This window comes from Heterodontus francisci, chromosome 41, assembly GCF_036365525.1.
Source record: "Heterodontus francisci isolate sHetFra1 chromosome 41, sHetFra1.hap1, whole genome shotgun sequence".
NCBI classification, from domain to species: domain Eukaryota; kingdom Metazoa; phylum Chordata; class Chondrichthyes; order Heterodontiformes; family Heterodontidae; genus Heterodontus; species Heterodontus francisci.
The window spans coordinates 28,709,230-28,997,587 of record NC_090411.1 but is presented as its reverse complement, the minus strand read 5'-3'; the positions used below and the strand labels follow the sequence as shown (position 1 = coordinate 28,997,587).

Sequence of the window (288,358 nt, the reverse complement as noted above, 5' to 3'; positions counted from 1 at the left end):
GTCAAAGCTGAGATTTTCCTTAAGGGTTATGGAACCAAGGTGTAGAGAAGTTCATATACAGATCAGCCATGATCTAATTGAATAGCTGGCCAAGCTCGAGGGGCTGAATGTCTGCTCCTGTTCCTATGCTCCTAATGAGCTTCTCTGTCCCTCCACAATGGTGCAAAAGACCTTCCAGCAAACTGAAAGAAAATTGAAGACAGCACGATAAATCTAAATTACGAATGTCAGCCTTTTACATCATGTTTAAAACATCAGTGGGAGATTTATCACCATTTCATGCAAAGACAATGATGTTTATGTATCATGGAGGTGAAATATGGCCCAGGTTCAGGTGTATCAGCAGCAGTTTCTTTAGCTGTTGGCAGCTCAACCAGCAATGCAGAGTCTTTACAGCACTGGTCATTCCTTTCCAACAAAAGTCCAAGTCAGTGTTAACTTTTATGATTTTTTTTTTGTTTCATGTTGGTGTTTAGTGAGAGCTAACTTTTTTATTCTGTCATGGGATGAGGGCATCGCTGGCAAGGCCAGCATTTGTTGCCCATCCCTAATTGCCCTTGACTGTAAGGGTACTGCAGTCCATCTTAAAGGCCTGCTACCCAACCCAAACCCGACGGGACCTGACGACATGTGTCAGGTTTGAGTCCGGTCAGGCCGGCTTTCGGACTCGGTTCGGGTCAGGCCGAGTCCAGGTCGAGCCAGGTCAGGCCGGACCGGACACACACGGTAAGTGCTCTGCTGGTAAGTACTGAAATGAAAAAAACTTTCCTGAGCTTTCCGGGACGAAACTGAGTCTGCACAGTAAGCGAGTGATGTCACTGTGACAGCATCAGGCACGCGCTGCAGCGTCCTGGAGGTTCCGAGTCCGAAGGTAAGTAAAGGGACGGTCGGGTCGAGTCGGGCTCGGGGCAAAACCGGAGTGAATCAGGCCGGGTAGGGCTCAGGTCCGCTGTGGTTCGGTCGGGTTCTTTTTCCCAAGCTGAGCAGGCCTTTAGTCCATCTGGCGCAGGTACCTCCACAGTGCCATTAGGAAGCAAGTTCTCAGACTTTGATCCAGCGACAGTGAAAGAACGGCGATATAGTTCCATGTCAGGATGGTGTGTGACTTGGAGGGGAACTTGCAGGTGGTGGTGTTCCCATGCATTTGCTGCCCTTATCCTTCCAGGCAGTAGAGGTCACGGGTTTGGAAGATGCTGTCGAAGGACCCTTGCCAAGTTACTGCAGTGCATCTTGTATATGCTACACACTGCTGCCACTGTGCATTGGTGGTGGAGAGACAGAATGTTTAAGTTGGTGGATGGGGTGCCAATCAAGTGGACTGCTTTGGCCTGGATGGTGTTGAGCTTCTTGAGTGTTGTTGGGACCACACTCATCCAGGCAAGTGGAGAATATTCCATCACACTCCTGCCTCCTTTAAACATGCTCCTGGCAACACAGCATACCCACAGGCAATAAAATCAGTCATGCAATTTTACCCGGTTTATTGGCTTAATATCCAGCACTGACCAAATCAATTCTCTACGTACTTTGAGGAATTAGCTGTATAAATATTGGACCAGTACTCACTCTCATTTGACCAGCTGCATAGTACCTGGGAAGCCAATATGCCAATGTACCCCAGTGTGGGGAAATCAGGGCTTAGAATATCATGTACAGGCTACAGTTAAAGGCAAGAAAAGAGGCCTAATCTCGCACAGGCCATGCCTCAATTGGTGCAATTTTATCTCTTGAGTCTTGTGGTCTTCCAAACAAATTTTGTGGGACAGGAAAGAACTTTAAGCCCAACAGATCAGTCTCACTCCAGATGGGCATCACCAGATTGGTAAAGGAGGGAGGTTAAGGCCTTCTCTGTGTGCTTTTTGGGTGCAGAAACAGAGGAACCTGAGGGTATATGTGCACAAATTGTTGAAGGTGGCAGGGCAGCTTGAGAAAGAGATTAAAAAAGCATACGGGATCCTGAGATTTATAGAGGCATAGGGTACAGAAGCAAGGAATTATGATGAACTTTTATAAAACATTGGTTTGGCCTCAACTGGAGTATTGTGTCCAGTTCTGGGCACCACATTTTAGGAAAGATGTTAAGGCTGTGGACAGTTTGCAGAAATGATTTATGAGAATGGCTCCAGTGATGAGGGACTTTAGTTATGTAGAAAAATTGGAGAAACTGGGAATGTTCTCCTCAGAGAAGGTTGAGAGGACATTTGACAAAGGTGTTTAATATCATGGGGGGGTCTGGACAGACCAGATGGAGAGAAACTGTTCCCACTGTTGGAAGGGTAGACAACCAGAGGACACAGTAATTGGCAAAAGAACCAAAGGCAACATGAGGAAAAACTTTTTTACACAGCGAGTGGTTACAATCTGGAATGCACTGCCTTAAAGGGTGATGGAAGCAGATTCAATTGTGGCTTTCAAGAAGGAATTGGATAAGCACCTGAAGAGAACAGAATTTGCAGGTCTATGGGGAAAGGACAGGAGAGTGGGACCAGCTAAAGTGCTCTTGCAGAGAGCCAACATGGACTCAATGGGCTGAATGGCCTCCTTCTGTGCTGTAACCATTTTCTGATTCTATAATTTTTGCGGAATAATCATAAATATGCCCCTTATAAATGTATTCAGACTAAAGAAATCTTCCTACCATTTCACCTCTCCATTATAGGGGAGGCGGTGATATAGTAGTAATGTCACTGAACTAGTAGTCCAGAGGCCCAAGCTAATGCCCTGGGAACATGGGTTCAAATTCCCTTCAGGGCAGCAGGTGGAATTTAAATTTTATTTACTAATTTAAAAACTCTAGTCTCAGTCACGGTGCCGTGAAGCTATCAATTGTTGTAAAAACCCATCCGGTTCCCTAATGCCCTTTAGGGAAGGAAATCTGCCGTCCTTACCTGGTCTGGCCTACATGTGACTCCAGACCCACAGCAATGTGGTTGACTCATAACTACCCTCTGAAATGGCCTAGCAAGCCACTCAGTTGTCAAGGGAAATTAGAGATGGGCAACAATTGCTGGCCTTGCCAGTGACGCCCACATCCCATGAAAGAATAACAAAATACAATAGTCGCCTCCTTGAAAAACCTGTCCATGCCACTTGCTTCAATGGCCTTCCCTCCTGACTTATTTATTTCACAATCATAATAAAAAGTTAGAAAGAAATTGCATTTATATAGCACCTTTCAAGTCCTCAAGACATCCCAAAGTATTTTGCAGCCATGACCCCACCACCGAACATCAAGCCACCGTCCAAAGGACTGTAACTGACCTCATCTCCTCTGGAGATCTTCCCCCTACAGCTTCCAACCTCATAGTCCCGCAACCCCGGACAGCCCGCTTCTACCTCCTTCCCAAAATCCACAAACGGGACTGTCCCGGCAGACCCATTGTGTCAGCCTGCTCCTGCCCCACTGAACTTATTTCTTCCTATCTAGACTCTATCTTTTCTCCACTGGTACAGTCTCTTCCCACCTACATCCGTGACTCTTCTGACGCCCTACGTCATTTTGACAATTTCCAGTTTCCTGGTCCCAACCGCCTCCTCTTCACTATGGACGTCCAATCGCTCTACACCTCCATCCCCCACCAGGATGGTTTGAGGGCTCTCCGCTTCTTCCTGGAACAGAGGCCCAACCAGTCCCCATCCACCACCACCCTCCTCTGCCTGGCTGAACTTGTTCTCACATTGAACAACTTCTCCTTCAACTCCACGCACTTCCTTCAAGTAAAAGGTGTTGCTATGGGTACCCGCATGGGTCCTAGTTATGCCTGTCTTTTTGTGGGATATGTCGAGAATTCTTTGTTCCAGTCCTACTCAAGCCCCCTCCCCCAACTCTTTTTCCGGTACATCGATGACTGTATCGGTGCTGTTTCCTGCTCCCGCCCCGAACTGGAAAACTTTATCAACTTTGCTTCCAATTTCCACCCTTCTCTCACCTTTACATGGTCCATCTCTGACACTTCCCTTCCCTTCCTCGACTTCTCTGTCTCCATCTCTGGGGATAGGTTGTCTACTAATATCCATTATAAGCCCACCGACTCCCACAGCTACCTCGACTACACTTCTTCACACCCTACCTCCTATAAGGACTCCATTCCATTCTCCCAGTTTCTCCGTCTCCGAAGCATCTGCTCTGATGATGCTACCTTCCATGACGGTGCTTCTGATATGACCTCCTTTTTCCTCAACCGAGGATTTCCCCCCACTGTGGTTGACAGGGCCCTCAACCGTGTCCGGCCCATTCCCCGCACCTCTACCCTCACCCCTTCCCCTCCCTCCCAGAACCGTGACAGGGTTCCCCTTGTCCTCACTTTTCACCCCACCAGCCTCCATATCCAAAGGATCATCCTCCGCCATTTCCGCCACCTCCAGCGTGATGCCACTACCAGTCGCATCTTCCCGTCAGCATTCCGAAGGGATCGTTCCCTCCGCGACACCTTGGTCCACTCCTCCATTACCCCCACCACCTCGTCCCCGTCCCATGGCACCTTCCCCTGCAATCGCAGGAGGTGTAATACCTGCCCATTTACCTCCTCTCTCCTCACTATCCCCAAACACTAGGCCCCAAACACTCCTTTTAGGTGAAGCAGCAATTTACTTGTACTTCTTTCAATGTAGTATACTGTATTCGCTGCTCACAGTGTGGTCTCCTCTATATTGGGGAGACCAAGCGCAGACTGGGTGACCGCTTTGGGGAACATCTCCGCTCAGTCCGCAAGCAGGACCCTGAGCTTCCGGTTGCTTGCCATTTCAACACTCCCCCCTGCTCTCATGCTCACATCTCTGTCCTGGGATTGCTGCAGTGTTCCAGTGAACATCAATGCAAGCTCGAGGAACAGCATCTCATTTACCGATTAGGCACACTGCAGCCTGCCGGACTGAACATTGAGTTCAATAATTTCAGAGCATGACAGCCTCCCATTTTACTTTCATTTTTAGTTATTTTTTCTTTCTCTTTTTTTTTTTACATTCTTTTTTAAATTTTTTACAATCTTTTTTTTTTTGCATATTTTTCATTTCATCTTAGTTTGTTCAGTTTGCTTACCCACTGTTTTTTTTCAGGTTTGCACTTGCTGCTGTTCAATATTCAGTGTATTAACAGCTAATCTGCACTAATGCTTTGTCTTTCAACACATCATTAACATATTGTTTGCCTTTGCTCCGTGACCTTTTGGTCAGCTATGTGGCCTGGTCCAATCTAGACCTCCTTTGTTATCTCTTGCCCCACCCCCACCTCACTTGTTTATAATCTGTGACTTTTCTAATATTTGTCAGTTCCGATGAAGGGTCACTGACCCGAAACGTTAACTCTGCTTCTCTTTCCACAGATGCTGCCAGACCTGCTGAGTGATTCCAGCATTTCTTGATTTTATTTCAGATTTCCAGCATCCGCAGTATTTTGTTTTTATTTAAGTATTTTAAGGAGCTGCCACTGCTGTAAATGCTGCAGTGCACAACAAGGAAACACTAAATGACCAAACTATCTGTTGCTAGAGGATAAATTCAATGCATCTTGCTCCTGCATTCCTCATTTTTAACCTAACTAATTCTTCACCGATTTCCTCAATGCCCTTTGCAGTCTTGAGAACATCCTCCCAGAAGCTGTGTTGTTGCTCTTCCAGTTACCACTCTCCAGTTTTGTTTTATTCATTCCTGGCATGTGGGCATTACTGGCAAGGCCAGCATTTATTGTCCATCTCTCATTGCCCTTGAATCACCTTCTTGAATACAACTGAGTGGCCTGCTAGGCCATTTCATAGAGCCAACTACTTTTTGTGAATCTGAGCCACATATGGGCCAGGCCAGGTAAGGACATCAGATTTCCTTCTCTGAAGGCATTAATGAATCAGATGGGTATTTATGATAATCCAGTAGTTTTATGGTCACCATTACCATTGGTAACTTTTTATTTCAGATTTATTTAATTAAGTGAATATAAATTCCCCAGTTACCACAGTGGGATTTGAACTCATGTCTCTGGATTACTAGTCCAGTAACATAACCACTATGCAACCGTCTCCTCCTACTTTAATAATTCATAAGACACCCACAATATTTATGTAGTCATCAGTATGGATGACAAAGCTTTTATGCAAATGCTAAAATTGATGCTTAAAATTTCGACTATATTATCTTCCATAGAAATATCTTTGGTCTTTCCGAAAGTGTTTTCACTGTAAAAGAATAAAGCTGATGGTGTGTATTTAAATATTGGCATCAACAGCTGCAGTGAGACTCTCCTTACACTGTAATCAATCTTTGACTCAAGCCTTTTCTCCAGTAATCTTCTTCCTTCCTTTCATGAAGTCTGTCTCATCTCTCCCAGAACAAGTGCCCAGCTTTCTATCACTGAGGGACTCCAAAGACTTTGGAATTATTTTCTGGGGCCTTCCTCCCAACTGTGTGACATTCCCCTTCAGTTAGCCACCCCACCCCGCCCCCCCCCCCCCCACCCCGCCTATTCGATTCAAATTACACTCTGTTGTCCTCTGCCACCGCTAATCTGCTGTTTAGATCCATCCAAGGGGAGATGGTGGCATAGTGCTTTTGTCACAGGACTAGTAATCCCGAGGCACAGGCTAATACCCTGGGGACACGGGTTCAAATCCCACCACAGCAGCTGGTGGAATTTAAATTCAATCAATTAATAAAAACCTGTAACTGAAAGTTAGTCCCAGCAATGGTGTCATGAAACTATCATCGATTGTCATAAAAACCCATCTGGTTCACTAATGTCCTTTAAGGAAGGAAACTGTCATCCTTACCTGGTCTGGTCTACATGTGACTCCAGACCCACTGCAAGCCACTCAGTTCAAGGGCAATTAGGGATGGGCAACAAATGCTAGCCTGCCAGCAATGCCCATATTGCATGAAAGAATTTTTAAAAACTTAAACATCCAAAGACTTGCAGGTGATAGGTAAATTGGCCGTTGTAAATTGCCCCTAGTGTAGGTAGGTGATAGGGAATATGGGATTACTGTAGGGTTAGTATAAATGAGTGGTTGTTGGTCGGCACAGACTTGGTGGGCCGAAAGGCCTGTTTCAGTGCTGTATCTCTAAATAAATAAATAGCTGAAGAGCAAAATTGGGGGTAAATACCACACTTTCATTCGAGCCTGTCTAAAAATCACCAATAGCCATCCTGTGGTAACTATGACAACAACGCATTTATATAGAGCCTTTAATGTAGTAAAAAATCCTCAAGGTGCTTCAAAGGGATGATTATGAAACAAAGTTTGACACCGAGCCACATATTAGGACAGGTAACCAAAAGCGTGGTCAAAGGGGTAGGTTCAAAGGAGTATCTTAAAGGAGGAGAGGTATAGGAAGAAAATTCTAAAGCACTCTATAGCTCCATGGGACCTCTGTTTGCCACAACCCTGCTGCAGGGTGCTGAAAAGTGGTGCGACCCAAGTTCAGTTCTCTCACTCTGGTGAATTTCCTATCTTGGCCCAATCACTGGACAGAAACATATCGCCCAAACCAGCTCCTTCCTCGCAGGAATGACACAAAGACTTGCATTTATATAGTGCCTTTCACGACCTCAGGACACCTCAAAGCAGTTTACAGCCAAAGAAGTACTTTTTGACGTGTAGTCACTGTTGTAATCTAGGAAATGTGGCAGCCATTTTGTGCATAGCAAGATCCCATAACCATCAATGTGCTAAATAACCAGATAATCTGTTTTCAGGTGTTGGTTGAGGGATAAATATTGGCCAGAATGCCAGGGCGAGCTCGCCTTCCCTTCTTTGAATAGTAGCCATGGGATCTCTTACATTCACCTGAGAGAGAAGACTGGGCCTCAGTTTAACATGTCATCAGAAAGACGACACCTCTGGCAGTACAGCACTCCCTCAGTACTGCACTAGAGTGTCAGCCTGTATCATGCACTCAGGTCTCTGGAGTAGAGCTTAAACCCACGAGAAGGCAAGCGTCATATCCATTGAGACACTGCTCACAGCCAAGGGTAAATCAGAGGATGTGGCCTCCCCTAGCTCCTGGGGACCACATTAGGAGAAGCTATGGGAAATCTCGAGGACATTCACTCATCCAGGCTGCAGGAAGTGCATTGTTAAGGGAAACCAAAAGCGCCCAAAAAATACACCCTAAAAAAGAGAAAGCTTCATATACAGATGAAAAGACCTTACATGAGAAAGCTGTTTTCTTCACTAATGTGGGACTGATCATCACATTGGGGTCATTCTCTGTTCACTGAATTTCAACCATGTCAGAAATGATTACAGTCCAGCCTCTATGGGATCAGCTGTTCGGTCCCATGTTTCAGTACAATTTTTATCCTTCACATCACTCACTGCTTCAGTGTGCAATTCAAGACAAGAAAGTCAACTGCTAAGCAAATGGCATGAACAACTCAATGCTCTGTATTGGAGAGTGCACAGTCTAACAATGTGCTACACAGAGACTGAACAGCTTAACAGAGTGTTACAGAAAATGCACAGTCTAACAGTGTGTTACACAGAGAGTGAACAGTCTAACAGTGTGTTACACAAAGAGTGAACAGTCTAACAGTGTGTTACACAAAGAGTGAACAGTCTAACAGTGTTACAGAAAGTGCACAGTCTAACAGTGTGTTACACAGAGAGTGCACAGTCTAACAATGTGCTACACAGAGACTGAACAGCTTAACAGAGTGTTACAGAAAGTGCACAGTCTAACAGTGTGTTACACAGAGAGTGCACAGTCTAACAGTGTGTTACACAGAGAGTGCACAGTCTAACAATGTGCTACACAGAGACTGAACAGCTTAACAGAGTGTTACAGAAAGTGCACAGTCTAACAGTGTGTTACACAGAGAGTGCACAGTCTAACAGTGTGTTACACAGAGAGTGCACAGTCTAACAATGTGCTACACAGAGACTGAACAGCTTAACAGAGTGTTACAGAAAATGCACAGTCTAACAATGTGTTACACAGAGAGTGAACAGTCTAACAGTGTGTTACACAAAGAGTGAACAGTCTAACAGTGTGTTACAGAGAGTGAACAGTCTAACGGTGTGTTACACTGAGATTGAACAGCTTAACAGTGTGTTACAGAGAGTACACAGTCTAACAGTGTGTTACACAGAGAGTGAACAGTCTAACAATGTGCTACACAGAGACTGAACAGCTTAACAGTGTGTTATACAGAAAGTGCACAGTTTAACAGTGTGTTACACAGAGATTGAACAGTCTAACAGTGTGTTACACAGAAACTGCACAGCTTAACAGTGTGTTACAGAAAGTGCACAGTCTAACGGTGTGTTGCACAGAGAGTGAACTGCCTAACAGTGTGTTACAAAGAGAGTACACAGTCTAACAGTGTGTTATACAGAAAGTGCACAGTCTAACAGTGTGTTACACAGAGAGTGAACAGTCTAACAGTGTGTTACAGAGAGTGCACAGTCTAACAGTGTGTTACACAGAGAGTGAACAGTCTAACGGTGTGTTACACTGAGATTGAACAGCTTAACAGTGTGTTACAGATAACACACAGTCTAACAGTGTGTTACACAGAGATTGCACAGTCTAACAGTGTGTTATACAGAAAGTGCACAGTTTAATAGTGTGTTACAGAGAGTACACAGTCTAACAGTGTGTTACACAGGGAGTGAACAGTCTAACAGTGTGTTACACAGAAACTGCACAGCTTAACAGTGTGTTACAGAGAGTGCACAGTCTAACAGTGTGTTACACAGAGGGTGCACAGCTTAACAGTGCGTTACAGAGAGTGCACAGTCTAACAGTGTGTTACACAGAGAGTGAACAGTCTAACAATGTGCTACACAGAGATTGAACAGCTTAACAGTGTGTTATACAGAAAGTGCACAGTTTAACAGTGTGTTACACAGAGATTGAACAGTCTAACAGTGTGTTACACAGAAACTGCACAGCTTAACAGTGTGTTACAGAAAGTGCACAGTCTAACGGTGTGTTGCACAGAGAGTGAACTGCCTAACAGTGTGTTACAAAGAGAGTACACAGTCTAACAGTGTGTTATACAGAAAGTGCACAGTCTAACAGTGTGTTACACAGAGAGTGAACAGTCTAACAGTGTGTTACAGAGAGTGCACAGTCTAACAGTGTGTTACACAGAGAGTGAACAGTCTAACGGTGTGTTACACTGAGATTGAACAGCTTAACAGTGTGTTACAGATAACACACAGTCTAACAGTGTGTTACACAGAGATTGCACAGTCTAACAGTGTGTTATACAGAAAGTGCACAGTTTAATAGTGTGTTACAGAGAGTACACAGTCTAACAGTGTGTTACACAGGGAGTGAACAGTCTAACAGTGTGTTACACAGAAACTGCACAGCTTAACAGTGTGTTACAGAGAGTGCACAGTCTAACAGTGTGTTACACAGAGGGTGCACAGCTTAACAGTGCGTTACAGAGAGTGCACAGTCTAACAGTGTGTTACAGAGGGTGAACAGTCTAACAGTGTGTTACACAGAGGGTGAGCAGTCTAACAGTGTGTTACACAGAGGGTGCAGAGTCTAACAGTGTGTTATACAGAAAGTGCACAGTTTGACAGTGTGTTAGAGAGTGCACAATTTAACAGTGTGTTACACAGAGAGTGCACAGTCTAACAGTGTGTTACACAGCGAGTGCACAGCTTAATAGTGTGTTACAGAGAGTGCACAGTCTAACAGTGCGTTACACAGAGAGTACACAGCTTAACTGTGTGTTTTCCAGAAAGTGCACAGCTTAACAGTGTGTTATACAGAAAGTGCACAGCTTAACAGTGTGTTTACAGAGAGTGCACAGTCTAACAGTGCGTTACACAGAGAGTGAACAGTCGAACAATGTGCTACACAGAGACTGAACAGCTTAACAGTGTGTTATACAGAAAGTGCACAGTTTAACAGTGTGTTACACAGAGAGTGAACAGTCTAACAGTGTGTTACAGACAGCGCACAGTCTAACAGTGTGTTACACAGAAACTGCACAGCTTAACAGTGTGTTACAGAAAGTGCACAGTCTAACGGTGTGTTGCACAGAGAGTGAACAGTCGAACAATGTGCTACACAGAGAGTGAACAGTCGAACAATGTGCTACACAGAGACTGAACAGCTTAACAGTGTGTTACACAGAAAGTGCACAGTCTAACGGTGTGTTGCACAGAGAGTGAACTGCCTAACAGTGTGTTACACAGAGAGTACACAGTCTAACAGTGTGTTATACAGAAAGTGCACAGTCTAACAGTGTGTTACACAGAAACTGCACAGCTTAACAGTGCGTTACAGAGAGTGCACAGTTAACAGTGTGTTACAGAGGGTGAACAGTCTAACAGTGTGTTACAGAGAGTGCACAGTTAACAGTGTGTTACACAGAAACTGCACAGCTTAACAGTGTGTTACAGAGGGTGAACAGTCTAACAGTGTGTTACACAGAGGGTGCAGAGTCTAACAGTGTGTTATACAGAGAGTGCACAGTTTAACAGTGTGTTAGAGAGGGTGAACAGTCTAACAGTGTGTTACAGAGAGTGCACAGTTAACAGTGTGTTACACAGAAACTGCACAGCTTAACAGTGTGTTACAGAGGGTGAACAGTCTAACAGTGTGTTACACAGAGGGTGCAGAGTCTAACAGTGTGTTATACAGAAAGTGCACAGTTTAACAGTGTGTTAGAGAGTGCACAATTTAACAGTGTGTTACACAGAGAGTGCACAGTCTAACAGTGTGTTACACAGCGAGTGCACAGCTTAACAGTGTGATACAGAGAGTGCACAGTCTAACAATGTGCTACACAGAGATTGAACAGCTTACCTGTGTGTTACACAGAGTACACAGTCTAACAGTGCGTTACACAGAGAGTACACAGTTTAACTGTGTGTTTTCCAGAAAGTGCACAGCTTAACAGTGTGTTTACAGAGAGTGCACAGTCTAACAGTGCGTTACACAGAGAGTGAACAGCTTAACAGTGCGTTACATAGAGAGTGCACAGTTTAACAATGTGCTACACAGAGATTGAACAGCTTAACTGTGTGTTACACAGAGTACACAGTCTAACAGTGTGTTACACAGAGAGTACACAGCTTAACTGTGTGTTACACAGAGAGTACACAGCTTAACTGTGTGTTACACAGAGAGTACACAGCTTAACAGTGTGTTATACAGAAAGTGCACAGTTTAACAGTGTGTTACACAGAGAGTGAACAGCTTAACAGTGTGTTATACAGAGAGTGAACAGCTTAACAGTGTGTTACACAGGGAGTGCACAGTCTAACAATGTGCTACACAGAGATTGAACAGCTTAACTGTGTGTTACACAGAGTGCACAGTCTAAAAATGTGTTACACAGCGAGTGAACAGTCTAACAGTGTGGTACACAGAGGGTGCACAGTCTAACAGTGTGGTACACAGAGGGTGCACAGTCTAACAGTGTGGTACACAGAGGGTGCACAGTCTAAAAGTGTGTTACACAGCGAGTGAACAGTCTAACAGTGTGGTACACAGAGGGTGCACAGTCTAACAGTGTGTTGCAGAGACTGCACTTTTTCAGACATCAAGCACTTGTAATGTCATAGAGAGATACAGCACTGAAACAGGTCCTTTGGCCCACCGAGTCTGTGCCGACCAACAACCACCCATTTATACCAATCCTACATTAATCCCATATTCCCTACCACATCCCCACCATTCGCCTACCACCTACCTACACGAGGGGCAATTTACAATTGCCAATTTACCTATCAACCTGCAAGTCTTTGGCTGTAGGAGGAAATCGGAGCACCCGGCGGAAACCCACGCAGTCACAGGGAGAATTTGCAAACTCCGCACAGGCAGTACCCAGAACTGAACCCGGGTCGCTGGAGCTGTGAGGCTGCAGTTTCCATTTACACCTCCTATAGACCCATATTTTTCTTCACTTGTCGCATTACAACCCAATTTTGCCTTGCACCTTCATTTATACAAAGCCCTGATTAGACCACACCTGGAGTACTGTGAGCAGTTCTGGGCACCACACCTTGGGAGGGATATATTAGCCTTGGAGGAAGTGCAACGTAGAATTACTAGAATGATACCTGAACTCCAAGGGTTAAGCTCCGAGGACAGATCAAACAAGCAAACTAAGGTTGTATTCACTGGAATTTAGAAGTTTAAGGGGTGATTTGATCAAAGATTTCAAGATATTAAGGGAACAGATAGGATAGATTGGGAGACATTATTTCCACTAGTTGTGGATTCTAGGACTGTGGCGTTGTCTAAACCTTAGAGCCAGACCATTCGGGAGTGAAATTAGGAAACACTTCTTCACACAAACAGTTGTGGAAGTTTGGAGCTCTTGTCCACAAATGGCAATTGATGGAAGATTAGCTGTTAATTTTAAATCTGAGATTGATAGATCTTTGTTAGCCAAAGGTATTAAGTGATATGGGGCAAAAGTATTAGGTCGTAGATCTCCCATGATCTCACTGAATGGCAGAACAGGCTCGAGGGGCGAAAGGGTGTCCTCCTGTTCCTATATTCTGATATTCCTACCCCTTTTGTCATTTAATCTCTCCTGCCTTCCATCCTATCATACTCTCGTTCGTCCCTGGGACTTTCCCTGCTTCTGTACTTACTTTAAACCAGTTACATCCTCTAACTTTTTCCAGTTCTGACGAAGGGTGATTGGCCTGAAACGTTAAACTGTTTCTCTCTCCACAGCTGCTGCCTGACCTGCTGAGTATTTCCAAGTATTTCCTGATTATATTTTCAGCTTTCCAGCATCTGCAGTATTTTGCTTGTTGAGTATAGAGTCTAACTTGTCTCTCTTCGAGCACTGATTACTCTTTGTCGGTTTCTCTTTCTTTTATTCCCAATTTTCTCACTTAGTCCTTGCATTGCTACTGCTGAAATCAGTTAGCGAGCAGAGGAGTGTAGCTAATATCTAATTCACAATATTAATTTCCAAAGCTCTCCAGGGAGCACAGGCTTGGAATCCGTAAAGAGCCCCCTCTGTTGGCACACTGCTGAAAATCACCTCAATGTATCACAAACAACTATAGACTCCAGTCAAGTATAACATACTCTTAACGAACTGTAGATTTTTGGACTGCCCAATCGATCAATCAGAATTGCACTGGCACAGGTCTGTCACTTACTTGCTGATTAGTCAGTATTTTTTAATTCATTAATGGGATGTGAGCATTGTTGGCAGGGCCAGCGTTTTTTGCCGATCCCTAAATGCCCTTGAGAAGGCAGTGGTGAGCTGTCTTCTTGAACCGCTGCAGTCCATGTGGTTTAGATGCTCCCACAGTGCTGTTAGGGAGTTCCATAATTTAATCCAGTGACAGTGATGAAACAGCCAAATATTTCCAAGTCAAGATGGTGTGTGACTTGGAGGGAACTTGCAGGTGATGGTGTTCCCATGTATCTGCTGCCCATGTCCTTCCAGGTGGTAGAGGCTGTGGGTTTGGAAGGTGCTGTCGAAGGAACCTTGGTAAGTTACTGCAGTGTATCTTGTAGTTGGTAACACTGCAGCCATAGTGCACCGGTATTGGAGGGTGTAAACATTTATCGTGTTGGATGGGGTGCCAATCAAGCTAGCTTTCTGCTTTGTCTTGGATGGTATTGAGTTCCTTGTGTGCTGTTGGAGCTGCACTCATCCAGGCAAGTAGGGAGTATTCCATCACTCCTAACTTGTGCCTTGTAGATGGTGGACAGGCCTTGGGGAGTCAGGAGGCAAGTTATTCGCTACAGAATTCCCAACCTCTGACCTTATCTTGTGGTCACAGTATTTACTTGGCTGGTCCAGTTCAGTTTCTGGTCAATGGTAACTCCCAGGATGTTGATAGTGGGGGATTCAGCGATGGTAATGCCGTTCAATGTCAAGGGGAGATAGTTAGATTCTCTCTTGTTGGAGATGGTCATTGCCTGGCAGTTGTGTGGCACAAATGTTTCTTGCCACTTATCAGCCCAAGCCTAAATATTGTCCAGATCATGCTGCAGGTGGGCTCGAACTGCTTCAGTATCGGAGGAGTTCCAAACGGAACTGAAGACTGCTCTCTATGTTGCAGGGATGGTGGGTACCTCTTTTTTCTAAGATGCTTTCTCCTTTCATATTCCTTGTTTTGATGTTCTAATATCGCTAACAGTGATTACCTTTTGATTCCTGGAGGCTCCAGGACAACCCTGGACAGTTAGCAACCCTGAGGTCAAATGAAAGAATTGGATAACTCGCCATCTCAGTCACAAGGAGGATTTGAAGTGGTGCAAACGTTGTGAACCTTTTTCACTGAATCACAGAATTGTTACAGCACAGAAGGAGGCCAATTTAGTGTGTAGTGGGCAAACGCACTGCCCTTAAATCATATTGACTACAAGATCCCAGGTTCAATTCTTGTGCTGAATTGCCTTATTTCAACAAATAGATCTTAGGTCCATCTCCTGATCACATCCACAATCCCTACTGGAAAGTGCATGTCTCTGGGCATAAACTAAGAGCATGATCGGGACTGTGGTGCCTTCCTTAGTCAAATAGCTTATCAAAGCATACTGTCCAGGCCCACATATGAAGTACTGTTTAGTAGTCTGCACCAATGGGATTGTGCCCCAGCAGGGATCAGCACTTTAAGGAAAGGAAGGGAAGAAACTGGGAGAATAGTTAACTTTACAGGGAGTGGGGTTAAGAGGATTAGAAGGCTATAGAACCCAACAAACTCAGGCCTTTTTGAAAGAGGAGCTCCAGATTTCTGCCTTCTCACCATATGCCTCCTCTCCACAAATACATCACATCAACGTGCCAAACAAAATATCAATAAAAAGTAGGTTATCCACAAAAGGATAAAAATTGGATTTTGTTTTAATGAGTGATAGTTCCACAGAGAGAAAGTGATCATGAATAATTGATCAACATCAGAACATTGCTGATTGCAATGATATTTTCATTTCAGGCAGTCAGACAGTCTCTATACACAAACAGCACAACCAGTGGGCAAATGGCCGAACATTTCTGGCACCTTTAGAACACTTCCTATATTCTCAGGGGGGTCTCATTTGATGGTCAATGAGTGACCTTTGTACTCTCCTCCCCACCACCACCCACCCCCCCCCGCCCCCCCACCCCGGCCAGGTTGGGGCTGAGTCATGCCCCACAGGCCCCATCCTGAGCTCAATCCCACGTCCAATCAGCCAATAATATCTGTGGTCCGGGACACTTCAGCAAAATCAGAAGGGTGAACTCAGATAGCAGCTGGTTTCCCCTGGGATTCCCCCAGAATAAGGACAATTGTCAACTCTGTAACATACAGTTGGTTGGAATTCCATAGAAGCATTCGGCCAATCGTGCCTGTGCTGGCTCTTTGAAAGAGCTATCCAATTAGTCCCCCTCCCCATGAGCCTGAAAACTCATCCCTGTTCAAGTATTTAACCAATTCCCTTTTGAAGATTACTACTGGATCTCCTTTCACCAGCCTTTCAAGCAGTGCATTCCAAATCATAACTACACTTAGCGTTTAAAAATTTCTTATCTCCTCTGGTTCTTCTGCCATTTACCTCAAATCTGTGTCCTCTGGTTACTGATCTTCCTGCCAGTGGAAACAGTTATTCCCTACATACGCTATCAAAACCTTTCAGAATTTTCAACACCTCTATTAAATCTCCCCTTAACCTTCTCTATGCTAAGGAGCACAATCCCATTTTCTCCACAAAACTGAAGTCTCTCATTGCTGGCACCATTCTAGTAAACCTCCTCTGCATCCTCTCCAAGATACTGACATCCTCCCAAAAGTGTAGTGCCCAGAGTTGGACACAATACTCCAGCTGAGGCCTAACCAGTAATTTATAAAGATTTAGCAAAATTTCTTGCTTTTGTAGTCTATGCCTCTTTTGCAGATTCCACATACTTCACTGAGATAATGGAAAGGCATCATTCTGACAGAGCTACGTCTGCCTCAATTCCTTGCAGCATTGCTTATAACATCTCCCCTGTGACTGCTGCCGGTTACGCAAACTATACACATTCAGCCCATCTAGTCTGTTGTGAGAATTTCAGAAAGTCATGAGAAAGTCATGGATCAAGGAGATAGAAGATTTAACGGGAAGGAATGGTGCTGGAGGATATGGAGACAGAGCAGGAAATCAGAATCGAAGTTGCAATGGCTTAGCAAAATGGCAGAGCAGGATTCATGACCCTGCTCCAAATACTACGTATTCTCTGCCTCTCGATTCTCCCCCTCGTTCACTGAGTGCGTGATTTGGAGACGTTCCTAGGGGGAAGAGGACTTTAATGTTTTATTGGAGTTTATGGGTCAGTGGATACTGGAGATGCTCTACAACATATTTGCAGAGGGAGTTTTCTTGTTTAAGGAGCAAATATGTTTTCAGTGTGATATATGCCATCACTCACCAGTCTTCTTGCTCTATGGCAAGGCTTTGGCACAAATGACTTTGTTTAGTTGTTCTGGTTCCTTGTCCCTTCCAGCATCTGTTGGAGACAGGAGACCAGTTTAGCTCAGAGACCTATGGCTACGTCATTTCTTAGGGGCCTTTCTTAATGAGCCTTCTTGACTTGTCCTGCTACCTTCGGAGATTTCTGTATGTACACTGCTAGGTCTCTCTGTTCCTGCACTTCTTCACAATTCTAACATTTTGTTTATATTGCTACTCCTCATTCTTCCTACCAAAATGCATCACTTCACACTTCATCTGCTTGGAACAACTGATTTTAAAGTTAGGTGGATGGCAGTGGAATTCCCACGTTGGGGGAGGGGGGGGGGTGAGTGGGAGAGCTCCTTGACCGCCCGCTGAACCCCTGAGAAACGGCGTTAATTATTGGCCGTGGGTCTCTGACCAAAACCAGTCTCCTGTCTCCAAGGCATGCCGGAAGGGGCAAAGAACCAGAACAATCAAACAAAGCCATTCATGCCAAAGCCTCCCCTTGGAACAAGAGGACCAGTGAGTGACAGATATATTACACGGAACATATTTGCTCCTGAAAAAAAGAAAACTCCATTCGCAAATATGTTGCAAAGCATCTCCAGTGGCTACTGACCCATAACGTCCAATAAAGCATTAAAGTCATCTCCCCCTTCAGGATACACCTCCAAATGACGCACTCAAACAGTGAAGCGAGGGAGAGGATCAAGAGGCAGAGAATACGTAGGAATCGGAGCAGGGCCATGAATCGTGCTCTTCCATTTTGCTAAGCCATTGTAGTTTTGATTCTCATTTCCTACCCTCTCTCCATACCCTTAAACACCATTCCTTCCCATTAAATCTTCTACCTTCTTTTAAACCCTTGATCTATGACCTTCTCATTGCGTTCAAATTCTCACAATGAACACAAACTAGATGGGCCGAATGTGGTGCATATTTTGTGTCACCAGCGGCAGTCACGGGGCGGGAGTGGGGGGGGATGTTATAAACAACACTGCAGGGGATTAAGGCAGAAGAATCTCTGTAAGAACAATGCCTTTACATTGAATCTATAAACGCAAAAACAGGCCGTGTGGCCCAACTAGTCTACGCCAGTGTTTATACTCCACATGAGCCTCTTTTCACTCTAATTACCTCGTCCCCTTTTACCCCTATATCTCTCCAGTCCCTTTTCCCTCATGTATGCTTCAAGCTTCCCCTTAAAATACATCAATGCTCTCTATTTCAACCACTGCTTGTGGCAGTAACTTCCACATTCGCACCACTCTGGGTAAAGAACATTTGCCCACATTGTTACAAAATACAATAGAACATTGATAAATTTGCAGAATAGGCATGTAATTGGCAAATGAATTTCAACGTAGATAAGTGTGAGGTGGTGCATTTTGTCAGGAAGAACACACTGCTTGGAAATAAGAGAACAGAGGAAACTGGGCACACAGATTCACAAACCACTAAAACTATCGATACAGATCAATAAGGCCATAAAAAAAGCAAAGGGCTGTGGTTCATTTTTAGAGGGAAAGAATAGAAGAGCAGGGAAGTTATGTTAAACTTACATCAAACCTTGGTTAGATCACACTTGGAGGACTGTGCAGAGTTCAAAAATTATAAAGGCACTGGAAAAGGTGCAAAAATGGTTTACAACGATGATACCAGAACTGACAGGTTATAGTCATCAGGAAAGGCTGAAATCTCTCTCCCGCAACACGGTGTCAAGGCTAGCAGTCAATTAAAAATTTCAAAACTGAGATTGATAATTTTTGTTAGGCGAGGGTATTAAGAGTTATGGAAACAAGGCAGATAAAATGGAATTATGATACAGATCAGTCATGATGTAACTGAATGGTGGAACAAGCTCAAGGGGCTGAATGGCCTGCTCCTGTTCCTATGTTTCTAAAGGAGATTACCAATTTAGCGCCAATCAGGTTGGAATGAAGGTCAGTTCCGTGCTGTGAGTCACACCTGCAGGTAACTGAATTGAAACCACCCTAACTCATTCCACACCGAACCCCTACAGCTGGGCAGAGAGGAGGATTTTGTCTGTACTGAATGTAGCTGAAAGCTAGAATTTGCAGAATAAATTATGCATCGAAATGGTGTGTTTGCCTATTAAAAGTTACAAGACATGGATTATGTTAATTACTGGAAGATGAAGCTGCATTATAATCCTTCTTAATGGATTGCATAAAAGATGCATGATGTGTATTATAATGAATTGTAAAAAAAAACAATTAAAAATCTTAATTATGAGAAGACATTATCTCACCTGAGGAGACAGCTCAATTTTATTTCAGCTTCCTTTTTTTTAATTATTTGTTCTCAGGATGAGGGCATAGCTGGCAAGGCCAGAATTTATCGTCCAACCCTGGTTGCCCTGTAAAGGTGATGGCGAACCTTCTTCTTGACCTGCTAAGTAGTTCGATAAAACAGAGTTCCTTACTGGGCCACTTCAGAGGGCAGTTTAAGAGTCAACAGGGTCGATTATCATCCCCTTTGTCAACTGTTAACGCCTTCAAAATGGAATCAGTCACCCTAGCATTAATACCAGTGTAGCAGCCAACGCCATTTTGAAAGGGGCCTCCTATTGGGTATCCAAAGCACCCGCCTGTTACAGGCAATACGCACTTTTAATACAAAAATCAGAGTCACATGACATAAAGAGAATCACAGAATGATACAGCATAAAAGGCAGCCATTCAGCCCATCGTGTCTGTGCTGGCTCTTTGGCAAGGCTATCCGATTAATCCCTGTCCCCTGCTCTTTCCCCATGGCCCTGTAACTGTACTCCCTTCAAGTATTTACCCAAATCCCTTTTTGAATGTTATTATGAGTCTGCTTCCACCACTCCCTCAAGCAATGTATTTCAAATCGCTGTATTAAAAAAATTTAGTCGTTCGGTAGTACAGAACTTGAGTATTGCTGAAAATAGAGACATGTTGTCAAAGCTTTTCATCTTGCACTCATCAGGTATTCTTGTGGATTGTCCTGATGAGTGCAAGATGAAAAGCTTTGACAACATGTCTCTATTTTCAGCGATACCCAAAAATATATTGAGTCATGTCACCTCTTTTTCTATCGTCAATCACCTCAAATCTGTATCCTCTGGTTACTGACCCTTCTGCCACTGGAAACACCTTCTCCTTATTTACTCTTAACAAATCATTCATGATTTTGAAAATCTCTATCAAATCTCCTCTTATCCTTCCTTGCTCTAAGGAGAACAATCCCAGCTTCTCCAGTCCCTCATGCCTCGTGCCACTCTAGTAATTCTCTTCTATATCCTCTCCAAGGCCTTGATATCCTTTCTAAAGTGTAGTGGTTAGAACCGGCACAATTCCTCAGCTGGCTGTCCAAATAGGACCCCAAATGCCATTTTAGGTTGGCCTGCACCGTACACATACTCCAACTAGGTTGGTTAGAGATCCTGGCAGAGCAGGTCCAGAGGAGGAGGGATATCTTGTACCCATGGGGAAGGAGGAGTACACCTCGCCTTCCTGTCCCTCTCTACTGCTGCAGCTGGTGCTGCTCTTCCTGGCCTCATGCTCTCCTCCCATTCCTCCTGCAGACCAAGAAAGACCCCTCGCAAGATACTGATGACCAAGTACTCCCTTTCTGCTGGTGACTCCCATAGGCTTCCAATAAGGTAGAGTAGCACAGGACTTACCCTATTTAGGTGAAGTCCTCAGAGAATCTCCGGATACACTGTTGACGAAGTCTTGACAAAATATCCCGATGTGTTTCAAAAGTCTTCTGCAAACCTCCAGCAGCAAGTGAACTGTAAGGGTGATATAGGTTTAGTAAGACTCGAAATCCTGGGCAACACTGGTTTACTCCCAATGGTCGCTGTTAGGAGAGGACATTAGTTCAAATGCTAGCCATTAAAATGGCGTGCAGCCTCTTTAGTGACTGCTAGCGGCAATTTAAGTGGCAATCAGCCCTTTAACGATCCTCCAGGTGGCTGTTCCTAGCACAAGCTTCAACTCCCTTAGCAAGATGGTGTCTTTCCCTAAATATGGGCTAAACATTCCAGCTTAAGACCTATGTTGGCCACCTCAGAGGCTCTTTAGCACCTAAAGTATCCATAAATCTCTTATCTTCTTCCAGTTCTGAGGAAAGGTCATCGACCAGAAACGTTATCTGTTTCTCTTTCCACTGATGCAGCCTGACCCGCTGAGCGTCTCCAGCAGCTTCAGTTTTTTTTTTATTTCATATATCTGGCATCTGCTGTATTTTGCTTTTATCTGATAAAAGTTGCTTTTGTTAAAATGTTTGTTGTGCAGCCTCTACACTGGGAGATAAATGAGAATCTTCTCCCAAGATTTGAAAATGGTAAGCAAGGTAGAAAAAGGTACAAAATGATTGCCTCCCACACACTGCAGGGAAGCAGTGAAAGCTATCAGAAGAGTGAATTAAAAACACAGTAAAGGAACTAGAAAATAAGCTGTTTCCAGAAAAGAATATAATCTGTAAAATATAAATAGCTGGAGCCTGCCTTGAAAATGTGTCAAAGGTTCCTGCGTTATTACAATGACTACATTTAAAAGTACTTCATTGGCTCTGATTATAAACACACCAGCCCAGTGTGTACCTCAACCATAAGATCCCAGGTCTGATTGGCAGGCTCTGCTGAGTCAGCTGCTCTCTCGGCTATCAGCTGCAACTGGCTTCACAACCCTTGGAATAGGGGTGGCCAGAAACAAAAACAAGTCAGCATTCCCACTCCTCATCACCATCAACTGAGAAAGGGCATTTTGTGGACATATGAGTGGGATAGGCCAGCATTTATTGTTGATCCTTGCTGCCCTGAGAAGGTGTGGTGGGCTGCCTTCTTGAACCACTGTGCGGTTTTCATACAACTGTCGGCCTTACTCGGCCACTCCCACAGGCAATTCAGATTCAACGGCCTCCATTATCACCCACTTTGCCTCAAATTGGGAGTGGGTAAACTGACACCGCACCCCACCCCAATTCCGTTAATGTTGGCTGCCATTTTGAAAGGGACCTACCATTGGGTGTCCAAAGCTTGTCTCTTGCAGGCAACAGGCCCCTTTTAATATGGAAATTGGAATCCTACAATGTAAATAAGGAATCCAATTGCAATTTTAGGTAGGAACTGGTCTTAATGCTGGGAAAGGGACAAAGGCTGATTCCCAGGGAAGAACTCAGTCAATACTCATAGTCTATCCAGGATCACTTGATTGATGCCAACTGGCAACCTATGAAACCAATATTCCAGCAGGAGTCAGTGCCTTCAGAGGAAGAAGAACATAAGACAGATTAATTGGCGGTTCAGAATCCAATTTGATTCCAGCTTCGTACATCCTGACATCTCACAGGGATCTAACAAACATCATTACAACAGATTGTCTGATCATTATCACACTGCTGTTTGTGGGAGCTTGCTGTGTGCAAATTGGCTGTCACATTTCCTAATTTACAACAGTGACAACACTTCCAACATCATTGGCTGGGAAGTGCTTTGGGATGCCCTGGGGTTGTGAATGGGGCTATATAAATGCAAGTCTTTCTTTTCTTTAGAGCTTTATTTATCCTCCCGGTTAAGCGTGTCCATTTTAAAATCCTCATCCTTATTTTAAAAATTGCTCCATGGCCTCGTCCTTCCCTATCCCTGTAACCTCCCCTCCAGCCTTACAGTTCCCTCCACCCAAGATCTCCATGTGCCACCAATTCTGACCTCCCAAGCATTTCCAATTTTAATCATTTCAGCATTAGTGATTGTGCCTTCAGCAGTCAAGGCTCTAGCATTCCATGCCTAAAACCCTCCGCCTCTCTACCTCACTTTCTTTTTTCAAGATGTTCCTTAAAACCTACCTTTGACCAAGCTTTTGGTCATGTGGCTTAACATCTCCTTATGTGGCTCAGTGTCAGATTTTATTTGATAACGCTTGTAAGGCACCTTGGGATGTTTTATTGCATTAAAGGCACTATATAAATAGTTATTAGAATTTACACTATTTCACCATTCTGATGTAGAAGTGCTTGATTGGAGAGTTCAGAGGGAGATTTATTCTGTATCTAACCGGTGTTCAGTACAGACAATGGCTGTGAATAATACAAGGCTCGCGTGTTTTGACCCCTTCAGAACTTGGATGAGTCTGATGGGACATTGCGAATTTTGCTTTGCATTTGAAGTATGATGTGCCTGAACTGGGTCAGCTTGGTGATGCAGAGTAAGGAGGCTTTTCTCTGCACCGCACCTGTGCTATAACTGATTGAAGAGCGCGTACCCAAAATTAAGTGCAAGCACAGAATGAGATAATTCATGAGGGGTCCATCCCCATATTGCCACACCAGGTTAAATGTAACCAATGCTAAAGCAGTAAGTGCAAGCAGCTGGAAAACTAGAACACCATGGTTTCCTCCAATAACCAGAAATTTAATGCTGGAATTGGCCCATAGCTATCTCCCCTGCAGTCACCAGAGCTCCAGACTTGTCAAGCTTCATTGATCGTCAGTGCCGTTCCCCAATTTTATGGGATTGCAACTGTGCTTCCACAAAGCAAACCATGCTGCAGGAAACAAATGCTTCATTTCAGCTGAATCTCTTTCAGCTGTGTTCTCCTTGGTGTGAGGGACATGTGGAGAGTGTAACATTTCTCCATATTCAGTACCCAACTTCTGCATTATGCACCTGTGAGTCGAGAATAAAGCCACCTCCAGGTTGTCCCCAAAGTCGACCACACCTTCTTCCTCCACTGCCTCTCCTCTGATGTCAATGGGACTAATCTTGCTTTGTTCTACACTTTCCAACTCATTATAGCCAAAGCATCTCAGCATGGCCTCTCTTACCTCTTACCGCACAGTTACCTTTGGAAACTCCTAGGGATCTCATGACCCCATCCTCCCTCCCTCTTGCAAACCCTGCCTCTTGACAGTATCATCAATGGGTACAGCTCCCACTTGAATACCGACAACACCAAGCTCTATCTCTCCACCACTTCTCTTGAACCCTCCGTTGCCTCTATGTTGCCTGATATCCAGTCTTGGACATGTTTCAACTTCCTCCAGCTAAACATTGGGAAGATCCTGCCAAAAACAGATTCAATTCCCCTCCCCGCCAATGTCTCGGGTTGGATTAGTGTCTGTAACCTTGGCATTGTATCTGATACAGAGCTGAGTTTCCAACTCCATATCCTCTCCATCACAAAGACTGCATCCTTCCACCTGCATAATATCACATGCCCCTGCCTCATCCCATTGCTATGCCCCTCTTTCTCTTTGTAACCTCTTCAGCCACTACAATCTCCCCACCCCTCACAACTCTCCATTCCTCCAAATCTTGTTCATCTTCCCCTGTCTCTCATTGATCCCACCATTGGCGGCCATGCCTTCAGCCACAAGGGTCCCACACACTGGAATTCCTTCCTGAAATCCTTCCCCCTTTCTGCTTCCTTCTTCTCAAACCCACTTCTTTAACAAAGCTTCCGGTCCCTCTTTCCTCAAATCATCTTCTTTGGTTCGGTGCCCATTTCTTTACAGTGAACTGTGGGGCTTTTTCCCATGTTAAAAACACTAAAATAAATACAAGTTGTTGTTGGTTTCAACAAGCATTTCCAGTGGGGTTTCGATGTAAAAGAAACCTGTTATACACGTGTCATATAAGATTTCCCAAGGCTTCCTGCACTACATTACAACAGTGACTACACTTCAAAAATACTTCATTGGCTTTGAAGTGCTTTGGGATGTCTGGAGGTTGTGAAAGGTGCTATATAAATGCAAATCTTCTTTCTTTTTACTATTAACTTCAGGTGATTTGTCCTCCAACTGCCGTAACATCCTTGTAAATACATCCATTCTACAATTCACTAAAGCCCCCTGATGCTGGAGGAGCTGACACTGAGACACACACACGTCAAACAGTCCCGTCCCGGAGTACGAACCACAGAGCTATAGCCACAGGCCTGCAAGAAAATAATGACGCTTGTGTTTCTAGTATTTGGTTTATTAACTGGAAGAACCAAGCCACTTTATAAATTGGTGCCCAGTTGTGCAAATCCCCTACTGTTCAACCAGACCAAAGGTTTCAGTCCCATCAACCCACTCAATTTAACAACTTGAAATGCAATGAGTTTAAAATCATCCGGGTAATAATGCATAAATAACCATGTGTGATCAGGCACCAAAAGACACACACTTAAACAGCAAGGCAGTTAACAAGGTTAAGAAGGCTGGGACAGTGCTCCTGGGCTGGGATGGAGGAGGAGAGATGGGGATGAAGGGGGAAGAGGGTGTAAGCACTAACCCATCCCTGGTAAGGGAAGGATCTGTGCTCAGGGGGATGCTGACAACTGTAGCCAAATAGCCTGTCCCGTGTTCACAGAATGGGCACTTCAGCAAGGTGGCTTGGCTTGTATTCCCCTGAGGTTAGAAGGTTGAGGGGGTGTTCCAATCGAGATCCTTAAAGTTATAAAAGGGCTTCAATAGGATAGGATATGACAGAACAGAAAAACTATTTCCTCTAGTAGGGGAATCAAGAACAAGTGGGGCACAATCTTCAAATGAGAGCCAGGCCATTTATGCATGAAATCAAGAAGCACGCCCTCACAAAATGGGGAGTGGAAATGTGGAACTCCTCCACCCACCACAACCCACAAAAGCTGTGGATGCTGGGAGTCAGTTCGAGTTTGTCAAGACTAAGATCGATGGATTTTTGTGAGGTTAGGATATCAAGGGATATGGAGCTCAGATGGGCAAATGGAGTTGAGGTACAGGCATGATGCAACAGAGTAGCAGTGGGGGTTCAAGGGGTTGAATGGTCTCCTCCTCAAGAGGCTGAACAGTGCCTGTGGAGCAGCACCCCTGCATCTTCAGGAGAGAAGGGAAGAATCAGCATTTTTTTAAACTACTGCTGTGCTTCTGTCAAGGTTCAGCGTGAGCCAGAGAACACTATGATTATATTGGTTTGATACTACAGGAGACAAGCAACGGCACAATGGGCTAAATGGTCTGATCTGCATCATTCAAAGAAGTGACATCAACTTATAACCCACCCCTCCATAGAGAATATGAGTTGCACGCTTGTCTCTGCTGTGAATGCGGCCTCTCCCAACATCTCTTCCTTGAGCAGTATCTGACAATTAGCTCCCTATCTACCTGCAGGCTGTATCCAACCTTAAAGGCACAGGCATAGCAGAACGCCAAACCAGTACAACCAATCAAAAATCCTAAAAGTTTATCAGGATCAGTCCACACCCAAAACGCTTTCCCTCTCGTCCAGATGCTGACCATAATAATATACAAACAGGAGGAGATCATACAGCCCCTCTGAGCCTGTTTCATCAATGAGGTCTGTACGTTAACTCCATCCACCTGTCTTGGCTCCATATCCTTTTATACCCTGGGCTAGCAAAAATCTATCATTCTCAGATTTAAAATAATTGAGATAGCATCTCGTGATTTTTTTGGGTGAGATTTCCACACTTCTACCACCGCTTGTGTGTAGAAATGTTTCCCAATATCTCCTGAAAGGCCTGCCCCTGATCATTGCCCTTATTTTAGACTCCCCCACCAGCAGAAAAAGTTTCTCTCTATCTACACTATCAATTGCTTTCAAAATCCTATAAATCTCATTCAAAACACCCCTTAACCATCTGGATTCCAGGGAATACAAACCTAGTTTATGTAATCCCTCCTCATAATCTAGCCTTTGAAGTCATGGTAACATTCTGGTTCATCTGTGCTGCATCTTTGTTCAAGTTTAATATATCCTTTCTAAGGTGCAATACCCAGACCATACACAGTATTCCAGAATTATTTTAACCAGGGCTTTGTATAGCTGTAGCAAAACATCCTCCCCTTTATATTCTAGCCCTCTGGGTCAAAGGCTAACATTGCATCGACGTTTTGACTATTTTCGGTTTCCGTTAACCCTAGATTTTCATTCTTATGTATCTCAAATTGCTAAACATTTTGAGCCATTCCTCCACTGGCCCCTTGTGCTGGGTTCTCTTAGCACCATATTTCTCAGTTCAAGCTCCTTACATAAATATATTAAATAAATATAAATAAATAAATAGAATATATTAGATGCTATGTTCAGTAAATGAGCAAAGTGATGTGATCTTTGGAGGTAGCCAGACCATAACTTACACTGCGCACTGGTCCACTGTTGTATTTTTTCATTTTAAATAAAATCTGATTCATTTTAAATTCAACACAGTAGGAGAGAATGCAGACAACCCACACTATATGGAATGGATTAGGAAACACAGAATGACCTGCATTACTGGGGCAAACTAATGAAGGCAGGAAGACTCAACACAACTAGAAGGGACCAGGCACCTTAAGTAGACCCACCCTGGTTGAAATGAACCGTGGGGGCAGACACTGCAGCTGAAACAGTTGAAGGACCACAATATATACAGAGCTCTCTCCCTCTCGAACAGCTGAAACAGCCCAGTGTGGGGGTCACATTCTCAACAGTTGTGATTGGTGAGTATGGGTGGGTGCCCCTTCCGGCTTACAAATCACATGGACCAGCGACACAGGTAGATTTCTCCTCCCCACCCTTCACAGCCAGAAGAGGAGGCAGGTTCAGTAGTATATTATATTTCTCTTATATAAACACACACATACATGTTAAGCAGTTTTGTGATTTCCATGCATAAACACGAGCATGTCCACATGTTCAGGGGCAAGAGCTGAACGTTTGCTATAAATGCCGTGCCCTGCCTCTGTAAATATCCAGCTAGCTGGCACCACAGTCGCAGGCACGGCGAGCAGCTTCCTCGCTGCATTGGCGAGGAGTGGGTACTGGGTGTGGTGAGTCTTCCACCACTGGAGCGGGTCCTGACAGAGGGAGGAGGCCTCACTGGTCTGGAAGCTGCTGATCTCCTGCTCAGCCTGCTGGTTGACCGAGTTGGCTGACGCGCTCCTCACGTTGCACAGGTCCCCCAGGAGGAACTCGATGCCGGAGTCGTGCTTGGGCTTCTTGGCCACGTCAGGGCCGGCGCTGGACGGCTCCGGGCCAAAGCGGCCGCCTGTTGCTGGCTGCAATCGCGCCAGCTCGGCCGCTTCACGCTTGAGGGCGTGGAGGGTCTCCACCCGCTCCGCCTGGCTGAGGAAGTCCAGGCCTCGGAAACGCGGGTCTAGCGCACAAGCCAAATTGAGGATCTGGTTGACCTCCCGGTCAGAATACCACTGGTTGAGGTCCGAGCAGATGGTCTGCTTAATGTCATGGGCTAGCTCTGAGTCACTCTCGTTGGCAGCCAAGTGTTTGTACACCAGGCTGGTGATCACTGGCTTCACCAGCGATAAGCTGGAGAAACGCTCCTTGGTGAAGGTGGAGGTGGCAATGGCCAACGGCTTCAAGATGTCCACGATCTCGTGGATCACTTGCCAATCATCTGGCCTCAGCACCAAGCCCTTCTCCTGAAGGCTCTCGCTCAGGCCATCAAGAAAGTGCCGGTGCTCCTGCAGGCTCTGCAGCACACTGTACGTGCTGTACCACTTCATGCTGCCAGTGAGGAACATCTTGGACTGGACCTTGAGGAATGGTTCACTGGAGCCCAGCTTGTCGCTTAACGAAGGGGAAGAGAAAATGCACTCCATCAGCCTCTTGCACCGAGTCAGTACCCTGAGAATCAAGGGCTGCTGCAGAGCAGAGTCAACGCAGTTCTGCAAGACGTGGCCAATGCAGGGCAGGGTCTTCCATCCCGCCTTGGAGGCAGCCAGCCTGACGTCAACATTGCTGACCATAACGGAGTACGAAGTTCGCTCTCTAATCCCCCACTCATTGGCAATTTCCAAGAGGGTCACTTTGATGTTCTCTGCCGTGGTTTCCTCGGTGACAGGGCGGGTGGACAGCACCCGGTGTTTGAAGTCAAAGGCGCCGTCTATATGGTGGACAATAACCGTAACATAGGACCGAGCATACTCGTGCTTCCAAAGGTCAATGCTGACCGCGCAGTGCTGCAGAGACTTCATGGAGTCCATCACCCTCAGCTTCGCTTGGGTGTGCATGTCCTGCAGGACAGTCTGAGCAAAGAAGGTTACAGTGGGAATCTTGTAAGTGGGCTCTAGCACACTCATCATCTGGACAAAACCTTCCCCCTCTATGGTCTTCAGGGGCAGAAGATCAGCAACGATGAACTCCGAGATCGCCCTGGTTGTTCTCCCGACAGGAGGAGCTACCCCTGTCGCTGTTCTGGATGCAAAGTCTTGTGGGTACGGTTCTACTCCCTTCGGCGGTGCGGAGGTGCCACCAACCAGCTCGTTGTATTCATGCCTGTGCTTGTAAATCAGGTGCTGCCTCAGATTGGTCGTGTTGCCACTGTAAGATAACCGGACCCCACACAGCTTGCAAATAATTTTAGTCTTGTCTAGGATGCGCCCCAAGGCATCTCCCTGGAAACCAAAGAAGGTCCAATAGCGGCTTTGCGCTCGCCCGAGACTCACCAGGTTCTGAGTTCCTTCCAACAGAGTGCCCGGTGCCTCCCTGTTTATGTGGCAGATGCCACTGCCCTGCATGTTGGCCTTGTGCGCGTGGATGATGGAAGCCACCAGGTCGCTGCAGCTGTACTGGTCGCGGGGGTTAATGTGGTTCGGGATTCCATCGGGAACTTTGGTTTGGAGGTCCTGAAATAGTTTCATCAGCAGCTCCTTCTCACCGAACTCATACTTGAAATGTTCGCCTAAGAACAGAAAAACAGAATCAGCTTTCCCTTAACTATTGGTAAAAGTCGTGTGGTGATGCCCATTGTAATTTAGAGAATGTGTTTGTTGAAGCTACAAAGTCTAACTGATGTGCAAGCATTTGATGGATTCATGTAGAGGTCAATTATGAGACTGCAGATATTCTGGCACAAGTCGTTCACGTTCCCGATGAGCTCCTTTGTTTCTTTAGACATTTCTTTGTCGTACGACACTAAGTTATGTGCAGCAGTTGAAGTATGAAAGACAGGGAATGTGTACTAGACATATCTTTAGATATATAATTGCCTCTCCAATTTCCTCAGTTTACAACCTTTTCCTTCCCACACCCAATGTTCCCAACTATGTTGAATTCAAGGTTCATTCCACTGTCTCCCACTGTAACTCATTCTATCCCTGGATCTCAAAACTGTGGACGTCTTATCTTCCCCAGTCATCTCTTCCTGTTATAATTAACCAAGTTCTAATAGCCAACTACTATTTCTACTCTTTTCAATCCCATTGGTACTCCACACTGTGGGCCTTGGCCCTCCACCTAGGTTTCCAAGCCATAGAGGCTTTTTCTTTAATTTGTTCATGGGATGTGGGCACCGCTGGCTAGGCCAGCATTTATTGCCCATCCCTAATTGCCCTTGAGAAGGCTATGGTTATCTCATTCAAGCAGCCATTCTTCACCTACAAAGCTAGGCAGTGGCTATTTCACCATGAGGGAAATCACATCCAAATCTGCTCCTTTTCTCACTCAACGTCCACACTTGTGGACTTCCCAGCAGGAGTCACTGGATGGTCATCACAAGCAGCAATTATGTTAGAGGCACTGAGGCCAAATGTAGTCACTCCACATCTACCTTGATTGAGATTAGCCAAATATGCAAAACAAGGAACTGAACATAAGAAATAGGAGCAGGAATAGACCACACGGCCCCTCGAGCCTGCTCCACCATTCAATATGATCTGATCTTCCATTTCAAATCCACTTTACCCCTCTCCCATCCCCAAATCTCGATTTCCTTAGTGTCCAAAAATCTATCAATCTCTGTCCTGAATGAACTGAACAACTGAGCATCTACAGCCCTCTGGGATAGAGAGTTCCAAAGATTAACAACTCTCTAAGTGAAGAAATTTCTTCTCATCTCAGTCCTAAATGTCTGGCCCCTGAATCTGAGACTATGACCCTCAGTTCTAGACTCTCCAGCCTGAAAGTGGGAACTGCTATGAAGACAGATGTCCTAAAAACCTAGTTATTCCCAACTTATAGAAAGACCTGGAAGAATTTGTCTTGGCAGATCAAGAGACCAACCACAGTCACACAACAATATAGTGGTCAGTCACCCTTACCAACAGGGTTAAGAAGGTCCCATCTCTAGTAATGCTGTTAGTGACCCTTATCAGAGGCTCCTGACTCCTGAAACCCCTACCAACATTTGGTTAGTACCCCTTATCAACAGGGCTAGGAGTCTCCTGTCTCCAGAAACCTTACTAGCCTGTAATCAACACCCCTTTAAAGTTCCCTTGGCAGCCAACAATCTTCTGTAATTAGCTGGGCCATTGGCATTTTCTGTCATTTCATCTAAAAGTCAACAACATTGATACACAATCACCCTACTACTTTCTACCTTGGATTTTCCACCAGATACCCCATTCAGTCCCTACCCAATTTTAGCCCAAGCGTCCTGGCATACTCTTCTCCGATCCACACCAACAGCTCTGCTCCAGCAGCAATCGTCTGGCATGCTCGATAGTAAATTTTACTTCGATACTGAAAGACCGTCAGATTGTGTTCCTCTTCACTAGAAGCACATGCCACATACCTGTAAGCAAAAGGCAGGGTATTGATGGAGAACCAGTTCATAGTGCATGGAGTTCCTCAGCCAGTTCAAATGTCAACTAAAAACCAAAGATAGACATATACATGCCGAAATGGGCAATATCAAATGGCTAACCATTATACATCTGTCCAATGGTCTCTTCCATTAACTTCAAATCGGGTGTGCATAACAGGCGGCCAACCCCTCAGGGATTCAGGACTAAGTGTAATCTTCAGGTGAGGTGAAGCAGAAGGGCAAGAATAACTGGATCAGGATATGCAGACATAACTCAGTCCCCAATTTAAAGTCATGTATTCAGTCTTTAGTTAGTGCTGTGATTTAGTATTGATTTGGTTAATTATCAAAACTCTCAAGATGTCGAGTTGTTGGAGTGCTGGAGTTTCGCTACAGTACGGTTTGAGGAGTTGGGAGATGCAAAAAAAAATGCAGTGCCACCACTGGTGGGTTGTAATTACAATGTGACATGTTTACACAGGCATTTACTGTTAGTAATGTGGACACAGGAATTTGTAGTCGAAAAAATTACATAAAAGTGGGACAAACAAAAGTGGTAATGGGGAGAAAGGGGTTATAGACAGGCTATGCTTGTAGATGTACGAGGAAAGTAAATTACACATCTGCGAGCCGTCCTGGGGCATCTTTTGACATTCAAGATGCTGTAAAGTATATACCAACCCCACAAGCCCAGAAACTGCACTGCTAACTCTAAGGCAGAAAGCAAAGCATTCTGTGACACTGAAATATCAGGTCAGTCATCTTTAATACCAGAAAAGTCTGCTTGTCAAAAAATATTACTGGATTAAATTATCAGGAATATAATTCAGTGAAGCAGAGCACACAGTGACATATCACTACAGTCAGGCTCCTATGATGAATAAGTTGATTTGTCACAAAACTTGATACACATATCCTGAGCATTCACTGAACAATTTTTTAACAATAGGTAGCAGATTCTCCTGGACTTCCCGCAGGGCCAGTGCCATCTCCAGGTGTATCCGTATCCTAGGATGATTCACAATTCCCTTTGTTGACTCTCTTCCCTTTGCCACCAATCTACTTCCCATTCTCATTCTCGTCTTCACTCTCTTTGGCCTTCACTTTTCTTTCTCCCACCATCCTGTTCCCACTGGCTGGAGAGTCCAGAGCTCAGGGTCACAGTCTCAGGTTAAGTAGCTGGCCATTTAGAACTGAGATGAGGAGAAATTTCTTCACTCAAAAGGACTGTGAATCTTTGGAATTCTTACATTACATACACGGTACAGAACAGGCCATTCGGCCCAACTGGTCCATGCCGGCATTTATGCTCCACTCGAGCCTCCTCCCATCTTTCCTCATCTAAATCGATCAGTGTAACCCTCTATTCCCTTCTCCCCCATATGCTTGTCTAACCTTAAACGCATCTATACTATTCACTTCAACCACTCCCTGTGGTCGTGCGTTCCATATTTACACCACTCTTTGGGTAAAGATGTTTCTTCCAAATTCCCTGTTGCATTTCTTGGTAACTATCTTATATATTGGTGGCCTCTAGTTATGCTCTTCCCCACAAGTGGAAACATTCTCTCTGTTGCTACTCTTTACTCTGTATAAAAACTTCTAATAATTTTAAAGACCTCTACTAGGTCACCCCTCTGCCTTCTTATTTCAAGAGAAAAGAGACCCAGCCTGCTCAACCTTTCCTGATTATGTACAGCCTTGCATTTCTGGTATCATCCTCAACTTGGTCAAGAAGATAAATTTTAAAGAGTGTCTTAAAGGATGAGAGAGATAGAGAGGCAGTGGGATTTAGGCAGCAAATTCACAAGCTTAGCTCCTAGACAGCTTTAGGTACGGCCACCAATGGTGACGCGATTAAAACAGGAATGGGCAACAATCGGAGAAGTGCAGAGATCTCAAAGATCTGGAGGAGGTTTAGAGATGGGGGGAGAGGCGAGGCCATGTAGTGTTTGAAAACAAGGATGAGAATTTTAAAATCAAAGCATTGACAGAACGGGAGCCAATGTAGGTCAGCGAGCACAGGGGTAATGGGCAAAAGGGACCTGTTGTGAGTTGGATACAGGCAGCAGAGGTTTGGATGAGATCAAGTTAGGGAGAGTGGAAGATGGAAAGTCGGCCAGGTGTGCATTGGAATCATCAAGGCTCAAGGTAACAAATGCGTGGATGGAAGCAAGATACTTGATTCAATTTCACTGCGAACCATGGTGGAATTTGAACAAATGGGGCTCCCACAGATAATGGTCAGGGATATTCCAGGATCTGTAGCATGCTGATCTGGCTTGTCTCATTAAGGGAACTGTTCAATGAGCCTCTGCGGGAATTCAGGTAATTATGGCGGCTTGGAAGTTCCTAGGCGGGATACGATCAGTGAGTTCCTTTTCAGTTTCAACTCAGAAGCCAGGCAAGTGACATCTGCTACCTGACATCTGCATAATGGTGGATGTGCGATCAAATCTACACTGTTTTAATATTGGATATACACAGTTAGATTTAAACCACGAACTGATCATGTGTCGTTAATCCTGTCTCTTCTCTGATACCTCATCCAGTTGGCCTTTGACTCATCAGAAGCATCCACGTAATAAAAGGACCCATTTTCTCGCAGCTGCAACAGAAGAAAATGTCAACTGAAAATATTTCTAATCAGCATTCTGAAAGGAAGGAATTGGGGCACGGAAGGAAGGATGGCATGGCCTTGGCGACAGTGCAGAGGAGATTTACCAGAACGATAGCAGGGATATGAGGGAGTTCCGTTATGTGAAGAGATTAGAGAACCACGGATGTTCTCCGTAGCTCAGAGGAGGTTAACGGAAGATTTAATAGGAGGTGTTCAAAATTATTAGGGGTTTTGATAGAGTTCCCACTGGCAAGAGGGTTGGCAACCAGTGGACACAGATGTAAGATGCAAGAGAACCAGGGGCAAAATGTGGAGACTTTTTTTTCACATGGTGGTTTATTGTGGTCTGGAACAGTCTGAAAGGGCAGTGGAAGCAAATTCAACTTTCAAAAGAGAATTAGATAAATACTTGAAATGGAAACATTTGCAGAGTTATGAGGAAAGAGCAAGGGGAACGGGACTAACTGGATAGCTCTTTCAAAGAGCCAGCACGGGCACGACAGGCGGAATAGCCTCCTTCTGTGCAGTATCAATTCAATCTATTGACCAGTATTTGGTTCAATGGCCAGGAATTCACAAGGAAAGATGAACCGATAATATTTTTACCGCCCAGGAGTACACAGTACAATCGTTCTTGTCCGTCAGAATATCCCCATCAAACGGCCCAAAGATGCAGCCTCGCGGGATGGCAGGTAGTGTACACCAGACGCCGAGCCCGCCCTGCGGCCGCTCCTTGATGGCGAGGCCTTCCGGCAGGGTCAGCAGAGCCCGGGATGGTATGCGCTCTGGTACCAGCCTGTCCGACACGAATGTCGGCGTGCCATGGTGCGGGCAGGAATCTCGGAAGTAGAGCCGGCAGTCTTCGCAAACTGGAAAAGGAGCAAAGAGCAGAAGTTAGTTTCAAACCTTGGAATTTCAATTCTGGTCAAAATCCTGGAACTCCCTCCCTTAACAGCACTTTCACCACACGGACTGCAGCAGTTCAAGAAGGTGGCTCACCATCACCTTGTCAAGGGCAACTAGGGATGGATAATAAATGCTGGCCTTGTCAGCAATGCCCACATCCCATTAACAAATTTTTAAAAAATGAAGGACTTGCATTTATATATCACCTTCCATGGAGCTTTACACCCAATCAAGTACTTTTGAAGTGTAGTCACTATTGAAATGCAGTAGCCATTAAGCGCACAAGCTCTCACAAACACTAACGAGATAAATGGCCAGATAATATGTTTTACTGATATTAGTCTAGGGATAAATATTGGCCAGAACACCAGAGAGAATTCTCCTGCTCTTCTCAAAATACTGGCCATGGGATCTTGTGTCAACCTGAGACAACAGATGGGGGCCTCGGTTTTACACTTCATCTGAAAGATGGTACTTCCGAACGTGCAGCACAGGGGTGTAACCGTAGATTTCGTGCTCAAGTTTCTGGAGAGGGACTTGAACCCACAACCTTCTGACTCAGAGGCAAGTGTTCTACCCACTGACTCATAGCAGACAGGCTTGGTCTTCCAAGTTAAAACAGCACTGGCATCAGACTAGACTCCAAGGGTTGGAGAATGAGGAGTCGCAGACCTGTGCAGCATTCGGGAAAGCAAGGGAACTGCAGACCTGGGATCTGAGAAACAACAACAACTTACATTTATATGGCACCTTTTGTGCAATAAAATGTCCTGCTTCACAGCAATGTTATCAGACAAAATCTGACACTGAGCCACATAAGGAGATATTAGGACAGGTGACCAAAAGCTTGGTCAAACAGTTAGATTTTAAGAAAGGTCATGAAGGCGTTAGCGAGGCGGAGAGATTTAGGAAGGAAACTGCGGAGTTTAGGGCTTGTGCAGCTGAAAGCACAGCTGTCCAAGGTGGGATGGAGGAAGTGCAGGACAAACAAGAGGCCAGAGCAAGAGAAATGAAGCTACTGAGATCAGCACAGACCAGGGATTAAACCTTCTCATCACAGACTTGTTTTTATTAACAAAGCATTGAAAAGATATTGGGTTGCCCATTTGTTAATATATGCCACTGACAGCACAAGACCTCATTCATTTATCATTGCCTCATCCATTCTTTCTAACTTTAGTGGTGCTTGTGGGACTTGACTGTTCACTCAGAGCAGATTTGACGACACTTGTTATGAACAAGAACCGTCCCCACCCACCAGAATGGATTTGGGAAATTAATTAGCAAATTATTAGAGGAAAAACAACACAGGTCCATTTATTTTGCCTTCTGGCATTCTACTAGTCACGCAATTCAACAGGTATCCAGATCTCAGCCAAACACCTATTGTTCACTCATACCCCCGGCATTGTATGAAGACAAGCGTGATGCAGGTTACCAGAAACCGAGTTTAGTCTTTCTTCAGCTGTGAGGCTGAGTTAAATCAAACAGAGGGAGCTTGGTGTTAGCTAGTTTGCACAAAGCTTTGCCCTTTGAAAGTTCTGGTGGAAAATTGGGAAGGATAATAGAGGCTCCACTGTAATTTTAAAAAGTAATAATTGTCTTTATGTTGCAGAACGAACAAGACAGGGTACACCGTCAGTCTGTGTTGCTGACGCAAAATTCTGAACCAGCTGTTTCTGCACATGACCAACTGGCTAACATGTCTCGCAGAATTAAGTTATACTGACTTACAGAGAAGCTCATCCTCAAGCTTGGCGCACGCCTCTTCAGCGACTTGCATCTCCCTCCAACACTCAATCCACCAGCTGAAACACAGATTGTGCCAAATGAAGAATGTGAAAGGTGGGTTTGTGTGAGAACACAACGAGGCGAGGGTGGTTTAAGGTGTGAGCACAACGAGTTGTTGGGGGGGTGGCGGAGTTTAACATGTCAGTGCATTATAAAAGTGGGATTGGTGTGAGTGCAGTCCGGGATGGGTGGGACATTGGGGTAGTGCGAGACAGCATGAGTGGTGGGGTTGCATTAAGAGTACAGTGAGGGGCGGTTGGTACAGTGGAGTAGTGAGAGAATACCATGGTTCTACATTAGCTTGGTTGTTAATTAAACTTGTGATTGGTCTCTCGGTTTAGTTAACAGGGTTTGCAGGTTATGGAAAGACTGGTCTGTTTCATCAAGGAAGATATTGTCCAGATGTTACTAACAAAATGCCAAACGACTTGCAGGGTGATAGGTTAATTGGCCATTATAAATTGTCCCTAGTATAGTTAGGTGGTAGGGAAATATAGGGACAGGTGGGGATGTGGCAGGAATATGGAATTAGTGTAGGATTAGTATAAATGGGTGGTTGATGGTCGGCACAGACTCGGTGGGCCGAAGGGCCTGTTTCAGTGCTGTATCTCTAAAAAAAAATATCATATCTGATCCACGGATGCACATTCCCCTCGTCGATTTGCAGCATGCTGGTGTGATATGCAAGATATGTTTACCTACTGATGGGAAATTTCCCTACTTTGAAATCCTACTCAATTATTAGAATAATCTTCTGCGATAATTGGAAGGCTACACGTCAGTGAGGAAGTGACTTCAAGCTGCAAACTACAATCACACCCGAAGGCTCCTCACTGTGTTACAATCAAAATTCACAGCATCATCTCCTCTCTAACCTATTCCTTCCTCCCCTGCTCTTCTACAGTCTCCATATTTTAAAACCCACATGAGATGTCACCTGACCACCCTCTCCCACAACCCCACACCCTTCCTCTAGGATATATTCCATCTTCAGCCTTGACCATATCCCACACTGTAACCCTTGACCTTTTACCCAGCAGGGATCAAGGAGGTCAACTGTGGGACTGGAATGGCTCCCCAAGCTGTATCGGCTAAGCCAGCACAAACGGGAATCGAGCTCGGGATGTCCCGACAAGAAACAAAGTGCCTTTCACCAAAGCATTTTACAGCCAGTGAAGTACTTCTGAAGTGTAGTACTTGTAATGTAGGAAATGCTGCAGCCAATTTGCGCAAAGCAAGCTCCCACAAACAGTAATGAGGTAAATGACTAAAAGGACTGTTTTACTGATGTTGTTTGCATGATATTGTCCAGCTTGCCTGTGTGAACCTTCACCTTCAAAATAGTGCAATGGAATCTTTTACAACCACCTAAGAGGGCAGACAGGACCTCAGTTTAATGTCTGATCTGAAGGACAGCTCCTCCAACAGTGCAGGACTCCCTCAGTACTACACGGAGGTTCAAAGCCTAAATTATGTGCTCAGGGCTCTGGAGTGGAGCTTATAGCCACAACCTTCTGACACGGAGGCGAGCGCGCTAATGACTAAGTCAAGGCTGACATACAAGCTAAAATGAAAGGGTCCTCCAGAGCAAGCATGGAATGGAAGAAGAGTGAGAAGTGATCTAATTGAGGGGAGCTAGGCCATTCAGGAGTGCAATTTGGAAGCAGTACTTCACTGAAAGGGTAGTGAAAATCTGGAACTCTGCCCCTTCAAAAAGCTATTGAACTGGGGGTCAACTTAAAATTTGTTAGGCAAGAGAATGGAGAGATATGGAGCAAAGGCCAGTAAACAGAGTTACAGTGTAGATCAGCCATGACCTAACTGAATGGTGAAACAGGCTCCAAAGGCTAAATGGCCTACTCCTGTTCTGATGTTCCTACAGGGACATGTTCAAACTGCAGAATATCAATGCCAATCATTGGAATATCTCAACTGTGAATCACTCACAATGTTGAGCAATGGATGTGACACCTGGTGCAGGCACCAAAGCTTAGATCTCCTGAAGCTGCAAGGGCACCAACCAAGCTGTGAACAACAGCAGCCTGCTCATCCCATGTGGGCTATTTAAGCCTGTGAATTATGCAGTAGCGCTCATCACATCTACTCTGACCTTAACAATCATCAGTGCAGGTCACCACCTCTCCAACGAAAGTCATCTGTCCCCGTATAAAGGAGTACCTCCACCAACGTGACTGATTTATCACACCATGCAATAATAAAATCTTCTGAATAGGAACAGAATTAGGCCATTCAGTCCCTTGAGCCAAATAGACCATGGCTAATCTGTATCTCAAATCCGAATACCCACCTTTGTTCCATATCCCCCAATAGCCTTACCCAACAAAAATCTATCAATCCCAGCCTTGAAAATGTCAATTGGCAAAGCATTCACAGCCTTTTAGGAGAGCGAGCGATTTCCCCTATTTGTGTGTAAAACTGCTTCCTGATTTCACTCCTAAATAGCCTGGCTCTAATTTTAAGATTATGTCATCTTGTTCTGAATTCCCCCCACCCAGAGGGAACAGTTTCTCTGTACCTCACCTAGCGAATCCCTTTTATCATTTTAAACGTTGCCTTATTCAACATATTCACAGAATGTGGGCATTGTTGGACTAGGTCACATTTCTTGATCATCACTAGCTGCCCTGGCAAGATGACAGTGGGCCTTCTTCTTAAACCAATCCACTCTCTCAGGTGATGGCGTTCCCACTGTGCTGTCGGACAGGGAATTACAAGGCATCAACGCAGCAACAATGAAGGCAGCATACAAAAGTGAGGGCAAAATACTGCGGATGCTGAAACTCTGAAATGAGAACAGAAAGTGCCAGAAATACTCAGCAGGTCTGGTAGCATCTGCGGCGAGAGAAACAGAGTTAACGTTTCAGGTTTGCGACCCTTCATCAGAGCTGCTGAGTATTTCCGGCACTTATTGTTCTCATACAAAAATGAGGGGCAGGAAGAGACCAGCTATCCCATCAAGCCTGCCCCATACAAGGGTAACATATGTCCAGTCGCGATGGTGTATGAATTGGAGGTGATGGTTCTCCAATGATAATACCTACGAACATACGAATTAGGAGCAGGAGCAGGCCAATTCGGCCCCTCGAACCTGCACTGCCATTTGACAAGGTCATGGCTGATCTGATTGTGGACTCAAGTCTACTTTCCTGTCTACCCCTTATAACCTTTGACTCCCTTGTCGATCAAGAAACTATCTAGCTCAGCTTTGAATACATTCAATGACCCTGCCTCCACTGCTCTCTGGAGAGGATAATTTCATAGACTAACGACCCTCAGAGAGAAAAGTTCCTCCTCATCTCTGTCTTAAATGGGAGACCCCTTATTTTTAAACTGTGCCCCCTAGTGCTAGTCTCTCCCACAAGTGGAAACATCCTCTCAGCATCTTCCCTGTCAAGTCCCCTCGGGAGCTTGCTGCTCGTGTCCTTCCTTGGTGTAAGAGGTCCCAGTTCTGGAAGGAGCAGTTGAAGTAACCCTGGTAAGGTGTTGTTGTGCATTTTGTAGATTGTGCACACTGCAGCCATGGTGTGCTTATGGTGAAGGGGGTGCATGTTCAGTACAGTGTCAGCACTGCCCTTCTCTGGCACCGTTTTAGAGAGGCATAGCACTGGGTATCTGCAATCTGCCTCCCTCCAATTACTGGCATGTGCACACAAAGAAAATAGCATAAAATAGATCCTAAAGAGCAACATTGGCACAAAGGCACAATTCAGAACCATGGATGTCAGGATGATACAGAATGATACAGAACAGTATGAGGCCATTTGGCCCACCGTGCCTGTGCCAGCTCTTTGAAAGGACTGCAGCAGTTCAAGAAGGCAGCTCACCATCACCTTCTCAAGGGCAATTAGGGATGGGCAATAAATGCTGGCCCAGCTAGCGATCCCCACATCTTACGAACGAATAAAAGAATCCAATTAGTCCCAGTCCCCTGCCTTTTCCCCACAGCCCTGCAAATTTCTCCTTCAATAACTATCCAACTCCTTTTTGAAAGTTACTATTGAATCTGCTTCCGCTGCCCTTTCACAGGCAGTACATTCCAGATCATAACAACTCACTGCGTAAAATAAAATTCTCCTCATCTCAACTCTGCTTCTTTTGCTGATTTCCTTAAATCTGTGACCACTGATTACCGACCCTTCATGTACTCTTCATTCAGGGTACAAACCAAGGTACTACAGAATATGATCTGATTCCCTGCCATACAGTCCTACCTGCCCAATTTGACTATGGCTGCAGAGGACATAAACCAAACTATCATCTGCATATGAGTTGCATTTGAAGTTGGGATTCTGGGACTTGGAGTCACCACATTATCAATAGCAGCTACAAGGTCTTCCCCATCGATAAACTGAATGGAGCCCCAACACTGCCTCACTGCTGGACCAGAATATCTGCTTCTTGCACAGGGCTTGCTCCCTGCACTAGTTGGCCATGTTCCAATGCATAATGCTGACCTGTGGAGTTGGGGACCATGTATTTTTGGAAGTTCTCCTTTACAAAAAGATCTTCCCTACCAACCATCCAACCTCACAGGTGTGACAGGTTTCCATTCTTTCCATCCAACATGTTGCTGTTCCAGTGCACTCCCTGGATACACCACACTCCTACCTCTGCACCATGGTACAGCAGTCCACCCCTAACTCTCCATTATCGATATAAAATGCACCCCCATCTCTGTATTACCTTATGCATAACACATCTCCCTCGCTCGGAGTTATCTTATACATACAGCACTCCTACCTCCATTATCCAGCTATCAATACACCTTGAGATCTGTATATTTTATATGTAATGCAGCATAAGCTCTGCATTGTACATGATACTGATACATCACTGCTGTATTGCTGCATTGTTGATTGTGAACTATGTTATCGTATATGTAATGAATGCACCGTTAGCTCTGTTATCTCGTAATGCCGTTCTAACTCAGAAATCTTGTTAGTGATGAAACTTAGCCTTTGTGTTAACATGTTAGTGATGTGTCTCTGGTTCTACATTATCATCCACATAATGCAGCCGTATATGTAATGCACAGTTCTGTTATGCGCAGATATGAAAGCTTTGTGTCTAGCACTAGCCTCGGTTGACAATATCTCAGGTATCACACTTGATTTGCAAAGTTTGTGTTACACTTGAAACTGAAATGATTGAATTCAATAACTATAAAACGGCAGCGAATTAAATCAAAACGGAGACAGAAGATACGAATAAGGAGGAAGAAAATGGACAGAACAGGAATCGGCAATCAGAAAATGGCTACAATCAGCAAGAGGCATCCGAACCAATGAAATCTCTCCAAATACCTTTCGACAGCCATCTTTATTCCTCAGCTTTCTGACTACATAATATTTATAGCGTGTAAATGCTTAAAATAATTTACAAAAGATATTTTAATGATCAAACTTTTATTGGGAATGTGTGCGTTAAGTCTTGTTCGAAAGCCTAACCTCCATCAAGGGCCAGGGACCTGAGTTTGGCTCCAAGATCGTCGCCTATGTTCCAGATGTGGATGCGGACAGCCTATGCCAAGTGCTACCTGGACCACCTTCTTCCTGACCTACTGTCCGAATGCTTCCTAGTCTGCTTGACAGTTACCAGCAAGCGAGGTAATGACTGCTGGCAGGAGCAAGAGGACTAGGGCAACCAAATGAAAGTAGCTCTGGAAGGAAATAAATTCTTCCTGCCACAGGAGCAGATCAGTTAATCCCTCGAGCCCTTTCCGCCATTCAATGAGCTCATGGCTGATGTGACCTAACTCCATATACCCATTTACCCCCCATATCTCTTAATACCTTCGGCAAACAAAGATCTACCAAACTCAGATTCAAAGTTAACAATTGATCTAGCATCAATCGCCATTTGCGGAAGAGAGTTCCAAACTTCTACCAAACTTCTGCGTGTCGAAGTGTTTCCCAATTACACTCCAGAAAGGACTGGCTCTAATTTTTTCACTTCTTTTTGGGCAACGATTTATTCATCGCTTCAGTGTCGTTCTTGACCAATGGCGGCTTTATCCCAACCTAGGCGAATTTATTCGGCAACTTGTGGCGCAGTGGTTAGCACCGCAGCCTCACAGCTCCAGTGACCCGGGTTCAATTCCGGGTACTGCCTGTGTGGAGTTTGCAAGTTCTCCCTGTGTCTGCGTGGGTTTTCTCCGGGTGTTCCGGTTTCCTCCCACATGCCAAAGACTTGCAGGTTGATAGGTAAATTGGCCAGTAGCAATTGCCCCTAGTATAGGTAGGTGGTAGGGAAATATAGGGACAGGTGGGGATGTGGTAGGAATATGGGATTAGTGTAGGATTAGTATAAATGGGCAGTTGATGGTCGGCATAGACTCGGTGGGCCGAAGGGCCTGTTTCAGTGCTGTATCTCTAAACTAAAAACTAAACTTCTCAATGGATCATTCCTCCAGTGCGATATATGAACAGGAAAAACACGTGAATAATGGGCAGGAGTAACGGGGTGGTAGAGATTGCTGCTTCAAATTGCTAATCTTTCTTTCTTTTGGGCCTCCTTATCTCGAGAGACAATGGATACGCGCCTGGAGGTGGTCAGTGTTTTGTGAAGCAGCGCCTGGAGTGGCTATAAAGGCCAATTCTGGAGTGACAGGCTCTTCCACAGGTGCTGCAGAGAAATTTGTTTGTTGGGGCTGTTGCACAGTTGGCTCTCCCCTTGCGCCTCTGTCTTTTTTCCTGCCAACTACTAAGTCTCTTCGACTCGCCACAATTTAGCCCTGTCTTTATGGCTGCCCGCCAGCTCTGGCGAATGCTGGCAACTGACTCCCACGACCCGTGATCAATGTCACACGATTTCATGTCACGTTTGCAGACGTCTTTATAACGGAGACATGGACGGCCGGTGGGTCTGACACCAGCGGCGAGCTCGCTGTACAATGTGTCTTTGGGGATCCTGCCATCTTCCATGCGGCCCACATGGCCAAGCCATCTCAAGCGCCGCTGACTCAGTAGTGTGTATAAGCTGGGGGTGTTGGCCGCTTCAAGGACTTCTGTGTTGGAGATATAGTCCTGCCACCTGATGCCAAGTATTCTCCGAAGGCAGCGAAGATGGAATGAATTGAGACGTCGCTCTTGGCTGGCATACGTTGTCCAGGCCTCGCTGCCAATTGCTAATCACTGAGCGATTAATTAAACCTTTAATAAACCAATGTTACTGGGATACAACCATAGCAACCCCCCAAAATAATCATCCCATAATTAACTAATCTCTAATTTAAAACAATTTAAATATTTTATTTTCATTTCTTAAATTTTACAACCCATCCTCACACCTATCACTGAAATAGTGATGGGGGTAAGTGGTGAATCTCTGCCTTCCGTATTTTGCTCCTTTTTCTGCCCCCTCCCCCATCCTAATCGATTATATCGATTATTCCCAAACTGAGGCTTTTTTTAAAGACAGAAAAGCGCTAAAATTCCAATCTGACGTCGAGTTTCAGTTTTAAAATTGTTTTCAAACACCCAACCCTTTCTGATAACAACAGAATAATCGAGATAAATCGATTTATCACTCTGACGGCGGCTTTTGCATCAATTATTCGGTTAAAAAAAATCATCCCGATTCTCAGCCCGACTACAGCACCATATCGGTCGGGTATCGGTGTTCCGTATCGATTAGTCTCGCGGTTCCGATTAATCGGCTCATTTTTGCCCTCTCAAAACCTGGGATGAAAATCGCCCTGATTATTATAATACCGATTCTAATCGGATCGGTATCGGCCGGATTTTACCTGATAAATCGAAAGGAGGAGCGGACCGAGGATTCCTGGCCTCACGGTTTAAAGTGACTCGAATTTAATTAGTTTTTATTTTTTTCCTAATCGGGTTTTTTTTTCTCCTCAGACTCGGGGTCGATACCATCCCCGCCCTCCCGGGTCCCGCCGCTCCTATTGGCCTCCATGGATTGATTGACGGAATTTAGATCCAATCAACGCCCAACATGGGCCCGTCCCGCCTCCCTTTGGTTGATTGATGTCTTCCTTGCCAATCAGAGCGCGCTCCCTCCGAGCCGCCGCCGCTGATTGGTCGGGCCGTCTCGAGTCGGTCGGAGGCAGGGGAACCGGAAGAGGGAGAAAGAATCGATTGGAGACCGGAAGTCACATCGGAGTCTGGAACATGCAAAGGCCTCCCCCCAGAAACAAGACGCCAAAGAAATGGACCCATCTGATGAAAGGTCCCCCCCCTGGCAAGACACACTCCGGAGGGGGAGCTGGTCACTGAAGCCCCTCCACATTGTGCAAGAGGAGCCAACGTGGGCCCCTCTTTCGCCCCCTCTCCATCTCCGTAACCCCCTCCAGCCCAACAACCCTCCGAGGTCTCTGCCCTCTTGCTCACCCCTAATTTCCATCACTCCACAATTGGCGACCGTGCCTTCACCTACCTTGGCACTTAGCCTCTCTCTCCTCCTTTATGATCCTCCTTAAAACCCACTTCTTTGACCAACCTTTTGGTCACCTGTCCTCATGTCTCCTTAAATAAAAGCAAAATACTGCAGATGCTGGGAATCTGAAATAAAAACAGAAAGTGCTGGAAATACGCAGCAGGTCTGGCAGCATCTGTGGAGAGAGAAACAGAGTTAACGTTTCAGGCCTGCGACCCTTCATCAGAACTGGCAAAGGTTCGAAAAGAATTAAGTTTTAAGCAAGTGTGGTGGGGATGAGAACAAAAGGGAGGGTGTGTGATAGGGCTGAGGGCAGGAGAGATTAAATAACAAACGATGCCATTGGACAAAAGCAAAGAGAGTGTTAACGCTTGTGGTGAAAGACAAAGCATTAGTTCAGAGAAAGTGTTAATGGCAGAATAATGAGCAGCCCTGTCCAAAAGCACAGCATGAAAATCAGGCACACAAAAAATAAATAAATGTGGTCACCTCTACATTGGGTGACCAAACGTAGATTGGGTGATCACTTTGCGGAACACCTCCACTCAGTCCGAAAGCATGACACCGAGCTTCCGGTTGCTTGCCATTTCAACACTCCCTGCTGCTCTCATGTCCAACATTTCGTTCCTTGGCCTGCTGCAGTGTTTCAGTGAACATCAAGGCAAGCTCGAGGAGCAGCACCTCATCTTTCAATTAGGCATGCTACAGCCTTGTGGACCTAACATTGAGTTCAATAATTTCAGAACATGACTGGCCTTTTGTATTTTCTTATTTTTATTTATTTTTTAAATTCTGTATTTTATTTCTAATATCTCCTTATGTAGCTCTGTGTCAAGCTTTGTCTGAGTATGCACCTGTGAAGCGGACGTTTTACTATCTTAAATGTGCTATATGAATTTTGAAAAGACTTGTATTTAAACAGTGCTTTTCAGGACCACAGGACGTCCCAAACTGCTTTACAACCAATGAAGTACTTTTTGAAGTGCAGTTACTGTTGCAATTTAGGAAATGTGGCAGCCAATGTGCCCACAGGAAACTCCCACAAACCAGCAATGTGATCATGACCAGATAATCTGTTTTTGTGATGTTGATTGAGGGTGTCAGGAAATCCTTTAAAATGCAATAAAATAATTCCTCATCATTCAGGCTCGAGTGTGTTGTCCAAATGCAAGTTTTTTACTCAGACACCAATATTGATATCCACTAAAAACTATTACAGTTATACCATAGATTCATACAACCTGTGTCTTGCAAACCTAAGGTGATAAAACATGTAGATGATGTCCCTCTGACTGTCCTGTGTGTTCTGAGCTCAAAAAAAGCTGTTTCCTGATATTTCTGTACCCTTTGTGAGTTATCACACGATGTTCAGATTGCTTATTGAAGTGAGTTCCTTCTCACCCAGCCTTCAGACTTGCATAATGGCTGTCCTGATGGCAGTTAATATTACAAAAGGAGTTGGGCACTTTCATTGTTTTGGCTCATTCCCGAAACTCTCACCTCGACATGATATGTAGCCAACGTGACTGCTCTTGTTTCTACTTGCATTGTTCTGACTAATCTCTGGTTAACATAAATACTTGACATCATCACATCACTATCTCAGGCGAATTCTAACAGAGAGATAAATATTGGCCACTGGGGATAATTCCTCTGTTCTTCTTCGCAATAGTGCCATGGAATTTCTTACATCCACCAGAGCAAACAAATGAGGCCTCAGTTTAATGATTCATCCAAAAGATGGAAGTCTGACAGTGTAGCACACAAGTGTCAGCTAGCCTTAATTTTTGTACTCAAGTCCTAGAGTAGGACTTGAACTCAGAACTTAGTCATAGAGTTTTACAGCACAGAAACAGGCCCTTCGGCCCAACGTGCCTGCGCCGACCATCAAGCACCCATCCTAACTAATCCCATTTCCCCGCACTTGGCCCGTAGCCTTGTATGTTATGGCGTTTCAAGTGCTCATCTAAATACCTCTTGAATGTCGTGAGTGTTCCTGCCTCTACCACCTCTTCAGCCAGTGTGTTCTGTGACTTAGAAGCAAGAGTGTTACCAACTGAACTACAGCTGATCCACATAACAAATGCAAGTTCTTGTTGTTGTCACAAGAGTTTTGTTTTTTTTAAACTAAGAGGTCTGCATGCCCTTAAAAACTGGGAGAAGGTGGTTTTCTGTGGGCACTGAATGCTGACACTTGGTGTTTGAAGTGCAGGCTGTAAAATTTGTACCCAAGCAACCAGAAAGATTTATGACTGTTTTGTGATTTGGTTGTTGAAAGTTTAGTTTCACTTTTGGGTTGAAAAGGCAGTTGCTGCTGGAGACCTATGTTTGCAGACCAGAAAAAGACCTCTCCCTGAAAGCAAGGATTGTTTCTCTTGTAAAAAAAAAGGAATCTTACATTTGAATTGGGGCTGTACTCTGCCTGGAAAGAGAAAAAGACCCCTTGAGAGGAAAAGACCCAAAGAAAGAGGAGTTGCTGCTCGCTGTGGAGAAATGCTCCTTTGCTGAGAGGAAGCCTTAATTGTTAAAGGTAGCAAATCTGTATTGACTCCAGTCTCTGGAAAATCTCTGCCTCAAGAGTGATTCCTGTTGCCTTTTGTGTTTTTGAAAGATCCTGAAATCTCAAGAAAGCTTCTATTGCTAGACTGCTACTTTAAAAATTTAAGTAGACCTGTTGCTACATCTTTTGCTGAAAGATCTGTGTGATGCCTGCTGCAGACGAATTGCCTTGAATGCCTACCCATCACAGACTGTTCATCAAAATCGCCCGGAGAGACTTCAAGTAGCATCCAACTATTGAATTCTGGGACACCTCATCAATCTGGAAATATCCTACCAGACTGTGACAATTAATTATTTCATTATTCCTAAGAAACCGTTACAACTCAAAACACCCCTTTTCCTGGTTAACCTATTTATCAATGTATGTGTGTGTGCATGAGCGTTAGGAAGAATAAAGAGTTATAAAATCTTTTCATATATATAGATTTATCCCATTATTGTTTAAGATTTTTGTTTATTAATAAATAGTTAATTTTATTATTGTTTAAAGAAACCTGGTTTGGTATGCTTTATTCTAGGGAAAAGAGGCAGTTGCGTAGAGGCATTATCACTGGACTAGTAACCCAGAGACCCAGGGTATTGATCTGGAGACATGGGTTCGAATCCCACCACAGCAGAAGGTGGAATTTGAATTTAATTAATAAATCTGGAATTTAAAAAAAAGCTAGTCTAATGATGTCCATGAAACCATTGTCGATTGTTGTAAAAACCCATCTGGTTCACTAATGTCCTTTAGGGAAGGACATCTGCTGTCCTTACCTGGTCTGGCTGACATGTGACTCCAGACCCACAGCAATGTGGTTAACTCTCACATGCCCTCTGAAATGGCCTAGCAAGCCACTCAGTTGTACCTAACCGCTACGAAGTCAATAAAAAGGAATGAAACCGGACGGACCACCCAGCATCGACCTAGGCACCGGAAATGACAATGGCAAATTCAGCCCTGTCGACCCTGCAAAGTCTGCCTTACTAACATCTGGGGGCTTGTGCCAATGTTGGGAGAGCTGTCCCACAGACTAGTCAAGCAACAGCCTGACATAGTCATATTCACAGAAACATACCTTACAGACAATGAACCAGACACTGCGATCACTATCCCTGGGTATGCCCACATACACTGTCTGGCACAGTAGAGGTGGCGGCACAGTGGTATACAGTAGGGAGGGAGTTGCCCTGGGAGTCCTCAACATCAACTCCGGGACCCATGAAGTCTCATGGCATCAGGTCAAACATGGGCAAGGTAACCTCTAACTGATTACCACCTACCGCCCTCCCTCAGCTGATGAGTCAGTAGTCCTCCATGTTGAACACCCCTTGGAGGAAGCACTGAGGGTGGCAAGGGCACAAAATGTACTCTGGGTGGGGGACTTCAATGTCCATCACCAAGAGTGGCTCGGTAGCACCACTACTGACCGAGCTGGCCGAATACTAAAGGATATAGCTGCCAGACTGGGTCTGCGGCAGGTGGTGGGGGAACCAACAGGAGGGAAAAACATACTTGACCTTGTCCTCACCAATCTGCCTGCTGCAGATGCTTCTGTCCATGACAGTATTGGTAGGAGTGACCACCACACAGTCCTTGTGGAGAGGAAGTCCCGCCTTCACATTGAGGATACCGTTCATCGTGTTGTGTGGCACTATCATCGTGCTAAATGGGATAGATTTCGAACAGATCTAGCAATGCAAAACTGGGCATCCATGAGGTGCTGTGGGCCATCAGCAGCAGCAGAATTGTACTCAACCACAATCTGTAACCTCATGGCCCGGCATATCCCCCACCCTACCATTACCATCAAGCCAGGAGACCAACCCTGGTTCAATGAAGAGTGCAGCAGGGCATGCCAGGAGCAGCTCCAGGCATACCTCAAAATGAGGTGTCAACCTGGTGAAGCTACAACACAGGACTACTTGCATGCCAAACTGCATAAGCAGCATGCAATAGACAGAGCTAAGCGATCCCATAACCAATGGATCAGATCTAAGCTCTGCAGTCCTGCCACATCCAGTCGTGAATGGTGGTGGACAATTAAACAACTAACTGGAGGAGGTGGCTCCACAAATATCCCCATCCTCAATGATGGGGGAGCCCAGCGCATCAGTGTGAAAGATAAGGCAGAAGCATTTGCGACAATCTTTAGCCAGAAGTGCCGAGTTGATGATCCATCTCGGCCCCCCTCCTGAAGTCTCCAGCATTACAGATGCCAGACTTCAGCCTGTTCGATTCACTCCGCGTGATATCAAGAAACGACTAAAGGCACTGGATACTGCAAAGGCTATGGATCCTGACAATATTCCGGCAATAGTACTGAAGACCTGTGCTCCAGAACTTGCCGCGCCCCTAGCCAAGCTGTTCCAGTACAGCTACAACACTAGCATCTATTCTGCAATGTGGAAAATTGCCCAGGTATGTCCTGTACACAAAAAGCAGGACAAGTCCAACCCGGCCAATTACCCCCCCATCAGTCTACTCTCAATCATCAGTAAAGTGTGGAAGGTGTCATCAACAGTGCCATCAAGCAGCACTTGTTTAGAAATAACCTGCTCAGTGATGCTCAGTTTGGGTTCCGCCAGGGCCACTCAGCTCCTGACTTCATTACAGCCTTGGTTCAAACATGGACAAAAGAGCTGAACTCACGAGGTGAGGTGAGAGTGACTGCCCTTGACATCAAGGCAGCATTTGACCGAGTATGGCATCAAGGAGCCCTAGCAAAACTGGAGTCAATGGAAATCAGGGGGGAAACACTCTGCTGGTTGGAGTCATACCTAGCGCAAAGGAAGATGGCTGTGGTTGTTGGAGGTCAATCATCTGAGCTCCAGGACATCACTGCAGGAATTCCTCAGGGTAGTGTCCGAGGCCCAACCATCTTCAGCTGCTTCATCAATGACCTTCCTTCAATCATAAGGTCAGAAGTGGGGATGTTCACTGATGATTGCACAATGTTCAGCACCATTCGCGACTCCTCAAATACTGAAGCAGTCTGTGTAGAAGTGCAGCAAGACCTGGACAATATCCAGGCTTGGGCTGATAAGTGGAAAGTAACATTTAGTTTAGAGATACAGCACTGAAACAGGCCCTTCGGCCCAGCGAGTCTGTGCCGACCATCAGCCACCCATTTATACTAATCCTACACTAATCCCATATTCCTACCACATCCCCACCTGTCCCTATATTTCACTACCACCTACCTATACTAGGGACAATTTATAATGGCCAATTTACCTACTAACCTGCAAGTCTTTTTGGCTTGTGGGAGGAAACCGGAGCACCCGGAGAAAACCCACGCAGACACAGGGAGAACTTGCAAACTCCACACAGGCAGTACCCAGAATTGAACCCGGGTCGCTGGAGCTGTGAGGCTGCGGTGCTAACCACTGCGCCACTGTGCCACCCATGCGCCACACAAGTGCCAGGAAATGACCATCCCCAACAAGAAAGAATCTAACCATCTCCCCTTGACATGCAATGGCATTACCATCGCTGAATCCCCCACTATCAACATCCTAGGGGCTACCATTGACCAGAAACTGAACTGGAGTAGCCATATAAATACCATGGCTACAAGAGCAGGTCAGAGGCTAAGAATCCTGCGGTGAGTAACTCACCTCCTGACTCCCAAAAGCCTGTCCACCATCTACAAGGCACAAGTCAGGAGTGTGATGGAATACTCTCCACTTGTCTGGATGGGTGCAGCTCCAACAACACTCAAGAAACTCGACAGCATCCAGAACAAAGCAGCCCGCTTGATTGGCACACCATCCACAAAAGTTCACTCCCTCCACCACCGACGCACAGTGGCAGCAGTGTGTACCATCTACAAGATGCACTGCAGCAACACACCAAGGATCCTTAGACAGCACCTTCCAAACCCGCGACCTCTACCACCTCGAAGGACAAGAGCAACAGATGCATGGGAACACCACCACCTGCAAGTTCCCATCCAAGTCACACACCATCCTGACTTGGAAATATATCACCCTTCCTTCACTGTCACTGGGTCAAAATCCTGGAACTCCCTTCCTAACAGCACTGTGGGTGTACCTACCCCACATGGACTGCAGCGGTTCAAGAAGGCAGCTCATCACCACCTTCTCAAGGGCAATTAGGGATAGGCAATAAATGCTGGCATAGCCACTGATGCCCACATCCCATGAATGAATTTTTTTAAAAGTGTCTAATTTGGCTAATTTGCAGTAGGTGAGAAACTTTATTAATATGCTGTGATCTGTGGAGTAGTAGAACTGAATTAACAATGCATTACTCCCGCCTTGGTTGTAACATAATCCATTGCTGTGATATCTCCACGTTCTCCAGTCAATCTTACTTCACCCCCAGCCCACACAACCTGATGACATGGTCAATTCTTTGGTTTTCTTTTGAGCACAGGCCAAGGGAAAGGCTCTATCCAAGAAGCGCAGATAATGTAGAAAGAAGCAATCTTTTTTTGGGGGTTAGTTCTGTGCTCACAAAAAATCTAAGAGACAAGGCTAAATTCAACAAATGTCAAGCAAGGCTCAAGGAATAAAGACTTCCCACTCCACCCCCACAGACATCTTACCAAAAGTAATTGCTACTGTGATGTTTTATTCCTTCAGAAAGGAGCTGGATAAATGTCGGCTGAGGTGATTAAAAATTCCAAATGATGCAAAAGTGCTGTGGGGTGGGGAGGAGGGCCAGAGATGGGGTCATGTTTGCTAGGGAGGACAAGAGACTAGGGAAAAACAGTGAAACTATGAAAGTAAGAAAATGGAAAGCAAAGAAAGGCCATTCAGCCATCAAACCTGTTCCATTCCAGTGTTCGTGTGAACTTTCCTCCCATACCTTTTGTTGATTCCTGATTTTAGGGACTACTCACTTTCCTCTCCAACCTCCCTTCAAAATCAGTGTCGTTAAACATCTCTAATAACCTTCAGTCCCACTTCCACTGAGGATTAGGAGATATAAAATAAACTGTAGTTTCACTTAATGATCTCTTGTGATCAGGGACTGTTCCTAGATAACTTACCTTCTGGGAATTAAATGGGTGGGGTGGAGTGTAGAATAGAGTTGATTATACATGGTATGAGGAAGGAGTCATGTGTGATGGGCTGAATGGACCTTTCTTGTTCAGTGTATATTGTGGCAACCCAATCAAGAAGTCTTTCCGATGGGAGGTGCAGTTAACCCCTCCCCCAAGAAGCACTGTGTTGCAACTAACCAAAGAACGGCAGAAAACAATCTAAATAAATAAATTTTTTTCTCTTTACAATGTTCCCCCCAATTTCCTCTTGACAGTGGGGATTCATTGCCAGGGCCGCCCCAACAGCCTTCCCATACCTGCTCGAGATTGCACGCCAAGCATGGCATCATGTTGCCAGCACAAGAATGACAGGGATGTTAAACCTGTTCTTAATACAGGTGAGCTGGCACCAGTCCAACAAACCTTAGCCTCAGAAGGAAAGCAGCTGCAAAAAATTGAAGCGTACGCATTATTTTCTCTCTCTGTCTCACTCTCACAAACACACACACACGCACACACTTGGCAATCCATTCTGGCAGCTCATGCGATAAGGATATTCCCAAAGTTGTTGAAGATTTGTCACCCAACAGTCAGATCTCACTTCCAGCAACTCATTTGTTCTTCTCTGCGCCTAGTGGTGAGATTTTAATTCTGTGGGTTCTGCTTCCTTGACCTCACGGACCTGCTACGTTGTGTATGCTGGGGCCACCTGCAAACTGGAAATGTATTTCCAACAGCCCCCAGCGTTCCCTATTCACTGCAAACTGGGCGATTATAACAACACCACTACAGCCAATGGAACAGGTAAACCAGCTGGTATTTCTTTTAACAGTTGATGTCAATCAAACGGTCATTTGCAGGCAGTTTTGGTGCTATGTGTCAATTGTGGCTCAGTTGCCGACACTTTTACCTTTAAGTCAGAAGGTTGTGGGTTGAGTACAAAACCTTTTCCAGCATTCCAATACTGAGGGAGTCTGAAGTGCTGTGTTTTGATTGAGACACCAAACCAAAGCCCGTCAGCTTTCCCAGGTGGACATAAATGATCCCATCGTACTATTTGAAAGAAGAAGCAGGACAGGTCTCCCTGATGTCCTGTCCAATATTTATCCCTCAACCAACATCACTAAAAAAAAGCTTATCCGCTCATACATCTCATTGCTGTTTGTGGGAGCTTGCTGTGTCCAAAATGATTGACACAATTCCTATATTACGACAGTATCTACGCTTCAAAAGTACTTCACTGGTTGTAAAAGCATTTTAGGATGTCTTGAGGCACTATGTAAATGTAAGTTCTTTAAAAAAAATCCTTGAGGTCAACAATTTTATTGACTTGTTCTCGGAACTTCATTGAAATCTTGAACTTGAATTAAGTAATAAAATAACAGCTCTTGGCAGCCAGGTCTGTGCAAACAGGAAAATAACAGGCCCATCCTTTATGAAATCAACCACCGTAACAGAGCCACATCAGGCAAACTGACAGTGTAAATCGGTTGTAAATTCATTGCTTAGACAGCAGTGCAGATACCTGCTTTGCATGTATTTATGAAAATGTGAGCCTGTTTCAGAGCAAATCGCTGAGTGCTTACACAAGAAAATAAAATGATCAGATTCCAGTCTGTAAGGAGGTATCGAGTTCTGATTTTTTTTTTATTTACTGTCTGCTGCAGGTTGGTTTGTAAAATATGACTGACTTTAATGAACTATGCAAGTATATCACCAGTAAATTGGGTGAAATCGATTCTCTCATTCAGTATTTCATCTCCAAAACACTGCCTTTCTCACAGTGTATGAGTCTCGCGAGAAAACTTCACAAAAACAATTTCAGTTAAAAAAGTTGCCCCTTACTTTCTGAGATACCAGAGAATCAGTTCCTTCTGACACAGTACTGTCTTTTAAAAATACCTAGAAGGAAAGTTTGAACAGGCTGGGCTCCTTTCTGTGGAAACGAGAAGACTGAGGGGTGATTGCTGTCTTTAAGAACATGAAAGGGTTCGACAGCAGAGATCTAGAGAGGATGTTTCCACTTGCAGGCGAGACCAGAACTAAGGGCCTATAAATATAAGATAGTCACTAAGAAATCCAACTGGAATTCAGGAGAAACTTATTTACCTAGAGATCAGTTAGAAAGTAGAACTTGCTACCACAAACAGTAGTTGAGGCGAACAGTATTTAAGGGGAAACTAGATAAGCACGAGGGGGAAAAGAATAGAAGGATATATTGATGAGGTTAAATGAAGAGAGGTGGGAGGAGGCTCCTGTAGAGCATAAACACCAGCATGGTAATATGGTACCCCAATGGGCTAGTAGCAAAGGCACCATACAGACCAGAAGATCCCATGTTTGATTCCTGGTCTGTTAGCCATGGCGACAGTTGAGGCACTATAATTGGCTTAACAATGTTTACCAAAACCTGAAGGGTGGCCACTTGGGAGAGGTATCGATGACTGTCAGGATCCAACGTCAGCCAGCATCCTGAGGAAGGAAGAAGACCCAAAGGGAAAAACAATAATATCGCACCTCATCTGCTATGTCTTCTCCATAGGATTGACCACACTGTCCAAACCCATGGTGTCCAAACAGTCTGATATTTTCCTTGGAGGGGATAATGCAGAGTTCTTCTTTCCATTCAATCCCGCTCCCTTTCATCCTGCAATGGAGAGAGATTCGCTGGAGATGAGGGAGTCCAATTTTTCCATGGAACACAACATTTTCAAAGGTAAGCAGAGCAACATAGGAGTTCCTAGACAACAAGAGACAAAAATCCATCTAGTTCATAAGAGTCATAGTCATTTACGGCTCAGAAGGAGGCCATTCACCTTCTGCTGTTCTAATACAATGATAATGGAGTTGTTGACTAATCACAGCAATCAATCTCTTATTGATTAGTCTACCACAGACCCAAACATGAAGTAAGGAAAACCCCCAATGTTGGAGAGCTTTGGGAACCTACTGAGCCAAGGTTGACACCTGAGTGTCGGTGAAAACATTTGTGACTTACCATTAACAAAACCCCCAACCCCCCTTCCTATTTCCTCAGTCTCTCAACAAACGACATAGAATATTCCAGATCAGATCATCTGCAGATATCAAATTGGCAGAAATCACACAGGTGTGCAGTTTAAAGGTTTAGACAGAAATCTGCTGTTCCTCCCAAGCAGGCCACACTTACTTCTTCTTAGGCAGTCCCTCGGAAACGAGAATGACTTTCTTAAACTCCAGGGTCGTGGGTCCTTAGGTGACTGAATAGTCCAATTCTGGATCCGCACACTCTTCCCCAAGTCCGGATGGAATCTATCCCAGGTTACTGTGGGAAGCGAGAGAGGAAATAGTTGGGGCCTTAACAGATATCTTTGCAACATCCTTAAACACGGGTGAGGTCCCGGAGGACTGGAGAATTGCTAATGTTGTCCCCTTGTTTAAGAAGGGTAGTAGGGATAATCCAGGTAATTATAGACCGGTGAGCCTGACGTCAGTGGTAGGGAAGCTGCTGGAGAAGATACTGAGGGATAGGATCTATTCCCATCTGGAAGAAAACGGGCTTATCAGTGATAGGCAACATGGTTTTGTGCAGGGAAGGTCATGTCTTACCAACTTAATAGAATTCTTTGAGGAAGTGACAAAGTTGATTGATGAGGGAAGGGCTGTAGATGTCATATACATAGACTTCAGTAAGGCGTTTGATAAGGTTCCCCATGGTAGGCTGATGGAGAAAGTGAAGGCGCATGGGGTCCAAGGTGTACTAGCTAGATGGATAAAGAACTGGCTGGGCAACAGGAGACAGAGAGTAGCAGTGGAAGGGAGTTTCTCAAAATGGAGACGTGTGACCAGTGGTGTTCCACAGGGATCCGTGCTGGGACCACTGTTGTTTGTGATATACATAAATGATTTGGAGGAAAGTATAGGTGGTCTGATTAGCAAGTTTGCAGACGACACTAAGATTGGTGGAGCAGCAGATACTGAAGGGGACTGTCAGAGAATACAGCAGAATATAGATAGACTGGAGAGTTGGGCAGAGAAATGGCAGATGGAGTTCAATCAGGGCAAATACAAGGTGATGCATTTTGGAAGATCGAATTCAAGAGTGAACTATACAGTAAATGGAAAAGTCCTGGGGAAAATTGATGTACAGAGAGATTTGGGTGTTCAGGTCCATTGTTCCCTGAAGGTGGCAACGCAGGTCAATAGAGTGGTCAAGAAGGCATACGGCATGCTTTCCTTCATCGGACGGGGTATTGAGTACAAGAGTTGGCAGGTCATGTTACAGTTGTATAGGACTTTGGTTCGGCCACATTTGGAATACTGCGTGCAGTTCTGGTCGCCACATTACCAAAAGGATGTGGATGCTTTGGAGAGGGTGCAGAGGAGATTCACCAGGATGTTGCCTGGTATGGAGGGCGCTAGCTATGAAGAGAGGTTGAGTAGATTAGGATTATTTTCATTAGAAAGACGGAGGTTGAGGGGGGACCTGATTGAGGTGTACAAAATCATGAGAGGTATAGACAGAGTGGATAGCAAGAAGCTTTTTCCCAGAGTGGGGGATTCAATTACAAGGGGACACGAGTTCAAAGTGAAAGGGGAAAAGTTTAGAGGGGATATGCGTGGAAATTTCTTTACGCAGAGGGTGGTGGGTGCATGGAACGCTTTGCCAGCGGAGGTGGTAGACGCGGGCATGATAGCGTCTTTTAAGATGTATCTAGACAGATACATGAATGGGCAGGAAGTAAAGAGATACAGACCCTTAGAAAATAGGCGACAGGTTTAGATAGAGGATTTGGATCGGCGTAGGCTTGGAGGGCCGAAGGGCCTGTTCCTGTGCTGTAATTTTCTTTGTTCTTTGTTCTAGGTGGGCAGGTGGCGTTTGGTGAGACGAGTGAATGGGATTTCCAAATCTCAAATTTCCAAACACACACTTACCACCTATCATGTCTCACATTGTTCTGATGATTTAACAAGCAGGGTGGATAAAGGGGAACCAGTAGATGTAGTGTATTGGGATTTCCAAAAGGCATTCGATAAGGTGCCACATAAAAGGTTGCTACACAAGATAAGAGCTCATGGTTTTGGGGGTAATATATTAGCATGGATAAAGGATTGACTAACAGGAAACAGAGAGTTGGGATAAATGGGGCATTTTCAGGTTGGCAAACTGTAACCACTGGAGTGCCACAGGTATCGGTGCTGGGGCCTCAACTATTTACAATTTATATTAATGACTTGGATGAAAGGACTGAGTGTATTGTAGGCAAATTGGTTGATGATACAAAGATAGGTAGGAAAGCAGGTTGTGAGGAGGACATAAAGTGTCTGCAAAGGGATATAGATAGTTGTGAGTGGGCAAAAATCTGGCAGATGGAGTATAATGTGGGGAAATGTGAGGTTGTCCACTTTGGTGGAAGAATAGAAAAACAGAATATTATTTAAATGGAGAGAGACTGCAGAATGCTGCGGTACAGAGGAATCTGGGTGTCCTTGTACATGAATCACCAAGAGTTCGCAAGCAGGTACAGCAAGTAATTAGGAAGGTAAATGGAATGTGGGCCTTTATTGCAAGGGGGATGATGTATAAAAGTAGGGAAGTTTTGCTACAACCATACAGTGTGTTGGTGAGACCGGACCTAGAGTACTGCATACAATTTTGGTCTCCTTAAGGAGGGACATACTTGCATTGGAGAAGGTTTACTAGGTTGATTCCTGGAATGAAGGGGTTCCCTTATGAGGAAAGGTTGAGCAGGCTGGGCCTATACTTATTGGAGTTTAGAAGAATGAGAGGTGATCTTATTGAAACATATAAGATTCAGAAGGGACTTGACAGAGTAGATGCTGAGAGGATTTTTCCCCTTGTGGGGGAATCTAGAACTCAGGGGCACAATTTCAAAATAAGGGGTCTCTCATTTAAAATGGAGATGAGGAGGAATTTTTTCTCTCAGAAGGTCATTAATCTTTGGAATTCTCTTCCCCAGAGAGCAGTGGAGGCTGGGTCATTGAATATATTGGAGGCTGATAGATAGATTTTTGATCTACAAAGGAGTCAATGGTTATGGGGGACAGGTGGGAAAGTGGAGTTAAGGCCACGATCAGATCAGCCATGATCTTATTGAATAGCAGAGCAGGCTCGAGGGGCCAAATGGCCTACTCCTGCTCCTCTTTCTCATGTTTATTCTATACTGTATCCAAAGTACTATTTTCGGAAATTTGCATTTAAATGAATCGATACTATCAGCTTCCACTGTGTACCCAGGGAGTCTGTTCCAAAGATTTACCACTCACTCGTGTGTCCACAAATTAGTTTTGAATTTATCGCTCTTTAAGCTCAGGACATGTTCTCTGGTTCTACTGTTTCCAACGTACTGAAACAACTTGTGAAACATTATCTAGTCCCTTTAGAATTTTAAGCTCCCTTTTTGCCAGCTTTCTCCCTCTCTCCTTTTTTTCATGGCGTTCACCTGATTTTCTGTCCATTTGTTTAATTGAATGTAAAACCGGGCAGGTTCCCTTACACCATTGCCTTCCCATCAACCTGAATTCCCTGGATTTGCCGGTCTAAGTGACTCATGATTTCCAGACGCAGGATCTGATACCATGAGTATTCGGCCTTGTAGATACAGCCTCTGGAGCAGTTCAGGGTTAGAAAAAGTGTTGCCAGCGTATATGCAGAGGTGGCTCAATTCTTCTGAATGGTACAAACGATGGAGCCCCAAGGTGAATGTATAGGCAGAAGAGGAGAAGTTGTTGAGAGAGGTGAGGTTGTGACAGGTGTGGGCAGAGCTGGTCAGCAGAGGAGAGATGTTACAGGAGGACAGAGTGGTTTACAGTGTCAAAGGCCAGGAATTTCCTCAGAGATGATCCCACTGTGCCTGCACCGTGACTTCTCTTGGAGCGGGAGCAGTGCGGAGGAAATCCCTGACCGTAGGTAGAGCAGAGGGTGAGGAGAAAGCCACACTCACTTGAGAACTCATTTGTGGCCTGGACCACTACATCCCCAGCATTATGGGCAGGACAGGTGCCATATTAAAGGGATTCAAATAAGGCGTGGTGGGAGAAAATGAAGCAAAGTTACAGGGCATTGAGGGACTTAGCAAAAGAAAAGGGAGATTGGAGATAAGCCAGTAGTTGGAGAGAATGACAGAGGTAGAAGCACTGCCTGCAAAGGAGAGACAGCTTGATGTTGTCAGCAACCAATGGAGTCAAGGAGATGAGGATAGGTTAGGTGACTAGCAGTTGGGAAGGAAGGGAATCTGAAGAACAGGTGTTTGGTTTCATGAGTGTGTTGAGTGCCGAGGAAAGAGCTGGGAGAAGCTGCAGGGTATGGGATGAACATTCCTCGCTAAACCTCTCCGCCTCTCTACCTCTCTCTCCTCCTTATGACTGTGTGCGTCTCTGTCCCTCTCCTATCTGTGTCTCCCTTTATTTCTAGTATAAAAACACAATAATGTTCCTCATGAATGGCTGCAATTGATTCTAATCGTACATCTTAACAGAGGAAGTCTACTGAATATGGATCCCATTGCAATATTATAGGGGCTCACATTGCATTGTTACAAGGGCTCCCAGGGTAGTACTGCAGGGGATTTTCAGTGCAGTGCTGCAGTGCATCCCAGTATTTTTGAGAGCTCCTGTACCAGATAGTCTCATTGTGCTCTGGGTGTTAGGATACTGACACTACACTGTAACTTGACGCTTGCTTTGTTTGCTGCTTCACTTTCAGGTTTTCTGGCAACCGTGACAACATATCACAACAATACTGAACAACCAAGCCTGCCAGTTAAACCAGTTCTTCCCAGTATTGATTTTCGTAAGTAGCCAAACTGTAACAGTCAGGGGATTTACAGCAGCCAAAAATAAAACTCAGATCCACCATAACACCCAACATTAGAAAGACCAGCACTAGAAACCTTTGTTCAGCTCAGTAAAGCACAACTCACTAGCACCAAAAGTCTCCCATAGTATCTCAGGCCTACATCACCTAAAATCTTCCATTGTACCTCAGTCCCACATGACCTAAAGTCTCCCATTGTACCTCACCCTATGTCACCCAAAGTCTTCCATTGTACCCACCAACACCCAAACTCTTCCATTACACCTCACCCCTACATCACCTAGACCCAGAAATGAGTTTAGGCAGAATCCAATCCAGTTTCATCTAATGGATATTGGCCTACAGCATAAATGTGGCCCAATACTCAACACTAATTGGTGCCTCTATACTTTTTTGTAATCTATATTGCAGTGATGTCTTCCAATAAAATCAAATGCCGCACAGATGTCAAACAGCAAGAGAAATCTTCAAACCGCAGAATGAAACGACACAAGCAAGGTACGTGGAAATTATGGTCCATTCAAATGGAAGGAATTAATAGTAATTTTCCAGCCATCCCTCCCCACCCAGAGGATCACAGCAGCACCCAGTGTGGAGCCTCCTCACACAGATCAGACAGGACCCTGGTTCCATCCCTGGTCTGTGCTGCATCAGGTGATCTCCACTGGGGCTGTTAATTTTAATGCCTCAATTTTAAAATTCTTATCCTTGTTTTCAGCTTCCTCCATGGCCTCATCCCCTCCCTATCTCTGTAATCTCCTCCAGTCCTGCGAGATCCCTGCACTCCTCCAATTCTGGACTCTTGCGCATCCCCAATTTTAATCGCTCCACCATTGGCGGTCGTGCCTTTGGGCCGAGGCCCTAAGCTCTGGAATTCCCTCCCTAAACCCCTCTGCCTCTCTCTCCTCCTTTAAGTCGCTCCTTAAAACCTACCTATTTGACCAAGCTTTTGCTCACCTTCCTTAATATTTCCTTATGTACCTCGGTGTCAAATGTTGCTTGATAATCACACCAATGAAGTGACTTGGCAATGTCTTACTATGTTAAAGGTGCTATGGAAATGCAAACTGTGTTGTTCTTGTTATTGACCTCAACAACCTTGGGCTCAATCTGGCCAAGATTCTTGGGCTCAATCGCTCCTTAGTAATCCCTGCTGGACAGTGCAAGGAGGTGAACATCAGCTAAGCACAGGATTGGGATTGTCTATGATGTCCCCTCTGATGCAATACCCCACGTCTAGACATGCTATTTGACCATAGAAGACCTCACAGGCAAGCACGAACCTGTTCACACGCACGCGCACACACTTTCTAGCAAGGGCACTGTACTGCGCTCAGGAGCAAGAATCCTGATAATTTCCTCTTCCTGAATCCTGAGAGTGGGCAGCAGCTGCAGAGATCAGAACATTTGAATCTGGGGGCATAAAGGATGGAGAAATAGAAAACAATTTAAAGCAAATGCAGTGCACTGTAGCAAACACCAGAACAAAGTACAATACAGTAAGTTACTAAAGAATCTTATAGCCTGTTTAAAACAAGACTCCTCAGTGAGGAGTTAATTGAGCAGAATGGGCCTATGTTCTCTGGAGTTTAGAAGAATGAGAGGTGTTCTCTTTGAAATGTATAAGGTTCAGAGTGGGCTTGACAGGGTAGATGCTGAGAGGCTGTTTTCCCTGACTGAAGAATCTAGAACTAGGAGACATAGTCTCAGGATAAGGGGTCGCCCATTTTGGACTGAGATGAGAAATTCCTTCACTCAGAGGGTTGTGAATCTTTGAAATTCTCTACCCCAGGGGGCGGTGGATTCAAGACTGAGATCGATAGATTTTTAGATACTAAAGGAATCAAGGGATATGGGGATAATGCAAGAAGGTGTAGTTCAGGTAAAAGATTAGCCTTGATCTTATTGAATGGTGCAGCAGGCCTCAGGGGCCATCTGGCCTACTCCTGCTCCTATTTCATATGTTCTTATTAAGATCTCCCGACATAAAATGATGGCCAGCAAAGCAAAATGTTAGTAATTCTGAAAATTCTCCTCTAACTTTCCTCTTCAAAACTCCAAATCTCCTGTCCTACACACTCCTCATTTTCCCTGCATCCTCTCTGCATTGAAATACTCAAAGCACTATGTCCTAATCTAACCTTTTTTTCCTGCAACCTGAAAAGTGTAGGTCTCTTTGTTTTCCTTTCTCCTGTAGTCTACAGGTGTTACTTAACCACTACTTCTTCATTTACTTTATCCTCTGCCCTACTCTTTCAAACTTGGTGGCCTCCTACGTTATTGGCCTTCACACATTTTGTCATCCATGGCTAGGTAGCAATCTTGCCTCAGAAAGTTGTAGGTTCAAGTCTCACTCCAGACAACTGAACACAGAATCCAGACTGACCCTCCCAGTGCAGTACTGAGAGTGTGCTGCACTGTCGGAGGTGCCGTCTTTCAGATGAGACGTTAAACCGAGGATCCGTCTGCCCTGTCAGGTGGATGTAATAGATCCCAGGGCACTATTTCGAAGAAAAGCAGGGAGTTTTCCCAGATATCCTGGCTAATATTTATCCCTCAACCAATATCACAAAAACAGATTTTCTGGTCATATACCTCATTGCTGTGTGTAAATTGGTTGACATTACAACAGTGAGTACACTTCAAAAGTAATTAATTGGCTGTAAAGTGCTTTGGATGTTCTGAGGCCAAAGAGCGCTATATAAAAGTCAGTTTTTTTTTCTTTCTTTCTGTTTAATCATTATTTATTATGTATAAAAGAATTTTAAATGTAACAGGTCAAAGTGCTCACCTGTGGGAGTTTGTCCGGGACTTGCTGCTGAACCCCATGGAGAACCATGAGATCGTGCGATGGGAGGACCGGAGAGAGGGAATCTTTCGCGTGATCAAGTCCAATGCCTTCGCCCAGCTGTGGGGCAACGAGAAAAATAATAAAGGAATGAATTATGAGAAGTTGAGCCGAGCACTAAGGTAGAAGCTCAGAATCATTGCACCTCTCTCTGACTGGGAATGCCCAGCAGCTGCACCATCTCCATGTATAGCTGGGGTTGCCAACCCTCCAGGATTACCCTGGAGTCTCCAGGAATGTAAGATTCATTTCCAGCAAACTCCTAGAAGGAGAATCATAAGAGGCACTAAAAAAAATGTCTTTTTAAAAATTCTTTGAATGCTTTTGTTTATTAATTATACAAATATCAAACATGGGGGAGGGGGGGGGTGGTGGCAGAGGCTGTTTGACTGACTGACAAGAATCATCCAATCAAGTAATGATGCATCTTTTTGCTTTCTGATTGGCTTTGGGAAGGCAGGATGCTGGGAGGATGGGCATGTTGGGCGACTAATGGCAGGATTGTGGGGGTGGGGTGGTGGGAGACAGGAGATCTGGTGATGACACCTTCAGGAATATGTCCGAGCAGTGTTGGCAACCCTACGTACAACTATGGTAGTATAATTACTGTTTGGAGACAGTATAATAGAGAATGGAGGGGGCAATCCAACTTGTTCCTTGTGCTGAAGGGTTCAAAGAACTGGGGCAGAAGTCAAGGATTAGAGAGCGAGGAGTTAGAAGGGGGCAGTCAGGCCAATCTATTCACCCAAAGGGTTAAAGTACCAGGAAGCCATTGAGATGCCAAGTGTAACGAGTTCAACAAGCAGTCACAATTCTGGAGAGAAAAGGGATTGAGGGATATGAGTTGGTAACTTAAGATTTCCAGTTATAGGCCCTACTTAATACTCAGTTCAGTTAAAGTCAATGGAATTGGATATCAATCCCGCCTGCTTTATGCTAACACCCAAGATGTATTTTTAACCTTTCTTTATAAGAGTTGTTATAATCAGGTGAGGAGGGGTCAAAAGGCTTCCCTCTTGTCCCTCTCCTTGTTTGACCGCAACAGGATTTATTTCTTTTAAAATGTGGATATGCTTATCAATTCAGTGAGTGTTTAACCCTTTATGTGCTATGATCATTAAATAACCAATCTGACAGGTTTTCTTGAGTTTAAACAAGAAAAAGGTTAGTTTATTGTACTTAAAACAGATCTAAGTAAAATAATAAACTACCCTCTAACTTTCACACACACACACACACACACACACACACACACGAGAATCACACGCACAGATAGGTTACAGAGTGGAGGAGAGAAACACACCAAGGCTCTATCACCATTCCTTCACTGTCGCTGGGTCAAAATCCTGGAACTCCCTTCCTAACAGCACTGTGGGTGTACCTACCCCACATGGACTGCAGCAGTTCAAGAAGGTGGCTCACCACCACCTTCTCAAATAAATGGTATCCTAGCCACCAACACCCACATCCCATGAACAAATAAAAAAAAGAATAGATTAGAGTCTGTGGCATATAAAAAAAAGAGTATACAGGCTGTGGAGTTTGGTAAATGAGTTGTCTTCCAGCTGAACTCGGTGACCAAGAGGTTCCGGCTTGTAGATGTGGCCAACTGGTTCAGGGTTTTCTTGGAGACAGTGATGCAGATGGTTTTCTTCGCAGGTTCTTTGTCTGCAGCAATGATAGGCGTGGATGGTTACAGCCAACAAGCAGGGTTCAAACTTGCAAGGTGACCTGGAGAGAGAGAGAGAGGGACCCCCACTTGGGTCCTTTACTGGCTTGTCTCAGTTACTTGTCTGCTGGCAGAGAGAGAGAGCAGCTAGCTTAACGCATAGATGGCGGGTTTGTCACATGATGGCCCAGTGTATTCTATCGCTTTCAACTTAATTAGATCATGTTTAAGAATTCCAATCTCTCTCAGGGTTCCATTATTCTAGTGATCACCCTTTGAGTGGTCCATCTCCACCAGTGCTAATGTTCCAAGAATGCCTTTAATGTCTTGTTAATGAAGCTTGGACAGGTAGCCCATTCAAAATTCCCAAGCCATTGTCCTGGATTGGGACTAACCAGACCTACGTGTCCACTTCGACACATTGGAATGAAAGTCTAACCTTTGGCAGTTCTGATGAAAGGTCACAGACCTGAAACGTTAACTGTTTCTCGCTACACAGATGCTGCCAGACCTGGTGAGTATTTCTGGCACTTTCTGTTCTCGTCCCAAACTCCATACTTTATGCCAAGACAGCTGACCTCGACTGGGGGAGTAGTAGGATCTTGAGTTTGTTTCAGTGTCCCTGGGCTGGGGAAAGAATGGGGGAATCTGTCAGTGTTGCTCCTTCTAATCACTGCATTCCTCCAACTTTGGCCTTTAGCAAATACCTGATTTCCTTCACCCCCATTATTGGCAGCTGTGCCTTTCGCTGTCTAGACCCTAAGCTCTGAAATTCCTTCCCTGAACCTCTCCGCCTCTACTTCAATGTCAAATTTTGTCTGATTATGTTCCTCTGAATTGCCTTGGGACTTTTTATTCAGAGGAGAGGTCAAAGATGCCATACAAATGCGAGTTATGCTGGTTGTATCCAGTCACTCCTGGAAGGTGCATGTGTGTGACACTGGATGAGGACAGTCTGAGGTCAGGATAGCCTATATATGCCCAAGGTTCATACAAGAAGAATGGAGACTTGGGCAAAGTACTGGAGGGTGCATAGCACGTAGAAAATGAGCAAGGACTTCAGGGGGAGAAACCTGGGAAAATAATCCTAAAAGTCGTGGTGTTTAAGTTTTAATAAAATTAATTTAGATTATTTAATTTGAGTTAAAGTCTGATGTTTTTAACTCCTCTGCCTTAGACACTATTACAAAACTGGAATCCTGGAACGTGTGGATGGGAGACTGACATACAAATTTGGAGAGAAAGCCTATGGATGGAAAGAAACTCGGTATCTGTAAATGCACTTGCAGGCTCGCATATTCAATGAACCCTTTCTCAGTTGTAAACAATGATATGAAATGATCTCACCGACATGTCCCATGAATGAGGAAATTCCTACATCCCTTAGCCAAAGAAAATTACAGAAAAGTTTGGACTTAACCACGCTGGAAGGCACCCATAAGGTTAATGAGTGTATCCCTAAATTGTCAATGTACAATACCAGTCTGTTCTTGAGTGGGTTTCAGGGACATTTCTAAAAGGTAACACCAAAGGATGAATTGTGGGAGGCTCCGTTCCCAGTCACATAGCCTGGTGTCACGACAGTGCGGAGTGGAGATCAGTGTGTATGATTCCCAGCAATCCCAGTTTTCCAGTCATTGATCAGAAAGTTTGCTGTGCCATGGATCATGAGCTCTGGTCTTGACGCCCAATTTCCAGTTTGCACTTCCACAATGGAGCCTTGCAAAACTTACCCTCAAAGACTTGCTTCTAAAAATACAATGAAACCTCCAAAATACATCATCATAGGAACAGGAGAAGGCCATTCAGCCCCTTGCGCCTATTCCACCATTCAATCAGATCATGCCTGGTCTGTATCTTAACTCTATTGACCCGCCTGATATAAATACCAAACAAAACCTATCAATCTCAGTCTTGAAAGTTTTAATTATCACCCAGCATCCAACATTTTTGGGGGAGAAGAGAATTCTGGATTTCCACTATCCTTTGTGTGAAAAAGTGCTTCCTGAACTCACTCCTAAATGGCCTAGCTTCAATTTTAATCTTGTTCTCGATTCCCCACCAGCGATCATAGTTTCTCAGTATCAACCCTATCAAAGCTCCTTTATCATTTTAAAGACCTTGATTAGATCTCCCCACAACTGTCTCAAGTCAAGAGTATACGAGCCATGTTTATGCAACTTGTCCTCATAAACTAACCCATTACACTTGGGGCCATTCTGGTGAATCCAAGGCCCATATATCCTTCCTGAGGTCCAGTGCTAAAAACTGAATGCAGTACTTCAGATGGGCTCTGACCAAGGCTCTGTACAACTTTTGTGTTCCAACCCCTTGAGATAAAGGCCAACATTCTATCAAGTTTTCTGACTACTTTCTGTACCTGTGCACTAGCTTTTAGTGTTTTGTATACTTGGACACCCAAATCCCTTTGCTCCATCATAGCCCCTAATTGTTCACCATTTAAGCCAATAGGATACTTTCCCTCCTCTCGATTGATAATTGATATTGATGTATAGTTGAGGGTCCCTAAATATGGTGTTAAATGTATGGCTCAGCAATATTTTGAGGAGAGAAGTAAATATGGATGAATGATTAAAGACTCTGTCACCACAGATTGCGTGTTCAAGTCCCACTGAAGACTTGAGCACATATACCAGGCTTGCACTCCAATGCAGTATTGAGGGAATGCTGCACTGTTGGAGGTGTCATCTTTCAGATGAGATGTTAATCTGAGGGCCTGTCTGTCCTCTCAGGTGAATGTAAAAGATCTCGCGGCCACCATTTCAAAGAAGAGCAGTAAAGTTATCCTTGGTGTACTGGCCAATATTTACCCCTCAACTAACACTGGTCATTTATCACCTGGTTCTTTGTGGGAGCTTGCTGTACACAAATTGGTTCCTCTATTTCCTGCACTTCAAAAGTACTTCATTCGCTGTGAAACATTTTGGGACTTCCTGAGGTTGTGAAAGGCACTATATAAATCCAGGTTTTTTTATTGTTGCTGCAGAGCGAATAGGGTGGAGGTGGGCGGGACAGGAGGTGTCGGGGGGAGAGCAGAGAGGGCGGGATCACACTGGGAACTTGTAAACAAGACAAGGAATTCACCTTTAGACACCAAAATGTAATCAGCAAGTAATGCCAATATGATCCACATGTTATATACTGTACAAAGCAACTCTATAGTGACAAAGAGGAAACAAATCCTTGGGATGGGGAAACTGACCATAACCGTGGAATCTCAGGCTTGGAACCTTCCTCCAATTAAATCACGTAATAAATTGAAATTTGCTTTTGTGTTGCATGCGTTTTTATAAATTTTGTGTTACAGGGTACAAGAGTGTAGTGTTTATGTAACCGGACCAATAATTCAGGGAATGTGAGATCAAATCTCGCCATGGCAGTTTGAGTATTTGCATTCAGTTTAGAAATAAAAAGAAGTTATCAGCATCGCTGCCAAGCTCAATTCTTCTCATCTAATGCCCATCTGAATGTTGATGTGTTCAAGGGCAACTGGAGCAAGAGCCTTCCCTGAATTCTCCCCTCTTTATGTCCAGGGGTTGCTGAAGCCACTTGTAATCAGAACAGCAGAGACCAGGAATTTAACCTGGAGACATCAAGAGATTTAAACACCAGGGTTATAATCCAAGCACTTTAATTGGCTTCAGGGCCTGTGGTTCAGACAAGCAAAAAAAAAACAGGCAAGGTTCCTGACCATGAACAGTGCCCACGCTGCACACAAGCACACGCTGACCTCACACACACACACAGATACAAACATACACACTCACACACACCTCACACGCAGATACAAATATACAGACACAAACACTCACATAAACATACTCACTCACACATATCTCACAAACACACACACACACTCCTCACAAACACACCCCTCACAAACACACACACCACTCACAATCCTGTAGACAGACAGACACACTCACACACGCACACCTCTCCCAAACACACACACAAATGATGGAACAGCAACACTGACAATCCTTGTCCACTCTAGAAGAATGGTCACTAAGGCGAGATGTTGGAGTACCAAACCCCGATGGAACTATACAGCTCCAAGAGTCAAATGCCTTCAGGTAATGAGGGAGAAATATATATATTGTACAGATTAATAACTATAACACAAAATAGAAATAAAAATTGGTGATTAGGGTCATTTTTGGAAACAGCACTCACCCTGTTAAAGATGGCAAGGTTCAATAGTTGTTCGCCTGAAGCATTTCTTGGCACATCTTGAGGACAGATAGTTCCTGGAAGACAGAGATTAATATAGATATGGTATGCATATTCAAGGTGCCGGAAGAAGTTGCTTTTCTGCCTGAATTTGTAGGTGCCAAGTAAAATAAATATAACAATTAGCATGAGCTAGAACAGAGTGCAATATTATTCACTGTGTATAAATGAACTCTTGTTGAAAACTGGCAGAAGGCGTTATTCAGAGTAACTTTCAAAAGTAGTGGTTTGACCCAGAGATCAATTCAAAGATAGGTCCCTAAACGGAATTCTAACCCTCTCGCAATAGCCTAACAAGTTAAGGCATTGCCCAGTGTCATACTGGGTCACGCAGACCAAAAGGTCCAACGCTCATCCTAATCTCAGGCATGGTAGCAACCAGAGTGCTGCAGTTGGCCTCAGGGACCTGGGACTAGGGAGGGAAATAGAACCACCAAAATTTACAGCATAGAAGGTGATAATTCAGCCACTGTGTCGCTCAGCTTTTTGCCAGAGCAACTCAAAAATAATCACACGGCCCTGCTCTCTCCCCATAGCCCTGTGTAAATTGAATACTAATCCCACAGCCCAACTCTCTCCCCATATCCCTGTATCAATCCCAAACTAATCCCACTACCCCACTCTCTCCCATAGCCTTCTATGAATCCCAAAGCAATCCCACTGCCCCACACTCTCCCTATAGCTCTGTATCAATCCCAAACTAATCCCACTCCCCCACTCTCTCCCTATAGCTCGGTATCAATCCCAAACTAATCCCACTACCCCACTCTCTCCCCCATAGACCTGTATCGGTCCCAAACCAATTCCACTGTCTCACTCTCTTCCCCCATAGCCCTGTACCTTTTCCTGTTACAAATATTTATCGAATTATCGCTTGTGGGATGCAAAAGTCTCTGCGTGTACCACACCCTGTGATAAAATTATCCATGTTCCAACAACTCTTTGCATAAACTACCATTCTGGTCAAGTCTTGCTGGATATGATTTTGGAGACTCAGACCAGGGTGAGGGGTAGAGGAGATGTGGGGGTGGGATAGAGGAGGTATAAAAACTTCAAATTGACTTTTCTCCAAGATACTGCCTCCATTATACAAGTCACCACAGGGTTGAACAACAAGTCAGCAATTGATGCATGGAGCAGTACTTTGAGCTGATTTTGAGAGACTCACAGGATGTTATTTGCAGTGAAGTAAATATATTGTTTTCGGCCTTTTATGTGACAGATCTGCGTAGATAAAGCTGCTCGATCTGACAGGAAGGACAAAGAGAGTCTTTCTTCTCTTGCTGCACTTTTTCATTTCCAAGCTAGTAGATGTTTTGTCACAACAACCAAGAGTATTCACGGAACAAGCTCAGCCGATTTATCATGCTAAGCAAGGCGGGTAAACAAAAAGGATGATGAAAATTATACCCTTCAGCTCAGGATCATTCACTCCAGCTATACTCTGCCATATCAGCACCACGCCTTAATTCCTCCCTTCCCACCAAATGCGTATTGCACTCCCACTCGCGTTTTCAATATTGTGAAGCTAAGTGACAAAACTGATCCAGGCAAATTGGGTTCCGGGAACATAAAAGAAGGGGGGAGAAAGCAGACAGACACGCATTTATATTGTGCCTCATCACATCTCCCGAAAAATATCTTAAAGTGCTTTAGGTACAAGTAAAGCAGTGACTGCAGTTATGTAGTCAATTACTGGTGCCATTTTGTGCACAGCAAGATTCCAGTAGGAGCAGGAAGGGAAATCAGCTGGAACCCATGTCGCTCAAAGGGCAATAGAGTTGTGGAACAAGCAATGAGCGAGAGCAGTAGAAATAGGTATTATTATCAGGTTCAGGAGGCAGTCGGGCGTGTTTCTGGAGAGCGGGTAATTGAGGGAGAAGATGGGAGGTGAGATTATTAATCACAATAGAGACGGGCTTGTTGGGCCTAATCCTTTCTCTTGTCCCACAAAAATTATTTTTTTGACTGTATTTCCACAGAGGATCAGTACTCATGGAGTTAAGTGATTCATCCCTTGCAACAAAGCTCAGATTTTGTTTATTTTTTAAAAAGCTTTTCTGTCCTGTGACTTAAAGCAACTTCCTTTTCTATCCACAATTCATCCACATGGGGAGTCTCACCATCAGGACTGTTTTTAACAAGAGAATCTCACAACTAAGATCAGCTTTTAACAAGAAAATCTCACCTTTAACAAGACGTTCTCACCTTTAACAAGACAGCCTCACAACAAGAGCCCCTTTTAATGAGAGGTTCTCACCAGGATTCCTTTCAATGTGGGCGTGATACCACCAGGATTTCTTTTTTAACGAGTAAGTATCATTGCCAAGATCCTTTTCAAAGCAGGAGTAACACCACCAGAACCCCTTTCAATGAGGGCATATCATCATTCATACAAAGTAATTATCAAGACCCCCTTAAAAATAGGAGTTTCATTACCAGGACCCCTTGAATGAATCAGATACAAGCAAAATAAATTCTCTGGCATCTTTCTGTGTAGTAGTAGTGGTGATCTGTCCAAGGGCAGGTTTTCTGCTCATTTCTTCAAGTCAGAGCCTCCCAGTTATTAACTTCCATGAGAAATGAGCAATATGACTTGGGGAAAAAGTACATGAGGTGGTTTCCTGTTGCCTTCCTCATATGTGCTTTAAAGGAAACACAAGTCCTCTCCTGAAGGATCCTCCTCCTGTAATCAACTTTTGTCCCTCGAGGTTCTAGCTCTTCCACCATCACCACTGAAAATTTGTTGTTTCCACCATTGGCCACGGCTTGTAGCCCTACACTTGAGCACGGTACACTTGCCTGGATCTGGGGTGACTTGCAGAGACAACCACCCACTAAGGTCTCAAATGACCCTGCTATCCTTTCTATATACCTATTGGTATTTTTGAATAAAAAGGATATATTCACTGATTTCCAGTAGGGAGTCATGATCAAAGGCACGTTGGCTCAGAGACACCATCACGTCAGTTCTCAGACGCATGTTCCCTTCAAGAGTGGTTCCATGGGATGAATGAGTTGATTCTTTTGGCTAGTCTTTTATTTTTGCTCTTCAGTACCATAGTGCTAACCAGCATATACCCATAAAACATGGAATCTTTGCAGAGTAAAGTTCCTAATTTAGCTGTCCAAACTCATTGGACTTAAGGCCTTACAACTAACAACGACTCTTGCATTTATATAGCACCTTTAACATAGTAAAATATCTAAGGCACTTCATAGGAGCATTATCAGACAAAATTTGACACCAAGCTGCATAAGGAGATATTTGGGCAGAAGACCAAAAGCTTGGTGAATCTTGGAATTAAGGAGTATCTTAATGGAGGTGAAGAGGAAGAGAGGTTTAGGGACAGAATTTTAGAGTTTAGGGTCCAGACAGCTGAAGGCATGGCCATCAATAGTAGAGCAATTAAATTGAGGAAGCTTAAAAGGCCAGAAGTGGAGGAGTGCAGAGTTTTCAGGGTGCTGTAGGAAGTAACAGAGATAGGTTGGGGTGACCAACAGACTGAGGAGACCAGCAGCTCATGGGTAGGGATTGGGTTTGAACCCAGAGTCCAATAACAAAAGTGCAGCAGCCAATCCACTACAACATGCAATCAGTTCATTGAATACACAGTTTTTTTTTTAACAGAAGTCTATTATTTTAACAGGGATTATTGGTGACAGTCACTGAGCCTGACCATGCAAGAGATTCAAACCAGCAAAGCTAACGAGTTGGGTTCCCATTTTTCTGCAGGCTGGGATGTGATCAGCCACTATTGTTGTTGGTGGCACAGCAATTTTGATGGTAATACCACCTTTGGCACATAGGCCCACCAATCACAGCGTCCTACATGAATGAATCTCAGTGGATTGCCTGAAAACATCAATTAAGGGAATGATTAGTGCAATCAACTTTTAAATTATACAAGCTGGCATGTTCCACATCTTATGAGAATGCCAAACACAGGCACAGTGCCCAGTCTGAAATACAGTTTATTGCCACACAATATGTTCCTCCAGTCGTTTATCATAAGCTTTTGACATTTATTCCACACTGAATCTGCTGAGTCATGCACTATATGAATCCCTCATTGTTAAAAATGGTGCAATCAGAGGTTTTTTAAAATAAGAATACGTGGCAAAGCAATTATTTCCTTATAGTGATGCAAACTTTGTATGTCACCTCCCATCTTGGTTACAGATTTATGGGTTTCCTTTTTCCTCAACAGCCGTGCTCACCCTCTCGTTACATGTACCCAATATTCATAGAATATAGAATGAAACAGCACAGAAGGTGACCATTCGGTCCATCGTGCCTGTGCCGACTCTTTGGTAGAGCTATGCAGTTAATCCTGCTCCCCGACTATTTCCCAATAGCGCTGTAAATATTTTCACTTCAAGTATTTATCCAATTCTCTTTCAAAATTACGATTGAATCTTCTTCCACCGGCCTTTCAGACAACACATTCCAGATCATAACAACTCGCTGCGTCAAAAATTGTTTCCTCATATCGCTTCTGGTTGTTTTGCCAATCACCTTAAATCTGTGTCATCTGGTTAGCAGCCCTTCTGCCACTGGAAACAGTTTCTCCTTATTTATTCTCTCAAAACCCTTTGTGCTTTCGAACACTTCTATCAAATCTTCTCTCAACCTTCTCTGCTCTAAGAGATCAACACGAGCTTCTCCCTTCTCTCCACACAACTGGTACAATTCTAGAAAATTTCTTCTGCACCCTCTCCAAGGTCTTGACATCCTTCTTAAAGTGCGGCGCTCAGAATACGACAGCTAAGGCCTAATTGACCAGGCTTTACACAACTAAATTTAATTGATAAGTGAGATATCTATGTAAAATGGCTAGATGATAATTTGAGAACAGGAATATTGATTTGCCACAGTACTAAGTTGGGCAATGGGATAGCGATCTTGAGGGTATCTAGGGGAAAACTGTCTGAATTTATCCAGTGCCTTTAACAAAGTAAAACATCCAAGGCCTGGCACAGGAATGTGATCAAGCAAAAATTGACGCTGAGCCAAAGAAGGAGACTATAGGACAGATTGGTCAAAGAGGTAGTTTTTCAAGAGCATCTTAAAGAAGGATAGGGAGATGGAGAGGCGGAATGGTTTAGGTAGGAAATTCTAGAGCCTTGGTCCTAGACCACTGAAGACACGGCTGCAATCATGGGGCAAAGGAAGTGGGGAATGAGCAAGAGGTCAGAGTTGGAGGAATGAAGAGTAAGGATTGCAGGACTCAGAAGGTTACAGAGATAGAGATCAGCACAAGAACACCAGAATGAGGAGCACGAGTAGACCAAATGGCCCCTCGAGCCTGCTCCATGGAGGAGAAATTTGAAAATGAGAATGAAAATTTTAAAATGGAGGCATTGCTGGACTGGGAGCCGAGGTAGGTCAGCAAGCACAGGGATGATGGGTGGCGGGATTTGGTGTGAGTTAGGATATTTTCTTTCCTGATTCAAAGTATCAATTAATACAGGACAAGCCACTTAAGAGGGACGCGGTTATGCTGGGCCTCTGCCTTAGTGGGTTGAACCACCGTCAATTGACCTGCGGCAGAACAAGTCACATTCAACAGGAATATGTTAAAATAAGGGAAAGGAAAATGAAAGATTGCTACATTCAACAGAAAATAACAATGCTATACAAAGGGCCACCTCACAGTCTAGGGAATGTTTAATAAAAAGAAGAAATCGAGGACAAGGACACTGAGCACAGAAATTATTTGATAGTTGCTCAAGAACAAGGAAGATTCATTTCCTATGGGGAGTGGGGAGAAGGGCGGGATTAGACTAAGATGAGAAAGATACTGGTGCAGAGTTGATAAGTCAACAAATATTCCATGCTATGATTCAATGGAGAGCAGATTTCAACAAATAACCAAAGAATTAATGGTAAATAATAAGTTACGTGGATTTATATAGAATGTACACCATAGAAGCAGGTCATTTGGCCCAACTGGTTCATGCTGGTGTTTATGCTCTGCACAAGCCTTCTCTCACCCAAGTTCATCTAACTCTAACAAGGCTACGGGCCAAGTGCTGGAAAATGGGATTAGAATAGTTAGGTGCTTGATGGCCGGCACGGACACGATGGCCGAAGGGCCTGTTTCTGTGCTGTATAACTCTATGAATCTATCACCATATGCATCTATTCCTTCCTCCCTCGTGTTTATCTAGCTTCCTCTTAAATGCATCTAATGCTATTCACCTCAACTACTCCCTGTGGTAGTGAGTTGCACATTCTAACCACTCTCTGGGTAAAGAGGTTTCTCCTGAATTCTCTATTGGATTTATTAGTGACTATCATATTCATAGCCCCTAGTTCTGTTCTCCCCCACAAGTATGAAACATCTTCTCTACGTCTACCCTATCAAAGTCTTTCGTAATCTTAAAGACTTGTATTAGGTCGCTGCTTAGTCTTCTCTTTTCTACAGAAAAGAGCCTCAGCCTGTTCAATCTTTCCTGACAGTTCTTGTATCATCCTTGTAAATCTTGTTTTTGCACCTCTGCTCGTGCATTTATATTGTTTTAAGGAGACCAAAACTGTGCCGTGCACTCCAAGTGCATTCAAATCAGGATGCAATACAAGTTCAACATATACTGGCAATGTCCATCTCCAACAAGAGAGAATCTAACCATCTCCCCTTGACATTCAACGGCATTACCATCACTGAATCCCCCACTATCAACATCCTTGGGGCTACCACTGACCAGAAACTGAACTGGAGTAGCCATATAAATACCATGGCTACAAGAGCAGGTCAGAGGCTAGGAATCCTGAGGCGAGTGACTCATCTCTTGACTCCCCAAAGCCTGTCCCCCATCTACAAGGCACAAGTCAGGAGTGTGATGGAATACTCTCCACTTGCCTGGATGGGTGCAGCTCCAACAACACTCAAGAGGCGTGACACCATCCAGGAAAAAGCAGCCCGCTTGATTGGCACCCCATCTACAAACATTCACTCCCTCCACCACCGACGCACAGTGGCAGCAGTGTGTACCATCTACAAGATGCACTGCAGCAATGCACCAAGGCTCCTTAGACAGCACCTTCCAAACCCGCGACCTCTACCAAATAGAAGGACAAGGGCAGCAAATACATGGGAACACCTCCACCTGCAAGTTCCCCTCCAAGTCACACACCATCCTGACTTGGAACTATCTCGCTGTTCCTTCACTGTCGCTGGGTCAAAATCCTGGAACTCCCTTCCTTACAGCACTGTGGGTGTACCTACCCCACATGGACTGCAGCGGTTCAAGAAGGCAGCTCACCACCACCTTCTCAAGGGCAACTAGGGATGGGCAATAAATGCTGGCCTGGCCAGCGACGCCCACATCCCATGAATGAATAAAAAAAAATACTCTTTGCTCTTCAATTCAATCTCTCTAGAAATAAACCTTGAATACTGAAGATCACAAAACAAAAGCACTTCGCGGCATCCTATTTTGAATTATACAACAGTACTAAAAGCTACTCAATGCAGAACTGTGAACAACAAAGCCACTGGGCCAATTCTGCGTAGAGGTATGAAGGATGCATGTAGCATATGGCAGTATCAGCCTTGGCTCAGTCAGAAGGTTGTGAGCTCATGCTCCACTCCTGAGATATGAGTACAAAATCTAGGCTGGTATTTCTGTGTGTACTGACGGAGTGCTGCACTGTCAGAGGTGTCATTGATTGGTTGAGATGTTAAACTGAGGCCCCATTTGTTCTCTCAGGTGGATGTAAAAGATCTGTGCCACTATTCGAAGAAGAGTAGAGAAGTTTTCCAGGTATCCTGGTCAATAATTATCCTTTAAATACCAAGCACATTTCACAACCTCAGAACACCTTGAACTGCTTCACAGTAAACGAATTACTTTAGAAGTGTAGTCTTTGCTGTTGTGTGGGGAAAAGTGCCAGCTAATTCATACACAGCAAGATCCCACAAACAGAAATGACAAAAATGACTGAGGGCAGACCCCTGTGGGACTCCACTTGTCATATTCTGCCGATCAGAAAAGGACCCATTCATGCATACTCTCTGTCTTTTGCTGGCCAGCCAATCTTTTTTCCATGCTAATATGTTACCCCCTACACCATGAGCTCCTGCTTTGCACAATAACCTTTTATGCGTCACCTTGTCAAATGCCTTCTGGAAATCCAAGTACAGTACGTCAATGCGCTCCCCTTTATCCATGGCACGTGTTAGTCCTTCAAAGAACTCCAATAAATTTGTTAAACATGATCTCCCTTTCACAAAGCCATGTTGACTATTCCCGATTACCGTGAGATTTTCTAAGTGCCCAGCTATAGCCTCCTTAATGATCAATTCCAACACCTTCCCCACGACAGACGTCAAGCTAACTGGCCTATAGTTACCTGTTTTCTGCCTTGCCCCCCCAACCGCCCCCCCCCACCTTTCTTGAATACAGGGGTTATATTTGCTATTTTCCAGAATCTGGCGAATTTTGAAAATTTAATACCATGCATCTACTACCTCATTAGCCACCTCTTTTAAGACCCTAGGATGAAGCCCATCAGGACCCAAGGACTTGTCAGCCGCAGCTCCATCAGTTTACTCAGTACTGCTTCCCTGGTGATTGTAATTTCACCAAGTTCCTCTCTTCCTTCCACCTCTTGATTTACAGCTATTACTGGAATGTTTTTTGTATCGTCTATAGTGAAGACAGAAGCAAAATATTTTTTCATTTCATCCACCATTTCCTTATTACTACTATTAACTCTCCATTTTCATTCTCTCGAGGACCAACACTCACTTTACTTACTCTTTCCCTCTCTAAATACCTGTCGAAACTCTTGCTATCTGTTTTTACATTTCTAGCTAGCTTCCTCGCATACTCTGATTTCTTTCTTCTGATTAATCTTTTAGTCATTTTCGGCCGTTCTTTGTATTCTGACCAATCATCTGACCTGCCACTCATCTTTGTGCAGTTATATGCCTTTTCCTTAAGTTTGATGCTTTCTTAATAGTAGGAATATACTTATCCTGAGTATTCTGAAATATCCCCTTGAATGTCTGCCACTGCTTCTCTATTGATCTGTCTTCTAGCCTAGTAACCCAGTTCACTTCAACTAGCTCAGCTTTCATGCCCGCAGTTGCCCTTATTTAAGTTTAAAATACTAGTCTTAGACTCACTCTTCTCTCTTTCAAACTGGATGTAAATTTCAATCATATTGTGGTCATTGGCTTTGAACCACGACAGTCTGATTGAGAACAGGGGGCCACCAACAAGGTGTTGAGAAGATCCTTCGCCTGCTTGCAAAGAAGAGAACTCGCATCTGCGATGTGTTCCTGGCATTTGATAAAGTGCTCAGTGGATCAGAGTGTGAGGCTGTCAGTATTACTGTCATTGCTGTTCACACTGAGCAGCCTCTGGCTATGCCAAGACTCCAGTGCTGTAGATTCAAACATTTCCCCTTCTCGCCCACAGTTGGCAATCCTCAAAGTTTTTCTGCATATGTAAGATGCCCACGTTATTCCAATGCATTAACAGCTTCTCTTCAAAGAGATGGCAAATGCATGAGGGGCTGTGTCAGATTCTAAAATTGTTCAAAGCAAGATATCTTCATGCCTCCAAACTACAACTGGCTTCTCAACATGCTCTAGAGGACTGCATGAGAATCTGAGAAATAGAAACATATATTTTGTCGGAGTCACTCTCGGGAATATTGCATCAAAATATCATATGTGCGAACACAGACAATGTTTATCCCAACAAGTAAAAGTGCTATATGAAACTGAAAGAGAACTTTTGGCCCCATATATTTCTCCCCTTGCCATACAGAAATGCCTGGCACACAATGGCATGATAAAGTCAGGAGCCTGATCAGCCATGATCTAATTGAATGGCAGAGCAGGCCTGAAGGGCTGAATGGTCTGCTCCTGTTCCTGTGTTGCTGTGAGCCAACTGCATAGGGAATTTTGAGGTCCCCAAAAGAGCAATGGCAAACAACCAGTTTTGGTGGAGACTGGTGAAGGATAAATGTTGGCCAGGATGTCAAGTGGTCTTCCTGCTCTCTTTCAAGTACTGCCAAGGGATTTTCACTTCCACTTGAACAGGAAGACGGGGCCTTGGTTTTATGCCTCATCCATAAAACGGCACCTCTGACACCATCTCTTCCTAGACAGGAAAGAGACACATGGCTGAGCTGCAGCTGTGGTGAAGTCCTAGTGGAGTAGGCCGTGAATGGATGCCCTGAAACATTTTGGAGCAGTACATGAAGGGGGTTAAACAGCGAAGTGTTAGGATTGCCAGATTAAAGACAATTCACCCCCATTTGCAGTTCCCCCCCCCCAAAAAATTCAAAGGAATCAGATTATGTTAAGCACCTGACCCTGAAGATTAATGTATTCCACATAAAGCATATTTGATGTTGCAAATTCTTTTCAGATTCCTTTCTTTATTCTTCCACCGCTGTTTGAAGTGAGTGCATCACTGCGTGACACAGAATAGAAAGAGGCGATATTGAACAACCAAGTTTGCAAAATGTTCTGCTGCTTCCAGGGTGCTATGTACTTACTGTCCTACACATTATTTTCAAAATTGGGAAACATAGGTGAAGGGTCAACTGTAGAACACCAAAAAGGTTGAAAAGAGTCATTTTATTGTAGAATGAAGTAGTCCATCAAATCATGTGTTTGCAGCTTTACTAGATTGCATGTGGAGAAGGATATGGATTTTGGCTATAATTACCCAAGCAGGGAGCTCTTGATCTCATTGGGGATAGCACCGGGTAGGGTAATTAAAGGCTTGGTAACTCCTACCCTTTGCCTGAGGAATGCTGAGGGGAATGAGAGGTTAAGGTTAAGATTTAAAGAGAGGAGAAAAACAAAATCAAATACAGTTTGGTCCTTTGATTGTAAGAACATAGGAACAGGAGGAAGCCATTTAGCCCCTCAAGCCTGTTTCACTATTCAATGAGAGCATGGCTGATCTGCGACCTAACTCCACATACCCGCCTTTGCCCCATATCCTTTATTACCTTTAATTAACAAAAATCTGCCTATTTCAGTTTTAAAATTAACAATTTCCAAGTTCCAAACTTCCTTTTCATGTACAACATAGAAACATAGAAAATAGGAGCAGGAGTAGGCCATTCGGCCCTTCGAGCCTGCTCCGCCATTCATTATGATCATGGCTGATCATCCAACTCAGTAACCTGTTCCCACTTTCTCCTCATACCTTTTGATCCCTTTAGACCTAAGAGCTATATCTAATTCCTTCTTGAAAACATACAATGTTTTGGCCTCGACTGGTTTCTGTGGTAGCGAATTCCACAGGCTCACCACTCTCTGGGTGAAGAAATTTCTCCTCATCTCGGTCCTGAAAGATTTACCCCATATGCTTAGACTATGACTCCTGGTTCTGGACTCCCCCACCATCGGGAACATCCTTCCTGCATCTACCCTGTCAAGTCCTATTAGAATTTTATAGGTTTCTATGAGATCCCCCCTCAATCTCTCCTCATACGTCAGTCCTGCCATCCCAGGAATCAGTCTGGTAAACCTTTGCTGCACTCTCTCTATAGCAAGAACATCCTTCCTCAGATAAGGAGACCAAAACTGCACACAATATTCCAGGTGTGGCCTCACCAAGGCCCTTTATAATTGCAGCAAGACATCCCTGCTCCTGTAATTGAATCCTCTCGCTATGAAGGCCAACATACCATTTGCCTTTTCACTCCTGAAAGGTCTGTCTCTAATTTTTTGACTATGCCCCCACTCCTAGACTTGCCATTCAGTGGAAATAGTTTCTATCTATCCTGTCTATCTATCTGTTCACCTTACTATCTTGAAAACTTCAGTCAAATCACTCCTCCACCTTCTAAATTCCAGAGAATACAACCCTAGTTTGTTCACTCTTTCCTCATATCTTAACCCTTGGAATCCAGGTATTATTCTAACAAATCTACTCCCTCCAAGGCTAATACATCTTTCCCAAGATGTGATGCCAGATGGGATTAACGTAATGTGGTTGAACTGGAATGGGTGAAAACTCAGCAAAGGTCTGAAAAGAGTGAGATTGCTTGGTATTACTTCACTAAACAGAAAAGAAATTCCATTGCTAATTACGTAAAGACTTCACTAAATTATGATAGCACTGTAAATGGTGCTAGCTACTTTAGAGTCCAATTTAGGTTCCAGTAATGTAAAGCATCTATTTTGGAATTAGGTTGACTACAGTGAGAGGCAAACAGACTTCATTCAACTGCTTTACCATGTTCCTTTGCAGTATTGTTTCCTGTGAATCACAGGGAGTCCTGTAGGTAGGGTAACTTGGACTTGCTCATAAAAGACTTGATTAAATACAACACAGTCAATACCTTACCATGTTTCCTCCCTTTGAACCACCTCTGCCACAGCTGCTCTGAAGCAGCCCCAAAGTCTAAAATGACATGCTACGTCACTGTGACTGCAATGCACTCTTCCTCCTGATCCTTTCTGCAGCCTTTGACAGGGTTGAGCATGGAATCCTCCTCCAATGACAATTTTGTCCAGCTGAATGCGACTGCCCTTGCCTGGTTGCACTCCTACCACTGCAGTCATAGTCAAAGAATCTCCTGTCCTGGCTTCTCTTCCCGCCTCGCCCTCTCCTCACACCATTACAACTGGAATTCCCCAAGGGTCTATCCTTGGTTTCGATAAAAGGTTAGAAACCTGAAACGTTAACTTTGTTTCTCTCGCCATAGATGCTGCCAGACCTGCTGAGTATTTCCAGCACTTTCTGTTTTTATTTCTATCCTTGGTCCCTCCTATTTCTCATCTACATGCTGCTTCTCGGTGACATCATCTGAAGCAACGGCATCAAGTTCCAGGTATATGCTGACAACACCCAGCTCTACCTTGCTTGACCTCTCCATTGCCTCTGTGTTGTCAAGATTGCCTCTCTGACATTCATTCCTGGATGAACCGCAATTTTCTCCAATTGTATACTTTTTGGAACTTCATTCCCAAGAACCTGTTTGAACAGTTCAGAAGAATTGCTAACTTCTATTTCCTCATCATATTCCTTGTGCAGGTATGAGAGGCTTATCATCCATTCAGAATGTGGCTTCAATCTTGCATTTGATAGACAAAAATATGAAGTCTAAGTGAAAGATCATTTCAGCAAGTTCTGTAGCTTTTGACCTGTGGCAGATGGTGAGGGAACCAACACAAGGGAAAAACCTACTTGACCTCATCCTCACCAATCTACCTGTCCCAGATGCATCTCTGCCTGACAGTATTGGTAGGAGTGACCACTGCACAGTCCTTATGGAGACGAGGTTCCATCTTCATCTTGAGGATACAGTCCATCACGTTGTGCAGCATTATGACCTTGCTAAATGGGATAGATTCAGAACAGATCTAGCAGCTCATAACTGGGTTTAGCAGCTCATAACTGGGCCTCCATGAGGCACTGTGGACCATCAGCAGCAGAATTTAATAACACCACAATCTGTAACCTCATTGCTCGACATATGCCTCATTCTACCATTACCACATCAAGCCATGGGACCAACACTGATTCAATAAGCAGTGTAGGAGAGCATGCCAGGAGCAGTACCAGGCATACCTAAAAATGAGGTGCCAACTGTTGTAGCTACAACACATGACTACATGCATGGTAAACAGCAGAGGCAGCATGCTATAGGCAGAGCTAAGCGATCCCACAACCAATAGATCAGGTCAGGTTCTATAGGCTATGGATCAGGTCCTGGAAGGTGGAATTAGCATGGGCAGCTAGTTTTTTCAGCCAGCGCAAACACAATGGGCTGAACGGCCTCTTTCTGTATCGTAACTTTTCTATGGTTCAAAGCTCTGTAGTCCTGCCACTTCCAGTCTTGAATGTTGGTGAATAATTAAACAAGCAATGGGAGGAGGAGGCTCCACAAACATCCCCATCCTCAATGATGGAGGACCCCAGGACGTTAGTGCAAAAGTCAAGGCTGAAGCATTTGCAATCATCTTCAGCCAGAATTGCCGAATGGATGATCCACCTCAGCCTCCTCCTGAGGTCTCCACTACCACAGCTGCCAGGATGAAGGCACTGGATACAGGATTGGGGGAAAGTCAATTTCAATATGATAAAACAGGATCTGGCCAAAGTGGACTGGGAGCAGCTACTTGTAAGAAAGTCTACAGCAGACCAGTGGGAGTCATTCAAAGAGGAAATAGTGAGAGTTCAGAGCCAACATATACCCGTTAAGGTGAAGGGTAGGACCAACAGGTCCAGGGAACCCTGGATGTTCAGGGATATAGAGGATTGGATAAGGGAAAAAAAGGAGGCTTATGGCAGATTCATAGCCCTGAAAACAGCGGAGGCACTAGAGGAGTATAGAAAGTGTAGAGGGTACTTAAAAAAGTAATTAGGAGAGTGAAGAGAGGACATGAAAAAACACTGGCGGGCAAGATAAAGGAACATCCTAAGGCGTTTTATAAGTATATTAAGGGCAAGAGTAGGGCCCATTAAGGACCAAAGTGGCAAAATTATGAGGGGCATTGATAGGTTAGATAGGAAGAAACTTTTTCCCTTAGCAGAGGGGTCAAAAATCAGGGCGCATAGATTTAAGGTAAGGGGCAGGAGATTTAGAGGGGACTTGAGGAAAAAAAAATTCACCCAGAGGGTGGTTGGAATCTGGAACGCAGTGCCTGAAGAGGTGGTAGAGGCAGGAACCCTCACAACATTTAAGATGTATTTAGATGAGCATTTGAAATGCCATAGCATACAAGGCTACGGGCTAAGTGCTGGAAAATGGGATTAGAATAGTTAGGTGCTTGATGGCCGGCACAGACACGATAGGCCGAAGGGCCTGTTTCTGTACTGTATAACTCTATGACTATGACGCTCAATAGTGGGAAGACTGAAGCCATTGTCTTCGGTCCCTGCCTTAAACGCTGATTCCTCATCCCCATTCTATTCCTCTTTTTGGCCACTCTTGAAGTCTTAATCAGATTGTTCACAACTTTGGCCTGTTCAGCCTGGAGCTGAGGTTCCAGCACCATCTCCTCTCCATACTTCTAACTCTGTAACAATCCTTCATCTCCACCCCTGCCTCAGCCCATCTGCTGCTGAAACCCTTCCCCTGCCTCCAGACTCGAACCACTGGCGTCCCATCTTCCACCCTCCATAAAACTGAGCTCATCAAAAATTCTGCTGCCCACACTCTAACCTACAACAAGTCCCGTTCATCCATCACCCGCTGTGCCCACAGATTAACATTGGTGCCTAGTGCACAAACACTTCGAATTTAAAATTCTCATCCACATGTTCAAATCACTCCAAGACCTCACCCCTCCAATCTCACAGCCCTACAACCCTCCAGGATCTCTGCGTTCCTCCAAATCTGCCTCACCCACACTTTTCGTCCCACAATTGGTGGCTGTGCCTTCAGCTACTTACATTCTAAGCTCTGTAATTCCCTCCCTAAACATCTCCATTTCTCCACCCCTCTCTTTCTTTAAGTTCCTCCTTAATGCATACCTCTTTGAGGGAGGTTTAAGTCAGCCCTCCTAACATCCCCTCCTTTGACCTGGAGTTAATTTTCATCTATTACATTCCAGTGAGCACCTTGGGACCTATTACTACATTAAAGGTGCTATATAAATGCAAGTTGTTGTTATGTTGAATTTCAGAGCTAAGCCCCAGTAATTATAAATTCTGCCAACAATTTGTTATAACAGCCTAATTAGAACATTCTTCTACCAAATGGTGCTCTGGATTAACAGATGGACAAGCTTTGTTGAGTTGAAAATACTCCAAAATAAGGATTTTAAATGTCTCTGGAGGATCATGAAGATTAACAAGTCTGCCTTTCCAACTTCTAAATGTGGAGATTTCTATTTTCTCACGATGAGGTAATGTTGCCCTGTGTTGCTGGTCTCAACTTACCAGCTCAACATTACAACACAAACTCAACCCCTTGTTGGAATACCCATCCTATTTATTCTGATCTACTCTCAGTACTGGCCACCTTTAGCAGTCGCCCCATTCCTATTATGGTAAAACAGATCAAACTTTGGTATTTCAGACTTTTTTATTTAATTCAACAATTAACCAGATCACTTATTTGCTCTTGCATTTATATACTGTTTTATTGTGCATTTAATGTGCATATTTTAGCTGTCAGGCTGTTAAGTTGTGCTAATTACTAATAAATTCCTTATATTAACACTGTACTGGGACAACAGCACAGTCAGCCCCCAATTAATACATTGCTGATTTAACCCATTGGCTATTACTTCATCTCTACATTGTAGTGAATGCCTTTCCATTCACTCCCATTGTGCAGACTTCTGGGAGTCGAACCAACTCCACAGTCATTCCACAGCATTAGCCATGGCTCAGTGGGTAGCACTCCTGCCTCTAAGCCAGACGGTTCCGAGGTCAAGAACCACTCCAGTGACTTGCACCCAAAACCAAGTACTGAGGGACTGTGGCACTGTCAGAGATGCTGTTTTTTGGAGGAGACGTCAAATGATGAGGGGCCCCATCAACCAATTCAGTTGGATGTAAAATATCCTTCAGCATTATTTTGAAGAGCACGGGAGTGCTCTCCAGTGTCCTGGACAATATTTGTCCCTCAACCAACATCACTACAACAGTTTATCAAGTTTGTGGGAGCTTGCTGACTGCAAATTGGGCTGTCACATTTCCTACATTACAACAGTGACTACACCTCAAAAGTACATCATATTGCACTTTGACGCATCCTGAGATCATGAAAGGCGCTATATAAATATAAGTTCTTTCTTAATGATATAGAATTCCCGCATTGTTTAAAATTCCAATGGACCAACTCAATTTTCTGTCATTCACATTATGTGGAATTTTCATATACCAAACACATTGTCATTTACTGCCATTGTAAATGGACTTGACCTACTCTCCATTTACTTCCGCTGTATGGAATCTGTATGGCATCTACCCAGCAATGTGGAAAAGTGCCCAGGTATGTCCTGCGCACAAAAGGCAGGACCAATCCAATCTGGCCAATTACCGCCCTATCAGTCTACTCGAACATCAGCAAAGTGATGGAAGGGGTCATCGACAGTGCTATCAAGTGGCACATGCTCAGCAATAACCTGCTCACTGACGCTCAGTTTGGGTTCTGCTGGGCCACTCAGCTCCTGACCTCATTACAGTCTTGGTCCATACATGGACAAAGGAACTGAACCCCAGAGGTGAGGTGAGAGTGACTGCCCTTGACATCAAGGTAGCATTTGACCGAGTATGGTCTCAAGTAGCCCTAGCAAAACTGGAGTCAATGGAAATCAGGGAAAACTTTCCACTGGTTGGATTCATATCTAGCACAAAGGAAGATAGTTGTGGTTTCTGGAGGTCCATCATCTCAGTCCCAGGACATGACTGCAGGCGTTCCTCAGGGTAGTGTCCTAGGCCCAACCATCTTCAACTGTTTCATCAATTACCTTCCCTCCATCATAAGGTCAGAAGTGGGGATGTTCGTTGATGATTGCACAATGTTCAGCACCATTCATGACTCCTCAGGTACTGAAGCAGCAATGTCCGTATGCAGCAAGACCTGGACAATATCCAGGCTTGGGCTGATAAGTGGCAAGTAACATTTATGCCATACAAGTGCCAGGCAATGACCATCTCAAACAAGAAAGAATCTAACCATCCCCTCTTGATGTTCAATGGTATTACCATGGCTGAATCCACCACTATCAATATCCTGGGGGTTACCATTGACCAGAAACTGAACTGGACCAGCCACATTAATGCTGTGGCTACTACTACAGTGGGTCAGAGGCTGGGAATTCTGCGATGAGTAACTGACCTCCTGTCTCCCCAAAGTCTGTCCACCATCTACAAGGCACAAGTCAGGAGTTTGATGGAATATTCTCCAGTTGCCTGGATCGGTGCAGCTCCAGCAACAATCAAGAAGCTCAACACCATTCAGGACAAAGCAGTCCGCTTGATTGGTACCCCATCCACCACCCTCAACATTCACTCACTCCACCACTGACGCACAGTGGCATCAATGTGTACCATCGACAAGATGCACTGCAGCAACTCACCAAGGATCCTTCATCAGCACCTTCCAAACTTGTGACCTCTACCACCTAGAAGAACAAGGCAGCAGATGCATGGGAACACCACCACCTGCAAGTTCCCCTCAAAGCCACACACCATCCAGACCGTGGAACTATATCGCTGTTCCTTCACTATCGCTGGGTCAAAGTCCTGGAACTCCCTTCCTAACACCCCAAGGACTACAGTGGTTCAAGAAGGCATCTCACCATCACCTTCTCAAGGGCAATTTGGGATGGGCAATAAATGCTGGCCTAGCCAGCGATGCCCACATCTCACAAACAAATTTTTAAAAATCCAATTGTTCAAAGCCCTTCCCAATTATTGCATAATTGCACTGGATTTCCAGTACAATTGTAAAATAACATTGATTACATTTTTAAATCATTGTTTCAGTAAATATAGTTGCTGCACTGCAAAATGGCAACTAGCTTTTTACATTTCTATAAACAAATCCTGTTTTGTACCAATCTGTTCAGCCTTTCCCATTTCTCTTTAGGTTGAAACAACGGTCTATGGGTCAAAAATTTGACAACTGGCTAGTTTTAATCTGGCGTTTGCAGAAAACCTTATTCAACCATAAAATATCTTAACAAATTAGTTTTGTGTTTATCGGAATTCAAGTGCACTGGTTAGGAGCTCAGATGTCCACCCCCCCAGGCAATGTTCAAGCCCAATCCATTCTCAGCTGTCAGAGGCAAACCAATTTCTGACAGATTATGAGGTACTTCATATCTGCTATTGAGGTCATGCGATTTATAATTACAAATTTGTACAACTGGTGAAGCTCATAGCTGCAGCAGCAACAGCATTGACCTCCAACCCCAGCAGGATGCTGTCAGTTAGCAATCTCGGACCACAAGGAAGTAGTGGTTGCTTACAATCTCAATCTGGTCTTATCGACAGCTTCAGGGTTCAGTCGTGGCTCAGTTGGTAGCACTCTCACCTCTCAGCCAGAAGGTTGTGGGTCCGATGCCCAACCAGAGACTGAGCCAATAATCTAAGCAGATATTTCAGTCCCCTACCAAGGGAGTATTGAACTGTCGGAGGTGCTGTACTATGGATGAGAAGTTAAACTGAGGCCTCTTGAATAGGTGTAAAAGAAATCCCACAGCACAATTTGAAGTTCTCCCCAGTGTCCTGGTCAATAGTTATCTCTCAACCAACATTATTGAAACAGATTTTTGAGTCATTATCACAGTGCTGACTGTGGGAGCTTGCTGTGCACAAATTGCCTGCTGCATTTCCTACATTATAACAGTGACTACACTTCACTGCCAGCTAGATAATAAGGAAAAAAAGAAAACAGGAGCAACTACCAAGTGATTTCTCCACTATTTTGACCTTTATCAATCTATTTCCATTGGGTGACATGAAGATACCAAATAGGATCCCAGTACCCTAATAAATTGGCTGTCACATTTCCTATATTACAACAGTGGCTACATTTCAAAAGTACTTCATTGGCTGTAAAGCGCTTTAGCAGGTCCTGAAAGGTGCTGTATGGATGCAGTTTTGCCAATTTGTGTCAGTTTCCAAATCCAATGATCTATTTTTATTAAGTACTCCATAAATAAAAGAACATTTTCAAGTTGGTGCCAACCAGGAAGTGAAGGATTTTGCAGAGGAAGAGGAGGACGCTACAGACAGATGAGACAGAAAGACGAGGCATTAAGAGAGGCAACGAGGCAAAATGTTTTGTGAAGTCTTTGCTAAGTGGGACAATGGCTGAAAGACAAAAATTAGATGATGAAGTGGAGGGGTGCAGAGGATAAGCAGTAAACCAGATCAGAGGAATGGAGGGTGTGAGCTAGGACGCATTTCTGGACATTTCTCAAATGAGGTAGGACAAGGTCATGCAGGGATCGGATAAGAAGAATGGGGAATCTTGAACTTGATTTGACAAAGCAAGAATGCCAGAAGAATTGGGCAAGCACAGTGGGGTTGGTGGAGGGGGGGGAGGATAAGCAGTGATGGGTACAGGACTTTGTACTTTTGTGTTTGACTTTTGCTTTATTCGTTTGTGGGATGTGGGCATCGCTGGCTAAGCCAGCATTTACTGCCCATCCCTAATTGCCCTTGAGAAGATGGTGGTGAGCTGCCTTCTTGAACCGCTGCAGTCCTTGGGGTGTAGGAACACCAACAGTGCTGTTAGGAAGGGAGTTCCAGGATTATGACCCAGCAACAGTGAAGGAATAGTGATATAGTTCCAAGTCAGGATGGTGTCTGACTTGGAGGGGAACTTACAGGTGGCGGTGTTCCCATGCATCTGCTGCCCTTGTCCTTCTAGGTGGTAGAGGTCACGGGTTTGGAAGGTGCTGTCGAAGGAACCTTGCTGAGTTGCTGCAGTGCATCTTGTCGATGTTACATACTGCTGCAACTGTGTGTCGGTGGTGGAGGGATTGAATGCTGAGGGTGGTGGATGGGGTGCCAATCAAGCGGGCCACTTTGTCTTGGATGGTGTTGAGCTTCTTGAGCATTATTGGAGCTGCACCCATCCAGGCAAGTGGAGAGTATTCCATCACACTCCTGACTTGTGCCTTGGGGAGAGGCACTGGGGAGACAGGAGATGAGTTACTCGCCGCAGAATTCCCAGCCTCTGACCTGCTCTAGTAGTCAGAGCATTTATGTGGCTGGTGCGGTTCAGTTTCTGGCCAATGGTAATCTGCAGGATAGTGGGGGATTCAGTGATGGTAATGCCATTGAATATTAAGGGGAAATGGTTAGATTCTCTCTTGTTTGATATGTTCATTGCCTGGCACTTGTGTAGAACAAATGTTAATTGCCACTTATCAGCCCAAGCATGGAGTGGTTGGGCCTAGGACACTATCCTGAGGAACTGCTGCAGTGATGTCCTGGCACTGAGATGATTGACCTCCAACAACCACAACCATCTTCCTTTGTGCCAGGCATGACTCCAACCAGCGGAGAGTTTCCCCCGATTCCCATTGGCTCCAGCTTTGCTAGGGATCCTTGATGCCATACAAATGCTGCCTTGATGTCAAGGGCGGTCACTCTTACCTCACCTCTGGAGTTCAGCTCTTTTGTCCATGTGATGAGATCAGGAGCTGAGTGGCACGGTGGAACCCAAACTGCATGTCAGTGAGCAGGTTACTGCTATTAATGCTGCCTGATAGCACTGTCGACGACCCGTTCTATCACTTTGCTGAACTAGATAGGTTTTTACAACAGTTGATAGTTTCATGACACCATTGTAGATTTTTTATTAATTGATTGGGTTTATTAGTTGAATTGAATTTAAATTCCACCAGCTGCCATGGTGGGATTTGAACCCATGTCCCCAGGACATTAGCCTGGGTGTCTAGATTACTAGCCCAGTGACATTACCACTATGCTACTGCCTCCCCTACAGGAGGAACGTGTAAAATACCTGAATTATTTAGAAAGGGCCAAATATGGGAAAGGATATTAGATTACAAACAGAAAATAAAAATTATGAAATTAATTTATTACAATAATAGGGATTGACAGAATTACATGTTCTAAACTCTTTCAGTTATTTTTGCCAAACTTTTTTTCCCTCCTTATTTTCAGTGGACTGTTCCCTGATGATGTTATGCTTCTTGCATTCAACCTATACAATAGAATGGTTTATGGGGTGGCAGGGAGATCTAATTTTAACAATGAAGAGGAAAGGATAAACTCACTCCAATGAAGGGGTGCAGACCACACAGGGCTCAGCCTCAATCCATCATTTCCTCTTAACTCATTTATCTCAGCCAAGGTGGGGAATTCACAATGGTCCTCCCTGTTCTAAGCAGCGCAGGAGAGTGAGAAAAATAAATCAGCCAGTACTCCTGCTCCTGCTCCCGATCACTGTCATGCTGGAAAGTGCATGGCTGAAGAGCAATGACAGCATCAGGCCTGGCTCTGATCGCTGCCTGCTGCCAATTGCCATCTCTGAAATTGCCATTTGGGGGCCAGTGCTTTGCAGGGCCTCAGGGGTTCTCAGCAGCAAAGTACTGTGCACCTGTCTGACATAGGTCATCACACGCATATCTTGTTGATACACAATTGAGTGCAACAATGCACATCATAACTGGAACCCTTTTCTCAACACCCCTTCTCTGGCTTCCTGTCCTTGCAAATATCACTCCCCCACACATCCACTGCCTTAGGAAAACCCACAAACTGGTTGAAACCATCTGTGCTGCACCACACCTACCACTCCATAATGACATGTTCAATCCACCTACTGCCCGCCTTCCATCTCAGCGCCCCAAATGCAGCAACCTTCCTGAGCAAGGTCTACCAGCAGACATCCTTTGAATCAAGGAATGGGAAACATGGGAAGTCACTAACAAGTTCCTTGTAACAAATCCCATCTGTCGAATGGCAGGCTTTGAACGACCACGGCGAGAGCGGTCCTTGCTAAACAGGTTCAGAATAAGCCAGGGCCCCTGCGCAGCCAACCCCCACCACTGGGGTCTCACTACAAACCCCTTATGCATTTGTGGAGAGACACAAACAATACTGCACATTACCGAGGAGTGTCCCCTCTACAGACTAAGTGGTGGACTAATCACCTTAAACTCAGCATATGAGGAGGCTATCGCTTGGTTCTGGGGACATGCATTCGCTAAATAATAAGGGGTTAATTTTAATCTGACCCATCCGGTGGAGAACTGGCAGGTTCAGACTGACGTCCGATTTACCCAATGGACGGGTTAGGTTAAAATCTTCTCCCATGTTCCAGCACAAGCCATGACTTTCAGGATGGGAGGAAAAATGGAAGAAAAAAAATTAGTGTGCAGATTCAAGCTTCAATTGTGTATGTGTCTATGCACTGGCTCTTGAAGAAAAGGGTACATACACAACTCAAGAGTGATCACTAGTAGTCACGGGGGAGAATGGAAAGAATGGTCAGGACTATTAAGGATATTTAGTTGCCAGAGAGTTAAATACCAGAACACTTAGACGATGCCTTCCCCCATCAATCATTTAAATAACTCTGAATTAGTCATGAAATTAATCCACGCTAATTAAAAACCGACACAGAGGAGGTGAAGGTCACAGCAGTAAGGAGTGCTGAATTAGCTCAGGAATGTGCATCCAATTTCATCCGCAGCCTGTGATAGTGGCACTGAGCCTTTCTACAGTGAAACTGTGGCGTGCACCACCCATTGAATCTACCCTCAAAGGCATCTTAAACTGGCAGCCTCTATGTTTTGCTTAAAAATACTTGCAAAATAATCTCTAATCCGCATAAGTATGGCGTTAAACCCTCCTGCTAGGAGAGTTATTGTAAATGTCAGACTCCACTGTTTATTAATCTCTGTATTTTAAAGTCCTACCTTCTGGGCGACCATATGGAGCTGAGAAATGAACTTACCAGAAGGCCAAGGATAAGCCAATTAGATCCCGAGCCGGAAGCATTACATGTTCAAGAAAATAACAGTTTCTGAACTTTCAACAGCGCATTGACTGTGCAAACTTGCCCCGAGGCCTCCAAGTGTACAAGCATTTGCTGGGAATAGAGAAGTGTAATTATGATATCTCATTGCAACTGTCTCAGCTGCAAAGTGAACTCCATGGTGTGTGTAGGCAATGTTGTCTTTCCTTGTGAAACACAGGTGAAGGGCCCATAGTGCAGTTCACAAGTGATGCTGAAAACAAGTGAGTGCAGGATGAATCAGGAAGGAGAGATTCAGTGATACTAAGCTTTGATTTTTAAAATTGGAGAAAAGGAGGACTAAAAAGGGTCTTAGAGGAGGAGAGGGAGCTGGAGAAGTGTAGAAGTTGAGGGAGGGAATTCCAGAGCATGGGACTTTATAGCTGAAGGCATAGCCACTAGTGTTGGAGGAAGATACACAAGAAGCCAGAGTCAGAGGAATGTACAGTACTCTGGGGGTTGTACAGATCTGGTACAGATGCTATTAACAGAGCAATTTGAGGTGGCAAATTAAGAGCATCTCATAAGAAGTGCACTGGTCTAAGTGCAATTTGTCTCATGGCAAATTGGCAGTCTACAAGAAATAAACCTGGTGACAACACTCACTGTCCTTTAGGCTCAATTGAATGGTTAGTAAAGTTGACAGACTCAATACAAATGTGTCTCTTGACTTTACTAAGTAGACAGACCAGCCGTTTTTATCATTCTCTCTTCATTAATCTGCTGATGTGCTTCAGATCAGCTTCCTCTCAGTCAGACTTACTATGTCATGGACCCTTTATGGGAGGTTAATGCAGTTCTTTGACGAAAGGTCACAGACCTGAAATGTTAACTGTTTTTCTCTCCACAGATGCTGCCTGACTTGCTGAGTATTTCCAGCACTTTCTGCTTTTCTTTGAATTAAGTCAAGGAATCTTTTGCATCCAACAGACAAAGCCTCAGTTTAAGTCTCAGCCGAACCTTCCAAACAATACAGTTCAGTATTGCGCTGGGTCACGTGTAGCTGATGTGTTGGGGTCCACAAATGACATTTGAATTCACCATCTTCTAACTTAAAGGAAAGGCAGTTACCAATTGAGTCAAATGAGAAATAAGAAAAAATTATAATGCTGGATATCCAGAACAAAACCCAAAAATGTTCAAGAAACACTGCAGGTAGTCAGCATCTGTAAAGGAAAGACAGATTAACATTTTGGGTCCATTCCCAGTGTTTCTGGTTTATAATGGTCACTGTGTGTACCTAGGATATTAGGCAAACAAACACCAGCTAGCTCCTCTAACACCATTGCAGCTTTGTTGTTTTCTGATGTTGAACCCACTCTTTCTTTGTTCTTTAAGTTTATATGGATTATCAGATTTATTTTTTTCAACAATGGCTAGAGGCAACCTTTCAACTGTCGTCACTCCGTTCCTGTGCCCTGAGGAAGCTGGCCTTCTTTTGAGCAATACGATCCTTTCTCTGTTCCAATGATATCTTAGGACAGTTCCACCTCTTTTTCTTGACTTCTTTCTTGGGCTGCTTCTTATGAACAGGGTTTTCTCTAATAGCAGCATGAGCTTTCTTGTACAAATCTTCTATCATATCAGCTGTGTCTCCATGTTTGATGTACTGAGAAAACTGCTTCTTATAGGCATCCTCATCCTCATCCATCAGGTAGCGCATATGCTCTGCTATATTCACCCCAAGATGTGTTTACAATGGACTTCAGGATTGAATTCCTTGCTCTGAGTCATAACCAGGGAATCGTTTGGTGCTGTGTGGAATAGACAGGCCACCGTCGACTGCACCTTTCAAAGCTCCACTGTAGTGAGCATGGAACGTACCCAGTTATATCATTATCTATCAGCTATACAGATTAGGGTGGAGAAAGATTTCATTTACAGGTGTGTACTGTAGGAGAGCAGAAACCTTCACTCGTGCTTGGATATTTGTAGACTATATTCTCAAAGCCAGGCAAACCAGAGGCTGCGTTCTCCTTTCCCCTCCACCACCCTGCTTTAAGTAGAATTGATTCAGGAATGCATTGGAGCTGTTGGTGCTGCAAGATAAATCCACCCCATTGCAGGTTTCACAACACTGGTGGCAACAAACTGCCATACATGTACAGCTGTTACAGAGCTGCAAGTCATGACTTCCATTTCTGGCCATGAAACTTCCCCAATGCAGGTCAGGGGTCAGAAAACCACCACAGTGCCAGCCAGTATAATAGGATTGGGATGATCAGCCAGAAAGACTACAGTCAGCTTTACTGGGAGATTAAGGGGCTATCAAATAGAGGTGTTTTATCTACAAGTGCTACTAAGGACATTATATGTTTTATTAATAATCCCAATATATGTAAGCTGTGGCTAAGTGGTAGCACTTCCACCTCTGCCTCAGAAGGTTGTGGGTTTAAGTCCATCTCCAGAGACTTGAGCATTAACTTAGGCTGACACTTCAGTGTTGCGCTGTCGGAGGTGCTGTCTTTTGGGCAAAATGTTAAGCCTGTATGACCTCTCAGTTGGATGTAAAGATCTCATGGCATTATTTCAAAGAAGACCAGGAGAGTTTTCCCCAGTGTCCTGATCAATATTTACCCCTCAACCAACATACCTAAAACAGATTATCTGGTCATGATCAGATTGCTCCTTATGGGAGCTTGCTGTGTGCGAATTGGCGTTTCCTATATTACAACAGTGACAACATTTCAAAGTGCTTCGCTGACCATAAGGCACTTTTAGATATCCTGAGGTCATGAAAGACGCTATATAAATGCGAGTCTTTCCTTCTATTGTCCCTCCCACTGCCAGAGCATCAATGCTCTATCTACCAGTGTTTCTGGAAATCAGTAATGTTAGCCAGCAACACCGCCGCCAAGTCTGTTCTAGGCTGTCTGTGGCAGACACCAGCCAGCCTGAGAGTCTCTGGATTGTCCTCAGGTAGCTGGCCTACCTCTTCTCCAGGCCATAGCCCTCTGTACTGCTGAACAACAGTTCTTTCAGGTGGACATCTTTCAAACCAGAGGCCCTCCCCTCCCCCTCTTCCTGAGCCCCGCCCATTTAAACCCCTGAACTGTGAAACAGGACATGTATGTCTACACAGCGCTGTCTCACTACCTCCCTGATAGAACACATCTAAATATAGAAAGTCTTCTGCTGAAGGGGCAGGGATCAGGGATTACGTAATGGGTTACTATTAAAAAGTTTCACTTAATGATGTTACAGCAAATTTCAAAGCAAATATAGCACTGGAGATAATTTCAGATATGTGCAGAATGGACTGAAGGCTCAAAATAATTCCAGCCTTAAGGCCAAGGAGTTACATTACTCCCAATTACTCAGACATCCTGTCAAATCAAGTCTCTCTGCACCTAGTTGTTAAGTACCCAAACTACTTTGCACTTTATCAGCCTGCAGCCCCTTAAACATAAGACTAACAGTTTTCAGTTCAACACAATGCTATTAACCCTCCCAAACACTAAATGAGTAGTTCTTCAGCTTGTAAATTAAAATAGAACAGAATTGCTGGCTTCTCCCAACAGCTCGCTTGCTAAGATAGCAGAGCCACATATGCACCCACCAAAAACGGGTTTGATTCCCGATCTGTGTTAGCTTGGCACATTTCGACTGGCACCTCCAACAGTGCAGCACTCCTGGAATGTCAGCCTTGATATTTGTGCTCAAGTCCTGGAGTGGGACTTGAACCCAGAACCTTGTGACTCAGAGGTGAGAGTGCGACCAACTGAGGCAGAGTTGATACACATATACTATAACCTGACCTGAGACGACAACTAGATTAGAAAAGCAGAAAGAAATATTTTCTATTCGGGACATCTTTCCCTTGATGAACACATACAACAGCGCACTCCCAGTAAATCAAATAGTCCATTCATCACAGAGATAATCCCTGTCAAGGAACACCTTACCTATTGTAGCAGAAAATAATGAACAGTTAATAGATGTACTGCACTTTTACGGCCAATTCACCCTTTTAAGACAATGTATATATCTGTTCTGTTTTATAATTATAGAACTTATGGTTTTGAATTAAAGGAAAAATAACGGCAAATCAAAATTGCATCGACATGTAATTGCACAATTAGCAGAATGTACTTCAGGTTACCTATTAGCATAACAAATATACCTGAGCTCCAGGAAGATAGGAATCTTTTATGTGTTAGGTGAAATATAGAAGCATTTATGTCTACCTTCACCATCTCTTCTATTGCAGCCTTTTTGCAGATGAAACAAAAAACAAAATCAAGATGCTGGAAACTGAGCTCAATCGACAAAGGAAATCTCTGATCGCACGAGTTTAGGAACAAAGCACAGCATTTTCATCCACACGGGTCTGCTTTTTGAATTAATTAAACTGAAACAGTGAACTGACCAGGTGCATCCCACAAGCTTTCATCTGGGCTAAGGGATTATCAGTCTCCATTTTATGCAGCTCCTTTGACAAAATACTCTCAGCTAACAGAGAAGGAAAGCAAGGCCCACAAGGGAATCTTCACACGCAGAGGAACAGTGCAACTATACAGTTTCATCGCCAGAGATGTCACTCAATCAGTGGGTTAGCCAAAAGGGTGCTCATTTATTTGCACGTTTTTGCCCCTACCAACCCAGATAGATTGCCTTTCTTCCTTAAAGTGTTTGTTAGGAGAAATAAATAACTTATTTAGCGCCTTTCACACCTTCAGGACAACCCAAAGTGCTTTACAGCTAATTAAGTACATTTTCTTGATGTGTCATCACTGTTGTAATGTAGGAAACACAACAGTCAATTTGATGCTTAGCAAAGTCTCACAAACAACAATGTGATGATAACCAGATAACCTGTTTTTTTAAAGTGATGTTGATTGAGGGATAAATTTTGACGTCACCGCGGATATCACCCCTGCTCTTCTTCGAAGCGTGCCATGGAATCTTTTATGTTCACCAGAGAGGAGAGATGGAGCCCCAGTTTAACATCTCATCAGAAAGGTGGCATCTCCAATAATGCAGCACTCTCTCAGTAATACATTGAGATGTAAGCAGGGGTCACGTCTTTACAGTGGGATTTGTACCCACAACCTTCTCATTCAGAGGTGGGAGTACTACCACTGAGGCACGGTTGACACTTCCTTTTTGAGTAGAGGTGAAGGGAACCACCCAAAAAACTAGCTTGTATGTCTATTGATTGCAGATTTTTTGTGTGGGGAAATTCAGCCACCCTGAGTTCACTGTAGAGCAACTTCCACCCACCCCTAACCAGATACTGCTGGGGTAAATTCCATATACACCATCTACCCTCCAGTATTCTGCCCACGTGTCTATTCTGTATGTAATCTTAGCCACAATGGTCAGAATTTTGCGCTGGGCAGGTGGCCCCACCCACTGGCTGAAAAGTCAATGGCAAGCCTGCCTCCACCAGGCCTGGGGTACCAGACCACGATTTTTCATTCCCCAGGCTTTTAATTGGTCTTGGGCAGGACTTCCACCTCCTTAAGGCAGGAAGTCCTGCCTAATAGAGCTGCCGGCCAATCAAGGGGAGCTGGGAGCAGTGGCCATTGCTGGGACTATACCCAGCCATCGCAAGCAAGGTGAAGGATGGCCCCAGAAGACGGGTAAGTTTTTAGGGCCTCGCCAGGGACAATCAGCTGGGCCCTGACGAGGCAAGGGGGAGTGTTCTGCGTTGGGGCTCATGGGGCGTCGGGGGTGGCCCTCTGTGGGGCAGTGTTCCCGATCAGGAAGCCCCACCAGCCCACAAGGCGGCTGCCTGGTTTTGCCTTCCGGCCGCCATGGGTAAAATACCTGCAGCAGTGGGAGAAGGCCCTTAAGTGCCAGTTAATTGGCCACTTAAGGGCCTTGACTGGCTTGGGACAGGCAGGCCATTTTTCTCCATCGCCCCATGTAAAATTGCAGTGGGGGTGGGAGGGGGTTGGGAACGACTCCCACCACCAGCCCCCTCATTTGGGGGCTGTAGAACTCCAGCCAATATCAGAAGACTATGCATGATGAGCATTGCAGTCGTTCCCAATTCCCTTCCAGCATGGGAATCAATGGACACAGGCAGAGCTACACCGACACCACAACTGTACAGAAGTGAAGATCAGTTTTGCTTCCCCCCCCCCCACCCCCAATGCCACAATTTGCTTTGCACCAGTTCTGTGGGTGAAGTGTAAACCTAACCTTGAACTTCATAGAATCAAATGGTGCAGAAAGCCATTTGGCCCATTGTGCCCTTGCCAGCTCTTTGAGTGCGCTATTCAATTAAACTCACACCCCTGCGCTTTTCCCACAGCCCTCCAACTTCTTCCTTTCAGGTATTCAACCAATTCCCTTTTGAAAGTTTCTGTCGAATCTGCTTCCACCACCTATCAGGCAGTGCATCCCAGATCACAACTTGCTGTGTAAAAGAAATTCCCATCTCCCCTTCTGGTTCTTCTGCCATCTACCTTAAATCTACACCCTCTGGTCCAGCAGCTTTCATGGATGGAGCTAAACTATGCCCTCTGGTTATCACTAGCCAGTGGAAACAATTCTCCCTATTTACTCTTCAAAATCCCTTATAATTTTGAGCACCTCAAATGCCTTTGACATAAATTTTGCAGTAACAGTCACAGCTTAAGTGCAACCCAGAATAGGAAGCCAAGTCTTTTTTTTTTAAACCTACACTGGTCCAGAAATGCTGAGGCTAGTTATAGTATCCCAAACATTACCTGGCTGCGATTTGCAAATTCAGTCTGAATGGAGGGTGGGGAGAGGTGGTGCCACTTACTCATCAGGTGCACACCAAAGGGACTTACAACCTTTCTGCAGCTGCAAACTAGAGAAACTCAGGCATGAAATAGGACAGTAGTCTGAAACCCAATGTCTGGGTCAAAATGATCAAAAGATTTTGCAAAAGGCAGAAATAATAAAAATTAATGGAAATTGCTCCAACACCAAGCATTATTCTCATTTGTTTTCATGTTCGAAGGGCCTGCATCTCATGAGTTTATAAAGTAATTTATTATGAATGAATAATTACCATCACAACTTGATGAGAATGTGGTTACTCCAAGGCCGTAATCACTGAAACTAATTATTGAATACATGAAGAGGTCCACAACATTAATCTCTACTTCATTGCATCAGGTATCTTTCCATTTCATTTGAATTCACTGCTGAATAAATTTAAAAAAAATCTGTCAATGGTTCGTCTGTATATTTGTTGGGAAATAGTTCAGCAAGGAATGGTCATACCACCTCCGAGCTACCCCATTAGCTCAAGTTTGTTCAGCAAGTGGCCGAAGTCCCTTCTGTCCCATGGTTACCTGGTCTCAGTAGGCAATAGAGGTGCTGCTATTAGCCTTTGCACCTCAGGGCTAGTTAATGGAGAGGGAAGAGAAACCATCTGAAGTACTCACTATTCCAGTGAACTGCTAATGGAAGCAAGTGTGTGTGTGTGGATGTCACTTGAGGGAAGGTTTGGCTGTGATGCACTTGGATATTCATTTTAGATTCACTTATGAGTAACGGTTGCTTATGTAAAATAGCGGAGGTTGCCAATTGCTGTGGAACCATATCCCCAACACTTTTAAGTAGGACAGAAAAGAAACACTTCCAGCTTTACTGTACCAGCACAGTACTTTAACACGGCAACTAGTGACTAAAATGGGGTCCCGCAACAAGGAATCAAAACACATTGCAGTTCACTTCAAACTTTGAAAATCAATACTGTTTATCTCACCTGGCCAATTTGTACTTGATTCACTCTGTTTTGGAGACTTTTAGCTTTGAATTCCTTCAGTTCCTGAAAAATGTTTAATTCAGTTTTACTAACTTTGTCTGGGGTGTCAGGTACGATGGGCTGAGTAACCGTAGCACCTTTTCGACTTTGAAGGGAGGCTCACAGAATCTGTCTGGTAATTATCAAACAGTAAGGGCCAATACTTGGGGACATCCATACATACTCACTTTCATCAGGGGTCACCACAGTAGTGGGAGCATTAGCTGATTACTTGACCATCCCCCCACCCATTATCTAATTTCAGGATGCTGAATACAACTGTAGTACCCCTATTGCCAACCTAGCTGAGACCAGTTAACTTACACATAAGTAACTGCAGTCTCCAAAAGGACTCTGGAAAAAAAAAGTGGCTTGGCATCCATCCCTTAACTGGCCAACTGAACTATATTAATGAGAATTTTAATGGTAAATAGGATCAGTGGCAACCAACTTGTTCATTTCAGACTCCATGGCACTTGGGTTTATGGTACTTCCAGTCAATCCTAGACAGATGCCATAAAGCTGGGGTGAAGAATCTAATTATCTACAAAATACCTTGTACTTTACCAATAAGAAAAAGACCACTGAAAAATTTGTTGGGGAGGGTGACAGAACAAATTCACACACATCACAGCCCATCAGCATTTTCCATTTATTATCTTAGCAGACTCCAAAATGAAACCAATGACTTCTGCGTTTACTTTATACATATGCACTGTGGACATCATGCCTGTTGCTACTAGTAATGCTTGAACCATTTCTGACACTTTGGATTTGTCTCATATTTGGCAATCTACATAAGCGATTGCACGACTTCAACTCTAACCTCCGTTTTTCACTGACCTTATTTAAACTATCGTGCGCTGGTGGCAACTAGTGGCTGGAATGGGGTTCTGCAGCAACAAGGCATGAAAAACACATGGCATTTCACTTTTTTTTTTGGAGAATTTACAATGTTTATCTCAACTATTCATACTGCACTTTGCTCATTTGTGGTTTGGAGACTATTAGTTTGGAAACTCCCAGGTCCTGTGAACGTTAATTCAATCTTTGTCCAGCAAATATGACAATATTACTTTTATTTACAAAATGACACACATTTCCTTCCCCATCAAAAGGAAGACATTGGCGTCAGAACTTTGAACTCTTGGCTGCCCACATCATCTTCCGCCTCCACCTGAACCACTTCCGCTGCCCCCTCCATTAGGATCCTGTGCGCCCGACATCATCAGAAAAATCACAATGGGGACGATGTACATCCACTGAGAAAGAAAGGAAGAGAAGGTCAACTCTGAACTCTCCAATTATGCAGAAACAGCAAGTCCCTTCAGTGAGAGCCCCAAATGCTCAACAGCATTAAAAAAAAACTGAGCACCGGGTTAGTTTTTAACCAGTGTGACACTCATTTTATAAACCTCGTTTACCAATTTGGTTTAGAAACATGGCAGCAGGTCGAGCCTGAGTGAGGGCGAGACAGCAATTATGGCTCTGCCACAGGTTAAGTGAGCTGTATGTCAAGTTACTGCTATAAACAAGCAATTCTGAAATGAAAGTACACCTCTACTGTCCACTGAATGCTGCAAAGATCAATGCTGCATGCTTCGTGTTCTGCAGTCACCGAGAAATCTACTGTTGTTTCCACTTGTGAAAGATTTAAAAATGCCCTCACCCCAAACTTGAATTCACTGCTGCGCACTGGGCAACAGTTCCACTGCAGCCCTTGGGAACCTCAGCCAATCTGCAGGCATAAGCCTGGACACTACAGGGCAGATTTTCCTATGCCTACCTGAATACAGCACAAAAAAGGAAAATAAAATCAGGCATAAGGGTCACACACCGGAAGGAAGCCTACATGGCTTTTCTGCTATTTAAATTAAATTATTAATGAACTGAAAATCAGGCAAGCTTTCTTACCAGCATATGATTCTCCCACCTAGTTTTCCTCTGAATACTGCACCCAGGCGAGCCAATACGACCAGACTCAGGAATAGGAAAACCTGCACCCAAGTATAGTCAGCCTATTTGACTTTGGAAACAATCACAGCCAAGTCTAATCTGATCCACAACCACCACCTAAACAGGCGCTTTGACGACAGGAGTAACTAAACAGAAATTTGGAGCAGGAAGCTTGGGTAATTTTCTTCCCCTCTCCTTCTCCATTAGCCCAGGGTCACAGAGACCAACTGCAACGCTCAACTGTTGTACAAGCACAGCCCGGAGATCAAACCTGAGACCTCCTGCTCTGTACGGCTCAGTACAACATTGGATGGTGTGAGTACCCACTATGGGTGGGGAGGCTTACATGGGAAATTTATAAGCAGTGTCACCATCAGAGTCCCATTTTGTTTTGTCCATTTCTTGAATGCTTTTATTTGAAATGTAAGTAATGACATCATCAAAGCTAACAGCTTGAACATGCTACTGAAGTCAACAATGGTAATCAGCTATTTCACATCAGTTTAACAACAGTCAGGATGCTTCAGCATCGGATGAACATTTAATTCAGCTCCACAGAGTCAGGATCATCAACCCTTGTAAGACAGTATTTCTTCTCCCAAAGAAACTGCACTTGCCATTCAAGAGTGGGCACATCATAATTCTTTACAACAGTTTGTTTTTTTTAATATACAAGGAGGTCCTGATGACAAGAGGTTTTTAAAAATCATATGGAGCTATTTGTTCCCTTGCTGTGTGGTTTTATTGTTAAACTGTCAAGTGATCATCTTAAACCACAGCAGTAGCACCCATCCTCAGCTTTTTACCAGAAATAAATATCCAGCTATTGAACACATTAGTAGAAAAAGGGCAGATTTAAAATTAATACAAGCAACAATTTAAACTTAAGAACAAAAGCATTATACGGCAATAAACTACAAAATCTGCAGAGCTAACCATCATTCTTTTAATACAAACACAATATAAACCAGTCTCCCAATTCAAATTAAACCACCAACCGTGACTCTCGTAGCTTTCACTCAACATGCCATATTTCAGAGGTTACTCAAATTGCATTTGCACATAATCCCCAAGGTAAATGGCTAACAGTGGATTTATGATATTGCTGACAAGTAACAGGGCCCGTTCCTCAATCCTTTGAGGACTGAAAGACCTTTATCAGCTTTCATATCCCATCCATCTTCATCCATCAGATAATTTTCAAAAACATTCAAGATTTTACTTCATGGTCTTCCACAGCATTCCTAGGTCAAGGTGACCCAGATGGCCTTCTGCTTTTTTTTTTCCTCTTCTCATTCCCAAAAATACCAGTCCCAAGTAAGATGGTGGCCAGGTGAGCTGCTGCCCCACACTCACTGCTCCAAGGATTAGCAGGTAGACACCCCATAAACAGGTTGCCAGTGACTGTGTGTGATAAATCCTGAAGTTCTCGTTGTTGCCACTGAGGAGGCAGCCCACCTACACACGGGTCTTCCTATACAAGCCCCAATGCTCTATAACACAGTACAAAGGCTTTGAAGGGGAAATAAAGGAACACAAAGACAATTAATGTTTCATAATTTTGCTTAAGTCTCGGGATAAGTTTTTAAAAATGTAGCTGGACTCTACTTTGTTATTTCTATCCCTCCTCTCTTGAGGTAATCGGTTCTTGAGCACCTGGAGCCCTCCAACAAGCAGTCAAGTGACCATTCTCAACGTCTTGACAGCCTATTTGACCACAGATGATATTATAGCCAAACTCCATCCTGTTCTCACCCAACATCCACACAAATGGCTTCCAGCAGGGGCCTTAGGTTAGCACCAATCATGGATGATTTTTTTTTTCCCTCTTCCTTAGTCCAGAGGCATAGAGGTTAACTGAAGCACCCAAACTGTTGCTCCAGCTACTGAGCACAGGCCAGAAATCAAAACTGGGACCCTCGAGTCTGTATAGCTTAGCAATATGCCAGACACTGCCAGTGGGAACTAATTTCTAGGTTTTGAATTGAATTGCTACTGTGGTCAAAGGGTTCTTGGTTGAAATCCAGTTAAGTACACAAACTTCATGTGCCACCCAATGTTGCTTCTTCCACCCCCAATTGTGCAATGGAGTCAAGTCCGAACATCACTCCGTGAAGCCACATTGTCAATAAAGTTTAAGGTATTCAATCATGGCATTTTATAAATAAGGGACGCTTTGTCAGGATTTGAAAGAACACTGTTCAGCACAGTTTGAGATGGATCGCTACCAGGTTAAACAGCAGAAATGTTTTCTTTCTAAAGATATATTGTATTGAAATCACTTTCAGGAAGATTTATTTTTAAACATGGTGCTGCTTGAATGCTTGATTCTCACAGCTCAAACAATGGCCTAGGTGGTAAATGTATTGCCCGGTGTGGAACTGAGTCACAAACACCAGTAACATGCCAATTTAATTCTTGGTCTACGTGGAGTCTGCTGTGCTCAAGACAAGGTGGCAGCAGGGCCACTATGATTATCCTTAGCCCCTGTAAGCTTGATAAGAGCAAAACGAACTGCCAAATTACAGCAAGGTAGATGTCGGGTGAGGACAGGAGAAAGATTGTGCTCAAGTTACTTTGCCCTCCTTTCCCATATTCATTGTCCAGTGGTACCCAATCTTTGGCCATTTATAACTCAGCTGCTGCCCTGCACATCAGTGGGCTTGAATTCAGAATCCAACTCTGCGACACAGAGTCAGAAATTGATTATAAATGGGTAAAAAGTGGGAAAGTGTACACACCATTGCAACGGAAGAGCGAGAGCACTCCTGAAGCAAGTCATGGCTTAGTACTGTGAAAAAGTTATGAACATGTCAGTCTTGACTCAGAGGCAGCAGTCTTGCCTCCTGTGTCAGGGGTCATAGGTTCAAGCCCAACTCCTGAGGTTTGAGCATGAAATTGAACATGACATTGAGTGTTGTGACATTAACCCAAGATCCCATGGCACTATTTGGAGGAGAGCAGGGAGTTCTACTGGTGTCCTGGTCAACATTTGACCCTCAACCAAAACCACCAGAAACAGATTATCTGCCCATTTATTACATTATTGTTTGAGACTTTTCTGTGCGCATGCTGGCTGCTGTGTTTCCCTACAACAGTGACTACACTTCAAAATAAAGGAACTTCATTGACTGTGAAACACTCTGGGATGCCCTGAGGTTGTGAAAGGTTCGGCGTAAATTCAAGTTCTTCCTTTCCAAAAACACAGAGGACAGTATACAACTCTTCTCTGTAATGAAAGGTAGTGCCAGTGTTAGGAATATTCTAATTGTAATGTACTTAAGGATGAATGCCAGATTTTTTTTCTATAAAATATATTTCAAAATAATTATATTTAAAGGCTCCTGAATCAAGTCCTCTCAGTCTAGTTCATCGGAGAATAGTGAAGCGGATATACTTCTGGCAACGTCAGCCAAGATTATCCTTCATCATACCATTGCTGCATGTCATTAGCTTTCAGACAGACCACTTATTTCTGATTGCTGAATTTCTTCCTTTCTCCTCTCCTGATGGCATCAACTCCTTACTGGCGGTGTACAGGGGCCAGCTGCCCTCCACCAACTCATCCAGGCGACCGTTTGTCACATTGAAGCTTGATACTGAATGCTGGCAGGCTGTTCCACCCTGAAAGGCTGACTAGCTATGCCCAATCCTATCCTTAGATATTTGGATAGCAATCAGCAGCAGGATTGCTCATTTCCCTCCACCTAACCCAAGGACACGGAAGCCAACTGTAGCATTCCTAAATGCTGTCTTGGCTGAGATCTGCTAATTCAACATTGACTAGGAATCCAACCAGGGGCTTTCCACTGTTTGGCTTAGTGCTACACTAAGCTGCTTTTATTCAGTCTCCGCAGGGTTTTTTTTGCTATTTACATTCCTGCACTTCAGTAGCTAAACACAGCAGGAGATCAATGTTTTAACTCAACAGATATTTGACAAAGCACTTCAACAAAGAAAAGGAAAAATTATAGATCTTCTGCAACTCTTCATGTATCTTCAGACTGCTGTCAAAATCTCCCTTGGAGATTAGGGCAAGGATTCTTAATCTTGAGCACCAGCAGGGTGAGCAAAACCACAAGTTGTACACGAAGCTGTGTAAATTAAACACAAACACAACAGACCTCCCCAACCTTCTGACATCCAGCCAGCAGGTAGACAATACAAACCACGTGGTCACCTTGTGATGAAAGATAAGTGAGAAAGAGATACTTACCTCTGACTAACAGACAGGTACTTCATAATCTTACGAGTGGTGAAACTATAAATGATCACCCAAGAAGAATTCAGTTTAATAAAAGAAAATCTGGAAATATAAAACTGATACTAATAAAAATGATTGTGAAGCTGTTGGATTGTCATAAAAACCCAACCGGTTCACTAACATCCCTTAAGTAAGGAAACCTGCCGTCTTTAATTGGTCCGGCTTACATGCGACTCCAGTCCCACACCAAAGTGACTGACTCTCAACTGCCCTCTGAAGTAACCTAGTAAGCCACTCAGTTGTATCAAAACTGCCAAATGTAGTGGTTAAGACAACAATCAGGATGGACAATAAATGATGGCCTTGCTAGTAATGATCACATCCAAAAAATGAAGTTTTAAAAAATAAATTACATCCAATTATAATTGAAAGACTAATTGTATGAATTTGGCCAGCTAAAGCAAATCCCTATGATAAAATCCTCCTCCATTATCTATAATGAAGCTCTAACCAGAACCTGGGGAGATGGGATAGCTGAAACTTAGTCTTGGGGTGAGTAATGAATTTTCCTTTGAAGACAATCCAATGTATACCCATAAATTTAAATCATTACAAGAGGAGGAAAGTCACTGGAGGGGCGCAGCAGAAAGTTAGCATTGACCTGATGACTCTGTGCAGATCAAAAACTGGAGTTTTGAACAAGCTATTTTTCATAAACATCTTTTTCTTCGATATAAAACATAAACGTAAAATGCAAAAGCTACTTTCAACAAAAAATAACTCCTTTATCTTAACAGAGTTAAAATCTGTCTTCCCAGATTTCGCTTTATTAAGTACAGAAAGATCCCAGAGTTAAATTCCACCTTGCCAATCCACCCACAATAAGGAGATGCTCACCACCTGTCTTGATTTGTGCTGGATTCTCTACTCTTCCACCCAAGTTCACAACTCAGGACAATGAGAAGGTCTGACAAATTGGTAGACCCAGGAATTTTATTTTATTTACCCCTCCATTTAAAATGAACATTTCTGCCTTCTCTTCCTGACACTACCAGCTTTCATGGTCTCTACAAATGCCGATCTGCAGTTGACATGAGGTGAGCACCCTGGACTGATTCACATTCGGTGGGAACACATTATCTGAACATCCACTGCACCCAAACCCTTGACGTATCATAACTGTTACATAATGGAAATCACCCACAGTGACTCATGCTGGAATATGGTCCCATAAATCCCCACTGATATCTCACTCAAGTGGCCATTCTTCATGCACTCATGTGTTAACAACTGCAGAACACGTCCCAGCCGGGCCCAATCCTACCTTCACACAATCCCACCCCTTTAACATATTCATTTCTAGCAGTTATCACTGAATAGCAAACATAATCAGGAACCAGGACTGATTTGTTCCCAGTGTCACCAAGGGGCACGGAAGACCCCAACCTGCACTCTGGCTGAGACTAACTTACTCAGCATGCTCCAAGAATTGAATCTGGGATTTTCTAGTCCATGGGATTAGTTCATTTGACCAATGTGCATTAGGAGAACGCTTCTGTTTTTTTAAACAAAAAACACAAGTCGGTAATGGGGATGAGAGCCAGAAGTATGTCCATCATGTAGTGTAGCGATGTTAGCCAGCCCAAAGAAAGAAAAACAAACTGATAAAAATGGATTAATACTGTTTACAATGGCTGCTTGTAAACTGCAGACACGAGTGCCTCAGGTGATGGAACTTTCTCTATCCTCATCTGGTCACAATGTCAGCAGAAATTCCAGTGTCAATAGAATTTCAATATTTTATCAAATCCGTTTGATCTGGATCTTTCTCCAGAAAAGCTTTATTGTGAAGTGTCTCAGTATCTACGCATTTTTTTCTATAATCCAATTTTTGAGAAGATTTTGCCAAGATTTGCAGCTACCTACAGAGTCCATCAGCCCTACACTGGCATCCATTCATCAGCCCTGCACTGGTAGCCTCCTGCTGTGCCCAACAATTCTCTCTACTAACAACCTGAGTGAATCTCAGATGCACAGGTTACTTCTGAGAGTTTCTGCATATTGCCACAGCTCAGTTGTACTGCGGTCAGTGGAGTGAAGTGGCTAAGACTAACGAATGTGTACATACGAATTTAAGGCCGCTGGACTGGTTTGGGTCACACTGGAAGCAGTGCTTTTGATTCAAACAGAAAGAAAATAAAGTACAAAAAAATAGAAGATTGCAAGTGACAAACAGAAGATTCAAGATCAAATGATATTTAGGATTTAAGAAGTTCCAATATGCGAAACACAGTATACACCAGGAAAACAAAATCGAAGCGCATGAGCACTGAACACCCAAGACTGAAGCCCCAAGGATAGTTGATGTTTTGTTTTTTTTGCAGAGAGGGAGTTGCATGCATAGGCAGAGCTCCTTTATGGAAAGCCATGTAGGAGTTATCATTTGGCTTGCCCACTCCAGCTTTACGCCAGCCAGACTTTGGATAGATAGAACTAGATTTCATTAATTCACTCGTACAACTTCTTGGACCTGTTGTCACACAGTGCAAAGAAACCCCGGAGACAGGAGGTACTAAGTTGCACTGAATAGTTTTATGTCTCCAGAAAGCAAAATGGTCCCTTGGTGGCAAGATCCTGCCTGTCCCACTGGTAACAATCATTTGCTAGAGGCAATGGCTACCTAGAGACAGAGGCCTCTCAGTCACTGAACATTTAGGCTCTCTGAAAATAATAAGTTTGCTGTTCTGATACTAAGAGTTATTGAGAATCTAAAGACACAGTACAGGCTTCAGGAGTAGGGGGAAAACAATAATTTGACCTTCATGAAATGAATAGCGCCTTGCTTGTAACTGCACACATTCTCCTGAAAACACTTGGGAAACACCATTACTTTGCAGACGTCAGGCTTCTGCTCCTAGTTCCCGAGGCACTTTGACGGTATTTGTAACCATGAGAAAGATGGCCCCGCCCAGAATTAAATGCCACTGCATAAAAAAAAGAGAAAGACCAGCTCAAATTCAAAGGTACAACAGAACAATATATTAAACAATTGTGAGGTAGCATTTCTGAAAGTCACCGTGTAGGTTTACAACGTGCAGCTTTTACCAAGTCTCTTCCTCGCTTTCTACCCATGCAAACTAAAGAACATCTCAACCTTGCATTATTTTACAGATTGCAGTATTCCCATAAATAAATTCTTTCCCTTTCCAAATTTCTCTCGAAGGTGCTAAATTGGACAGGGGTACGGTTGGTTCCATGGTGACCATCAGGTACCTTGCCTATGTAAGTGAGACTAGGCAATGAGTGTTGGCAGGCTAACTGTGAAGGATGTTAGTCAAACCCGATCATATGCTCACCAGAGATTGTTACATGCCTATTATGCAGTGCAAGTCACCAGTGATCTGGTGGAACTTTTACATTCCCTATCCTGGGGCCACTCGAATCAAATGAATGTGGTATTATTGATTTTTTAAAAAATTCTTTACTGCTGTTTGGAGAAAACTTTTCTATAGTGTTAAATCCCTGTAGAACGGTATATTATATAATATGCACAAATTGCAATAGTCCTATTGAACAGGTAGTGAAATAAATCCCATTATCACTTTTTAAATCATGAGATTCAATTTAATTTAAATATTTAAAGAGGTAGATAGATTTTTGAAATATCGGGGAGTTGAGGGCTATGAGGAGCTGGCACGAAAGAGGAGTTGAGGTCTGGGGCAGATCAGCCATGACCTTATTGAATGGTGGGGCGGGCTTGAAGGGCCGAATGACCTACTCCTGCTCCTATTTTTTGTTCTTATGTAAGCACAGGAGGTGGCCAACCATTGCTGCATGCCATGACACCACCAAACACAAGCAGGCAGATGGATAAAGTTAAGTGCAGTATATACAAGGACATAATATCCCAGCAACTCTCAGGATACCTACAATTACCTCCTCTCTGAGTTTAACAGAGGCACTAACCTATTTAGCATTATTTTAAACGGATTAATGCCAGGGTTGGGGCCGACCATGACTCATGGCCCTCCTGCCTTGGGCGATATGGCACTGGTAGGATGAATGAAAATGGTTAGAGACTGCTTGTGTTATGTATCCATCATAACCTCTGCATCACCAACTCATTCATTCACACTAAATCCTGTCACCAGGTTTCTTGGAGGCACCCAAGATCATGCCGTTGGCACCAGCTGGACCTCATCGTCACAAGGCGAGCCTCTCTAAACAGCGTTAAAATCACACGCAGCTTCCACAGTGTGGAATGCGACACCGGCCACTCCCTGGTGTGCAGCAAGGTTAGCCTCAAACCAAAGAAGCTGCATCACTCCAAGCAGAAGGGCCGCCCGCGCATCAACACTAGCAGAATTTCTCATCCACAGCTGCTACGTAAGTTTCTAAATTCACTCGAAAAAGCCCTTCAAAACACTACAGGGGATGCAGAGAGCAAGTGGGCCCACATCAGAGACGCCATCTATGACTCAGCAATGACCACCTATGGCAAACGTGTGAAACGGAATGCAGACTGGTTTCAATCTCACATTGAAGAGCTGGAACCTGTCAAAGCCGCTAAGCGCATTGCACTGCTGAACTATAAGAAAGCCCCCAGCGAGTTAACATCCTTAGCACTTAAAGCAGCCAGAAGCGCTGCACAAAGATCAGCCAGGCGCTGCGCAAATGACTGCTGGCAACACCTATGCAGTCATATTCAGCTGGCCTCAGACACCGGAAACATCAGAGGAATGTATGATGGCATTAAGAGGGCTTTTGGGCCAACCATCATGAAGATTGCTCCCCTCAAATCTAAATCAGGGGACACAATCACTGACCAACGCAAGCAAATGGACCGCTGGGTGGAACACTACCTAGAACTGTACTCCAGGGAAAATGTTGTCACTGAGATCGCCTTCAATGCAGCCCAGTCTCTGCCAGTCATGGATGAGCTGGACGTACAGCCAACAAAATCGGAACTCAGTGATGCCATTGATTCTCTAGCCAGCGGAAAAGCCCCTGGGAAGGACGGCATTAGCCCTGAAATCATCAAGAGTGCCAAGCCTGCTATACTTTCAGCACTGTACGAATTGCTTTGCCTGTGCTGGGATGAGGGAGCAGCACCACAGGACATGCGCGATGCCAATATCATCACCCTCTATAAGAACAAGTGTGACCGCGGTGACTGCAACAACTACCGTGGAATCTCCCTGCTCAGCACAGTGGGGAAAGTCTTCGCTCGAGTCGCTTTAAACAGGCTCCAGAAGCTGGCTGAGCGTGTCTACCCTGAGGCACAGTGTGGCTTTCGAGCAGAGAGATCCATCGTTAACATGCTGTTCTCCCTTCGACAGCTACAGGAGAAATGCCGTGAACAACAGATGCCCCTCTACGGTGCTTTCATTGATCTCACCAAAGTCTTTGACCTTGTCAGCAGACGTGGTCTCTTCAGACTACGAGAAAAGATTGGATGCCCACCTCATTCCATGACAATATGAAAGGCACAATTCAACATGGTGGCTCATCAGACCCCTTTCCTATCCTGAGTGGCGTGAAACAGGGCTGTGTTCTCACACCCGCACTTTTTGGGGTTTTCTTCTCCCTACTGCTTTCACATGCGTTCAAGTCCTCGGAAGAAGGAATTTTCCTCCACACAAGATCAGGTGGCAGGTTGTTCAACCTTGCCCGTCTAAGAGCGAAGACCAAAGTACGGAAAGTCCTCATCAGGGAACTCCTCTTTGCTGACTATGCTGCTTTAACATCTCACACTGAAGAGTGTCTGCAGAGACTCATCGACAGGATTGCGGCTGCCTGCACCGAATTTGGCATAACCATCAGCCTCAAGAAAACGAATATCATGGGACAGGACGTCACAAATGCCCCATCCAAAAATATCGGCGACCACGCTCTGGAAGTGGTTCAAGAGTTCATCTACCTAGGCTCAACTATCACAAGTAACCTGTCTCTCGATGCAGAAATCAACAAGCGCATGGGAAAGGCTTCCACTGCTATGCCCAGACTGGCCAAGAGAGTGTGGGAAAATGGCGCACTGACACAGAACACAAAAGTCCAAGTGCATCAAGCCTGTGTCCTCAGTACCTTGCTCGACGGCAGCGAGGCCTGGACAACGTATGTCAGCCAAGAGCGACGTCTCAATTCATTCCATCTTCGCTGCCTCCGGAGAATCCTTGGCATCAGGCGGCAGGACCGTATCTCCAACACTGAAGTCCTCGAGGCGGCCAACATCCCCAGCATATACACCCTACTAAGCCAGCGGCGCCTGAGATGGCTTGGCCATATGAGCCACATGGAAGATGGCAAGATCCCCAAGAACACATTGTACAGCGAGCTAGTCACTGGTATCAGACCCACCGGTCGTCCTTGTCTTCGCTTTAAAGACGTCTGCAAACGCGACATGAAGTCCTGTAACATTGATCACAAGTCGTGGGAGTCTGTTGCCAGCGATTGCCAAAGCTGGCGGGCAGCCATAAAGGCGGGGCTAAAGTGTGGCGAGTTGAAGAGACTTAGCAGGTGGCAGGAAAAAATTCAGAAGTGCAAGGAGAGAGCCAACTGCTGTCAACAGCCCTGTCAACCAACTTTATCTGCAGCATCTGTGGAAGAGTCTGCCACTCTGGAATTGGTCTTTATAGCCACTACAGGTGCTGTTTCACAAACCACTGACCACTTCCAGGCGCTTACCCATTGTCTCTCGAGACAAGGAGGCCAAAGAAGAAGAAAAAAACGGATTAACACTCTTCCTAAAAATAGCAGAGATAGGAATTCAGTACAAGTATGTTAAATAGTCGCACAGTAACATCACTGATGGCAATTTTTACCGTATAACAGTATTATGTACCACTAACTGATTGCCTGTGATTTTATTAAACAATCCAAAATCATGACACTGAATATTAAAAGATAAATCTTTCCATGTCTTTCACTTATTTCTTCTGGAATATTTGGCTTGCAATTAGTTATCACTGAATTATTCTCCTTTTCTGATTCATTGTGCTGCTTCAAAATATATTTTTCCCACTTAAAGTTACATCTATCTTTGCCCTGGAGACAAATTCCATGGTATTGTTACTACATATAAATAGATAGATGCAAGAGGAGAACGAATCAACAAAGCAGGGTCACCAAGGTAAAGACAGTTGAAAGGAAGTGCTACAGCATGTTACAGAAGGTTAGTAAAAAAAACTCCCACTTCAGCCACTGTAGCCAGGAGCAGAATGCAGCTTCAAAATATCAGGCCTTTTGCTGCTGTCATTGTACAGAAGCTAGAGCAATGCTGTATGTTTTTGTGAGTCATTTCTATAACTACTTTGGAACCGTGTGCTGGTGTAACTGCGTTCCTGAGTTGCTTGGAGAGAAACAAAATTGAGCGGGAACTAATGATCTAAGATTCTGCAAGCTCTGAAGGATGGGAGGTCTCTGCAGGGGCAGAAAACCATGGGGCTGCAGCTTCGAGTTCGGGGGAAACGGCTCATTAAAGTACTCTAAAATGACATCACACTGATGGCAGCATGTTGTGAAAGATATGCACCTCATCACACTATTCAGCAACATGTTCATAAGTTTTTAAATTATGTACTTATGCCTTAACAGCATAAAAGTTTAATTTTTTTCAATTGAACCAAACAATATTTGACGTTTTTTTTTAAAGTAAAAACAAGGGGGTGGGGGGAAATCAAGGCTGAAGGAAGGTTAGCAGGAGGCCTGGTGTTCGTGGTTACAGTGATAAGAGGGAATGCGTTGGGAACAGTGTGCATGGAGCAATTTCAAAAGTTACAATGTAATATATACAAAGAGATTCATACTCCAATAAAACACGATACACTTTAAAATAAACATGAATCTCCTGAGAGGTTTTCCCACAGTGAACAGAAATTCACCTTTCCAATTTTTCCCCTGCACTGGAATTGGGAGAGGACAGAAAAGGGTTCCAGATATGAAATAGAAAAAAAAAGTAACTTGATCCTTTTCCATTGCATTAGCTTTAGTTACAATAGTTTTATATGACCGCAGTGAAATGCAAGAAACTAAATTGTTGTTGAAATGCAGCTTCTATTGATGGGAGAGATCAAACCATGATCCTCAGATTGATACATTCCTTTTAGCTAACAAGTTTCAGTTTTTTCAATGTTTATGCCCATATGCAATTATTGTACAGTGCAATTTTTATCAAAACATTATAAAAGCTCCCCTTCAGAGCTTGCTCTCAATGGCTCAGCTTGTCGAGGATCTTCCCAGTGTAGTATTAAACCAAACAGACCAAAAAAATCTTGGTGTCAACCCCAGGCTGTGTGAACTTGGCTGATTTCTTAGTTGGGGCACTGGGAGGAGAATGCCAAATAACCTCAGCATCCTTTGGTTGGGGAATGGTGGGGGAAAAAAATCAGCCAGAGTTTTCATTCCTCATTGCTTTCCAGTGGCTCTAGTGTAAACCATGAATACGTGAATGTGTTAAGAAATAGCATGCTTGGATCCAGATTCAATTCTCCCTCAATCATATTCCCAATTAAGGTACCAGGTTCTCAGAAAGAATGAGCTGACAGCTATAGAGCAACTGCATCCCAGAGTGAATTAAGACATTTAGGACCTTTAGGAGAAAGGGATGGAAAAGCAAAAAAATCCTCCCATTATATAACACTTTGATCACAATGATCATTGAAGGTAAGAAATGAAAATGGAAAATCTCCCAACAGGAAATCTCCAAAAAGGATAAAATATAAAACACAACTGTATACGTTTTAAAATTAAATGATGTATGACAATGTGATTAGAGTTGCAACAGTCTCAGGAGAACAGGATGCCTAAAACGTAATGAGTTTCACTCTTGTGGTTTAACACATTATCCATACCCCTCAAGTGTATTATAGCTTGGAACACACTCAGCCACTGTTTGCGCTCCATTTAATCCTGCCGCCAAATGAATACATTAGTTTCTGGTGAGCAGGTCAGGTCACTTTCACTGCAGCAGTCAGCAGTTTGAGAAACACAACTCAGAACTCTAAGTACAATGAAATCTTTAAAGGAATTTTCCCACTGATGGCTCTTATAAGGACATTTCTGCCGTGAATTTTCTTAGTTCTGCATCAAAGGATTTCAGTTAGAAGGCCTCCTTGGAATTCCTCATTTAAACATCAACGGCTGGATTCTATGCCATAAAAGATGGTGGTCCGCACACGCAGGTTTCACTCCGCAGAGCCACCACGATCTTACACGCGGCGGTTCATTAACATGGCCACAGCGGACCGCCCCACTCCCACACCCGATGATATGTAAGGGACGGGCAAGGCGTCCCGGCACCATCTTTAAAGGGATAAGAGCCCTAAATGAGAGTTTGGAATATTAAAGACACATTGCATTCAAAAGTGTAACAAACCATTACATAAATCTTTCCATCCCCTCTCCCAGACTCCCATTAGCCTTTCATTTAATTCCTTGCCCACAAACCCCCAAAATACTTAACTTGACTATGTGATCTACCCCCACCAAAGTTCATAAACTCTAAACCTTAACCCCTTCCCAACATCCCCCCAACCAATCCAGAGGGTTTGACCCAGCTCCCCCCCTCCCACAGAGAAAACTACCCTTCCCCCTCCCCACAGATGCCGTACCTCATTTCCCCAGATGAAGATCCGAAGGCACATCAGTGACGGCCACCGGGATGAAGATCCCGGTGGCACATCAGGAGGCGACAGGACCTTCATTAATGCAGGTAAGTTAATTTATTTAAATATTAAATTGAGGTCCCATCGTCGAGTGGTTGGGGGGGGGGGGGGGGCGCCACGAGGATTAGCCGCCACTGTCAATATCGGGACGGCATCGAGGTCCGCAGCGGGCGTCATCCGGGACAATCTTCATGCCTTCCCCGCCACGGATCCCGATGTTGAGGCCCCTATAAAATACAGCCCCGAGAGTCTGCTTTTCCTCTTGTTCAGTGAGTTTATCCAATGACTGGCTGAGAATTACAAACCAGGAAGGTCCAGGTTTGATCACAAACTACACTGTTACTTGCTCAGGGTTATAATTAGGGCACTGTAACTGACCAGAGTACCTCGTCCTCATTGACATTGAAAGATTCAGGAGATGTGTGCATGCATACATCCAGTGAGAGCAGTATTGGGTTTGGCTGCAGAGCTATTTGGGATTAAATAGCTTCCTGACACACACTGAGCTCACATGTCGAAAATGGCCACTTAGGTTTGGAACTGGAGAGCTGCTGGCATCTGTGAAGCCATCTCTCGGCAAATCCTTAAGACCCAAGATGGCCGTGCCTCTGCTCCAAGACAATGCCTCTGATTATCTTTACTCCTGCAGTGTCTGAGGAAACAAATAACCTGCTCCTATGTGTCCGCAATGATATCAGAAGCTGCATGACAGTGTGCAGGGCAACTTAGCCTCAGATTCTTCCCTTATCCCCTGATCTCCCAGCAGGGTAAGAACCTTGTCTCTGCTTAGAATCCTCTCAATGAATCAGCTAAGATCAGTGATCCCCCAACTGAGGAAGTAGTGCCTCGCCAGGTCTTTTTTTTAAAGTTAGAATTTCATATCATGGCTCTGTAATGTATATTACCATGTGCACCAACAGATAATAAATAGGAGCAGGAGTAGGCCATTCAGCCCCTTGAGCCTGTTGCGCTATTCAATAAGATCATGGTTGATCTAATCATAGTCTTAACTCCACTTTCCTACCAGTCTCCCATCACCCTTGACTCCCTTATAATCAAAAATCTGTCTAACTTGACCTTGAATACATTCAATGACCCAGCCTTCACTGCTCTCTGGGAAAGAGAATTCCAAAGATTAAATACCCTCTGAAGAAATTTAATCTGATCTCTATCTTAAAAGGAAGACCGCTTATTTTGAAACTGTGCCCCCTAGTTCTAGGTTCCCCATGAATGGATATATCCTCTCAGCATTTACCCTGTCAAGCCCCCTCAGAATCCTGTATGTTTCAATATCTCATTCTTCTAAACAATGAGTATAGGCCCAATTTGCTCAAATTTTCCTCATAAGGCAACCCCTTCATCCCAAGAATCAGCCTATTGCACCTTTTCTGAACTGCTTGCAATGCAAGTATCTATCTCTTTAAGTAAGGAGGCCAAAACTGTACTCAGTACTCTAGGTGCAGTCTCATCTCTGCCCTGTACAGTTGTAGTAAGACGTCCCTACTTTTATACTCCATTCACCTTGCAATAAATGCCAATATTCCATTTGCCTAATTACTTGTTGTACCTGCATGCTAACTATATGTAATTCACATACAAGGACACCCAGATCCCTCTTTACTACAGCATTCGGCAGTCTTTCTCCATTTAAATATTCTATTTTTCTATTCTTCCCACCAAAGTGGACCACCTCACATTTTTCCACATTATACTCCTCTGCCAAACTTTTGCCCGCTCAACCTATCTATATCTCTTTGCAGACACTTTGCATTTTCCCAATGATAGATGTTAGGCTAACTGACCTAGTTTCCTGCTTTCTGCCTCCCTTCTTTCCTGAATAGATGTGTTACATTTGTGGTTTTCCAATCTGCTGGGAGCTTTCAAGAAACTGGGGAATTTTGGAATATTACAACCAATACATCCAATATCTCTGCAGCCATTTCTTTTAAGACCCTAGGATGCAGGCCATCAGATCCAGTTGGCCTGTCAGCCTTTAGTCCCATTAGCTTTCCTAGTTCTTTTTCTCTAGTGATCATGATTGTTTGCAGTTCCTCTCTCCCTTTTGCCTCTTGATTTTCTACAATTCTTGGAATGCTTTTTGTGTCTTCTTCTGTGAAGACAGATACAAAATACTTGCTCAAAGACTTCGCCATTTCCTGTTTCCCAATATAAGGGTTCAATACTTTAGCTGCTCTCTTCCTTTTTATATATTTGTAGAAGCTTTTGCTGTCTGTTTTATATTTCTTGCTAGTTTACTGTCATATTCTAATTTCTCCCTCTTTTTTTTTTAAAGTCATCCTCTGTGGGTTCTAAAGTTTTCCCAATATTTTGGCCTACCACTAATCTTTGCAGCATAGTACACCTTTTCTTTCAATTTGACACCATCCTTAACTTCCTTAGTTAGCCACAGATGGCGCATCCTTCTCAGAGACTTTCATTCTCAATGGAATAACAACAGGATGCTACTTGTTTTGGTAGACAAAAGAATTAAACATATTGAGTCATGCAGATCAGAAGATCCTGAGTTTGATTCTTGATCTGCATCAAGTTAGCTGATGTCACTCAGAGCAGCAGTTGGAATGCTACAATTTAGCTTAAGCAACTCCCTGGATTAAAAAGCACAAAAAGAAATCCACCAGACTTCCAAGTGTTTATGGCTGTCCAGTGACAGCTGCGTTGAGATTTGAAGATAGGATCAGACTCAATGGTGATGCGCCATCATGCAGCAGGCTGCCGGCACTTGGGTTGGGGTTTTCCACTTCTGTGCTCACCAGTCTGCAATTTCTACTCCCCCACCAAAAGATTAATTCTGATAGGTAGGAACATTGCAAACAGAAAATCATACCAGTCTAAATTTACATTTGAAAAATGGTTATTTGGGCAATCCATGAGAGGATTGTTGGCAAATGCCGAACTGTACTCTAGTCAAGAGTCAGTGCCAAAGGAGAGGAACAAAGGGTAGAAAATCAGGAGCGAGGAAATTACAATTAAAACTAGTACTTGTGAATTTTAGCACTGTCACAGATTCCTTTATCAACCTTCAACCGTAATGCCCATATGTGAAGGTGGTTCACATCAACTTCAAGAACTCAGTTTCAAGAATAGGACCAACTAGCAAAAGCAGCTGAGAAGAGGACTCCAGATTGAGACGAACTTCCATAAAGCTCTCAGCGCCAACTTCCTGGACAACTGCCAATTTCCAGGAAGTCAGAATAGGTTTCTAGCAGTCATGATAGAAGACAGGGGCTACTGCATCTGATAACAATGAACTAGCACACAGTGTTCTTCACTGCAATCAGCATTAAATATTGAAAAGTGAAATTAGCGAGAACTAGCACTTAAATATTCAGGGGAAAAAAAAATCAGCTCTTTCCCACTCATGTTCAGTGCATTTGAAATTCTTGGACTGAAGTTCCTGTATAGTCACTCATAGCTTACTTGCATGCAAAATATGATCTCAGTCCCTCTTTTTCAATTAAGTGTGATCTTATATATCCCTCAGCTGCCTCCAAGACTCTAATTAAAGTGTTAAATTTTATTTGACTGCTTAATAGCAGTAAATGCACTTAGATATATTACACACAAATGACAGTAACACATTAAGAGATGCATCAGTGTCATTAGATATGTTGCTCCAGCCTGCTCTATTTATAATATATGCAGATGCAGCTTGTTTGAGGGTGGAAGGAAGATGATTTACTTCTGTTTCTTTCCCCACCCCCATTCTCTCCTCCATTTCCGATTCATAGATACTAGTGGCCCTTGGATACGTGGAAGTAACATATGTAAGAACAATCCAGAACAGTTTAAAGCAACAGCCCACTCCTTGGGTATCTCGCCCAAGTGCCCAATCTTATTCGAGTTACCAGCTGCAGTCATTTGAAAATGGGAGGAACCATGGCCAAGCCCAGATGTGTCATTTTCCAATATTCAACCAAGTGCACCTTCCAGTAGGGGTAAACTACCTGGTAACCAGGAGCAGGAACGCTGGTTCTTCTTTAGTACTTCCTAGTACAAGGGTCACTTAGGCCAATCATAATGCCCATCTACTTTACAGCAGAGATAAGCTAACTCAACACCGAGCAGGAATTGAACCAGAAACCTTTGTGGTGTGTATGGCTGAGAACCAAGTCAAGCAAAGCATTTATTCACTAAGCCATCATAGGAACTGAGAAAATTTTAGCCCCTTACTTTTAAAAATACATAATTGTGGTATGTATCGCGGCAGGGCTAATGGACCGCAGGCTATGATTTGAAATAAACAGCTGCTGGTTTTTATTTCACCATCAGTTACACAGCAATTGCATGCTCTGTGCATATATACATAATATCACACTTTAACCCCTTTAAACAGAACAATATCACACAGTGAGTGCGTGGCTCCTGGGAAGTACAGTACTTGGTGTGTCTTTGCAAATATCTTCCTGGAATTTTCTTATACATGAACAGTGCATTAATTCTGCAAGATTATTAGAGCATTTTATTTCATCACTAACATATATCACAAGAAGACTTTTTTTCTTAAGGGCCAACTTACATATTTTGCAATAAATGACTTCTGCTCTTGCGGGTTTTTCGCTTTCTGGGCCTGCTCATGTTCCAGCCGCTCAATAAATGCCGCAGTCTCTGGCCTGCAACAAAATAATAAACACATTTTGAACAGTGCCAGTAAAGCAGACTGATCCATTCTTATAACTATGGGCTACGAGAGATAATCAATCAGAAGTGTGACTAACAAATAAAAGGGAACGTTGCTATATTCCTCCACCATTTCTGTTGTTTCACAAGACTACTCTTTAAACTTTAACCTTGCCTTCCAAATAGCTCACCTGGTCCAGTGGACAACTGTGCCGGACAGACCAGGAAGCTTCTAGATTAGAAACTGAGCCATGCCAAGTTGATCAATCTCAGCTGGGACATTGGTAGTGGCATTACTATTGTTCTCAGCAATCCCTGGGCTATAGGAAGGATTAAAAAAAAAATCTGCCACATTTACTGCTCTTAACAGCTAGTCGATGATTCCTGCTAGAGTTTACTTATGGACATCAAGCTCATTTGTGTGTCCTCCACAGTCAAAGTCAACCTCACTTACCTACCTCATTATTTTCCTCAATCCATTATCTCTCAAAAGAGACATCCAATTATCTCCAGAACCCACTTATATTATGTTTCAATTGTTTTGCTGGTAACATTGAAAAGCTCCATCTGACTTCTTGTCTTAATAACTTCCACATTTTTAGCTTGTATGACCTGACATTTGATCTATTCACCATAGTGAACAATTTATTTGAAATAGATCACCACAAGGAAAATACATATAATCACACCAGAGTTACAATAAACACACACACAAAAATACTCACGCAGATGCCAGGACTGGCTGCATTAGGTGCACAGTTGTGTTAAATACTTCCAGATCCACATCTTCCACCTCTGCTCCATTGCAGGACCCAGGAACAGTTACAATGGAAACACCGATTATATTTCCAGACACATCTGTGTTAACAGTGATTACATCAGAGAGGTGAGACTCAACCAGAGAGCACTATAGAAAGAAAATTAAAATAAAAACAACAGCATCAGTAACTGAGCAGTGGAATAGTAAAAACAGTTAAGTTTTCGCAAAAGCAGCATTACACTCACAGCTTTAAAGTTCTCCACTTTCAAGATGCTTCGGGGCAGCTTTGGCATCTTCAATATCTTTTTTTTTATGTATTTGTTCCCACCTCCCAATACATCCTGCCTCCATGCCTGAAGACACAGATTCTTGCAGTTCCACAGGTGCTGCCAGCTCTTTGGCACCTCTATCAACTGGTCGTTCTTCATACCAATCTAAGCAGATGTCTTCTCACTGGGCAACCACATGATCGCACATTCCAGCAGGAGCCATGGGACAGTAATCAGCAGTGGGCACCTTAGATTGTTACCTTTCCTTAGCCCAGGGATCCAAAAGGCTGCACCAGTGAGATTAATGCAATATAGACCAAACATTGAAACTGGGATGTTCTGGTGGGTATGGCTTACTGCTACACATACTAGTGTTTTTAACCATTGCCACATCTGAAGCTTAACCTTACTGTCTAATCTGGATGATCTGATTTTGCAGACCTGTCCACAGCAAACGTATAATCAGACACAAGATGGTGGACTCTCACTAGCTGGGACATTGCTGGCTTCTCCAGAGCTAACATATAATCAGATGGAAGTATACTCCTACCAGCTGGCACATTTCAGGCTTATGCTCCATGTAATGGCCCAGTAAAGAAATGCTTATACTGGCACCAAACAAACAGAGGTGGAATCTGACTCACACATCTTTTGGCTGGAGCTACTGGGCAGTCCTGTCGCAGGGCCCATGGACACTTTGCAGTTTTTAAACAAAATAGATATTATAGTATTTTAGAAACATTAATATCTGCACATCTGAGCAGTCACACCAAGGTGTGCGTTACTCATGCAATCATAATCAGAGATCTCTTGAGGCACAGCTCGAGGATATGCTGTTTTATCCCAGAGGATATTACGAAGGCCACAGAGTGATTCAGCCACATTTCATTTTGCATTGCAGAAATATTAATGAAATTTTCAAATTCATTTCGACTATGTAAACATGTTTTTACATAACAGAAAGCAAATAACTGCAGAGTGCTGGAATCCTGAAACAAAAACATACAGCACATCATAGAGACAACATGTAAGTTAATGATTCAAGTATGCAAGCTTTGTCAGAACGCACAAGTTTTAGGAACATAGGAACAGGAGTAGGCCATTCAGCCCATCGAGCCTGCCCCGCCATTCAATATGATCATAGCTGACCATCCACTTCAATGCCTTTTTCCCACACTATCCCCATATCCCCTTATGTCATTTGTATTTAGAAATCTGTCAATCTTTGCTTTAAATATACTCAATGACGGAGCTTTCACAGCCCTCTGGGGTAGAGAATTCCAAAGATTTACAACCCTCTGAGTAAAGAAATTTCTCCTCATCTCTGTCCTAAGTGGCTCCCCCTTATTTTGAAATTGTGTCTCCTGGTTCTAGACTCCCCAACCAGGGGAAACATCTTAGCTGCATCTACCCTGTCTATCCCTTTAAGTATTTTGATGAAGGTTCCATACCTACAACACTAACTGATTGATTCTCCCCACAGATGTTGTTGGATCGACTAAGTGCATCCACCATTTTATGTTATTGCACATAATGTGATATTTGATAAGACAAGAAAGTTTATGTTGTGTAAAGAGAATTGATTACTGGTTGGTACATTTTAGACGTTGACAATGAAGGAAATATTGATTTAAAATAAAGGTAATAAATATAAATGGAGAGAAAATATTTAAAAATTCAAGTGAAATCAAGATGAAGTAATAGACTAGAATATTTTTATATAACTGGAAAGATTTTAAATGAAGGGGAGGGGAATTAAAATAAATTGATATAAACAATTCTATATGCATGTGTTTGTGGATATAGATAATGTGTGTATATGTCAATTAGATTTCCTATGGCATTACTCATGGAAGAAAAAGGACTAACAAATAGGAGTGTTGGCACCAAAATTAAGTAGGCCCTACTGAAATGGGGCAAAAAGAATGGCTGCCTGCCCCTGCACTATTTAATTAAAATTGCTTAATTCCAGCAATATTTCAATTATTTTTCAACCACAAAATATCTGTGAAATAACAGGAATAGAAGCTAGTGTTAATATACTGTGTACACACAAACCTATAGCTACAAGATTTGGACTTAAATGTGGGAGGTACGATTGAGAAATTTGCAGATTACACAAAAATTGGCCGTGTAGTTGATAGTGAAGTGGATAGCTGTAGACTCCAGGGGCGGCACAGTGGTGCAGTGGTTAGCACCGCAGCCTCACAGCTTCAGCGACCCGGGTTCAATTCCGGGTACTGCCTGTGTGGAGTTTGCAAGTTCTCCCTGTGTCTGCGTGGGTTTCCTCCGGGTACTCCGGTTTCCTCCCACAGCCAAAAGACTTGCAGGTTGATAGGTTAATTGGCCATTATAAATTACCCCTAGTATAGGTAGGTGGTAGGGAAATATAGAGACAGGTGAGGATGTGGTAGGAATATGGGATTCGTGTCGGATTAGAATAATGGGTGGTTAATGGTCGGCACAGACTCGGTGGGCCGAAGGGCCTGTTTCAGTGCTGTATCTCTAAATCTAAAAAAAAAAATCAATGGTTTAGCCGAGTGGGCGGAAAAGTGGCAAATGGAATTTAATCCGGAGAAGTATGAGGTAATGCATTTGGGGAGGTCAAACAAAGCAAGGGCATACACAATAAACAAGAATATTGAGAGGGGCAGAGGAAGTGAGAGACCTGGAGGGCATGTCCACAGGTCCCTGAAGGTGGCAGGATAGGTAGAGAGAGTGGTGAAAAAGGCATATGGATTACTTTTCTTTCTTGGCCAAGGTATAGAATACAAAAGCAGGGATTTAATGCTGGGACTGCATAAAACACTGGTTAGGCCACAGCTGGAGTATTGCGTACAGTCTGGTCACCACATTACAGAAAGGACATCATTGCTCTGGAGAGAGTACAGAGGAGATTTACAAGAATGTTGCCAGGGCTTGAAAATTGCAGCTATGAGGGAAGATTGGATAGGCTAGGGTTGTTTTCCTTAGAACAGAGGAGACTGAGGAGTGACTTAATTGAGGTGTACAAAATTATGAGGGGCCTTGATAGGGGAAACAGGTCCTTCCTGTCTACCCTAACGGAGAGGTCAATAGATTTAACGTGTTTGGTAGATGGATTAGAGGGGACATGACGAAAAACTTTTTCTCCCAGAGGGTGGTGGGTGTCTGGAATTTGCTGTTCGGATCAGTGGTGGAGGCAGAAACCCTCAACTCATTTAAAAAGGCACCTGGACCTGCACCTGAAGTGCTGTAACCTGCAAGGCTACTGACCTGTGCTGGAAGGTGAGATTAGATTGGACGGCTAGTTTCTTTCAGCCAGCGCAGACACAATGGGCTGAATGGCCTCCTTCTGTGCTGTAAAATTTCTATGGTTTTATGATCCTATGGTTTTACTTTCTATCTGCAAATATATATCTTCAGTGTATTCAAGGCATTTGTATGGAGAATTTTGTATATGGACAAAATGTAAGAATTTTTATAGAATTTTATAATTGTATGTTTGAGGAGGCTGGGGGTGGAGGGCATGTGGAGCTTGAAAAAGAGAGCTGGTATTTATTTTGGAACGTGCCTAACAGGGTGAGGCAGGAAGTTGGGATGCAGGGGCAGATTTTACCATTTCCTGCTAACAGCATCAGTAGACAGTGCAAATGGAGAGAGGCAGGCAGGGAATGAGAAATAACAAAGCACCTGATGGAGCTGAGCGTCACGGTTGGGCAGACCATGTTATCCAGCCAATAACACGTAGGTATTAAAGATTACAGCTAGCTTGGGAGATTCCGCTACAAGGACTGAATCAGCATCATAGCGAATAGGAAAACTGAAATGCACGATGAGGGGGGAAAAAAAACCATCACAGCATGATGCATTACAGAAAGTATCAGGCTGACAGCAAGTTTAATACTTTAGTCACTGTGCAACGGTTTAAAGCACATTGCTGGGACAGAGTAGAGAACTTTATCCTGCATCTAACACATATTGATGCTGACCGAACATTGGTGCAAAAAAAGTACGCTTGTCATAAAGCCTGGCTTGGGTATAAAATTAAAACGCGACCCGGGCCCGACCCGACAACTGCCAACCCGAACCCAACCTGGGCCAGAGTCCTTTAATTTTTTTAAATGCCCAACCCGACCCAAACCCGACACATGTAGTCGGGTTTGGTCGGGTAGCCAGACTTTACTGCAGAATGCGGAGTCGAGACTGCACGTTTCCCGCCTTCACGTCCTGAATGTTCATTTGAAGACTACTTCCCGGAGCAAGGCAGCACTGTCCATGTCCAGCCCAACCCGACCCGAGCCTGAACGCTGGACCCAGCATGGAGATCCAACCCAACCCCGACACTTCGTTGGGTCTGGTAACCACACTTTAGGTTATTGGACTTTCCAGCATCATATTCCCTGACCTTGAGGAGCACAATATAAGGTGTGCACATTGTTTCACTGAACTACGTGATGTCTGAGAATGGTCTACTCATGCTCCTATTTCTTATGTTCTTATAAGAACATATAATCTTGACACCCAACAGTAAGGAAGATTTCTGATGCCTCTAATTTACTCTCCATCACTCCTGAAGGCACTTACTCACACTAGGGTCCAATTAATTAGATGCCAGTTGGCCAATTGGTCATTCTTCAAGTGTGAGCCCGAATAATGTTGTCAGGTTATTCAACCATCAGAGGCATCAATTCCAAGCCTACTGTTGACTTCATGAGTTCTCACACACAAGTACTTTCCCACAGAGTCACTCAATTGCAACCAAGACCAGAGACTGTGGCTGATTTGCCCCCTCCTTCACCCCAGGGTTACTGCTATTAATTGCTACATTCCAACTGCTGCACTGGCCGAGAAAGGTTAACTCAGCAGAGATCACCAATTGAATTTCTGGCTCAATTACACTTTAGCTTTACACACTGACCTATACGACAAGCTGTCCAAGCATAATCTAAAATGCCATTTATAAACCTTTCAGCGCTGAAAAAAAGGAACAATGGTTAAGGGGCCAAATATGCAGTTGATTCCAATAAATTGGTTGTGCAAGGGACACGTTTTACACGCAAGGGAAAAGACTAGCAACCTGATCGCTAACAGAGAAAATGACCAAGATGACCATATCCAGAAAAACATGATGGTACCCAAAAAAGATCGCAAAAGAGCTGCAGTATCTGGTTTTAATTTAGACTACCACCAATACTCCATGCAGCTTCTTCTCTACTAATATGGTAGTGTGGAAATGATACATAGTAAGAAAATACAGGATATATCCTGTTAAACATGTGGTTAGCTAAATATAAATGGCTGGTAAACAGAAATACAATTACATCACTGTACTGGGGAGGGGAAAACAGACTGATCTAGTCGACAACCACCATTGGAAAAACGTGAACCCATATATTGCATTTCACTCTCAATTCATCACACACTGCATGTGACACTGTAGCTCACATATGCTCCAAGTAGGCCGCTTCTTTTGTCCTTTTCCACACCTTCCCAACTCTTACCAATACAGAGTTCCACAGACACAAACAACTCTCCAGTAACCCATCCGAGTTAGAAAGTTCAGGTCGGCAGGCTATTCGACTACTAATGATGCCCGCGCACAGCACGAAGCTATGACGCCCACAAACATGCACTTTCCAGGAGAAGCCACGAGGTAGCAATCAGGAGTGGCACTGAGGTCAGCTGTTGCATTCCAACTGCTGCCTGAAACAAGATCAGCTAATCCAGTACAGACTAAAGTCAAACTTGGGACCTTTACTTGCTAGGATAAGGGAGCAAGTCTTTCAAATAACTGATTTCCATCTGACCTTGCTCTGCTAGCCTGTAGTAGGGGAGGGGAAGAAATGCTGCAGTTACTGGGACTGCCTACATCATCACATTAAACATGAACAAAAATATACAAAGCTCTGATAAATGGAGCAATGAAAAATGTTAATAGTGATGTTTTGGAGAACCAGAGTATATTTATAAGCTTAAAAAAAGGTGCAAGCTAAATTTTAAGAAGAAGTAAAATCTACTGAAGTGCCCCTAATCTAAGTCTATGGAGTTTTACTTTTGTCCATTGTTTCCCCTTTTCCCCTGAATGCACTGACTCAGGCTCAGTACAGTTCAACAGGCACCACTGTTGTTACATTGTCCAAATGGTCATTCTCAAGACGCGCCTAGACAGCAAGTGCTGGCAGGCTATTTGACCACGGGTGTCACAGCTGAGTTGGGTCCTGTCCTCACCAGTCATGTGCACACATACTCGCTAGCAAGGGTCACTGGAAAGTGATTAAAAGTGGGAACCCTGACTTTTTTTTCCCCTCCCTAGCACAGGGGCAATGAAGTCAATTGTAGTGCTCAAATGTAAACTCAGCAACACATCGCAGTGCCTTTATCCATTAAACTATCAGGGGAGCTCAATATACAGGCTTTTAAAACAAAACTTCAGTGTCTTGGTTTGTCCTATCTTCTCTCTTTTCACAATAGCTGTTGACTCTTCACCAAGCTTTCTCAATAATAAGTTTGAACAGCTGATATGTGTGAACTCCCTGATGTGCATCACTCCTTGTTTTATAATTTAGAACTCATTTGCTGCAGAGTAGATTCTCCCTCTGCAGACACCACTGAATGCCCATTCTTCACGTGAGCTTAGGCAGCAGGTTTCAACAAATGATTTGATCATCCAGAGCTTTGTAGGTAAGCCCAGTCCTGATTTCACCCGACATCCATATCTCGGAATTGTTCTGGCAGGGCTTGCTAAATAGTAGTCAAAAACAGCTGCTTCTTTCCTTCTAATTCTGGCCTCAAGCATCCCTTCTTTTAAATTGCTCTATCATTAGTGACCGTGTCTTCAGCAGTCAAGGCCCTAAGTTCTGGAAATCCCTCCCTTAACTTGTCCTCCACTCTCTGCTCCTTTGAGATGCTCCTTAAAACCACCCACGCTGACCAAGTTTTTGGTCATCTGCCCTAATATCTCCTTATGTGGCTTGGTGCCAAAATTCGCTTTATAACGCTCCCATGAAGCACTTTGGAACGTTTTATTCCGTTAAAGGCACTATATTAATACAAGTTGTTGTTGTTCTGCAACCTACAAGTGTGGAGACCATCTACAACAGTTGAACTGGTGCACCTGTTGAGATCAGCTAACTTGGCAAAGAAAAAAAACTGAACCCAAGACTTACGATTTGTGCGGCTTCACACTGCACTAACCTTTACCCACCAAGGCCACAGGGGAGTACAAACCAGTTATTTCAAAGGAGCATGGCTGAATAAATGTCCCTGTGTGACTCCTTATTTTCTGCAGCACATTAGTAAAATATACCTTCCCTTTAAGAAATAAACTCCAAATTTACAATTGCCTATTTATACAACAGGCTGCCATTTGTTATGGCAGACAAACATTCAAAAGCATTATGAGAGAAAGCCCGAGATTAATTTGTGATACAGAGGGGAGGAGAGGAATATGAGCTTAGAGTAGGAAAAAAGATTAAAATAGTCAGATCAGGTTGTGGAATAGATCCTAATAGCACTGAATAGCTTTTTCTCTCTCGCATATCTGGCGAATGCGCCAGAGAAACAGTGACTTAATGGAATCTTCTCACTAAACTGTAAATGTTGACCGTGTGGCACTTAATGAGTGGCAGCAGATAAGCTTATATTAAGATAGATCAAAAGTTAAGACAAGTGCATGAACGTTGATCTAATCAAAGCCCCACGTGAGCATTTTAAATAGAAACTTATAGGGGACAGGGCTCACAGTGAGCAAACAAAGAACGTGCACTTTCGAGATCGTCACCAGGGAGTGCTCTAAGCTGGTTAAAGTTACATGCCTTTTTCAAACAACCTATGCTTGGCATAATCACTCAGCAAGCATTTTATCGTTTCAAAAGTAAAGAGAACATTGTCAGGACAGCGCTAGTTTTATTTGTTACATCTACCACCCCTTTGTGACCTACAGTTCTTTTGTTGCTGATTTGGATTACTTCATGTTGCGTTACCCTTGGTCTCACTCTGCCGCTTCTACGTAAATCCACAATGAAAAGTTCAAACCCTGCTTTGAGTAGTGAACTAACAGGTCAGCCATGTCCTAGGTTGAATCCCTACTCTGTGCAGATCTAAGCTGGTGTAGTTGCAAAGTGGTTACAGTTGATCTCAGTGCCCCTTGAACTGAGAAAGGGCAATGGGGGAAGAAAATCAGCCACGGTAACCACTTACAGTCACTATCCAGCAACCCTTATTGGAAGTGCACAAGGACAAGACAGAGCTTAGATGGGATTCTCCCTCTGCACCGACATATAATAACCTGCCAATACTCACCGTCAACGGCCAGTGACTGGCACTTGTGGAACCATATTCCAACCAAGCAGTCAAGGAAAAGAGGTGGGGAGGGTTGGAGAAAGAGAAGAGAAAATGGATGGGGAAAGTATATTTTTAAAATTAATATAACTGAGATAGCTCTTGCTTCGACTGCAAAATGAAACGCCTAGTGAAATCTACTGGCACCAAAACAAAAGAAGTCGGCACAAGTGTAGCACATATTCATGGCTACCCTGATATATCTTATTGCATTTGTCTCTTCAATGGAAATCTTGCTGTCTAATAATAAAAGGGCAACATTGGGAAGCTCAACTGAAAACAGCATTTTTATATGTTTTTCTGAAGTAGTTTTAAGAATATGTCAAAGTAACATTTTATATCTCTCACTGCTGAATCTTGTCATTTCAAAAGCACATCAGATCATAACTAGAAAGTAGAGGGAGAGAGAGGAGCGAATGGTGAGCTGGTCCTAGCAAACCAATAGGGGAATATAACTTCTAAGTTTATAAGTGTTCAACCTGTATGGGCAACCCACAGATATAAAACAAAAACAAAAAGTGCTGGAAATAATCAGCAGGTCTGGCAGCATCTGTGGAGAAAAAAGCAAAGTTAACGTTTCAGGTCTGTGACCTTTTATCAGGTCACAGACCTGAAATGTTAACTTTGCTCTCTTTCCACAGATGCTGCCAGACCTGCTGAGTATTTCCAGCACTTTTTGTTTTTGTTTCAGATTTCCAACATCTACAGTATTTTGCTTTTATATTACCACAGATATAAAACACTAGTTAGGCCACAACTGGAGCACTGTGTGCATTTCTGGGTCACAGCACTATAGGAAAGATGTGACTGCACTAGAGAGGATAAAGAGAAGATTTACGAGAATGTTGCCTATACTGGAGAATTTTAGTTATGAGGGAAGACTGATTAGGCTGGGGTTGTTTTCTTTGGAACAGGGGAGGCTGAGGGGAGATCTAATTAAAGTGTTTAAAATTATGAGGGATCTAGATATAGTGGATAGGAAGGCCCTATTCCCCTTTGTTGATTTAAGCTAAGAGGTAGGAGCTTTATAGGGGAATTGAGGGAAATGTTTTCACCCGAAAGGGTGATGGGAATCTGGAACTCACTGCCTGAAAGGGTGGTAGAGGCAGAGACCCTCATAACATTTAAAAAGTACTTGTATATGCACTTGAAGTGCCGTAACCTACAAGGCTACAGAGCAAAAGCCGGAAAGTGGAATTAGGCTGATGGCTACTTGTTGGCTGGTGCAGACATGATGGGCTGAATGGCCTCCTTCCATGCTGTAAATTTTTACCCTGTCCAGCAACTGGAAAAAACAGCTGCACAGTTAACAGGAGTGAACAGAAATACTAGCAGGCATTACCATCTATTAGGATGTGCATTCTCTTTCAGGCTCCAGACTGAAGGCGGATGCATTTGGCGAACGTGTATTAAATTCACACCAGTGTAACAGCCTTGGTCTGTGACTTGTTACCTTTGGAAAGGTAACAAGACCAGGAACGTCATAAACAAGATCAAATTACCAGCCGTCAAACATGAATCAGCAATAAAGTCTATGATTGAACAACCTTCTCCTTCACAGCAATCCTAGATCAAAATAGAGTACAAAATGAAAACCTGAAAAATACAGAAATGATCTTTTTTTGTAGCCTCCTGACTACATGCTGCCATCCGCATATATTGGAATTTTGAAAATAGAAACACATTGAGCCTGTTAGAATTTTTGCAATAAATTTACTTCTTTTGTAGTCACCTTTCCCCCTACCTACAACATTGATTCTAAGAACAAAGGAACAGAAGACCATTTAGCTCCTCAAGCCTGTTCCGCCGCCATTCAATGAGATCACGACTTATCAGTGATCTAACTCCATTTACACACCTTTGTGCCATATCCCTTAATACATTTGGTTAACAAAATCCATCAATCTCAGACTTAAAATTAATAACTAATGTAGCATCAACTACCATTTGGAGAGAAGAATTCCAAACTTCTACCAACCTTTGCGTGTAGAAGTACACTCCTGAAAGATTGACTTTTAGGCCCTATTCCCTAGAACTAGACCACCCAGCCAGGGGAATCAATTCCCCCTAATATCTTGAAAACTTCAATCAAATCACCCCTTACCCTTCTAAATTCCAGAGAATACAACCTTGGTTTGTCTAATTGCTCCTCGTGATTTAACTCTTGGTGTTTTGGTATCACTCTGGTAAATCCATGCTGCGTTCCCTCCAAGGCCAATAAAATCTTCCTGAGGTGTGGTGCCCATAACTGAACACAGTACTCCAGCTAACTAGGGCTTTGTATAGCTGTAGCATAACTTCTACTTGTATTCTAATCTTCTACATGCAGCCTTCCATTAGCCTTTCTGATTATTTTCAGCATCTGGTCCATGACATTTTAATAGTCCATGTACACAGACCAGAGTCTCTTTAGACCTCCGCTCTTTCTAGCTTTTTACCATTTAGAAAGTACACTGATCTATCTTTTTTAGGTCCAAAGTGGGTGGCTTCACACTTGCCTATATTGAAATCCACCTGCTGCAGTTTGTCCCTTCACTTAATCTTTTAATTTCTCATTGTAATTTTATGCTTCCAACTACAGTGCTTAAAATGCTGCCTATCTTTGTGTCCTCGGCAAACTTGGATATGTGGCTCTCTATTCCAACATCTACTTTGTTAGTAAATATGTGGAACAGTTTCTGGGATCATTCCTCAATGACTGTGTCTAATCACCATCAGGCTATTCAACAGTGGAGGACATCACAGGCAAATATGATCTTGCCATACCAAATATCCACACATGTGCCCTTTTCAGGAGCGGCATGGGATAACAGTCAGAAGTGGGAACCCTAGTTTACTTCTCACTTCCCTTATCCAGGGGCACACTAAGGAGGTCAACTGCAGCAATCCCACTACTGCCCCAGCTGAAATCAGCTAACTCAGCAGGGGCCAGAGATATCTGGTCTATACAGGTTCCTCTTACACTGGACAGCACCTTTAGGCACTAATCCATAGCGAAGAGATCCAAAAACATTGCTTTTTAATAAGAAACCGCTGTGGTATATGCACAGAAAAATATTATACCCATCTAGTCAGTTGCCATAGCTACCCAAATTCAACACCAAAGTATCAACCTCACTCAAAAAATGTGGTACAATGTCACACAATTGAACGTGGTTGGGAAAACCTTGATAATGACCTCAAGAAGCGATTTTTTTTTTTTTAAGTATGTGCTACCTCCTGTGAAGCCTCACTGAAATGGAAAATGCTTCAATTTTAAAAAGGTCTTTAGTGAAATGAGCTAAGACATGAGTTCACAACACAAACAGCCCCAGAGATTTATTTCTATATATTAGAACAAAATCCTACAATCATATTCTTTGCTCGTCTTCTTTGAATTGCAGCACGTCTTTACTTTTTTCTGGTACTTACTACTTGAACAAAAGATGACACGTAATCCAAAGTAGAACTCTCACTGCCCAGTTTTCTTGGGATCCTGATCCGGTACAGGCCATCTGTACTAGCCATATCCTGTCAGAGATAGAAAAGAGACATTAATCATGGATAGCCAAACAATGAAATGTTGATTAATGAAAAGTGCACCTAAAATGTACAAGGTAAAAATCGGTTCTCTGGATTTTACTAATCACGTGTCTTATTTAATGATCTGTAAAAAGAAACATTTTTCTTATCACTACTGTATGTGAGTAAAGAACTTGTATGTACATAGCACTTCTCATGATTTTAGGACATTCCAAACCACTTTACAGCCAAAGAATTACTTTCAAAGTATTGCCAATGTTATTATCTAAGCAACATGGCATCCAATTTGCACTCAGCAAGTGCCACATACAGCAACGAGATAAATACCAAGTTAATTTGTTTTAGTGATGTCAGTTGAGGTATAAATATTGGCCAGGATACCCTTAACCTTCTTCTAAGAGGGCCAAGAGATATTTTATGTCTATATGAAGATAAGGCCTTGACTTACCCTCACATTGAAAAGAGGAACCTCCAACTCTCTCAGTCTGGCACTGAAGTGTCAGCGTAGATTATGTACACAGTGGAATAGGACTTGAACCCATGATCTGACTCTGAGGCAAGTGCCACCACTAAGCCAAACTGACATTGTAACCCATGAACCATGTGCGAAAAAGTATTTTACTTTCTGCTTCTTTCTCCTGAAGGTGACAATTCTTGCTGGAGTGCGACTCCACCATCCTTCATTATTTTCATTTTTGAGTCGGAAGATTGATCATCAAAAGGAAATTTAGTCACCACAGCCTGCCTGATCTTGGCTTCATTTGAAACCTAAACATGCATTCTTTTCAGCAAGGGGTCACTGGACAGCAAACAGAATCTGAAATTTACCTGAAACCAGCTGTAGCTGTTCCCCTCCCTCATGATTGTCAAGATAGGATCATCAAACCCCAAGGCTGAATAACAAGCTTGCAAGTAACATGAGTTTTGTTTAAATCCTTCAACTTCTTTCTCAGCCTTTGTGATGCATTAGCTCCTCTAAATAGCCACTTCAGCCTTATACAACCCTGCTGGCCAATTCCTATTTTGCAGTGCTGCCCCTAGCAATATTTAGTATATTATTCTTACACTATGGGAAAAGTTGCTTTAATGTTGTACTAATGTGCAATATCTTTGATTTGTCATCCGACATTTACCAATAAACACCAGTATGTCATCACAGTCTTAGATAACAAAGTGTTCTCTCCAGGCACAACCTAGGTTTGGAAGGACAAAACTGATAAGTGCACAGCTGGGTGTTTTGCCACAGTTCAGGCAGACAAATCTATCATTCCCATCAATGAAGCTTCACTGAAATCCTAATCACAGCACTGATATACCAAAAGTATTTAATTTTATGAACATATATAACAGGTTCCAAAGCATCCATCCCCCACCAGATGTCACAATCTGCATAAAATACCATTAAATCACAACTGAACATTTTGGAAAACATAAGAAATAGGGGCAGGAGTAGGCCATTCAGCCCTTCAAGCCCACTCTAACCTTTCAGTACTATTATGGCTGCTCTTCTACCTTAACACCACCTTTCCATGCGATCTCCATATCCCTTAATTCCCCGAGCATCCAAAAAACTGTTCTGTCTTGAACATACTCAACAAATGAGCATCCACAGCCCTCTGGGATAGGGAATTCTAAAGAAGCACAACCCTTCTCATCTCAATCAGGGAAGAAATGTGAAAAAGAAACCTAGTATTTCCTTCTGTACTTTTTTTGACCTTGAGAATAATTTGGAGAGTTTAATAATGTAACAAAGAGAAGCAAACAATTATCAATCTAGAGAAAGGTCTAATAATAATTAGCCTCTAACTGAGCTCAGGGCCGATTTAAACTGAGTGGCGGGTTAAGTTAGCAGCTAAAAATTACAAGCATGCTCCATACTGCAGACTAGCTCTGATAGCACATCATGGGTGATCACCCAGCATTTTTAAAGATCAACTTTCGCTTGTTTAAAGGCCAACTACCAGTTTTTAGTGAGAAAGTAAAGATAACCTAGGTTAAAGAAAACAAAATCTCATTTGTTAGCTTTGAAGCTATTTCCCCAGCACAAGGTTTCGACTCATACACGAAATCCAGGAACATGAATGAAAGTGTTATTTACCCGGAGTTTATTCCTTTCGTCCTCCGTCAGTTGCGTCTGAGTTAGCGTGAGAGTGTTTTCTCGGCCTGGTCTCCACAGCAACGAGCCCCTCTTTTTATACTGCACACTGTCATCTACAAATGATAAAAAAATTTTATTGTTCTCTGATGGGCGATAAATTAAGGATACCTTAATTTCAGGAAGCATAATTTCAGGATATTGCCCTGGATCAACATGGATAATGCCCAGCAGGAATCACTGAATAACAAAGAGGAGTAGGAATGCTGGTTCAATTTTTCCCTCGCTAACCCAGAAGCACTAAAACAAATTAAAGCAACCCAAATGCTCTCAGCTGAGGTCAGCTAGTTTAGTTTAGTTTAGAGATACAGCACTGAAACAGGCCCTTCGGCCCACCGAGTCTGTGCCGACTATCAACCACCCATTTATACTAATCCTACACTAATCCCATGTTCCCTACCACATCCCCACCTGTCCCTATATTTCCCAACCACCTACCTATACTAGGGGCAATTTATAATGGCCAATTTACCTATCAACCTGCAAGTCTTTTGGCTTGTGGGAGGAAACCGGAGCACCCGGAGAAAACCCACGCAGACACAGGGAGAACTTGCAAACTCCACACAGGCAGTACCCAGAATTGAACCAGGGTCGCTGGAGCCGTGAGGCTGCGGTGCTAACCAATGCGCCACTGTGCCGCCCCAACTCAGAACAAACCAGGAATAGAACCATAGAATAGTACAGCACAGAAGGAGGCCCTTCAGCCCATCACATCTGCACACACTCGTGAGGAGAGCACTTCTGTTAGTCCCACTTTCCCACTCATTCCCCATACACCTGCGTTTTTGTTCTCTTTCAAGTATTTATCCAATTCTCTGTTGAAGACCACTTTTGAATATGTACCTACCATTCAATCAGGCAGTGCAATCTAAACCCCAAACCACTCGTTGCATATAAAGGATTTTCCTTCCATCACCTTTGGTTATTTTAACAATTACCTTAAATCTGTGGCCTATAATTATCGACCCTTCAGCTATTGAAAATAGGATCTCCCAGTGCATGCCTCAGTTGCACCACTGAAGGAGATATTAGGATTTCCACTTGTAAAACCACTGTGACAATCCTAATCCTATACTCATTTGAAGATTGACTCTCATCAACTCTTTGAACTTACCAAATTCAAATGAGTGTTCAAGTGGTACAGACAGTCCTGTAATTTCAGATTCTAGAACATCTCCTGGCTGAAATAGAAGGAATAGAAATTATTGAGCACGTACCACTGCAGTATTAGAGAATAGATCATTTCCCCACTCTGTGCCTAGTAACAGCATCAAGCACGTTCAGATCAGGGTATGGAGGTCAAGCAGCTCTAGCAGCAGAGCTTCTAAAAGAACAGTAACTTTTCTCAAATTTAACTTATTTTAAAAATTTAAGTAATAGGCAAAAAACCCATAGATCAAGGCATCAAGGTTTTAAAAGAGATGGGGAAGAGTCAATACTTGCTGACTGGATGACATCGAACCTGGATTTTAACAGCTTGAACATTAAGTATGAATCAGAATTTGAAGGTTCAGGGAAAAGATGTGCATATCTGGCAGATTTGTATCAAAAAATAAATTGAAAATTGAATGGAGGGACTACTTGATAGCGAAATACATTCAATGCAAAGTTCTTCCCTTTTTATGCTTTAATAATTTATATTTCTTTAAACTTGAGGAAAAATGAAGACTATGAAACATATTGAGACCTGATGTTTCAGTTCAGATGCAGGGGACTCATGGACTCAGTTGATGAGGGCATCCTAGGAGACTTTTGCAGTTGTAATAAATTTCCTCTTTGTCCTTCATATTGACTAAGAAATAAGAAAAAAAAGACCCAGTGTAAACCCTCTAGTACCTGCCTGTAACAGATTGTAAATGTGCACTCAACCACACTTTCACTCTGATTAGAATACACTATTTCCTTGCATTCATGCACCAAAATAGGCTGTCTTCAGTCAAACCACCTTCCCACCAGCAAAATAAAAATGCACCAAATGATCCATCGGGGGAAGGGATCAAACCCATTTTCTATCAATTACGGCACAGCACACTTTAAAAAAAACTTGCATTTATATAGTGCCTTTCATGACCTCAGGACATCCCAAAGAACTTGACAGTTTTGAAGTGTAGTCACTGTTGTAATGTAGAAAACATGGCAGCCAATTTGTGCACAGCAAATTCCACAAACAGCAATGTGATAATGACCAGATAATTTGTTTTTTTTTAGTGATGTTGGTCAAGGGATAAATATTAGCCAGGACACCAGGGAGAACTCCCCTGCTTTGGTGATAAATACTGATGAGAGATCCCCTGCTCTTCTTGAAAATAGCGTGTTGGAATCTTTTAAGTCCACCTGAGAGGGCAGATGAGGTCTCGGTTTATCATCCAAAAGATGACACCTCAGACAGTGCAGCATGCTCAACACTGTACTAGAGCGTCAGCCTAGATTTTGCACTCAAGTCTCTGGAGTGGGACGATCCTTCTTACTCAGAGGTGAGAGCGCTACCAACTGAGTCACAGCTAAACCTCTATGTGAAGCTTAAGCCCCTCAGTCCTCCATCAATGCTCTGCCAAATTAAGGGACTTTAAAGATGGCATCCCATTACATCTGCTAAAAGGTGAGATGCAATTATTGACATTACTGTTAGTGATGTGTTATTAGCAGGATTGTAGTGATCTGTAATGGTAGGCATATGATTTTTTTTGCAACAGATGTGTTTGAAATATGCTAATCACCTAGCAGTACAATTACAGATTTTGTATTTCCAAACTAAGGTTGTGTTAGGAGAGAGTATTATGAGCTGGATAACACTAGTACCAGTGCTTACATGTCTCGCCCTGGTGGTAGCAATGGGAGTACCTGATGTGATGAATTAAAAGCATCATATGGAAGCATATCGGCACCAACCTTAGAAAGCAATGCCTGAGAGCAATTATTCCTATCGCATTTTAGAATCAACGTGCTAAAGGAGTCCCTGGCAACCTCATTGTAAGTCATAATATTTCAAATTAAAAGTCATCTTTCAGCAACTATTCACATTTAGAAAATGTATCATAGGGTCTACACTTTACTTCAAAGATACCTTTCCCTTGGAGCCAAATATTTTTTGAAAAATTCAAAGTTGAAAGATTTCTGCCCCTTTCTAGGCATACCCAAAGCTCGACAGTACCAAGCAGCACTCACTACGAGAGATTATATCTGTCACTAACGCAGATTTATCGGACATTATTATGCAGTAAATCACAGGGTGGCTGCACATAGTATACATTATACTACAGCTGAGGCAGAAACCTGCAGCTTTTCTGGGAGCAAGTACAACACTTAATTTTATTTATGTCTTATTTTTAAGCACCGTTCATAATCTGTGACAAAATCATTTCAGATAGCTTCAATTATGCATTCTGCTTCAGAGATCGCCATGTCTAGGTGAGAGTAATGAGGAGTAAAAAAGCAAAACTGACATTCTCAAGGTCTTGTGTGGTACAGGAGATTTGCACACTGTTGTTTTACCATGAGAACCTGGATTTGAATCCAACCCAGCCAGCTAACTGTGATGGTTGTACAACAATTGGAGCCACCTCAACTCAGTACCAAAGCACAAAAGGCTCACAATTGCAATCTCATTCAACAAACTCAATCAGAGCAAGTAGAGGGGGAAATTAAAATGATACACACGTGCACAACTTGTGAAGTTGGGGTTGAAGTCGACTCCAGGACTTGAGCACACCTGACACTCCAGAGCAGTACTGAGGGAGTGCTGCACTGTCAGAGGAGCCATCTTTCAGATGAGACATTAAACTGAGGCTCCGTCTGCCCTCTCAGGTTGGCATAAAAGATCCCTGGGCACTATTTTGAAGAGGAGCAGGGAATATTTATCCTTCAATCAACATCAAAAACAGATTATCTGGTCATTATTAAATTACTGTTTGTGAAAGTTTGCTGTGCACAAATTGGCTGCCGCATTTTCTACATTACAATAGTGACTACACTTCAAAAGTACGTTACTGGCTATAAAGTGCTTTGGGATGTCCGGTGGTCATGCAAGGTGGTATATAAATGCAAGTCTTTGAAGTGCACTGTCAGAACAGAGTAGGATGAGTTTTACTCTGCACCGGCTGTTCTTTACCTGACTCTGGAATATCCCATGCCAACAGTGATGCAATAACATCTCCATTCCTAGACACGGACACCTGAAGCTCTGAACTTCTGAGGTCAATGCAATGTGAATCTTCATCACAGTGATTCAAGCTGGGCTGTGCTCTCAGCTTAAAACTATTCCAACCCATGCTGACTGCTAAACTTGTCTTGATCAGCTTCTAGCATTTCTCATGGATTGAAATGTTATTGTTAGTGCTGTCAGAGACAAGTAAAATTAAAAGATAGCCACTGGGAAATTGGATAGCTCAGTTCAATCGAACCATGAAATGAATTCACACTTGAGAAACCAACTGAGCACTTAAAGACATGTCTTAACAGGTGCAACCCACCAAGTGAACACTTGAACTTTTATTTTATTTTCTTGTCACCCCAGCCTAAAGTTCTCCTCTCCTGAAGGTATGTTGGGGTACATGGGTGTCAGCCAACTGCTGGTAACTTAGTGGCTATTCCACATGGCCCGAGGCAGTGGATGCCAGTAGGATGTCTGGTGACATGGGATATCATAGCTGACCAAATTTCTGCCGTCACATGATGTCCACAGATGTGCTTTTCAGTAGGTTTGCAGTGAGGAAGAACAACCCAGGGTGATTTTGCTGCTCTTTAGCCAATGGTGACGTGGGTCAAGCAAACCATAGTAGAGTAGGGGTATTCTGGGTGTGGGTCAGTTCTTCAATAGACAGTAAACATAACTATGGAATTGTAAAGGCTTTTTGCCCAATTAAAAGTGTTAATAGTTTTTGTTTAAAATTAATAAGTGTTGTCAAACATTAGGTCTCTGAATACAAGAATCATTCACTTGCAGTTGGAAAATTCCTTATAATTGAAGCCCTTTTCCCTGCTTTGAATATTGTTTTTCTTCAATTGGAGAACTGAATGGTTTCCCATTTCAGGCCCCCAGGATCAGCATCAAGTTCCCTCAACTTTAACTCAACAATATGTCCTCAAACCCTGTACAGCATCAATGTGACATTTTCTATTTCCCCCACCAGCCATTCGATGAAATCTGAAAGTGATTACCATCAGTATGGGCTGGATTTGAACTCTGGTCCCAGATCGGATAGCAAGCACATCCCCCAAAAGCATGATACTTACAACTTTTCAGGTTTGAATAATTCAAAATGCCATAACCCAAACACATCACTGTATCAAGTGGAAATACAAATCAAGCCGTTGAGACAGATTTTTTTTTAAAAGCAATTTTAAAAAATAAATTAGTATATCATGCAAAATGTGGCAAAGTTTCAAATTTCTTGTTTCATTTCCAAAGTTATAAATCAGTGTGACCTACAAAGCTGTCAAATTTACCCTCCTCCCCGAATCCTCTTCCGCCCCCACCTCTGTCAACTCCTGCTTACTGTCATTAACAGACAATTCAAGCGAGAACCAAGCCAAATACAATAAGTTGAGTGAGGAAGTGAAGAGGAAAACACAACTGGCAAAGAGACAATACAAAAACAGATTGGCAGTTAACATAAAAGAGAACCCAAAAATCATCTAACGGCATGTAAATAGTAAGCGGGTAGTCAGAGGCGGGGTGAGGCCTATTAGGGACTAAGAGGATGATATATGCTTAGAGGCGCAGGGAAAGGTTAGAATACTTGAGTACTTTCTATTGGTGTTTACTAGAGGATGCTGACAAATATCAGTAGAAGCAGAGATGGGTAGAGGTAATGGATGAGGTGAAAATTGATAGCCAGCCTTTCCAGTGCATCCTGCCTATGTATGGAATGGATAAGTCACCTGGCCTAAATGGTTTGCATCCCAGGTTGCTAAAAGTGGGAGTGGAGATAGCAGAAGGGCTTGCCATAATCTTCCAATCTTCCCTAGATACGGGGCCAGTGCCAGAAGATTGGAAAGTGGCAAATGTGATACTCTTATTCAAGAAAGGGCGGAAGGATATTCCTAGTAACTACAGGCTGGTCAGTTTATCAGTAAGATTTTAGAAACAATAATCAGGGGGATAAAAAATCAACAGGCACTTGGAGAGTTTTGAGTTAATTAGGGAGAGCCAGCACAGATTTGTAAAAGGCAGTGCTTGATTAATCTAATTGATTTTTTTGATGAAGTAACAGAGAAGGTTGATGAAGGGAAAGCAATGGATGTTGTCTATATAGATTTTAAGAAAATATCTGATAAAGTACCACATAAAAGGCTGGTTAGCAAAATTGAGGCTCATGGGGTTGGAAGATCAGTGTCAGCTTTGATGAAATATTAGCTTAAGGACAGAAAACAACAAATGGTTGTTTTTCAGGCTGAAGAATGGTTGACAGTGTTATTCCCCAAGGTTCTGTGCTAGGATTATTTTCATTAGAAAGACAGAGGTTGAGGGGGGACCTGATTGAGGTGTACAAAATCATGAGAGGTATCGACAGGGTGGATAGCAAGAAGCTTTTTCCCCACAGGGGTGGAAAGAGGTGGTTCACGTGCATAGATTTTTCAAGGTGACAGGACATATTGAGAGAGTAGGTAGCAAAGCATATGGGATCTTGGGTTTCATAAATAGAGGTATAGGGCTGGATTTTACCTTAGGCGGATGGGAATTTGTCACCGACATAAAAGTCGGTGGCAAACCCTCCTCCACCTAGCCCAGGAATCCGTCCCGCATTTTACGGGTCCGCGGGCTTTATATGTCCTGAGGCAGAACTTCCACCCGCTTGAGGGAGGAGCTCCCACCTCAGTGAACTGCCGGCCAATCAGCGGGCAGGCAGCTCTTAGCCCCAGCAGTGTCACCAGGAGTGGTGGCCACTGCTGGGACTGCAGCCCAGCCAACGCCATGGAGCCTGGGGACGAGTTAAGTTGGGTTTGCCTGACCAGGGGGATTGGTCCTTCTCTGATGAGGCTGGAGTGGTTGTTTGGGGGAAGAGGGGCATCTTGGGTCCGGGGGGGTGGGTTGGGATGGGAGGTGGGAACGGCCCTCAATGGGGCACCCTGTGCCCGATTGCCATGCACCCACCCCCATCCCCACCCCGGGGTGTGGAAAGGCCGGCAGCTATCGCTGGTCAGCCTTTCACATCCCCAGCACGTCTGCTTGCTACGGGTAAAATACCCGTGGAGGCGGGCGAGGCCCTTTAAGTGGCCATTTAAGGGCCTTGATTGGCGGTGGGTGGGCCGTTCCCCCCGGCCCACCCACGCCCGACTGCCGTAAAGTTGATTGGAGGCGGGAGCGGGACGGGTAGGTCTCCCGGAGCCACCCGTTCAATTTTACGCTGCCCCCCACGCTACCATCCGACCCGCTGGGGTGGTGTAAAATTCAGCCCATTGAATACAAAAGCCAGGAGATAATGCTGAACTTTTACAAAGCTCTGGGTAGGCCACAACTAGAGTATTGTGTCTAGTTCTGGTCACCACACTTTAGGAAGGATGTGAGGGCCCTTGTGAGGGTGCAGAGGACAGAGATTTGCCAGAATGGTTCCAGGGTTGAGGAGTTTTAGCTACAAGGTTAGGGTGAAAAATTATTCTCTTGAAGCAAAGAAGATTAAGGAATGATTTGATAGAGGCGTTAAAAATTCTGACAGGTTTGGATAGGGTAGACAAAGAAAAGCTATTCCCATTAGCTGATGGTTCACAGACTAGGAGACACAGATTTAAGATTTTAGGCAAGAGATGCGGGGAGAATGCGAGGAAGAACGTTTTTACACAGTGAGTGGTAATGACCTGGACCTCGCTGCCTACGAGGGTGGTGGAAGCAGAGATGAGTAATAATTTCAAAAAGAAATAAGATGGGCACTTGAGGGAAATAAATTTACCGGGCTATGGGGATAGAGCAGGGAAATGGGACTGATTGGATTGCTCTGCAGAGAGCCAGCATGGACTCAAAAGGCCAAATGGCCTCCTTCTATGTCATTATGACTATGACTCTAATTCACTTAGAATTACTAAACACCTAAAACAAACAGAATGTAAAAAAAACAAAGTATTGCAGCACCGTATAGCTCACATTTGCATGTTAGGGAGTTTGGCGGATGTTTTCAGTCAGTAAATAATTCAAACTGCATTTCCACTATCCATTTCCATACTATTACACAAGGTGCCATACATTGCTTAACAGGTACAGAATACCATCTCGGGATGTTTTTACCAGTTCCATTTCAGATACAGCACACCAATAAAAAAAGTGCTTAAGGCAACAAAAGCCTTTTGGCGACAGATGGGTTGTATAGCACTCCCTACTATTTGGTATTGCAATCAATTTGGTACAGCAGGAAAAGAAACATATAGGATAACTGGTTGCTCTAAAGATGGTTATGGCCTTGACTGTTAAATAGCCTGCAAGCCCTGCCACTACTTCACCCTTTCTCCATGAAAGGAGAGCAAAGGTACGACTAAAACTTTGGAAATGACAATCCAGTTGAATCAAAGGATCTATTCCCCAATTAGTTCAACTTTTTTATTTTTTCAAAAAAAAAACCCTCATAAGGAAACAGTCAACTTTCATTTTAGAATATTAGACAGTAACGTTCTTGTTTTGATGACACGCTGACAAACATACCATTACAACATAAGTGAGTTTCAGAATAACTATATAATGCAATGTCAATCACGATTATTTAAATATTCGATTGATCCACAGAATTCTAGACATATACTGAATACTATTCTAGCAGTAATTTTGAATAGCTCTCTATGTGACTTTCTGTATTTATGATTGTGTGCAACACTTGGGTGTGTTTATTAAATCATAGAATGATACTGCACAGAGGAGGCTCACATGTTCATGTGCCAGTTCTTTGAAAGAGGTATCCAATTAATCCATTTTCCCCATAGCCCTGCAAATTTTTCCCCTTCAAGTAATTCATCCAATTCCCTTTTGAAAGTTATTAAATTTGTTTCCACCACCCTTTCAGGCAGCGCATTCCCGATCATAACACAGTGTGAAAAAATTCTCATCACGCCTCCAGTTCTTTTGCCAATTATCTTAAATCTGTGTTCCCTGGCTACCATCCCTTCTGCCACTGGAAACAGTTTCATCTTACTTATTCTGTCAAAATCCTTCATAACTTTAAACACTTCTATCAAATCTCCCCTTATCCTTTTCTGCTCTAAGAAGGACAATCACAGCTTCTCCAGTGTCTCAAAGTAACTGAAGTCCCCAGTACCATTCCAGTAAATCTCCACTGCACCCTCTATACGGCCTTGGCATTTTTTCTAAAGTGCAATGCACAGAATTGTGCGCAAAACTCCAGTTGCACCTTTATAGTATCGGTGGGAATGTATTTACAAATGCATCTGTTCACAAGGCCATTTGGTTGTATGCATGTATGGGAGTGTTGGTGTTCTCATGAATAACTTCAACTGTATATATGGGAGAAAATGTCTGTATATACATACATAAGAACGATATAAGGATGTACAGCTCCAGTACCATTCGTGACTCCTCAGATACTGAAGTAGCCCATGTCCATATGCAGCAAGACCAGGACAACATTCAGGCTTGGGCTGATAAGTGGCAAGTAACAGTCGCACCACACAAGTGCTAGGCAATGACCATCTCCAACAAGAGAGAATCTAACTATCTTCCCCTAACATTCAACGGCATTACCATTGCTGAATCCTCCACTATCAACATCATGGGGGTCACCATTGACCAGAAACTTAACTGGACCAGCCATATAAATACAGGTCAGAGGCTGGGAATTCTGCAGTGAGTAACTCACCTCCCAACTCCTCAAAGCTTGTCCACCATCGACAAGGCACAAGTCAGCAGCGTGACTAGATGAGTGCAGCTCTAACACTGAAGAAGCTTGACACCATCCAGGACAAAGCAGCCCACTTGATCAACACCCCATCCGCCACCTTAGACATTCAATCCATCCACCACCAGCACACTGTGGCAGCAGTCATGTACCATCTACAAGATACACTGCAGCAACTCACCAAGCCTCCTTCAACAGCACCTTCCAAACCCACGACCTCTACCCACCTAGAAGGACAACAGCAGCAGATGCATGGGAACACCAACACCTGCAAGTTCCCCTCCAAGTCACACACCATCCTGACTTGAAACTATATCAACGTTCCTTCACTGTTGCTGGGTCAAAAAACTGAAACTCCCTTCCGAACCAAATGGGCTGCAGCTGTTCAAGAAAGCAGCTCACCACCACCTTCTCAAGGGCAATTAGGGATGGGCGGCAATTAGGGATAGGCAACAAATGCCTTGTCATCGACGCCCGCATCCCATGAAATAAAAAGCTGCGGAAGAGAAACAGGCAATCAGAGCAAACAACCCCTTTCCACCATGTCTGACCCACATCAGTTGATAGCCATGTTAGCCAAGGACAGGAGCAGACTTACGAGTAGGTTTAATAACTTGCCCTCCTCAAACCGCACCGGGTGGTGAAAGATCAGATCAAGAGTGCAGGAGTGAAATGCAGCCAGAGCTTGAGGCGCAGCCCCTTCCAAAAATGCAATAGGGGCTCCAAGACATGGAACATGGACTCCTCCAGGCCTCAAAAGTTACAGATGGAAAAGTTACAAAACCCATTGGACAGGGATGCTCCATGCAACACTTTCCATGCCAGATCTCTAATAATAGAGGACTCCCAAGTAAACAGGCCACCATTAGGGATCCCTGTTTACGCATAGGCCCGGCTCTGCCCGTTGCCAGGCACCCAGACAGTGACTGATGCCTGTGCTCGGCTCTCGCGCAACCACAATTCGAACAGCGGCCAACGTTCCATTCCTAACGGCCGCAGCCTCTCCGCCCGGCCCCGGTACAGCTCTCATCGCCACCTCCTCCCCCGGCTGCAATCCCTCCCTCCCACCCACGCACGCGTGCGCTCACCCACCCTCCTGGAGTTGCAGAGACCGGCACCGAAGAGATTAACGAGCAGTAAGCAGCTCAGGACAGCGCCACAAACCGACTCCATCGCCGAGAAAATACGGAACAACAAAAACTACAAACACAATGCAACCTGGGATACGGGAGGACCATGGCTGAATGGTATGATGGGATACGGGAGGGCCAGCTCGCTTAGCGCCGTGAAGCATGACGGGATATAGGAGGACTGTTTCTGAAGCAGTTGGAAGTCAAGCGGGATGCTGAAACTGAATAGGATATATGGCACAGAAATAGGCTATTCTGCCCAACCAGTTCTTGCTGGCGCTTATGCTCCATTTGAGTCTCCTCCCATCTTTCCTCATCTAAATCTATCATCGTAACCTGCTATTCCATCCTCGCTCATATGCTTCTCTAGCTTCTCCTTAAATGCATCTACAGTATTCACTTCAACCCCTCCCTGTGGTAGCCAGTTCCAGCTTCTCACCACTCTTTGGATAAAGAAGTTTCTTCTGAATTCCCTACTGGATTTCTTGATTGTCTTATATTGATGGCCTCTAGTTATGCTCTTCCTCACAAGTGGAAATTTTTGGTTGGCATTCTTCCATCTACAAAAGATGATGGACACACAGCAAACAATCCATTTAAGTGGGGTATCCTCTCTTACTGCACCTTTGTTGATGGCTGTGAAGGCCAGTCCTTGAGAGGCAGGTTCTGCCACAAGTGCTGCACGTGAAGCTGCCAAGTGATGCTGTGAGGTTTTTTTTATGTTGGCACCTGTTGCCAAGTGATGCTGTAGCAACTGGTCATTGTGGTAGTGCACACCAGTCCACCATTTCCATCCTTCGACAGCTAGTGACTCCCAAGTGCGATAGTCGACAGTTATGGCCTTCATGTCACACTTGCAAGCATCCTTGAAGTGGAGCTTTGGGCGCCCCACTTGTCGTCTGGCCCCGGCTACCTCACCGTTCAGAAGGTCCTTGGGTATGCGACCATCTTCCATCCTGCGGACGTGTCCAATCCACTGAAGCCGCCTCTGTTTGATTAGTGCCAATACAGTTGGGAGCTCTGCCTTTGGGAGGACTGCCACATTTGTGATTTTGTCCTGCCATTATTGGTATATCCTGGCAAGTGGAAATATTCTCCCTGTATCCACTCTAGCAAAGCCTTTCAGAGTTTTAAAGACCTATTAGGTCACCCCTTCAGCCTTTTTTCAAGAGAAAAGAGACACTGCCTGTTCATCCTTTCCTGCTATGTATACGCTCGCATTTCTGGCAGCATCCTTGCAAATCTTCTCCATCTCCTCTCTATCCTTTTTCTAATATGGTGACCAGGCATGCAGTACCCTTAAGTGTGGTCTAACTAAGGCTCGATACAGGTTTAGCATAACTTCTCTACTTTTCAATTCTGTCCCTCTAGCAATATACCCTAAGCTTGGTTTGCTTTTTTATTACCTTGCTAATCTGTGACACAACTCTATAAAACACACTGAACAAACATATTTAATCTTCCTTGTTTAGAAAATAGGAAACCCACCCCTTTATTAACCATTCCACTACCTTCCTCCTATTGCCCCACATCTGTACTTCTAAATTCACAAAGCTGCTCTTTGCTCACAAATCTTCCATCACCTTAATAGTCGGTGATCTAATCAGATTGGGGCTTTGTGCTGCTGCTGATTCTCCAGCTGGGGTTATCTACCATCATGATTTATGTTTTTTAGAATTAGAGTTGATCCAGCATCTTGCATTATAAAATTCTGGAATTCTGTTCTCGAATGCTTTGGTGAATGCTCAGCCATTGCCTTGAATATTCCCAAAGCTGCTAACCGAGTCTGTCGCCATGAAAATCTAAACAGCTTACAAATAAATTGTGCCACAGCTATGGTACAGGAATATCCAACTTCCTCTCAAATCATGCACCATGACTAAGACCACCTATTTCCACTTCTGTTACCTCACCCGACTCACTCCCTGCCTCAGCTCATCTGCTGCTGAAACCCTCATTCATGCCTTTGTTACCTCTAGACTTGACCATCCCAATGGACTCCTGGCTAGCTTCCCATGTTCTACTCTCTGTAATCTTGAGGTCATCCAAAACTCTGTTGCCTGTGTCTTAATTGCACCAAGTCCCATTCACACATCACTTCTGTGTTCACTGAAATACACTGGCAGTTTCAAATGTAAGATAATTCTTTGTTCATAACACAATATACCCTCACACTATTTAATGTGCTTCTTCAGCCGTCTCTTCAATTCTATACCTTCTCCATATCAGTAACCTGCCACACTCATGATCAAAATTTACAGAGCAGACGGGGGCCTTGCAGCCTGTCCTTCCTGTGCCAATGCTTTGAATAGTTGTCCAATTTAGTCCTAAGCCCCTGTTTGTTCCCTATAACCTTGCAAGTTAGCCCACTTCAAATACATGTCCAATTGTCTTTTGAAAGTTCCTATGGAATCAAATTCCACGACTTTTTCAGGTGGTGCTTTCCAGATCTTAACAACCCTCTGTGTGAAGTAACTTCTCCTCATCTAGTTCTTTTGTCAATTATTTTAAATCTATGACATCTGGTTACCAACCCACTTGCCAGGGAAAACAGTTTCTCCCGATTTGCTCTATCAAAAATCCTCATAATTTTCAGCCTATGCATAACCTTCTCAGCTCTGAGGAGACGTAGCCCAGCTTTTCCCATCTCTCCATATAACTGAGGTCCCTGATCCCTACTATATCCTGATAATTCTTGTCTGTGCTCTCTCCAATGCCTTGACATCCTTCCTCCAGAGCTACACATAATGGTCCAGAGACCTAACCATAGATTTATAAAGGTTTAGCTTAAATTCCTTGATTCTGTATTCACCGACTCTATTTACAAAGCCAAACATCCCGCATGCTTTCTTAACCACCTTATCAACTTGTCCTGGCACTCTCAGGTCAAAGTGCTCTTGCAACACCACCACCCCACCCACCCCCACCCCCACCTCCTCTCAAAATAGTACCATTTGATTATACTGCCTTTCTATGTTGTTTTTTCCAAGGTGCATCACTTCACACTTATCCGCATTAAACTGCATTCGCTGTGTGTCTGCCCAGTTCACCTGTCTGTCTACTCCTGAAGTCTGCTACTACTGTGCTCACTATTTACATTGCAAAGTTTTGTATCATCTGCAACTTCAAAATTGTGCTCCCTATCGTCAAACCCTGCTATTATTTTTGATGATGATTTCCTCCCTACATTCCTCAACTGCCTTCAGATTATACACAACCTCCAGTGATCTTGCAGGCCAATAGTTAAATCACCACATCATCTTTTCTATGTCCTTAGGCAAGACAATGAAACTCTTTTTTCTAATTCTTTAAAGTTTCGTCATGTCTTATGTGTTAAAAATAATTTAACCCTTTATTGTTATAATTAACAATTATAATAATTAAAAATTATGTTAAAAATAACTTCTTTGATGGCCCCTCGATCATGTAACAAGAGATGTTAATTCAAATTCCATCAATGGCTTGAGAAGGATCACTTGATTTTTTTTTTCCTCCAATCTGGTAAATCACCAAGGTTGGATCCTTTGCTAATGAGTAAAATTATTTTTTGTCATGCAGTGATGCTTGTATATGGAACTGAAACTACAGCCACATCTTGTAGGGACTTTCCCTCTGATTTGTATTGTGTGCTGTTAGGCAGGTTGTCCATGTCCTTGAGAGGGCCTTGCTCTTCCATCCATATAGTGTGTATGCATTGCAAGTCTCGATCTTCCCATCTCTCCTGATGTCAAATAGAACTTTCACAATTCGCTGTCACCATTGTGATATAGTTAGCTAGAGGGCGTTTTAGTGAGCTGTTCCCTCTTGCCATAGACTTGGCATACATTTCATAAGTGGACCTTTGAACTGGAGCTCTGTTCCCCTGATTTTCTGCCTTTCGAATTTGCACATTTCTGGATCACTTGTGCCTGCTGCAAACCACTCTGAATAGAGTATTAACTTTACATCACACTTATGTTGGTCTCAAATTCCACATTAAATTACCTCATTTAGTTACAGATATTATCTATGCAAGACACGTACAGAACAGCACATGTGTATGTACAATGACAACAACTTCTATTTATATAGTGCCTTTAATGTAATAAAACATCCCAACGTGCTGCCCAGGAGCATCATAAAACAAAATATGACACTGAGCCACATATTAGGTGAGATGACCAAATGCCTGGTCAAAGAGGTAGGTTTTAAGGAATGTCTTAAAGAAGGGAAGTGAGGCAGAGAGGTTTGGGGAGGGAATTCCAGAGCTTAGGGTCAAGGCAGCTGAAGGCACGGTGACCAATGGTGAAGCGATTAAGATCAGGGGTGCTCAAGAGCCAGAATTAAATGAGCACAGATATCTCGGAAGGTTGTGGGGCTGGAGGAGATTAAAGAGATAGGGAGCGGCGAGTCCATGGAGGAATTTGAAAACAGGGATGAGAATTTTAAAAACAAGACGTTGCTTGACTGGGAGCCAATGTAGGTCAGCGAGCACAGGGGTGATAAGTGAATGGGACTTGGTGTGAGTTAGGGCAGCAGAGTTTTGGATGACCTCAAGTTTACGGAGGATAGAATGTGGGAGACCAGCCGAAAACTACCAGGTCTTTTAAATCTACAATTTACTCTTGCTAGTCAATGTAAAGATTCCTTACCGATAGTTTTTAACTTGCTTTTGGTTCCATTTCTCTCAAACCCAACTACAGATCTTCCTGTACCTGCCTACATACAGTGGCAATAACATGGAATTAATCACAAACTCCCTTATCTCCTCCATTGCAAAAGCTGAGGCCAAGAAACTCACCTCTGTGCCAAATACTACTTCTACACTCAGCTACCTTTAACTTACTATAAATATCAATGCCATTTAAAGACTTGAAAACTACTCCCATATCAGGGATTGCGCTTTGCCTGTCCTGTACTCCTGGTCAAAATATAAGAAAATGTTTACTCTCTGTTAGACAATATTTTGTTTACCTCTAGCCTCTGGCCCATCTCTCTCTCTCAGCCACAGCCTTTCTTGTGTCCTTCTGTTTAATCAATATTACTGGGGCCATTGCTCTTCTGTACTTGCTTCTGTTGTTCTATGTAAGTTCCAAATGTACTCTCCCATCCTCCACCCTACATCCTTATGTTTGTTAATTCAAACTTGATTCATCTCCTACTCCATTCTCTGCAGGACTTCAAAACTGTGGAATTCCTTACCACCCTTAGTCTTCCCTTCCTCTTATAATGGAATGGCGTCGCCAATCCCTAGATTTATCTTGTTTTCTTCCCACCATTTTGAATTTTGAGGGGTCTGCTCTGGTACTAGACTAGGTTTCTCAAAATGCTACAAAGTTTTTAAAGGATGCTGTACATTTTCCTCAAAATGTATTTATTAAGTATTCAATAATGAACAGGAGAAAACCTTCAAAGAATTAGATCGTTTTAATTAAAATACATTAGCTGCACCACCGAGCCACCATTTTGTAATGCTGCAGGGTGACTGAACTGCAGCAGAATGTTTCCATTCACCTTGGCCCATGACTTCTAAATAAAGCAGTTAATGCTGTATGATGAGCTCATTAACAACTTCAAAAACCGGGATGAAGAACTGGTTGGGAAGAATATGAATGAGGATTAAAAGGACAAGCAGAGAGAGAGAGGATCAAGTGTCAACTGCAACATGGTTGCCGCAGATTTGTCAACACTTGTCAGATCCAAGATATAAGATTTTCCGTCAGACGCCAGCCATCTGGCCGAGGAGTTCTCTCGGGGCCCCAAAAAAATGAGAAGGTCCACCAAAAAAAGGCATGAGCGTTTAAAGTTAAAGCAAACTCTGGTAGTTTGTGGTCCCCTTTATTCATGTTCTGACAATTCAATATCTTGACAGCTACTTTTCAGTCACTATAAGTCACTCTGGAGGCATGAGACTGGAGGGCGGTGGATTTGAAATTCCCTCTCAAAACTATCCATCTTGGCCTCTCTCTCCTCCTTTAAGACCCTCTTTTAAATCCACCTCTTTAACCAAGCTTATGATCACCCCTTCAAATAGCTCCTGCTGCAGCTTCAGCATCTATTAAAAAAAATATATTATGCCTTTGTGAAGCACTTTAGGAGGTTTTTGTGTGTGAAAGGCGCTATATAAATGCAAGTTGAGTACAATGGATGAAGACCTGCCTTCCCCATTATAATGAGCCAGGCGGGTGTGAAAACAGTTTTCTCTGCATTGTTGTGAAAGTACTTACTACAACATGTAAATAATATCAAAGCAGCTTTAATCAGGCGTCAACCCTGGCTCAGTTCGTAGCATTCTCACCTCTGAGTCAGAAGGTTGTGAGTTCTGAGTCCCAATCCAGAGACCTGAGCACAAAAATCAAAGCTAACACTCCAATACAGTACTGAAAGAGCTCTGCACAGTCGGAGGTGCCGTCTTTCAAATGAGACGTTAAACCGAAACCCCACCTGCCCTCTCAGGTGGAGATCCCGCGGCAATATTTCTAAGAAGAGCAGGGGAGTTCTCCCTGGAGTCCTGGGCCAATATTTATCCCTCAATCATAAACAGATGATCTGGTATTCACATTGATGTTTGTGGGATATTGCTGTGCGCAAATTGGCTGCTGCGTTTCCTACATTACAGCAGTGACTGCGCTACAAGATGGCTGTAAAGTGCTTTGGTCATGAAAGGCACTAGATAAATGCAAGTTTTATTTATCATTATTTTTCCTTCCACTCTTTTATGCTCTTTCTCTTTTTCTATCTTGTCTTTATTCTGGATTCTTTTCTTCATCTATCTGAGTCTATCTTTCTCTTCTCTGTTTGCAGCTGGACTGGTTTGGTTTCTGCTGGTGTCTTTCTATTGGGAACACAATGGAGGACAAGATATCCCAGACTTTAAGGTGAAAGTCAAAACCCTCCTACAACTCCAAGGCCAAGGCTTCCTCAGGTACCTTGTGGCAGCTCAGTAGTACAGACTAGGTTCAATATCTGATCTGTGCTGAATTTGCTAATCTCAAGAGTGTAGTAAGAATGCTCAAACTGGCCTCAGTCCACCTCTGAGCTAGGGAGGGAAAATTTCAGACCATGTTCCCATTCCTAATACTATCCAAAGTCTCCCACTGCAAATACGACTGTTGTGAATGTTGTTTGAGGACAGGATTGGGCTTGACCTGATGCTCCTACAGTCAAATAGCCAACTGACAGTTAAAACTCTCACATGATGATGGACCACTTGAGCAACTAGTGCCTGAAAATCTGTATTCCAGCCAGAAATCAGCACCTTCAGGAGAGGAAGAATTGGTGAGACCCTCCTTTAATTCCACCTCTTTGATCAAGCTTTTGGTCACCCCTTTAAGTCTGTCCTGCTGCAGCTTCAGCTTCCAGTTCAAAAATATATTATGCCTCTTGCAACACTTTGGGAAATTTTACTGTGTGAAAGTCACCATATAAATGAAAGTTTTTGTGTACAATGTATGAATCCCTGTCTTCCCCAATATAATGAGCCAGGCAGTTGAATGTTTTACAAAAAGTGAACATTCTTCTCTTAATTAAAAACTATGGGCCCCCACTAGCCCCCCCCCCCCCCCTCTCCGTGGCCTTGCAGCTCTCAAGACTTGGTTTAGGCCACACTTAAAACCCTCAGCTCTGTCAATCATTTGAAAAGGCTCACAAACTTTTTCGGAAAAAAAAAATCAACCAACATTCTGTTCTGCTCGTGATCACTACCCACCCAGTCACCTCCGCTGGATCAGGCTTAACTGCGACGGCACCACAGTGCAATAGCTTACTGACGCTCACTGAAAAGTGGCCAGTTGCTAGAGGAAGGTAGCCTGCACCAGTGGAAAAGTACACCAACACGAGAACGAGAGGACAAGGGGAGAATTCTAAATGGTCGCACAACAGCTACAGTTTATGTGTTCTAGCCCTACTCCAGGTTTTGAGCAGTTAATATAGGATGAATCTTCAGTGCAGTACTTAGGGAGCACTGCACTGTAGGAGAATCCATCTTTTGCATGAGACAGTATACCCAGAAAGGTCATCAACATGAAAGGTTAATTCTGTTTCTCCACAGATGCTGCCTGACCTGCTGAGTATTTCCAACATTTTGTTTTGTTTTTATTTCTGTCTGTCCTCCCAGGAGGACATAATAGATTCCTTGGCACAACTCGAAGAGCAAGGGAGTTCTCCCCGGTGTCCTGGCCAACATACATACCTCAATCAATATTGCTATAAACAGATGATTTGGTCATTCACATCACATAGTGCAACCACGTTGTGTGCAAATTGGCTGCCACATTATGACACTTCAAAGAGTAAACCTTTATACTTGCTTAAAAACGGTCGCGTTTGTAACTTTTTCCGGTTCTGACGAAGGGTCATCACCCTGAAACATTAACTCTGTCTTTATCTCTCCACAGATGCTACCTGACCTGCTGAATATTACCAGCCTTTCCTGTTTTTATTTCCGATTTCCAGCATCCACAGAATTTTGCTTTTGTCAAAGAGTGATTTATTGACCGTGAAACACTTTGGGACGTCCTGAGGTCATGAAAGGTGCAAGAGAAATGCAGATTTTTCAATCCATTGATGTAACACAAGAAAGAAAGGGAATGCAAGCCAATGTCAAATGCTTAATCCATTTATTTGAAGCCCTTTTAATATTCAAGTGTGATACAATTAGCAGCTGACAGGAATAGCAACACAGAGCATTTCCAAGCTTCAGACTCATTTTATCATCTTTGAGATACAGCCCAACACCAGACCATCCTCCCACACACTATTAAATACATTTTACAGATCAATGATAGATTGCCACTAACCCTTAAAGGAATCAGGAGTTAAAATTAAGATCAGCAGAGAAGTTAACACAGATTTGTTCAGTAGAAGGGCTAACGGTTACTCTGGCCTGTCCTTGGGTGGTCATAAAAGAGGCCAAGACGTTGCTGAGACTTTAGGACAAAAATGAACACGATACCCATAAACAGAAGCATTGTCTAATAGAGGCCCCATCAGTGTACAGCTGCAGACTCTGCATATGAATCATAAAATTAGAGGAGAAAATGCAGGAAACACTCGGCAGCTCTGGCAGTATTTGTGGAGAGAGAAACAGTTAACGTTTCAGGTCGATGACCTTTCATCAGAACTGGAAAAAGTTAGAGATGCAACAGGTTTGAAGCAAGTACAGAGGCGGAGAAATGGAGGGGGCGGGGGAGGGAGGAAAAATGGGGAAGGTGTGAGATAGTGCGGAAGGCCTGAGATAGCGTGGAAGGCAGAAATGAGTCAGATAGTTTAAAAGCTGCGATGAGAACATGGTCTGCAGTCAGCTGCAGGTGAGTGGTTTGAAGAGGACAGTAGCCTCAGATGAGGTGAAAGGGCTTTACAAAGAATGATATTGAATTCACAGCACAGAAACAGACCAGTTGACCCAACTGGTCCATGCTAGTGTTAATGCTCCACACGAGCCTCCTCCCATCCATTTTCATCCCACCCTATCAACATAACCTTCTATTCCTTTTCTCACTCATGTACTTATCTAGCTTCCCTTTAAATGTGTCTATTCTATTCATCTCAACCATACCATGTGGCTGTGAGTTTCACATTCTAACCACTCTCTGGGTAAACATGTTTCTCCTGAATTCCCTATTAGATTTATTAGTGACTATTATATTTATGGTCCCTAGTGTTGGTTTCTCTCACATGGAAATATCTTCTCAATCAATCTAAAGCTGAAGATTTTGTGATATAAACAGTGGTATAAGAAAGATTGTGTGTTGCCTGGAGAAAGGGATGCAACCCAGCACCAGGGATTCTGAGGAAGAGATGTCAGGGAACACCAAGGCTGAAAAAAGTTGCTCCTTCAGCCTCGATTTTAAAATTCTCGTCCCTGTGTTCAAATCCCTCCATGGCATCATTCCCTCCCTCTCTGTGCTGCACCATCAGAGGTTCTGTCTTTAGATGAGACATTAAACTGAGGCTCCGTCTGCACTCTCAGGGGCAGAAAAGATTCCATGGCCACTATTTCAGAGAAGATCAATGGAGTTCTCCCTGGTGTCCTGGCCAACATTTATCCCTCAACAACATCACTAAATCAGATGATCTAGCCATTCTGACATTGTTATTTGTGGGAGCTTGCTAAGCGCAAATTGGCTGCTGCATTTCCTGATTTCAACAGTGGCTACAATTCAGGAGGATTTCATTGGCTGTAAAGCACTTTGAGACATGCTGAGGACAGGAAATGCACTATATAAATATAAGTTTCTTATTTTCTTTTCCCCTATCTCTAACCTCTTCCAGCCCCACAATCCTTCACGATCTCTGTGTTCCTCGAATTCTGATCTCTTACGCAACCCCGATTTTAATCGCTCCACTATTTGCGGGCATGTGTTCAGCCAGCTGGGCCCTAAATTCAGTAATTCCCTCACTAAACCACTCTGACTCTCTACCTCTCTCTTTCTTTGATGCTCCTTAAACCTAACACTTTGGCCAAAGTTTTGGTCACCTGTCGTAATATCTCTTTATAAGGCTCCCTGTCAAATTTTGTGAAGTGTCTTGAGATGTTTTACTACATTAGAAGTGCTATGTACTGAGGGAAATAGCTTAGGTGCTTTCAGAAGGAAACTAGATGAGTACATGAGAGAAAATGGAATAGAAAGATATGCTGAAAGGCTGAGATGAGGTAGATGGAATGGGAGGAGACTCGTGTGGCATATAAAGTCCACCAGAGACTTGTTGGTCCAAATGGCCTGTTTCTGTGTGCCTGAAGGCATGGCCACAAATGGACTTGAGGTACATATGCATAGGTCTTTGAAGGTGGCAGGACATATTGAGAGAGTAGTCAGCAAAGATTATGGGATCTTGGGCTTCATAAATAGAGGTATTCAGTACAAAAGCAGGGAAGTTATGCGAACCTTTATAAAGCTCTGGGTAAGCCACAGCTAGAATATTGCATTCAGTTTTGGTCACCACACTTCAGGAAAGATGTGAAGGTCCTTGAGAAGGTGCAGAGGAGATTTCCCAGATTGGTTCCAGGGATTTTAGCTGCAAGGTTAGGTTAGAGAAGCTGGCGTTGTTCTTCTTGGAGCAAAGGAGGTTGAGGGGAGATTTGACAGAGGTGTACAAAATTATAACAGGTTTAGATAAGGTAGACAAAGAAAAGCTGTTCCCATTAGCTGATGGTACAAAGATGAGGGGACACAGATATAAGATTTTGGGCAAGAGATACAGGGAGGATGTGAGGAAGAACCTTTTTACGCAAGTGGTAATGACCTAGAACTCGCTGCCTACGAGGGCGGTGGAAGCAGAGACAATCAATGATTTCAAAAGGAAATTTGGATGGGCATTTGAAGGAAAATAAACTTTCGGGGCTACAGGGGTTTGGAACTGACTGGATTGCTCTAGAGAGCTGGCATGGACTCGATGGGCCAAATGGCCTCTTTCTGTGCAGTTATGACTCTATAAATGCAAGTTTTTGTTGCTGTTGTATATCTGGAGTTGGGTTATATTAAACTTGAGTACAAGGGAACAATCCTATGTTACTGCTTTTCATTCCTCAGGCGCTGAACATTAAGTGCTTGTGGGGAGAAGTATCTGAAAGATCATTACTCTTACACCCTTGAAGTATGAAAGGAGTCTTTCAGCACCCAGCCACCAAATTCTCAACATGTTTAAATGTGGGTATTTCCTTTTGACAATTTTCTCCCTTTCATCTTAAATGTGTGCTGCATTAGGTTCTGGAGTTCCAAAGCCACTGACCACTGGTCATCATTTAGACATGAGCGGTGGAAGGCAGTTTGAAGGTGTGGGACCAATAAATCCAAACTCAATGTTGCCCTTGCCGACCATCCCCTAATATAATTAGATGCTAAGTCTGTTGTTATTTTCTTAGCTTTGCAGCCAAATTACAACTAAATAAGGTTCTATCATTTTGGGCTAAATGACATTCTCCTATTCCTTAAAATTTTTGCATTCCTGAACACAGGTCAATAATTCAGAAGCTACCCACTTTACAACGAAGCAGCAATGTCTTTATTTAATCAGCTTAACGATTTATAGAATCATAGATTGATACAGTGCAGAAGGAGCCCATTTGGCCCGTATTGATAGTGCTGGCACTTTGAAAGAGCTATCCAATTAATCTCTCACTCCCTGCTCTTTCCCCATAGCCCTGCAATTTTTTCTCTTCAATTTATCCAATTTTGAAAGTTATTATTGACCTGCTGTCGTCAGACACCACATTCCAGATCATTGATTTCTGCCTCCTTGTGAACCCCAGGAAGAGTAATCACTGTACCCAGGACCCCACAGCCAGCTTGCTACTTTTCCCAAAATTATTGTTTAACCTCCAGGTAGGAAATAAGGTCACCTGCCATTGAAAAAAGCTTCACATGCCAACTGATACCCAGTCATTCAGGCTCTCAGGTTTGAATGTGTCCTCATTCTATTGACGTCAACATTTTGTCCCGAGGATTTTGATTTTGTGAATGGCAGGAAACTTGGAACAAATAGCAGAGGCCAACTGTATGAATATTCACACCACTTATTCCCAAAATTATTCAACATCCACTCAAAAAAAAAAACTAGACCATTGCAACAAATGGCAGACGTTAAACTGCGGCCCTACCTGCCCTCGCAAGTGGATGTAAAAGAGTCCAGGGCACTTTTTTGAAGTGAGTTCTCCCCGGTGCCCTGGCCAATATTTATACCTCAATCAACATCACAAAAACTGAATATCCGGTCATTATCTATTGCTATGCATGGGATGTATCTGTGCCTAAATTGGCTGCCGTGTTTCCTGCATTATATCAGTGACGACACTTCAATAGTACTTCCTTGGCTGTGAAGCGCTGTGGGATGTCCTGAGGTTGCGAAAGGCTATATAAATGAAAACTCTTTCTTTGATTTAGTAGCAAGTCCAGGGAACTGTACTCAAAAACCAACTGACACACAACCCAACGTCCTGCACATGTCATCGCAACCATGTCACCTGCTCTGCCTTTTACTTTTCTAACACACCAACTCACCTATACTCACTGACATGAATAGAAACGTAAAATCAAATGTTTTGTTCATTTATCATCTCCCGCTTACTTCTACTACATTCAAAGTAAGCTGGGTTACTGATTTCATTTTAGTTAGTTACCACTTTCTTCCTGACTCATAATGAAGAGCTATTAAGCTCACAGAAGAAAGCAATCAACGTTGTCACTAAGTGTCTTTTGTTATTCTTTTTAATGAAAATTCTTCCAATTTTCTCTTGCAGCTGAAGGTGCCAACTTACACTGGGGTGTGGCTGCACAATCACTGGCTCAGTGATTGTTGGCAAGCTATTCCACTAAGGAGAGAATCACAGCTGAGCCCAACCCAATTATCACTTAGCATCCACACATGTGCTTTCCAACATGGGACATGAGACACCACTCAAGTGTAGGCCAATATTTCTTTCCCTCGTCAAGGGGCACAGAAGCCCCACAATGGAGAATAGCTATTTCAACATAGTTTTAATTCCTCTATACCATTTCTCTGGTCTGGATGGCACCATTGTGCAATCTAAAATGCAGTGTTTCTTAACATGGGTGATGCAATACCATGGAGCTAGTGAACCACTGTGTTCTAGATTTCAAACTCAAGGATATCTTCAAAGGAAACCTTCTAAGAAAGCCATTTTCATCCCTTTGGGGATTAACAGAATAGGATCTGAACCGGGCCTACATTCCCTAGAGTTTAGAAGAATGAGATCTCATTGAAACATTTAAAATTCTTAAGGGGCTTGATAGGGTAGATGCTGGGAGGATGATTCCTCTGGCTGGGGAATCGAGAACATGGGGTCACGGTCTCAGAAAAAGGGGTTGGCCATTTAGGACTGAGATGAAGAGAAATTTCTTCACTCAAAGAGCTGTGGATCTCTGGAATTCTCTACCCCAGGGAGCTGTGGATGCTCAGTAATTCAGATTGGTACATTTTTGGATACTAAGGGAAGGAAGGTGGAGTTGAGGTAAAAAATCAGCCATGATCGTATTCAATGGCACAGCAGACTCAATGGGCCGAATGGCCTACTCCTGCACCTATTTCTTTTGGATGCCCCTGTCCACATGCCAATGGGTTCAACACCAAAAAAAAGGATGACAAAAAAATGCACCAGTGGTCCCCTCACTACCATTTTAGTGATGTTATTCTAGAGAACAATCTTGAGACCTCTGTGAACCCAAGAATAGATACGTCACTGAGGAAGGAGCTTGGTATGAAGAAGTGTGCAGTGACAGCATCATTTTGTACCAATGACCACAGACCACAATCAATTTTTAAAAATCAGTATTTTTTCCAAACTAAAAGCAGCCAGTTTGATGAAAGGCCATCGGCCTGAAAACTTAACTCTGTTTCTCTTTCTGCAGATGCTGACAGACCTGCAGAGTATTTCCAGAATTCTCTGTTTTTATTTCAGATTTCTAGCCCCCGCAGAAAATTGCTTTTGAATAAAAAAATTATGGTTTAGCAGAAGATGAAATGTATTCATGGTGAATATTCCACATCCTCATTACAATCTAAAGTAATGAGGTCTATCAATTATAAGATTTGATTGGAGGTATTCTCTCAAACCCAAGCACCACTCCACATCACACAAACCCATATCCACTCCCTACCCTCCCACCTGGCCCTCTCGCAGTATGTGGCTCAGGAGGGAGCCTCGAGAATGTGGACTTGGAAACAGACGGGGAGAAAGTTCTGCCAAACTCTTACAACAACAAATTGCCAGATGTAACCGAACCACCATAGTCCTGAGGTGTTTCATTGCTAGATCAATGCTAAATTTGTTCAAATTTTTTCCAAGAGCGAAGAAATACCAAACAAAGACATTGTCTATATTTTCACTAAAAATATACAAGGGTGACATAAAACTGAAGAATAGAGTAATGCTTTCAAATATTAATACATTCAGAAGTTGTCAAATCCATTTTGAGGGGGAAAGTTGGCATCACTCCCATCATCCTTTGCTGCCCGAAGAAACTGGTTGCCATGCATTCTGGGAAAGTGAACTGAAGCTGCCTGCAGGTCACAGGGTGAGAGGTCAGATCCAGAAGCTCCACCACTTAAAAAAAAGTATATAATTCACAATTGATATAAGAAAATCTACTATTACCTGAGATACAGCTAATCCTGTTACAATGAGTGATGTTTCTTATCAAAACTGGATGAAATGCAACCAGTTCTTTCAGTCCTGTCCAGTTTGGAACATGTGTATCAAGACTTGATAACCCAGCAGTGGCCCAGTCAGAAACATGTGTAAAACTACAGCACTGGTCCTGTCCAGAACATCTGTAATGACTCTATGACTTTCTAAACCAGTACTGGCCCATTAAGGAGCATGTTTAACAGGAATCACTATCCCAGTACAGTCCCCACCCCGAACATGTGTGTAAGAGGACTGATTATCTCGGTAATGCCGGGGGGACAGGAATCAGTCTCTATAATTTCTGGGTGCGCCAAGGCTGGCTGAGTCAAAAACATGTGAAAAAACAGGACTGAATTTTGAAGGAGGGCATACCCTGCCTCACTGGCAGGCATGGAGGGTTTACATTGTTAAGTAAACCAACTCAAATGTTGTGGCACCCAGGCATGCAGTGTTTACACTGCTGCTGCTCTGAAATCAGATCACGCAGATCTGTGGCAAGCACACCAAGGGAATACATGAAAGAGACATAAATGGGATATGAGAGTTTTTATAATAACTGCTGTATGTGACCAGGATCGATCAACTCAAACTGAAGAGGCTCAGCTTCCTGAAAGACCAGGAGTGACAGGTCTGCTAGTGGCATCTAATCAATTTCTTTTTAAGTATTACAGTGTTGAATTGTAGTCTTCTTTTTAAAAAAAATCAGTCTAAACATCAATTCAGCTGAAGATGGATAAGGGAAGGTCAATGTTAAGAAATGGGTCAAAGAAATTCCTCTTACCATGCTGCTGCATTACCAGAGAGTGCGTTATTGAGGAACTGTAAGGAAGAGAAACAGAAAATTGTTTTGTTTTTGGTCACTGAAATAATCTTCCCTCCTGTCCTGATGGTGTTGAGTTAGGAAGACAACCTCCATTACCGTGCCCATTCATCATGTGTGCGCCCAGCCAGTGCTTCTCATCAGGTTGTCCCATTCTGTGCCTCCCTTGCCCTCCTTAACTGGTATACTTAAATGGCTCCTGATTGACCTTGTATCTTTTCAATAATTAGAGATGCAACATGCATACTAATTGAAGTTGCTAAATGTGAACCTGTGTCCAATGGATTTAAGTCCAGCTTCCGAACGTCAAAAGATGGTTCAATAATAATCCGTAGAGTTTACACAACTGGATACATGGTGGTATATATAAAGTTACAAGCTACCAACAGGTACATGTATGATCAGTCAGCTGATCTTATCCCAGGCAGAAGCACAATTGGCCGCAACATTCCTGGGCTTGGGGGCAGGGAATCGGAGGGGGGAAATCAGCCAGGGTTAGTTACTCTTCCTGATTGCCCTCTAGAAATTTCTGGGTGTGGACATTAGGTAAGGATGACAATGGCAACATCAGCTGGCATTTATCTTAGCGCCTTTAACATAGAATCATAGAATGGTTACAGCACAGAAGGAGGCCATTTGGCCCATTGTATCCATGCCAGCTGTCTGCAAAAACAACTCAGCAACAACTTCCCCATCCTTTCCCAGTAGCCCTACAAATTTTTTACTCTCCAGGTAATTATCCAATTCCTTTTAGAAAGCCATAAATGAATTTGCCTCCACTACACTCTCTGGCAGTGCATTCCAGATTCTAACCATTCTCTGCGTAAGAAAAAGGTTTCCCTCATGTCATCTTTTGCTCTTTTGTCATTCACCTTAAATCAGTGCCCTCTCGACCCTTCTGCCAATGGAAACAGTTTCTCTCTACCTACTCTGTCCGGACCCCTCATGACTTGCAACACCTCTATCAAATATTCTCTCAACCTTCTCTTCAAGGAGAACAGCCCCAGCTTCTCCAATCTATCCACGTAACTGAAGTTCCTCATCCCCGGAACCATTCTCGTAAATCCTTTCAGCACCCTCGCTAATGCCTTCACATCCCTTCCTAAAGTGTGGTGTCATAGAAAAGTGTCCCAAGCAATGTTCCCTCTAACCATCAACCTAAAAGCCCCAGTAAAGGGCCCAAACAAGTCATCCTCTTTAAGTTAACGTGCGTGCGCGGCAGCACAATAATATTTAAAGGCGCTGCACACACAAACAAATCGCCCGAACATGCCAAAATAAAAGCTAGCAGGTACATTGGACACATAAGCATCATCAGAAAAATGGATGCTGAACCAAAGAGGGAGATATAAGGAGGGGGCAACAAAAGTCATGGTCAAAGAGTTGGGTTTTAAAGAGGATCTTAAAAGGAGCACAGAGAGGTGAAGAGGTTTCCAAAAGGTGGGGCCTAGGCAGCTCAAGGCATGGCTGCCAATGGAGGGGAAAGGAGTGGGGTTCATGCACAAAAGACCACCAGAATCAGAGGAGGTAAGAGTTCAAGGGGAGGAGTTGTTGGGCTGGAGGAGGCTGCAGAGATAGCAGAGGAGTAGGGGAAAGGCTAGGAAGGCATTTAAACATGAGGAAGAGAATTTTAATTTGGCAGCGTTGGAGCAATGTAGATGCAGGATAAGATACTGGCAGCGCAGCTTTGACTGAATTAAGGTTTACAAAGGACGGAGAATGGGAGGATGGCCAAGCTTGACAGTGAAGAAGCCACAAAGTCAATCCTGTCTTCCCCTGACATCCACAGACAATCAGGTTCCAATTGGAGTCATTAGATAGTGAGGATAGTGACCATGTTTTTACCTCTCCCTAGCCATGGTGCACAAGGACCATCTGCAGCTCCCAATTACTACCCTGCCTGAGATCAGCCAATGCACCACCAACTTTCTCAAGGGCATGTAGGGATGGGCAATAAATGCTGGCCAGGCCACTGATGCCCCATATGCCATGAACAGATAAAAAAAAAAGCCCGTGCACAGTGTTCTAAGGTTTTTATATAGGTTCATCATTACCTCTCAGGTCTTGTGATAGAACCAGGAATTCCATTAGCTTTTCTTTTACAACCTCATCAGTCTGAAGGGCTGCCTTTAATGTCCTGTGAATGTGTCTCCCGCCTTTCCAAATCCCTCTGCTCTTCCACAGAACTGAGACTACTCCCCATTCAGAATAGACATGCACTAGACATTGGATTCACCTACTGAGCCATCAACAGAGCTGGCACAGAACAGAGACAACACATGAAGCAAAGAACAAATATGTCCATACCTCTCACTTCCAGTTTACATTCTACTTCATCTTCACCTAGGTCATTTATAGCCTTGCAGGTATATTTTCCACCATCAAAGGTGCTCGGTTTACGGATCTGCAGTGTCAGGACCCCTTGGTTATGATGCATCAGGAATTTAGGATCACCTATGATCGCCACTTTGTTCTTCATCCAGGTAATCTTTGGCTGCATTTGGGAAAATAAACTGGGTTTACTTGCAAGAAGCAGAGCGAGTTACAATAGAGCTGAGTAGCAACGCAGGGTAGAAAGAAAGAAAGGACTTGCACTTATATAAAGCCTTTCACGACCTCTGGACTTCCCACAGTGCTTTACAGCCAATTGGCTGCCTTTGAAGCACAGCGCACAGCAAGATCCTACAAACAGCAATGGTGGAGCAGATGAATATTGACTGCAGATGAATATCTGTAGCGTTTTGGTGGGAATGCAGCTGAGAGTTCTGTGATAAAAGCTCTGCTGTCCCACTGCCAATATGACTCAGAGGGGCTAGGAGTAATATGTAAAATGTACAAGCCACAGAGGGCTGTACCCTGCACCTAAACAATGTTTTACCTGACCTAGAAGGACCTGATGGAAAAATTGCCTCGTTCCCTAACAATGTCAAACTATTCAGTGATGAATACAGTTATAAATAGAGCGATACAAAGCACTAGTTACACCACACCCGGAGTACTGAGCACCACACCACAGGAAGAATATATTGGTCTTGGAAAAAGATTTACCAGAATGATACCTGGACTCCAAGGGTTAAATTACGAGGTGAGATTTTACAAACTAGAGTTGCATTCCCTGGAATTTAGGAGGTTAAGGGGTGATTTGATCGAAGTTTTCACGATATTAAGGTAGATAGAGAGAAACTATTTCCCCTGGTTGGGGAGTCTAGGACTTGGGGGCATAGTCTAAAAATTAGAGCCAGACCTTTCAGGAGTGAAATTAGGAAACACTTCTACGTGCAAAGAGTGGTTCCACAAACAGCAATTGATTCTAGATCAACTGTTAGTTCTGAATTTGAGATTGATAGATTTTTGTTAACCGAAGGTATTAAGGGTTATGGGACAAAGGTGGGTATATGGAGTTAGGTCACAGATCAGTCAGGATCTCATTGAATGGTGGAAGAGACTCGAAGGGCTAAATGGCCTCCTCCTGTTCCTATGCTCCTATGTCATTTCCCATGTCCCTCACATATACATATTATGATTCAGGGACTATTTTCAGCTCCCCTTTCACATTATTCTCAGCAGTGGGTATTGACTAAGCTGGAATTTAGTGCTTCTCCCTCTATTTTCTTTTCAGCAAAACAGTGCAAGGGGATGCTGATAGGAACAGAGTTAGCTCAGATTCCATAAAGCAAGTAAAAGGATCCTACTTTTAAGAGCTATTCTGCATATGTTTGACAATGCTAGCAATGCCACATTTCTTGCCCATGTCTAGTTGCCCTAAGAAGGTGGTGCGGGGCCACCATCTTCTTCCATCATAACAATTGTTTCTTTGCCACCACTAAGTGGCTTGTTGGGTCACTTCAGAAAAAGAAAGACTTGAATTTATATAGTGCCTTTCACGACCTTAGGATGTCCCAAAGCACCTTACAGTGAATTAAGTACTTCTGAAGTGTAGTCACTGTTGTAATGTAGGAAATGCGGCAGCCAATTTGCACACAGCAAGCTGCCACAAAACAGCAATGTGATAATGACTAGATCATCAGTTTTAGTGATGTTGGTTGAAGGGTAAATATTGGGCCAAGACACCAGGGAGAACTCACCTCCTCTTCTTCGAAATAGTTTCATGGGATCTTTTACGTCCATTTGAGAGCGCAGACGGGGCCTCGGTTTAATGGTTCAACTGAAAGAATTTACTCAGGAATGCACTGGACCGTAGCCGAGATTTTTGTGGGAGAAAGTCACTCTTTGAGATAGAGGCACTCCCTTAATTGGCATTGAGACAGGCTCCCTGCCCAATTAGGGGTGGCGGATGGGCTCCCAAAGCTGGAGGGCCAATTAGAGGCCTTCCAACTTGAGAGGAGCAGCAGGCTGTAATGGATGGTAAGTAGCTGAGAGGGGGCTTCAACATTGAGCCACCCTCTCACCAATTTATTCAAGACTTGAAATAAAAAAACAAATACAGCAGCCTGGCTACCACTGTGGGGGATGTGGTGGATGGCCTTTGCCGCACCCACACCTAGGTAGGCAGGGAGGGCCACTTAGCCTGCCTGCAGCACTGGCGCCCCTTCCCCCATCTCCACCAGCATGCCGCTGGGTGCCTGCCTCCAGGCAGTTAAACTGCACCCCCATTGGTTTGGGAAACTGGAGGACAACTGGAAACTTCCTGTTGCCCTCCTTTAAGTGTGCTTAACAAGGCTCTTAATGAGCCTAATGAGCAACCCGTCTTGTGGGGCAGGTAGTCCTGCTGGACCCAAACCCACCTAGGCAAAAATGGCTGGCACTGGGAATGGGGTGAGGAAACTGGCACAGCGTCTGGCGCTGGTATTTTGGAGCCTCGTCCACCTCCATTCCCACCCTCGGCAGGGCCGGAAAATTCAGTCCATAGTGTGGAGCGGAAGTTACATGTAGGCCAGATAGGCTGTGGTAGCAGGTTCCCCTCCGTCAAGGACATTTGAGAACGAGTTGGGTTTTGAACCACATGCTGACAGCTTAGGAGTGCTGTGACTGTTGTTATGAGGGTTAGCTTCAAGACATTCAGGATACAAACAGAGATGAAATGATTTGGTGATATACAATTCTGTAGAATGGAAATAAATGGGAAGGAGTTCTCTCCAATTGAACACTATATATTATGAATGAATGGGAAAGGGGTTTGTTCGATTATTAACTCGGAACTGACAAGAACGAGTTTGGTCTATTGGACTCTGAACAATGAGAAGACTCAAAAAGAGTGTGCTCCCTTAGGGGCGGCACAGTGGCACAGTAGTTAGCATCGCAGCCTCACAGCTCCAGCGATCCAGGTTCAATTCTGGGTACTGCCTGTGTGGAGTTTGCAAATTTTCCGCGTAGGTTTCCTCCCGGTGCTCCGGTTTCCTCCCACAGCCAGAGACTTGCAGGTTGATAGGTAAATTGGCCATTGTAAATTGCCCCTAGTGTAGGTAGGTGGTAGGAGAATGGTGGGGATGTGGTAGGGAATATGGGATTAATGTAGGATTAGTATAAATGGGTGGTTGTTGGTCGGCACAGACTCGGTGGGCCAAGAGGCCTGTTTCAGTGCTGTATGACTCTAATAGAGCTGAACCAGTAATATGGCTAGAACCAATGGTCTTAAATAATATACTTACTTTAGGACAGCCTCGTACAGAACAACTCAGCTTTGCAGTGTAACCTGCTACAATAGAACGATCCAACAGAGGTTGTGTGAATTTCGGTGCACTGCTAAAGTCATGCTCCTTGAACCCTGGTGGGACGTAAGTCTTGCCTGTAAAAGGAGATAGGGTAGAATTAAGACTCAACTTGACTCATCTTTTTTTCTAATGCTGTTTAGTATTTTTTCTCCACTTGCCCTGTTTCACCTCAGTGTGGGCTGGGGGGCAAAAACCAGCTTTTAGACCCCTGACGTTGCTAGGTACATGTGACATACCTGGAACCATCCATGCAAACCCACACTCCATTGTTTCATGGCATAATGTGCTGATACACCAACATACAGCAGTGTACACAATCTCATGGTATAACCTTGCAGCCAAATTCATAGTTGTACAATTTCAGAAGATAAGAATTCTAATCTAATCAAAATCAAATATTCCACCTCAACCTCAATTTCTCTCGCATAAAGGATTAAGGATTAAAAGGTGAGAGGAAAAGGAGCACTACATTTGGGAGATTGAGACAATTCAGTTCTACAAACTGATTGCTTAAGGATCATTCCAGTTTCAGATATCACCTTGGCCATCTGAGGGCTGAAACTAAGACGGATTTTACAGGCCAAAGACAAGTACTTTAACTTTGTGTCTAACCTGTGCTGCACTTGATCTGGGACTGCGTAAAGGAAAGAAGGAAAAAACTTGATGTTCACTACTTCAGACTTCCAGCTACCAAGTACACTGTTGTTTAGTAGACAAGCATGGCACCCAATTGGCTGGCAGTAAAGTCCTATTTTGATGGTGTTGGTCAAAGGATAAATGGGGGCCAGGACACCAGGAGGATTCTCTGCTCTTCTTTGAAAATAGTGTCATAGGATGATCTACAGCCATTTTTACAGGCAGATAAAGCCTCGGTTTATTGTCTGACCTGAGAAATGGGGCATTTGATAATGAAACAGCCCTATGGTACTGCACTAAAATAGCAACCTAGATTATTTGCTCAAGTCGTAGAGTGGGGCTTGAGTCCACAACTTGCACTCAAAGACAAAGCCCTGAGCTAAGCTGATGCATTAGTCAACAGCTCTGGGAGTTATCCTACACCAGGCAGCACATTCAACCATTCAGAAATTTGGGTGCTCCTATAATAACTTGATGAGAGAGGAGTTAATCCTTTCACTTACTGTCTTTCTGGATATAGGCCGTATTCTTTGATGTTCTTGGGCTGTCACTTAAGCCACAGATATTCTCACTGAAGACACGGAAGTAGTACTCATTGCCCATGATGAGATCAGAGATGGTGCAGTGGGGTTTACGGTTATGCTCGTACACGGTGAACCATTCCTGAAACCAAAGGGTGAAAGTTCATCACTAGTTTCTCAGTAGGAGCCAAACCATGGCGGAAACCCATCTGAGAAATTTCTTCCAACTAAATGTTGGGAAGACCAAAGCCAATGCCTACAGTCCCCCCTACACCCTCAGTTGCCTAGCCACTGACTCCCTTCCTCTCACTGGCAACTGTCTGAGGCCGAACCAGACTGTTTGCAACCTTGATGTCATATTTGACACCAAGATGGACTTCTGACCACATATTCCCACCATCACTAGAGTCAGAGAGATAAAGCACCGAAACAGGCCCTTCGGCCCACCGAGTCCGTGCCAACCATCAACCACCCATTTATACTAATCCTACATTAATCCCATTTTCCCTCTCACATCCCCACCTTCCCTCAATTCTCCTACCACCTACCTACACTAGGGGCAATTTTTTACAATGAAATTTACCTATCAACCCGCAAGTCTTTGGCATGTGGGAGGAAACCGGAGCACCCGGAGGAAACCCACGTGGTCACAGGGAGAACTTGCAAACTCCACACACATAGTACCCAGAACCGAACCCGGGTCACTGGAGCTGTGAGGCTGGGGTGCTAACCACTGCGCCACTGTGCCGCCCACTAAGACCGCCTATTTCCACTTCAGCAATATCGCCTTACTCTGCCACTGCCTCAGCTCAACTGCTGCTGAAACCTTAATTCATGCATTTGTTACCACTAGACTAGACTATCCCAATGCACTCCTGGCTGGTCTCCCACATTCTACCCTCCGTAAATTTGAGGCGATCCAAAAGTCTGCTGCTCACGCCCTTACTCGCACCAAGTCCTATTCACCCATCATTTCTGCGCTCACTGATGCTGGTTAAGCAGTGCCTCAATTTTAAAATTCTCATCCTTGTTTTCAAATCGCTCCATGGCCTCACCCCTCCCTTTCTTTTTAATCTCCTCCCGCCCTCTGAAATATGTGTGCTCATCTAATCCTGGCCTCTTGAGCATCCTGATTTTAATCACTCCACCATTGGCAGCCATGCATTCAGCTGCCACGGCCCTAAGCTCTGGAATTCTCACCCTAAACCTCTCTACCTCTCTTTCCTCCTTTAGGATGCTTCTTAAAATCTACCTCTGATCAAGCTTTTGGCAATCTGCCCTAATATTGACCTCTATAGTTCGGTGTCATACTTTGCTTGATAACATCCCTGTGAAGTGCCTTGGGATGTTTATATTACTTTAAAGGGGCTATACGAATACAAGTTGTCGCTTAGCAGGTACTGCAGGGAATATGCTCGCAGCTCCAGCGCATAACATGTTTGTATTTTTTGGTAGTTTTTTCCCTTTAGTAATATGCAAAGTTGTGCTGGGCTATGGATCCACAAACACTTTGCACAAGTGGCAAGTCTTTATAATAAATGCAAAATACTGCAGATGCTGGAAATCTGAAATAAAAACAAGAAATGCTGGCAATACGCAGCAGGTCTGGCAGCATCTGTGGAGAGAGAAGCAGAGTTAACGTTTCAGGTCAGGGACCCTTCATCAGAACTGGTAGAGGCTAGAAATGTGACAGGTTTTAAGCAAATAAAGCGGGGATGGGGCAAGAGATAACTAAAGAGAAGATGTTGATAAGACAAGGTCACAGAGGATAACTGACCAGAAGGTCATGGAGCAGAGGCAAATGGTATGTTAATGGTGTGCTGAAAGACAAAGCGTTAGTGCAGAGAGGTTGTTAATTGACGGAAAAATAGAACAACCTGGCCCAAAGCACAAAGGCTTTATGTTTGAGCTTTGACAATATCAGCAGGCCACCAGTGTTGAGACCATTTCTATTCTCATCCAATGTCCGTACAATGTGGACTTTCCAGCATTGGAAGAGTAGCTCTGCCCGCTTGCCCTCTATAGTCTAGGACATTGCGAGCGGAGAAAACATTATTGCCCCAACTGCTGCTCCAGGTGAGGTGGGAAAACTCAGACCTGAGGCCAATATCCTTGTGAGTGAAGTGTGCGATGCGACCTTCAGTGCCTCAACTGAAATAGCCTGTGCATTGGGATTAGCTGTTCCACAGTATAGCACAGCAGTGTGTGTCAATATGTTTTGATACTTGCCAAGCCAATTTTATACATTTACCATGGTTTTCTTGTCGGCTTTCTGAATGGTGTAGCCGATGATTTCGGTGTTCCCGGTATCCTTCGGTGGTGTCCACTCTATGCCAGCATTGAATCCCCAGACGTCTACAATCTTCAGGTTCTCTGGAGGTTGGGGCTTATCTGAAATAGATTCAGAGAAAAGAAAATTCGACAATTAACTGCAGTCAACATTTAAGAGAATACAATGAAAGAAGTATTTTTTTCTCTGCAGCAGTCAGCTCAAACTAAAGCTGAGGAAACTCCAGTGGGTTGCACTCACCTCTGAGTCAGAAGGTCTTGAGCACATAACCTAAGCTGACAGTTGTGAGTGATACTGAGGGAGTGCTGCACTGTCTGAGGTGATATCTTGTAGACAGGGCATTAAAGGGAGGCCCCCTCTGTGTTCGTGGGTGAATGTTAACGATCCCATGACACTACATGAAGAGGAGTAGGGAGTTCTCCAGATGTCTTGGCTGACATTCACCCCAGAACCAACACTACCAAAAGCAACTTATCTGGTCATTTATCTCATTGCAGGTCTTGGTATCTTGCTGAATGCATATTGTCTGGTGTTACGATCGAGGCAGGAGGAGTGCACTGTTTATTCTAGTTGCACTTCTCCATGAGTCACAACATATATTTAAATTTTCTTCCCACTTACAATCAATCATAGACTCTATTTTTATCCAAGCAACCAGGTTTCTTTAAAAAACAAAATTATCAGTTTATTACAAAACAAGTCTGAACCAGTAATGAAGTACAGTATAAACACACAGATTGAAATATTAAAATTCCCTTTTTACCTTAGCCCCTCACACATATACTTCGGTTAACCGGAAAAATAAAGGGATTTTTTTAGAGCTCTATTACGTACAAAAAAAACACTTGGGCTAAATACTTGCCCATTCTTGAGAGAACAGCAGATGAGATATGTTGCAAAACTGGCATATAGTCTGGCCTCCGAGTACATGTAGACAGGTCACTGGGATCTTTTAGAACAGTTCTTTTCAGGCGGCATTGAGAATTAATTTAGCGGGCTTTTCTTCAAAGAGAGGAGATGAGATGAGATGAGTTGATACAGTTGACTTCTCAGGGTCTTTTAGAGAGGTGCTGGAAAGCTGAGCTGGGTTGTGGTCTTCTCTCCTTCCTTGAGAATTCTCTTCTCTCCTTGGCAGTTTTCTTCCTTTTTATATAGTTCAACCCCAACTCAAAACAATTCAAAAGCGAAACTGACAACAGGTGGTCAACCTTTTGACCTCCATCAATCTTGACCTGTCACTTCTTTGTAAACAACTGCTCCAGGTATCCAAAGTTCTCTGCTGTTTATTGAGCTGGAAGTCAGGCAGTTTCCCAGAATTCAGTCTTCAGCCGTCTAGGCCCTTAGCTCTGGAATTCCCTTCCCTTCTTTGCCTCTCCAACTCTTTCTCCTCCTTTAAAACCTACCTCTTTGACCGAGTGTATGGGCATCTGCCCTAACGTATCCTCCTTAGGCTCGGTGTCAATTTTTGTCTGATTACACTCCTGTGAAGCATCTTGGTCTGTTTTTCTACATTAAAGGCATTATATAAATGCAAGTTGTTGCTGTTGAGGGAGGAATGTTGACCAGGTCCTGAGAGAACTCGCTGCTCCTCTTCGAATAATATTATGGCATTTTGTTAAAATACACATCGTTCTGGTCTCCATATTATAGAAAGGATATGGAAGTACTGGAGAGAGGGCAAAAAGCAGTCACGAGGATGATACCAGGATTGAGAAGGTACAACCATCAAGAAGAACTGAACAGATTGGGTTTCTTTTCTTTAGAAAAGAGATGGACAGGTGGCCTGATAGGGGACTTTAAAATTATGAAGGGGTTGGTTCGGTAGGATAAATGTGGAGATGACATTTTCACTTCTGGAGGAGCCTGAAACTAGGTACCATAAATATAAAATATCATTAATAAATCTAATAATGATTCAGGAGAAACTTCTTTGCTCAGAGAATGATGACAGCGTGGAGTGGTGAGGTGAATGGCATAGATGTGTTGAAGAGGAAGCTGAATAAGTACATGAAGGAGAGAGGAATAGAGGATATGTTGATAGGGTTAGATGAAGTAAGGTGGGAGGAGGCTTGCGTGGAGCATAAACACCAGCATGGATTTGTTGGGCTGAATGGCCTGTTTCTGTACAATAGGATGCTATGTAGACTGTCAAAACCACAGAAAAGGTAAGCAAGACCTCAGTTTCAAAGGGCCGTATGCCCGCCAGTACACATTTCCTCTATAGTGAACAGGAGTATCAGTCCAGATTGCAAAGCATAGAGCTTGTTCAATGGTCCAACTGAGATTGCCAATGCCCTACAAGATCAATAGTCTCGTGTTCAAACATGAAGAATGACCAATTGAGCAAGGCACAGCATTGGTGGGAAGACATGCCAGCCAGATTTGGCATCTTTAGGATTGGAGTAAAAACTTTGCTACAGAGAATTTAATGTCAAGCTGGAGAAACTAGGGCCTGTTGCCAGCAAGGAACATTTGACTATTTGCCTTCATTACCTGGCAGTTACTGCCAGAGCAGAATAAGCCTATTACCAAGGACACTAGACATGACTTGTAGACCGAACAGAAATCAAATCTCTTTCACAGCTCGAACTGCTGTGCAAATAAATCACCCACTGGCTTTTTTTGTTAAAGTACTTGACCTTTGGGGTTTGAACATTCTATAGGTCACAGTTTGCGGGGCAATTAGAGGCTAGGGAACGTCTTCTGTGAGATCTTTTATGCTTTCAAATTGCTCTGAAATTTCCTTCTAGGGAAAAGATGGCAATTCTTTATGAGTGGTATTCTTTGAATTTTACAAACTGGGCTTGATACACAAGGAGAGAATGGAATTACTGACAGACTTCTCTTGTGATCTTGACGGACAGAATATCACAGGGCTGGCATCGACTACACTCTAACAGGGCAAAAGCACCTTTGAGAGATGGGTAATGCTACAGAGACGGGTGTGTCGAGCAGATGGGTGGATCAAATGGTTTACTTCCAGAAAAAGAATCTTAACTAAAGAGTTTTAAACCAGCAATCATTTCGATCAGAGAAATATTCTGATATTTTGATCTTGCGCATCCCGGACTTCCTTCGCCCCAACATTGGTGGTCGTGCCTTGAGCTGTCTAGGCCCTAAGCTTCGGAGTTCGCACCAAACCTCTCCACCAAATTATTCTCTTTTAAGACACTTCTCAAAATCTACCTCTTTGACCAAGCTTTTGGTCACCTGTCCCAATATCTCCTCCTTCAGCTCGGTGTCAATCTATGCCCGATTATGTTCCTGTGAAGTGCTTGAGAAGCTTAACTACATTAAAGGCGCTATATAAATGCAAGCTGTTATTCAGTGACGGGGAGAATTTTACATTGGGGGCATTGGTATATCAGAAAATGTCACATTGGGAGGTGTGGATTATAGAGAGTGTTAATAAGTAGCAGGAAGTGTTATATTGAGAGGTGTAGGGTATATCATAGAGTGGGTTAGTGAGAGGGGTGGATTATATGGTCATAAGCAGTGAATGTGATATCCGAAATAGCTCCAATTCTATTTGATCAGGACTCTCCACATCTGATCCCTCAAATTAGGCCCAGTTGTCTTTGCTCATCCTGCAGACGGGAGCTCAATTAACTTTGTATCAGGCATGTAAACCAATCCCTCTGGCTCCAAGTCCCTGATCACCCTTACAGCTGAAGAATTATTTGTGTCCTTTACACCAGGGCCAACTCTCCTTATGTATCAGGCCTTCTTCTTGTGACTGTGTTTAAGGTGGTTTCATTCATTGCAGAAAGTTCCAGAATACTGCCTCTGCGCTGGGGCAGTTCTGAGTGTTCAGACTAGAGTGGGACAGCAATAATCAATGTTTATGCCTTCCTTAGTTAACTGTATCACAGTTTTTTTTTAAAGCTAGTTTCTGTATTGAAAGATGGTGTAATCCTGGTTTTGCCCCTTGCTCCTCCATGCCCCAAATTTCCGGTCTCAACCGGAATGTGGTGGGAAGGATGCCAGGTGGAGAACAAATGCAGCACCCTCAAGGATGGAGACAGAGTTACTCTAGAATCTTTTCAGGATTTAGTTTGTTATCTCTTCTCTGTCTCACCTTGTCGCCCTACACATCTCTCTCAGTGATCCCCTTCTCCCTACCTTGCTCAATGACTAACATTGGCTCCCGGTTCTACAACATTTGAATTTTAAAATTCCCGTCCTTGTGTTCAAATCTCTCCATGGCTTCACCCTTCCCTATCTCTGTAACCTCCTCCAGCCCTACAACCCTCCCTATCTCTGTAGCCTCCTCCAGCCCTACAACCCTCCCTATCTCTGTAACCTCCTCCAGCCCTACAACCCTTCCCTATCTCTGTAGCCTCCTCCAGCCCTACAACCCTTCCCTATCTCTGTAGCCTCCTCCAGCCCTACAACCCTTCCCTATCTCTGTAACCTCCTCCAGCCCTACAACCCTCCCTATCTCTGTAACCTCCTCCAGCCCTACAACCCTCCCTATCTCTGTAACCTCCTCCAGCCCTACAACCCTCCCTATCTCTGTAACCTCCTCCAGCCCTACAACCCTCCTTATCTCTGTAACCTCCTCCAGCCCTACAACCCTCCCTATCTCTGTAACCTCCTCCAGCCCTACAACCCTCCCTATCTCTGTAACCTCCTCCAGCCCTACAACCCTCCCTATCTCTGTAACCTCCTCCAGCCCTACAACCCTCCCTATCTCTGTAACCTCCTCCAGCCTTACAACCCTCCCTATCTCTGTAACCTCCTCCAGCCTTACAACCCTCCCTATCTCTGTAACCTCCTCCAGCCCTACAACCCTCCTATCTCTGTAACCTCCTCCAGACTTACAACCCTCCCTATCTCTGTAACTTCCTCCAGCCTTACAACCCTCCCTATCTCTGTAACCTCCTCCAGCCCTACAACCCTCCCTATCTCTGTAACCTCCTCCAGCCTTACAACCCTCCCTATCTCTGTAACCTCCTCCAGCCCTACAACCCTCCCTATCTCTGTAACCTCCTCCAGCCCTACAACCCTCCAAGATCGCTTCACTCCTCCAATTTTGGCCTCCAGCACATCCCCAATGTTCATTGCTCCATCATTGCTGGGCCATGCCTAAATCTCTCTACTTCTTTCTCTCTCGCTTGCTATTCAAGAGCACAAATCACAACAGGTAGAGAATTATCAAGATCAAACTAACTGCCTACCCTTCATTCTACTATCGTCCATGTACCAATCCAAGAGTCGCTTAAATGCCCCTAATGTATCTGCTTCTATTACCACCGCTGGCAGCGCATTCCACGCACCCACCACTCTCTGTGTAAAGAACCTACCTCTGACATCTCCCCGAAACCTTCCTCCAATCACCTTAAAATTATGCCCCCTGGTGATAGCCCTTTCCACTCTGGGAAAAAGTCTCTGACTATCCACTCTATCTATGCCTCTCATCATCTTGTACCCCTCTATCAAGTCACCTCTCATCCTTCTTCGCTCCAATGAGAAAAGCCCTAGCTCCCCCAATCTTTCTTTGTAAGACATGCCCTCCAGTCCAGGCAGCATCCTGGTAAATCCTCTTCTGCACCCTCTCTAAAGCTTCCACATCCGTCCGAGAATGAGGCGACCAGAACTGAACACAATATTCCGTGTGGTCGAACCAGGGCCTTATAGAGCTGCAGCATAACCTCGCGGCTCTTAAACACAATCCCCCTGTTAATGAAAGCCAACACACCATATGCCTTCTTAACAACCATATCTACTTGGGTGGCAACTTTGAGCGATCTATGGACATGGACCCCAAGATCCCTCTGTTCCTCCACACTACCAAGAATCCTGTCTTTAAGCCTGTATTCCGCATTCAAATTTGACGTTCCAAAATGAATTACTTCACACTTTTCCAGGTTGAACTCCATCTGCCACTTCTCAGCCCAGCTCTGCATCCTGTCAATGTCCCGTTGCAACCTACAACAGCCTTCCACACTATCCACAACTCCAGCAACCTTCGTGTCATCGGCAAACCTGCTAACCCTGCCTTCTACTTCCTCATCCAAGTCATTTATAAAAATCACAAAGAGCAGAGGCCCCAGAACAGATCCCTGCGGAACACCACTGGTCACCGAGCTCCAGGCTGAATACTTTCCATCGACTACCACCCTCTGTCTTCTATGGGCCAGCCAATTTTGTATCCAGACAGTCAACTTTCCCTGTATCCCATGCCTTCTCACTTTCTGAATGAGCCTACCATGGGGAACCTTATCAAACGCCTTGCTAAAATCCATATACACCACATCCACTGCTCTTCCTTCATCAATGTGTTTTGTCACATCTTCAAAGAATTCAATAAGGCTGGTGAGGCATGACCTGCCCCTCACAAAGCCATGCCGACTGTCTCTAATCAAACCATGCTTTTCCAAATAATCATAAATCCTGTCTCTCAGAATCCTCTCCAATAATTTGTCCACTACCGACGTAAGACTGCTTGCTTGCAGTTAAAAGTTGCAAAGGTGAGCTGGGACCATCCTGCATAATTAATAATGAGCAATGCTATTCTCCGTGCGAACCTGCCAACTGACTTGGTTACCACCTAGCAGTAGGAGAAATTTTAGCCAACTACAAAAGTGTGTGGCAAGCGTGTGTTCACTGCATCACTTCAGGAGGCTTACCTGGATGAGTTCCTGAGAGGGGAGAGCACGTTGATTTAGAGATGATAAGTGAGATAGCTAAGATTAGCGATATTAGTTACTGCTGCAGGCGGTCTTGATTGCCTTTGAGGATTGAATAGGAATTTTCTAAATTGACCTGGGACTTTGATCTCTTTTTATCTTTCCCCAGGAGTTGGCAAAACTGTGGGGTGGCATATGTGGGGAGGTCTTTGGCCTCATCGTGCATCATGTCTTGGTGGAACAAAAGATCTTTTCCTATTGTTTTTCATATGTTCATGCGTAGATGTTAATTTCATGCACGCAACAAACAGTTGTATTTGACCACTTCCTTAAAGAACCTCCACTATCAGATAGGATCAAAGTCCTTGGTCTATTAACTTTTGAACACCGTAGACTTTGAGGTGACCTGATAGAGACACCTATAAAATAGTTAAAGGGCTGAATAGTGTCTCTATTGATAGACTTTAACAAATTGGGGAGGAATACAGGACATGAGTTTAGACTATACAAGAGTAGGAATAGATTGGATGATGAGCTGTTCTTTTCCCATACAGTAGTGCTGTCAGCTGCTGCAGTGGGTGCTCTCTGTAGCCTTCAAGAGGAAGCCAGACCAGTTCCTGACTGGGGAAGAGATCGCATCCCATAGGTGAGTGCCATTGTAGATAACACTTGGTCCATGTGATCCCAGGACTGGTGTCAATCGCCCGAGGAGGTTGGAGATGAATTTTACAGAGGACTTTTTTTCCCTTATTGGCCCTGGGTATTTCTCTCTGTTGTTTTTCCCCTCTCCCAGGAGATCACATGGCTGTGAGGATAGGGGTGAGGGAAGGTCAAAGGAGGGAAGAAATGTTTAGTCATGATGCTCTGGTCATTGTGGTGTGCGGCAGCCTTGATGGAGCCACTGGTCTTTTCCTGCCCATTAATTTCATATGTTCTTACGTTCATCTTTGTAAAGCGTCTTTCATAAAACATTTAAAAGTATTATCAACTTAAAGCTGAGGGATTTCTTTGGTTCTCCATAATTAAAGACCCTGCCCAGATGATGCTGCTTACCAACAACCTGAATTTTGACAGTTGCCTTGTCAATCAAATTCTCAATCTGAACACTGAGCTCGTATTTCCCAGAGTGACTGCGCTCGGCACTTCGGATGAAGAGAATGGTGTCCACATCACTGTTGCGGGTACTGACTTGCTTGATATCCAGTGGCTGCCCATCTTTCAACCATGTGACCAAAGGTCGTGGCTTTCCCTGATGAGGGTCAAAGTTCAAACAGTCAGTTCAGCTCAAGTGGGTTGACAAAGTGAAGCGTGCTTGTGAATCAACTCAAGGTTATTTTCTGAAATATTTTTCTAACCTCACCCCCTCAGTTCTCTCTCCTCCACTTCTATAGGTGCTGGATCATACTGGGATGCACTTCCATAGATGCTTCCAGCATATCACCCAATTAACCATTCTTCAAGAGAGCCCCGGCAGTGAATTTTAGCAGACTCTTGACCCTAACGGATGTTACAGCTGAACCCGATTCTGCTCTTGCTCAATATGTTGGCTGCATATAATGGCACCACTATTTCTGGCCAGAATGGAGATGACTGAGTAATTTCCTGATCTATCACTCCTGGAGACCCCAATGTTGTAAAGTTACTGAGATTGATTTTTAGGTACAGAATTGGTATAATGTAACTATCCTCCACTCACTGTATTTTGCTGGAGAAATCACCATGCTTTTATCAGGAGATGCTGCAGTTATTGTCAGGAGTTCTGTTTCCTCTTGTTCATAGTGACTCTTTTTAAATAAATTCTGTAGACAGTTTGCTGTAGTGCACAGTTTAATTAGACTGTTTGCTATGATGCACTGTTTAAAGAGAATCTATAGATTGTTTGCTGTAGTGCTCTGTTTAAGTAGATTCTGTAGAATGTTTGATATAGTGCTGTTTAAATAGACTCTGTAGACTGTTTGTTGTAGTGCGCTGTTTAAATAGATTCTGTAGAATGTTTGATATAGTGCTGTTTAAATAGACTCTGTAGACTGTTTGTTGTAGTGCGCTGTTTAAATAGACTCTGTAGAATGTTTGATATAGTGCTGTTTAAATAGACTCGAGAGACTGTTTGCTGTAGTGCGCTGTTTAAATAGACTCTGTAGAATGTTTGATATAGTGCTGTTTAAATAGACTCTGTAGACTGTTTGTTGTAGTGCGCTGTTTAAATAGACTCTGTAGAATGTTTGATATAGTGCTGTTTAAATAGACTCGAGAGACTGTTTGCTGTAGTGCGCTGTTTAAATAGACTCTGTAGAATGTTTGATATAGTGCTGTTTAAATAGACTCTGTAGACTGTTTGTTGCAGTGCGCTGTTTAGATTCTGTAGAATGTTTGATATAGTGCTGTTTAAATAGACTCTATAGACTGTTGTCGTGCGCTGTTTAAATAGACTCTGTAGAATGTTTGATATAGTGCTGTTTAAATAGACTCTATAGACTGTTGTAGTGCGCTGTTTAAATAGACTCTGTTGACTGTTTGATATAGTGCTGTTTAAATAGACTCTATAGACTGTTGTAGTGCGCTGTTTAAATAGACTCTGTTGACTGTTTGATATAGTGCTGTTTAAATAGACTCTATAGACTGTTGTAGTGCGCTGTTTAAATAGACTCTGTTGACTGTTTGATATAGTGCTGTTTAAATAGACTCTATAGACTGTTTGTTGTAGTGCGCTGTTTAAATAGATTCTGTAGAATGTTTGATATAGTGCTGATTAAATAGACTCTATAGACTGTTGTAGTGTGCTGTTTAAATAGACTCTGTTGACTGTTTGATATAGTGCTGTTTAAATAGACTCTATAGACTGTTGTAGTGCGCTGTTTAAATAGACTCTGTAGAATGTTTGATATAGTGCTGTTTAAATAGACTCTATAGACTGTTTGCTGTAGTGCGCTGTTTAAATAGACTCTGTAGAATGTTTGATATAGTGCTGTTTAAATAGACTCTGTAGACTGTTTGTTGTAGTGCGCTGTTTAAATAGACTCTGTAGAATGTTTGATATAGTGCTGTTTAAATAGACTCGAGAGACTGTTTGCTGTAGTGCGCTGTTTAAATAGACTCTGTAGAATGTTTGATATAGTGCTGTTTAAATAGACTCTGTAGACTGTTTGTTGCAGTGCGCTGTTTAGATTCTGTAGAATGTTTGATATAGTGCTGTTTAAATAGACTCTATAGACTGTTGTCGTGCGCTGTTTAAATAGACTCTGTAGAATGTTTGATATAGTGCTGTTTAAATAGACTCTATAGACTGTTGTAGTGCGCTGTTTAAATAGACTCTGTTGACTGTTTGATATAGTGCTGTTTAAATAGACTCTATAGACTGTTGTAGTGCGCTGTTTAAATAGACTCTGTTGACTGTTTGATATAGTGCTGTTTAAATAGACTCTATAGACTGTTGTAGTGCGCTGTTTAAATAGACTCTGTTGACTGTTTGATATAGTGCTGTTTAAATAGACTCTATAGACTGTTTGTTGTAGTGCGCTGTTTAAATAGATTCTGTAGAATGTTTGATATAGTGCTGTTTAAATAGACTCTGTAGACTGTTTGTTGTAGTGCGCTGTTTAAATAGATTCTGTAGAATGTTTGATATAGTGCTGTTTAAATAGACTCTGTAGACTGTTTGTTGTAGTGCGCTGTTTAAATAGACTCTGTAGAATGTTTGATATAGTGCTGTTTAAATAGACTCGAGAGACTGTTTGCTGTAGTGCGCTGTTTAAATAGACTCTGTAGAATATTTGATATAGTGCTGTTTAAATAGACTCTGTAGACTGTTTGTTGTAGTGCGCTGTTTAAATAGACTCTGTAGAATGTTTGATATAGTGCTGTTTAAATAGACTCGAGAGACTGTTTGCTGTAGTGCGCTGTTTAAATAGACTCTGTAGAATGTTTGATATAGTGCTGTTTAAATAGACTCTGTAGACTGTTTGTTGTAGTGCGCTGTTTAAATAGACTCTGTAGAATGTTTGATATAGTGCTGTTTAAATAGACTCGAGAGACTGTTTGCTGTAGTGCGCTGTTTAAATAGACTCTGTAGAATGTTTGATATAGTGCTGTTTAAATAGACTCTGTAGACTGTTTGTTGCAGTGCGCTGTTTAGATTCTGTAGAATGTTTGATATAGTGCTGTTTAAATAGACTCTATAGACTGTTGTCGTGCGCTGTTTAAATAGACTCTGTAGAATGTTTGATATAGTGCTGTTTAAATAGACTCTATAGACTGTTGTAGTGCGCTGTTTAAATAGACTCTGTTGACTGTTTGATATAGTGCTGTTTAAATAGACTCTATAGACTGTTGTAGTGCGCTGTTTAAATAGACTCTGTTGACTGTTTGATATAGTGCTGTTTAAATAGACTCTATAGACTGTTGTAGTGCGCTGTTTAAATAGACTCTGTTGACTGTTTGATATAGTGCTGTTTAAATAGACTCTATAGACTGTTTGTTGTAGTGCGCTGTTTAAATAGATTCTGTAGAATGTTTGATATAGTGCTGATTAAATAGACTCTATAGACTGTTGTAGTGTGCTGTTTAAATAGACTCTGTTGACTGTTTGATATAGTGCTGTTTAAATAGACTCTATAGACTGTTGTAGTGCGCTGTTTAAATAGACTCTGTTGACTGTTTGATATAGTGCTGTTTAAATAGACTCTATAGACTGTTGTCGTGCGCTGTTTAAATAGACTCTGTTGACTGATATAGTGCTGTTTAAATAGACTCTATAGACTGTTGTAGTGCGCTGTTTAAATAGACTCTGTAGAGTGTTTGATGTAGTGCGCAGTTTAAATAGACTCTATAGACTGTTGTAGTGCGCTGTTTAAATAGATTCTGTAGAATGTTTGATATAGTGCTGATTAAATAGACTCTATAGACTGTTGTAGTGCGCTGTTTAAATAGACTCTGTAGAGTGTTTGATGTAGTGCGCAGTTTAAATAGACTCTATAGACTGTTGTAGTGCGCTGTTTAAATAGATTCTGTAGAATGTTTGATATAGTACTGTTTAAATAGACTCTATAGACTGTTGTAGTGCGCTGTTTAAATAGACTCTGTAGAGTGTTTGATGTAGTGCGCAGTTTAAATAGATTCTGTAGAATGTTTGATATAGTGCTGTTTAAATAGACTCTATAGACTGTTGTAGTGCGCTGTTTAAATAGACTCTGTTGACTGTTTGATATAGTGCTGTTTAAATAGACTCTATTGACTGCTGTAGTGCGCTGTTTAAATAGACTCTGTAGAGTGTTTGATGTAGTGCGCAGTTTAAATAGACTCCGCCTGCTGAGTAAATAGACTTTGTTTGCTATAAAATACATTATTTGCTGTGACTCCTGCTGTAAGATCCACCCCGCCTCCAACTCTTTACCTGACACAATGGTGTCAACAGACACTCCGGGGATATAGACACACACACACATACACACACAGAGATACGCGTGCACACACACACACTGCAGCAGATCAGGAGCATGTTGATTTTTCCATTCCCTGTTCCAGGGGCTCCAAGGCCAACTGCAGCAATCTAATTACTCCCTCGTTTTTATGTACTGTATTGCTAAAGTGTGGCAAGTCGAAGAGACTTAGCAGTTGGCAGGAAAAAAGACAGAGGCGCAAGGGAAGAGCCAACTGTGTAACAGCCCCGACAATCAAATTTTTCTGCAGCACCTGTGGAAGAGCCTGTCACTCTAGAATTGGCCTTTATAGCCACTCCAGGCGCTGCTCCACACACCACTGACCACCTCCAGGCACTTACCCATTGTCTCTCAAGATAAGGAGGCCAAAGAAAAGAAAGAAGGTAGGGAGAACAGCAATTCTGCCTTGCCACAGTGTCCTGGTAAAATTTTACCTCATCCACATACAGGCTTTTCTTTTCCCCCCTCGTGATTTAATGCCTCCTCAGATCTCAGGCACGTTAGTGCGAGATCACAGCCAGACTCCGTTTTGGTTACAGACGTACAGACCTACATCAGAACATGTTTAGACGCTCTCCTGTCACCTCTAACTCAAATCCAGCCCAGAGAGAGGGTGTGAAGATCCCCACTTCTGATAGATGACCCTCCCCCTCCCTACCCTGCAGAAGACACGGCACCTCACTCACATTTCGTACCTTTGACCAGGTGTGAAGATCCCACTTCAAAGCTCCTGACTTAAAATAATTTGTGGACACACACAGCAGGACATAAGACAGAAGTTGCACCCCACCGCTTTCCAGAGAGTGCAACCAGACCACCCCATCTCTGCTGTGAAAGTAACTGTCCCCTTTCCCCACAGCCCCATCTCTACTCCAGTAATTGCCCTGCCTTTGCTCGGTCTCTGTTATACTCCTTCAACTCCCCTCCTCAATCTCTTTGCTATCACCTCTTTCCTTCGTCCCTCATTCCCCATCTTTCTCTCCCTATCCTATCCCCCCACTCCTCTCCCCATCTCCATGCTCCCACACCCATTTTCTCTGCCCACTACTCATTTCTCACCTCATCCCCTAGCCATCCTCTTCCCTGTTCTCGCTCTTGTCCCTCGTTTGCTCCACTGTCCTTTCCACTCTTCCTCGCCCTGCCCTCTGACCTGATAACCTGAATACTTGGTTGTGATTCCCCATGTGCAAGGCTATGGGAAGCAAATAGTATTACATAAAAAATTTTACATCTGCGCACACTTTCTTTCCCCTTTTCCATCATAAATTCTTACATCCACATTTATAATGAAAATTGCCTATGTAAACACTGTGCCACACTGTAATCACACTTTTAACCCAACTGAAGTGCTACAGCATCACCACTAGTGGGAGGGCATAATTACAATGTTATACATCGGCGTTTTTAGGATAGATCTGAATATAGGAATAAAGTTAGAATGTAGGACTTTAAAATGGGAACTCAATTACTTCTCCTCATCCTAGACCAGTTACCTGTCTTCCTCTAAACTCACTTCATCTGAAGACTATACTTGGTCTTAACATTCCACATTACTACCGCAGGAGATTAACAAGTAGGTATGGTCTCTCTCAGATTAGGGACTGCCTGACGATGTATTTGAAAACAAATGCTGCATTACCCTTTATTAGAAAGGGATTGGAGTATAAGAGTGAAGGAGTCTTACTGACTGTAAAAACTGAAGGAAATCAGTATTAGTAGAGAAATGGTGTTGGGGAAATTGATGGGATTGAAGGCCGATAAATCCTCAGGGCCTGATGGTTTGCATCCCAGAGTACTTAAGGAAGAGGCCCTAGAAATAGTGGATGCATTGCTGGTCATCTTCCAAGATGCTATAAACTCTGGAACAGTTCCTACAGATTGGAGGGTAGCTAATGTAACCCCACGATTTAAAAAGGGAGTTAGAGAGAAAGCAGGGAATTATAGACCAGTCAGCCTGATGTCGGTAATGGGGAAAATTCTAGAGTCCATTATCAAAGATTTTATAGCAGAGCACTTGGAGAACAGTGGTAGAATCGGACAGAGTCAGCATGGATTTACAAAAGGGAAATCATGCTTGACAAATCTACCAGAATTCTTCGAGGATGTAACTAGTAGAGTTGATGAGGGGGAGTCAGTGGATGTGGTTTATTTGGACTTTCAGAAGGCTTTCGACAAAGTTCCACATAAGAGATTAGCATGTAAAATTAAAGCGCATGGGATTCGGGGTAGTGTATTGCAATGGATAGAAGACAGTAAACAAAGAGTAGGGATAAATGGGTCTTTTTCCAAATGGCAGGCAGTGACTATTGGCATACCGCAGGGATCGGTGCTAAGACCCCAGCTATTCACAATATGTATTAATAATTTAGATGAGAGAACTAAATGTAATATCTCCAAATTTGCAGACGCCACAAGACTGGGTGAGAGGGTGAGTTGTGAGAAGGATGCAGAGAGGCTTCAGGGTGATTTGGACAAGTTGAGTGAGTGGGCAAATGCATGGCAGATGCAGTATAATGTGGATAAATGTGAGGTTATCCACTTTGGTTGCAAAAACAGGAAGGCAGATTATTATCTGAACAGCTATAAACTGAGAGAGGGGAATATGCAACGAGACCTGGGTGTTCTCATACACCAGTCGCTGAAGGTAAGCATGTAGGTGCAACAGGCGGTAAAAAGGCAAATGGTATGTTGGCCTTCATAGCGAGAGGATTCGAGTACAGGAGCAGGGATGTCTTGCTGCAATTATACAGGGTCTTGGTGAGGTCGCACCTGGGAAATTGTGTGCAGTTTTGGTCTCCTTATCTGAAGAAGGATGTTCTTGCTATAGAGGGAGTGCAGCAAAGGTTTACCAGACTGATTCCTGGGATGGCAGGACTGACGTATGAGGAGAGATTGAATCGGTTAGGATTATATTCACTGGAGTTCAGAAGAGTGAGGGGGGATCTCATAGAAACCTATAAAATTCTAACAGGACTTGACAGGGTAGATGCAGGAAGGATGTTCCTGATGGTGGGGGAGTCCAGAACCAGGGGTCATAGTCTCAGGATACAGGGTAAACCTTTCAGGACTGAGATGAGGAGAAATTTCTTCACCCAGAGAGTGGTGAACCTGTGGAATTCGTTACCACAGAAAGCAGTTGAGGCCAAAACATTGTATGTTTTCAAGAAGGAGTTAGATATAGCTCTTGGGTCTAAAGGGATCAAAGGATATGGGGCGAAAGCGGGAACAGGTTACTGAGTTGGATGATCAGCCATGATCATAATGAATGGCGGAGCAGGCTCAAAGGGCTGAATGGCCTACTCCTGCTCCTATTTTCTATGTTTCTATATTACTGCAATTGTAGAGGGCCTTGATGAGACCACACCTGGAGAACTGTGTACAGTTTTTGTCTTTTTACGTAAGGAAGAACATAGTTGCTTTGGAGGGAGGGCAACGAAGGTTCACCAGACTGATTTCTGAGATGAGGGGATTGTCCTATGAGGAGAGTTTGAGTAGACTGGGCCTATATTCCCGAGAGTTTAGAAGAATGAGATGTGATCTCATTGAAACATATAAAATTCTTAAGGAGCTTGAAAGGGCAGATGCTGCAAAAATGTTTCCCCAGTTGGGTAGTCTAGAACTAGGGACAACAGTCTCAGGATCAGGGGATGGTCATTTAGGAGAGATGAGGAGAAATGTCTTCACTCAGAAGGTTATAAATCTTTGGAATTCTCTACCCCAGGGAGCTGTTGTTGAGTACATTCAAGACAGAGATCAGTAGATTTTTGGATATTAAGGAAATTAAGGGTCATAGGGATAGTGCGAGAAGGTGGAGTTGAGGTAGAAGATCAGCCATGATCATGGTGAATGGCTGAACAAGCCGAATGGACTACTCCTGCTCCTATTTCTTATGATCTTACAGGGGTCAAGGGGTCAAGTACATTCCATGCTTCTTTATGCTTTGATGTTGGTTCCCAAATCCTGAGATCACTGGAAATCATGTCAAGGAAAGCAACCCAGGAGAAAAATTCTTGGGCGATTAACTGGGTTGGGTCGAGTTCATAATGGGGTGTGGTTCAGGATGGGACACATTCTACATGTTCTGTAGGCAGGTCTTGACTTGCTTACAGTTTTCTTGCTCTATGCTTTCATTGCTATTTCATCTCCACGTCCTGGCTCGGGGATAGATTAATATAGTGGTGAATATTGCCGTCTGTCATGCGGGAAATCGAGGTTCAATGCCCAAATGGGGAAGTGATGCTGTTCCCGGCACAGGCATAATGGGATGAATGGCCTTCTTCTGCGCTGTATCATCCTATGAAATGAATGCTCCCCCACCAAGGGTCATGTCAAAGAAGCGTTTGTAGGTGCACACCCCAGAATACACACCCAGAAGTTTCTCACCTGGAATGGGATCATAATATTGATTTGCTGGCCAACTTTCTTAATCAGTGTGTGTCTCAGTTGGCGTGGCAGCCAGATTTTCGGGTGTTCTACATGGAAAAGAAAGGAAGAAAGAAAGATTACAGAGTGCGCTGGCAAATCTGCAGTGCCTCGGCCTTGACAATTACACTGTAACATTAAACAACCGATGGTGATGGAGCTGTCAAGAACCAAACATGACCAAGGTTCAAAGACTATCCAACCATCCAACTAAAGCTTCGCTGAAGTATAGTATTCTTTTGATCGCTTTCTTTTTATTGTACCCTGTTGCCCAAACAATCAATTCATATTTCTACTTATTTTACTATACATAGCAGTTGCAACACAGAAATAGGCCATTCGGCCCAACTGGTCCATGCTGGTGTTTTTGCTCCACACAAGCCTCCCCCCACCCCTCTATCAGCATAACCTTCTATTCCTTTCTCTCATGTACTTATCTGGCTTCCCCTTTAAGGCATCTATACTGTTCCCAACTTCTCCCTACGATAGAAAGTTCCACATTGCAACCACTCTATGGATAAAGAGGAACGACAAGCCCAAAAGACTGTGTATGGTGAGTTAATTGGAGCTCTCAAGGCTGAGCGTTAAATTTTTGTTAGGTAAAAATATCAAGGAATATGGAGCTATGGTGGGTAAATGGATTTAAGATACAGATCAGCCATGATCTAATTGAATAGTGGAACAGGTTCGAAGGGCTGAATGGCTTCACCCTGTTGCTAATGTTCCTACCAGTGCTCCTGCTGCCTGGGCACATCCTGCTAATTAAAGCTAACTGTTGCTAACAGAATATGAACCCCGTTGAGACTACCCAAATTTCACCCGAAGAAGGCATCTCACACGTATAGATTAGATTTTGTTGCTGAGCTCCCATGCCCCTCAAAGCTGAAACCTCCATCATTGGCTGATATATTTAGTTTTTACACAGTTTATTTGGTTGCAGTCCGCAAATTCTACTTACGGAGAATCTCGCGGATAGTGACTGGCTGGGCAAGTATGGCGGGTAAGCCCTTTCCAGCTATGTTCACCGCCCGCACACGGAAGTTAATCTTCTCTCCCGTGGGAAGGTTTTTGACCGTGTATCCTAGGCGCTCCACCAGTTCAGTGTTGGCTGCGATCCATTCATCGGCTGCAGAGAGGCAGAGGTTTGTGCTTAAAACAATATAGAGAGCAGCTGCATTCAAAACTGAGATTGAGGGATTTTGGTTAGGTAAGGGTACTGAGGATTAGGGCAGGTAGATGGAGCTCAGATACAGAGCAACCATGATCTAACTGAATAACAGAATAGGCTCAAGGAGCTGAATGGCCTCCTCCTGTTCCAATGTGCTATTCCCACACCTGGCCAGCTTGCCTAGGGGATAAGGCAGTGGGAAAACAAGTGGTTTGATTTATTTATTTAGATGAGCACTTGAAATGTCATAGCACACAAGGCTAGGAGCCAAATGCTAGAAAATGGGATTAGAATAGATTGGTGCTTGATGGCCAGCACGGACACGATGGGCCGAAGAGCCTGTTTCTGTGCTGTATGACTGTATGATACAGAGGGAAGGGGGACTGAAAAGGCTTGTGGGAACTGGTGCATGGGTTTTGAGACTGTTGGTCTTTCACATTGATTTCAGGTCCAATCCAGATTGGTAGATGAGAGCTCCTTCCAAGTCTGTTGCTTGCAAGGAACACGAGAATGAGGTGACAACACAGATAGTGACTTTAGTTTGGCACTAAACTTGACACACTCACTCAGAAAGGCCACTGGATGGAACGATGACCCACCGTTGCCGTATTCTCCTGGACGTTGGACAGATTGGAAGCTTTTAAGAAACGGGTGGTCACCTCAGCAGGTTGCTGGGAGCTGGATGCAGGCTGGCACCTGTGGAAAGCTGTTACAAGTTTCCCCTCTCTTTTTTGTCAGCCATGTTGGTGACGCCATGGGTGAATTTGCAGAAAGAAGTGGAAACATAACAGCTTATTAGTGTCAGCTGTGACTCAGTAGGAGCACTCTTGCTTCTGAATTACAAGGCTCTGGGTTTAGGTCCCACCCCAGGGCTGGAGCACGAAAACCAAGGCTGACGCTCCAGTGCAGTACTGAGGGAGTGCTGTACCGTCGGAGGTGCCATCCTTTCAGATGAGATATAAAACTGAGGCCCCATCTGCCTGCTTGGGTGGATGTAAAAGATCCCACGGTGCTATTTTGAAGAAGAGCAGGGGAGTTCTCCGCCCCCCCCCTCCCCCCACCTCCTGAGCCAATATTTATCCCTCAACCAACATCCCAAAAGCAGATCATCTGGTCATTATCACATTGCTGTTTGTGGGATCTTACTGTGCAGAAATTGGCTGCTGCATTTTCTACATAATAACACTTTAAAAATACTTCAGTGGCTGTAAAGCACTTTGAGACGTCCAGTTGTCGAAACGGACCAAATAAATGCAAGTCCTTTTTTCTAACTAAAACAAAAATCATACAAATTTCATTTTAAAACATTTCTGAGCTCTTTTCTGTCTGACCCCATTGGCTGCTCTTGCCATTTAGAAGCTTTGTTCCCAAATCAAGCCCCATCTCAAAGCTCCAATTAAGGTTAGCGTATAGAAAAAGGCCATTTGGCCCATCCTGCATCTGTCAGCTCCCTAATAGATCAATTCAAAAATGAATTCCAGTGCCCTGCTTACTTCCCATAGCCTCAACCTTCCTCTGTTTCAAATGTTGGTTCACATTCCCCTAAATCACCATATCATCAGGCAATGACCTACTCCCACAAAAGAGAATCTAACCATCTCCCCTTGACATTCAATAGTGTTACCATCGCTTGGGAACACCACCACCTGCAAATTCCCCTTCAAGTCACTCCCCATCCTGACTTGGAAAATATATTGTCGTTCCTTCACTAGCCCTGGGTCAAAATCCTGGAACTCCCTCCCCAACAGCACTGTGGGTGTACCTACACCACAAGGACTGCAGTAATTCAAGGTGGCGGCTCACCACCACCTTCTCAAGGGGCAATTAGAGAAGGGCAATAAATGCTGGCCTTGCCAGCGATGCTCACATCCAAGAACAAATAAAAAAAAAGATGCAGTTGGGTCCACTCAACCACTGCCCTTGGCAAGGTATTTCACACTCCCAATAACCCTCTGTGTAACGATATGCTTAACCATCACAGGACTACATGGCCAAGCAGCAAAAAGTATTGGCAGGTGAGAGGCTTAGAGTCAGTAAACCTGACTGCAAATGGCCCATTTGGTCTGGATATTAGACCAACTCAAATGGCAAGGGATGGGATTCAGAGACAGTGCAAATGACTACTGACATTAGCTCCAGTTAAATACTCATTAAGTGCCACTCTGAGATATGGAATCAATTAACTGTCTGGTACTTACAGCCTTCCTTTGAATATTCAATGAGGTATCCATCCAATCCACCAGCACCAATCCGCTCAGGTATTCTCCACTTCAGGGTGGTTGTGGTGTCAGTAACATCATCAACAACTAAGTGCATTGGCTCACCGGGTACGGCTAGAGACAAAACAAATGCTTAGCGGTAGATTTAGTTTGGCAATTGCCATGGGTATCACGACCATGGGAACTCCTGTGCCAGCGGTGCTCCTCTGCATAAACGCACAAACTCCTAACCCCCCACAGCACGTTAGGCGAGAATTGCTGGAAGAGGAAAAGCTTCCTAAAAGTCTCGATAAAAGAATCCTGCTTTATAATTAAAATGAAGCTCCCGTTCAGTTTCTGACAGAATGCTGCCCATCTGCCTTTTTCATTATGATCAATTTGCAGCTCCCAATGCTGCCCTTTACTCACCAAGTGGCATGAATGTCCTTGAGGAAATGCTAGGCTGGGACGTGCCAATCCCATTCACAGCATACACTCGCATCTCATAAAGACAGCCCTCTATCATCCGACTGGCAGTGAAGCTTGTTGTTTGTATAGGTTCAAAGTTCAACTTCATCCATCTCATGCTAGTTTTCTTCTTTCTTTCCAGCAAGTAACCTGCAGGTAGAGGCAACAATAATCATTGCTTCGAGACTGTGAAGCAAATAACACATTACATGGAGTCTCCCCCTTCTTCTCTCTATAATACAGCAGCTCAGTTGGTCACCTCTGAGTCACAAGGTTCTGAGTTCAAGCCGGACACCAGGACTTAAGCACAAAAATCAAGGCTGACACTACAGTGCAGTACTAAGGGAGTGCTGTACCGTCAGAGGCGCCGCTTTTCAGACGAGATGTTAAACTGAGGCCCCAACTACCTGCTCAGGTGGGTTTGTAAAAGATCCCAGGGCACTATTTCGAAGACAAACAGGGGAGGTCTGCCTGGTGTCCTGACCAATATTTATCCCTCAACCAACATCACAAAAACAGATTATCTGGTCATTAACACATTGTTGTTTGTGGGAGCTTGCTGTGCGCAAATTGGCTGCTGCGTTTCCTACATCACAAAATACATTTCAAAAGTACTTTGTGGGCTGTTGAGCGCTTGGAGATGTCTGGTGGTCGTGAAAAGTGCTATACAAATGCAAGTCTTTCTTCTTACAGAGGGCCAAGCAGAGAAATTCCCTGCTGTACCTGACCCTCTCTGAACCTATAATATAGAGCAAAGGAATCTTTCTCTGTAATGTAAGAGAGAGGCAGCCCTCTCACGAACATGGAAAAGAGGCACTCTACAGCCTACTGGACTCAACACTGTGTTCAACAACATCCGACCCTAATTTTGTCCCCATTTTGTTGCCTTTTCTTTGCAGTGTTTCGGTTTATTCCCATTTTTCCCTTGTTTCTGCTTTCAGACAGTAGCTGTTCATCGGTCTGCCATTCACACCTCCTCCTGACCCATCTTTTGTTTCTTTACTTGGCCCATTACCACTCCCTTTGGCTCTGCACCTTTACATCTTTTGTCCTTTCATTTCTCCTGCTATCCACCCTGTCACAGACCTTCCCTTCTGTTCTTTTTCCACCCTCCCCACTTTCACTTGCCTAAACACCATTACATTTCTAACTTTTCCCAGTTCCGATGAAAGGTCACTGACCTGAAACATCAACTCTGTTTCTCTCTCCACAGATACTGCCTGACCTGCTGAGTATTTCCAGCACTTTCTTTTTTATTTCAGAATTCCAGCATCCGCAGTATTTGTTTTCAATGCTGGTGGATTTCCTATGGCATTGCTCATCCCAAGTGAGCTGGCCTGCTACCTTTATACCAAACCAGTATCCCCTCTCAATTTTTCTTCTCTTTAAGTGGCAAAAATTTTAAACTTGGTTTGATAACCACCCAGTGGATCTCATCTGGAACATGCTGTACCTGTAACGGGCTGGCCACCATCATACTTGGGGATGTCCCACGCTGCTGTGCACCAATCCTCTCCAATGCCAGTGATCTTGACATTCGCAGGGGGATCAGGGACATCTGCAACACAAAGACTGAGAGGCTAAGATTGTGCACTTGCCAACACAACAACAGTTGCTCCATATCAAAATTGGGCAGAAGGGGGAGGCGGTGGCGTAGTGGTATTATCACTGGACTAGTAACCCAGAGACCCAGGGTATTGCTCTGGTTCCACAGCAGGAGGTGGAATTTGAATTCAATTAATAAATCTGGAATTAAAAAGCTAGTCTAATGATGGCCATGAAACCATTGTCGATTGCTGTAAAAACCCACCTGGTTCGCTAATGTCCTTTAGGGAAGGAAATCTGCTGTCCTTACCTGGTCTGGCCTACATGTGACTCCAGACCCACAGCAATGTGGTTGACTCTTACATGCCCTCGAAATGGCCTAGCAAGCCACTCAGTTAGGGCAATTAGGGATGGGCACTAAATGCTGGCCTGGCCAGCGACGCCCACATCCCATGAATGAATTAAAAAAAACATAGAGCCAAGGATTATTAAGAGTGGACAAAGCATTCAAAGTGCTGGATGCTCTGAAGGCCTCGGATTCAAACGGACTTTCTCAGATACAGAGCAGAAAGCGTTTCCTGATGGTTGATTAAGCAACGTATCACACGACAGTAGGACGGGAGATTTCTGTAGGTTGAAGCTGTTGGCCATCCCTCAATGCATGTAGATACTGGCCTAGATTTCAGGATCCCTGTAAAAGTCAATTGAACACCGAGCAGCGATTCTGGATATAAATACTAGCCGAGGCAATAGAGATAATCACAAACACATTATCCTGAAAATAATTACAGGTTTCCTTTCAGTTTTCCATTTCCTCCCAGTCCAAAGTAGACAGAAGACAGGACAGGAGGCAGGATGGGATCATAGTTTAAATTCAGAGATTTACTTTGCTGAAGAGACAAATACATCGATTACCTCAGGAATTAATACCTCCACATGAGACACAGGTGAGTACACGAGGGGAAAATTATTTTTGAGTCCAGATTTCCTTTTAAAATTTTTCTCCAGAAAAGGATTTGTTTCCTTGTTTCGAGAACAACTGCACTTGTTCCTACCATGTTTTCCCCCCCACTATGACCTACCAACAACTTTGATGATGATGACAGCCTTATCTTCGCCAGCTGGGTTCTGGACCAGGATGTTGTATTTTGCCTCATCCTCTCTCAGCGCTCCTTCCAACACCAAACTGCTGAGGTTGTTCTTTGTCTCGATGCGCAGGCGTCCTTCTACATCCGAGAATTCCTGGGCAGGAAAATAATGAATACAGCTAAGGGGGGGGGGGGGGGGTGTTCCTTCTTTGATTCTGTCATATTGTTCATTAAGTACTACTTTGTTTGCCTCAGGCAGCCACGCATTCACCCCTAAACCAAAGTGGATTCATTCAGTCTTAAAATGGCATTATCAGCCATGGTTCAGTGGTTAGCACACTTGACTTCCAGGAGGATGCAGAAGCTCATGGGTTCAAATCCCATTCCAGAAACTTCAGCACAAATTCTAGGCTGGCAGTGCCAGTACTGAGGGAGTGCTGCACTGTCGGAGATATCAACTTTCGAATTAGATGTTAAACTGAGGCTCTGTCTTCCCTCTCAGTTGGGTGTAAATGATCCCAGAGCACTATTTCAATGAACAGCAGGGGATTTCTCACTCAATAGCCTGGCCAATATTTATCCCACAACCAATATCACTAAAAACAAATTATCTGGTCTGATTGCTGTTTGTGGGAGCTTGCTGTGTACAACTTGGCTGCTACGGTTCCTATATTGCAACAGTGACCAACTTTATTGTCAAAAAAGCGCTTTGGGATATCCTGACTTTGTGAAAGGCGCTATACAAATGCAAGTTCTTTCTTTGGAGGCCATATGTTTGGCAGTCGCTGTAAGATATTAAAGTTGTTTGACTCTACTGGGTCAGTCTTCCACCCGAGGAACCGACTTGGAAGCCAGCCAAGACTCAATGGGGGGAATTTTATGCTGGCAGAGGGGGTCTCGACGTTGGGGGAAACCGACGCCGAGATACCCGCGTCGCCTCTTCTACAGAAGGCCCACCGAATTTAGTGCCAATCAGGCACTTAACTGGACAGCGGCGGGCCTTCCATAGGATTTAGGACCCCCATCACCGGAAATCCCAATCAGAGGCCAGCAGCTGCTGTGCTACCGCAGAGGCAGTGGCTGCTGCCGTAGCTGCAGTGACCAAACACCGAGGAGCAGCACTGGAACCAGGTAGGTCCAGGGTGGGAGGGTTGCAGGCAGGGGGAAGGGGGGGTCAGCAGCAAGGGCAAGGAGGGTGGCCCTCAGCGGACACCCGCCTCCCCCTTCCCGATGCTGGGTCCCTCGTTCAGGCACTAAGTGCCTTTGAGCAAGGGACCCCCATCCGCCTGGAGCAGGAAAGCAGCCCGCACTGTTTCTTGTGCCGTGCTTCCCAGGCAGCGGATGCGGTGGGAAGAGGCCCTTAATTGGGGGTTAATTACCCAGTTAAGCGCCTCAATTGGTGGGGGGGGGGGGGGCGGCGGGAAGGCCATTCACGGGCCTTCCCACCCAGACTAAATTTCAGCGGAGGCAGGTCACCCCCCCCCCCCCCCACCCTGCCACCATCCCACACGATTTTATGGTCTCCCCACCTCCAAACCCGCCACGGGGAAGAGCATAAAATTCCACCCAAGAAATCACAGTATCTTCTCATGGCCAACTCCAAGAGCTCTATGAGATCTCAGTACAAGTCCTCATAGAAATGGGCCCACAACACAAATCTGCTCTCAAAATTAGCAAGCATTACAAGGACTAATTTTCCACTCCAGACTAAGGTTAGATTTTTTTTTGCCTAAAAGTATTCAAAAATACTTCAAGGAAGTATTTCACTGGCTAGCAAGTGCTTTGTGATGTCCATCCTGAGGTCATGAAAGGCAGCTATATAAATTTAATTTCTTACCTTTTTTATCTAAGCATTGTAGACAGTCATCAATGGCAACCCCGTTGTGGAGTGTGTAAACTTAGACATTCAGGAAGGAGAAAGAAAGACTTTCATTTATATAATCGCCTTTCACCACCTCAGGATACCCCAAAGTGGTTTACAGCCAAGGAAGTACTTTTTGAAGTGTAGTCACTGTTGTAGTCTAGGAAATGCAGCAGCCAATTTGCACACAGCAAGCTCCCACAAACAGCAAAGTGAGATAAATGACCAGCTAATCTGCTTTTGTGATGTTGCTTGAGGGATAAATATTGGCCAGGACATCAGGGAGAACCCTCATACTTCAGAATAGTACCGTGGGATCCACCTCAGAGGGAAGACAAGGCCTTAATTTAACCTCTCATCTGAAAGGCAGTGCAGCACTCCTTCAGTACTGCACTGCGAGTGTCAACCTAGACTATGTGCTCAAGTTTCTGGAATGGGATTTGAACCTATGACTAGAGTGTTGATCGCCAAGCCATAGAAGCAAGTTGAGACCCTAGATATCTTTGTGGACAGTGGAAGAGTAAAGAGAAACAGCCTCATTTGATCAGGCAAGTGACCTATCACTAAACAGATGGTACAGCAGACAGTGGAAGGACATGGCCAATGTGAAGAAAAGTGTTGAGGTAAGTAATGACGATCACTACCAATTATCTCCCACTGCCATGTTTGGGGATGATTGTGAGCAATTTGACACAAATGTGTAACTAATCAAACTCATTTAAGTCAATTTCCTTCACCGATCTCCTCTCCTGCTCAACCCACAAACTGTCAAATCCCTCTGGGGCTGTGCTGCCAGCTTCAATGCTGTGGAATTAATGAGATTTGCAAACCAGGTAAATCCGAAATAAATTTGCATGTTTCCCCATTCATTACTGCTTAACAGGTAAGAGAGGAAAAAACAAAAGTGAGTCGATGTGTTAATGAGCTTCAGCCCCATTTGCTCCCAGAAGCAATGTTCGGTGTAATCTATTAACAATGACTCACAAATTTACTTCTGAGCAAATTGGCTAATCATTTATAAATTACATTCTGAAGTGATAGTGGGTTAAAAGAAACAAAGACTTGCATTTATATAGCAACCTTCATGATCTCAGGATGTCCCAAAGTGCTTCACAACCAATGAAGTACTTTTGAAGTGTACTCAGGTAGGAATCACAGCAGCCAATCTGTGCACAGCAAGCTCCCACGAACAGCAATGTGATAATGAACAGATTATCTGCTTTTAATGACACTGGTTCAGGGATAAATATTGGCCAGGACACCAGAGAGAGCTTTCCTGCTCTTCGAAATAGTACCATGGGATCTTTTAGTCCACCTGAGAGCGTAGACAGGGCTTTGCTTTAATTCCTCATCCGAAGGACTGCACCTCTGACAGTGCAGCACCCCCTCAATACTGCACTGGGAGTGTCAGCCTGGATTTTATGATGTGCAAACCAGGTAGGAGCACGTTTGATTCCTGCTTTTGTGCTGGGTTGCCTGGTCTCTGCCAGGACTGCAGTAGAGGGGCTAAATCATTACATTTTTATTTATTTCACACTAAAAAATGAACCACACTATGAAAATAGTTTTTCTCAAAGCAGGTAATGCAGATTACACATTTTCGAATGAGCTTGCTCAGTTTCACTAGGATGCTTTGGGAATGTGCAGCCAACATGACATTCATAAGTTAGTATTTTTCCTTCTGCCCCTTACTTTCAGAGCAGTGGTGGCCATGTACAGCTGATGTAAGGGTTTAAATGCAGGTAGGCAGTAACACACAACACCCATGTAGAAGGTTCAATTCCTTTCTTATCGTTTTATTGAGTAAAGGTTGATAGCAGCCCTGGTCCAGGGAGCAGAGAGTCAGCTGATGTTTCTACTTCTGATAGCTATCCTGTTGGAATCGAGTCTGTATGATCAAGGTGAGCTAAGGGCAGGATGAGGCTTGACTATGATGCCTTTTACAGTTGAATAGTTTGCAGGCTAATGGGATATTTTTATTCGGCGTTCTCTTGATCAGCTGTTTAAACTTCCCACTCACATAGCTTGCGTGAGGATCCCAACCCTGATTGGTCACTGCAGTTACAGCAGCCGATCAGGAGAATACCCAAAGGAAAGCCCCAGTGTCACTCCCTAATTTCATACATGAGAGTGCCACAGGGTGGTTGTCTGGAGGACAAAGAATGGCCGTCTGGAAAGGCCAAAGGGTGCCATCTGTAAGACTACAGGGTGTGCCGTCTGGTGTACCAGGAGTTGTGAGTCTGGAGTACCAGAGTGGCCATCTAATTTCCCAGAGGGTGTGCGTCTGGAGCACCAGGGATGTGCTTCTTGAGTACGTCTGGTGAGTGCGGAATGAAATTGACAATAAAAAGCAAAGCATTTAATTGCCACAAGAACAACCTGGGGAATGACTGGAGATGCTTACCTGATCCGACTTGAACCAGGTAATAGTTGGAGGAGGTTCACCGCTGGCATCGACATCCAACCGGAGCTTGTTACCAGCTACCACAACAATGGTATTTTGGGAAACCACACTGCCTGTGCAGTCAAGGTGGATCTTGGGAGGCTCTGCATTTTAAAACAAAGTTTAGAAGTGACAGAGACAGTGAAAGAGAAAGCAAGATCACACTCTAAAGAGGAGGAGAGAGAAAAAAAAGATAGAAAGAAAGATGCGCACCAGAGAGGGAGACAAAAGAGAGATGGACAATGAGAGAGAAAGGGTCACACTTTCAGAAGGGCTAGCATTCACAACAAAAATTATATAATCACCTTGCGATAGAAGCCTTGTACTACACAAGACATAACAATCCATTTGGCCGATCACTCAGTTTAAATTAAAAATGCAAACACTATATTTAAAGCAAACGTTGAATACTAACATTCAAAAACCTCACCTTGTCGGGGTACGTAGTCAATTTTAATCTCTGAAAGACACAAGGGAAAGAGGAAATAAAATCGTCAGCCAAAAGAAAAATAGAATTTTGTCCTCATTTATTGTCAATAACCTCGGATAGGATCGTAGGATCAGGAAGAGACCATTCATCTGGTGAATCTGCACTTGCATCTCCTTGCAAAGTCCATATATCCTTTCTAAAGCATGAACCAGGGCCTGGTATAGCTGTAGCAAAACATCCTCCCCTTTATTATATAGCCCCGTAGAATGCTTAATTACCTTTATCAAAATAAACTGCAGGACTAGAATGAAATAATGTACTGGTCACTGATTCAGAGCCTTTACCTGGTAGGCCGAAAAATCTAGAACTCGCTAGCTCGTGACTTCTTTCACGATCTTGGTCCTTTAATAGCATCTCTATTGCTACAATCTCCAATCTTTTGGTTTGTTTACAGTCCTGTTTACATTACATATACCCAATCACAGTCTTGCATATCTCATGTATACCCCATCACAGTCCTGCATATATATTACATATACAAAATCACCAACTTGCAAATATCAGATGTAGCCCTGTACAAACTATGTGCATTAACCCGGACAATGGAAGCTCTTGAAGTGACTCAGTGCCTCGTACCCAAGAAGTTGAGCTTGGCAGAGAGGGAGATGGCGTAGCCGTCTGGAATGAAGGTGTAATCAGCTTCATCGTCTGGCGTGATGTCGTCAATCACAAGTTTATGAAACCTGTGGAGAGGAACAGAGATGACCCAATGTCCAAGTTACGGTGGGGGGGGGTTGCTGGCGGGGTGTGGGGGGGGGAATTCAAGTCAGCAAGTGCAATGGCAGTGTAGCCATGGGAAAGAATTATATCACACAGGTCAAATATATGCCATAGAACAGTCATCAACAATCCCACATTGTTGATTCCCACTAGGCGTGACGATTACTGAGAACTTGGATCAGCATATTTGGCAGGAGTCTCTGAAGATCAGAGGTGGTATCGGGTGTGGGGGGGGGACAGCAGATCAACCTTACCCTGGGGGTGACATCTGTCTGTCTGCCTGGAGGGAGGTTGGGTTGAGGGTGATGTGGGGGGAGTGGGGTAGTTACAATAAAAATCCAGTGAATTACCATTGTAGGAAGAGAGTAGAACCTACCGGCCTTTGTGTGTGATGTGGATGCGCTTACTCGGAATCACCTCTATCCCGTTCTTCAGCCACTTGCCCGTGACCTTGTCATCAGACACCTCACACTTGAAGACAGCCTGTTCCTGCGCCTTCAATGTCAGGTCAGCAAAACTCTGCAATATCTGCAGGACCTTGTCTGAAATACCGATGCAAGAACACACAGGCAATCAAAAACCCCTCATAATTTGGAATACCTCTATTAAATCTCCCTTCAACCACGACAAAAACTCTACTGCTTTTTTTTTTTGAATGCCTTGTTAGACAAACTAACTAGCAAGAGACAGTCAGATGGCTGCGTGTTTCTCTGCCTACAAATGCTCGAGCCCCTTCCCCGCTGTTTAGAACAGGCCCAGACAACCTCCCCACCCCCATTTCACTCTCTCTAGCTCGCAGTGAAGTACCTTCCACGATCAAATCAGCTTCTGATTCGCCTCCGTTGGTCATGATCTTGAAGCGTCCTGCATCGTTCTTGGTGGCATCATTAATGATCAACATATGCTTCTTCCCACTCTTCTTCAAGCGATATTTCAGCGAATCCTCTCGGGTCAACTCAACCCCATTCTTTGACCTAAAACAAAGGAGGAAAGCTAAGACTTTTGTAACCCTTACTGCAGACCAGACACCTCTGCCCTAAGACACCTCTGCTGGAATAGCCTCCCTAAAACTGTCTGCTTCACTTCCGCCTTTAAGGCGCTCCTCAAAAACCTACCTCTTTGACCAAACTTTTGTCCTAAAATCTCATTGTGACTCAGTGTCAAAATTTAGTGGTGATGCACCTTTGAAGTGTCTTGGGACACTGATACTATGCTAAAGGCAGGTTGTTGTTATTGTCGTGTGATACTGAGTCATACCGATCAGAAGCTCTTAGGTTCACTCCTTGGCGAATGCGCTGAATTAGTTTATTGCAGTGAGGGGGGGAGGGGGGGGGGGTGGTGGTGCAGCCAACTGATTTTGAGCCTCCGGGGCCCCAGAAGGGGACAATTGGCTGGGGTGGGGGGGGGGTGGGGGAGGGGCTCCTGCTGGCAATCTCTGCCACACGCATGCCAGCAGGTGCCAGATGAGCACAGGGTCAGGCTCTGCCTCAATGACTTTCCTGAATAAACAGCCTGCCATCTGGACTTGTGAATAACGGATGGGCCTGAAACTGAGGGTCTGGAAGTCTGCCGACACCCTTGGAACCTCACTCCAAGAAGGGCTAGTGCCTCCAGGAGAGAAGGCAGAAAGAGCTTTACTCAAAAAGGATGACATTCTGCATTTTACACTGGATTTGAATATTTGTCCAGTTATTGTAAACCTTCTTTTATTGGGGCTTAATAAGTCTGGCTCTTGCAGCTACACACACTGGTGTAGTATTGACTGCTTCAGATCGCAAGTTTAGCATAAGGGCGAGGGGAAGGGAGGTGGCTCATGTGGTGTGTAAATACCAGCACTGACTAGTTGGGCTGAATGGCCTGGTTCTGTGTTGGAGGAGGTGCCAAAGGTCGAGTGGAGGACATTGCACTCTGTTTGGCAGTCGACAATTGACCTATGTCATTCTAATGCAACTGGATACCAGATCAGAACAGGAGCTTGACGTAAATCAGTTTTCCATCTCCCTTCCCTCCCCGCTTCATGTAAACAGGGTCTTGTACTGGGATCCAATAACAACTATTTGTATTTATATAGTGCCTTTAATGTAATAAAACATCCCAAGGTGCTTCACAGGAGCATTATAAAACAAATTATGGCAGCAAGCCACATTGGGAGATATTGAGGCAAATATTTGGTCAAAGAGATAGGTTTTAAGGAGTGTCTTAAAGGAGGAAAGTGAATTAGAGAGTCGGAGAGGTGTCGGGAGGGGATTCCAGAGTCATGGAAGCTGAAGACACGGCTGCCAATTAAATTCAGGGATGATCAAGTGGCCAGGATTGGAGGAGGGCAGAAATCCCGGAGGGTTGTGGGGCTTGGAGGAGGTGACAGAGATAGGGAAGGGGTGACGCCATGGAGGGAGTTGAAAACAATGATGAAAATTTTAAAATCAAGGCATTGCTTCACAGGGACCCAATGTAGGTGAGCGGGCACAGGGGTGACATCCAGCACTGAAGGAGGCCATTCAGTCCACCGTGCCTGTGCCCGCCCTTTGAAAGAGCTGTTCAAATAGTCCTACACTCCCCTCTCGTTCCCCATTTTCCTTTTCAAGTATTTATCCAATTCCTTTTTGAAAGTTATTATTGAATCCGTTTCCGCTGCCCTTTCAGGCAGCACATTCCAGATCAGAATAACGCGTGTAAGTAGAATATCTCATCTCCCTCCCATCCACCTCCCCCGCCATCTTTCAATTCTTTTGCCAATTACCTTAAATCTGCATGCTGAGGTTACTGACCCTATTGCCAGTGGAAACAGGTTCTCTTTATTTATTCTATCAAAACCCATTATTATTTTGAATACCTCTGTTAAATCCCTCGCCCCCCCCCACTTAACTTTCTCTGCTCAAGGGAGAACAACCTCAGCTTCTCAACTCTCTCCACATCCATCAAAACCTTTCATAAGCCACAGATGAAGAATGAAGTCTGCATTACCCCATGTACCCTAACTGTGTTACCCTCTCCAGGATGGGAAGGGGAGAAAATTGGGTGGGGAGGAGGGGTAGGGAGATGTCTTACCAGACAACAACCGCTCCTTCCTCCGAGACCTCACAATCGAACTCAACCCGGTCATCTACGAATACATGTTGGTCATCCAGGGGCACAGTGATGACAACAGGGGGCTCTGATAAAGAAACAGGCAGATTAACATTTGATATCAGGTTCTCCTGAGCACTGACATTGGGAGATGGGGAGGGGGTTGAATTTCCTCTAGGCACCAGTTGAAACTATATTATTATTTCTTTAAAAGCAGATCGACAACCTTTAGAATAGCACACCTACTGAATGGACGTTACCCAGTGTGTTTAAAAGAGCAGGGCGCAATATCAAGTTAGTGTTTCAGTTGCTGGCTCCAGATTTTAGGCATCAGCTATGTGGGTAGCACAAACACCAGCATAGAGCAGTTGGCTTGAATGACCTGTTTCTGTTCTGTACATTCTACGTAAAGTCAGAGGTAGTGAGTTCAAGTCCCACTCCAGAGACCTGATCTAAGCTGGCATTCGCAGTGCCAGTGCTGAGGGAGTGCTGCATGGTCAGAGGTGCCGTCTTTTGAGAGAGCTGTTAAAGCAAGGTTCTATCTGCCCTCTGAGGTGGATGTAAAAGTGCAGTGCTTTATTGGCTACAAAGCGCTTTAGGACGTCCTCAGGTTGTGAGTGGGCGCGATATAAATGCACGTTCGTTCTTCTCTCTTGTATCACTCCTTTCCCATCTGCCTCAGCTCAAAGCAAAGGCAGTTACATGGGTCAGAGACATATTGATCATTTGACTCCAAGACACTTTAAAGCCATGGTGCATGTGGAATTGTACCCCAACATGAGTCTGCACCTTCAGGAGAGGAGGGGAAAACTCAGGGCAAGGTAAGAAAGAAACAGGCTAATTCTCCCGAGATTTGGCTTCACAGACGTCCTTGCTATAATTGTTCCTGATTGCTATCCATCATCCCAATTTTGGGAACAACGCATAGAATATTTTGCCTGGGTCTTTCTGGGTCCCATTTGCCTGCCTTGCTGTCTACTGTAGGAGTATTCCAATTAGCATCAAAAACACTCACCTCAGCTGTATCCATTGCTCAAATGCATTGTAGAGCCCCCATTACAATGGCTACAACAATCTGCATTTACATAGCCCTTTTAACATGGCAAAACATCCCAAGGCGTTTCAGAGGTGTGATTATCAAACAAAATTTGACAGCGAGCCACCCAAGGAGACATTAGGACAGGTGGCCAACATCTTGTGCAAAGAGGCAGCTCTAAGGAAAACCTTAAAGGAGGAAAGGTAGAGAGGCGGAGACTTTCAGGAAGGGAATTCCGGAGCTCAGGGGCATGGGCAGCTGAAGGCACAGCTGCCAATGGTGGAGTGATTAAATTGGGGATGCTCAAAAGGCCAGAACTGGAGGACAACAGAGATTGCAGATACCCAGCCATAGAATAATGGGCATAGGGGAGGGTGGTTGGTGGTTGAGCACATGCGTGTGGCATTCCCACTTCACCTGCTCACTGCCCACTTGCAAGAAATAAAAGTGCACTAACCCCTCACGAAGAGGTCAGCGGTACATTTATCGTCACCAACGATACACTCGTATTCGGCATCATCTGCCAACATGCAGTTCTTAATGGTCAGAACCCTCTTCAGCCCGATAACCTCAAAGATGTACCTGCCGACGACAGAAAACGAAAGCGTGAGCCATTGAGAAATTGTACAAAGCGAGAGAAAAAAAGGAGCATTTCAAAAAAGGGAGGAAACTCTCATCAAACTGCCGAACACCAAGAAGATTCGATTAAGCTGGCAGATCACCTGTGAATTTGTGAAGGAATCCGGCCATAATAAGGGGTTATAAGAATCAAGGAGTTATTTTTCAATGAATTAGTGATTAAAAAATTAAAAGCAGGGTTCATCTTCCTAAAAGGTTATAAAAGTTCATAGACATGTCTCTGTATTGAAGGGCTTGCCTCATCTCAGAGCATAGAAGCAGCTTCTGATAAGAGGGATTCTCTTCTAAAAGTCACAAACCTCATCACATAGTAAAACATTGATAACACAGTTTTACAAACGATCATGTAAGCCACAACAGTTAATAGTCGATAAGATGGTCTTAAGCAGGCAGCCCTTAACCACAGTAACTGAAATTTTGACAGAACTGACCAAACCCAAAAAACTGAATAATAATCTTGAAACACAGTTAGGTGACTAATGGATATTGACCACCGCGAGAGACTCACAGTTTGCTGTTCGACTAGCCCTTCTTGGAAATCAAAGAAGGTGGATTTTGTCTTATGGTAAAGGTATGGCTATTGGGGTGAGACGACGATAGTTCTCCGCTTAACTGGGACAGAGGCACCTCGCTAAACTCTGTAGCCTTCTACTTGGGGATTTAAGATAAATGTTAGTTAAATGATTGATGGATATCTTAAACTGTAACAATATTGCGATTTAAAAATTGGATTCTATACTAGAAAAATATTATACTTTTTCTTTTCCGATTTGCATGTTTTAATAAACTTTTATATAATTTAGAAATTATACTGCCTCACATAGTCCTCTGTATCATTAACTTGTGAACCCTTCTCCGTACACTCCCCAGTGGGGAGGTACATTACTGAAGAGAGATTCCCGGACCCTTATAATATCCTGGCTGTTATAACCTGGCTAAAACTTGATGAAAAGGCTATCTGGAGGACGGTAACATTCTCAACTGGTTCCTTTCCTTTGGGGAGAGTTGGATCAGTCCTTCAGACCCACTCAAGTGTCTGTGAGATCTGTCTTTCTCAACCTTAAGTGAGAGTGATCATCTGAGAAGTACGTGATAGCCCCAAAAAGGGGTGAGGACTATAATCCACAACAGAGTGGCTCCGAGTCAGAGGGGGAAAGTGCGACAGGAATTAAGTGTGATGCTAATCCGAAGTGCTCATTTACAACAACAACTTATTTTTAAGTAGCACCTTTAACAGAGTAAAATGTTCCAATGCACTTCAGAGAATCGATTATCAAACATAACTTGATACTGGGCCATATATGGAGCTATTAGGACAGGTGACCAAATGAAAGGTTACTTAAAAGCTAAAGGAGCGTTTTAAAGGAGGAGGGGAAGGTTTGGGGAGGGAATGCCAGATCTTAGGGCCCAGACAGTTGAAGGCACAGCCACCAATAGTGGAGCGATTAAAACCAAGGATACGCAAGAGGCTGGGATTGGAGGGGCTCAGAGCTCTGTAGGACTGGAGGACATTACAGAGATACGTGAGGCTGTTTTAATGCCTAATGTAGATTTGGTGCAAGCCCGAAGGGTAGGAAGGAGCAGGACTCCAAACCAACACCATCGAGTTCATAGTCCAATGGGAGGAGTTGTGGGGCATTGCTTTCAAGCAATGGGTTGTGAGAAGTAGGTTAGGAATTAGAAAAAAAACAAATGGTGAGCAGCACAGCCAATGGACCAAACGCCTCCGGCAGAACTTTGGCAAACCAGCACTTCTCCCAGAGAGACACTGCTGCGATCCGGAAGAGTGTCTATTTACAAAGACTGCAGCAGAAGCATTTATAGCCAGTGGCCTGTGACAGAAAAGAAAAATCCCCAACAGCAGTCACAAATAATGGGGCAGAAATTTGACTTTGGATGGATGCAAAACAGGCAGTACAGCATCCCGATATCCAATTGCATTGACATCAGTTGAACAAATTTAGGGCGGGGTCTATAACGGGCAGTTGATTCACTAACGGACTATTTGCATTACTGGCCCATGATTAATTTTTACCCAGTCATATTTAAAATACTAGCTGATCTGCCGTGGCATTGCTCATCTGAAGTGTGACAGCCCCCCTGGTGAGACAGGAAGTGAACGTGGCGCTTACAGGAAGTGCACTCTACGCAGACGACTCGTGATACTTTCTGATCTTCTGTGACGTTGCTGACACTAAGTTGAACAATATGGTCTTTTACTGTGGCTGTAATTCATAGAGGCAGATCTCACCAAGCCACTTACGCCATGAGAGGTATTTTTTTTTTAAAAACTAAAAGCCACTTCAACATGGCTGAGGTAAAAAGAAATATGTTTTAGTTTGCTAAGGCACATAGAGAGTTAATTTTATCATGCAAATCACTAAGCCTTTGTAAAGCATTTATTGCCGGTTTCACCATCACAAAAATTGGCTGCATAGGGGTTGGAGTTGCCAACTCTGGTCAGACATATTCCTGGGAGGTTTCATCACATGATCTCCTGCCTCCAACTGCCCCGCCCAGTCAAAGAGACTTTCCCCCATTTCCAGTATTTTTATAATGAATAAATGAGAGGGTGCGAGGATTTACCAGAATGGTTCCAAGGTTGGGGTTTTTAGTTACCAGGTTAGTTTGGCCTCCTTGGAGCAAAGGAGATTAAGGGGAGATTTGACAGAAGTGTACAAGATTATGACAGGTTTAGATAAGGTAGACAAAGAAAAGCTGTTCCCATTAGCTGATGGTACAAGGACTGGGGGACACAGGTTTAAGGTTTTTGGCAAGAGATGCAGAGAGGGGGATGCGAGGAAGAACCTTTTTACACAGTGAGTGTTAATGACCTGGAACTCGCTGCCTACGAGGGTGGTGGAAGTGGAGACGATCAATGATTTCAAAAGGAAATTGGGACTGACTGGGTTGCTCTACAGAAGCTGGCATGGACTCGACAGGCTGAATGGCCTCCTTCAGTGCTGTCATGATTCTATGACTCTCAAGCATTCAAAGAAATGGATTAATACTCAGGTTTTTTTTTACAATATCCCAATGATTTTTCTCCTGGGTCGCTACAGCAAGTATCTAGGAGATTAATGCTCAATTCCTGCAGACTCAGGGGCAGTGCTGGAGGGTTTGCAACCTATGGGAGGACAGCACCGAGGGGAGATTAAAGGCACAGGTAACAGAGAAAGCAGGGGGGTGGGGGGGGTTGCCAGTGAAAGTCATGGGAGGTCAGAGGTTGGGAGGTTAAGCCCCAGGAGAGGTGATGTAAATCGGGGTGAGCAAAATGTGAGGTGCAAGGCTCAAAGCCCCGCCACTATAACTAGGAAATACAGCTGGTGATTCGGAAAGTGCCACAACACCAATCCAAAATTAAGAAGCGGGTCAGAAGGATAGCCCCAAGGGCAGTCCAATACTTGCATCAAAATGAAACAAGAAAGATGGGGGAGTGGTTAGACTGCTGCTTAGGCCTGTAATTGGAATCAAGTGGCTGCACATAGGTTGAAGGTAGTCGTGGTCTCTGATGCCTTGAAAATCAGCGAGAAGACCAAGAAATTGAGTGTAAAGTGCCCAAAATACAAGCCAAAAATCAGGTTGGTGAATCACACTATGTCGCCACCTATTGGTGGAAGGCCTTCAGTTACAGTGACAGGCAAATGTTGACATGGGGTTTTCCTATTATAAAATGTTGATATAAAAATTGCAAAGGGAAAGTAAGGTTAGAAAGTAGACAGGAAGTCCCGACCATACAAAAGGCTTTTAATTGATTACTACAGATAGGCGTCGCAAAGGAATTTCCCTTTCCAATGTACCTGCCACTTGGTCGGATTTCCTTCCCATTCTTCAACCATTTCACATCCAGGTTGTGTGCTTCCAGCTCTATAGCCATTCGAATTTTGCCACCTTTGTCCACCTGGTATGCACTCTCCAGCCTTTTACTAAATGCTGAGCAATGCCGATTAAAATGTAAAAAAGCATTTAAAAATACAAATTAACAATTAAGTAGAAAACATTGTTTTTTTCCCTCAGTTATAGTGAACACACAATACAGTAACATCTTGGCTCGAGAGAGAACAATTTAACGTTTGTGGGTTACTGTGCGTCTCAGCAACGATTTCTGCACACGCTATTCAGACTGGACAAAAAGGAGCACTGACTTTCTCGTAACAAACTTCTGGAGGGTCAATTTTGACTTTTGGGCCATTGACCAGGTTGGTAGGGGAAGCAAGCTGGTGGGGTGCTCATTCCAGCAGGAGAAAGGTCCTCCCTCTCTTCACCCTCTCCCACTCCCCTCCCCTCCCTCCTACCACCCATTTTGAGGCACCACCCTTATTTAAATTTGACAGGTTGCCGCCAAACAGATGGATTGAGGCCTACAGCAAGGGAAGTCGTGGAGGGTGTAAGCTCGAGATGTGAAGGGTTGGATGAGGAGGCGGAGGGTGGGGTTGGAAAGGGAGTATCATGACGACCCCACTAAATAGTTCAACAGTTACCTTTTGGCCGGACCTTGTTGGTTCTGAGTGGGACCGGCACAGTTTAAAAGTGCAGCGGCAGCGGGAAGCAGCAAGACTGAGTGAGACCGGCAGAGTTTAAAAGTGCAGCGGCAGCGGGAAGGAGCGAGACTGAGTGAGACCGGCAGAGTTTAAAAGTGCAGCGGCAAGGAGCGAGACTGAGTGAGACCGGCACAGGTTAAAAGTGCAGCGGCAGCGGGAAGGAGCGAGACTGAATGAGACCGGCAGAGTTTAAAAGTGCAGCAGCAGCGGGAAGGAGTTTTGAAAACAAAAGCCAACAGTGACGTCACAGGAGAGCTGCAAGGTGATTGGTTGGTGAGTCACTGCTGTTAGGGAATAGCTCTAAATAGCTGTGTAAGTATCTCAGATAAGAAAAGTTTTAAAGTTTAAAATTTATTCCAAATACAATAAGTAGTGTTCTTTTTTTAGGGAGTTCTGTAGTAAAGAGGACTGGGGAACAAGGGTCCTAGAGTAACTGATATTATTGGACATTAAGATCTTCCAGAAGGCTTAATTTAATTTAAAGGGTTAAGTCATGGCAGGAGAACTCAAAGCCGTGGTGTGCTCCTCGTGCTCCATGTCGGAAGCCGGGAACATTTCCAGTTCAGAAGAGTGAGGGGGGATCTCATAGAAACCTATAAAATTCTAACAGGACTTGACAGGGTAGATGCAGGAAGGATGTTCCCGATGGTGGGGGTGTCCAGATCCAGGGGTCATAGTCTAAGGATACGGGTAAACCTTTCAGGATTGAGACGAGGAGAAAATTCTTCACCCAGAGAGTGGTGAGCCTGTGGAATTCACTACCACAGAAAGCAGTTGAGGCCAAAACATTGTATGTTTTCAAGAAGGAGTTAGATATAGCTCTTAGGTCTAAAGGGATCAAAGGGTATGGGGCAAAAGCGGGAACAGGCTACTGAGTTGGATGATCAGCCATGATCATAATGAATGGTGGAGCAGGCTCGAAGGGCCTAATGGCCTAGTCCTGCTCCTATTTTCAATGTTTCTATGTTCCATCGCTCATGCAGCTGGGTGGAGTGTGTGCTGTTCTGACCTAAAATAGCAATCGGAGGTCCCATTTACATCGTAACCCCAATTTTCATATTAGCAGGGGCCTGTCACCTGAATCGAGCGGGCCCTTTGGACACCCAGTAGCAAGCCCCTTTATAAAATGGCACCCATCGTATCACCCATGTTAATGAGGCAGTAAAGAGTCCATTTCGAGGCGGTTAACAACCAAATTTACACCAGACAATGAAAATCGACCCCGTATGTCAACCAATATCTTTGCAGGTGTGTGTATTTGAGTGCGTGGGCATGTCTGCCTCTCTCACATTCCAGCTTCCCATCCCCTTCCCCCTCCCCACCTCAGGCTATCGGCTAACATTCACTCACAAGCACTCTTCTGCACCACCTTCTTTTTCTTCTTCAATCTCTTCAACATGCCCCGTAGATCCGTGATGCCATACTCGAATGCAATTTTCTCATAGTCACAGGGCTTGGCTTTTTTCAGGATTTCCCAGACGTCAACCTCTTGAGTTGGAGGTGCTTCAACTTTGACCTCCCTGTTTTGAAAAATAATAAAAGCTACTGATGTAAAGCAGCCTCAAATAGCCAGATAAAAAGAGAAATGGACATTGGAAGCCCCTTTAAAAATGTAACCCGCCACAAGGTACTTCACGGGAGTGTAATCAAACACAAATTGACACCGAGACAAATAAGGAGACACAAGGACAGACGACCAAAAGCTTAGTCAAAGAGGTAAGTTTTAAGAGAGTGCTAAAGGAAAAGACAGGAAAGGAGAGTCGGAGAGGTTTAAAGAAGGAATCCCAAAATTTAGGACCAAAGGCAACTGATGGCACGGCCAGTAATGGTGGGTATGAAGGAAGCGGTGGATGCAAAAGAGGCCAGAATTGGAGGAGTGCAGAGATTTCGGAGGGCTGAAGGCCTGAAGGAAGTTACAGAGATAGGGAGGGGTGAGACCATGGAGGGATTTGAACATAAAGATGAGAACTTTAAAATGGAGGCATTCAGGGATTGGGAGCACAAGGGTGATTGGTGAACAGGGCCATGAGCAGGGTAGGATAGAGGTAGCAGAGTTTTGGATGAGCTTTTGTTTCTCGAGGCTGGAAAATGGGTGGCCAGCCAGGATAGTATTAGGATAGTTGAGTACGGAGGGAATTAAAAACATAGATGAGGGTTTCAGCAAGGGATGGGCTGAGGCAGGGGCCTATGTTGGTTATTACAGAGGTGAAAGATGACAGTGCAATGCGAAGCTCCTGGTCAAATAGGGCATTGAAGTTGTGAACAGCCTGGTTTAACCTGAGACAGTGACCAGGAGGCGGTGACTAGGAAACAGGGTTTGTGGCAGAGGCCAAAGGCAATAGCTCAGACCTTGCCAACATTTAATCAGAGGAAATTTTAGCTCATCCAGAACTGGATGTTGGACTAGCAGTAATCAAAACAGACAATAGTGGAAACATATATAAGGTGTTCGGAGAAAAGACAGGATAATGCTTGGGTTTGACGCCTTTGGCATTATCCACTACTAATAAAAGGTCAGGTTTGAAAACTTGACGTATCTTTCTTTTCTAGATGTTGATTGACCTGTTGCGGCCCACCAACTTTTTCTATTTTTATTTAAATCATTAAAGAATGTAGACATATTGTGTTAGCTGTGGCTCAGTGGGCAGCATGCTTATGCTGAGGTCAGAAGGTTGTGGGTTCCAGACCCATTCCAGCCACTTGTACATATAGGTTGATATATATCCAGTTCATCTGTCTTTGGTAGTGCTGGTTGAGACATCAGTCCTGGCCAGGGGACAGAATGAACTCTTCAAATAATACCCCCAGGGATCTTTTGCAACCCTTCAAACAGACAAACGGGGTCTTGGTTTAGCATCTTATTCAAAAGGGGGCACCTCCAACAACACAGTACTCCATCAGTACTGCACTGAAGTGTCAGCCTCGATACATGTTCAACTTCTCAAGTAAGTCTTGGACCCACAACCTTCTGATTCAAAGGTAACACAGTCCTTCCAACTGAAACAAGCTGACCCTTATAATATGAGTTTATATACTTATGAAACATAATTCACTCCTTCCTTACCTTTTCTTCAGAAGTCCACTGAAATCCAGCTCCCCAGCATCTTCTCCAGCTGCAGACCTGCAATTGAAGGTAGCATACCTTAACCATCAATATATTTTTCTGTCATGCTCAGATATCCCCCTCTCTGCTAAGTTCTCAGTTCTTCTTCCAAAGGTGCGAATTCTTATATAGAATTTACAGCACAGAAATAGGCCGTTCGGCCCAACAGGTCCATGCTAGTGTTTATGTTCCACATGATCCTCCTCCCAATCTTCTTCAGGTCACCCCCCCCCCCACCCGCCCCGCCATCAGCATACCTTTCTATTCCTTTCTCCCTCGTGTGTTTATCTAGCTTCCCCTTAAATGCATCTACTCTATTCGCCTCAACTACTCCGTGTAGTGGGGGGTTCCACATTCTCAACACTCTCTGGGTAGCAAAGTTTCTCCTGCATTCCCTATTGGATTTATAACAAACTATCTTATATTTATGGCCCCCAGTTCTGGTCTCCTCCACAAGTGGAAACATCTTCTCTACATCTACCCTATCGAACCCTTTAATAATCTTAAGGTCACCCTTCAAACTTCTCTTTTCCAGAGAAAAGAGCCCCAGCCTGTTCAATCTTTCCTGATAGGAATATCTTACTGAGTGGTTTCAATGGCTGATGCAGCCCTACACAACTTCACCCCAGAGACCACCCTTCCTTTGTGAGTCCAGACAGTCCTGGATCAGGTTCAACCATGGTTGAATGACTGGCTAACATACGCCATTTGGTCTGACATGGGAAGAGTGACCACTTGGGCCATCATATCAAAACATGAAAGGGGCTCACGGGTGAGTAGCACAGTGGTATTTCTGACTGAACCAGTAACCCAGCGGACACCCGTTCAATTCCCATCATGGCAGTTTAAGAATTTGAACTCAAGTTTAGAAAAAAAAAAGGTTAGATAAAATGCTGGTACCAGTAAATGTAACCGTGAAGCTGTGGCATTGCTATTAAAACCCAACCAATGGCCTTTAGGGAAGGAAACCTGCAATTTGTTCCTGGTCTGGTCTATATGTGACTCCTGCACCAACATGGTCAACTCTTAATTGCTCTCCAAAGTGGCCTACTGAGCCACTCAGTTGTATCAAACCATTATTTGCAAGAATAAGGCGCACTGCAACAGAGCAACTGGGGATGGGCAATAAATGACAAAGAATGGATTGGTTAGAGATGAAGAAAGAAAGTGATTACTCACGTTCGCTTGAAGGCTGTCAGAATACTATCGCCATCCTCGACTGAAGCTGTGGAGAAATTAGTGAAGACTAAGAAAGGCAGCACAAGGATAATTGGGTATATACAACACAAGATGGCCAGGTACAGGCACAGAATTCCAAAGGGCAGGCTCCAAATGAATTGAATCTTGAAGAAAGTGCAGTGGATGTACATAGATTTTAGAAGATATTTGATAAAGTGGCATACAGATGACTTGATCCTATCAAAAAAGTACCAGAAATCCAAGTTTTGGGCAAAGATGTGGGTTTTTCAACTTAAAGATCGAACAGGTGTATATAAAATAACAGAGGGAACTGAACAGATAAAATTCAGAAATAAAAACAAGAAACTGGAAATACTCAGCAGGTCTGGCAGCATCTGTGGAGAGAGAAGCAGAGTTGACGTTTCGAGTATTTCAAGCATTTCTTGTTTTTATTTCAGATTTCCAGCATCCGCAGTATTTTGCTTTTATTTTAGGGTAAAATTCAGATATTGCGTTAAATTAAATTGTATGGGTAGGACAAGAAGACAGTTGTTCAAAGTAGTGAAAGGTCATTTTAAGACTGATATCAGAAAACTCTCTTCATTTGAGGATTGATCAATTTGGGAAATGGATTCCCAGATAAAAGGAGGAGAGAACATTTAAGGAGGAGCTCGATGTTGCAGAGTTTTGTGTGTGTGTGTGCGAGTCGGGGAGATGTTATGTTTGAAATCTTTCAGGGTAGATGAATTAAGATGGACAAAATTTTTTTTCCTTTTTTTTTTATTCATCCATGGGATGTGGGCATCACTAGCCAGGCCAGCATTTATTGCCCATCCCTAATTGCCCTTGAGAAGGTGGTGGTGAGCTGCCTTCTTGAACCGCTGCAGTCCAAGTGGGGTAGGTACACCCACAGTGCTATTAGGAAGGGAGTTCCAGGATTTTGACCCAGCGACAGTGAAGGAACAGTGATATAGTTCCAAGTCAGGATGGTGTGTGACTTGGAGGGGAACTTGCAGGTGGTGGTGTTCCAATGCATTTGCTGCCCTTGTCCTTCTAGTTGGTAGAGGTCGTGGGTTTGGAAGGTGCTGTCTAAGGAGCTTTGGTGCATTGCTGCAGTGCATCTTATAGATGGTACACACTGCTGCCACTGTGCATCGGTGATGGAGGGAGTGCATGTTTGTGGATGGGGTGCCAATCAAGCAGGTTGCTTTGTCCTGGATGGTGTCGAGCTTCTTGAGTGTTGTTGGAGCTGCACCCATCCAGGCAAGTGGAGAGTATTCCATTACACTCCTGACTTGTGCCTTGTAGATGGTGGACAGGCTTTCGGGAGTCAGGAGGAGAGTTACTCACCTCAGGATTCCTAGCCTCTGACCTGCTCTTGTAGCCACGGAATTTATATGGCTACTCCAGTTCAGTTTCTGGTCAATGGTAGCCCCTAGGATGTTGATAGTGAGGGATTCAGCGATGGTAATGGTGTTGAATGTCAAGGGGAGATGGTTAGTTTCTCTCTTGGTGGAGATGGTCATTGCCTGGCAATTGTGTGGCGCGAATGTTACTTGCCACTTATCAGCCCAAGCCTGGATATTGTCCAGGCCTTGCCGCATTTCTACACGGACTGCTTCAGTATCTGAGGAGTCACGAATGGTGTAACTGGTCTTGTGAAATATTGTCTTTGACATCTACTCGAACCACTGAAACTGGTAGTCAGAGCATCATTTTAACATCTCATTTGAACATCAGCACCTCCGACTAGGCAACAGACCCTCATTATTAGTGTCAGGTCTCTGGACAGGGTCATGAACTCACTGTTCTTTGACCCAGAGCTAAGAACCAGGCTGACACTCTTAAAGCAGGTTGGCAACAGCAAGCAACAACATTGAGACCATAAAATCAGGGCAGGATTATCTCTAAAAATAGGTTTCTTACCTTCAACCATGACGTCAAAAGCCACACTGTCGAACTGATCTTTTGAGGTCACCTCACACCTGTAAGCACCAGCGTTAGTCTTATCAACTTTATTTATCTTCATCTCATAGGTATAAACCTGTGGAGAGAAAGTTTGTTATCCAGCATCTTCACTGAATTGTTCCCATGACCTGCCCACCCTCTCCCTGGTATTTCTCTTGTTTGTCTGCAACTTCTGGTCACTTCTGTCTGTCTTTGCTTAGTAACACAGGAGCCAGTATTTAGTACTTGCCTAACGGTGGGTCTACTACTGCTTTCTACCAAACCTGGTCTTGTGAAAGTTGGGAACAGCACCTATATTCTTCCCCAACCCATACTCATTGACCAATGTCCCCAGTTACAATAATGGAATTAATGGTGTGCACACTCGCTTAAATCAGATGTTATGGTATCAGTCGTAGCTCAGTGGGTAGCACTTTCACCTCCTAGTCAGGGACTTGAGCACAAAATCCGGGCTGGAACTCCAGTGCAGTGCTGAAGGAGTGCTGTACTGCCAAAGGAGCTGACTTTTGGATGAGACATGAGGCCTAGTTTGCCCTGTCAGGTGGATGCAGAAGGTCCTGCGGCCACTATTTGAAGAAGAGGAAAGTTATCCCTGGTGTACTGGACAATATTTATCCCTCAGCCAACATCACTAAAATAAAATAGGTTATCTGGTCATTTATCTCATTGCTGTTTGTGGCATCTTGCTGTGTGCAAATTGACTGCTGCGCCTCCTACATTACAACAGTAACCGTACTTCAAAAGGTTCTTCATTTGGCTCTAAAATGTTTTGGGATGTCCTTAAGACGTGGAAGGTGCTAAGTAAGCGTACTTTCTTTTTAAACTGTGTCATTAACAAGGTCTGATACAGGTGAGCAACGTAACTGGGTGAAATAAGTGTCTCACTGAGGCAACCTTCTCGATTGGCCCAATAGGCAACTGTAGGTCTAGAAAAAGCCGGCACAGACACAGATGGGTCAAATGGCCTCCTGGCTACCTGGAACCATCTCATCCTGTACAAGTGGCCTCTTTCTGTGCCAAAAACTTTCTACGATTTCTATGATTCTAAGACTCTATCTCACCTTTGTCTTGCCATCGTAGTCCTCCTTGAACTGGTACACCTTCCCAGCTTTGCTCCCTAGATCCAACCATTTTCCCTTAAACCACTTGATGGCTGGCTTCTTGATCAGATTGCTGGAATCAACCTTAGCAATCACTGTGACAGTTTCACCTATAGATCAAAGACAAGGAAACATCAGTGAACCCCCATTTCATCTCGCTGTCTGGTTCCTCCAGGACTCAACAACATCTCGATAAATCCCAAGGACAGAGGGATGTGAGGATCCCACAGAGATTCAGAGCTTGCTTCTGAATTTATGTTCGCAACCTTGGCATCCCATTTGACCCGGAGCTGAGTTTCCGATCCCATAGCCTCTCCATCATAAAGACAGCCTATTTGTACCTCCAGAATTTCGCTGTCTCCGCTCCACGCTTCTATTACCTCCAGACTCGGCTATTCCAGCACTCTCCCGGCTAGACTTGCATATTCCATCCTCGGTAAACTTGAGCTCATCCAAAACTCTGCTGTCCATATCCTGACACCCAACACCTATTCACCCAACACACCCCTGTGCTCGGTTTGCTCCCTGGTTCGGCAACATGTCAATTCTAAAATGTTGATCCGCATGTTCAAATCCCACCATGGCGTCACCCCTCTCTATCTCTGAAACCTACTCCAGCCCTGTAACCCATAAAGTAACCCACAAAATACCTCCCACTCCAAGTCTACTCTGCTTTACATCAAGAAAGCTGATCTCCCGAAGACTAACTATCCTTATTAAGAATGTAGGAATAAGAGAGGTCATTCAACCCCTTGAGCCTGCCCCACCATTCAATTAGATCAGTGCTAACCTGTAGTTCAACTCGATTTAGCTGCCTTTGCTACATATCTTTTGAAAATCCTTACCTAACAAAAATCCATTGATCTCAGTCTTCAAAGCTCCAGGTGACCCCACCAACCATATCCTTTTGGAGGAGAGAGTTCCAGATTTCCACTATCCTTTGTGTGAACAAGCGTTTCCTGATTTCGCTCCTGAATAGTTTAGTCCTAATTTTAAGATGATGGGCTGGATTTTATCTGGCCCTGGAGATGAGCTAGGAGGTTGGCAGAGGGGCACACAAAATGGTGAGGGGTGGTGTCGGTTGGTTGTCCTGCCCCCTTGGGGTTGCCCCACACCAACTGACCCTCCCCAACCTTCTGGCCCGTCGCCTGCACCTCTGTCGCAGACATAAAATTCAGCCCATTGTCTCCCTCATTCTGGATTCTACCCTACACTAGAGGAAATAGTTTCCTTTTGACATTTGAAACACCTCCATCAGTCACCCCCTCATCCTCCTACGCTCATTGAGATTGTAACTGTCAATTTGCACAACAGCACAGTAATTGTTTGGCTTTCTGCACAGACTCACCGACGCAAGCGGTCTTCGATTCGGGTTTCTCAATGAAGAGGCCAGTAAGGTTTTGGTGTGAATCAGCAGGGGCAGTGTCTGCAAAGGGAAAGAAAAAGAGGCAAGCACTTCAGAAGCCTGCATTACGGATAGCTTACTGGCGCTGAGCTGCTGGCGCTGTGTAACACAATGCTACTCAGGAAACTTTCTGCCAAGGGCCACCCCCAGGGAAACTACAACACATCAGGTAAAAATATAGACATGCTTTCACAAATTTGTTTTTTAAAGACAGAGCAGCTAAGGTAAGCAAAATTGGTTTAAACTCTATGCTTACTTTAAGTCACAATGATACCCCTGTGTTAAGTCGAAGAACAGCAAGAACAAAAATACAAAGTAAAGCTCGGTGAGATTACATTGGAAAAGGAGGATCGCGATAGGCAATGGAACAGGACATTGATAAGGATGGGGCCCCTATGGCTGCGTGTGCTCAGCAATCTGTTCAATTTCCTATGGGTCATAAGAGGTCCAACAAAGTTAAACTCAGCTAGAATTAGGCGATGAATGCTTGTATTTAAAATGCTATAAAAAAGGGATGCAAAGCTTCTGACAAAAAAGCTCATCGACTTGAAACGTTAACTCTGTTTCTCTCTCCACAGATGCTGCCTGACCTGACTTGTATTTCCAGAATTTTCTGTTTTCATTTCGGATTTCTAGCATCTGCAGTATTTGGCTTTTTCATGAAAAAAAACTTCACAGGTTCCTCATCTTTGAGAAGAGACGCATAAGAACTGTCTAGACAGACAACTGTGCACGATTTCCAGGCATGGGACAGTGTGCATGTATGTAGTCTTAAGATGAATGGTTTGAAACAATGACTGATGGCCAGCAGCAAATTCATGTAGAAAAAGTCAGACTGTATCAGCACTAATAATCAGCACTACTGACCTGCTAACTGCTTTTCATTCCACGGATTTCACACTGAGATTCAGGGAATGAAGATCCAGCAGGTTCTACGAAGGGCGGGCAATTTGCTCGGCCAGATTACCTCATTCGCCTTGTAGACAAATATCTAATCCAATGTGTTTCAGGTCTCAAGTGCCTATCTGATTGTACATTGGAGGGCCCTCTTGGATCAAGCCCGCAATGTCCCAACGTACACCAGCCAGCACGATATTGTGCATATATACCTGGAATGCTCAACACTGCTCTAGTGGTCACATAGTTTACTGAAGTCTATTTATATGCAAATGAAAGAAAGGCTTATGCAAATATTTCCCCTCTGGGGCAGGCTGCGAATAAGCAGTGAATCACCTCGTCAGTGCAGTGATATTAATATCCTTCTATTAAGTTGCGAGACCAAGGTATGACTTGCTCTGTATTCAAATCCACTTGAATATCTCCTATTACACGTTTGGAATGAGGTGTTGCTAGTCCAGTAATTGTAACTGTATGAGAGGCTTGAACTGTAGTTACCTTTTAATTACTTCCCTCTGCACCTTCATTCACAGCAAAATCCATTTACTAGACCTCTGGTATATTGCATTGACACACTGGCAGGCTCTTTTGAAGCTAAACGTTTTCTGTGTGATGCAGTTTCTGCAGTAGGGCATCCAATAACACGGGGTAAAATAAAACCTGACAACTTCAGGAGTCAAGATCAGATTCACCAACTCTCGCCCACTTCAATTTAAAAGCACCATCCTATTTTGATAGGTCTCACTTTCAAAAATGCTCTAGACTCTATGGCAGATTGGTCAAGGAAGACTGGACCCAGTGGGGGAATTTGGGCAAACTGTACAACAGGCGATAGTGGATCAGCTGCCTGTTACACCAGGCCCCTGATTGACTTCAATGGAAAAAACTTTAAAGCATCTGGAACCAACACAGCACCTGACGAAGGGCCATCGACCTGAGACGTTAACTCTGTTTCTCTCTCCACACATGCTGTCTGACCTGCTGAGTATTTCCAGCATTTTCTGTTTTTATTTCAGATTTTCAGCATCTGCAATATTTTGCCTTTGTACAGTACAGAAAGAGTTGTAAATCCACAGTTCCAGGTTTTTTAACAGGGTCTCCTTTCAGTCCCATTCTCTACAAGAGTCACCAGTAGAAACTCTATCACCAACTCTCCAGCTCTTCCCAGTCAGCTCCCAGGAACTGTTTGGGTTGGTGCTGTAATCATAGTATCATACCACACAGGAGGAGGCCATTCGGCCTGTGCCAGCTCTTTATAAGAGCTATCCAATTAGTCTCACTCAATAGTAATTTTCAAAAGGGAATTGGATATATACTTGTAAAGGAAATATTTGCAGTGCTATGGGGAAAGAGCAGGGGGAGTGAGGCTAAGTGAATAGCACTATAAGAGAGCCGTCACAGCCATGATGGGCTGAATGGCCTCCTCAGTGCTTTACTATTCTAAGTCCCCAGTGAGGCAAAATGAATCCAAATTCTTACCGTCTTCAGGGAGTTCAGGGGTACTCTGTTCTGCAAAGTAAAGAGATACACAGAAACCATTACAGACAATCAAAAAATATTAATAAATATATTTTACCTACAAAAGATTACACAGAAACAAGGAGGAAATAATTTATTTGTCTACCTTCAGCAGGGGCTTTCGTTTCATCTGCAGGAACTAGAAGAGGAGAATTCATTAGTACAGATACTCCTAATTGTGCTTTTACAAACAATCTTACTCATTCTCTCCCCTCGCTAAGGTGTTGACTCCCTCTCTGGCTCCACAGTCACACACCAATACCTTGCCCAAGTGGTCATTGTCCAAAAGTCTAGACTGTGACCGTCAGCAGAGCATTCAACTTTGGAAGGCAGCATAGTCGCGTCTTTTGCCGTCCTCATGCACTGTCGCCCCCACCCCCTGGCCTTGTCCCCGCAGTCAGGAGGAGCAGGTGGGATGGGGGTGTTACCGGATGATGAACAGCGGCGGAACCCTTGAGCGGCTTCCCTGTGTGGAACCATGCCAAATGCCCTCTGAAAGTCCGTATGGGCAAAATGTGTAGACACTCCCCAATCCACCATGTTAGTGACCACCACAAAAACTTCAACTAGATCCGTTGGACATTAACTGCCCTTCATAAATCCATGCTGATCCTCTTTGATCAGCTGATACTAGTGTGAGTGCTCAGTTACTCCATCCCTAATGATAGATTCCAATAACTTCCCCACACCTTATGCTAAACTGGCAAGTCCATAGTTCCCTTAGGTCATGGAGTGGCGTTTACAATTTTTCAATCCAAACACAGTTCATAATTCTAGAGAGTTTGGGAAAATTATGACTAGCACATAGACAATTTCCTTACCTGTTTCTTTTATTACCTTGGGGTGGAAACCATTGGGTCTGGGAGATTTGTCTATCTTGAGTCCCATTATTTTCTCCATTTCTTTAAAAATGTGTATTAAATCCCTAGATCTTCGAGGTACTATGAATCCCAGAGGTTCCCTGGGGTCATCTAATCTCTCATCATTATTCTAGACTATATTTGTTGATATATTAGCACGTTGCCTCTGTCGCCGGACACAAAGTCAAAATGTTTTCTGCAATATTTTTAAAGTGATCCATGAGATATGGCGTCATTGGGCAAGACCAGCATTGATTGCCCATCCCGAATTGCCCTTGATAAGGTGGCGATAAGCCACCTTCTTAGCAACTGAGTGGCTTGCTAGGCCATTTCAGAAGGTAGTTACGTGTCAACCACATTGCTGAGGATCTGAAGTCACACGTAGGCCAGACCAGGTGAGGACAGCGGATTTCCTTCCCTAAAGGGCATTAATGAACCAGGTGCGTTGTTACAGAAATCCATTAGTTACATGGTCATTACTGATAGTGGCCTCTTATTTCCAGTTACAGAGAGCCCACACGTGTGTGTCGGTATTTGCAAAGGGTTTTAGGAATGTATCAATATTGGCACGAAGCCCTCTCATATAGATACAAGAAAAACTTGCATTTATTTAACACATTTAACAACTCAAGGTGCTTCACAGGAGCTTTATTAAACAAAATTTGACACTGAGCCAGATAAGGAGGTATTAGGACCGGCAAGCAAAAGCTTGATGAAATAGGCAGGTTTTAAGGGACGTCTGAAAGGAGAGGTGGAGAGACAGAGAGGGTTAGGGAGGGAATTCCAGAGCTTCGGGCCAGGCATTTGAAAACCAACGTTCTAATTTCATGTGCGATGAATGACCACTTTAGTGAGATCGGCTGGTTGTACATGGAAGTCCATCACAAACAGAGCCAGTAACACTTTCAGAAGGGGGAAACTGAGAGCGGGGAGTCCGTCACTTTACATGGAGAACATAGGAACTGGAGGAGATCATTCAACCCCTTGAGCCTGATCTGCCATTCAGTTCGATCATAGCTCTTCTGTGCCTCAACTCCATTTAACAGCCTGTGCTCCATATCTCTCAATACCCTTGTCTAACAAAAACTTTATTGAGGTCAGTCTTGAAAGCTCCAATTGTCCCCCAGTTTGCAGTCTTTTGCGATCAGAGTTCCAGATTTCTAAGAGCACAGTGGAGCGAGAGCTTTGTCATAAAGCATATTTCTCTTTAGCCAATAAGAGAAACACAAAGAACTTACCAGCGGCTACTTGGGTCACAACCTTTTCTGTAACGTAATGAAATACAACGGATTAATTAATGGACAAGTCATAGCCAGTGCCTAAATCATCTTGTTCTGGTGAATATGTTAGCAAGCGGCTCTCTGCCAGACTGTTACACACCGGCTTCCTTCACTTGGAGTTCAAACTTCTCTTTGACCGTGCCCACCACGGCCATGTAAACCGAGTCATCCTGCTTGGCCAGATCATTGATAATCAGCGTGTGCTTCTTGCCTTCTGCCTTGATAGTGTACTTGGGGCCAGCAATGAGGTCCTTCCCACCTTTCTGCCACTTCACTTTCACATTCATCTTCTCCACCTCGGCCACAAACTCCGCCTTCCCGCCCAGCGTTCCCGTCTGGCTCTGCGGCTTCTTGATGAAGCCAGCTGCGTCGGAGAGAAGAAAAAATCAAAGAAAGCCACCAGCAAAAACACAGATGAGAAAGAGGAGTGGGAGGAGGGAAAGGGAGAAGTAGAGAAGCACAAAAACGTATTGTTAAACTGAAGTTGCACAGTTAAAATGATACATGAGACACAGATCTTATTATCCCCTACCTGGTAACTTCGCAAATTGGCCATGTAGGCCCCAGGAATGCACAATAAGATCAACATCCCCATCGATCTTATTAGGGAAACAGAAACCATATTATAAACAGGATATAGAGGCACTGGAGCAGGAGCAAAGAAAACATTTACAAGTATGAAACCAGAGCTGAGATGTTATAACTATCAGGTAAAGTTCAACAGGCTGGGGTACTTTTCTCTAGAAAAGAGAAGGCTGAGGGGTGACTTGCTAGACGTCTTTAAGTTTATGAAAGGGTTTGATAGGGTCGACGGAGAGATGTTTTCACTTCTGAGGTCTAGGGGTCAAAAATATAAGATAATAACTGACAAATCCAATAAGGAGTTCAGGAGAAAATTCTTTACCCAGAGAGTGGTTTATCTCATTGAAACATGTAAAATTCTTAAGGGACTTCACAGGGTAGATGCTGAGAGGATGCTTCCCCTGGCTGGGGAGTCTCAGGGTAACGGCTCGGCCATTTAGGACTGAGATGAGGAGAAATTTCTTCACACACAGGGTTGCAAATCTGTGGAATTCTCTCCCCCAGAGAGCGATGGATGCTCAGTCATTGAGTATATTCAAGATAGAGATTGACCGATTTTTGGACACTAAGGGGAATCAAGGGGATATGGGATAGGGCAGGCAAGTGGAGATGAGGTTAAAAGATCGGCCATGAATTTATTGAATGGTGGAGCAGGTTCGAGGGGTTTAATGGACTACTCCTGCTCCTATTTCTGATCTTCTTAATGTGGAACTTGCTGCCACAAGACGTAGTTGAGGCGAACAGCACAGATGCATTTAAGGAGATGCTAAATAAGTAAATGAGAAAGAAAGGAACAGAAGGTTATGCTGACAACAGTTAGATGGGTTGGGCTAAATGACCTGATTCTGTGTTGTAGAGTCTATGTAACCCACTGTAGTGAGCACTCCGAACAAACAACTGAACCGAACACATGCACAAAAGTTGTATCCCATTGTCTCTTCGGCCAGTCAAGGTGTCAGTGTGGTAGCTCAACAACTTGTGTATATATATATATCGTGCCTTTAACCCAGAAAGATGTCCCAAGAGCTTCAGAGAGGCACAGTCAAACAAACAAACATCTCAGGTCTATTATGTCGCCCAGCTGCTCTCTTTAACCCACTGTTCGGAAGTCAAGCTGAACACAAGCATTGGGAGTTTCCACTCGGGAGAGGTCTTGAGGAAAGTCCCAACAAAGGGATATTTCTCACTGCCTATTTCTCTCTCTGTAATTTGGAAACTCCACATTGATTCTAATTGGAGAGGAAGGGGATATAGCCATTGGGTCCTGAGGAACAGACAGATGTGCTCAATCGCAGATTTTGTGAATAGTTGACAGAAAGAATAGATAGAATCTTCCTTCCTTCATTCTTACTTTGTGCTGACGCCATTTCTCTCTGCCCTGTTTAATGATATCTTAACATTTAGCTTTCTCAGAGTTCCTTTTTCTTTTTTCATAATTCCTCTCCATTCCCTGATTCTCCTACTGTTCTATATCTACATTGCTTTCTCGTATATTCCTCTTTTCCCCTTTAACTCTCTTCGATTGCTTGCTTTCCCTCATTCTCCTCCATCCCATTTACTAGATTAATATTTTCCTATATTACAACAGTGACTACACTTCAAAAGTACTTCATTGGCTCTAAAGCACTGTGGGACCTCCTGAGGTCGTGAAAGTTGCTATGTAAATGCAAGTCTTTCTTTCTTGCCTTTTTCTGAGTTCCCTTCTTGACTTTTTCACGCACCTCTCCTAAATGCCCTGGCTCCTCACTGAGCTGTGGTTCCCCAGGCACTGTCAGCCTTCCAGTTTCTAACCCACTGACCACATCGTCCTGGGTGACTCAGATTTTATGACCATGGATGGCATCATAACTGAGCCTAATCCTGTCCTCAGCCTACGCCCACAGACTGGATGGTGATTAGGTGTAGGAACTGGGGATGATCTTCCCCCCCCCCCACCTCCATAACCCAGGGTACTGAAGCCAGTGTAACACACCAACGAATGCTCACCCAGCCGTGGCTCAGTGGGTAGAACTCTTCCCTCTTGAGTCAGAAGGTTGTGTGGGTTTAAAGTCCCATCCCAGGGACTGGAGCACATAATTTAGGCTGACCCTCCAAGTGCAGTACCGAGGAAGTGTTGCACTGTCGTACATGCTGCCTTTCAGATATATTGTCTGTCCCCTCAAGAGGACGCAAAAGACCCCACAGCACTTTGTCAAAGAAGAGTAGGCAAGTTCTCAATGGCACGTGTGATGGAAACCACACCTGCCAGATGGAAATATATTAATTTTGTCATATGGAACATTATTTTTGAACCGTTACTGGACATCGAAATAACTTGTTTAAAAAGACCACAGAACAGTGACTGAAAACATGGCTGCACATTTGAATTCTAAAAGACAGTTGCATGAAGAGACAGTGGGAGCACTCCCTGATTCAATTAGCCAGATGGGTTTTGTCAATAGTGATGATCACATTGAATGTGTAAGAGCCAGCATTACAACTCCCCCCCCCCCACCAACTGAGAGTGTCTGGTAAGCTTGGAGGAATCCACAAACCTCACAGGTGAGGCTGGTCCAAACAAGGAGCTAGTGCTGGCCAACCTGGAGTTAATTGAATTGTGCTCACAGAACAGTTTTTTTTGGAAGAAACTGCAATTGAACTTCAAGAAGAGCACTCCCTCTCTCTGTCTGTCTCTCTCTCTCTCACACAAAGTTTCAGGGACCCACAGAAGTAACTCAGGCCTCAAGACGGAAAACCAGCGAAACAAGTTTGAAAGTGTGCACTGGGCCCCAATGAGAACTGCAAGACTTAACTTCAATCAAAGACTTTACATCCAACCCAAAACCAGTTAGTGAACTCCATCTATTACTTCAAACCTTTCCTCCTTAATTCTTTCTTCTCCTCTATCTCTATTTGCGTGTGTGTTTATCGCGTATGCGTGCTAGTGTGGTCGCTTCGCATATTTTTAGTAGTTTTAACTGAGTTAGAGTTTTAAGGTTAATAAACTTAGACCTTTCTTGTTTAAATCTGAGAAAACCTGTCTAGTTGATTTTTTTGCAATTACAATTAGAGAGCAGTGAGCAAGGACTCACTTTAGGGGAAGCTAAAAACACTGTGTTCTAAAAGTTAAGCCCTGTTACAGCCAAACCAGGAAAAGGCTTCCTCACCTGGTCATAACAAACGTCAAGTATGATCATAATTTATCCCTTAACCAACACCACAAAAAAAAAATCAGATCGCCTGGTCATTATCTCATTGTTGTTTGTGGGATCTTGCTGTGTGCAGACTGTCTACATTACAATGGCTGTAAAGTGCTTTGGGATAGCTCTATATAAATGCAAATCTTTCTTTTCCTTAGCTAACACAGCTGAGACTGTGAACGAAACCTGGGCCCTTCCACATGCCTGTGTAGTTCATATTAGGCAGTGCCTTTACCCATTGAGCCATAGGGAACCATTGTCCTTTGGCAGGAGGTCATGGCTTCCAGTGCATTGCCTAGGCTGACACTTCAATGTGGCACCGAGAGAGTGCTACATTGTCAGAGACACCATATGCCTGTCCAGTGACAGAAAACCTCCCATGGCACTCTTCTGTAGACTAGCAAGGAGGTGCTCTGGTCAATACTCAACCAACAACACGGCAAACAGACTAACTGGTCATTTATGTCATTGCTGCTGTGGGATCTTGCTGGGCACAAACTGTTGGCATGTTGGGCTACGTCACATCAGTGACCACGCTTAAAAAGTAATTCATTAGCACTTTGGGACATGAAGGACACCGTATAAAAATCAAAATCTATCTTTCCCTTCCTTTTCATGTTGCGGACTTCTCTCAAGTCTCTGGTCCACTGGCTGTCTCTCTTGCTCTCTCGCTTTGTCCTCATTACCAGATGCCTTGCCTTTCGATCAGCCAGTAACTCTAAGGATTTATCGCACTGACCTGGATGCGAAGCTGACTCAGGAGCTAAAGGAGATCTTGGCTGCTGACTGCAAACTGTCAAGGAGCCTAACTCCAGTGATTTATGCCCCTAGTTTAAACTCCATTTGCAAAGTGTATCCTTATTTAAGTCACAGACCCCCTACAAATCAAAATGCAAGCCAAAGAAGGAACAGATGGCAGCTTCTTTGGAAATGTGATCCCTTTACACAGTCATAACTCAGAGCACGGGACAGCATTAAAGAAAACCCTTATGTCTTCTAGTGTGTAATCGCTGATGGTCCCAGCCCCTGACATTTATAAATAATGTTAAATATCATTAAAAGCACCTTCCACAAATATTATTGCCACAATTCGATCTGGTGGTATGTCTAAAACTGGGCAAGCAAAGAGGATTGAGTTACATGGAGTGTACAGCACAGAAAGAGGCCGCTGCTTATGTTCCCCGTTTGCCTACTCCAAACCCTACTTAGAATCAGAGAATCGTACAGCCCAGGAGGTGGACAAGTTGGGTGAGTGGGCAAATGCATGGCAGATGCAGAAAAAGGTGGATAAATGTGAGGTTATCCACTTTGGTTGTAAAAACAGAAAGGCAGATTATCTGAATGGTAATAGATTGGGAATGGGGGAGATGCAATGAGACCTGTACATTGTGTCCTTGTACACCAGTCACTGAAAGCAAGCATTCAGTGCAGCAAACAGTTAGGAAGGCGAATGGTATGTTGGCCTTCATTGCAAGAGGATGAGAGTACAGAAGCAAGGATGTCTTACTGCAGTTATACAGGACCTTGGTGAGACCACATCTGGAGTATTGTGGGCAGTTTTGGTCTCCTTATCTGAGGAAGGATGTTCTTGCCATGGAGGGAATGCAAAGAAGATTTACCAGGCTGATTCCTGGGATGGCAGGATTGATGTATGAGGAGAGATTGGGTTGACTAGGCCTATATTCACTAGAGTTTAGAAGAATGAGAGGGGATCTCAGAGAAACCTATAAAATTCCAACAGGACTAGACAGGCTAGATGCAGGAAGATGTTTTCGATGGCTGGGGAGTCCAGAACCAGGGATCACAGTCTCAGGATACGGGGTATGCCATTTAGAGCTGAGATGAGGAGAAATTTCTTCACTCAGAGGGTGGTGAATCTGTGGAATTCTCTACTGCAGAAGGCAGTGGAGGCCAAGTCATTTAAATATATTCAAGAAGGAGATAGATAATTCTTAATGCCAAAGGGATCAAGGAATATGGGGAGAAAGCGGGAACAGAGTACTGAATTAGACGATCAGCCATGATCTTTTTTGAATGGCATGACAGGCCAAATGAAACATAGAAAATAGGAACGGGAGTTGGCCATTCGGCCCTGCCCTGCCATGCCAGCTTTTTGATAGAGCTGTCTAATGTAGTCCCACACTCCAGCATTTTTTTAAAATTCTTTCATGGGATGTGGGCGTCACTGGCAAGGCCAACATTTGTTGCCCATCCCTAATTGCCCTTGACAACTGAGTGACTTGCCTAGTCCATTTCAGAGGGCAGTTAAGAGTCAACCACATTGCTGTGGGTCTGGAGTCACATGTAGGCCAGACCAGGTAAGGACGGCAGATTTCTTTCCCTGAAGGACATTAGTGAACCAGATGGGTTTTTACAACAATTGATGATAATTTCACGGCATTACTGAGACTAGCTCTGAATTCCAGATTTTTATTAATTCATTAAATTAATTAATTGAATTTAAATTCCACCAACTGTCATGGTGGGATTTGAACCTGTGTCCCTAGAGGCATTAGCCTGGGCCTCTGGATTACTCCCCCCCCTGCAAATTAGTTCTCTCCAAATGTGTCCAATTGTCTCTTAAAAACTACTATGGAATCTGATTCCACGACTTTTTCAGGTACTGCGTTCCACATACTTCATCTCACTCTATCACCACTTCCTTAAGTCCTGCAGTTTGCATTGGCTTTGCTGAAAAGTCATTGAAAACCCTCAATGGGTGGCGAGGCAGAAAGGAGGGAAGGAAATGGGATGCCAAATGGAATGAGCAGTCGCCTGGAGTCTGGTTAACATTCTGAAAACTTCTGGATCGTCCCAGAGGCCAATGTGGCCCATGAAAATACAATAAAGAAACTTATTTCTAGTGCCATGTTAGTGCTGGTGGATTCCATCACACAAACTGTATATAGAGTTATTATGGCACAGAAGGAGGCCATTCGGCCCATCAAGTCCATGTTGGCTCTCTGCAGAGCAATCCAGTCAATCCTATTCTGCCCACTTTATTCCCGTAGCCCTGGAAATTTATTTCTCTCAAGTGCCCATCCAATTTCCTTTCGAAATTATGAATCGTCTCCATTTCCATCACCCTCGTAGGCAGCGAGTTCCAGGTCATTAACACTCGCTGTGTAAAAAAAAAAATTCTTTCTTACATCCTCCCTGACATCTCTTGCTCAAAGCTGGAAATCTGTGTCCCCTAGACCTTGTACCATCAGCTAATGAGAACAGTTATTCCTTGTCTACCTTATCTAAGTCTGTCGTAATCTTGTACCTCTATCGAATCTCCCCTCATTCTCCTTTGCTCCCAGAAAACAACCCCAGCTTTTGCAAACTAAGCATCCCTGTAACCAACCTCGTAAATCTCCTCTGCACCCTCTCAAGGACCCTCGCATCCTTCCTGAAGTGTGGTGACCAGAACTGACTATCATTGTCTGATATTGATGAAAGGTCTGAAGATTAGCAAACACTGAAGATGACTTACAATCCAACCGATAGATTCAAATGAGTTGGGATGTCAAAGCTCCTGGTTTACAACTATCATCTGAACTCTTTGGTCAGATTACAGGCCTGCATTTGATCCCAAACCTTTAATTACATTTACTGGCGTAGCTAGGGTTTGGGAGGAAGAGCAGGAGGAGATCTGGTAATGCCGTTTGTCGGGGGATTTCCTGTGGCCACCATGATTTGGTAAATTCACCTCAGGAGATTTCCTCAATCTTAATCCCTCCATGGCCTCTCCCCTCCCTATCTCTGTAACCGCCTGCAGTCCTACAACCCTCCGAGATCTCTGCCTTCCCCCAATTCTGGCCTCTTGCACAACCCTGATTTTCATCGCTCCACCATTGGCTGCCATGCCTTCAGCTGCCTGGGCCCGAAGCTCTGGAATACCCTCCCTAAACCTCTCCGCCTCTCTCTCCTCCTTTAAGACACAGTGGCGCAGTGGTTAGCACCGCAGCCTCACATCTCCAGCGACCCGGGTTCGGTTCTGGGTACTGCCTGTGCGGAGTTTGCAAGTTCTCCCTGTGACCGCGTGGGTTTCCGCTGGGTGCTCCGGTTTCCTCCCACAGCCAAAGACTTGCAAGTTGATAGGTAAATTGGCCATTATAAATTGCCCCTAGTGTAGGTAGGTGGTAGGGGAATTGAGGGAAGGTGGGGATGTGGTAGGAATACGGGATTAGTGTAGGATTAGTATAAATGGGTGGTTGATGGTCGGCACAGATTCGGTGGGCCGAAGGGCTTGTTTCAGTGCTGTATCTCTAAATAAATAAATAAGACGCTCCTTAAAAACCTATCTCTTTGACCGAGCTTTTAATCACCTGTCCGAATAGCTCCTTTTGCAGCTCAGTGTCAAATTTTGTTTGATAATCACTCCTATGAACCCCATTGTGACCTTTTACGATGTTAAAGGCACAATATAAATACAAGTTGTTGTTGAAAACATACACATATCCTGCAAGTATTTAGTTAGAAAATACATGGCAGAGGAGACCTCTATCAACAATAACTTGCATTTATGTAGCACCTTTAACTTAGTGTAAAATGCCCCAAGACATGTGAATTGCCAGAGAGCCTTCAGAAATCTGTTCGGCATCTAAACTGTTTGATACTAAGGCAAATCTCTGCCTAAATTATCAATCTACAGACCAGTGTCATTTCTGTCTATTTGGTGCGTGCTGATGATCTGATGTGGAGTATTTGAAGTCATTCTTTGAGAGACTGAGGAAAGCGGGTCCTTTGTTAGCAGAAAAACTTGCATACTGTCACCTACACCCAGGCTTAGCTCAGTGGGTAGCACTGACTAAGCCAGAAGGTTCTGGGTTCAAGCCCCACTCCAGACCTTTGAGCCGGTATTCTATGTATGTCTAATGTAAGAATAGAAAGAGGTCATTTAGACCCTCGAGCCTGTTCTGCCATTCAATAAGACTATGGCTGACAACTCCATATACCCACCTTTGCCTCAAATCCTTTAACATCTTTGGCTAACAGCTGAGGTTCTACAGCTGTGGGCCCTTTAATGGGCTTGGCAGCATTAGGAGCCTACCCCACTCTCCTTAATAGGAGGGTGAGTGCAGGGACGGCCAATTAGGAGGGCATCTCCTGGAAGATTGCTCTGAAGGGTGTGCTGCTGGCACGTATGGGCTTGGGACCCCCGTGTGAAGCCCATGGAAAAATCCAGCCTGCCGAGTGAGGAAAGTGAGTGGCAAACAGATGCACACAGAGAGATAGGGACACGCAAAGAGAGACAGGAAGGGGCATTGAGAGGCAGAGTGAGATGGTGATAGAGGCAGACACAGAGGAAATGTATAAAGTGAGACAAAGCAGTAGAGAACTGGTGTGTTAAAGCTAGTGAAAAAGAGAAAGCTTGACTGGAAGGGGGAAAATGAGAGACATTAAAACGTGTTATGAGCCTTAAATGTTGGTTGATGGGATTTAACTTAATGCTCCTTTAAATCCTGTTAATTTATTTTCCAACAACAGGGTGAATAACACTCAGCATTACGAAACTGCTGGGTTGTAGCCATGCAACCAGGCTGAGAGGGATGATGCTGGCAGTCTGTCCTACTAGGGGCAAAGAAGACTGCTCACCCTCCCCTCCCCCTCCCCAGTGGCATGAAGTAAAATGAACTGATACTCTGTCGAAGTCTGCAATCCTCCTCAGTATAGAAACCCAACACCCTGGGAGACAGGTTTCAAATGAGCTTGCCAGCAGTTTTGAGACAACTTAACATGGCAGGCACTATTTTCAGCAAGTCTCTGCAGCCAGATATTCCACTACTGATATCCTCACTTTTACCCCTTGAGGGGATACTGGGGGGGGGTCACCTCACCTAAAAAGCAGGAAACCTCCACGATACTTCCTTCGTGGGGAGGGACAGTTTCTTTTGATAAAGGAGCTGGATTCCCACCTGATTGTGGATAGGAGTGAAGGTTACGTTAGGTAAGGGACATGGGCAGAAAGTGATGAAAGTTGAAAGCACGCAAGCACCTGTCAGAACCTCCAGATGCCCCAAAGCACTTTACAGCCAGTGAAGTAATTTTGTAATGTAGTCACTGCTCTGATGTAGGAAATGCGGCAGCCATATTGCGCACAGCAAGATTCCACAAACAGACAGCAATTTGATAATGACCAGGTAATCTGTTTTTTTGTTGACTTTGGTTGAGGGATTAATATTAGCCAGGACACTGGGAAGAACGCCTCAGCTCTTCTTCAAAATAGATCTTTTACGTCCACCTGGGAGAGTAGGTGGGGCCTCGGCTTAACATCTCACAGACATGTCCTGAGCTTCTGGGATCATGGAAATATCACACTGTAAAATGCAAGGGGTCAACATCCGACCAAAAGAAAGCGAAAGGGCAAAATCTCTTTCATAAACTCCTGGTGTTTACATCTGGATAAGACAACTTATAGGGACGAAGGGGTGGGACTACAGGTCGAGACTGGCGCCGAGGGGGTTAAATGCATATTACAGGCGAGTTCCACTTTCCCGTTTGTGGCTTTGCGCAGAGCCAAATTTGTCCCAATCTTAACATTCTCAGAGCCAGAAACTCTCCACATTGGTGCACAGTCTTTGACACAAATTTCCAAGCAAACCTGCAAAATATTTCCATAGATGCATTATTTATCATTACTGCTGATTTAAAAATATACAATTATGTAGAATTGGAGTATTTTTCTTGAGACTTTTGCGAAGGGGGAGGGCAGAGTTTAAAAAAAAGGGGGGCAGTGTTTAGAGCTCTTGAGGTGATCCTGAGGAAGTGGAGATTATTAGAGTCTCAATCTTTTTATTTATTTATTTAGAGATACAGCACTGAAACAGGCCCTTCGGCCCACCGAGTCTGTGCCGACCAACAACCACCCATTTATACTAATCCTACATTAATCCCATATTCCCTACCACATTCCCACTATTCTCCTACCATCTACCTACGCTAGGGGCAATTTACAATGGCCAATTTACCTATCAACCTGCAAGTCTTTGGCTGTGGGAGGAAACTGGAGCACCCGGCGAAAATCCACGCGGTCACAGGGAGAACTTGCAAACTCCACACAGGCAGTACCCAGAATCGAACCTGGGTCGCTGGAGCTGTGAGGCTGCGGTGCTAACCACTGCGCCGCCCCTTCTTACAAGTATCTTACAATACTGTCAAACAGTGAGGGGGATCTAATCTTGTTTCGAGGGGGGAGGACACATTAGAACAGTAGCTACACCTCAAAAGTACTTCATTGGTTGTAAAGCACTTTGGGAGGTCCTGGAGGGCACGAACGGCGCTATCCAAATGCAAGTTCACAGTATCGCAAAGATGCTCGCATTCCCCAAAGTGCGAACTTGCCCTTTCCTCTTTCGGAATCTGCTGTGCAAACAAGTTCTGATTTCGTACCAGTGCAGCTTTGAGGAGGTTGGGTGGATAAGCTGCTGCACCCAAGGAATTTGCCCCATTACCTGCGAGGGGGGGGGGGGGCGGGGGGAGGGGGAAATCAGTTAGCATTGTGCTTGGGTTATTAGATAAGTCGCGTGGACTGCAGGTCAGGGTAAACTGTACAGACTGGAGTGGGCTCCTCAACCCCACCTCACAGGTTAATGTTGAAAGAGATCATAAAACATGCTGTTACCCCTCTCGAACAGCACTGTGGGAGTGCCTTCACCACATGGACTGCAGTGGTTCAAGGCGGCTCATCACCACCTTCTCAAGGACAATAAATGCTATGCTCACATCCCGTGAATGAATATTTAAAAATAAAAGATTAAGCCTTCAATAGCCAACTCCACTTGCTAGAACACCACCCAAACTCTCCAAACACACCCGCTTTTAAACTCACAAACCCCCAACACTGTTTGGAATCAGACAGTTCGTCTGCTCTGCTCTTCCCCTTAACAGAACTCTCAAATACTCCGATTCGAATCTTTCATAACGCTTGCAATAATTATTAATACAACTGCAGAAATAGCTTTGTTAGGAAAACTCCACAGGATCATAGAATGACAGCGCGGAAGGCCATTCAGCCCATTGCGACTGTACTGGCTCTTCGAAAGAGCTATCCAATTAGTCCCACACCCCTGCTCTTTCACCATAGCTCTGCAAATTTTCCCTTATCAAGTATTTATCCAATTCCCCTTTTGAAAGTTACTGTTGAATCTGTTCCCACCGCCCTTTCAGGCAGCGCATTCCAGATCACTTCTGTCAAATTAAGTCAGAGAACTGATTTTCTCAGCGGAAAAGCAAACGTAAACAAGAAATTCTCTGTGAACTTGACCCTGCGAGATGCAGAATCGCCTCAAAAAAATGTTTTCCCCATTTAAAAAAGCTTCCAGTAAAACCTGAATGGCATTCTCTCCTAATTTTGCACAATGTAAAACAGAATTTATAAAATGAAATATAAAAATATAAACAATTCTCTTTATGGTTCAAAAGTGGAATTCAGATTTAAATTAATTTGCATTATTTATAACTATTCCCATTTGACAAATAAGGTCATACAAAAAAAGTTTAAAGATTGTTATTTTAAAGTTTGCAAACTGTTTTCTGCAATGGGTCCCAAGCGGGAGGACTCCCCTGGGAGCCCGGGTTCACTGACCTGGTTTCTTGGGCTCCGGCATATTTGCGTCTCGACGTTGCTCCCGCTCCCACTGAGCGATCAGCACCCACCGACACTCTGGGAGATAAGAGAGCCGCAGATGAGAGAGAGGCTCAGAGCCACCCGATCCCCTCCCCTGGATCCTGCCAGACAGCACTGACATTCCCCCGGGGAGGGGCCGAGACCCGAGAGGGACAAGTGCCAGAGCCACAGGGCCTGGGACAGATAGAGAGACACAGCTAGAGAGTAATGGGCAGAGGTTGAGACAGAAGGAGAGAGGAATAGAGATATAAACACAGTGGGAAAGAGTGATAGAGATGGACAGGAAAAGAGAGTGATCGAGGGAAAGACAGACAGAGGGAGAGAGCAATAGACATTGAGGGAAAGAGTGAGAGGCAGAGATAGACAGCGGAAGAGAGAGTGATAGAGAGACAGAGACAGGGAGAGAGTAATAGGCAGAGGGAGAAAGGGAGAGGGTGTTAGAGACAGACAGAAGGTGATAGAGAGGGAGAGAGCTATAGACAGAAGGAGGGAGTTATCAGGAGGGACAGACTGATAGCTAGAAACACAGAGGGAAAGAATGATAGAGATAGACAGAGGAAGAGAGAGTGATAGACAGAGAGAGAGAACGAGAGACAGGAAGAGAATAATAGGCAGAGGGAGAGAGTGATAGAGATAGAGAGACAGAGGGAGAGGGTGTCAGACAGAAAGAGGCAGAGGGAGTGATAGACAGAGATAGAAAGACAGGGAGAGAGTGATAGAGAGAGAGAGATAGTGAGAGAATGATAGAGAAATAGGGAGAGTGACAGGTGGAGAGATGGAGAAAGAGAGTGATAGACATAGAGATGGAGAAAGAGTGACAGACAGAGGTAGAGACAGAGGAAAACCATAATAGAGATACAGAGATAGGAATGGACAGAGATAGAGATAGACAGTCGGATGGGTAGAGAGCACCTCCTGGTTCTACAACCTCTACTATGAGAAGGATGACAGCAGAAATATCACGAGAAATTATTGTCGCCAAATTCTCTGTCAAAGAGAGCACCATCCTAACTTGGACACGCTTGACCATTGTTGGGTTCGCATCCTGGAACTCACTACCTAACACCCCTGCGGGAGCACCTTTACCACACAGAGGGCCAAACCTGCCTCCCTGGGCATGTAGGAATGAATGGGCAATGAATATAGTCTTGCCTGCAATGCCAACATCAGTCTACATCCTCAGTTCCAGAGAGGCACCCCGAATGCATCATCTTCCCTTCCCACATTCCGTGACCTCTCCGAGTGAGTTTAGCAGATTAATGTCATAGCCTGATTAGTTTTGTCCACTAGGAGTTCAACGGAGTGAATCTAGACTCGTTATAGATTGGTACTTTTACACTGCAATCAATGGGACATTCCATCAGTCAGAGACTGTATTTGAAGCCAAGTTCTAAACAGAAAGGCCGATCTCTATTCCTTTGCCTCAGCCACACTCATCTGTTTTTGCTCACTTACCCATATCGTTGGAGCAGGTTTTACTCCAGACACCACATTACAAAGAGCACGAGCAGGCAGAATATCACAGCACACAAACATATAGTTGTGGCATCTTGCAGCCCTATCCCCTCTCCACCTCACTTTCCTCCTTTTGACCAAGATTTTGGTCACCTGTCCTAATATCTCCTTATGTGGCTCAGTGTCCAATTGTGTTTGATAACACTCCTGTGATACGCCTCTGGGCAATTTACGCCATTAAAGGCACTGTAAAAATGCAAGTTGTTATTATTGTGGCCCCACAATAAGGAAGAACATACGAACAGGAGGAGACCATTCGGCCCCTCGAGCCATTCCACCCTTCAATTAGATCACGGCTGATCTGTTCTTAACTCCATCTACCTGCAATCGTTTCGTAAACCTCAATTCCCCCACGTAACAATAAAAATGATCAATCTCATAAACTTTCAATTGACCTCCAGCCTCAACATCCTTTCGGCGGTGGGGGGTGGGGGGGAGAGGTCCAGATTTTCACTACCCTTTGTGTGAAAAAGTGCTTCCTGATTGATGAGGGAAGGGCTGTCGATGTCATATACATGGACTTCAGTAAGGCGTTTGATAAGGTTCCCCATGGCAGGCTGATGGAGAAAGTGAAGGCGCATGGGGTCCAAGGTGTACTAGCTAGATGGATAAAGAACTGGCTGGGCAACAGGAGACAGAGAGTAGCAGTAGAAGGGAGTTTCTCAAAATGGAGACGTGTGACCAGTGGTGTTCCACAGGGATCCGTGCTGGGACCACTGTTGTTTGTGATATACATTAATGATTTGGAGGAAAGTATAGGTGGACTGATTAGCAAGTTTGCAGACGACACTAAGATTGGTGGAGTAGCAGATAGTGAAGGGGACTGTCAGAGAATACAGCAGAATATAGATAGATTGGAGAGTTGGGCAGAGAAATGGCAGATGGAGTTCAATCAGGGCAAATGCGAGGTGATACATTTTGGAAGATCCAATAAAAAAAAACAGGATGTTGCCTGGTATGGAGGGCGCTAGCTATGAAGAGAGGTTGAGAAGATTAGGATTATTTTCATTAGAAAGACGGAGGTTGAGGGGGGACCTGATTGAGGTGTACAAAATCATGAGAGGTATAGACAGGGTGGATAGCAAGAGGCTTTTTCCCAGAGTGGGGGATTCAATTACTAGAGGACACGAGTTCAAAGTGAAAGGGGAAAAGTTTAGGGGGGATATGCGTGGAAAGTTCTTTACGCAGAGGGTGGTGGGTGCCTGGAACGCGTTGCCAGCGGAGGTGGTAGATGCGGGCACGATGGCGTCTTTTAAGATGTATCTAGACAGATACATGAATGGGCAGGAAGTAAAGAGATACAGAACCTTAGAAAATAGGCGACATGTTTAGAGAGAGGATCTGGATCGGCGCAGGCATGGAGGGCCGAAGGGCCTGTTCCTGTGCTGTAATTATCTTTGTTCTTTGTACCCTGAACTTCCTAGCTCTAATTTTAAGGTGCTATTTCATTGTCCTGGACTCACCCACCAGAGGAAATAGTTTCCCTCTATCTACCTGATCAACTCCTTTAATGATCTTAAACACCTCAATTAAATCATCCCTTAATCTTCTGTACTCAAGGCAATACAAGCCTAGTCTATGCAACCTGCCTTCATAATTTAACTCTTTTGGTTCCAGTATCATTCTGGTGAATCTGTGCTGCACTCATTCCAAGGTCAAGGTATTCTTCCTGAGGTGTTGTGCCCAGAATTGAACGCAGGTGCTAGTGCTGCCCAGTCACTATGTGACTGACCGAGCCCATGATAGCACAGCTCAGTCACTGTGTACGCCAGTGTGGTTATGCTACATTGTGATTGACAGCCTAGATACCGCAAACCCGAACACAGCCCTTTCGGGTGGACCCTCCCGTGCACCCTCTAAGAGCAGTGCTGTTGGCAGAACCTTGCTTTGCAGGTACTCCTGCTTGTGTTGTTTCCGACAGTGAAGTATGCTCAGTAATACAAAGAGCCCACTGGGAGCTCATGTTGAGAATGCGGAGGTTCAATCTGTGTTGAGGGACAGTGCCTCTCAACATACCTCCCAACATACAAACATATGAATTAGGAGCAGGAGTAGGCCACTCGGCCCCTCGAGCCTGCTCCACCATTCGATACAATCACTGATCTAATTGTAACCTCCACTCCACATTCCCGCCTACCCCCGATAACCTTTCACCCCCCTTGCTTATAAAGAATCTATCTACCTCCGCCTTAAAAATATTCAAAGACTTTGCTTCCACCATCTTTTGAGGAAGAGAATTCCAAAGACTCACGACCCTCAGAGAAAAAAATTCTCCTCATCTCTGTCTTAAATGGACGATGCCTTAAATTTAAACAGTGACAAGATTCTCCCGCAAGGGGAAACATCCTTTCCACATCCACCCCGTCAAGACCCTTCATGATCTTATATGTTTCAACCCTGCACAGCTGACAACACTCGAGATCTAAGGCACAAATTCCAAAAGACCATTGTCCCTGATCTTCCATATGAAAAAGGGAGTAATGGTGCCACCCAATGGCTTAGCAAGTAAAGCCACTGCCCACTCTAATACCAAGCATTCATTCCCAATCTGTGCAGGTGGGCAGCTGGGAGCTACAATTAGCTCCAGCACCCAAGAGTTACAGGAGAGGAAAGAAAAAGATAGCCAGGTGACCAGCTCCTATTACTCCAGTTACAAAGTGTGCCTGCGTGTGTGTGTGTTAGAGGAAGCCTACACACACGTGTAGTGTCTGTGTGTGGAGGCCTGTGTGTGTGCGAATGTGTGAGGAAGCCTGCACACATGCATGTGTGTTTGTGAGAGGAAAACTGTGGCACGCCTGTGTGTGTGTGTTCATGTGTGGAAACTTGCGTGTGTGTGTGTGTGTGAGGAAGCCTGTGCACACACGTGTGTGTATGTAAAAGCCTGCTGTGTGTGTATGTGGAAGCCTGCATGTATGTGCACGTGTGTGTGATTGTGTGAGGGAAAGCCTGTGTGTGCATGTGTCAGGTGAGGCTAGAATTGGGGCATGGATGTGATGCTCCAGGTCTCTAATGTGAAGCGTGGTTATTCAAGTACAGTATCAAGTAGCTGCCACTGTCTATGGGGCATTGCAAGAAAGAACACAGCAGAGAAAATTGAAAAAGAGAATTTGCTTGAACTTGCCTCAGCCAGGTGGCCCTCCACCATCTCTGTGTCAGAAGGTTCGAACCCCACAATAGGATTATCGCACAATTTAGATCAATGGAGTTCTCCTGATGCCCAAGCCAATATTCTGGCCTCAGTGAACTCCATTTCATTTGTGGCAAGTTCCTGTCCACAGTGTGGCTGCCTGTATAACACACCACACCTCACAGTAGTTCATTTGAGATAGATCTGAATGGTGGATAAGGCACAATATAAACTCATGTCTTTTTAACACGGCAGGAAACATAAACTGTGTTCAAAAGTTGCTGCAGACATTTACCAGCCAGTGAACGACACTAACTACATCCCCTGAGCTCCTCTGTTATGAGTGAATGCATGACTTCCCCATGACAAACCCTGGGCAACAGTTCCCCCTGCTGGATAGCAACCACACTGAAACCAGCTCAACATCAGTGGAGACAAAAGTTGTCAAAAATACTTCTGAAAATGTTTCCCAGGAACAAAGATTTTGTTTCAGTAAAATCTGCTTTTGGGAGGAGTCACTTGACTGAGATGTTTGAACGGAACTTCCAGGCCTTGGGATGTCCTGCGTTCAGAACATAGAAATTTTTAAGAAAAGGAAAAGGTCATTCTGTCCTGCAAGCGTATCCCGAATTGATCCAGCTCCAGCACAACCCCTCCAAACTCACCATATCCCCTAATCCCACCTACCCACCCTAACTCCCAACCCCACCATCACTCCACAATAAAACCCCTAATCCCACCATAACCCCACAATAAACCCTTAATTCCACCATAACCCCCAATAAAATCCCTAATCCCACCATAACCCCACAATAAACTCCCTAATCCCACCATAACCCCACAATAAACTCCCTAATCCCACCATAACCCCCAGTAAACTCCCTAATCCCACCATAACCCCACAATAAACTCCCTAATCCCACCATAACCCCCAGTAAACTCCCTAATCCCACCATAACCCCACAATAAACCCTTAATTCCACCATTCTTCTTTGGCCTCCTTGTCTCGAGAGACAATGGATAAGCGCCTGGAGGTGGTCAGTGGTTTGTGGAGCAGCGCCTGGAGTGGCTATAAAGGCAAATTCTAGAGTGACAGACTCTTCCACAGGTGCTGCAGAATAAATTGGTTGTCGGGGCTGTTACACAGTTGGCTCTCCCCTTGCACTTCTGTCTTTGTTCCTGCCAACTAAGTCTCTTCGACTCGCCATACTTTAGCCCCGCCTTTATGGCTGCCCACCAGCTATGGCGATCACTGGCAACTCACTCCCACGACTTGTGATCAATGTTACAGGACTTCATGTCGCTTTTGCAGACGTCTTTAAAGCGGAGACGTGGACGGCCGGTGGGTCTGATACCAGTGGCGAGCTCGCTGTACAATATGTCCTTGGGGATCCTGCCATCTTCCATGCGGCTCACATGGCCAAGCCATCTCAAGCGCCGCTGACTCAGTAGTGTGAATAAGCTGGGGATGTTGGCCGCCTCGAGGACTACTGTGTTGGAGATACGGTCCTGCCACCTGATGCCAAGTATTCTCCGGAGGCAGCGAAGATGGAATGAATTGAGACGTTGCTCTTGGCTGACATACGTTGTCCAGGCCTTGCTGCCGTAGAGCAAGGTACTGAGGACACAGGCTTGATACACTCAGACTTTTGTGTTCCGTGTCAGTGCGCCATTTTCCCACACTCTCTTGGCCAGTCTGGATATAGCAGTGGAAGCCTTTCTGCATCTAGAGACAGGTTACTGGTGATAGTTGAGCCTAGGTAGGTGAACTCTTGAACCACTTCCAGAGCGTGGTAGCCAATATTGATGGATGGAGCATTTTTGACGTCCTGTCCCATGATGTTCGTTTTCTTGAGGCTGATGGTTAGGCCAAATTCATTGCAGGCAGCCGCAATCCTGTTGATGAGACTCTGCAGACACTCTTCAGTGTGAGATGTTAATGCAGCATCGTCAGCAAAGAGGAGTTCCCTGATGAGGACTTTCCATACTTTGGACTTCGCTTAGACAGGCAAGGTTGAACAACCTGCCACCTGATCTTGTGTGGAGGAAAATTCCTTCTTCTGAAGACTTGAATGCATGAGAGAGCAGCAGGGAGAAGAAGGTCCCAAACAGTGTAGGTGCGAGAACACAGCCCTGTTCCACGCCACTCAGGATAGGAAAGGGGTCTGATGAGGTGTTGCTATGCTGAATTGTGCCTTTCATATTCTCATGGAATGAGGTGATGATACTTAGTAGCTTTGGTGGACATCCGATCTTTTCTAGTAGTCTGAAGAGACCACGTCTGCTGATGAGGTCAAAGGCTTTGGTGAGATCAATGAAAGCAACGTAGAGGGGCATCTGTTGTTCGTGGCATTTCTCCTGTAGTTTAGTTTAGAGATACAGCACCGAAACAGGCCCTTCGGCCCACCGAGTCTGTGCTGACCATCAACCACCCATTTATACTAATCCTACACTAATCCCATATTCCTACCACATCCACACCTGTCCCTATATTTCCCTACCACCTACCTATACTAGGGGCAATTTTATAATGGCCAATTAACCTATCAACCTGCAAGTCTTTGGCATGTGTGAGGAAACCGGAGCACCCGGAGGAAACCCACGCAAACACAGGGAGAACTTGCAAACTCCACACAAGGCAGTACCCGGAATTGAACCCGGGTCGCTGGAGCTGTGAGGCTGCGGTGCTAACCACTGCGCCACTGTGCCTCCCTGTAGCTGACGAAGGGAGAACAGCATGTCAATGGTCGATCTCTCTGCTCGAAAGCCACACTGTTGTTGCAGTCACTGCGGTCACCTTTGTTTTTATAGAGGGTGATGATATTGGCATCGCGCATGTCCTGTGGTACTGCTCCCTCGTCCCAGCACAGGCAAAGCGTTTCGTAGAGTGCTGCGAGTATAGCAGGCTTGGCACTCTTGATTATTTCAGGGGAAATGCTGTCCTTCCCAGGGGCTTTTCCGCTGGCTAGAGAATCAATGGCATCACTGAGTTCCGATTTTGTTGGCTGTACGTCCAGCTCATCCATGATTGGCAGAGGCTGGGCTGCATTGAGGGCGGTCTCAGTGACAACATTTTCCCTGGAGTACAGTTTGAGGTAGTGTTCAACCCAGCGGTCCATTTGCTTGCGTTGGTCAGTGATCATTTCCCCTGATTTAGATTTGAGGGGAGCAATCTTCATGATGGTTGGCCCAAAACCTCTCTTAATGCCATCATACATTCCTCTGATGTTTCCGGTGTTGGAGGCCAGCTGAATATGACTGCATAGGTGTTGCCAATAGTCATTTGCGCAGCGCCTGGCTGTTCTTTGTGCAGCGCTTCTGGCTGTTTTAAGTGCTACGGATGTTAACTCGCTGGGGGCTTTTTTGTAGTTCAGCAGTGCAATGCGCTTAGCGGCTTTGACAGGTTCCAGCTCTTCAAAATGAGATTGAAACCAGTCTGCATTCCGCTTCACACGTTTGCCATAGGTGGTCATTGCTGAGTCATAGATGGCGTCTCTGATGTGGGCCCACTTGGTCTCTGCATCCCCTGTAGTGTTTTGAAGGGCTTTTTCGAGTGAATTTAGAAACTTACGTAGCAGCTGTGGATAAGAAATTCTGCTCGTGTTGATGCGCGGGCAGCCCTTCTGCTTGGAGTGATGCAGCTTCTTTGGTTTGAGTCTAACCTTGCTGCACACCAGGGAGTGGTCGGTGTCGCAGTCCGCACTGTGGAAGCTGCGTGTGATTTGACTCCACCATAACCCGCAATAAAACCCCTAATCCCACCAGAACCCCACAATAAACCCCTAACCCCACCATAACCCGCAATAAAACCCCTAATCCCACCAGAACCCCACAATAAACCCCTAACCCCACCATAACCCCAGAATAAACCCTTAATTCCACCATAACCCCACAATAAACCTTTAATTCCACCATAACCCCACAATATACTCCCTAATCCCACCATAACCCCACAACAAACTCTTAATCCTACTGTAACCCCCAATAACCTCCATTAACCCCACCATAACTCCCAATAAACCCACAATTTCACCATCATCCCAAACCCGCCTTGCAACAGTACTCCCATAGTCCCTCCACAATCAAGAAATCATCCTATTGGCTGGGCCTAACCCACGCCCCAAATTCATTTCCCTTTGAGTGGAAAGGTTCACACTGACTCACCCCCCAACTTCCTCATTTCAAAACCCGTGACTCTTGGTTTTGGAGCCCTTCACCATAACGAAGGTTTGGACCCCTTCGTAAATCTTACATCTAATCCATGCCGTTCTCCAGTTTACAGCACTCACAAAGTAAGGTCCCTGGGCAGGGTGTAACAGGGAGGAGTAGGAGGTGGGGAAGGCAGGGAGGGATGAGGGTGGGGAGAAGGGGAGGGAGTAGTCCAGGACTACACAGGAATGAACTTGGGCCTCTGTGATCATAGACTCAGGAAACATTAAAGGTGAAAAGATGTTCTTCCTTCATAGACCCCGTCCCGCCTTTCTACCCCACCTCAGATATTAGACTTTGGAGTGCGCTAAGATTTACATGGGGTCCTTGGGAGTGTAACAATAGTTACAAGGAGTTCCTGAGAGAATGCCAATGTGTACACGGTGCGGGGAGCAGGAGTGTGCCTGGGAGCAAGATTCCTTCCCTTCCCCTCTCAACCTGTCCCCTATCGATAAACTCAGATGCCAGATACGAAGGGAACTGAAGGTTACGGAGCAAAGTATGAACAAAATTGCCAAAATGCCGAGTAATGCAACCAGGAGGGAATTGGATTAATCAAAGTTATAAAACATCCAATCAATAAAATTTCAAATAAAAAGGTCAGGCACAAGAAAATGCTGATCGAGTTCAACCCTCTAGTGCCCAATAACTTGATATTAAGGGTTTCCGATTGCTGTACTATTCAGGTCACTCACTGTGATAAACTATTGGAAACACTTCCATAATGGCAGCACCGATTACCCAGGGATAGCTACAGTCCTTTCAAAGTTAGGAGAAGGGGTCCCCAAGAGTGCATCAACACCTGTAGGGGATCCCTGGTAGTGCGTCAGTATTTACAGGGAGTTGCCGGGAGTGTGTCAGTATTTACAGGGGGTCTCTGGGAGTGTGTCAGTATTTACAGGGGGTCCCCAGGAGTGTGTCAGTAGTTACAAGGGGTTCCCCAGGAGTGTGTCAGTATTTACAGGGGGTCCCCGGGAGTGTGTCAATATTTACAAGGGGTTCCCCAGGAGTGTGTCAGTATTTACAGGGGGTCTCTGGGTGTATGTCAGTATTTACAGGGGGTCTTGAGGAGTGCATCAGAATTTACAGGGAGGTCGCTGAGAGTGTGTCAGTATTTACAGGGGGGGTATTCTGGGATTGTGTATTTACAGGCAGGTCTCTGGGAGCATGTCAGTATTTACAGGAGGCCCCAGGAGTGCAACAGTATTTACAGAGGATTCCCGGGAGTGTGTCTTTAATTACAGGGGGCCCCCGGGAGTCTTTCAGAATTTACAGAGGATCCCAGGAGTGTGTCTGTATTAACAGTGGATCTCTTGGACTGTGTCAGTATTTAGAGGGGGTCCCCAGGAGTGTGTCAGTAGTTACAGTGGGTCTCCGGGCGTGTGTCAGTATTTACAGGGGGTCCCCAGGAGTGTGTCAGTATTTACAGGGGGTCTCTGGGAGTGTGTCAGTATCTACAGGGGGTCCCCGAGAGTGTCAGTATTTACAGGGGGTCTCCAGGAGTGTGTCAGTATTTACAATGAGTCCCCGGAGGTGTGTCAGTATTTACAAGGGTTTCCCGGGAGTGTGTCAGTATTTACAAGGGGTTCCCAGGAGTGTGTCAGTATTTACAAGGGGTTTCTGGGAGTGTCAGTATTTACAGGGGGTCTCTGGGAGTATGTCAGTATTTAGAGGGGGACCTGGGGAGTGTGTCAGTATTTACAAGGGGTTCCAGGGAGTGTGTCAGTATTTACAGTGAGTCTCTCGGACTGTGTATGTATTTACAGGGGGCCTCCAGGAGCGTGTTAGTATTTACAGGGGGGTCCCCGGAGTGTGTCAGTATTTACAGGGGGTCGCCGGGAGAGTGTCAGTATTTAGAGGGGGACCTGGGGAGTGTGTCAGTATTTACAAGGGGTGCCTGGGAGTGTGTCCGTATTTACAGTGAGTCTCTCGGACTGGGTCTGTATTTACAGGAGACCTCCAGGAGCGTGTTAGTATTTACAGGGGGGTCGCCGGGAGAGTGTCAGTATTCCCAGGGGGTCTCCGGGCATGTGTCAGTATTTCCAGGGGGTCTCCGGGCATGTGTCAGTATTTACAATGAGTCCCCGTAAGTGCGTCAGCATTTACAGATAGGGTATTCTGGGACTGTGTTAGTATTTAGAGGGGGTAACCAGGAGTGTGTCAGTAGTTACAGTGGGTCTCCGGGAGTGTGTTAGTATTTACAGGGGGTCCCCAGGAGTGCATCAGTATTTACAGGGGGTCTCGAGGAGTGCATCAGAATTTACAGGGAGGTCGCTGGGAGTGTGTCACTATTTACAGGGGGTCTCTGGGAGTGTCAGTATCTACAGGGGGGGTCTCAGTGAGTGGGTCTGTATTTATATGGGGTCTCTGGGAGTGCGTCAGCATTTACAGATGGGGCATTCTGGGATTGTGCCAGTATTTACAGTGAGTCTCTCGGACTGTGTCAGTATTTACAGGTGGCCTCCGGGAGCGTGTCTGCATTTACAGGGGGTGTCCCCGGAGTGTGTCAGTTTTTACAGGCAGGTCTCTGGGAGTATGTCAGTATTTACAGGGGGACCTGAGGAGTGCATCAGTATTTATAGGGGGTCTCGAGGAATGCATCAGAGTTTACAGGGAGGTCGCTGCGGTACTGAGGGAGTGTTTCACTGTCAGAGGTGCTGCCTTTTGGATGAGACATTGAACTGGGGCCCCGTCCGCCCTCTCAGGTGGATGTAAAAATCCCATGGCACTATTTTGAAGAACGTTTGGGGCGGTGGCCAGGCCAATATTTATCCCCCCAACCAACATAACTAAAAAAAAAGCTGATGATCTGGTAATATCTCATTGCGCTTTGTGGGATCTTGCTGTGTGCAAATTGGCTGCCGCATTTCCTATATTACAACAGTGACGACACTTCAAAAGTACTTCCATTGGCTTCAAGGTACTTTGGGATCTCCTGAGGTCATGACAGGTGATATATAAATGCAAGTTCCATTGTTCCTTCTTTCAACATAGTGTTGCCAGCCCGACATCCTTGACCACGTCCAAATTTTAATATAATGCGTAGGATGGTACACAACCCACCGGAATAAAAGGGGGGAAGGGGGGCGGGGAGCGAACTCACTCTGTCTCACTTCTATCCTTGTGTGAATCACATGCATTAAAATGATAGTGAAAGACAATAAAATGACAATGCATTTACTCTCATGAGTTGAAACGAATTGAAAGAATGAATGACAAAGACCAGCTCCTGTTACGAAAATTAGAGGGTTTTTCTTTTTAATTCCATTCAACAGACAAATGTCCCGCAACTCCTTTCCTGTTAGTAACAAACTAACTCCTGTTATATTTACATTTATTTACAATAAGGGCTGCGTGAGAAGTAAACAGTACCCGCAGGAGGGATATCACTCACTGCCAGGCACCATGGCCGCACTGGAAGTGCTGGCCCACTATTATCGTGTCGGGTATCATCGTCCGGCAATCGCCCAGTTGACGGAATGAGCTTGGGGTCCTAGCTCGGAGTGGGCGGCGCATGCACACAGTGCCGCACCAGGAGGCGGCTATTACCAGTGTCTGCACCAAAGTTTCAAATTCTTTTATCGATCAAAAAACAATAAAGAAAATAGCCCGGCATTAGCTCGATGCAGCTCGTGTGACGTAGACAAGAAACTGTGCAGAAACACTCTCGGATTCTTTACAAGAAGGGCTCACTGCCCCAAACTCACTTCCGCCCCTCCAAGCCCACCCTCCCCTCCGGTCTGTTTTGCTTTCAAAATATATAGATACATCTCAAATCTTCTCAAAAAATGTATTTAAAGGATTCGATCCTTGCTTCCCGTGTGCCCCCCCCCACCCCCCCACATGGTGTCGCCCAGTTAATGCTTTCTGTGGGGTGCAGCCTCTGATTTTGGAAACAGAAAATGCAGGCAGTTTTCCCACTGCAGGTCCCAGAACGTGGGCTTGCCTATAAGGATTAACTGTAAATTTACAACAAAGGCACACTTTCTAAAAAATAAACAGAATACTGGAACTGAAAAGGGGAACACAGCAGAGCCCCAGTTGGCTCTTTTCTAAAAAGGGCTGAGTGTTTGCGTCTCAGATGTTGGCCATTCACTGATCCTCAAGTATCAAGTATCCATCAAATCTACCCTCCGTCCCTAAACCGCCTAACATCAACACAGCAGCCATGGGTTATGATAAACTGGCACCTCGTCTGCAGGCAGCACCTTCCACCAACAGGACGCTGGAAGCTCATATCTCCAGCTTCCCTCAGCCTGCAGCAAGAGGCCTCCAAACATTACAATTGGTTGATAAACACGCTCCAGTTTGGATGTGATTCAGATATAGGGTCAGCGAGGAGCACAGAGAAGAGCTAGGTAGAGATACGAACAGGAGGCAGCCAGTCAGCCCCTTTGAACCTGTTCAGCCATCCATTGATATTATGGCTGATCTGTATCCTAACTCCATGCACCATCTGTTAAGACCCTGGGTTAAGCAAAATTCTATCACACTCAGACTGAAAATTATTAATCGAGTCGGTAGTCACTGCTTTTTTGCGGGAGAGTTTCACAGTTCTACCTAGAAGGTGAGATGTTTCCTAACCTCTCTCCTGAATGGCCTGGCTCTCTCTGATCTTAAGGTTATGTCCTCTTGTCCTGGACTCCCGCAAGCAGTAGTAAAGATTGCTCTCTATAGCACAGAGGTTATAATCATCTGCATTATAACTAATTCCCTTTAATAGGACCCCTCCTACGCTAAGCTCCTTTAAACTGTTGATCTCCCCACCCCCCACCCCCCCGCCCCCCACCCTCAAACCCCCCCTGAGCCCACTGGAGGAAGAGGGCCACGTTCCTTTGATTAACCAACAGTCTTTAACCTTTTGAGCCTTCTGGGAAAACAGAATGACTGCAGGGCTCTACTCAAAAAGCAGATAGCGTCAAGTCCACGAATCCTGGCGCGCCAAATCGGGAAGCAACTGCACCAAATTCAACAGCGCTCCCAAAATCCAAGACAAAACACAACGCGAAAACAAGGAAGTAAATGCAGCGTCAAAACTGGTTTTCAGGTCTTAATAAACATAACAATCAGTCTGACATAGAAGAGTCCGAAAAGGCCCCTCCTGTGGCTTTATGGCAAATAGCTGGATTTACATTCCGACTTCTTCTGGCCCAGCAGCATTCCATCAAACTGGTACGTCAGTTTTTTCTTGATCTTGCGGATCTCGCCTGTTTTGCCGTAGTTCCTCAGTGCCCGGGCCATCTTCTGGTAGGTCATTTTCTTGCGGTTCCCCTTCTGCATGCCCCAGCGATGAGCCAGCAGCTCCTTGTGCTTGGAGGAGAACTGAAAGGTCCCCTTTTCGCGGTCCACCCACCAGACGCAGTCTCTCATGTCTCCACTCTTCAGCAGCTCCAGCAGGAACTGGTAGAGACGCACCTTTTTTCGGACACCTGAACAAGTCGGGAACTACATTAGTCACAGGATTAAAGAGGTGACTTTACAATCACAGTCTGGAGAGACAGCGCGAGAGACAGCGCGAGAGAGAGAGAGAGAGGGGGAAAGAGAGAAGAGCGGCTCCAGTGAGGAAGAGCATGTGCGGAGGACCACTGTGCGGGAAAAAAAGGCAGCAAGCAGCATAGGAGTGCGTGAATATCAGGAGGGGTCAGGATTAAGTTCAGCTGCGAGGTCCTCCGCAGTCAAATAGCCTGATGAGGCTCACAGAAGAGCGGGCAAGGTTACGGTGGGGGAGTGCAATGGGGGTTGGTGGCAAGTTAACAAGTGGCGTCGGGACATAGTAACAGCTGGGGGAGGTTGGGGAAGAAACTCACATCTGTGGAATCCCAGCAACAGATGCAGGACCCTTAGAAGTGATAGCTGGAAGCACAATAAGTAAACCCACTCATGTACAGATTATTGCAAAAAATAAAAGGGGCCGAAATGCAGAATTCAATTTTCAAACAGCAACATTGACCCTGTGAGCCTATTTATCTATAAATAGGTCTGTCAGTCATACTCCAAAGTGCTAAAAGTACTTTTTTTAAAAATAAAACAAATTTCATGCTGGACCCTTCTGACCCATTGACAAGAAGCTTGGCCTCTGGGCTAGGTCATGTGGACACTACTCCACACGCCCCCACCCACCTACTTCCCATCTCAGGCCCCCTCCTGAAAATTTGGCCAAATTTCGACCGCTTTTCCCTTCCACATCGGCCATACCCATCTCCACTATTACCAGAAGCAGAGGGTGGGCTTAAAACAGCAGTAACCGGTAGTGAGTGTTGGTTTTTCTGCCCCGCTCTGCCGCTCACTCAGGGAAATTGGCATTAGCCGGATTCAAGTGCAGTGGCACATTTTTACCCAAAGGACCAGGCTCATGGTACTAACTTACAGATCTAATTTGTAGCATCTGACCTTTCTGAACAGCAGCAACATACTTTACATTTACCATCCCTACAGAGCATCGAGTGCCCATCAGTATCTCTCTCTCGCAAGTGGCCCATTCTTCACCAGTGAACATTGGCAGGCTACCCAATCATGGAGCGAGGAGGGGGCAAAATCCTGCTCCCATCCAAATCTCCAAGAATGGCATTCCCCAGGAGAGAATCACTGGATCAGCCTCTCTCCGAGAGGAGACTCCCATGCCAATTGGCAGCATCCTGGTTGCCCATTCAGCAGAGATCAGTTAAGTCAGCACAAGGACATTGCTGGTCTGTATGAATGATACAGTACAGAGGGTGGCCATTCAGCCCATTGTGCTGGTTTCTGTTCTTTGGTTGAGCTATCCAATTAGTCCAGCCACCACCCCACCCACCAAGCTTTCTCCATTGTTCCACAATTTTTTTCCTTCAAGCATTCGTCCATTTCCCTTTTGAAAGTTACGATTGAATCTACTTCCATTCTTTCAGGTAGTGTGTCCCAGATCTCAACTCACTGCATAAAACAGGTTTTCCTCATCTCTGATCCTTTTCCCAATCAACTTAAATCTGTCTCCTCTGGTTACTGACTCTTCTGCATCTAGAAACAGTTTTTCATTTTTTTTACTCTATTAAAACTGTTCATGATTTTGGACACCTCTTCATGGCCTTCTCTGCTCTAAGGAGATCAACAGCAAGCGTCTCCAGTCTCTCCACATAACTGAAGTCCCTCAACCCTGGTACCAGTCTAGCAAATCTCTTCTATGCCCTCTCTGAGGCCTGTACATCCTTCCTAAAGTGTAGTGCCCATGAATGAACACAATGCTCCAGCCACATCTCACCAGGCATTGAATTTACCAACTGATGCGCCATGGGGGGCTATGACTGACACACTTTTACTTGTAGCTTAATTTCAACTTGCAATCAAGGTCCACTGACCTCCATCGTGTGTCGACGATTCTCTGGGAGGGATGTTCTCGTCAAACTCACTGTCGGAAACCTCCAGCACAGGACTGCCAAGGTTATAGTCATCGTCCTCAGACATCGAAGGGCTCGACAAGTCATTGGGTGCCTGATAAGAAGGGTACAACATTGGGAAAACCTGGCAGGGCAGAAATAGGAAAGAAAATGGAAAAATAAAATTCCAGCAACTGAAATCCTTTAGAAAGTGTATTAAACAAAATTATTATTATGGTAAAGAGAGAGAGAGAACAAAAGAAGTAAAAAAGAATGAAGAGGAGAGGGGAAAAGAGAGAAAGAAAAAGATTATTTTTCAATCACTATAGCTTTTGAGAGGTTTCCACATCAGCTGTGCTGTCAGTTGACTCCCAGTGTTGCAGGACTAATCACCCGACTGCATTGTTCTGTCTGCAGTGGGAGGTTTGTTCATAACTCCAGGGACTAGGAGTTGGTGTGAGTATTCCAGCAACTTCCTGGGAGACTTGTACAATTTCAGCTTATACAAGAACACTACATAATGAGGAAAAGCCAACAACCATCCTCATTTACCCATCCCCCGCCACCTTTCTCTCCCTCTTTCTAGTAATGCATCTTATTGCCTCCTGATCCCTTTTATATTGTCTGCTTCATTTTACCTTCTCCAGTAACTTATTTCACAACCCGATCACTCTTCAGATGGAACAGTTCTGCTCAACTCCCCTCCAAACGTCCTCCTTTGTAAATTTAAATTTTTAGCTGTGACCAAATTGGTTCTTTCAAATTTGTAACTTGGGTTGTCTCAAGATCTGCCCTTTTCCAGAGGGAACAAAACCAAATTCTTTAACCATTCCTCATACCTTACAGTCCTGGAATCTTCTTGAGGTCCTCTCAAGGGCAGCATGAGCACAGTTTGCAATATTTAAGGAATGTCTCATTACGGTTTTGTGGGAGCTTGCTGTGCATAAATTCACTGCTGTATTTCTTACAACAGTGACTTCATTTCCAAAAAGTACTCAATTGGATGTAAAGCACTTTGGGGCATCCTAAGATCTTAAGAGGCGCTATCTAATTACAACTCTTTGTTGGAGGTCAAGCTTCATGCCGTAAACTTGTACTTCCCTCTTTACCCACTAGATGCTGCTGTAGCCTTTCTCCGTGAGGTTCTTGGCAGGTCTGCAGGTAACAGATTACAAACTTCCACAGGGAACCCAGGACTTTAACTCAAAATTGAGCAGCAGCTCAGGGATGGGTTGGGGGAAGGAGCAGAGAAAATGACACCCAGTAGCACACACCTTCCTATTAAATCTACAACAGTCGATTGTTTCTTCTGGGCAGCTTCTGGCCAACCTGACATTATATATATAATATATTCCTAGACATTCCTCATATGACCGTCTGGCTTTTACTGCCCCGCCCCCACACTCTTCCCATTGGTCACTCGACATGACTATTTTCATAGCACACTCCCCCAGCTTATGCCCATTTTCAAACCGACAGGTTGACTCGTCAAACAGCCTTTTCTTCCCACCCTCCCCATCACCAATATTTTTGTAATAAAAAAACACTTGCATTTATATAGCATGTTTCACAACCACAGGATGGCCCAAAGTACTTTACAGCTAATGAAGTACTTTTGAAGTGCAGTGCAATATAGGAAACGTGGCAGCCAATTTGTGCACAGCAAGATCCCACAAACAGCAACGTGATAATGGCCAGATCACCTGTTTTGGTGATGTTGATTGAGGGGTAAACTGGAGAGAGCTCCCCTGCTCTTCTTTGAATTCTTTTACATTCACCCGAGAGGGCAGATGGGGGCCCTGGTCTAACAACTCATCCGAAAGACGGCGCCTCCAACAGTGCAGCACTCCATCAGTAGTGTCAGCCTTGATATTTGTGCTCAAGTCCTGGAGTGAGACTTGAACCCACAACCTTCTGACTCAGAGTGCTACCAACTAAGCCATGGCTGACATGTCTATCACCAAGGAAACCAATAAAGAAAGGAAAATAAACACAATTCCCCTATGGTTTTATCTCCCAGGTATGCTCACAGGGTCCGGCAGATTAATCTCCAATTCCTGAAGATGCAATCCTGGAGGGGTGACAACCCTAGGTGACATACCTGATTATAGTCCTCTTCCAGTGGGCAGGTGGTGTGATTTGGCAGTGAGGGATCAGGGTTGCTGACGACCTCCAGTGGGAACTGTGGATACAAACTCTGCAAGTGGGAGACGGGCACATTCTGAAGCTGTGTGAACTGCCCGCCATCAAAATGGTCGTAGCTCAGGCTGTGATGTTCGGAGCCAGTCCAGTAATGATCTAAATGCAGAGAAGCAGCTTGTTAGCCGGTTGCGGTTTACTACTTCTGGAACATAATTGTACTTTCAGCTTTGCTCCCGTTTCTGACCCTCGCTCAGGACTGACCGGCTAAAATGGAAAAGCAAATGCCCATAAATATCTGGGTGCCAGAGGCAGAAGGGGGCCTGATGTGGACCCTCTGATGACTCTCGCCTGCCATCCACCTAGCAGCAAGGCATCTGACAGCAGTCGATAACTCAGTATGTGGGCTACAATACAAAGATGATTAGTCCAGGTCTCTGGCATGGTGCAGGAAAGGACTCTCACAGTTTGAATTAGAAAGATATGCTGATAGTGTGAGATTTAGAAGAGCAGGAGGAAATCATGTGGAGCAACAACACAGGCATAAATCGTTTGGGCCAAATGGCCTGTTCCTGTACTCTAAATTTTATTTAAGTACAATGGCAAATATTTATAAATACAGAGATATAACGGTATGTATATTATAAGCAAATGGTTACAACATATCTATATTCAAGAACATTTGCATTCAATAGCATTACTGTCGCCGAATCCCCCACTGTCAACATCTTGGGGTCACTATCGACCAGAGACTTAAATGGACCAGCCACATAAATGCCACAGCCACCAGAGCACGCCAAAGGCTGAGTATTCTGCAAATAGTGACTCATTTCCTGATTCCCACCTCTCTGCCACATATACAAGGCACAAGTCAGGAGTGTGAAAATACTCTGCCACTTGCCTCGAAGCTCGGCACCATCATCACAAAGCAGCCCCTTTGATTGACTCCCCATTCACCATCTTAGACATTCACTCCATCTACCATCAACGCACAGTGGCAGCAGTGTGTACCATCTACAAGATGCACTGCAGCAACTCACCAAGGCTCCTTCAACAGCACCTTCCAAACCCGCGACCTCTACCAACTAGAAGAACAAGGGAAGCAGGTGCATAGGAACACCACCTGCAAGTTCCCCTCCAAGTCACACACTATCCTGAATTGGAACTATATCGCCGTTCCTTCACTGTCGCTGGGTCAAAATCCTGGATCTCCATCCCTAACAGCACTGTGGGTGTACCTACCCCACATGGACTGCAGCGGTTCAAGAAGGCAGCTCACCACCACCTTCTCAAGGGCAATTAGGGATGGGCAATAAATGCTGACCTTGGTAGCGACACTCACATTCTGAAGAATGATTAAAAACAAGTAACATTCAAGAGGTTCTTGTGTTCCACGAGGCAAGCCTTCCAAAACTGCAAGGCTGTTTCATTAGTTTTGAGTTGACTTGGGCTCTTAGTGCCATTGGAGTGTAGTGTGGGTGGCTAAACACCCAACAACATAGACAGAGATGACACATGGACCAGTAATGAGAAAAAAAAATGGCCACTTTCAATCTCTGCCCAAAACCCAAGCCACTCACCTGTAGGTTGTTCTGGCTCAGCAACATAGTAGGAGCAAAATGCAGCCGGGTGTTTGCTGTACGTGTCTGTTTCATATGTCACTGCGTCAGGATACTGCAGAGAAGAAACAGAACTGTCAGAATTAACCAGCATACACTTCATTTTCACCTGAGCTCCCTCTCCCTCACCATTTAGACTTCTCATGATGTAGCAGGAGAGAAAACGTTCTTTTACTCCTTTGCAGCCCACAAGCATCAAAAGAAACATTTATCAAGCATGATTTGCATCCTGAGAATGTCCCAAGGCACTTCAGTCAATGAAGCACTTTTTGAAGCGTAGTTGCTGATTTAATGTAGTGAAACGCGGTAGCCAATTTGCGCACAGCAAGCTCCCACAAAGAACAGTTAAATGACTGGAGAATCCATTTTTAGTGATGTTGGTTGAGGGATAAATATTTCCCCAGGGCAATGGGGAGAACTCCCCCTTCTCTGCTTCGTAATGTTGTCTGCGGGACCTTTCACTTCCACCTGAGCAGCCGGGGGCTCAGTTTAACATCTCATCCGAAAGACGGCAGCTGTGACAGTGCAGCACTCCCAGTACTGCACTGGGAGCTTCAGCCGAGAAGTGAGGCCAGAACGCTGGCAAAGACAAAAACTAATGAAACATATTTGCAAAACTCCACCTTAGTTGTAGCTCACGTGTGCAAGTCTGGCATGAAGCCAGCTTATTTGAATTTTTCCACAAGAGGCATCAGTATCATGTTTCATTCTAAATACATGCAGACTAACATCCTGGTTATTTACTTCTGGAGGCCTGCTCTGACAAGCCAACGCTTGTGTCAACTCAGGTGGATGGTGGCCGTGAGAGTTAAACTCAAGCTCCCATCTGTTTCCTTTTCGTGTTTTTGCATGCAACACTTTAGATTCTTTATCTGCCACCTCAGTACGGATGCACATGGAGATGATTACCAAGTGGAGTGTGTAAATAATTTGAATACAGAGTGTGGGCTGGCCTTCCCTCCCAAGCCGTTGCCTCAGTCCCACGCAGTATCAAGTGTCGGTTCATAGGAAATCGCAACTTATTCAACCATGCATAGCACCTGCTTCAGCGATGGCCCAACTACACCGTGCAGCATTTAGCCTGGTCACTAGGTGGAGCCAAGAAGGCATTTTACGGTCAAGTTGGCCATGGCGGATTCATGGTTCTGCCAATCAGACTTGTGTGTGTGGATGTGGGGATGCAATTGTAAAATTATAGAATGATACAAGTGCAGGATTGCTCCCCGTAGAGCTTGCATGGACTCAATGGGCCAAATGGCCTCTTTCTGTGCCATAAATGATTCTATGAAAAGGAGGCCATTCAGCCTATCGCGCCTGCTGCTGGCATTTGACTCTTTCAGGCAATGCACTGAGCAGTGGATCCCAGTTTTGAATCTTGCCACTCATGCGTAAATAGGCAAACATCAAGATCATTGGCAAAAGAACCAGAGGGGAGATAAGGAGATTTATTTTCAAACACAGCATGCTGTTAAGATCTAGAATGCACTGCCTGAAAGGGCAGTGAAAGCAGATTCAATAGTAGCTTTCAAAAGGGAATTGGAAACATAATCGAAAGGGAAATATTTGCACGGTTATGGGGAAAGAGTCAGGAAAGTGCGACTAAACTGGATAGTTCTTTCAAAGAGCCTGCAGTGGCACGATAATGGTCCCCTGTGCTGTATGATTCTATGACACATGGACCGGGAGAAACACAGGAGGGAGAAAGTTGTCCGTTTTACACAGACTGGACGTGCAGCATTAAAGGCAATTGCTATTTGAGGCATTCAAGTGTACAGACACCGAAGTCAAATAACAAGCACCCTCGGGTCACAGTGAGACGCAGAATAAAGCTCCCTGTGCTCTGTCTCAGTTCAACTCAGACACCACCTTTGAAAATGGCCTCTACTGGACTACAACAACTTGTATTTATATAGCACTTTTATCATGGTAAAATGTCCCAAGGCACTTCACAGGTGCGTTATCAAACACCGAGCCACAAAGGAGACATTAGGATAGATGACCAAAAGCTTGGCCAATCAGCGCTACATTCTTCTATTTCCTGCTCCAGCATTCATGTGGCTCCAAGCTCCATTATCCCCTCTCTAAACCTCTCCGACCCTCTCCCTTCCTTTAAGACGCTCCTTAAAGCCTACCTTTTTGACTAAGCTTTTGGTCACCTGTCCGAATATCTCCTTATGTGGCTCGGTGTCAAATGTTTTGTTTGATAATGATCCTGTGAAGCACTTTGGGGCATTTTACTGTGTTAATGGTGCTATATAAATGCAAGCTGTTGTTCTCCAATCAAGATTGCCAAATCTAGGGCTAGGTTTGAAGCAAGTTTGTACTGTGGCTCTACAGCTACTAGGCACTAAACTGTGACTGCCACCAAACTCAAGTTGTAGCCAGCAGTGGAGAGTTTCAGCCCATTAGTTGGGCCTCAATTTGATCCCTGGTGCTGGAGGTGAAAGGTCAGTGCCTAAACATTGCACCATAAAATATCAATTTTATAGCATCGTAAATCCAGATGTTGTCAAAGGGAGCAAAGTGCAGTTGTGATGAATTGAGAGATTGATTACATAGAGAAACATCACAAATCATTCCGATCAGCACTGCTGACAGTTTAGAGAGAGGAAGACTGGAGGAGTTGTTCCCCTCACTGCGTCTTAGTTTGATACTCTCCCTGCCCAAACGTACCCAAGACACAGTACGTTGTTCTCTGAGTGACCTGGGTGAAGGTCCATTGCTGTAGGACCAAAGTTAAAAAGAATAGAAATAGTAGGTTCCAAGTTTTAATTGAGCGCTTCCAAATTTTTTCATTCATAGAAACATAGACAATAGGAGTAGGCCATTCGGCCCTTCGAGCCTGCACCGCCATTAATACAATCATGGCTGATCGTCCAAACTCAGCACCCTGTGCCGCTTTCTCCCCATATCCCTTGATTCCTTTAGCCCCAAGAACTATATCTAACTCTTTCTGAATTATATTTAATGATTTGGCCTCAACTACTTCTGTGGTAGAGAATTCCACAGGTTCACCATTCTCTGGGTGAAGAAATCCCTCCTCATCTCAGTCCTAAATGGCTTACCCCTTATCCTTAGATTGTGACCCCTGGTCCTGGACTCCCCCGCCATCGGGAACATCCTTCCTGCATCTAGTGTGTCCAGTCCTGTTAGAATTTTGTAGGCTTCTAGGCGATCCCCTCTCATTCTTCTAAACACTAGTGGATACAAGCCTACTCGACCCAATCTCTCTTCATATGTCAGTCCTGCCATCCCAGGAATCAGTCTGGTGAACCTTCGCTGCACTCCCTCCATAGTAAGAACATCCTTCCTCAGATAAGGAGACCAAAACTGCACACAATATTCCAGATGTGGTCTCACCATGGGATGTGGGCGTTTCTTGTAGGGCCAGTATTTATTGTCCATCCTCAAGAGATCTTTGGGACAACTGAGTGTCTTGCTAGGCCACCTTAGAGGGCAGTTAAGAGTCAACTACAGTGGTCCAGAGTCACATACAGGCCAGACCAGGTAAGGACAGCAGATTTCCTTCCCCAAAGATCATTAGTGAACAGGATGGATTTTCTTTTTATAACAATCCAGTAGTTTCATGGTCACAATTACTGATACTACCTTTTTATTCCAGATTTAGTTAATTAATTAACTGAATTTTAATTGAGTTTTAAAAAGCTGAAGGTTGCAGGATGTGTCGAGGAATGAGGGAGCTAAGGAGTTCCAGAGGGAGATATGAGATTTACCAGTCAGGGAACAGGTACCTTCCTCAGCAAGTTGTGAGATACACCAGTCGGTTTTCAGACATATTCCAGTAGCACTTATCAAATTCAGATTTATTTCAGCTCTGATATGACAAATGTTAGCAAGTCTGAACAAACCAATTCAGGATTTAAAAAAATGTAAACAATTCAGTGGCTTGCAAACAAAAAACAAAAATTGTTTATATGTTCCATACTTACTAGTGAAATCTGTGACGTTTCAATCCTAGAGAGAAGGAATAAAATAAAAGAACATTAGAACGTCAGCAACAGCAGGAAATCATGGGGTCCAAAGTGGCGTGATCAGTCTGGGATGTTTCAATTCCTAAAATTGCCTGTTCCAAAACTGTGTTGTTCATCATCCCCCCCAATTAGGCACTGAGAAAGGTGGGGGGTGGGGGCGGAGGGTAGTAGGTGAAAGTGTGGTGGACTGAGAGGGTACCCTAGGCTCCACAATGAACGATGCATTTCCACATTACCTCCAGCACTCCACGTTTTAATATTAATTTAATTTTTGTGACGAGAGGTTTGGAAAAGTGAAGATGTTGATCCACAATCATCTAGTGAGACACTTTGGATACAAAGAAAGGAATTTTCATTTACATAACATTCATAACTTCAGGATTATCCAAAGCACTTTCTAGGCAATTGCATACTTTATTGAAGTACAGTCACTGTTGTAATTTAGGGAATGTTTAAGTCAATTTGGGCACAGCAAGCTCCCATGAACAGCAATGCGTTAATCTGATTTTTAGTACTGTTGGCGTTGGAATAAATATTGGCCAGGACACCGGGTGGGAGGAGGGTAACTTTGAAATAGAGTAGTGTGATCATTGACATCCACCTGAGAGAGCAGGCAGGGCCTCAGTTTAACATCTCATCTGACAACGCTTTGCCACAAATGTTGATGGAGGCTGAGCCCATAGCAACACTCAAGGAGGAAATAAGACTGAAGGAGGTATTACTGCACAGGGGAGACGGAGTATCAAAGGGGATAGCTTCAGGGGCAGCCTAAAGCTGTACGCGTACGGTTGACTCCTCCTGTACCAAAATGTCTATTTCTTCATCAGTGCTCCTTTAAAAATATTTTCAACTGCTGCTCCCAGTTGATGTGACGTAACCTGTACTTCTGACTTCTTTAGTACAGGATAATTCCATTTAGGATTAATTACAAGTCTCCTGTAATGGCCCTGAGTGAATACAGCTCCCAGTATGACATTGACACCCCCAGTTTAGAAAGGTTATAAATATAAAATCAGAGACTCTTACAGCCCGGAAGACGGCCATTTGGCCCATTGTGCTTGTGCCAGCTCTATGAAAGAGCTATCCAATTTAGTCCCACACCCCGGCTTTAACTCCTTAATCCTGCAACTTAGTCCTTTTCAGATACACATTCAGTTCCCTTTTGAAAAATTTTTAGAAATGAAAATAGTACATTCCAGATGGTGTGAAAAAAGTTCCACTCACTTCCCTTCCAGTTCTTTTGCCAATTGTTTTATATCTGTGACCAACTTGCCAGAAGAAACAGTTCCGCCCTGCCTGCACTATCAAAACCCCTCGTAATTTTGAACCCCTCTATCAGGTCTCCCCTTCTGGATTCAATGCCCAGTTTACACCAAGCTCGCTAATTGAGGCCAGGATGGTGATATGGGTTGCGATGCCTTCAAAGGTCAAATAGTGTCAACACTCAATGTCCAGGCTCCCGACCGCCAGCTGGGTGAGGACTGCCAGTGGCTGTGGACCTGTTCATCAACACCTTCAGCAGATGGGGGGGGGGGGGGGGGGAAACTGGGGTGGTGGCAATGGGGGCATGGGAAACATTCAGAGACATTGATTTAGAGTCATAGAATAGAATCAGAATCTTGCAGCACAGGAGGCGGCCATTCGCTCCATCTTACCCATGTCAGCTCTTTGAAAGAACTGTCCATTTAGTCCCACACTCCCCTGCTCTTTCCCCACTGATCAGCAAGTTTACCTTTTCAAGTATTTATGCAATTCCCTTTTGAAGGTTACCATTGAATCTGTTTCCACCATCCTTTCAGGCAGTGCGTTCCTGATTACAACTCACGCAAAAAAATAAATTTCTCCTCCTCTCCCCTCTTTTGCCAATTATCTTAAATCAGTGTTCTCCGGTTACCAACCCTCCCACCAGTGGAAACTGTTTCTATTTATTTACTCTATCAAAACCCTTCATGATTTTGTCTACCACTATTAAATCTCCCCTTAACTTTCTCTGCTCTCAGGAGAATGCCAGCTTCTCTTGTCTCACCACACCAAGGAGGATCTCATTCCCTGCCCCTCCTTTCCCATCAGCCAAAAGTCAATGCCTTTGCAAGTTCTGCAAGTCAAAGCTTCAGTTTAAAGCCTTAACACAGGGATTTTGTGAATAGGCCAAAACCACTTCCGTTACCAACCACAATCCACCTAAGGTAGGCTGGGTGGAGTTGGGAAGAGGGAAATATTTGAGGGAGCACGTTTGCAATGTTGCGGACATTCCAACCATTCCTCGCCTCACCTGCTGGACTATTGACAGAAATACTGCAACTGCTCACTCGGTCAATGCAAGCTCCTGTAGAGTGGCTTCAGAATGTTCAAGGAAATAAATGGGAATGTCATTGTAATGATGTATGTAAGATAGAGGGAATGGGATCAATCTATATAATTGGGCATGATACCCAGGTAGGAGCTTCTAAAGGGTTCATTCAAATATGATCATATCCAAACAAACTATTAGGAACGTAGGAACAGGAGTAGGCCATTTAGCCCCTCTAGCCTATTCCACCATTCTATTAGATCATCATGACCTGCATCTTAACTTCATTGAACTGCCTTGGCTCCATAACACTTACTTTACAAGGATGATACTAAAATTTAGAAGTTATACCCATCAGGAAAGATTGAACAGGCTGGGACTCTTTTCTACAGAAAAGAGAAGGCCGAGGGGTGACCTAATAGAGGCCTTTAAGATTATAAAGGGCTTCAACAGGGTAAATGTGGAGAAGATGTTTTCACTAGATCAAAACTAGGGGCCATAAATATAAGACAGTCACTAATAAATTCAACAGGGAGCACTCACCCAAGAGTGTTGAGAATGTGGAATCGCTACCATATGGAAGAGCCAACATGAATAGCTTAGCTGCATTTAAAGGGAAGCCAGAGAAGCACGTGAGGGAGAAAGGAATAGAAATATATGCTGATAGGGTTAGTTGAAGAGGGTTGGGAGGAGTCTTATGTGAAGCATAAACACCAGAATGGACCAGTTCAGTTAAATTCCCTGTTTCCCTGCTACCCATTCTATGTAAAATACCCTGCTGTGTCAGAGACCAAATCGTCACTAGTAGCGCCAACAAGGAATTCAGGAGAAACTTCACCTTGAGAGAATGTGGGAACTCGCTCCCACAGAGACTACACTCCAAAAAGCACTGCAGGACACCCTGAAGTCAAAAAAGGTGCGATATAAATGCAATTCTTTCTTGCCTTAAGGAAAGTCTGGATTTATCCTACAATCCAAGCATAGCTTCCAACATTATTAAAGAAGTTTTGAGAAGAAAATCAGGTTAGAGGTCAGGAGTCAGAAAAACCTAAATCGAGACTGACCACAGTGTGCATCCTTCCCGTGTCAAAGATTCCTTGGCCCACATGCAGCAAGACCCATGGATGACTCAGGATCACATTACATTACAGAACGGCTCCACTTGTGCAAATCACAGAGTCATCAAACCACAAGAACAAGCATGCCTCATCTTCAAAAGAAATGACTGCTTGGAATGAGAGTCTCTCCCTCTTTATCTGCCGGCTGTAAGGGAAATGAAATGAGTTTGACCAGCCCCCAAACTCCATTGTTGGTGGGGGAGGAATTCTGCCAACTCAGCACGAAATAGCCCATCTCATTCAAAAGTGGCCACAGGAAGGGCTGGTGTGGGGCAAAGGATAATTATCATACTGGTGCTGCAGAGTGTGATGCCCATTCACATTGCATTTCCTGTGGTCACTTCTCTTAATGAGAAGGCATTTAGTAAACAGAAACACTACTTAATCACCATTAGGATTAGCAACGACAGGAATTCCAGCACCACAGTTGGGGCAGAGTTGAGGGAGCTTAACTTCAAGTTTGTGCCCTTGGAGAGGAAGGGAGAAAATCAGAACAAAAAAAGTAATGATGCTTGAATTCTGTACAAAGAAAGTTACACTCCTCACAGAGGGCTTTACATCATGACTGCACAAACTCTTCTGAGAGATATCAATGGTCCAATATGAAAAGAATTTTCTTTACTACCCCTCTTCCCTCGAAGACTTGAATTTTGCTGGTTATGGTCCTATGGTGACACTGCAATACAGGGTCCGAGTGGTCAATCTCGGTGTGAGTGCCCAGGCCGCAGCAGCTGCTTATTCATGGGGAGGGGGGGGTCACTGGCAGCTGATGCCCTCACTCCTGTCCACACTCATTCCAGTAGTCACTAGTTTAGCGCACTAGAAGCAGGAAGACAGGCTGATTTGCTTCTCCTTCCCTGTTTCTGGGCCACGAATGCCAATTGGAGCAAAACTTACCACCATGCAGGATCCAGTAATGTTAATTGCTACTAAACTTGGCGCCTTCCTGTGTGTGAGACTCAGATCGTTAAATTCCCATCATCGCTAATCTTAATGGCAATTAGGCAGTGTTGCTCTTTACACAAACACCTTCTTTCTTGTTAGTTAGTGGCCTCAGGAATTGCAGTGTAAATGTGCCAATAGGACCTTAAGCAAACAGGTGGTGCATCCCGTCACTGAGCCATCAAGGGAGCCACATGCTTTTGCCTCAGCTGGCTGCACTCGCCTCCGCATCAGAAGGCTGGGGATTCAAGCCTCCCCCACCACCCCAACCCCACCCGAGACTTGAGCACAAATGACCTTGGTTGACAACTCGGTGTGTCGTTGCACATGTCACACTTGACAAACTGAGACCTTGTCAGTTTGTTCTAGGGACTTAAGTGAACCTATTATCAAACTCCACAACAAGATTTGAAGAAGGAGTATTTACAAAGCCTTGGTTGACATACCTCCATTAAATGGCACCACAAGGCATTCATTTCATTTCCATTTGAGTTCTGCTGCAGCATTTGCTGACATACCAATTCCTGCACCTCAGCGATATTAAGGTGCTACATTTAAGTGTCAGAGTGACCGCCCTGAAAAGCAGGTCAAGTGACAAGAGCACCAAGCATTTCTACATCACCCTCATCACTTCGTGAGCTCAACTGTTCAGTGATTAGTTTGCTTTTGTCTCCCTTTCCCCCACTGCTCAAAACTGCACAGCTATCCATCAAACTACAGGAAATTTAAAAAAACGAGGACTACTTTGTCATTTCGAATAATACAACCCAACCTGTCCCATTAACACCCACAGGAATGGGCCCAATCTTCGGTTTTGTTTTAAATATTTTTTCCTCTAAACGTAAACACTGGCAAGGCCACATTTACTATCCACCTCTAGAAGGTGATCAGAGAAGGCAGCAGTGGATCTTCTCCTTGAACCTCAGATTGATGGTTCTCCTGCAATAGTATTTGGTGGGAAATTCCAGTCAATTGGCTGAAAAACACAGGTGGGCCCTTTATGCAGGTACCTGGAATTGTCCGTTTTGTTAGATGGTACGGTTCTAAAGGGAACAGCTGCATAAGGAGACCATAATATAGAATAGGCAAGTGAGTGTTTTATGGAGGCAGATTTACACTGCCTTCAATGGTCATAGCCAAAAAGTGGCTGCATTAGAGAAGTGATGTTCTATTTACATGACCACACTGTGTCACACTACAATTCAAACACTTCAGAAACTACAATAGGGGAAGTTTCACCGATTGTTTATTTGCACTTTCCCATCGGTGAATATCCTGCTTGTTCAATCTTCCTGGACATGGGATGAGAATTTCACCCCCCCCCCCCCCCTCCCCATCCACCCAGTGGTAAACACTTGCAGCAATAATTGCAAGACAAGCAACAGGCAAGAACAAGCCCTTTGAGGCAGCCCACTGGACTGCCAACATGCATTATCATGGAACTGTGGAATGGGGAGGGCTATTGCCCCAACCTCTCACTAATTTCTGAACTCAGCTGTCCGGAGGCATTGAGAAAGGCCAAGAGCCTCTATGAAACTGGAGGCACATTAGCCAGCTTGGAGTTGTGTTGTTGGAGGTCTGGGTGGAAGTTGTCTGCCCTTTTGGCTGGAGTACACTTTGATTTGGGAGTGGGGGTAGGTGAGCGGAGAGGATTGAGAAAGAAAAGAGGACTTGCATATGTGTCAATTAAGAAAGGCTTGGCACGTTTCTTAAACTCTCGTTTGTAACATTCATACCTAGAATTGTCTGGAATAAAGTTCGTTCAATTGCACTATTATTCCTTTGTCACAGCTGGATCAAGAACTGCAGTAAGATATGTTTAGAGATTTTTTACTCACACACCTTCTCTCTCATTTACGAACTGGAGATTAATGTGCTGTAGGTGGTGGGGGGAGTTAGTGGAACATAAAACAACTTGCATTTATACAGTATCTTAACATAGTAAAATGTCCCAAGGTGCTTCACAGGTGTGATTATCAAACAAAATTAGACAACCAGCCACATAAGGTGCTACTGGGACAAGTGACCATAAGCTTAGTCAGAGATTTTAAGGAGAATCTTAAAAGAGGAGAGGTGGTGGAGCAGAGGGAAGGAATTCCACAGCTGAAAGCAGGGCTGCCAATGGTGCAGCGATTAAAATCAGGGATGCACAAGAGGCCAGAATTGGAGGAATTGGCAGAGTTCTTGGTGGGTTGTAGGGCTATGGGAGGTTACAGAGATAGGGAGGGGACAACAATTTGGTAAGATAAGACCCAAAAAAAAAATCAGATGAGAAAAGTCCCAACATGCAGAACCAAGGATAAAATGAGACAGGTTTGACCTGCGAAAGATTTACCAGAGCTGTAATTAAAAACACCTTATTGTTGAAAAATTGCACTTGCTTTCATAGGGGGTACCAGCAATGTGACACACACCACGTGACACTTGAAGCAAAACAGCGACATATGTACATGTAGAATCATACTCTAAACTAATACCTAAAAACCAATGATCTGGTCATTATCACATTGCTATTTGAGGGAGCTTGCTGTGCTCAAATTGGCTGCTGTGCTTCCTACGTTATGACAGACTACACTTCAATAGTACTTCATATACTGCAAAATGCTTTGGGACACCCTGAGGTTGTTTAAGGTGTTGTATAAATAGTTCTTTCTTTATAAACAACTCATTTCTGTGACACATTGTTGGCAATTCAATGGAGTCTGAATTCAGCACTGGCAACAAATTGTTCAAAATCAAACCTCGGTCATTTTGAGAAACAGTTCACCTCCAAGACCTCCCCTGCCCCCTCCTCATCTGAAGACACTGACTTGCTACAGGCTTAGCAGCATCATATTTAAGCGGCCATGCCTCATGAGCGCGCCTCGATGAAGCACAGCACCCACTGCTATCCTCACCCAACATCCTCCTTCCATCAGGGGTCACTGGCCAGTGATCAGTAGCGATTGATTTCCCCAGAGGCACTGAGGCCAATTATAGCACCCCTAAAACAGCCTGGCTGAAGTCAGGCACTGAACCAGAGACCTACTGGTCTGTAAGACTCAGCACTACACTGGCCAATGCAGTCCTCAGTTTACCCATGAGGGGGAGCTACAACACCCCCCCTCTCCTCTCTTTTTGAAGTGTGAAATTTTGACTTTTTTTTTTAAACATTACAAAGCTTTGCAGGTACATACAACAAAAATAATCAACCGAGTTTTATCTAGTTAGAAGGGGGGGGGGAAAAACAGTACAAACTATTCGTGACTGCCAAGCAAGTTACAAAACAGCAACCTCCACGAAAAACATATGCAAATACCTGTCGATTTATAATCACCAGCATTAATAATAAAAATAATATAACACTTATGGAGCAGAGTTCTCTTCCAATACCTCAGCCTGCATTTCCCCTCAATACACACCATGAAAAAGCAGATTAACAGGTCATTCCAGTTGCTGTTTGTGGGAAGTTGCCGACACAGACTTGGCATTCGCCAAGATAAGAAGTCTCAAGTCCTCAAAAGTAATTAATTATTGTGAATGTTTTGACTAGCCTATTAATGGATGTATTTCTCAGTATGTATAGATGCTAATGTAGTGTGGCTGTTTGTGACAAGAGCATTGTTTTCTGATCTTACAGTGTACTTAATCTTCAGTCAATACTTGGCACGACCCTAAGGTCTGATTGTGTTCGGAGTGCGATTGCGAATCACATTTGCTTCTTTCTCTTCCTTTTTGCTGCGTTTTTGTGTAAAATAAGCGAGACTTCAGTGAAATTGCACCGAACGATGCTTGAGATGAGAATTATCTAACGCCTTCAAAAAATAAAAATTGGGAACCGGCTTCTGTTAGCGATGAACTGAACTTCACAAAACTGCAGCTCAAGAATCACGAGCAAAATAGAATCTGTGACACTGACACAGCAATGTGGGTCGACTTATTTACTTAAAACTCACACAGCTAAGAAACCAAATTCACACACACATTTACAAGGAGACACATATAAACATACATATAGGCGGTGCAGCTATGCTCCAGCAATCTGTCAAAGGGTTACAAATCAACATTTTTCTCAACTCCTGTTAGATGCAAATCAATCCAGGTTTTCAAAACATACAAGTGCGGGGTTCATTTTCTTTATGACCCACACAATAAAACGGCAAATTCATACTTGTTTAAACACTATGAAATCATCGGTAAAGTACCGACTCCATTGTAATGCTACATCAAAATAAAAACTTCAACTCCATTTGCCATCGACTCCAAGTCGTTTGCCACTAGTCCCCATATGGATATAAAAGTTTACAATTCCGAAGACAGTCATTATCAAAAAAGTTGGGTGAAGGGGGGAAAACACTTCGACTGACCCAAAGTAGTCTTTATTCGAACTTCAGATAAGCATTGGCAAAAGTTTCAAACTTTAATAAAAGTTTCAAACTTTTTTTTTTAAAAACAGGCTTTTTTTTTTGTTTGTTTAAACATTTTCATGTTTAAAATGGACAGGGCAGTGAGTTTAGCAGAGCTGGGGCGGCGTGTTATGAAGAGATTTCAGGGTCTGGTGTGTTCACAAGTACTTACTGCGGTGCTTCCAGTGTATGCATGATGAACAGAGCAGAGAGGTGAACCTGATCCCGAGTTGCTTCCTTTCTGAGCCCAGGCTCGCACGACGACAAGCTTTTTAAAGATTCCGAGCTCTGCTGAGTGGGTGGAGTCTAGTGATTTCAGAGCAAAAATCCCCTTTAATTGCACAATCGACTTTTTTGGGGGGAGTTAAGAGTCTTTGTGTGTGTATGTATGTGTTTGGGGGGGGGGGGGGGGGGGGTGGGAGAGAGAGAGAGAGCCAAACAAAGTCTTATTTTATTATAAAGCGTGAAATTAATGCTTACATAAAAACGAAGGAACAATTACAGGAGCGACGCAAACACAAAAGTACATTTAAAAGGAATGTAATTTTTTTTCGAGGAGGCAGAATTCAAATCTAATCTGAGTTTCCAAAACTGTTATTAACATTCGGAGGGAGACTTCACCCCTGATCCAAAAACAGATTGGCAACAGTTACTGGGGTTTTCAGATGCTCCTCAGCGGTCCCTTTGCAAGTATTAACTTATGTCCCCGCCCCCTACAATGATAACATGCTCCTCCCCGCACCCCTATTAAATCACACGCTTACGAGGGCCCCCCCCCCCTGCAAACACAGATACACTCCGAACTTCTCCCTCAACCCTAACTTCTAGTGGCAGCTATTATTTATTTTATTTAGAGATACAGCACTGAAACAGGCCCTTCGGCCCACCGAGTCTGTGCCAACCAACAACCACCCATTTATACTAATCCTACACTAATCCCATACGCCTACCACATCCCCACCTTCCCTATATTCCCCTACCACCTACCTATACTAGGGGCAATTTATAATGGCCAATTCACCCATCAACCTGCAAGTCTTTGGCTGTGGGAGGAAACCCACGCGGTCACAGGGAGAACTTGCAAACTCCGCACAGGCAGTCCCCAGCATTGAACCCGGGTCTCTAGAGCTGTGAGGTTGCGGTGCTAGTGGGATAGTTTTTGTTCATTATAACCATGATAGAAATAACATATCAGAGAGTCAACAAATATTGCGTCTGGTACTGGATCATACGGAAAGGAAGGCACCTAGTCACACTCGAACTTCTGCAGTAGCAGTTGTTGGGATTTTGCAATTATAGAACCTCTGGGTTTAGAAACGAATAAAAAAAAATCAGCCAAAGCTGCAACACAAAAGCAAAATAATGCAGATGCTGGAAATCTGAAATAAAAACAGAAAATGCTGGGAATACTCAGCAAGTCGGGCAGCATCTGCGGACAGAGAAACGTCTCAGATCAATGACCCTGAACGACCGATAGATTGGGAAAGAGGGAGGTGCAGCGTGTTCTTGTACACCAGTCGCTGAAAGTAAGCACACAGGTGCAGCAGGCAGTTAAGGCGGCAAATGATATGTTGGCCTTCATAGCGAAAGGATTCGAGTACAAGAGCAAGGATGTCTTGCTGCAGTTATACAAGGCCTTGGTGAGACCACATCTGAGTATTGTGTGCAGTTTTGGTCTCCTTATCTGAGGAGGGATGTTCTTGCTATGGACGGAGTGCAGCAAAGGTTCACCAGACTGATTCCTGGGATGGCGAGACTGACGTATGAAGAGAGATTGGGTCAATTAGGCTTGTATTCGCTAGAGTTTAGAAGAATGAGAGGTGATCTCACAGAAACCTACAAAATTCTAACAGGACTGGACAGACTAGATGCAGGAAGGATGTTCCCGATGGCGGGGGAGTCCAGGACCAGGGGTCACAATCTAAGGATAAGGGGTAAGCCATTTAGAATGGGAATGAGGAGGGATTTCTTCACCCAGAGTGGTGAACCTGTGGAATTCTCTACCACAGAAAGCAGTTGAGGCCAAATCATTAAATATATTCAAGAAAGAGATATAGATCGAAGGGCTAAAGGGATACAGGAGAAAGCGGGAACGGGGTACTGAGTTTGGATGATCAGCCATGATCGTATTGAATGGCGCCGCAGGCTCGAAGGGCCAAATGGCCTACTCCTGCTCCTATTTTTCTATGTTTCTATCAGCCAAAGTTCCCGTTCTTGATTGCCATTCAACCATTGTCTAGATTCTAATCCAACAGCCACCATTGGCCCACTAATCCAATGGCCTCCATCCATTGACTTCAGCTAGTAATGGGCATTGGTTGAGAAAAGGCTGTGATGGGCAAACCCATGGTTGAATACCTTGCCAACACTCGCTGTATAGGCTCACAAGCAAAGAATGGCCAATTGAGGCAATGCATTAAAGAATCACACCCCCCTGCCCAACACCTTCAGAAGAAGAGAAAATTGGAGTTGTCTTAACAAAAATGTCTTGAAATTCACTAAATAGCCAGAAACAAAGCAGAAAACAAGTTGAATGCAGGCGTGGCAGACATATAACACATCATCTTTGTCCAAGCTGTTTGGCTTCAAGGAGCATACAGCCATGGGTCACAATTCTGACCTATCAGAGAGGATGTTGAAATGTACCAAGATTCAGTTAATTTGCATCTTTTCGTCACTTACAATAAGACATAAGAATTGTTGGAATAGGAAGGGAGTCAATAAACGGTCACTTACATAACAAGATATCTCGACCAAAAATGGTTTAATCTCTGTTCTGTCTCGAGTTAATAATCTCAGATGGTTGGGGAGCTGGGGTGGGGGGTGGGGGGCGGCTGCGGTAAGGGAAGCACTGCAATTGGTCTCAATACTGCTGACTGGGATTGCTAGAATTTTGTTGGCCAAGAGTATTATTAACAACATGTATTTATACAGCGCCTTTCACAGGGTAAAGTGTCCCATGGCACTATGAAGCAAAGGCGAGTATAAGGAGTTGAGGTAGATCAGCCGTGACCTAATTGAATAGTGGAACAGGCTCGAGGGGCTTAACGGCCTACTCCTCTTGCGTGCTTATACCTCCTGGGCTCGGGATCGAGCATGGAAATTTGGGGGGGGAGGGGGGGTAAGAGGGGAGAACGGTTAACTAATCTTTTAGTCCCCAAAATATATTTTATTCATAAAAATCTTTTAAAAAAATACATTACAAAACAGTTCAACACAGCACCAAGTTGACATTCCAGAAAGTGCAAAGGAAATCAGTTTTCTTCAATACAGGAGCGAGTTGCCTCACAACCTGCCATTCCATTTTACATACAATGGACATTTTACTGCAAAACCATGTTTGGTGTATCCAGCCCAAGGGGTTTTCCATGGGTCCAGCCCCCGCCACCTCTTCAAGCAGTGCGTTCCAGATTCCAACCACCCTCTGGGTGAAAAAAGTTTTCCTCAAATCTCCCCTAAACCCTTACCCTAAATCTATGCCCCCTGGTTATTGACCCCCTCCGCTAAGGGAAAAAGTTTCCTCCTATCTAACCTATCATAATTTTGTACACCTCAATCATGTCCCCCCTCAGCTTTCTCTGCTCGAAGGAAAACAACCCTAGCCTTTTCAGTCTCTCTTCATAACTGAAATGCTCCAGTCCAGGCAACATCCTGGTGAATCTCCTCTGCACCCTCTCTAGTGCAATCACATCCTTCCTATAGTGTGGTGCCCAGAACTGTACACAGTACTCCAGTTGTGGCCTAACTAGCGTTTTATACAGCGCCATCATAACCTCCCTGCTCTTATATTCTATGCCTCGGCTAATAAAGGCAAGTATCCCATATGCCTCCCTAACCACCTTATCTACCTGTGCTGCTGCCTTCAGTGATCTATGGACAAGTACACCAAGGTCCCTCTGACTCTCTGTACTTCCTAGGGTCCTACCATCCATTGTATATTCCCTTGCCTTGTTAGTCCTCCCAAAATGCATCACCTCACACTTTTCAGGATCAAATTCCATTTGCCACTGCTCCGCCCATCTTACCAGCACATCTATATCTCCCTGTAATCTAAGGATTTCCTCCTCACTATTTACACCAATTTTTGTGTCATCTACGAACTTACTGATCATACCTCCTATATTCATATCTAAATCATTAATGTACACTACAAACAGCAAGGGTCCCAGCACCGATCCCTGTGGTACACCACTGGCCACAGGGTTCCAATCGCAAAAACAGCCCTCGACCATCACCCTCTGCCTCCTGCCACTAAGCCAATTTTCAATCCAATTTGGCAAATTGCCCTGGATCCCATGGGCTCTTACCTTCTTAACCAATCTCCCATGCGGGACCTTATCAAAAGCCTTACTGAAATCCATGTATACTACATCTACTGCTTTACCCTCATCTACACATCTAGTCACCTCCTCGAAAAATTCAATCAAGTTAGTTAGACACAATTTCCCCCTGACAAAGCCATGCTGACTATCCCTGATCAATCCCTGCCTCTCCAAGTGGAGATTAATCCTGCCCCTCAGAATTTTTTCCAATATTTTTCCAACCACTGATGTTAGACTCACCAGCCTGTAATTACCTGGTTAATCCCTACTTCCCTTCTTTCCCTCCTTGAAGACATCACTGCTCCCAGCTTCCTGGAGCTGGAGTGCGGCAGACACTTCGTTGCTCTCGGTCTCCCGGAGCTGGGGTGCGATGGGCAAGCCACAGCTTCCAGTGCCCTGGAGCTGGGGGGCTTGCTCTTCCAGTTCTTTTGAGTTCTGCCGCTTCTTTTGCAGGTGCCATCTTTCCAGCCCTTTCTCGTCCAATGAGGAGGAGCAGCCGTAGTCGGTCTCAGATGGTAGCCTCCTTTTGCCACTGGTTTGGATGGTGACCTGTTCCCTTTTTGGAGGCTTCTTCTTTGCGGTTTTCCTTTGTACCACTTGCCACTGACCAGTTTGTCCACCTGCTGCCTCCTCCTCCATTGATTCTGTCTGTAGAGGAGTTGTTTCTGGGCACCGGGTAGGTGCCGGGCTGCTGGTTGCAGCTGGCTCCCCTTTCTTCTCCTTCTCAGATAGACTTTCCTCGCTGCGGGGAGGATTGCTCGTCTCCCTCCCAGCACCAGATACAATCATCGTTCCTTCTCCCAGCCTTTCCTTGGACCTTGCTGCCTGTGCATAACTGAGGCAGGTTTTGTGGAGGTGGCCTGCCCCACCTCACAGGTTGCAGCCCTTACTCTTTTTACAGTCCTTGGTCTGATGGCTTTCCTTCTTGCAGTTCTTGCATATGACTGTGCTGCAGTTGGCCGCCATATAACTAGATTTGTCACAGGTACGAGAAAACTCTGGGCTGCCTCACATAGACCAAGAAGCCTCGACTTCCCCCGATAGCGTAACTGGAGGGAGGGTGGACGATGGCTCCGGTGGTATCAACCTTCACGGTTACCTTGACCTGCTGCTTACTGGTCCAAATCCCAAAGGGCTCCTTGACATCAGTTCTGCTGCCAGCCCCCCCAACATATCTGGCGAGGAAGGTGAGTACATCCACAACAGGAACATGAGGTTGTAGAGGTGAATTGTCACCACCTGGTCGCATTGCGACCGCAGTGTGAAGAGCGGCTGCACTGTGAGAATCGACAGCAATGCCCGGTTTCCCCTCACCTCGAACACCTTCAGGAACTTGATGCATATCCACTGCTGGGGAAGTCCTGAAGGCAGAAGATGTCTGCAGCTTGGAATCCACAGAAATCAATAAGGATTTTCTTAATGAAGGAGGTACGGTCAACCAGTGCACCTCCTCCCTTATCCTTCACCACCACCCGAATGGTGTTACACACTCCCCGGCCTGAAGCTCTAGAATTGGTTACAGCCATTTTACTCACAACTTACCTGGGACAGGATCAAAGGCCACTGATCATGGTCTCTCCCCGACCAGGTAAGTAACTCATCACAATCCCGAAACTATTGCTAGAATGTATGGATAGCGGGTAAGGATCAGGTTTGGGCTCCTATAATAACGCCCTTCTTGGTCAGATAACATAGCGGCACTCACTCACACCCAGACACACAAAGAATAGCCAATTGTAAGAGGCAACAAAGGGCTGTCCGTGTCCATGGAACTGTACATTAGGATGAATATCGAGAATAAGGGAGAGAAAAAGCACTTGTAACATTTAGCATCCCCAGTGATGCCCAAATAAGGAACTAAAGAATTTGCCACTAATGCGGTGCATGATTGGAGCCTGTCACAATTCGCATAACTTTGGAGAAGTTAGTTACATTTGAATTCATCCCACATCCTGCAACTAAAGGAATAGCTCCGGCCAATTCCTCTTTTCTCACCTGTGCTTGGGAAATTGGCAAAACTATGAGGCATGCATTTCAACCTTCCCATGGAAATGCAAGTGTTTGATCTTAGGTAACACTTTTTCTGAGCGTTGTTACACTGTCAGTTGATGGGGGCTTCTCCTCCCACATGTGGCACCCTCACGATAGCACTAAAAATATCTCATCACAGTTGGGGAAATGATCTCACTGTTCCTTAAAAATGTAAAACATTACGACTGTCAATCATCATCTTAGCAGAAATCAACTGCCACAGATTACATTCTTTCCCCAGACAAAAATAGATCCATGACTTTTAATCCGAAATTAAGCAATCCAGGTCAAGGTCGATTTTGCAGGACATCACAAAGCTTGAAGAAAGTAGAAGGAAACAGGTAATTTTTAAGTAGTACTGGGTAAGTGATTGGGGTTGCCAATCCTCCAGATTGCCCTGGAGCCTCCAGGAATCGAAGGTTAATCTCCAGGTCACTACTGCAAACAAGCCAGGAGAAAAATCATAGGGGCACTAAACAAAATCCTATTTCTTTTCATATTCTTGGATTTTCATTTATTAGTTATAAATATATAGGACATGGAGGGGAAAAGGCTGCAACAGTCATTATTCAAGAGTCTTTCCAATTGGCTGAGGGAAGGCAGCGGCATCTGGAGGATGGGCCAAAGGCCAGATGGTTAGAGATGTATTGAAACCTCCAGAAATAAAAGTAGAGTTGGCAACCCTCTTTGGAAGTCCTGGGAAAGAGCAAGTCAATGTATGAGAAGGTGCTTGGACAGAAGGTTTGAAAGGGCAGAAGGAATCATGTATGTATAGCAATAAGAGTGAAAGAAGCCAACAATCCAATCAAGAAAGACAGACTTGCACTTATATAGTGCCTTTCACAACCTCAGGAAGTTCCCAAGCGCTTTATGCCTAATCAAATACTTTTGAAGTTGTTACGGACAGGTGGGAGGTGATGTGGTGAACTTCCACTTTTCACCTCTCAACTGACCGCAGATAGTGTTTTAAAAATGGTGTTTTAGTCCCCGAGTGTTTTAAGGGTCAAATAAATAGACAAATGACAGGTTTTTTTATAGGTTAAGATAAATATTTATTTTACACAATAACCAAAAAATGTTCACGACCTCACCCACTTATGCATTCACACATGCGCATACACACAAAAATAGAGAGCGTAGAGTGGTAGTATGCAGTTAGAATCAAACTGTGGTAAAAGAGTTTGTTGTTTTAAGAAAACCTTTAGATGCTTTGAGAGGAAATTTTTAAATGGTGCAGGCTTGAAAGTTCTTTGTCTTGAAAAGGATGAAGTGTTACAGGCTCCTGTGGTTAAGCCTTAATCCGAAGTCAGTGGTGGAAATCCTGGTTCACTTTTGCAGGTAGGGGATTTCCAAAGTCACTTTGCAATTTCTCTGCTGCAGTAGTAAAAAGGGTGTTGTCAGCAGGGCTCCTGCTTCGCTGGGAATGTCTCACAGTTGTTCTGGCTAGAAAAGACCTCTCACCGTTCTGCCTGTGTCCTCCCTCTCCAGATAGATACCTTTTAAGGGAGAAACTTGTCAGGTTGGGGTGTCATTCAGGTGACTAAAGGCTCTCTCCCCTGGGGTGATTCATATAATGTTCCAGGATATGGGAACCATTGTTCCATATGGCTCTGAACGCAGTCTATTCTGATGAATAGGTGCTACTGCACACCTATTACTTTAGTCTTATCTATGGAGTCAGTCTGTTTACAATAGACTTTGTTAGGTCCATTCCTGAAGATAGGAGTCATTTGCATGGAATGGGCTGTTTTACATTTCAATGTGTTTTCCCCAAAGTTAATTCAGATGTGGATAATGGGTTTCATCTTCAACAGGCAGATCTATTGACCGACAGTACAGGAGGGGTCATCTGACCTCTACTCCATTTTGTCTGTGGCACAAATGTGTCAATTTTCTTGTGGTTCAGTTCAACAGTTAATTTTCATTTCATAATTCCTCCAGTTCATTTCATACTTCCTCACAGTTCCCTTAGTTAGTGTGACAAAGTGTAGCCACTGTTGTAAATGCAGGAAACATGGCAGCCATTTGCACATGCACATTTGCAAAAACAGCAATGTGATAATGACTGGTTTTTATAAAGTGATGTTGATTGAGGGATAAATATTGGCCAGGACCCTGAGGAAAACTCCCCTGCTCTTCTTCAAAAGTGCCACGGGGATCTTTTGTGTCCACCTGAAAGGGAAGATGGGGCCTCAGTTTAACATCCCATCTGAAAGAAGGCACCTTTAACAGTGCAGCACTCCTTCAATACTACACTGGGATGTCAGTCTAGCTTTCTATACTTGAACCACTCTGACTCAGAGGTGACAGTGCTCGCAACTGAGCTGTGGCTGACATTAAGGGGTTCACATTACATCACAAACAGTGGGTGCAACAGCATCCGAATCCTGTGAATCAATTATTATGTGCGAAGGCTTTGTTTTACATTCAAGCTTTTTTTGAGACGTAAACCTTTCTGAATTTGTCCCTTTTACAGCACGATCTGATGATGAAAAATCAATGATAGGATACTGTCTCCCTGACAGTAAAGCGCAAAGAAATTTGCCTTCCTCCAAAAGAAAATATAAATGTAGCACCTTTCACAACTTCAGGATAAATTAAGTTTCTTCAAATCAAATGAATTAATCCTTCAGTGTTGTTTTGTGGGCCAGTGTTGCACAGTGAGGCCCCACAAACAATGACATACATGACTAGTTAATCTGTTTTTGGTGGAACTGGTTAAGGGGGGAGATGTTGGCTAGGGTATCAGGAAACATCTCCCTGCTCTTCTTTAAATATCATGGGATCATCTATGCTCACCTCAACAAGTGGTCAGATCTTTTGATTAACACATCATCTGAAAGTCAGCACTTTTCATAACATCCTCAGTACCGTCAGCCGGATTATATTTGCAAGTGGGGCTTGAACCCCAGGACCAGGGGAGAATTCTATTGCTGTTCTTCAAAACAGTGCCATGAGGATCTTTCGCGTTCACCTGACATGGCAGGCGGGGCCTTGATTTATCTTCTCATCGGAAAGATGGCACTTCCAACGGTGCACCACTCCCCCAGTCCTGCATTGGGAACGTCAGCCTGCACCATGTGCTCAAGTCTCTGGACTGGGACTTGAATCCATGACTTTCTGACAGAGGAGAGAATGCTACCAAGTGAGCCACAGTTGATGCATATCGTGCCAGGAAGACTTTGTAAAGGTCAGAGACAAATCCAAATCCAACACAATCTGGACAATATTGTAGACTAAAATTTTAGAACAGGTTTCAGATTTGCACTGTGAAGTATCAAACAGGGGAAAGCTGCAACTGTGAGCTTTCGCACTGAAGAACTCAAGAGGACAAAATATAATGGGTTCAAAAGAGTCTATCATGAGCTTAGGAAGAATGGGATTCAAGTTCCATGTAGGTGAAATTGGGCAAATGGAAGGCAGTTTCAAAATAGACTATGTTGCATATTCTTCCATCAAATTTACTGCCAAATAACATTGACACTTGACCAAAATGACAGACCTTGCGTGAAAACAAAGTGAAAACAGTCAAGCTATCACACCCCAAAAGTACTGAAAGAGTAATTCCGGTATCACAGGAAGAACAATCGTATGACAGTGTAGAACTTTAATGAAGGGGCTTTTCTGAATGTGAACAGATAATCCACAATTAGAGGAAACCTTCCATAACTCAAACCTCTACCTGACCTGAAGCTCTTGGGAAGCAGGACAGCAAGCCTCGCTTGCACTTGTATTGAGCAACACCATCCTCCTCTTAAAGGTTGCACATTGCAAGTAGTTATGCAACAGCTGAAGGACACCTCAAGCACCATTGATGGGTGCCCATTAATGGGAGAGCTGCAGTGAATTTAGGAGCAAGAGGAGGCCATTCAGCCCCTCAGTCATATAACATAGAACAGTACAGCACACTACAGGCCCTTCGGCCCACGATGTTGTGCCGACCCTTTAACCTACTCTAAGATCAAACTACCTACATACCCTTCATTCTACTATCATCCATGTACCTATCCAAGAGTCGCTTAAATGTCCCTAATGTATCTGCTTCTACCACCACCGCTGGCAGTGCATTCCACGCACCCACCACTCTCTGTGTAAAAGAACCTACCTCTGACATCTCCCCTGAACCTTCCTCCAATCACCTTAAAATTATGCCCCCTGGTGATAGCCCTTTCCACCCTGGGAAAAAGTCTCTGGCTATCCACTCTATCTATGCCTCTCATCATCTTGTACACCTTTATCAAGTCACCTCTCATCCTTCTTCGCTCCAATGAGAAAAGCCCTAGCTCCCTCAATCTTTCTTCATAAGACATGCCCTCCAGTCCAGGCAGCATCCTGGTAAATCTCCTCTGCACCCTCTCTAAAGCTTCCACATCCTTCCCATAATGAGGCGACCGGAACTGAACACAATATTCCAAGTGTGGTCTAACCAGGGCCTTATAGAGCTGCAGCATAACCTCACGGCTCTTAAACTCAATCCCCCTGTTAATGAAAGCCAACACCCCATACGCCTTCTTAACAACCCTATCAACTTGGGTGGCAACTTTGAGGGATCTATGGATGTGGACCCCAAGATCCCTCTGTTCCTCCACACTGCCAAGAATCCTGTCTTTAAGCCAGTATTCTGCATTCAAATTCAACCTTCCAAAATGAATCACTTCACACTTTTCCAGGTTGAACTCCATCTGCCACTTCTCAGCCCAGCTCTGCATCCTGTCAATGTCCCGTTGCAACCTACAACAGCCCTCCACACTATCCACAACTCCAGCAACCTTTGTGTCATCGGCAAACTTACTAACCCAGCCTTCCACTTCCTCATCCAAGTCATTTATAAAAATCACAAAGAGCAGAGGTCCCAGAACAGTCCTGCACTCCCATTCAATTAGAACATGGCTGATCTGCACCTCACCTCCATTTTCCTACCTTTACTCCAGGAGGCTTCAGGGTGATTTGGACCAGTTGAGTGAGTGGGCAGATGCAGTATAATGTGGATAAATGTGAGGTTATCCACTTTGGTAGCAAAAACAGGAAGGTAGATTATCTTAACAGCTATAAACTGAGAAAGAGGAATATGCAGCGAGACCTGGGTGTTCTTGTACACCAGTCGCTGAAGGTAAGCAAGCAGGTCCAATAGCCGGTAAAAAAGGCAAATGGTATGTTGGCCTTCATAGCGAGAGGATTCGAGCACAGGAGCAGGGATGTCTTGCTGCAATTATACAGGGCCTTGGTGAGGCCACACCTGGAATATTGTGGGCAGTTTTGGTCTCTTTATCTGAGGAAGGATGTTCTTGCTATAGATGGAGTGCAGCGAAGGTTTACCTGACTGATTCCTGGGATGGCGGGACTGACATATGGAGAGAGATTGAGTCAATTCGGATTATATTCGCTGGAGTTCAGAAGCGTGAGGGGGGATCTCATAGAAACCTATAAATTTCTAACAGGACTTGACAGGGTAGATGCAGGAAGGATGTTCCCGATGGTGGGGGAGTCCAGAACCAGGGGTCATAGTCTAAGGATATGGGGTAAACCTTTCAGGACTGAGATGAGGAGAAATTTCTTCATCCAGAGAGTGGTGAACCTGTGGAATTCGCTACCACAGAAAGCAGTTGAGACCAAAACATTGTATGTTTTCAAGAAGGAGTTTGATATAGCTCTTGGGTTTAAAGGGATCAAAGGATATGGGGCGAAAGCGGGAACAGGTTACTGAGTTGGATGATCAGCCATGATCATAATGAATGGCGGAACAGGCTCGATGGGCAGAATGGCCTACTCCTGCTCCAATTTCCTTTGCTTCTATATCCCTTGAAACAAAAAAATCTATCAGTAAACATGGCCAGCAGGTTGACAGTTCCCCATACGTGCAGTTCACCTCTCAACCACCAGATATAAGTTGGAGATGGTAAGACAAGTTACGATTCTATGTTTGTGGTATGTGTGACGGAAACCACACTTGCCAAAATGAAATATTAATTTTGTCATATGGAACATTATCTCAACGTTTACTGGACATTGAAATAACGTGTTTAAAAAGACCACAGAACAGTGGATGAAAACATTTGCATTCTAAAGGACAATTGCATGGAGAGACAATGGGAGCACTCCCTGATCCAATTAGCCAGATGGATTTTGTCAATAGTGATGATAGTGAATAGAAGAAGGAATTTTCCTCCACACAAGATCAGGTGGCAGGTTGTTCAACCTTGCCCGGCTAAGAGCGAAGACCAAAGTACGGGAAGTCCTCATCAGGGAACTTCTCTTTGCTGACGATGCTGCATTAACATCTCACACTGAAGAGCGTCTGCAGAGACTCATCGACAGGATTGTGGCTGCCTGCAACAAATTTGGCCTAACCATCAGCCTCAAGAAAACGATCATGGGACAGGACGTCCATTAATATCGGCGACCACACTCTGGAAGTGGTTCAAGAGTTCACCTCCCTAGGCTCAACTATCACTAGTAACCTGTCTCTTGATGCAGAATTCAACAAGCGCATGGGAAAGGCTTCCTCTGCTATGTCCAGACTGGCCAAGAGAGTGTGGGAAAATGGCGCACTGACACGGAACACAAAAGTCCAAGTGTATCAAGCCTGTGTCCTCAGTACCTTGCTCTACGGCAGCGAAGAGCGACGTCTCAATTCATTCCATCTTCGCTGCCTCCGGAGAATCCTTGGCATCAGGTGGCAGGACCTTATCTCCAACACAGAAGTCCTCGAGGCGACCATCATCTCCAGCATATACACCCTACTGAGCCAGCGGCGCTTGAGATGGCTTGGCCATGTGAGCCATATGGAAGATGGCAGGATCCCTAAGGACACAATGTACAGCAAGCTCGTCACTGGTATCAGACCCACCGGCTGTCCATGTCTCCACTTTAAAGACGTCTGCAAACGCGACATGAAGTCCTGTGACATTGATCACAAGTTGTGGGAGTCAGTTGCCAGCGATCGCCAGAGCTGGCGGGCAACCATAAAGGTGGGGCTAAAGCATGGCGAGTCGAAGAAACTTAGCAGTTGGCAGGAAAAAAGACAGAAGCGCAAGGAGAGAGCTAACTGTGTAAGCCCCGACAACCAATTTTATCTGCAGCACCTGTGGAAGAGTGTCACTCTAGTATTGGCCTTTATAGCCACCCCAGGCGCTGCTTCACAAACCACTGACCACCTCCAGGCGCTTACCCATTGTCTCCCGAGACAAGGAGGTCAAAGAAGAAGATGATCAAGAGACACTGAGGGTCATTGAATGTGTAAGAGCCAGCATTCCACACCCTCCACAACTGTGTGTGTCTGGCAAGCTGTGAGGAATCCACAAACCTCACAGGTGAGGCAGTCTCAAGAAAAAAGCTAGTCACATGACTAACCTGCTGGCCAATCTGGAGTTAATTGAATGGTGCTCACAGAACAGTTTTTGGAAGAGACTGCAATTGAACTTCAAGAAGTGAGCACTCCCTCTCTGTGTCTGTCTGTCTCTCATGCAAAGTTCTAGGGACCCACGGAGGTAACTCAAGCCTCAAGACAGAAGACTCCTGCAGCCTTCTGATACCAGCTAAACAAGTTTGAAAGTGCGCACTGGGCCCCAACGAGAACTGCAAGACATAACTTCAATCAAAGACTTTACATCCAACCCAGAACCAATAACTGAATTCCATCTATTACTTAAAATCTTTCCCCTTTAATTCTTTCTTCCTCCTCTGTCTCTATTTGTGTGTGTGTTTATCGCATATGCATGCTAGCGTGATCGCATTGCGTAGCGTAGAGTTTTAAGTTTAATAAATTTACACCTTTCTTGTTTAAATCTGAAAAAACCTGCCTGGTTGACTTCTTTGCAATTACAATTAGAGAGCAGTGAGCAAGGACTCACTGAGGAGAAGCTAAAACCACTGTTTTAAAAATTAAACTCTGTTATGACAAAACCAGGGAAAGGCTGACAGGGGAGCCCTAGACCCCTGCCTCACCTGGTCGTAACATGTGTTTTACGTCGAAGATCCTTTTCAGGTTCTCCGATGCGACACCAAATTGTGACTGTGCTGAACCTTTGGCAATGAAAGTCCATTGATTCTGAAAGAGACTTGAGAATTTGGGCCAGATTTCAACCCATTCAAAAGCCAGCCACTTGCAAAAGAGTTAAAATTGGGCCCTTGAACTCTGCCATGGTCGGCAGAGAAACAAGTTACTGCTGGGATAAAAACAGAAAATGCTGGAAATACTCAGCAGGTCTGGCAGCATCACCGCTAGAACCTGGTTTTAAGGCTGTGCTAGAGGAAAATAGCAGTGTGAGAAGTAAAAGGGAGGTTTGATAGAGGTGTTCAAAATTATAAGGGGTTTTGATAGAATAGAGAGAAATTGTTTATACTGGCAGGAGGGTCTGTAACCAGAGGACACAAACTTAAGATCAAAAATGCCGGGGGTGGGGGGGCAACCAAGTGTCAGCATCAAGCACTCCCAGGTCTGGTATAGCATGGTTACATATAACAACTTGCATTTATATAGCACCTTTTAATGTAGATCATCACAAGACGCTTCACAGGAGCATTATCAAACAAAATTTGACATCGTGCCACATATGGAGATGTTAGAACAGGTGATCAAAAACTTGGCCAAGGAGTGTCTTAAAAAAGGAGAGCGAGGTAGAGCGGCAGAGAGGTGTACAGAGGGAACTCCAGAGCTTAGGCCTTGTCAGCTGAAGGCAAGCAGCCAATGTTGGAGCAATGAAAATTGGGGATGCACAAGAGGCCAGAATTGGAGGAGTGCAGAGATCCCAAAGGGTTGTAGCACTGAAGATTACAGAGCTAGGAAGAATGTGAGGCCATGGAGGGATTGCCAGTTTGGGAGCAAATGTAGACCATGGAGCACAGTGGGTGATGGATCAACAGCAACACCAAATCAACCCACTGCTTAACCAAAGAACATTGTATGCTAAAAAAAAATTAAAATCACAGCGATAATGGAGCAGCGGCACCATAGCTGTAACCTAGGACAGCAAAGAAAACCGACAGGAAATTGAAAAATCTTGCATAAGACTACCAAACTACTACATAACAATTAGCAGGAAGATTCATGAAGAAATGTAACTGATACAGCAATTTGAGGAACTTTTACCTGATGGGGAATAGAACTGCTGACACCGATGGCAGAAAAAAGATCCAAGTGGGACTTGAGACCTCGGCTTCATGTGCAGTACAGGTACTGAGGACTAAATAGTGTCTTAAATGGTTACTGCAAGAATAAAGCATTGGTTACAGGTTAATTCAATTGTCCACACAAGATAAACAAAAGTAGCATCACTTGAATGATTAAATCTTTGGAGGAACTGAGCACTGCATTTGGTTGCAACTGTAACCTTTCACCTCTGTGATCTGTGATCAAATCCACTTGAGCCAGAAAGTTTACTTTCTCTGCTAACCGTCAGTGACTGATCTAAAATGAGCTGCACACGGACCAAAACCAGTTCCTAGTGTTCCATTGCACAAATGTGTTTCCTAGTGTTCCATTAGGCGGCACAGTGGCGCAGTGGTTAGCACCGCAGCCTCACAGCTCCAGGGACCCGGGTTCGATTCTGGGTACTGCCTGTGTGGAGTTTGCAAGTTCTCCCTGTGTCTGCGTGGGTTTCCTCCGGGTGCTCCGGTTTCCTCCCACATGCCAAAAGACTTGCAGGTTGATAGGTTAATTGGCCATTATAAATTGCCCCTAGTATAGGTAGGTGGTAGGGAAATATATAGGGACAGGTGGGGATGTGATAGGAATATGGGATTAGTGTAGGATTAGTATAAATGGGTGGTTGATGGTCGGCACAGACTCGGTGGGCCGAAGGGCCTGTTTCAGTGCTGTATCTCTAAAAAAAAAACTGTCCACAACTCAAAGACCCTAGAGGGATTAATGTTATGGCAAATAGATAAATTCAAATTGGTTAAGCCGTAAATGCCCTCCTGCAGTTGAAATTATCGTACATCATTGCAGCACAGTACTGTAGCAGGAGTTTTACTGTGAATCTATCATAAGCGATAGATCTGATAGCGTTTGAGCTAACACTTCTTAAAATTTTGTCAGGATGTGAGCAATGCTGGCAAAACCACATTTATTGTCCATCCCTACTCACCCTGAAAAGGTACTGGTGGCAGCTTCTCCTTGAATCGGTCATCTCTGTGATGACGTTAGATAGGGACTTCCAGGATATTGACTCGGCAATTTATATGACCAAGCCAGGATACTGTGCTACTCAGAGGGGAACTGGGAAACGTTGGCATTCCTGTGACCGTGTCCTGCTCGGTGGTTGACATCATGGGGCTGAGAGGTGCTGTTGAAGTTAAGTTTGCTGAGTTTCTGTAGTGCATCCTGTAGATAGTACATACCACAACCAGTAGCAAAGCAGGTGAATATGCAGTGGCAGGGACGAAAGCTGGATAGCTTCTTGATTTTTACGACTGCATCCTTTCAGTCACATGGTGATCATTGCATTATACTTCTGCCAAGTCTTGTCGATGCTGGAAAGGCGTTCAGGGGTTAGGCAGTGAGCCACTTATCACACAGATCCCAGCTCCTGTTCTTTTCAGTAGTCTGTTTTGATACAGTTGGCCCAGTTAAACTTCTGATCAATGCAGACATCCCAGGATGATGTTGGAGGCCTCGACTGTAGCAATGCCATTAAAGGCTGGCGGGAGGTGGTCACTGCCTCACACTATGTAACACAAATGTTACCTGCTGCTTGTCAGCCCAATTCTGGAGTTTGTCCAGAAGCTGCTGTAAGCTGGTATGGGCTGCTTCATTATTGGAGAACTTGTGAATAGAGCCCAACATTGTAGGATTATAAGCAAACAACCCCACTCCTGCCCTTACGACAATAGATAATTGACAAAGTTGAAGATATTTTGGCTGAGGAGGCCATCATGAGGAACTCTGGCAGTGATGTCCTGACCTACCATGACTGGTCTCAAACAAACAATCACAATAACTTTCCTGTGTGCAACTTGCAATTCCGGTCACAGGAGAATGTTCACACTGACTTCAGCTTTGCTAGGGTTCCTTAGTGTCATCCTCTGTTAAATGCTGCCTTGATCTCAGGGGCAATTATTCTCACCTCTCCTCGTGCATCTACTTTGTGTCCATTGTCCGAATCAAGGCTGCAATGAGGTTTGGAGCCAAGTGGTCTGGTGAAACATGAATGGCGCATTAGCAAGTAGAATTTTGGTGAGTAGATGGTGCTTGATCACACTTTTGGTAACATCGGTCACTTTGCTGATGATTGGGAGGAGTGTGGGAATCAGCTAAGTTAAATTAATCCTACTTTTTGTCAATATGACATAGCAGGGTAATTTTCCATATGGTTGGATAGATGCCAGTGTCATGGCTACAGTGGAATGACATACCAGAAGAACAGGATGGTGTCTAGTTTTGATGCACAGACCTTCAGCACTACACCAGAATGTTGCTAGGACCTACAGCCCCTTCTTAGAGTGAACCAAATTGGCTGTGCTGTTTACGATGGTGAGGACCTCAAGAAGCGGCCATTCACTTGACGCTTTTGGCTGAAGACACTTGCAAACACTTGAGCCTCATCTCTTGCACTCACATGCTGGACTTGGTCATAGATGAGTATTGGGTGTTTGATGGAGCTTCTTCTTTGTTAGTTGCCCAATTGCTCATCATTGTTCATGACTGCATAAGCAAGGAGGATAGTTTTTCTTTAATCCATTCATTGTAGGACTGCTCAGCCAGCTGTTTTTGATGTTCCACATTCAAATAGCCTTATGTTGTAGCTTCACTAAGTGGGTGTTTCTCATTCTAAGGTCCTGGCATATCCTTGAATGGCCAGGTTTATGATGCTACATTTGTCCAACTCAGCACAATGGTAGTACAGTACTACACAATGGACAAGTTCAAGATAGGTTACTCATTCATGTTGGTTTCCTTACCATCTAACGGCACAGTGGCGCAGTGGTTAGCACCGCAGCCTCACAGCTCCAGCGACCTGGGTTCAATTCTGGGTACTGCCTGTGTGCAGTTTGCAAGTTCTCCCTGTGTCTGCGTGGGTTTTCTCCGGGTGCTCCGGTTTCCTCCCACAGCCAAAAGACTTGCAGGTTGGTAGGTAAATTGGCCATCATAAATTGCCCCTAGTATAGGTAGGTGGTAGGGAAATATAGGGACAGGTGGGGATGTGGTAGGAATATGGGATTAGTGTAGGATTAGTATAAATGGGTGGTTGATGGTCGGCACAGACTCGGTGGGCCGAAGGGCCTGTTTCAGTGCTGTATCTCTAAACTAAACTAACAGGCCTGTTCTCATCAGTTAAGACCTCCAGGACTCAGCCAGTGGTATTACTACCAAGCCACTCTTCATGATTGTTATTGAAGCCCCCCACCCAGAGTACATTCTGTATGCTTGCATCCCTCAGTTTTCTCCAATGTTCAACATGGAGGAATATTGATTCATCAGTTGAGAAGGTGTAGTAGATTGTAATCCACTACACAGAAATTTTATCAGCCTTACCTGGCCTGAAGACTTAGTCAGATCTGAAATCAATGTTGAGGACTCAGATCTGTTCCCACCTGACTATACCCCATTGTGTCCACACTTCTGGTGGGATAGGATATGCTGAGACATTGGGGAATAGATATGATTCTGCGAATATGACTATATAAAGTTGTTGCTATGGCACTTCTCCCAACATGGACACCAGTCCCCAGACAGTGGTGAGGGAGATGTTTCAGGATCAACTGAGTTGGGACTGCCTGAATCTTGTCCTGATCCAAGGCCTGGGTCCTGCCAATATGTTTGTCCAAGATTTCTCGGTTTTGTTTTTCAGTAGCTAATTTAACTGGATGGCTTGCTAGGGATTAAGAATTAACCACATATTGTGGAAATGGAGCCACATGTAGAACATGTGCAGGGGTGGCAGGCTCTCTTCCTTGCAGAATAGTTAACCAGCTTTTAAGACATTATAGCATGATGTCACAATCGATAAATCTGGTAACCTCTGAACGAGCATAAAAATGAATTCAATTTCACAATTTGCCATGCTAGGACTTGGTCGTGACCTCTGTGTTGCTAGTCCAGAATGATAACCAGTAGACTATTCACTCAGCCAAAATGGAAGGAGTGTTTTATTGTTCACCCAGGGTTCAACACCTAGATGAACACAGTCACTAAGCAACCATAATTTTTATTTCTTCCAATGTCCTGTACTTCAGCCAATAGGCAAAGTTTAGTTCTTATATGAATTGCCCCACAGTGATAACTGGGAGGAGGGCACTGATGAAAGACTGACTAGGAGAAATCTTAACAATTAGGGAAAATCCTAATAAAATATTCCAAGCAGATCATCAAACTGTTTGAGAAAAACACAAGGTTTCAACGGGCAACTCAAAACCAAAATGGTCAGCCGAGCATTCAGAACCAGATTGCATGTCCAAATCACAGCCAGCACAAACACTGGGCTACTACATTTGGCAGTGTCACTCCAAAATGA

At 44.2% G+C, this 288,358-nt stretch overlaps 5 protein-coding genes across 6 annotated transcripts; 1 reads left to right on the top strand and 4 right to left on the bottom strand.

Annotated features, from left to right (window-relative positions):
* Positions 1 to 25,327: 25,327 nt before the first annotated feature.
* Positions 25,328 to 45,069, bottom strand: LOC137353414 (E3 SUMO-protein ligase ZBED1-like). Its single transcript, XM_068019670.1, has 6 exons — positions 44,942 to 45,069; positions 37,117 to 37,190; positions 35,083 to 35,345; positions 34,400 to 34,464; positions 31,687 to 31,844; positions 25,328 to 30,014 (listed from the first exon to the last, which is right to left on the bottom strand). Exons 2-6 carry the CDS (start codon positions 37,163 to 37,165, stop codon positions 27,961 to 27,963), a joined length of 2,589 nt encoding a protein of 862 aa, XP_067875771.1. The 5' UTR covers positions 37,166 to 37,190; positions 44,942 to 45,069; the 3' UTR covers positions 25,328 to 27,960.
* LOC137353547 (uncharacterized) lies at positions 42,689 to 68,466 on the top strand. The gene is made up of 9 exons (XM_068019914.1): positions 42,689 to 42,772; positions 44,780 to 44,987; positions 53,426 to 53,548; positions 53,793 to 53,954; positions 55,693 to 55,866; positions 60,856 to 60,942; positions 61,378 to 61,464; positions 63,744 to 63,936; positions 66,661 to 68,466. Exons 1-9 carry the CDS (start codon positions 42,689 to 42,691, stop codon positions 66,758 to 66,760), a joined length of 1,218 nt encoding a protein of 405 aa, XP_067876015.1. The 3' UTR covers positions 66,761 to 68,466.
* Positions 68,467 to 101,556: 33,090 nt separating this feature from the next.
* Positions 101,557 to 147,455, bottom strand: emc10 (ER membrane protein complex subunit 10). Of its 2 annotated transcripts, XM_068019669.1 has the most exons (8): positions 147,332 to 147,455; positions 137,521 to 137,587; positions 136,350 to 136,462; positions 134,141 to 134,239; positions 122,104 to 122,285; positions 121,278 to 121,371; positions 109,969 to 110,062; positions 102,093 to 102,180 (listed from the first exon to the last, which is right to left on the bottom strand). In XM_068019669.1, the coding sequence occupies exons 1-7, from the start codon at positions 147,410 to 147,412 to the stop codon at positions 109,979 to 109,981; spliced, it is 720 nt and encodes a 239-aa protein (XP_067875770.1). In that variant the 5' UTR covers positions 147,413 to 147,455; the 3' UTR covers positions 102,093 to 102,180; positions 109,969 to 109,978. The 2 variants fall into 2 exon arrangements, with proteins under 2 accessions (XP_067875769.1, XP_067875770.1); XM_068019668.1 differs by lacking the exon at positions 109,969 to 110,062 and having other exon boundaries at positions 101,557 to 102,180; positions 147,332 to 147,454.
* An 8,504-nt stretch (positions 147,456 to 155,959) lies between these two features.
* Positions 155,960 to 235,901, bottom strand: mybpc2a (myosin binding protein Ca). Its single transcript, XM_068019667.1, has 32 exons — positions 235,828 to 235,901; positions 223,595 to 223,858; positions 223,453 to 223,479; positions 221,461 to 221,493; positions 221,316 to 221,345; positions 218,883 to 218,960; positions 217,496 to 217,644; positions 216,393 to 216,510; positions 214,467 to 214,512; positions 213,249 to 213,305; positions 211,535 to 211,704; positions 209,444 to 209,576; positions 205,462 to 205,586; positions 203,951 to 204,056; positions 201,710 to 201,876; positions 201,279 to 201,444; positions 200,759 to 200,865; positions 200,123 to 200,152; positions 199,654 to 199,796; positions 195,383 to 195,542; positions 194,209 to 194,313; positions 192,717 to 192,905; positions 192,288 to 192,422; positions 189,880 to 190,047; positions 188,883 to 188,971; positions 180,118 to 180,313; positions 172,394 to 172,533; positions 170,125 to 170,284; positions 168,923 to 169,059; positions 165,621 to 165,807; positions 163,275 to 163,312; positions 155,960 to 162,409 (listed from the first exon to the last, which is right to left on the bottom strand). Exons 1-31 carry the CDS (start codon positions 235,847 to 235,849, stop codon positions 163,302 to 163,304), a joined length of 3,648 nt encoding a protein of 1,215 aa, XP_067875768.1. The 5' UTR covers positions 235,850 to 235,901; the 3' UTR covers positions 155,960 to 162,409; positions 163,275 to 163,301.
* A 13,606-nt stretch (positions 235,902 to 249,507) lies between these two features.
* LOC137353410 (transcription factor Spi-B-like) lies at positions 249,508 to 268,818 on the bottom strand. Its single transcript, XM_068019666.1, has 6 exons — positions 268,727 to 268,818; positions 259,778 to 259,802; positions 255,789 to 255,882; positions 254,171 to 254,367; positions 252,052 to 252,214; positions 249,508 to 250,149 (listed from the first exon to the last, which is right to left on the bottom strand). Exons 1-6 carry the CDS (start codon positions 268,747 to 268,749, stop codon positions 249,830 to 249,832), a joined length of 822 nt encoding a protein of 273 aa, XP_067875767.1. The 5' UTR covers positions 268,750 to 268,818; the 3' UTR covers positions 249,508 to 249,829.
* Positions 268,819 to 288,358: the final 19,540 nt, after the last annotated feature.

What these genes read in the sequence shown, in the direction of transcription:
- LOC137353414 (XM_068019670.1), bottom strand. Translation starts at nt 37,165, where the DNA reads ATGCAAGTCGCTGAAGAGGCGTGCGCCAAGCTTGAGGATGAGCTTCTC. An exon ending in TCAAAGGCCAACTGGATGAG is followed by an intron (nt 31,845 to 34,399) that starts GTATCAGAGAAG and finishes TTTTGCTTACAG; the next exon opens with GTATGTGGCATGTGCTTCTA. An exon ending in GACGCTTGGGCTAAAATTGG is followed by an intron (nt 30,015 to 31,686) that starts GTAGGGACTGAA and finishes TTCTGTTCTTAG; the next exon opens with GCGAACATTTCAAGTATGAG.
- LOC137353547 (XM_068019914.1), top strand. Translation starts at nt 42,689, where the DNA reads ATGTTCCAGATGTGGATGCGGACAGCCTATGCCAAGTGCTACCTGGAC. An exon ending in CACTACAGCCAATGGAACAG is followed by an intron (nt 53,955 to 55,692) that starts GTAAACCAGCTG and finishes TCTTCTCCATAG; the next exon opens with GATTGACCACACTGTCCAAA. An exon ending in AATGAAACGACACAAGCAAG is followed by an intron (nt 61,465 to 63,743) that starts GTACGTGGAAAT and finishes TAAATGTAACAG; the next exon opens with GTCAAAGTGCTCACCTGTGG.
- emc10 (XM_068019668.1), bottom strand. Translation starts at nt 147,412, where the DNA reads ATGGAGTCGGTTTGTGGCGCTGTCCTGAGCTGCTTACTGCTCGTTAAT. An exon ending in ACGAAAGGAATAAACTCCGG is followed by an intron (nt 134,240 to 136,349) that starts GTAAATAACACT and finishes TATCTCTGACAG; the next exon opens with GATATGGCTAGTACAGATGG. An exon ending in CAGCCAGTCCTGGCATCTGC is followed by an intron (nt 121,372 to 122,103) that starts GTGAGTATTTTT and finishes ATTTTGTTGCAG; the next exon opens with GCCAGAGACTGCGGCATTTA.
- mybpc2a (XM_068019667.1), bottom strand. Translation starts at nt 235,849, where the DNA reads ATGCCGGAGCCCAAGAAACCAG. An exon ending in CTGACAGCCTTCAAGCGAAC is followed by an intron (nt 213,306 to 214,466) that starts GTGAGTAATCAC and finishes CTTCAATTGCAG; the next exon opens with GTCTGCAGCTGGAGAAGATG. An exon ending in TGACTACGTACCCCGACAAG is followed by an intron (nt 199,797 to 200,122) that starts GTGAGGTTTTTG and finishes TTTAAAATGCAG; the next exon opens with AGCCTCCCAAGATCCACCTT.
- LOC137353410 (XM_068019666.1), bottom strand. Translation starts at nt 268,749, where the DNA reads ATGCATACACTGGAAGCACCGCA. An exon ending in CATACACTGGAAGCACCGCA is followed by an intron (nt 259,803 to 268,726) that starts GTAAGTACTTGT and finishes CCTTCTCTCTAG; the next exon opens with GATTGAAACGTCACAGATTT. An exon ending in TGAGCCAGAACAACCTACAG is followed by an intron (nt 254,368 to 255,788) that starts GTGAGTGGCTTG and finishes CTCTGCATTTAG; the next exon opens with ATCATTACTGGACTGGCTCC.